The 279,414-nt window shown below is 42.2% G+C and overlaps 5 protein-coding genes, 1 long non-coding RNA gene and 4 other non-coding genes across 12 annotated transcripts; 6 read left to right on the top strand and 4 right to left on the bottom strand.

The window, feature by feature from the left end:
• Positions 1-13,372: 13,372 nt before the first annotated feature.
• trnav-uac (transfer RNA valine (anticodon UAC)) lies at positions 13,373-13,445 on the top strand. Its single transcript has one exon. It is a non-coding gene; the product is annotated as a tRNA-Val (tRNA).
• A 2,468-nt stretch (positions 13,446-15,913) lies between these two features.
• On the bottom strand, positions 15,914-15,985 carry trnaa-cgc (transfer RNA alanine (anticodon CGC)). The gene has a single exon. It is a non-coding gene; the product is annotated as a tRNA-Ala (tRNA).
• Positions 15,986-16,431: 446 nt separating this feature from the next.
• trnas-uga (transfer RNA serine (anticodon UGA)) lies at positions 16,432-16,513 on the top strand. The gene has a single exon. It is a non-coding gene; the product is annotated as a tRNA-Ser (tRNA).
• Positions 16,514-58,443: 41,930 nt separating this feature from the next.
• LOC118366049 (rap1 GTPase-activating protein 2-like) lies at positions 58,444-133,217 on the top strand. 2 transcript variants are annotated; one of them, XM_052491698.1, is made up of 24 exons: positions 58,444-58,758; positions 61,323-61,358; positions 95,337-95,427; positions 96,526-96,561; positions 97,549-97,581; positions 97,711-97,950; positions 101,393-101,496; positions 103,880-103,958; positions 104,153-104,206; positions 104,288-104,371; positions 104,484-104,584; positions 105,840-105,969; positions 119,236-119,391; positions 119,827-119,898; positions 120,055-120,141; positions 120,385-120,528; positions 120,681-120,788; positions 120,996-121,096; positions 121,356-121,460; positions 121,609-121,729; positions 121,859-121,961; positions 122,094-122,164; positions 122,428-122,470; positions 122,579-133,217. In XM_052491698.1, exons 1-23 carry the CDS (start codon positions 58,715-58,717, stop codon positions 122,434-122,436), a joined length of 2,109 nt encoding a protein of 702 aa, XP_052347658.1. In that variant the 5' UTR covers positions 58,444-58,714; the 3' UTR covers positions 122,437-122,470; positions 122,579-133,217. The 2 variants fall into 2 exon arrangements, with proteins under 2 accessions (XP_052347658.1, XP_052347659.1); XM_052491699.1 differs by lacking the exon at positions 58,444-58,758 and adding an exon at positions 60,682-60,865.
• An 848-nt stretch (positions 133,218-134,065) lies between these two features.
• On the bottom strand, positions 134,066-166,058 carry guca1d (guanylate cyclase activator 1d). Its single transcript, XM_035748166.2, has 4 exons — positions 165,432-166,058; positions 162,159-162,308; positions 145,996-146,083; positions 134,066-145,918 (listed from the first exon to the last, which is right to left on the bottom strand). Exons 1-4 carry the CDS (start codon positions 165,624-165,626, stop codon positions 145,794-145,796), a joined length of 558 nt encoding a protein of 185 aa, XP_035604059.1. The 5' UTR covers positions 165,627-166,058; the 3' UTR covers positions 134,066-145,793.
• A 10,982-nt stretch (positions 166,059-177,040) lies between these two features.
• On the bottom strand, positions 177,041-206,536 carry alg8 (ALG8 alpha-1,3-glucosyltransferase). Its single transcript, XM_035748373.2, is given in 14 exon segments — positions 177,041-177,736; positions 184,467-184,539; positions 184,676-184,773; positions 185,047-185,146; positions 185,149-185,185; positions 191,444-191,583; positions 192,512-192,632; positions 197,720-197,823; positions 198,094-198,220; positions 202,594-202,661; positions 203,091-203,200; positions 204,239-204,432; positions 205,836-205,914; positions 206,270-206,536. Coding segments are annotated over 14 exon segments (1,566 nt in total). The 5' UTR covers positions 206,359-206,536; the 3' UTR covers positions 177,041-177,510.
• A 26-nt stretch (positions 206,537-206,562) lies between these two features.
• ccdc90b (coiled-coil domain containing 90B) lies at positions 206,563-223,377 on the top strand. Its single transcript, XM_035748374.1, has 9 exons — positions 206,563-206,880; positions 216,898-217,017; positions 217,209-217,312; positions 218,128-218,229; positions 218,365-218,406; positions 222,152-222,223; positions 222,339-222,392; positions 222,605-222,719; positions 222,954-223,377. The coding sequence occupies exons 1-9, from the start codon at positions 206,775-206,777 to the stop codon at positions 223,007-223,009; spliced, it is 771 nt and encodes a 256-aa protein (XP_035604267.1). The 5' UTR covers positions 206,563-206,774; the 3' UTR covers positions 223,010-223,377.
• A 2,553-nt stretch (positions 223,378-225,930) lies between these two features.
• Positions 225,931-258,581, top strand: pcf11 (PCF11 cleavage and polyadenylation factor subunit). 2 transcript variants are annotated; one of them, XM_035748370.2, is made up of 15 exons: positions 225,931-226,314; positions 228,662-228,787; positions 229,230-229,412; positions 229,672-229,887; positions 230,143-231,134; positions 234,350-234,527; positions 243,281-243,896; positions 244,099-245,600; positions 250,266-250,332; positions 250,825-251,086; positions 251,333-251,516; positions 251,743-251,898; positions 257,094-257,186; positions 257,413-257,448; positions 257,576-258,581. In XM_035748370.2, exons 1-15 carry the CDS (start codon positions 226,075-226,077, stop codon positions 257,789-257,791), a joined length of 5,067 nt encoding a protein of 1,688 aa, XP_035604263.1. In that variant the 5' UTR covers positions 225,931-226,074; the 3' UTR covers positions 257,792-258,581. The 2 variants fall into 2 exon arrangements, with proteins under 2 accessions (XP_035604263.1, XP_035604265.1); XM_035748372.2 differs by having other exon boundaries at positions 225,932-226,314; positions 230,167-231,134.
• LOC118366436 (small nucleolar RNA SNORA57) lies at positions 256,846-256,985 on the top strand. The gene has a single exon (XR_004821949.1). It is a non-coding gene; the product is annotated as a small nucleolar RNA SNORA57 (small nucleolar RNA).
• Positions 258,582-267,779: 9,198 nt separating the features above from the next.
• On the bottom strand, positions 267,780-273,854 carry LOC127914579 (uncharacterized). The gene is made up of 2 exons (XR_008088912.1): positions 272,852-273,854; positions 267,780-271,105 (listed from the first exon to the last, which is right to left on the bottom strand). It is a non-coding gene; the product is annotated as an uncharacterized LOC127914579 (long non-coding RNA).
• Positions 273,855-279,414: the final 5,560 nt, after the last annotated feature.

Here is a 279,414-nt window from a genome sequence, read left to right as displayed (position 1 = left end):
AAAACAAAAAACCCTTTGGGTAAATTCAGACAGTTTCGCTCTTGGAGCGCACCCTGGATGTTTGGGTTTATTTGAGAGTTCTGGCCTTACAATGGCAGTCAAGCACCCAAGCTAACATTGGATAGCTTGCTAGCTACTTCCAGACACAAATGAGACCACTCTGACCATTTTACTCGCCCTAGCAGAGCTAGTTAGGCAGTTCGTGTTAACCAGAGTGTTGGTGACTGTAACTGTGCTGCTGGAAACAATTTAATTACGCTTTTTTGCCGACGTTTACTGACACCGGCCATATTCAATGGGTGTTGAGCACTTGTAAATTCATTATTCAGTGCTCTGGTACACTCAGACAAGAGTGCTATGAAATCAGAGTAAATGCCGGAGCAAATTTACGAAAGAACCCAAATGTCTATTGAGAACACACAACAACTATACCATTTAGCTAAGCTAAGAATGACAGGAATTATCAAGTCAATAAACATCGGGTAGTTAGCCTATATTTAATATACTGTCAAGTTTGATGTATAACTACTAATGTTAGGTAGATAGCTAACATACCGGTACATACTCCTGTCATGATATGCTACGTGGTTCGTAAGGACAGCGTAGATAACAAATTGTCAGCCAACACAACGTGTAAGGTTACCTATTTGAAAAGTCATTACTTTATTACATTGAGTAGTAAGCTACCATGAGGACGCACTCTATCGACTCTGCTGCTTGAGCATGCTTTTGGTGCATAGTCCTGCTCCTTGCTTGTTTCATTGCAAGTCATGCACAATTATCAGTTTATTATTTGGTTTATATTGCCCATTCATTGGCAGTTAGTGCATTGGGACCCAAAACCATAATCGGTGCTCTAACTCCCCCTTGGTCGTTATGGGGAAAATCTGGTCTGTGATAGGACAGGGTTTTTTCATACTTAGCTCGGCTATTAGACTATTCTTTAGTAAAGGTTGAATAGTCTATTGTTCAGCTATTAGCCCCCCACCCCCAACCTGCAACAAATGTATGTATTTTTTATTTTTTATTTTCAATCAACAAAATAATTCTGAAAGTAAAAACGAGCAATCAAATATTTTCATTCTGTGCTGTTTTGATGTATCCTGAAAATGACATCTGCTGCTTTAGATTGAACGGTCATATCTCAGTTATTGTTTTCATATAAAAAAAAAGCTATTTTCAAGGGGTCGAAAATGTAGTTATTGCCAGATCTTCACAGTCTGAGGAACAGGCCGTGGAAGCTTTATTGCTGGAAAAAGTGTCCACATCCAGAGGTAATTAAACTGTTCTGTGTTCTTTTTCTCTCTTCCTCTCTGCCTTTCTTGTTGTACATGGAACCTGTCTCACATGCATTAATTTAAAAAACCTTAAGATGTCAGCTGTTAATTTTAAGATTTACACCACATAAACACTCAGCCATTTTCACTGGACTACCAAGCTCCTGTTCCTGCCAAATGTATCATCACTAATACAGATTTGTTTCTTTTGAGCGTTCCAGATTCAGCAAGTATCCAGGTCACACTCTTTCAAATAATATGGATTTACTGAGCACAATGGTGTGAAATTATTGGTGTACAGTACAGTTCAATGTTTGGGGTCATTTAGAAATGTCCTCGTTTTTGAAAGAAAATCATTTTTTTGTCCATTAAAATAACATCAAATTGATCAGAAATACAGTGTAGACATGGTTCATGTTGTAAATTACTATTGTAGCTGGAAACTCAGCAGTCTATGTTTGTTCTGAGAAATGAAGGCTATTCCATGCGATAAATTGCCAAGAAACTAAAGATCTTGTACAACACTGTGAACTACTCCCTTTACAGAACAGTGCAAACTGGCTCTAACCAGAATAGAAAGAGGAGTGGCAGGCCCCGGTGCACAACTGAGCAAGAGGACAGGAGCGTGTCTAGGTTGAGAAACAGATGCCTCACAAGTCCTCAACTGGAAGCTTCATGAAATAGTACCCGCAAAACACCAGTCTCAACGTCAACATTGAAGAGACGACTCCGGGATGCTGGCCTTCTAGGCAGAGTTCCTCTGTCCAGTGTCTGTGTTGTTTTGACCATGTTAATCTTTTCTTTTTTTGGCCAGTCTGAGACATGGCTTTTTCTCTGCAACTCTGCAACCTAGAAGGCCAGCATCCCGAAGTTGCCTCTTCACTGTTGATGGTAGTGTACATAACTTTTGAACGGTAGTGTACATAATTACATGATGTATAGGTCCCTTGTCTGTCCAGTGTCCTGACCACTGTTTGTTTCAAGGTAATAATGGAGACAACACTGACGGACCTGTTTCTGCCAAAACAACATCACAACTCTGAAGACCTCCACCTTGCTGCCACATTGAAGCTAGCTCAGAATAAGCTGCAGTAAGCACACAGATGGCAGCATACTTTTGATCTTTCCAATCACCTTGGTTGATTAAACTTAAATATAGGATTGATTAAAATAGCCAGAGTGGTGCATTTAGTAGGTGATGAATTTGCGCTTTGGAGCAGTCTCACAGCCATCAGGGGGGAAGAAACGAATAATCAGAGAAGCAAAGTGAACCCAAGATGGAGCCCTTTATAAAAAATCACTGAATTCATGAAATAAATCAGAGGCCCACTGGGGGAGTTTGGAAATGATCTCAAGAGCTTCAGATCAGAGACAGAAAACACACATGATGAACTGAGTAAGGACATAAGAGATAAAGCAAGGCCTAAATGCCATCATGGAGAGCTTGAAGGAGGCGGAGGAGAGATTGGCCTGGTGCGAGGAGAGCGACCCTGCTTTATGAGGCAGTTAAAAAAAAAATTGAAAGATATATCCAGCAAAACTGACTACCTAGAAAATAAATAAAAGATAAAATAACATTAGAATACACAACGTGAAGGAGAGGGCGGAAAAAGATGACATTGCCACATTTGTGGAAGAACTGTGTGATGTTATATTCTAATCAAGTGAGAGAGACTTTGTCATTTCATCAATAGCTATTCAATATCAATTCATTGTTGCAATAAGGAAACAGTCGACACCACAATCCGAAGTGTGTGTTGCCGAGTGCTTTAAATCAATCGGGGGGGGGGGTATTTTACTCCTCCAGGCTAAATTTCCCAGATGCAAACCCAGATGGAAACTGTTTTTCTGCAAAGGGACCAGGACGACTGATCCGTGTAAAGGAAAGAATGAATGGGGCCATGTATCGTGAGATTTTGAGTGAAAACCTCCTTCCATCAGCAAGGGCATTGAAGATGAAACGTGGCTGGGTCTTTCAGCATGACAATGATCCCAAACACACTGCCCGGGCAACGAAGGAGTGGCTTCGTAAGAAGCATTTCAAGGTCCTGGAGTGGCCTAGCCAGTCTCCAGATCTCAACCCCATAGAAAATCTTTGGAGGGAGTTGAAAGTCCGTGTTGCCCAGCAACAGCCCCAAAACATCACTGCTCTAGAGGAGATCTGTATGGAGGAATGGGCCAGAATACCAGCAACAGTGTGTGAAAACCTTGTAAAGACTTCCAGAAAGCATTTTACCTCTGTCATTGCCAACAAAGGGTAATATAACAAAGTATTGAGATAAACTTTTATTGACCAAATACTTATTTTCCACCATAATTTGCAAATAATTTCATTAAAAATCCTACAATGTGATTTTCTGGATTTTTTTCTCTCATTTTGTCTGTCATAGTTGAAGTGCACCTATGATAAAAAATTACAGGCCTCTCTCATATTTTTAAGTGGGAGAACTTGCACAATTGGTGGCTGACTAAATACTTTTTGCCCCACTGTATATTTGGTCTAGATTAACAGGCTTGTGTCACGGAATTTTTAAAATACACACATCCGCTATATAAGTATATAAACAACAAATATGATACGTGTTACAATTAAATGGTGTTCCAAACAAATAAAGTAAAATCTTAGACAGAGTTGTTTCTAGTTCTTCAGAATCATCCACAAGACGGGATACCAGTTGTGTCCATTGTAGACTCTTGCGCGTATGTCGTACATGATTCATGATTTGTTCCGTTTTCAGCACACTCTCTACATTAGCCCAGGCATTTTGGGTTGTGTAGAACGCTACATTGCTCACTTTATTTTCAATAATTTGATGCATAACATTTGTAAGTTCTCTCAAAAGAAAAAAATGTATTTATTCTCTCTAAAATCGTATACACACAGTTGCCCATTGCTTTACATCTAAATAACAAACTCGGTCTCTTGGGGTTTATTGAGCCAGAAAGTCATCACATCAGCCACCACATCTTCCCTGTATTTGTTGTCGTCCACCAGGGTGTGTCGGATTTCTTTGAGTTTCTCATGGATGTAGATTGCCTCGTTCAGTTCATGTAGGAACGCCTCGGTTACCCCGTAAACTCTGGGAATAGATGGCACAAGACCCATAGACTCCAGGGCTCTGACCAGCGATGGTATAAACCTGCAGGACCAAAGTCTTTTCACCTGCGCCTCAAAATGGTTGAAGAAGTGGTATCTTGGGGGGTCATATAGTCACGGATGACAGCGCTGGCTGGGGTGATTGATCTCACAACCGATGCATTTTTCACGTAAATACTCTCCAATCACCACGTCTAAAAGGGCTACAGAGGCTTTGATGGTGTCCACAAAAATAGTACTGACCACCCCATCAAACACATCTTCATGTAGGATTTTTCGCGAGTCTTGCCAGGGGCGAATAGAATGTTGGGCTGCGAGGCATAGAGTCCTTATGGTCTGGCCCCCATGACGTTTCGGAGTCCTGGTATGTTGTATGAATATCCATGGTATATGCAGAAATGAAGAACTGGAGGCTTTAAGGGCACTCCTTTTATTGTTGAACCAGTCCTTTGGGTATCAGGGCATGGTTAACGCAGCCGCGTACTTAGTTTTCTTCGTGGGCTGACCCTTCTGAGGATGACCGTTCTTGGGGCTCCTTTGAATCATCATCCTCGGGATTCGTATATATTATGCACTTCCTTACATGAACAAATGCTCTGCCGCTGTTGGCTCTGTACAAAAAGAGCATCCAACAACTCTAACATTTTCAATTCCATTAAATCCCAACTTTTAAAAGGAATAAGCATGTGCAACCTAAAATCCCCAGTCAGGCCACCATCACAAATGTTTTGGTTGGGTGTTTCCTCGTTGCTGATATAGAACTCCATGCAGCCATAATGGAAGTGCATTCTTTCTTTGTATTTTCACCCTGTGAAATATTCTTCCTGGGGAGTCAGGGGCACCTTCCCAACGGGTCTCGTAGCCCGTGAACAAGCTATACCCCTTGGTGATAAGTCTCAGTTCGGGACATAACCTTGCAAAAAACCGTCCAGTCTTCAAGCCCGTAGTCCACTCCTAAAGTCTGGTCGGTATATTCTTCTCCTTCGGCTACCGTATAGGAGGTTCACTCTACAGGCCAGGTAATCAAACTGATACCCCAATTGCTGTCCATTAGACATCAGCACTTGATCTTTCAGTGCAGTTGCAGGCGGTATTTGGGTTCTATACACACTTAGAAACCGCTTTTTTGGCGCATCGTATATTGTGGCTTTATACTTGGCCCTTTCTCTATGTTTCAGCCGCGGTCCTGCTTCCGTTGTTACAGTCATCACAGCTTTGCCACTGATCACAACATTTTGTTTAGTGTTCTGGGGCCGCATGTCTTGTTCTGGGCTTTATTTATAATGCGTCTGCCACACCCAATACCCCCGGACATTCCTGTTTCATAGACAACAGCCCTAAGTCCCAAAATAAAACAGGGGGTGGGGGGCAATACTCTTTGAAATGTTCAAACACATCCCCCCCAGTTCAAAGAGGTCCCTAGACGTCAATCATTATGACAACTTCAAAGGAATAGATGCGATATATGCATAAATTAGCACACCCTCTAACACGTCAGAACAGGATGCCAATATATGGGCATAAGCACGTGATAAGTTCCCAAATATGGGCACTCCCTAGAGCACGTGTTCACTTACCGCCAGGATGTCCTGACAGGATGACCAAATATGGGCATGCACACGTCATCCTGACATAAGGTCATGAATCAAACATTTGACGTGTGCCGTCTACTTTATTCTCTCTTCTGTGGATTGCCTTGTCGTTGAGACATCTCTGAAGCGTCCACCTCCACCACAAAGGATATCGTGGGATCTGTGTATTTGAGCAATGGGGCAGAGGTGAAATGTCACTTGACTAGACGGAAGGCCTTGTCAGTAGCTGGACTCCACACCAACCTACAGGGACCACCCATGAGGAGGGAAGAACAGCAACAGAGCTGAAGTTCTAAATGAAACGGCAGTAGAAGTTGGCAAACCCCAAAAAACCTTGTAACCCCTTTATGGTGGTTCGGACTGGCCATGACCTGACCGCATCTACCTTCTTGACGCCCATTCTCACTCCCTGCAGACTGATTTGGTAGCCTAGGAAGGAGACAGCCTTCTGATGGAACTGGCACTTCTCAGCCTTGACGAATGGGTGGTTAGCCAGGAGAAATTCCAGGACTGCTCGAACGTGAGCGATGGGATCCTCCAGGGTAGCCGAGTAGACCAGGATGTCACATGTGCAACCAGAGGGGGAAAAACTCTAGCCCATCTTCACTCCACACACAGAGATGTACGCAAAGCTCTCCCCCGCACTCCATTTGACAAATCTGACCATAATTCTATCCTCCTGATTGCTTCTTACAAGTAAAAACTAAAGCAGGAAGTACCAGTGACTCTCTCAATACAGATGATGCGGATGCTATATTACAGGAATGTTTTGCGAGCACATACTGGAATATTTTCCGGGACTCATCAAATGGCTTTGAGGAGTATACCGCCTCAGTCATCAGCTTCATCAATAAGTGCATCGATGACGTCGTCCCCACAGTGAACGTACGTATAGCAGCATACCACTATGCAACCCAATACTGACTTGCTTCTGAAGCTAAGCAGGGTTGATCCTGGTCGGGTCGGTCCCTGGATGGGAGACCATATGCTGCTGGAGGTGGTGTTGGAGGGCCATTAGCAAATTTGGTCCAAAAAAATATCCCAATGCCCTGTGTATGTTGTCGTCTTTCATATAGGACTTTAAAGGGGTGTCCTGACTCTCTGTGGTCACTAAAATATCCCATGGCACTTATCGTAAGAGTAGGGGTGTTAACCTCGGTGTCCTGGCTAAAATCTGGCCCTCATACAGTGGCTTGCGAAAGTATTCACCCCCCTTGGCATTTTTCATATTTTGTTGCCTTACAAACCTGGAATTATAATTGATTTTTTGGGGGTTTGTATCATTTGATTTATATAACATGCCTACCACTTTGAAGATACAAAATATGTTTTGTGAAACAAATAAGAAAAAAAAATGAAAAAAAAAAATGAACTTGAGCGTGCATAACTATTCAACCCCCAAAGTCAATACTTTGTAGCGCCACCTTTTGCAGCAATTTTTGCCCACTCTTCAAGGCAAAACTGCTCCAGCTCCTTCAAGTTGGATGGGTTCCGCTGGTGTACAGCAATCTTTAAGTCATACCACCTATTCTCAAATTCTGGGCTTTGACTAGGCCATTCCAAGCCATTTAAATGTTTCCCCTTAAACCACTCGAGTGTTGCTTTAGCAGTATGCTTAGGGTCATTCTCCTGCTGGAAGGTGAACCTCCGTCCCAGTCTCAAATCTCTGGATGACTGAAACAGGTTTCCCTCAAGAATGTCCCTGTATTTAGCGCCATCAATCATTCCTTCAATTCTAACCAGTTTCCCAGTCCCTGCCGATGAAAAACATCTCCACAGCATAATGCTGCCACCATCATGCTTCGCTGTGGGGATAGGGTTCTCGGGGTAATGAGAGGTGTTGGGTTTGCGCCAGACATAGCGTTTTCCTTGATGGCACAAAAGCTCAATTTTAGTCTCATCTGACCAGAGTACCTTCTTCCATATGTTTGGAGAGTCTCCCACATGCCTTTGTGTGAACACCAAACGTATTTGCCTAACCAATGGCTTTTTTCTGTCCACTCTTCTGTAAAGCCCAACTCTGTGGAGTGTACGGCTTAAAGTGGTCCTATGGACAGATACTCCAATCTTCAAAGCATTGTAGCTCTTTCAGGGTTATCTTTGGTCTCTTTGTTGACTCTCTGATTAATGCCCTCCTTGCCTGGACCATGAGTTTTGGCAGGTGGCCCTCTTTTGGCATGTTTGTTGTGGTGCCATATTCTTCCCATTTTTTAATAATGGATTTAAATGGTGCTCCGTCAGATGACCTAAGTTTAGGATATTTTTTTATAACCCAACCCTGATCTGTACTTCTCCACAAATTTGTCCCTGACCTGTTTTGGAGAGCTCCTTGGTCTTCATGATGCCGCTTGCTTGGTGGTGCCCCTTGCTTAGTGGTGTTGCAGATACTGGGGCCTTAAAGAACAGGTGTATATATACTGAGATCATGTGACACATAGATTGCACACAGATGGACTTTATTTAACTAATTATGTGACTTCTGAAGGTAATCGGTGCACCAGATCTTATTTCGGGGCTTCATAGCAAAGGGAGTGAATACATACTGTATGCACGCACCACTTAAAAAAAAAAAAACATTTTTAAACAAGGAATTTTTTTCATTCACTTCACCAATTTGGAATATTTTGTGTATGTCCATTACATGAACTCAACATAAAAATCCATTTAAATTACAGGTTGTAATGCAACAAAATAGGAAAAACGTCAAGGGGGATGAATACTTTTGCAAGGCACTGTATCATCAAGGTCACCTAATCATCTCCAGCTTATAATTGGCTCAATCATCTCCCCTCTTCTCCCCTGTAAAAATTTCCCCAGGTCGTTGCTGTAAATGAGAATGTGTTCTCACTCAACTTACCTGGTAAAATAAGGTTAAAATAAACAACATAACCCAACCAAAAGCCATTTATTACAGGCAACATCTGCATTGAGCTAAAGGTTAAAGCTGCTGCTTTCAAGGAGCGGGACTCCTTGAAAGTCCGGTCGCTTATATGAAATCCCGCTATGCCCTCAGACAAACCATCAAGCTGCCCAGTGACGCGAGCCTACCAGTCGAGCTAAATGCCTTTATGCTCGCTTCGAGGCAAGCAACTCTGAAGCATGCAAGAGAGCACCAGCTGTTTTGGACAACTGTGTGATATGCTCTCGGTAGTATTGTGAATTTTCCAGTACGTATGTGGCAATTATTTATTTCAGAAGGAGTCAGTAAAACTAGTACTCTATATGTGCTCTAGGTCATTGGACACGATTAGATATGCACCTGTTGGTTATTCTTGTAACTGTTATGGCCAAGTATGTACTGTTGCTATTGTTACACCTCTTGGGTCTTTTAGCATGATGACATGTATTTGTTATTCCTGTAGAGTGCCAAGGTTTGTTGCTATGGTCCTACATGCATGAAACTATTTCTGTGACTCTACACGTTGCATGTCCTAATATGAATGCAATATGATAACGGTGGCTAAATGCCAGAGGTGATGAGTCATTAAGAGGAGTTACTATGAGTATGACTTAAGGAGGACAAAAGTATAAGAAGTCTGTGCCGAGACTGGAAAGCAGTGGTATTCATGATCCAGCTCGACTTTTATTATGAAGTAATAAAAAGTCTATTTGAACTCACATGCTCCGGTATTTGTGAAATATGATTGACCAAATATTTGCACGACAGTAGCCGATGTAGGCAAGACCTTTAAGCAGGTCAACATTCACAAGGAAGCGACGCCAGATGGATTACCAGGACGTGTACTGAAAGCATGCACGGACCAACTGGCAAGTGTCTTCACTGACATTTTCAACCTCTCCCTGACCGAGTCTGTAATACGTACATATTTCAAGCAGACCACCATAGTCCCTGTGCCCAAGGAAGCGAAAGTAACATGTTTAAATGATTACTGCCCCGTAGCACTCACATCGGCAGCCATGAAGTGCTTTGAAAGGCTGGTCATGGCTCACATCAACAGCATCATCCCGGATACCCAAGATCCACTCCAATTCGCATTCCACCCCAACAGGTCCCCAGATGATGCAATCTCAATCGCACTCCACACTGCCCTTTCCCATTTGGACAAAAGGAACACCTATGTGAGAATGCTGTTCATTGACTATAGCTCAGTGTTCAACACCATAGTGCCCACAAAGATCATCACTAAGCTAAGTACCCTGGAACTAAACACCTCCCTCTGCAACTGGATCCTGGACCTCCTGACGGGCCACCCCCAGGTGGTAAGGGTAGGCAACAACACGTCTGCCACGGGGCCAGTACAACAACCTTTCCCTCAATGTGAGAAAGACAAAGGAGCTGATCGTGGACTACAGGAAAAGGCGGGCCGAACAGGCCCAACATTAACATCGACGGGGCTGTGGAGCGAACTAGTGTAGCCCACAGCCATATGGCATAGCCAGATCAGAGCCAAACTGTAATGGGGTGCGTGCTGGTGGCAGGGAAGTCAGGCGCAGGAGAATGAACTTGGTATAAACTGAGCTATTTAAGTATTCATAACATCCGAAAACCAAAATGTACAAAATAAAATAAGAGGGTGCAAAATGCACACCAGAACATAACAAGCACACATACAACAAACAATCACCGACAAGGACATGAGGGGAAACAGAGGGTTAAATACACAACATGGAATTGATGGGATTGAAACCAGGTGTGATGGAAGACAAGACAAAAACAATGGAAAATTAAAAATGGATCAGTGATGGCTAGAAGGTCGGTGATGTCGACCGACGAACTTCGGCGGAAGTCTTGACACTAACATAAGTACAACTCGGAGTACACTATTCTGTTCTTCTTAAATAGAATACAATTTCTTCATATCATGTTTCTTTAGACATACCTAAAATAACTAATGGGTTTATTGTGATGGTGTAGGCTATATAACATGGATTTATTAGACTTTTTAGAATGTAGATGTTCCAAAGGTCTGCATCAGTGTCTTGCAGGATATGCGTGGATGTTAATGAACGGTCAATTACGATGAGCCCGGCAGTCATTTGCTGACAATTTCATGACCACCAAAGCCCTACTCCTACCTGCCCATGATGCCAGATGGATCTGTGATGCTTGTTGACAACGAGAGAGAGAGACATTGGTAGTACCCAACTTGCCAACAATCATCAGGTCGCTAATGGCCTGGTACTCAAGGCTCTATTGTCTCTCTAACCAGTAGTGGTGCGTGGCTAAAGGGGAAGTGTTGCGAAAATTGCGTTGTTTGCTCTATAACCTGTTCGTTTATATGCCTTGACACCCTGATATACAGGCCTAAGACCAAGACAATAAGAAGACACCATACATTCAACCATACATTTGTTTCATCCACAAAACATCTTTCATGTAACAAACAGTTACATGACCTACAGGATGGTCAAGGAAGGTTATGTTTTTGACATTTTCGGACTACTAAAAAACGAATGATTTAGAACCACGGAGTTACTGCAAGTTACAAAAGAAAACAGGAGCTGCCTCCACTGTTCCAGCACTGTTTCAACATATGCTAAATATGATGGCCATGGTACTGGTGTGTGTGTGGTATGTGCGTGCAAGTAGAAAACCATGTTGACTCACTCTACTGGTAGAGAAATGCCAATGCCATCCTCCTCTTTCATGTTGCCTAAATGGTCTATGACTTTACAGTATACGCTTTTAGTTTTTGGCTAAAATACTTGCTCGCTAGCCCAACTTACTTTCATGGGCAATGATACGCCAGGCCAGCTAGTTAACATTCGCCTACTACATCTAGCTACATGTTGAACTTCCATCCTCTCAGGGCAGGGGTACAATGTGTGAATTTATGGTTGGATCAGAATCTCTGTTATAATCATTGGCCGGTACTGTCCAAATCGATGGCTAATTTAGGAAGGGACAATCTTTTGCTAACTAGCTAGACACCAGAGGACAACAACACAATGAGATGCAACAATTCAAGTTTTGTTTCTCTGTTTATAATGACGTTTGGCTTGTGATGTGATTGGTTTGAGGCCAAATCCAAACTTGTTTGGTTGCACCAGAACATTCATAGCTGAGCTCACACAGTTTAGCTCCACTCTGATTGGCTATTACTTTATACATTTTTTGTCAAGGGAGGCCTAAAGCCTGGCTTCCTTTGGCATCCATGAATACACGCCAGTGCCTCTAACCACGTAAATGCAAATGTCATCGAAAATCTTTTAAAACTCACCTCACTGTGATTGATTAATATGAAGAAAGAAGTTCAACAACAGGTTGAAACTGAATGGAAAACATGGTAGTTGTGGATCTTGTTTCAAAGCCTATAGAAGTGAATTCTAAGGTGATGATTAAATACAAAAAACGTATGCATATTGGAGCTTATGGCCTATATGAGTCAAAGCACGAAAAAAAAACGGAATTAAAATAATGATTGTGCCTTCATACAATACATAGCCTACCGCATATTACACATGGCAGAAAAACGTTTTTTATTTTTTATTATATAAAATATGGTACATAATTGGTCTAGCCTATACTCCAAAATTAATCAAAAAGACAAAGTTGAAACCACTGATTATGACAATGAGATGAAACTCTTGGACAACTTGGATCTGTCCTGTTGTTACATGTTGTTTGTTTGTTAACATGACAGCAATTTGGGGGGGATTGAGAGCCATTTAGATTAGGCTATTTGATTATGCTAATTTGAAACATGCATGATGTTAAACCCGTCCGTCTCATTACAATGCCATACATTTTATCTCCAGCATGTAGGCTAGCCTGTATGCTGCATATCCTATATCTGTTACATGATTTATGTTAGATATTTTTTGGGACAGAACGTTTTTGGAGAGCACCCTGGAGAGGCGCCCTGGGAAAGAATAAGCTAAATATTTTGTGCCCCTGCCTTTGACAAAGTGGAAACTGCTTATCAAAGTGTGGCATCCGCGCTGACCTGAAAAGCCGATATGCCCCTGGTTGAGAGAAATTGTCATGTTATTTTTGGGCAGAATTCTGTGAGGTTTTCAAGGTTGTTGTTGGAGGTGCGTTTTGGCCAGTTTAGCTCAGAAAATGGAGAAGATAGTTGCTCAACCGGACTCCTTATTTGGTAATCAACGAACGTATTTTGACATTATAACGCTTGCAGAGCTGGTGAATGGGAGTTTGCATCGGAGTTTTGTGGCCGTTAAAGTTAGATAACGTTAGCTGGTGTCCCAGTACATGCACATGTGTTAGCTACTTCTATGGTAGCTCCGAAACAACTAGCTCAGGATATATGTCTTTACGTTTGTGTTTTTGGCATGTACTGACTTTATTAGCAACAGTAAAATAGATACTAGTTAGCTAACTATTTTGCCACTTGAAATGAATATCGCAACGTGTATAGTCCCATTTGTAAGAGTTAACAGTACGCAACATATTTTAAGGCATACCGGAACCTGAGTTTCCAAGTGGTTCCATAGTGTAGCGGTTATCACGTCTGCTTTACACGCAGAAGGTCCTGGGTTCGAGCCCCAGTGGAACCATGATTTTAATTTACGTGCATACGTTAGTTATGTGATACACTACAGTATTACTAATGCATGTGTCTATTTAGGTGGTGGCAGCCTACACTATTTTAATACAGAGTTTGATGTTGATACGTTGCTGCTGCCAATAACTGGAACGAACTACAACAATCTCTGAAACTGGAAACACTTATCTCCCCCTAAGCACTAGCTGTCAGAGCAGCTCACAGATCACTGCACCTGTACACAGCCCATCTATAATTTAGACCAAACAACTACCTCTCCTCCTACTGTATTTATTTATTTATTTTGCTCCTTTGCACCCCATTTTTTCTATCTCTACTTTGCACATTCTTCCATTGCAAATCTACCAGTGTTTTACTTGCTATATTGTATTTACTTCACCACCATGGCTTTTTTTTGTTGCCTTTACCTCCCTTATCTCACCTCATTTTCTCGCATTGTATTTAGACATATTTTTCTACTGTATTATTGACTGTATGTTTGTTTTACTCCATGTGTAAACTCTGTGTTGTTGTATGTGTCGAACTGCTTTGCTTTATCTTGGCCAGATCACAATTGTAAATGAGAACTTGGTCTCAACTTGCCTACCTGGTTAAATAAAGGTGAAATAAATAAAAAATATTAAAAATAAAAAGGTTCTTGTGAGCCACTGTCAACAAGTAGTTGACTGAGTTTAAGCCCAAAAGCCTGCAGGTGGCGATATTGAGTCATTTCATTCTACCATCCAAAGGGTTTCTATGCAGCCGGCTATACACTCGGATCGCTTGTGGACGGTTCATACATAAAACAATTTCCATTCAGGCTGCAAATGCATCCGTTTCCTCCTTAACTCGGTTTAATTGCGAGAAGGCAAGAAAAAAAATGTAAAATATGCATACCATAAAACTTCAATTAAATGCACCTCTGATCAGTGTTGGATTTGTTATTATAATGGTCATACTGGTCACAATATACAGTGTCGTAGTCTTTTCAACAATGTATTGAGCAAAAGCTGTGTGCAATTAGGAAATAAACACTTGGTTCAAACAGGAACCTATCTCTAATAAGAGCCGGTTGTGTTCAGTGATTGAAGCAAATACATGCCTGGGCTATTAATTGTAGTTTTACAGTACTTTCTTTAAGAAACACAATTTTCCACAAAATAAAATTTGCTTTGTCATGTGCCGAATACAAATGCTTCCTTACAAGCCCTTAATTAACCAACAATGCAGTTCAATAAATATAGAGCTAAGAAAATATTTACTAAATAAACTAAAGTAAAAAATGAAATAAAAAAAGTAACACAATAAAATAATAATAACGTGGCTAAATACAGGGGGGACCGTTACTGAGTCAATGTGCGGGAGTACAGGTTGGTCAAGGGGGGGATCAATGTAAATAGTCCGGGTGGCCATTTGATTAAATGTTCAGCAGTCTTATGGTCTGGGCTAAAAGCTGCTAAGAAGCCATTTGGACCTAGACTTGGCGCCCTGGTACCGCTTGCCGTGTGGTAGCAGAGAGAACAGCCTATGACTAGCGTGACTGGAGTCTTTGACAATTATTCGGCCCTTCCTCTGACACCGCCTAGTATATAGGTCCTGGATGGCAGGCAGCTGTACTGGGCCATACGCACTACGCTCGGCAGGGTAGCCTAGTGGCTAGAGCGTTGGACTAGAAGGTTTCAAGTTCAAATACCCGAGCTGACAAGGTACAAATCTGTCGTTCTGCCCCTGAACAGGCAGTTAACCCACTGTTCCTAGGCCATCATTGAAAATAATAATTTGTTCTTAACTGACTTGCCTAGTAAAATAAAAAATACTCTCTGTCGTGCCTTATGGTTGTGTGCCGAGCAGTTACTTTTGGAGGATCTGGGGACCCATGCGAAATCTTTTCAGTCTCCTGATGAAAAGGTGCTGTCGTGCCCTCTTCGCGACTGATTTGGTGTGTTTGGACCATGATAGTGTGTTGGTGATGTGGACACCAAGGAACTTGAAACTCTTGATCCGCCCTGTCAATGAGAATGGGGGCATGTTCTGCCCACCTTTCCCTGTAGTCCATGATCATCTCTTTTGTCTTGCTCACATTGAGGGATATGTTGTTTTCCTGGCACCACACAGCCAGGTCTCTGACCTCACTATAGGCTGTCTCATCTGTTCTCTCTGCTATCGCACGGCAAGCGGTACCGGTGCTCCAAGTCTAGGTCCAAAAGGCTTCTCAACAGTTTCCACCCCCAAGCCATAAGACTCCTGACGCCTTGCTAGTGTGGCTAAATGCTTTTCCCGGATGTTGAGTACCACTGCTTTGCTTTATCTACGGCAGGTCACAGTTTGTTGATGAGAACTTGTTTTCAACTGGCCTACCTGTTTAAAAAAAGGTGACATAAAAAAGAGTTAAACATGATCTTAGGAAAACATGGAGATGCCGGGGATTGAACCCGGGAAAAGGTGACATAAAAAAGAGTTAAACATGATCTTAGGAAAACATGGAGATGCCGGGGATTGAACCCGGGGCCTCATACATGCGAAGCATGCGCTCTACCACTGAGCTACATCCCCACGTGATACTGCTGATGTAAGTATTTAAGCTATTTAAACCTAGTTACTGCAATATTTTGGATTTTATGTACTCGAAAGCGTCCCATTATCAGACCCTAGTAATTTGTTAATCAGGTTGGTTGGTATATGATTTATGCATTTAATCTTTAATTCTACATTCATTGCAATATCTGATGTCGACAACATTTACAGTGGCGCACAACATTATGATGTTTACGTTAGCTTCTTGATGGCTAACGTTAAGTTAGCTATGCTTGTAGCTAGATCAGCGATGTTTACTGATATTTGTGTCAGACAGTGCAATTGCTATTTAGTTAAATACTATCCACGTTATGGATGGTAGCTTATAATCAAACTAGCTAGCCAAACTGCCTGGTTTTATAACGTTCCGTCGACGCCCTACAGGAATTGTTCATTATTTATAATATCATCTGATACAAGCATGAGCTGCGATGGCCGAGTGGTTAAGGCGTTGGACTTGAAATCCAATGGGTTCTTCCCGCGCAGGTTCGAACCCTGCTCGCAGCGGAAAATGGTTATTTTGAATCAGTTATGACGGTGAGGATCAATACGAATAGAAAACCAGATTTTGTTAGGACATCCGTTTGCGCGATCAAAATGTGCTAAAATAGGCGATAGATTGATTGAAAGGTACACGAAATACACTAGCTGAGGAACGCTCAACTCCATTCTCAATAAAATAAAAAATGTGATAGTCCGGCTCGAAATTAACATCTTCACGTGCTAAATTAACGCCTCAAATAAGCACTTGCAGGCGGTCCAACATGTGCTAAATAAACTGCTGCAAGTGGTCCTACACACGCTAATTTTACCAGCCAATTTCCCTAGCGCCTCCTTTCATTAAATCGGTGTACAGTCAGTTTGATGCAACAACACAACAATTGAAGATGGTGAGAAGGAACTTCCTTAGCCGCTGCAAACAGACCCTAAATGACTGCACTCGGCTTCTGCTCTCCGATAATCCTGGACTTGATGCCCTTCAGTCCACGTTAATCAAGGTTGATTCTTTTTAAATACAATTTTTTTTATTTATATATAAATACATATATATATATATATATATATATATTTTTTTTTTTTTAAGGGGTGGATCAGCTTAATATTGCGGAACGAATGTTGCTTCCAATGTAATTGTCTGCATCATTTCCAATCCCCCATATTTTTGGGGTAAATATATATATATATACAGTGCCTTGCGAAAGTATTCGGCCCCCTTGAACTTTGCGACCTTTTGCCACATTTCAGGCTTCAAACATAAAGATATAAAACTGTATTTTTTTGTGAAGAATCAACAACAAGTGGGACACAATCATGAAGTGGAACGACATTTATTGGATATTTCAAACTTTTTTAATAAATCAAAAACTGAAAAATTGGGCGTGCAAAATTATTCAGCCCCTTTACTTTCAGTGCAGCAAACTCTCTCCAGAAGTTCAGTGAGGATCTCTGAATGATCCAATGTTGACCTAAATGACTAATGATGATGATAAATACAATCCACCTGTGTGTAATCAAGTCTCCATATAAATGCACCTGCACTGTGATAGTCTCAGAGGTCCGTTAAAAGCGCAGAGAGCATCATGAAGAACAAGGAACACACCAGGCAGGTCCGAGATAATGTTGTGAAGAAGTTTAAAGCCGGATTTGGATACAAAAATAATTCCCAAGCTTTAAACATCCCAAGGAGCACTGTGCAAGCGATAATATTGAAATGGAAGGAGTATCAGACCACTGCAAATCTACCAAGACCTGGCCATCCCTCTAAACTTTCAGCTCATACAAGGAGAAGACTGATCAGAGATGCAGCCAAGAGGCCCATGATCACTCTGGATGAACTGCAGAGATCTACAGCTGAGGTGGGAGACTCTGTCCATAGGACAACAATCAGTCGTATATTGCACAAATCTGGCCTTTATGCAAGAGTGGCAAGAAGAAAGCCATTTCTTAAAGATATCCATAAAAAGTGTCGTTTAAAGTTTGCCACAAACCACCTGGGAGACACACCAAACATGTGGAAGAAGGTGCTCTGGTCAGGTGAAACCAAAATTGAACTTTTTGGCAACAATGCAAAACGTTATGTTTGGCGTAAAAGCAACACAGCTTATCACCCTGAACACACCATCCCCACTGTCAAACATGGTGGTGGCAGCATCATGGTTTGGGCCTGCTTTTCTTCAGCAGGGACAGGGAAGATGGTTAAAATTGATGGGAAGATGGATGGAGCCAAATACAGGACCATTCTGGAAGAAAACCTGATGGAGTCTGCAAAAGACCTGAGACTGGGACGGAGATTTGTCTTCCAACAAGACAATGATCCAAAACATAAAGCAAAATCTACAATGGAATGGTTCAAAAATAAACATATCCAGGTGTTAGAATGGCCAAGTCAAAGTCCAGACCTGAATCCAATCGAGAATCTGTGGAAAGAACTGAAACCGCTGTTCACAAATGCTCTCCATCCAACCTCACTGAGCTCGAGCTGTTTTGCAAGGAGGAATGGGAAAAAAATTCAGTCTCTCGATGTGCAAAACTGATAGAGACATACCCCAAGCGACTTACAGCTGTAATCGCAGCAAAAGGTGGCGCTACAAAGTATTAACTTAAGGGGGCTGAATAATGTTGCACACCCAATTTTTCAGTTTTTGATTTGTTAAAAAAGTTTGAAATATCCAATAATAATATAATAATCATAATAAATGATTGTGTCCCACTTGTTGTTGATTCTTCACAAAAAATACAGTTTTATATCTTTATGTTTGAAGCCTGAAATGTGGCAAAAGGTCGCAAAGTTCAAGGGGGCCGAATACTTTCGCAAGGCACTGTATATATATCCATACACGCATGCATACATATACACATATATACATACACATACCTATATGGACATACATACTTTTTTAAATAATATACCTTTATTATTATTCCCAGCAAACCCTACCGCCGATCCCCCAATTGGAGTAAACTAATAAACACTTCTGCTTTTACCTTCAATTTATACATCTTATACACATTTTACAGACACAGTCTACTTCACAATAGTTCTCTCTTGTTTGTTCTTAGTCCTTCCTCTATTTCTGATGTCCATCTAGTTTGATTTCTATTTGTAACTATGCTATTTCACAAAAGTTCCTAACCTATATACATTTTACAGATCCTGTATGCTTTACATTGTTACATAGTCCCTCCCTTCAGCTCCATTCAACCCCTCCCATCTCTCTCTCAACATCAGCCATTTCGGATTTCTATTTGCCATATATTTTTCAACTGTGCAGTGATGCTTCACAAAATAATTGAACCTTCCTATTCTCATAGCTTCTACAGATTGTACATTAAAAATACAAAAAATTGCTAAAATAATTATTATATTATTGATTGATTGACTATGGCTTTTCAAATCACCCAGTATTGCTGTCTGTAGCGTTAGTTCTAGGCAAATGTTGCAATTCTTCAGCCATTCCTGGCCCTGTGACCAAAAACGAGCTACATATGGACAAACCAAAATAAATGATCTAATGACTCTGCCTCCTCACAGCAGAATCTGCAGAGCTGGGAAGATTGTATCCCCCATATATATAACATTCTATTAGTTTGCAATCATTTTTGTATAGTAATTTATATTGAAAAATTTGAAGTTTTGAATCCGGCTTTGTTTTGAGTATCAATTCATAAACCATGTGCCATGGAATGGGTATATCGAAAATCTCTTCCCAACTATTTAGCAATTTATATGGCACAGCTGTCAGTTTTTTGGTCCTTAAATGAAATTGGTATATGTTTTTATTTATCACACTTTTCTTTAACCATTTATGTTCTTTAATACAGGGCCGACATACAAGTTCCTTACTTTTTTCCCTATCTACTTGCCTCTTCCATTTTTGTGGTAATGCTGCAATTAATTGGTTGTAATTTTGGGTAGAGCAGACATTTCTATATGTCTGTGTTAGCTGCATGTGTGACATAACTCCACCAGTCCTATTTAGGATATCATTCACATAAATTATACCTTTTTTTTTTTTTTTTCGATAAATACAGTTTCTTTTAAAATCAATTAGTATATTTGAATTTAACCACAATATTTGTTGTACTATTTGTTCCGTCCTTTTAGGTGGATTAAACTGAAATTGCAACCAACTTTCTAAGGCTTGTTTAAAAAATAAAAATATTAATAAGATTATTTCCTTTTCAAACAACCGAAAGTGAGCAGGTGTAATCTGAATAAAGGGGAAAAGGCCCTTCCTGAATATAGGATGATACATTCGTACCAATTTACTAGAGAACCAGTTTGGATTTAAGTATAACTTTTGTATGACTGATGCCTTTAGTGAGAGGTCTAATGCTTTAATATTTAATCATTTCTGCCCACCGAATTCATATTCGTTATATAAATAGGCCCTTTTCATTTTATCTGGCTTGCCGTTCTAAATAAAATTGAATATTTTTTGTTCATATAATTTAAAAAGCAGGTCACTAGGTGTAGGCAAAACCATAAGCAAATAGGTCAACTGTGATGTAACTAAAGAGTTAATCAGGGTGATTTTTCCACAAATAGACTGGTATTTTCCTTTCCATGGTAGCAAGATCTTATCTATTTTTGCTAACTTTCTATAAAAATGTATTGGAGTGAAATCATTTCTTTCTTTTGGGATTTGTATACCGAGTATGTCCACATCTCTGTCAGACCATTTAATTGGTAAACTACATGGTAATGTAAAATGTGCATTTTTTTGTGATCCAATACGTAATATGGTACATTTATCAGAATTTGGTTTTAATCCAGAGAGGATAGCAACAAATATCTAGATCCTCTAAGAGGCAGTGGAGAGACTCTAATTGTGGTTTTAAAAGAAAACATAATATAATAATAATATAATAATATATGCCATTTAGCAGACGCTTTTATCCAAAGCGACTTACAGTCATGTGTGCATACATTCTACGTATGGGTGGTCCCGGGGATCGAACACACTACACTGGCGTTACAAGCGCCATGCTCTACCAACTGAGCTACAGAAGGACAATGACACCTTAGTTTTTAAGACACGGATTTCTAATCCGTTAATATTATTGTTTGAACTAATCTTAGCAGCTAACATTTCGATGGCGATAATAAATAGATATGCCGATAGTGGACAAGCTTGTTTTACTCCTCTAGATAGTTTTAAACTTTCTGAGATGTAGCCATTATTTACTATTTTACACCTAGGGTTACTATACATAACCTTAACCCATTTTATAAGGGATTCCCCAAAATTGAAATGTTCCAGGCATTTATATATAAACTTTATATATAAACTATATATAAGCCTTTTCAAAATCAGCTATGAAAACCAGGCCTGGTGTCCCCGATATTTCATAGTGTTCTATTGTTTCCAGTACTTGTCTTATATTATCTCCAATGTATTGTCCGTGTAAAAACCCTGTCTGATTAGGATGAATAATATCTGACAATACTTTTTTAATTCTATGTTCCAAGCATTTTCCCAGGATTTTTGCATCACAACGCTGAAGTGTAAGAGGTCTCCAATTTTCTTAATGGACTGGATCTTTATATATACCACTTGGGTCCTGTTTCAGTAATAATGATATCAGACCTTCTTGTTGCGTGTCTGATAATCTACCATTTATATAGGAGTGGTTAAAACAAGCCAATAATGGTCCTTTGAGTATACCAAAAAAGTTTTGTATACTTCCACGGGTATGCCATCCAGCCCTGGAGTTTTCCCATCCTTAAAGGCCCCAATTTCCTCAATCAGTTCCCCCTCTGTAATTTGGCCTTCACATGAGTCTTTCGGAACATATATTAATTTTACATTAATATTAGGAACAACATCCATACAATTGGTTTCAATTAGTGGAGATGGAGGAGCCTGAAATGAAAACATATTATTAAAGTACTTTACTTCCTCTTTCAAAATATAATTTGGTGAATCATGCGTGACTCCATCATTTGTAACAAGTTGTAATTAAAAAAAATTGGTAGCATTTATATATTGAATATTGGAAAAGAATTTGGTGCATTTTTCCCCATATTCCATCCAGTTCGCTTTATTATTATAATATATTACTCTAGACCTTTCTTGAATAAGTTCCTCCATTTCTTTTTGTTTTTCCTCTAACTTATTCTGTGCCTCTATAGTACAATTTTTATTGCTATCTAACTGTACTGTTAGTCCTTCAATTTCCTTTGTTAATATGGACTCTTTTGATCTAAATTGCTTTTGTTGTATAGATGAGTACTGAATTGCATTCCCTCTAAAGGCACATTTAAAAGTGTCCCATACAGTAATGGGATCTGCTGTACATATGTTATGTCTGGAAAAAGTAAGTTATAAATCCTTCTGTCCTTGTTCTAAACAATTTATCATCTAGTAGGCTTTGATTAAATTTCCAATATCCTCGCCCACGTGGAAATTCTGTAAGAGTAATGTATATGCCAATTATGTGATGATCCGACAGAAATTCTGTCCCCTATCAACACTTTTTAACCTCTTGCTCCTACCCGACACGCAGGCGTCCCATCTAGACATCTGGAAATGCAAATGCGCTACGCTAAATGCTAATAGCACTCGTTAAAACTCAAACGTTCATTAAAATACACATGCAGGGTACTGCATTAAAGCTACACTCGTTGTGAATCCAGGCAACAAGTCAGATTTTTAAAATGCTTTTCGGCGAAAGCATGAGAAGCTATTATCTGATAGCATGTAACACCCCAAAAGACCCGGAGGGGACGTAAACAAAATAATGAGCATAGTCGGCGCTACACAAAACGCACAAATAAAATATAAAACATTCATTACCTTTGACCATCTTCTTTGTTGGCACTCCTAGATGTCCCATAAACATCACTATTGGGTCTTTTTTTTCGATTAAATCGGTCCATATATAGCCTAGATATCGATCTATGAAGACTGTGTGATCAAGGAAAAAAATAGCGTTTTATAACGTAACGTCATTTTTTTTTAATAAAAAAGTTGACGATAAACTTTCACAAAACATTTCAAAATACTTTTGTAATGCAACTTTAGGTATTAGTAAACATTAATAATCGATCAAATTGATCACGAGGCGATGTATATTCTATAGCTGTACGTCTGGAAATAATGTCCGGGTAAATCTCAACCAAAATATCCGGTCGGAGACAGGAAGAAATGTGCTGCCTCTTGTCCGTTTGACCAAGAAACAAATCGTAGGCAAATGACAAGACTGTTGACATTGTGTGGAAGCTGTAGGTAGTATTGCAACCTCGGCCCCATTTAATGTGGTTCACATTCAACAATGGGTTCTAGTGGCGCATGGATATATTTTCCCATTTTCAGTGATCAGATTTTCCTGCGCTTTTCGATGAAACGCACGTTCTGTTATAGTCACAGCCGTGATTTAACCAGTTTTATAAACGTCTGAGTGTTTTCTATCCACACATACTAATCATATGCATATACTATATTCCTGGCATGAGTAGCAGGGCGCTGAAATGTTGCGCGATTTTTAACAGAATGTTCGAAAAAGAAGGGGGTAGGAGTAACAGGTTAAACTTTTGGTGCCAGAGAGAATGGTATAAGAAAGTAGTCAAGGCGACTAGCTTGTTTAAGCCTCCGCCATGTATATCTCACTAGGTCACGGTATTTAAGTCTCCATATATCCACTAATTCCAATATATCCATGACATTCATGATTTCCTTAAGTGCCTGAAGGTGATAGTTTGTAGTGTGATTTCCTTTCCGGTCCATAGAGGTATTTAAGACCTTATTAAAATCTCCCACCATAATAATAGAGTCTAGTGTTGCTTGTAAAGTTGATAAATTCTTATATATATTTTCAAAGAAGCTTGGATCATCATTATTCGGACCGTACAGGTTAATAAGCCATATCTGTTTATTGTCCAATAACATATTTAAAATAATCCATCTACCTTGATAATCTGTTTGGACAATTTGCACATTTGGATCAAAATTATTGTTAATTAAAACCATCACCCCTTTTGAATGTCTTTGCCCATGTGAGAAGTATATTTCGCCCCCCCCAGTTCTTTTTCCACAAAACTTCATCTAAAACTGTTGAATGGGTTTCCTGTAAACAATAGATATTATATTCCTTCTCTTTTAGCCAGGTAAATACTGATTGTCTTTTCTTATTATCTGCTAGGCCATTACAATTGTAACTGGCTATACTTATTTCACCACCTATCATAATGAGACACAACTTTCAATTATTTTTTATCAAAATATATGTTTGTAAACGTACCATTAAAAAGTAACATGATGATTGAGTGTCTATATACTGTAGCTGTACCATGATCTTTGCATTTCTACTAAGTAAACCTCCAAGTGGTCCCTACTATTCCACCCGCTAAAAGCCCTCCTCATCCCGAGTTGTGTTGTCATCCCAATGCCCGGCAGACCACCTTCGACTCCCTGTATCCCATAACCCATAACCGATTGGTATCCATCCTTTGAAAAGAGCACACAGTGCCATTTTCCCGAATTGAAGTAGATTAACTGCCAAATGCATTTCCATCGCCCTCACCTCGATTTGTATTATATATAGCTGTGGATCATCCTCTATTGTCCCTAACATCTTTTACTTCTTCGCAACAGTTGTGGGATACACACATACACCCACACCCACACACACTCAACCCATACCCCCACACAACCATAAGCTCACTTACTCAACAATTGCACCACCCCAGAGCCCAACTCAAGATAGGTCTTGATTTACAAATGCACTTGCAGTTGCAGCTGCATGAGAAGGCCTGCAAGACCGCACAAAAATAGGCAAAAATGTAGAGATTTTATTTATCATTGTCACATCCTAGATGATGGAGGTCAAATGTACACCTTTTCCCTGAAACACTCACAATACGGTCACCCGTATTGACCATATTCCCAAGCATCTCCATGCAGTCTGACTTTGATTCTGTGCCACTAGTGGCACAATAATATACCCCCTCTCTGAATGTCCGAGTGTGACCCCCTCCCCATGGGTTACTGTAGCTAGTTTTGCCAGCACTGCCACTGCCTGGGTTGGGGCACCCCACCGGAATCCCCACCGGCTAGGTACAAGGTCATCAAGGTTCTCATTAGCAGCTTTGAGAATTTCCTTGTGTAGCTCTCCCTTTAGGGGGCTTTGGCTTTGCAGGACCAACCCCGCCAAGCAGGCTCAGAATCTTGGGGAATAATATTATTACTATTATTACTTAATCATAAAGTTGATCTGCTAGCTAACACAGAAAACAGATCTGTGTATGGCTATGCAGTTATATTAGAGGCTCAGACACTGAGACAGCAGTGCAAGTAACTTAGGCCTATGGTTCGCTAATATTGATAAGGCCAAAGGAGTATTTTATATTTAGCTAGTATATGTAGTATATATATATTTTGTTTTAATGAATGCTGGTATTTGGTTGGATTGCTAAATTAGTTACTAGTTAGCTTGCTAACGTTCCTTATCCACACACCCCGGCCATAGCCACAGCGAACGGCGCCGTCTTGTAAAATTGTTACAGCCCTGCTAGCTACATAAAGGTGACTTATTATCGAGGAGTGCTGAAGGCAAACATGTTTTTGTATTATTTGGCAAAACAGCAACTGAAGGTCTAAAACTTCAGGCAGGCTTGCTGGCTAGCTATATTTTCAATGCTACCTAGCCTTAGCCGCGCTAGCTCGCGATTAGCATGAAAACATTTACAAAGCTCACAAAGCTCATTTGACCTAGGACAACCCTGTAAAAACGTTGCTAATATCTACAACATATCAGCTTTCCAACAGCACAGATATTACTTTTGAATACCCTTTGAAATATTAATATTTAATCTCAGCCTATGATGTAGAAATTAACAACTTCAGACATAAACCAGGAACTTTAACGTTAGTACTTTGAACAGGAATCTCAGTCCCATCCATGGTCTCTATTTTCACCAAACTGTCATCTTGCAGAATGGAGACCATACAGAGGAGCCTTGAGTGGGCTAGGGGAGGCTGATAAATGTTGGGTGTGGTTGGGCTTACTGGTGATTTTATTTTCACTCTTTGTTCTCCTGCTGCCCATTGTATTCGTTCTTGGTCAACATTTCTATTTATGTCTTGACTTTAAAATCCAATATTATAAAAACATTACTTGGCCACAATTTGTGACAGTTACTATAATTTAAAAGTGTTTTTTGGAATGAGGGGGGTGGGCTGTGTCACAATACATTAAGTAGCCTAAACACAGTGTTGTATTATTGTTACAGCCAGTTCCGGTACCGGGCTCCTCGGACTTGGAGAGGAGCTAGAGGTGCACCTTGTTATGCCATCACTCAAGAGCAACTGTGCTTTCAGTGTGTCTCAGATGGCAGATATTCTACATGTGTCCCGATCGACAGTCAAACGTCGTCTAAGGTCAGTTGTGATTGGGAGTAATGCTATAAACTACAGATGCATGGTTTCCAGTTTCTTACCAATCAAACAATTTAGAATGACTACAATCAAGACAGGAGTTTAAAATGACTATGATGATATACATTACCTCATCCCTGTCCATTGTTACTCTTTTTTTTCCAGACACTTCAATCTGTCACATGCACCGTTATATTCTGACATATCAGACTTGGCTTTGGATGAAAAGATTAAGGACTTGGTGGCTGGGAACGACAAACTTGGACCGGAGGATGTTCGAGCACAATTAAGGGTTCCGGGTGCAGAGATGCAGAGCGAGGGCTGCCCTCAGAGACATGTCGCAGAGGCTGCATAGAAGGTGCCGTGTTGCTGGACCAAACTCGTTATGGCATCTTGATGGAAACAACAAACTGATAAGGAAGATGTATTTTTCTGATAGACACAATTATCTACATCACTGGTGAGAAGTTGTACATTGTAACATCTCAAATTGTTCATCCTCAACTTGTTCATCAACAACTAACAGTTCAGTAAGCAATGGCCCTTGATTCCATATGTCACTCATGTGTATAATAACTGTTTTATTGTGTTTCTGCTACTTCTGTGATTGATAGAGCATCTGCATCATGAAATTAACAAACATGCTTATATTGAGGACATATGGAGGCAAAAACAATTGGAGCAAAGTATTTGTGCCTAAGTGTGAACCACAGGAGAGTCTGTCCTCCTGACTCATCAAGATAAACGTGGTTCTTTTTCCAATTGAAGTAGATATTGTAATCACACATCTTCCGCTGCAGGAAACCGTCTAGAACAAACCCTTGTTGTAGCCTTTAGAGGGCTAACGGAAGTACACTTATAGATGTGATCCGTGGAAGATTGTTCATTAACATTGTTCCACATTTGGATGTTAATTTAATATTTGGTCTCTGCTGCTTTGTTATATACTGCAGGAACCTGATGCAGCATCTAAGTGGTAAAGGAGGATGCTGATGTTTGTATATTTAATGTGTCTTCAGCTTCTGTATCAAACAGTGCTGTGTTTTCTGATTTAGGTTAGAGGATAGTCATGCATGGTGTCATTGATGGGTCCAGCCACCTCATTGTGTTTCTCCGTGCTTCCAGCAACAATCGCAGCAGTACTGTAATGGATTGCTTCATGTCACCGATCCCTCAGGAACTGTGTCATTACGCACACCTGGTCCCCATTCCCACTGATTGTAATTGTATAAATGTGCCCTTTGGTTCACCTGTCGATGATTGTTACTATGTCCGTTGCCGTGTATGAGTACTTGTGTTTTGGCCTTTTGTGCCCTTGTGGATTGCACAGATGATTACGGGTCTCATCCACTGTGTTAATCATTGTGCGCGGGTGTTATTTATTCAAGGTACTCCTCGCTCTTTTGTTTGGGTTTCAACCCTGTGTTTTTGTTACGTGTTTGGTCTTCGTCCCCGTGCCTTTACACGGCATGCCGTAATTTGGGCTTAAATAAAAGAACATTACGCACTCCTGCACATGTCTCCCAAATCCATTCATACCAACGTGACACATGAATGCTGTCTCTAGATATGGTGTTCCCTCCAGAGTTAGGACGGAGCGTGGAGGAGAAAACAGCACTGTCTGCTTTCTCCAATAAGACATATTAAAAATACGATTTCAAAAAAATAGAGCTACATGCATCCTTGAAATGTCTTCTTGACCTACACATCGATTACATTCTATAGTGAGTGATGCACGTGGCTACATGTTTTTCTGTCAATCATTTTCAGAACGCAATCACCTCATGTTTTGACAGCTTTATTACTTTCTCCGTGTTTTTGAAATGCATAAGCCTTTAAATGACCTTTTACCGACTACTTCTACAAACAAGGCTACACTTGTGGCAGAACCTATTCCTGTACCCTCCCCACATCTTCTGCACCACTTCCTGTGGCCCCCGTCCACCATTCCCGGAGGCTTGTCGTCCACCTTCACCCCCCTCTTCTGTTGATGTTGGTGATGACAATGAGTACGTCATCCCTGTAAATAATTCAATGCCCTATTACAGATGAATTGTGGGAAGTATGTGAGCTTTGTTATTCTGAATGTCTCTTTTTTTGTGTGTTGACCTCCAAACACTGCTGAAGTTAATGAGCAGCAAGATTGACTCTGCTTTTGTCCCTGATGCCAACCAAATTAACGTGATGAGGGACAACGTTTATGTTTGTGGAGTGAGAGGCTTTAAGAGAGCCCGCTTTAATCCGGAGGATAAAATAGACATGGTTTTTAGGGATGCTGTATGACTTGAGTAAGACATTTGATTTTTGCATGTCATTTAATGTGTCCTTTATTTACTGTTTGTCTTCTGTGTGACAGCACTCTATGATGGCGTATACAAGCAGGTGGGCCGCATGATTGCTGTCTGGTACATGGGGGTGTAGAGCCACAATTTTTCAGAGACGCTATACAGGCAAGTGTGTGGCCTACAACCTCCTGTGCCAGAACTGAAAGAAATTGCGGAATATGACTTCAGAGAGAAGTTGGAGAAGGTAAGTATCTTTATACTGTGATGGATGTTACGTTACTGTTCATTTGCTGTTCATTTTCAGTTTGAAAAAGATATTAGGGTTGTGGTTGTTCATGAATACTTTTCCACGTGGATTTGGTTCCCTTTTGTTGGCAGGCAATCTTTTTTAAGGGTAGGGATATTCAGTTTATTGTTTTGCTAATTTGTCCCAAAGCACTGTTTATTGAACTAAGATCCAGTTAGCACAAACTATTGACGAGGCACAGGAAGCGGTCATGTTGGGTTCAGTGCTATTCTTTTGTACATTGGAGAGGGATGCCCTGGTGGTGTCAGCCACAAAGTTCTACTTAGAAAGCAGGCTACGGGATGATCTTGAGCAGTAAGTTTCCATATATCTAAGGAATCTCATAAGGTTAGCTAATAAATTATTCAGGGCAAATTCATTTTGTGACTTTTTTTACTTTATAGATTCAAAGAGGGTCTGGGGTGTCTAGGTCTGATGCCTTGCATGAATAGACACTCAAGCCTCTTCAGAGAGGTTTTCATCTACGCCGAGAAGCCTCTTTTGGTCAAAGACATAGCTTCTCTCTTCAAAGCAGAGCGCTCCCCACCTGGTACCAAAGAGCAATAGAGATCAGAGTCGTATCTTTCTGGAGGGACTGGCTGCTGGAGGTGGAAGGTTAGATGCGGAACCATCATCATTGAAGTAACACAGCCCACATCAGTAAAACATATCACCTAATCACCCACAACTGTGGGACAGCATTTTATAGCCTTATTCTTCCATGGGCCCCATAAGAACATAATAGATATATTTAATCCCAAACGACTTTCAGTTAGAGTATCGTGTTCTTCAATGAGTGTTACTTATGGACTTTAATGTCCCTTTAACCATGGAGAAGGTTTTCATTTTCACTTCGTGGGTTTCAGCATTCCTAGGCTGGGATTGCCAGTGGGATCCACAGCTACAGTTCTATCTGCTACTGCACGGCTAGCGCCAAGTCTAGGTCCAAGAGGGTTCGAAAAGAGGGTTCGAAAAAGCTTCTACCCCCAAGCCATAAGACTACTGAACATCTCATCGAATGGCTACCCAGACTATTTGCTGCTACTCTATTATCTATGCGTAGTCACTTGATCTCTACCTACATGTATATATTAACTCAACTAACCGGTGCCACCGCACATTGACTCTGTACCGGTATCCCCTGTATATAGCCTCTCTCTATTGTTATTTTACTGCTGCTCTTTAATTATTACTTTTATTTCAGAATTAAACTAATTAAACTGCATTGTTGGTTAAAAGCTTAAAGTTGTGAGTGTTGACGAGGACAAGGATGGAGAACACTGTCGTGCTGATTGAGTTCGAATAACAAACTGGAAGCTTCAAAAGGAGGGTGGTGCTTGGAATCATTGTTTTTCCACTGTCAATCATGGTTTCCTGCAAGGAAACACGTGCCGTCATCATTGCTTTGCACAAAAAGGGCTTCACAGGCAAGGATATTCCTGGTTGATTTAGGTGCAATCTTACTGGTAGCAATATCCTTGCCTGTGCCTCTCACTGGAGAGTGATCTCCAGCCTTGTCCTCGTCAACACTCACACCTGTGTTAACGAAGGAATCACTGACATGATGTCAGCTGGTCCTTTTGTGGCAGGGCTGAAATGCAGTAGAAATGTCTTTTTGAGATTCAGTTCATTTGCATGGCAAAGAGGGACTTTGCAATTAATTGCAATTAATCTGATCACTCTTCATAACGTTCTGGAGTATATGCAAATTGCCATCATACAAACTGAGGCAGCAGACTTTGTGAAAATGTATATTTGTGTCATTCTCAAAGCTTTTGGCCACGACTGTACAGTGGATGGGAGAATGGTCAAGTATCACCATCTACTTTGTTTTGCTTATGCTGAGACTGTTGTTCTATCACCTTTATGTCAGGTCCCACAGCTTCTTCATGTACTCATGATCACTGGGGATCAGGTGTACCATGGTAGTGTCGTCAGCATGTTTAGGTGTTGGTCCATTCTGGGGATACACACATTCTTGTGATAATGTTAAAAATCAAATTTGTTATTACAGGGTTTTCACCCAGAGCCCTGAGTCTGCTAACCAGTTTGTGGGTCAGGATGGTGTTGAAAGCAGAGCTATAAATGAAAATGCACTCCTACGTATGTAAAAATGTATAATTGACATTTCTTTGGACCATAGGTAAACTGGAGTTGGTCCGGTGAAATCTTTGCTACCATGTGCTGCACGATATGTATTGTTCCAGTTGTTAAAATCGATATTGACTGGGCTACAGTGGGGATGGTAAGAAGCTTATATATCACGGGGACCTAACTTCTAATGTCCTTTCCTGGTACACCCACACAGACACTGCAGTCAAAAATCCAACCAGCTGCTCTCCACCCTACGGTGGCTGAAGACGTTTTGCCTGACGTCAAACATTAACAAGAGTGTCGGATTGAAGTGTGGAAAAAATGTAAACAGAACCATAAGAGCAGAGTCCTTATTTTTTTTCATCATTACTGGCACAGTCGTTTTAAAATAACTTCTAATTGTAGTCACTTTCAATTGATTCATTGACTCCAAGAACCATAGATTGTTTGTAAGTTCAAAACATTAACACACAACTGACATTAAATGTCGCTTGACAGTAGCTTCGGATACATGTTTTAATAACATTGGATATTTGATTGGGCTTTAATGATGCATACCTTGCTTGTGTTGTGCATGCCAACCAGGTGAGAATCACCAGAATTAACTGTGATACTTGATGAATCAGCTGTTTCATCAGCCTCCCCCTTTCCCACTCCAAGCTCCTCTTCATGGTTCCCTTCTGCAAGACACAATTGTGTGAAAATAAAGTGGAAGGAATGGGAACCCTATTCCTTTGAAGCAGTTCTATATAGTACTGGGTATATGCCTGAAGTTTATATCTTACCCTAATAAGCTTCGATGGAATATAAACGTTCCAAAACAAAGTGAAAGTGCACATTAAAGTCTACTCTGTTCGAAAGCTGACATGTAGATGTTAGAAAAGGTTTTTGTAATGGATCTCGTCCTCCTCTTCTGAGGAGGAGTAGCGAGAAGTATCGGAGGACCAATGCGCAGCGTGGAAGTGTCCATAATGTTTAATGAAAATGAACACGGAAATACAAAAGAATAAACGTGAATCAACGACACAAACGAAACAGTCCCGTGTGGCACCAACACTGACACTGTCACGTTCTGACCATCGTTCGTGTGTGTTTTCCTTGTTTTAGTGTTGGTCAGGACGTGAGCTGGGTGGGCATTCTATGTTGTGTGTCTGGTTTGTCTATTTCTATGTGTGGCATGATATGGATCTCAATCAGAGGCAGGTGTTAGTCATTGTCTCTGATTGGGAACCATATTTAGGTAGCCTGTTTTGTGTTGGGTTTTGTGGGTGATTGTTCCTGTTTTTGTGTTTGTGGCACCAGATAGGACTACCAGAGTTTCCGTCCCCCAGTCCAGAGGCGCCAGAGCTTCTCTGTCCAGCGTGGCCAGAGCCTTCCTCCTCTCCAGCGCAGCCGGAGTCTCCCGCCTGTCCGGCGCTACCAGATCTCCCGCCCCTCATTCCAGAGGTGCCAGAGCCCCTCATTCCAGAGGCGCCAGAGCTCCTCAGTCCAGCACTGCCAGAGCCTTCCTCTCCAGCGCCGTCTGAGCTACCCATCTGCCCAGCGCCGTCTGAGCTACCCGTCTGCCCAGCGCCGTCTGAGCTACCCGTCTGCTCAGCGCCGCCAGTGCCGCCAGTCTGCCCAGCACCGCCAGTCTGCCCAGCGCCGCCAGTCTGCCCAGCGCCGCCAGCGCCGCCAGTCTGCCCAGCGCCGCCAGTGCAGCCAGTCTGCCCAGCGCCGCCAGTGCCGCCAGTCTGCCCAGCGCCGCAAGTGCCGCCAGTCTGCCTAGCGCCGCCAGTGCCGCCAGTTTGCCCAGCGCCGCCAGTCTGCCCAGCGCCGCCGGTCTGCCCAGCGCCGCCAGTGCCGCCAATCTGCCCAGCGCCGCCAGTCTGCCCAGCGCCGCCAGTGCCGCCAGTCTGCCCAGTGCTGCCAGTCTGCCCAGTGCCGCCAGTCTGCCAGGATCCCCCATTCAGCCAGGATCCGCCATTCAGCCAGAATCCGCCATTCAGCCAGGATCCGCCAGAGCCGCCAGTCTGCCAGGATCCGCCATTCTGCCAGGATCCGACAGTCTGCCAGTCAGCCAGGATCCGCCAGTCTGCCAGTCAGCCAGGATCCGCCAGTCTGCCAGGATCCGCCAGTCAGCCAGGATCTTCCAGTCAGCCAGGATCCGCCAGTCAGCCAGGATCCGCCAGTCAGCCAGGATCCGCCAGAACTGCCAGTCAGCCAGGATCCGCCAGTCAGCCAGGATCCGCCAGTCAGCCAGGATCCGCCAGGATCCGCCAGAACTGCCAGTTAGCCAGGATCCGCCAGTCTGCCAGGATCCGCCAGTCAGCCAGGATCCACCAGTCAGCCAGGATCTGCCGGAACTGCCAGTCAGCCAGGATCTGCCGGAACCGCCAGTCAGCCAGGATCTGCTAGATTCATCAACCTTCCTGAGCTTCCTCTCAGTCCCGAGCTGCCCCTCAGTCCCGAGCTGCCCCTCAGTCCGGTGCTGCCCCTCAGTCCAGTGGGGCCCGTTGTCAGGGTTCCTAGGCCAAGGTTAGCAGCGAGGGTCGCCACTCAAGGGACGCTAAGGAGGTGGACTAAGACAATTATGGAGTGGGGTCCACGTCCAGCGCCAGCGCCAGAGCCGCCACCGCGGACAGATGCCCACCCAGACCCTCCCCTAGGTTGTGCGTTCGGAGTCCGCACCTTGGGGGTACTGTCACGTTCTGACCATCGTTCGTGTGTGTTTTCCTTGTTTTAGTGTTGGTCAGGACGTGAGCTGGGTGGGCATTCTATGTTGTGTGTCTGGTTTGTCTATTTCTATGTTTGGCATGATATGGTTCTCAATCAGAGGCAGGTGTTAGTCATTGTCTCTGATTGGGAACCATATTTAGGTAGCCTGTTTTGTGTTGGGTTTTGTGGGTGATTGTTCCTGTCTTTGTGTTTGTGGCACCAGATAGGACTGTTTTGGTTTTTTCATGTTTCTTGTTTTGTAGATTGTTTTACTTTCATCTTTATTAAAGATGCACAAAACTAACCACGCTGCATTTTGGTCCGCCTCTCTTTCGCCAGAAGTAAACCATTACGGACACGGAAAATAAACACCCACAACTCAAAAGTGAAACCAGGCTACCTAAGTATGATTCTCAATCAGGGACAACGATTGACGCTGCATATATTGTAGCTGGGGATTTCAACAAGATTAATGTGAAAACAAGGCTCCCTAAATATTATCAGCATATCGAATGCACGACCCGAACTGGCAAAATTCTGGACCTTTGTTTCTCTAACTTCCGTGACACATACAAAGCCCTCCCTCGCTCTCCTTTCAGAAAATCTGACCACGACTCCATTTTGTTGCTCCCAGCCTATAGATAGAAACTAAAACAGGAAACACCCGTGCTCAGGTCTGTTCAATGCTGGTCAGACCAATCTGATTCCACGCTTCAAGATTGCTTCGATCACGTGGACTAGGATATGTTCTGGACAGCGTCGAACAACATCAACATTGATGTATACGCTGATTCGGTGAGCGAGTTTATTAGCAAGTGCATCGGTGATGTTGTACCCACAGCGACCATTAAAACGTTCCCCGACCAGAAACCGTGGATTGATGGCAGCATTCGTGCAAAACTGAAAGTGCAACCCTTGCTTTTAATCAGGGCAAGGCGACCGAAAACATGACCGAATACAAACAGTGTAGCTATTCCCTCCGCAAGGCAATCAAACAAGCTAAGCTTCAGTATAGAGACAAAGTAGAGTCGCAATTCAACGGCTCAGACACGAGAGGTATGTGGCAGGGTCTACAGTCAATCACGGACCACAAAAAGAAAACCAGCCCCGTCGCGGACCCCGATGTCTCGCGGACCCCTAGAAAGGCCAAAACCTAGGAAGAAACCTAGAGAGGAACCAGGCTATGTGGGGTGGCCAGTCCTCTTCTGGCTGTGCCGGGTGGAGATTATAACAGAACATGGCCAAGATGTTCAAATGTTCATAAATGACCAGCATGGTCGAATAATAACAAGGCAGAACAGTTGAAACTGGAGCAGCAGCACAGTCAGGTGGACTGGGGACAGCAAGGAGTCATCATGTCAGGTCGTCCTGGGGCACGGTCCTTGGGCTCAGGTCCTCAGAGAGAGAGAGAGAAAGAAAGAGAGAATTAGAGAGAGCATATGTGGGGTGGCCAGTCCTCTTCTGGCTGTGCCGGGTGGAGATTATAACAGAACATGGCCAAGATGTTCAAATGTTCATAAATGACCAGCATGGTCAAATAATAGTAAGGCAGAACAGTTGAAACTGGAGCAGCAGCATGGCCAGGTGGACTGGGGACAGCAAGGAGTCATCATGTCAGGTAGTCCTGGGGCATGGTCCTAGGGCTCAGGTCAGTTAACTGGAGCAGCAGCATGGCCAGGTGGACTGGGGACAGCGAGGAGCCATCATGTCAGGTAGTCCTGGGGCATGGTCCTAGGGCTCAGGTCCTCCGAGAGAGAAAGAAAGAAGGAGAGAATTAGAGAACGCACACTTAGATTCACACAGGACACCGAATAGGACAGGAGAAGTACTCCAGATATAACAAACTGACCCTAGCCCCCCGACACAAACTACTGCAGCATAAATACTGGAGGCTGAGACAGGAGGGTTCAGGAGACACTGTGGCCCCATTCGAGGACACCCCCGGACAGGGCCAAACAGGAAGGATATAACCCCACCCACTTTGCCAAAGCACAGCCCGCACACCACTAGAGGGATATCTTCAACCACCAACTTACCATCCTGAGACAAGGCTGAGTATAGCCCACAAGGATCTCCGCCACGGCACAACCCAAGGGGGGGGGGGGGCGCCAACCCAGACGGGATGACCACAACAGTGAATCAACCCACTCAGGTGACGCACCCCCTGCAGGGACGGCATGAGAGAGCCCCAGTAAGCCAGTGACTCAGCCCCTGTAATAGGGTTAGAGGCAGAGATCCCAGTGGAAAGAGGGGAACTGGCCAGGCAGAGACAGCAAGGGCGGTTCGTTGCTCCAGAGCCTTTCCGTTCACCTTCCCTCTCCTGGGCCAGACTACACTCAATCATATGACCCACTGAAGAGATGAGTCTTCAGTAAAGACTTAAAGGTTGAGACCGAGTTTGCGTCTCTCACATGGGTAGGCAGACCGTTCCATAAAAATGGAGCTCTATAGGAGAAAGCCCTGCCTCCAGCTGTTTGTTTAGAAATTCTAGGGACAATTAGGAGGCCTGCGTCTTGTGACCGTAGCGTACGTGTAGGTATGTACGGCAGGACCAAATCAGAGAGATAGGTAGGAGCAAGCCCATGTAATGCTTTGTAGGTTAACAGTAAAACCTTGAAACCAGCCCTTGCTTTGACAGGAAGCCAGTGTAGAGAGGCTAGCACTGGAGTAATATGATCAAATGTTTTGGTTCTAGTCAGGATTCTAGCAGCCGTATTTAGCACTAACTGAAGTTTATTTAGTGCTTTATCCGGGTAGCCGGAAAGTAGAGCATTGCAGTAGTCTAACCTAGAAGTGACAAAAGCATGGATACATTTTTCTGCATCATTTTTGGACAGAAAGTTTCTGATTTTTGCAATATTACGTAGATGGAAAAAAGCTGTCCTCGAAATGGTCTTGATATGTTCTTCAAAAGAGAGATCAGGGTCCAGAGTAACGCCGAGGTCCTTTACAGTTTTATTTGAGACGACTGTACAACCATTAAGATTAATTGTCAGATTCAACAGAAGATCTCTTTGTTTCTTGGGACCTAGAACAAGCATCTCTGTTTTGTCCGAGTTTAATAGTAGAAAGTTTGCAGCCATCCACTTCCTTATGTCTGAAACACATGCTTCTCGCGAGGGCAATTTTGGGGCTTCACCATGTTTCATTGAAATGTACAGCTGTGTGTCATCCGCATAGCAGTGAAAGTTAACATTATGTTTTCGAATAACATCCCCAAGAGGTAAAATGTATAGTGAAAACAATAGTGGTCCTAAAACAGAACCTTGAGGAACACCGAAATTTACAGTTGATTTGTCAGAGTACAAACCATTCACAGAGACAAACTGATATCTTTCCGACAGATAAGATCTAAACCAGGACAGAACATGTCCGTGTAGACCAATTTGGGTTTCCAATCTCTCCAAAAGAATGTGATGATCGATGGTATCAAAAGCAGCACTAAAGTCTAGGAGCACGAGGACAGATGCAGAGCCTCGGTCCGATACCATTAAAATGTAATTTACCACCTTCACAAGTGCCGTCTCAGTGCTATGATGGGGTCTAAAACCAGACTGAAGCATTTCGTATACATTGTTTGTCTTCAGGAAGGCAGTGAGTTGCTGCGCAACAGCCTTTTCTAAAATTTTTGAGAGGAATGGAAGATTCGATATAGGCCGATTAGTTTTTTTTATATTTTCTGGGTCAAGGTTTGGCTTTTTCAAGAGAGGCTTTATTACTGACACTTTTAGTGAGTTTGGTACACATCCAGTGGATAGAGAGCCGTTTATTATGTTCAACATAGGAGGGCCAAGCACAGGAAGCAGCTCTTTCAGTAGTTTAGTTGGAATAGGGTCCAGTATGCAGCTTGAAGGTTTAGAGGCCATGATTATTTTCATCATTGTGTCAAGAGATATAGTACTAAAACACTTGAGCGTCTCTCTTGATCCTAGGTCCTGGCAGAGTTGTGCAGACTCAGGACAACTGAGGTTTGGAGGAATACGCAGGTTTAAAGAGGAGTCTGTCATTTGCTTTCTAATAATCATAATCTTTTCCTCAAAGAAGTTCATGAATTTATCACTGCTAAAGTGAAAGTCATCCTCCCTTGGGGAATGCTGCTTTTTAGTTAGCTTTGCGACAGTATCAAATAGGAATTTCGGATTGTTCTTATTTTCCTCAATTAAGTTAGAAAAATAGGATGATCGAGCAGCAGTAAGGGCTCTTCGGTACTGCACGGTACTGTCTTTCCAAGCTAGTCGGAAGACTTCCAGTTTGGTGTGACGCCATTTCCGTTCCAATTTTCTGGAAGCCTGCTTCAGCGCTCGGGTATTTTCTGTGTACCAGGGAGCTAGTTTCTTATGAGAAATGTTTTTAGTTTTTAGGGGTGCAACTGCATCTAGGGTATTGCGCAAGGTTAAATCGAGATCCTCAGTTAGGTGGTTAACTGATTTTTGTCCTCTGGCGTCCTTGGGTAGGCAGAGGGAGTCTGGAAGGGCACCAAGGAATCTTTGTGTTGTCTGTGAATTTATAGCACGACTTTTGATGGTCCTTGGTTGGGGTTTGACGTGTGGATGACGGATCACCACCTCAAGCTGAACCTCAGCAAGACGGAGCTCCTCTTCCTCCCGGGGAAGGACTGCCCGTTCCATGATCTCGCCATCACGGTTGACAACTCCATTGTGTCCTCCTCCCAGAGCGCTAAGAACCTTGGCGTGATCCTGGACAACACCCTGACGTTCTCAACTAACATCAAGGCGGTGTCCCGTTCCTGTAGGTTCATGCTCTACAACATCCGCAGAGTACGACCCTGCCTCACACAGGAAGCGGCGCAGGTCCTAATCCAGGCACTTGTCATCTCCCGTCTTGATTACTGCAACTCGCTGTTGGCTGGGCTCCCTGCCTGTGCCATTAAACCCCTACAACTCATCCAGAACGCCGCAGCCCGTCTGGTGTTCAACCTTCCCAAGTTCTCTCACGTCACCCCGCTCCTCCGCTCTCTCCACTGGCTTCCAGTTGAAGCTCGCATCCGCTACAAGACCATGGTGCTTGCCTACGGAGCTGTGAGGGGAACGGCACCTCAGTACCTCCAGGCTCTGATCAGGCCCTACACCCAAACAAGGGCACTGCGTTCATCCACCTCTGGCCTGCTCGCCTCCCTACCACTGAGGAAGTACAGTTCCCGCTCAGCCCAGTCAAAACTGTTCGCTGCTCTGGCCCCCAATGGTGGAACAAACTCCCTCACGACGCCAGGACAGCGGAGTCAATCACCACCTTCCGGAGACACCTGAAACCCCACCTCTTCAAGGAATACCTAGGATAGGGTAAGTAAGGGTAAGTAATCCTTCTCACCCCCCTTCTCCCCCCAACAAGATTTAGATGCAAGTGGCTGTTCCACTGGTTGTCATAAGGTGTATGCACCAATTTGTAAGTCGCTCTGGATAAGAGCGTCTGCTAAATGACTTAAATGTAAATGTAAATGGGTTTGAGCAGATTATTTGTTGCAATTGCAAACGTAATAAAATGGTGGTCCGATAGTCCAGGATTATGAGGAAAAACATTAAGATCGACAACATTTATTCCATGGGACAAAACTAGGTCCAGCGTATGACTGTGACAGTGAGTGGGTCCAGAGACATGTTGGACAAAACCCACTGAGTCGATGATGGCTCCGAAAGCCTTTTGGAGTGGGTCTGTGGACTTTTCCATGTGAATATTAAAGTCACCAAAGATTAGAATATTATCTGCTATGACTACAAGGTCCGATAGGAATTCAGGGAACTCAGTGAGAAACGCTGTATATGGCCCAGGAGGCCTGTAAACAGTAGCTATAAAAAGTGATTGAGTCGGCTGCATAGATTTCATGACTAGAAGCTCAAAAGACAAAAACGTCATTTTTTTTTTGTAAATTGAAATTTGCTATCGTAAATGTTAGCAACACCTCCGCCTTTGCGGGATGCACGGGGGATATGGTCACTAGTGTAGCCAGGAGGTGAGGCCTCATTTAAAACAGTAAATTCATCAGGCTTAAGCCATGTTTCAGTCAGGCCAATCACATCAAGATTATGATCAGTGATTAGTTCATTGACTATAATTGCCTTTGAAGTAAGGGATCTAACATTAAGTAACCCTATTTTGAGATGTGGGGTATCATGATCTCTTTCAATAATGACAGGAATGGAGGTGGTCTTTATCCTAGTGAGATTGCTAAGGCGAACACCGCCATGTTTAGTTTTGCCCAACCTAGGTCGAGGCACAGACACGGTCTCAATGGTGATAGCTGAGCTGACTACACTGACTGTGCTAGTGGCAGACTCCACTATGCTGGCAGGCTGGCTAACAGCCTGCTGCCTGGCCTGCACCCTATTTCATTGTGGAGCAAGAGGAGTTACATTTACATTACATTTAAGTCATTTAGCAGACGCTCTTTAGAGCCCTGTCTATGTTGGTAGATAAGATGAGAGCACCCCTCCAGCTAGGATGGAGTCCGTCACTCCTCAGCAGGTCAGGCTTGGTCCTGTTTGTGGGCGAGTCCCAGAAAGAGGGCCAGTTATCTACAAATTCTATCTTTTGGGAGGGGCAGAAAACAGTTTTCAACCAGCGATTGAGTTGTGAGACTCTGCTGTAGAGCTCATCACTCCCCCTAACTGGGAGGGGGCCAGAGACAATTACTCGATGCCGACACATCTTTCTAGCTGATATGCACGCAGAAGCTATGTTGCGCTTGGTGATCTCTGACTGTTTCATCCTAACATCGTTGGTGCCGACGTGGATAACAATATCTCTATACTCTCTACACTCAACATTTTTAGCTTTAGCCAGCACCATCTTCAGATTAGCCTTAACGTCGGTAGCCCTGCCCCCTGGTAAACAGTGTATGATCGCTGGATGATTCGTTTTAAGTCTAATACTGCGGGTAATGGAGTCGCCAATGACTAGAGTTTTCAATTTGTCAGAGCTAATGGTGGGAAGCTTCGGCGTCTCAGACCCCGTAACGGGAGGAGTAGAGGCCAGAGAAGACTCGGCCTCTGACTCCGACCCGCTGCTTAATGGGGAAAACCGGTTGAAAGTTTCTGTCGGCTGAATGAGCGACACCGGTTGAGCTTTCCTACAGCATTTCCTTCCAGAAACCGTGAGAAAGGTGTCCGGCTGCGGGGACTGTGCCAGGGGATTTATACTACTATCTGTACTTACAGGTGGCACAGACGCTGTTTCATCCTTTCCTACACTGAAATTACCCTTGCCTAACGATTGCGTCTGAAGCTGGGCTTGCAGCACAGCTATCCTCGCCGTAAGGCGAGTACAGCGACTACAATTAGAAGGCATCATGTTAATGTTACTACTTAGCTTCGGCTGTTGGAGGTCCTGACGAATCGTGTCCAGATAAAGCGTCCGGAGTGAAAAAGTTGAGGAAAAAATAAATAAATATATGAACGGTAATTAAAAAGTGAAAACCGTAAAGTTGTCAGGTAGCAAAATAAGTTGGCAACAAAACGCACAGCAACTCGAAAAAAAGCCTGCAAGTTGTGACCGGAAATGACGTCTACAATACAGACAGACAGTCAGCATCATAGATCAAAGTGGGACGAATTTTTTTTTTTTTTTTTTTTTTTAAAGCACCCCCCTATCCACATCGAAGGGACAGTAGTGGAGAAGGTGGAATGTTTTAAGTTTCCTCGGCGTACACATCACGGGCAAACTGAAATGGTCCACCCACACAGACAGCGTGGTGAAGAAGACGCAACAGCACCTCTTCAACCTCAGTAGGTTGAAGAAATTTGGCTTGTCACCAACAACACTAACAAACTTTTACAGATGCACAATCGAGAGCATCCTGTCGGGCTGTATCACCGCCTGGTACGGCAACTGCTCCGCCCACAACCATAAGGCTCTCCAGAGGGTAGTGAGGTCTGCACAATGCATCACCGGGGGCAAACTACCTGCCCTCCAGGACACCTACACCACCCGATATCACAGGAAGACCAAAAAGATCATCAAGGACAACAACAGCCACTGCCTGTTCACCCTGCTATCATCCAGAAGGCAAGGTCTGTACAGGTGCATCAACGCTGGGACCGAGAGACTGAAAAACAGCTTCTATCTCAAAGCTATCAGACTGTTAAACAGCCATCACTAACATTGAGTGGCTGCTGCCAACACACTGACTCAAATCTCTAGCCACTTTAATAAATAAAAATTGGATTCACTGGTCACTTTAAACAATGCCACTTCTTATAATGTTTACATACCCTACATTACTCATCTCATATGTATATACTGTACGCTATACCATCAACTGCATCTTGTCTATGCCATTCGGCCATCACTCATCCATATATTTATATGTACATATTCGTATTCATTCCTTTACACTCGCATTACCATCTGCTAACCATGTGTATGTGACCAATAACATTTGATTTGATAAAGCAAAATAAAGTCAATAGTACAAAAATCGAGAACTACCAGGATTTTGAGAATCTCCGCTCTCTAATCTACTGTATGTATGCCTGGCCCTGCATTCAAGCAACAATCTTGCTAGTATGTAATTTACCTTGATAGTATTAACATAGTCCAATGTGTTTCCAGGGCTTTTAATAAAACACAAGATGACACCGTTCACTGCGGCTAGCAGTATGCCCGGTCAAAGTTTGAGACTAGCTATATGATATAATATGGCCGGGGTTTGAGGCTACTGACGTTATCTAAATTAGCTAGCAAGTATCGGCTTTAGCTTATGCTAACCACTACTGATCCTGGTGCTCGATTAATGTCAGCTGAATTTTATAGCCAGTGACAAAAACCAGATCCTTCCACTGTAAACTAGCTGATCAACTTTATGATTCAGTAACAACAAAAAGTGTAGCTTTTGTTTTAAACATATAGCTGGCTAGCTAAACAATGAACAATAATCCTATTGTTATAGGCTATAACCGCTTTCTGACTGAATTGGAAACTTATATTTTAAAATGTAGCTAACTAGACTCTCTTACCCATATACATGGATGAACACTTCTCCCTCGCTGTCATGGATGCCATGGTTGCCCTTAGTTTGAAGATGTAATCCAGAGACAGGTGTTTTATACAACAGCCTTCTGGGTTTTCTCCTTTGGCTCCCTCCACATATTTTCAATCAAACGCCTGAATTTTCTCCATCCCGTTAGCTATCACACTCTGCTTCCACTGGGCATTCCACTGATTTCAAAACTTGGCCATCCAGAATGTGGAGAGCAACACTTTTGCAGTTCTTTGTGATATATTTATTTTAAAAAGCCACATTAGAAAGGATGATCTACTCATACTGAGCAGCTCATGCTATAGACAGAAGCATGCTACATGGCAGACCCATCCAAACTCATCTCTCTCGGCATGTCCAGCCCATCCATTATCTCAGCCAGTCATGGCTAGCGGGAAGGTTCCTGGCTTTTTCCGTGGATAAACCAAATAGGCTCGTAATTTAACAATGGTGTTAGTATTTACAAATGGCATACAAGTTTGTTATTAAGGCACATGTTCCAGAAGGCCTTTCTGCAAATAAAAAAGAAAAATTGATACAATAAAATGAATTTACGTTCAAATTGCTCTTTTGTGAAGTAGTGACCTGCTACGTTCGCCTAGTTTCCTGAAACAAGTAACATTTGATATTGCCTATAGGGCGCAAAATTGCTGGGACCATGGCTGGGAAGTGAGCTGCGTCACATACACCTAACATAATATTGCGGGACTGCGGTTGGGTTTGGGGCCAGTTATTGTGGTAGCGGGTGGGATTCGGACAGAAAACCAGCAGGTTCAGGCACCATGAAAGGGAAGCCTGTAACGTTAGAGCTGTTTGTTACTGTGTCAGTGTGCAAAGTAGGGAAACTGACAGATCAATAATGTTGCATTGCCATACCGACTAATAAAACTCACATTGCACTGAAAAAACGTCTGAATATTAATCTTCAATCGTTTGGCCAGTGGCTTCATCGTTTGTTTCTTTAAGGGCACAAGGTGAGACCCAAATGCAGACACAGGACACAGATGGATGAGCTCCGATATTTATGACACCAAAAGGGGTAGGCAAAAGGCAGGTCGGGAACAGGCGAGAGTTCATAAACCAGGTCAGAGTCCAAACAGTACTAGGGGATAGGCAGGCTCGAGGTCAGAACAGGCAGAGTGGTCAAGCAGACGGATTCGGTGTCAGGACAGGCAAGTGTCAACACCAGGAGGGCTAGAAAATAACAGAGACAGGGAAAAATAGGAGCTAGGAGAAATGCTGGTTCACTTGGCAAAACAAGATGCACTGGCACAGTGAGACAGGAAACACAGGGCTAAATACACCGGGGACTAATGGGGAAAACAGGAGACACCTGGAGGTGGGTGGAGACAATCACCAAGACAGGTGAAACAGATCAGGGTGTGACAGTTTCAGGTCTAGCTAGTGTGCATGAGGCAACAAGAATAGTTAACATCTCTAACGGTACTGGTGAAAGCTAGCCAAGTTCATTTTTCTTTTGAAACGGGACTAAACAAAGGCTACAAAACATTTCCGTACGAACAACAGCTGTTAGATAGCGATTTTATATTGCAAATTTTACTCAATGACAGATAACTACAGGCCAGAGCTGACCTGGCTATGGTAGCTACAAGCTAGCGCATCTTATTTATTCAACTCAGTCAAGAGGGGATGAAACATTAGCTAACTTTACATGTCAGTTACAAAACTAGCTCAGCACTGCGAATAAACACTTGTTTATTTTTTTTCTGTTGAGTTAATTAAATAACTAAATAGCAGTTACCTTGCCAGCTACATCAGTAAACTAAAGAGTAGCCAGTTTCTGTTTTGCTTGCTTTTACAACTCAGTGAAAGAGGGCAACACATACACACTGGACTATGTTCAACTCTCCCTTTTCTGGTCCAGGCAGCCTTCCAGAAGCTTTGCCTTGACACACCCTGTCAGCCCGCTCTGTGTTGTCGGTGGGGTCCTAAATCCAGCCGGCTATACACTACAAACAGCCTACCCGACCGCTGTGTCCACATGGTCCTAAAGCACACCGTTGCCACTTTTTTGTATGACATTGCAATGATAAAACTGGGGGGGGTGACAAAAATTCTGTAGGACAGCCGTTTCAGTAAAACCCATGAAATTGGTGTGCTCATATTTGCTCTTTGAGAAAGGTATTCCTCAACCTATGTGACATTGTATTGCTAAGAAGTATGACTCTCTGAAAAACTCTGAATCCCGCACAATTAATTAATGTGCCTACAAGACCGAATCCCAGATCACCCAACAAATCAACGCTGTTGGACATTCTTCTAATGAATGTATCATTGTGCAGTGACCATTGTGCAATTGCTTGTGTTAGAAATACAAAAAATGACCAAAGCCAAACCCAGTTATATTTTTAAAATACATTTTAGACAGTTTGATGAGCAAGCGTTCTTACATGATCTGTGCCATAATATTGACAGAGTAAGTCTGATTCCCAATGCTGACACTGCCTGGGACTATTTTTAAATGAAATGTGTGTCCGTTTGTGATAAGCATTCCCCTGTGAAGAAATGTAGAATTGTTGGAAGGGACAATACATGGTTTTCAGATAACTTGGCAGAATTCATTAGAAAGAAAAATGTATCTTGGACTCAGGCTAGACATACAAATGTTCCTGTTGACTGGGCCTCCTCCAGAGCGCTGAGAAACAAATGTACAGGATTGATTAGGAGGTCCAAATAAGACTTATATCTAAATGCAGTCACAGAGAACCTAAACAACCCTACAAAGTTCTGGAAGCTAATCAAATCAGTGTCAGGTTCTAATGTCTCCTCTGGCCTTCCTGACCATTTAATGATGGATTCTAATGAAGTGAAGGATAAAGCTGATGTTGTAGGTTTTTTTTAACAAGCACTTCATATCTGCTGGTTCCGTTTTTGTTAATGGTGGCGCCCAGGCCTCTAATGTAAGCTCTGTTACAGTAAACCATGATATTGGCCCTCATGTGAACCATTTGAACCATTTTAGCCTGTTTCTAATGCTGAAGTCTTTAAAGCGCTAAAGGCAATAGACACTAAAAAAAGGATCCCTACTTCTTAAAGATAGCAGCTGGTATTATTACTGAACCTGTGGCTCACATTTTCAACTTGAGTCTCTTGACCAATTCCATACCCAGCATTTGGAAATCTGATTATGTCCTCCCACTACTAAAGGGTGGAGATCCCTCAGATGCTAATAACTATGGTCCCATCTCTAAACTCCCTATCCTGGCCAAAGTCTATGGATCCCTAGTGAACTCCCAGTTAAAAAACATCTTAAATGAAAACAACATACTGAGCAGGGTTCAGTCTGGCTTTAGATCGGGGTACAGCACCACAACTGTAGCTATGGTAAATTACATCATAAATGCACTTGATAAAAATACCTAGGTATTTGGTTGGATGATAACATGTACTTTAAGGGTCATATGAATAATCTTGTGAGGAAGCTTGAATTGAAATTGGGTTTTATTTTTTGTAATAAGGCTTGCTTCCCGCTTGTGACCTGTTTAGGCCACTTTTTTCTCTGTAATTGGTTATTGTTGACTTTTTGTATATGCATGCTCTGTCATACAGAGACTAGACTATGTTTATCATGAATCCTTGCACTTTATTACAAATGCCAAGTCACTCACCCACCATTGCACCTTGTACCAAATGTTGGGTTGGATCTCACTTTATATGTGCAGAAATCTACATTTATATGTGTTCATCTACAAAGGCCTTTTGGGTAAACTTCCTCTTTACCTTTATAGTCTGGTCTCCTTCACCACAATCAGTTACCATACCCGGTCTGCGAGGTGGTTGCTACTTAAAGTCCCCAGGACATTTACAGTATTACATGCTGACCAGACCGGACACGTCGCGTGCGCGAGCGTCGCAAAATAAATTTAGAAATCCATGTTATTCAATTATTGCACCCACACTGCTCACGCGCAGCCAACGAGCATCTGCGTTACCAAGGGCTAAGTTCTGCCTCTCCCATCTCCTCATTGGTTTATAGATGCAGGTACCTACGTGCCATCTCCTCATTGGTTATACCCACGTGGGTGATTGAAAGACGAGCTGTTTTGCCGGTAGTCGTGGTAATACTATGAAAGTTTTGATGCGATCACCATATAAATTCAACGATGAAAAAGCCTGGGAGGAGGAGAGATGACTAGAAACAATTCGGTTGTCCGTTTTATGTGTGGATTAATTTGTCGGAGTAGAGGACCTTGTGCATTTCAGGTAAAATAACAACTCAATGTTTATATCCCATGACAAATTAGCTAGCAACAGCAAGCTAGCTAAATAGGACAAATTAGCTAGCAAGTGCAAGCTAACTAGCTAAATTGCCATACATGTTTAAAGCTTTTCTACCTGTCCCTAAATGAATGTCATTGGTTCAGAGTTTGTTTTGATATTTTAACCTGCGTGTCGTGATCGCGTTTGGTGTAGGGGGACAACATAAATTTATGCACGATAGCGCGCGATGGCACACGCTCGCAGCCGGTTTGGGCTCCGTGTTAGGCAAAACTGCCTTCTCGTCTTGTGCACCAGAGGCATGGAATAGTCTACAACCCATGCTTCATCTAGATATGTTAGGTCTACTGAATGAATTTAAAAATGTTGATGGGAGACTCTGTTGCAGAGGAGTGTAAATGCTGACTTTGGTGTGGATCATGTTGTTGAATTGTATTGTATTGTTGTATGTTTTAATTTTGTAATGTATTGATTGTTGCTGCCTTCTTGGCCAGGTCGCCATTGGGAAAGAGACTCTGGGTCTCAGTGGGCTTTTCCTGGTTAAATAAAGGTTACATTAATTAGTTTTAAGGTCGGGTGATTCGGGTGATTCACAGTCATCGGACATCCTTAGACTGCAATGTAAGGTACAAATGTTTTTGCTTTCAGCCCTGTCATTGAATTCTTTGTAGCAGAAACTAGGTTCCCATCCAATTGGCGACAGATTTTATGTGGATATTCTAAAATCTACAAAGAAAATATGCACATTTTCCAGTGGTGGAAAAAGTACCCAATTGTCGTACTTGAGTAAAAGTAAAGATATTTTCTATTAAGGTGACTCAAGTAAAAGGGAAAGTCCCCCAGTAAAATTCTACTTGAGTAAAAGTCCAAAAGTATTTGGTTTAAAATGTACTTAAGTATCAAAAGTAATGTTATTGCTATCATATACTTAGGTATCAAAGGTAAAAGTACACTGCTCAAAAAAATAAAGGGAACACTTCAACAACACAATGTAACTCCAAGTCAATCACACTTCTGTGAAATAAAACTGTCCACTTAGGAAGCAACACTGATTGACAATAAATTTCACATGATGTTGTGCAAATGGAATAGACAACAGGTGGAAATTATAGGCAATTAGCAAGACACCCCCAATAAAGGAGTGGTTCTGCAGGTGGTGACCACAGACCACTTCTCAGTTCCTATGCTTCCTGGCTGATGTTTTGGTCACTTTTGAATGCTGGCGGTGCTTTCACTCTAGTGGTAGCATGAGACGGAGTCTACAACCCACACAAGTGGCTCAGGTAGTGCAGCTCATCCAGGATGGAACATCAATGCGAGCTGTGGCAAGAAGGTTTGCTGTGTCTGTCAGCGTAGTGTCCAGAGCATGGAGGCGCTACCAGGAGACAGGCCAGTACATCAGGAGAAGTGGAGGAGGCCGTAGGAGGGCAACAACCCAGCAGCAGGACCGCTACCTCTGCCTTTGTGCAAGGAGGAGCACTGCCAGAGCCCTGCTAAATGACCTCCAGCAGGCCACAAATGTGCATGTGTCTGCTCAAACAGTCAGAAACAGACTCCATGAGGGTGGTATGAGGGCCCGATGTCCACAGGTGGGGGTTGTGCTTACAGCCCAACACCGTGCAGGACGTTTGGCATTTGCCAGAGAACACCAAGATTGGAAAATTCGCCACTGGCGCCCTGTGCTCTTCACATATGAAAGCAGGTTCACACTGAGCATGTGACAGACGTGACAGAGTCTGGAGACATCGTGGAGAACGTTCTGCTGCCTGCAACATTCTCCAGCATGACCGGTATGGCGGTGGGTCAGTCATGGTGTGGGGTGGCATTTCTTTGGGGGGGCCGCACAGCTCTCCATGTGCTCGCCAGAGGTAGCCTGACTGCCATTAGGTACCGAGATGAGATCCTCAGACCCCTTGTGAGAGCATATGCTGGTGCGGTTGGCCCTGGGTTCCTCCTAATGCAAGACAATGCTAGACCTCATGTGGCTGGAGTGTGTCAGCAATTCCTGCAAGAGGAAGGCCTTGATGCTATGGACTGGCCCGCCCGTTCCCCAGACCTGAATCCAATTGAGCACATCTGGGACATAATGTCTCGCTCCATCCACCAACGTCACGTTGCACCACAGACTGTCCAGGAGTTGGCGGATGCTTTAGTCCAGGTCTGGGAGGAGATCCCTCAGGAGACCATCCGCCACCTCATCAGGAGCATGCCCAGGCATTGTAGGGAGGTCATACAGGCACGTGGAGGCCACACACACTACCAAGCCTCATTTTGACTTGTTTTAAGGACATTACATCAAAGTTGGATCAGCCTGTAGTGTGGTTTTCCACTTTAATTAATGAGTGTGACTCCAAATCCAGACCTCCATAGGTTGATAAATTTGATTTCCATTGATCATTTTTGTGTGATTTTATTGTCAGCACATTCAACTATGTAAAGAAAAAAGTATTTAATAAGAATATTTCATTCATTCAGATCTAGGATGTGTTATTTTAGTGTTCCCTTTATTTTTTGATGAAAAGAGTCAATGTTTGCAGTTGACCCTTCTTTTTCAAGACCTCTGCAATCCACCCTGGCATGCTGTCAATTAACTTCTGGGCCACATCCTGACTGATGGGAGCCCATTCTTGCATAATCAATGCTTGGAGTTTGTCAGAATTTGTGGGGTTTTGTTTGTCCACCCGCCTCTTGAGGATTGACCACAAGTTCTCAATGGGATTAAGGTCTGGGGAGTTTCCTGGCCATGGACCCAAAATATTGATGTTTTGTTCCCAGAGCTACTTAGTTATTATCACTTTTGCCTTATGGCAAGGTGCTCCATCATGCTGGAAAAGGCATTGTTCGTCACCAAACTTGTCCTGGATGGTTGGGAGAAGTTGCTCTCGGAGGATGTGTTGGTACCATTCTTTATTCATGAGTGTGTTCTTAGGCTGGTTGGTTCCGACCTTGAATATGTGGACATCTATAAGTACCTAGTTGTCTGGCTAGATTGTAAACTCTCCTTCCAGACTCATATCAAACATCTCCAATCGAAAATCAAATCAAGAGTCGGCTTTCTATTCCGCAACAAAGCCTCCTTCACTCACGCCGCCAAACTTACCCTAGTAAAACTGACTATCCTACCGATCCTCGATTTCGGCGATGTCATCTACAAAATTGCTTCCAACACTATACTCAGCAAACTGGATGCAGTTTATCACAGTGCCATCCGTTTTGTCACTAAAGCACCTTATACCACCCACCACTGCGACTTGTATGCTCTAGTCGGCTGGCCCTCGCTACATATTCGTCGCCAGACCCACTGGCTCCAGGTCATCTACAAGTCCATGCTAGGTAAAGCTCCGCCTTATCTCAGTTCACTGGTCACGATGGCAACACCCATCTGTAGCATGCGCTCCAGCAGGTGTATCTCACTGATCATCCCTAAAGCCAACACCTCATTTGGCCGCCTTTCATTCCAGTACTCTGCTGCCTGTGACTGGAACGAATTGCAAAAATCGCTGAAGTTGGATACTTTTACCTCCCTCACCAACTTCAAACATCTGCTATCTGAGCAGCTAACCAATCGCTGCAGCTGTACATAGTCTATTGGTAAATAGCCACCCATTTTCACCTACCTCATCCCTATACTGTTTTTATTTATTTACTTTTCTGCTCTTTTGCACACCAATATCTCTACCTGTACATGACCATCTGATAATTTATCACTCCAGTGTTAATCTGCAAAATTGTAATTATTCGCCTACCTCCTCATGCCTTTTGCACACAATGTATATAGACTCCCCTTTTCTTTTTCTTTTTTTTCCTACTGTGTTATTGACTTGTTAATTGTTTACTCCATGTGGAACTCTGTGTTGTCTGTTCACACTGCTATGCTTTATCTTGGCCAGGTCGCAGTTGCAAATGAAAACTTGTTCTCAACTAGCCTACCTGGTTAAATAAAGGTGACATTTTAAAAAAGTAGTGGGAGGACAACACACCATGTCATAATTTCCTGAAACTTCCTGTTTCCATCACAGCTGTCATTACTTTTTTTTATACAGTATGACTTTACTCTCACATGTTTCAATCAAGGTTTTTATGCAAGTAAAGTCATACGGTATATAAGAAAATCACGGTAGGGCCTCCCGGGTGTCAAGGCAGTCTTGTCACGTCTACTCCCACTCCTCCCCTCCGGCGTTCGCAGTCGCCGGTTTACTAACCACTGGTCCTGGCAACCGTCATCATGAGCACCTGGCATCAATCATTACCTGGCATCAATCATTACATTACAGAATACTGCCTCAACAAATGGAAACAGCAGGAAATCAGAACTCCCTGATGGTCAACGAACAGGGATGCCTACTTAGTCAACACCATGACCAGATGGCGCACCTGGGGATGAACATACCTGAGAGGCGTTGACTTGAACTAGAGGAGGATACTCCACCACCAGTTGACCCAGCGAGCCAGCACACCAGCCCATTCAACAACCTGCTTAGGTAAGTGTTTGTCCCTCCCAGATAAATGTGACAGCACCCCATCTAAATACCGTGGCTTCCTACTGCAGTGCTCCATCTACTTTGCCCACCAGATGGGAGCCCCAACCATCGAGATGTCCAAGGTTGCCATGGTTATTTCTCTGCTGACTGGGCGGTCGTCGGAATGGGCCACGGCCATCTGGGAGAGGAGGAGCTGGATTCGTATGAGGGGTTCATGGCTCTGTTCAGAGGTATCTTCGATCATCCACCGGAGGGCAGAGAGGGGTGAGCGCCAACTACAGCAGGAGGACCAGACTACAGCTGAGTACGCAGTCGCCTTTTGGACAGTTGCAGCATTAAGTGGATGGAATGAGCCGGCGCTTCATGCGATATTCAGAAGAGGACTGCTTGAGGAGTTCCAGACGGAACTGGCCTGTCGAGAGGACAACCTCTCCTTGGACGCTCAGACTGTCATGGTTCCACCTGTCACCAGAGGGTAACAGAGACCGTCCTAGAGACATTAATGACACTCAGGTGTGTCCTATTACTCATTATGATGTCCCTGTTAAAAGAGGTGTGTTTTCTGGTTTCCTTTGCCATCCGTCCGTGCGTGCGTTTAGACTTAGTGTTTGTTGGTTCCCCAGTGTTACTGTGATCCTTCCATTACCATTTCTCAGTAAAGTATTATGTTTATCCTTAACCACTGATTCCTCGTCTGGTCTCTTCTCTGTACCTTGGTCCAACCTCACCACGTCACACCCTGCTCTGAATATCACCCTCTGTCCTCCTGTTACTCTCTTTCTCTGTCCCTGCTCTGAATATCACCCTCTGTCCTCCTGTTACTCTCTTTCTCTGTCCCTGCTCTAAATATCACCCTCTGTCGTCCTGTTACTCTTTCTCTGTCCCTGCTCTGAATATCACCCTCTGTCCTCCTGTTACTCTTTCTCTGTCCCTGCTCTGAATATCACCCTCTGTCCTCCTGTTACTCTCTTTCTCTGTCCCTGCTCTGAATATCACCCTCTGTCCTCCTGTTACTCTTTCTCTGTCCCTGCTCTGAATATCACCCTCTGTCCTCCTGTTACTCTCTTTCTCTGTCCCTGCTCTGAATATCACCCTATGTCCTCCTGTTATTCTCTTTCTCTGTCCCTGCTCTGAATATCACCCTCTGTCCTCCTGTTACTCTTTCTCTGTCCCTGCTCTGAATATCACCCTCTGTCCTCCTGTTACTCTCTTTCTCTGTCCCTGCTCTGAATATCACCCTCTGTCCTCCTGTTACTCTCTTTCTCTGTCCCTGCTCTGAATATCACCCTCTGTCCTCCTGTTACTCTCTTTCTCTGTCCCTGCTCTGAATATCACCCTCTGTCCTCCTGTGACTCTCTTTCTCTGTCCCTGCTCTGAATATCACCCTCTGTCCTCCTGTTACTATCTTTCTCTGTCCTTTCTCTCATTCTCTCTCTCCCGAAGTTGGCTTGGCAGCACAGGATGAAGCAGCATGCCATGTCAGGCCATATGGTCCATCTTTCTTTCTCTCTCTTTATCTTTATCTTCATCCACCACTCTCTGTGTTACTGTGACACTGTCAGAAGACAGGCAGATAGACAGAGACAAAACAGACACTTGCATTGTGATATTGACAGAACATATTAGTGAAATGTCAATGTCACTGTGTATGTCTCTGTTAAGATGAATGTCTGGAATGATCCATGAAGTAGGCTAACTGGAAATGTGTTAATCTGACATTTTTGCCCCGGTAAGCTAAACCCCTAGAGACTCAGAGAAATACCCTATTTCCAACATTGTGCACTATAACTTTTTCTAAAGTAGTGCACTATAAAGGGAGTAGGATGCCATTTGGAACATAACAGATTGACACTTTCATATTATTTAAGTGATAATGCCAGAGAAGCCAGTATTTGGGTATACATATTCAAATAATGATTGACATATTTTCATTAAAACCTTTATTTTGATGAATTTATTCATACTATTTCATGAGATATAGTCCCGACACAAATCTATAGTCGCTACCAAAGTCTGCTGGTCGTTCATTCTATTGGTTAAGTTGCCAGAGATGCGACCCAGTTGTGAAGTTTTTTGTTCTACATCTAGAGTATAGATGTATATAGAGCATTTCTTTATAAATGTTCCGTTGCCATGCTGGCTGGCAACACAGTCACGTCAAACAGTGCAGCCAGAATAACAGCAAAGTTGCTGCATTTGCATTTGTTTCAGCATTTTTCTAGTGACATTTATTTCGATACACCCATAACAATGAGCTACTAATGCTCGATTTCGCGTGGCATAGAACATTTGCTCTCTCGCCAGGAGCTAGCCAAATACACAGCTAACACAATCACTTCAAACTGAAGATAGAAAAATCAGCAAACTAGCTGCATTTGGTTTCGTTTTACCTGTTTTTATATAAACATTTCTTTGTATATATCCATACAAAATGATTTCGACTGGCTGAGAAAAGCTGTCTGTCTTGTCCTGAAACGTTAATGATCAATGGGACAGTGGAGACTGAATTTCAATATTAAAATGATGCTGCAAAGGTCGATGCGATAGACGGCAAGGTTACAGGTCTCCGCTGTTGAAAACCAAATGCTAGTCTAAAGGAAAGGCGAGATCATGTCTAGATGCTTTCGACAATTGATATCAGGTTTATACATTTCCGAGGTGGACTGATGAGATAGTGGATTGTGCAGTGAGATTGTGCAGTGAGATGGAACAGTAAATAGGCATTTCAATGTCATATCCTTAACCTGTGGCATAGACACTGCACTTTCACTGAGGGGATTCGATTATCTGGCCTGGGTTACCCTTGTGGGTTACCCTTCCGGCCTGGGTTACCCCTGTGGGATTCTGTGTTTTGACATGCAAAACTGAATGTTTTTGATGAAAACGCTTTATCTGCCTTCCCAATGAAAACTAAACACAAAATATAAAGGCAACATTTAGTGTTGCCTTTATTAAGTGTTGGTCCCATGTTTCATGAGCTGAAATAAAAGACCCCAGAAATGTTCCAGATGCACAAAAAGCGTATTTCTCAAAAATGTTGTGCACAAATTTGCTTACATCCCTGTTAGTGAGCATTTCTCATTTGCATAGAATAATCCATCCAACTGACGGGTGTGGCATATCAAGAAGCTGATCAATAGCATGATCATTACACAGGTGCACCTTGTGCTGGGGAAAATAAAGGCCACTATAAAATGTGCAGTTTTGTCACAAAACACAACGCCACAGATGTCTCAAGATTTGAGGGAGCGTGCAATTAGCATGCTGACTGCAGGAATGTCCACCAGAGCTGTTGCCAGAGTATGTTCATTTCTCTACCATAAGCCGCGTCCAACCGGCCTCAGAACTGTGGTTTGCTGATGTCAATGTTGTGAACAGAGTGCCCAATGGTGGTGGTGGGGTTCTGGTATGGGCAGGCATAAACTACAGACAACTAACACAATTGCATTTTATCAATGGCCATTTGAATGCACAGAGATACCGTGACGAGATCCTGAGACCCATTGTCGTGCCATTTATCAAATTTCAGCAAGATAATGCATGGTCCCATGTCGCACGGATCTGTACACAATTATCGGAAACTGAAAATGTCCCTGTTCTTCCATAGCCTACATACTCACCAGACTTGTCACCCATTGAACATGTTTGGGATGCTCTGCGTCAGCGTGTCCGACAGCGTGTTACAATTCCCGCCAATATCCAGCAACTTCGCAAAGCCATTATTTATTTATACCAAAGAAAACAAGTGATAGACAACAATACAGATAAAAACAAATGAAAGCGCTGTGTGAAGGTTGGAAGCCTTATATGAAAGCTTATATGAAAACCACACCACAAAAGTACAAAGTAAACAAATCTAAAAAGTTTGTTAAAACAGATATGAAAAATCTACTAAATATAGATGTATAAATTAATTGATCAAGTAATCACCAAATATATATACCAGTGAAAAGTTTGGAGACACCTACTCATTCAAGGGTTTTTTCTTTATTTTTTACTATTTTCTACAATGTAGAATAATAGTGAAGACATCAAAACTATAAAATAACACATATGGAAACATGTAGTAACCAAAAAACTGTTAAACAAATCAAAATATATTCATATTTTAGATACTTGCCTTGATGACAGCTTTGCACACTCTTGGCATTCTTTCAACCAGCTTCACCTGGAATTCTTTTCCAACAAGGAGTTTGCACATTGAACCCTGTGACACACCTTAAGATATCTTGGCCCTGGTAGATGCATAGCCGTTCACAAAAACACATTGTTCTCTTACATAAACATTTAGTTAATTCTAAGTATAATCATGAAAAACTATTTTATGATCAACCGTGTCAAACGCTTTGGATAAATATAAAATGATGCCAAGAGCTTATTCATTTCAGGGATGTAAAGATTTTATCCACAAGTTGAAAGAGAGAGAGAGAGAGCGAGAGCGAGAGCGAGAGCGAGAGAGAGAGAGAGAGAGAGAGAGAGAGAGAGCGAGAGAGAGAGAGAGAGAGAGAGAGAGAGAGAGAGCACTATTGGGTAGGTACCCTCTCTGTGTGGTACAGTGTACTGAGGGCTGTAGTAACCAGTAGTGGTATGTTTTATATGGAAGCCATTTCTTATATGACATCTGACCACTTAACCCCCTAAGGCATCTGTTTATCAAACTAGACACTCTAATGTACTTGTCCTCTTGCTCAGTTGTGCACTGGGGCCTCCCACTCTTTATATTCTAGTTAGAACCAGTTTGCGCTGTTCTGTGAAGGGAGTAGTCCACAGCGTTGTACAATATTTCTTGGGAATTTCTCACATGGAATATCCTTACTTTCTCAGAACAAGAATAGACTGACAAGTTTCAGAATAAAGTTATTTGTTTCTGGCCATTTTGAGCCTGTAATCAAACCCACAAATGCTGATGCTCCAGATACTCAACTAGTCTAAAGAAGGCCAGTTTTATTGCTTCTTAATTGGAACAACAGTTTTCAGATGTGCTAACATCATTTCAAAAGGATTTTCTAATGATCAATTAGCCTTTTAAAATGTTAAACTTGACAACGTGCCATTAGAACACAGCCCTTGGTTCTCTATGGTGTTGTAGGTCAGAATGTGACTCGGGAGTGTTCTAGTCTTCTATGTTGGTGCTCTTAGTATGGTTCCCAATTAGAGGTAGCTGATGTTCGTTGTCTCTCATTGGGGATCATACTGTTCCCACCCTGTTCCCACCTGCATTTGTGGAATATTGTTTTGTGTATGTGCATGTAGCAGCACTACTATCATGGTTCGTTGTTGGTTTATCGTTTTGTAGAAGTTTCACTTGAATAAAAGATATGGAACTCTAATCACGCTGCGCCTTGGTCCATCCATTTCACGAGCGTGACAGAATATCCCACCAATCAAAGACCAAGCAGCGTGCTTGGGAGGAGAAGGTGAGTTGGCCCTGGGAAGAGATCAGGAGTGGATGCAAGACCCTTCCTTGGCAGGAGTCGCAGAAAGATCAGGAAGGACAGCGACGACGCCGGGGGCCACAGCCACAGAAACCCCAAGAATTCTTTGGGAGGGGGGCACATGGGGTGGTCGACTGAGCAGCGGGCAGTGCCAGAGCCCAAATGGCAGACGGTGGAGGAATTCAATGAGGGACACCGGAGAGAGGTGGAAGCGAGGAGTAGGCTACAGTGCAGGCGTGCTGAAGAGCGTGTCATCAGTCCGGTGCCATCTGTACCGGCTCCACGCACCAGGCCACCAGTGCACCTCCCCAGCTCGTTATGTCCTGTGCCGTCTCCATGGCAGGAGCCTTCCTCTGCGCCGGTGCCCAGTCCAGGCACGGCGTCCAGTCCCGCTCCAAGGCAGGAGCCTTCCTCTGCGCCAAAGGAACCAAAGAACCAAAGGCTCTCTATGGTGTTGTAGGTCAGGGCGTGACTAGGGATGTTCTAGTCTTTTCATTTCTATGTTGGTGTTCTTAGTATGGTTCCCAATTAGAGGCAGCTGATGTTCGTTGTCTCTAATTGGGGATCAAGGTGTCCCTGTTCCCACCTGCATTTGTTGGATATTGTTTTGTGTAGGTGCATGTAGCACCACTACTTTCACAGTTCATTGCTGGTTTATTGTTTTGTAGAAGTTTCACTTGAATAAAAGATATGGAACTCTAATCATGCTAATCCAATCACCTTGGTCCGTCCATTTTCACGAATGTGACAGGAGTGATGGTTGCTGGTAATGGGCCTCTGTACACCTATGTAGATATTCCATTAAAAATCTGTTTCCAGCTACAATAGTCATTTACAACATTAACAATGTCTACACTGTACTTCTGATCAATTTGATGATATTATAATGGACATTTCTAAGTGACTCCAAACGTTTGAACGGTAGTGTATTTTTGTCAATATAGTTAGAAAATTCAATGTATTTTATGCTGCCTTGTTGACAACATCGGCGCAGATTACTGTTCGGCTTGAGAAGGGCGCTCCTCCCTCAACGCTTTTGTCCGTTCACGTCACGGGCCATAGATCAGTGCACTGCAGCTCAGGTTAATAGAACTCTCTCATTGACATTTAACCAGGAGATGTTTCAAACATAAATGACTCTATAAAGAAAGCACTCCAGTCCAGCGTTTGAATTAGGCTGATGCAGCAATTCTAATTTTCTATTGCCTGAGTACCCATGAAAAGATGATCTAGCAATCTGCTTTCTTTAGAATATCTCTAGTCCCGGCAGCTCTTCTAGAATATGAACACAAATATTTTCAAATGACCTTCACTCCATTGCAGACACTGAGGTACTTGTATTTTTTTTTGCCTTGTCAGTCTGTCTCTCTGAGTCAAAGAATAGAGGTAGAGAAATACACAGAAAACACCACCTCCCTTCCTCCCTGTCCACTCCCTCCCTCCACCCCTCCCAACCTCCCTCTCACTCTCTCTCACACTATCGCCCTGTCTCTCTCATTCACTCGTTCCAGCCTAGCGGGTGGTGAGGGAGGGAAGCAGTGGAGGGAGAGACTAGGCAGGTGTTAAGCTCATACTGTGTGAGAGTGAACGAGAGAGAGGGAACCAGGGAGTGAGAGAGATAGAGAGAGAAAAACAGTGAGGGCATGGTAAAAAGGCTAAAGCGCTAACTGAATAGATAGAAGGCTGGAGGCAGACGACACGTAGTGGTGGTAGAGAGAGAGAGAGAGAGAGAGAGAGAGAGAGAGAGATTGTTGTAAGACTAAGAATTTCAAGAGAAGCAGACACAGACTCCCAGAAAGAGAGCAAGAGACGTAAACACCATGCTAAGGAGGAAGAGGAGTGTGTCCTTCGGAGGGTTTGGATGGTAAGTGTTTGTGTGTGTGTGTGTGTGACAGAGATAAAGTGTGTGTTGTGTATGCGACTTTGCATATGGCTCAGTTTGATATGGCGTGTTTATGTGATTGTGATTGTAAGTAGTTTGTTGTATTGTTTGGGGGGGGGTGTTAGCTATGTTATGACAGTTGATTGTCTATGGCAGGGATCCTTGCTAGTTTGTAGTTGGACTAGTTTGTGACTGCTAAACCAGGTAAGTGGTAAGACAGAGACCAATAGTAGCAGAGTAACGGGATGATAACTATCTCTATCCCTCTATGATACAGCCAGGGTATTTGTTTATCCCCTAAATATCCCCTTTCTTTGTCTTCTTGCAGGTATGAGACAGCATATTTCTCCCCTATTTTTCTCTCTCTCTCTGAGTGATTCAGATCTCTTTACCTCACTGAATCTCAGCTCGGCATACGGCCTGTCAAATCTAACCTGTGCCCAGAATACATAAGAGGCCTGTGTGTGTCTGTGCGTCTGTCCGTGTGTGTGTGTGGGTGCGTGCGCACGTACGTGTGTGTGGTTAGAGAAGTTGCAAGACTTACACAAGCCTCTATTCAACCATTCAATTTCATACTCAATTTTCCTCTCTCCATTTCTCTAGCTCTCCATCTCCCTCCCTTTCCCTCTCTTTCTCCAGCTCTCCATCTTTCTCTCTCTCTCTCTCTTTAGCTCTCTTTCTCCATCTCCATCTTATCTCTCTGAGTGTGTGAGACAGTGTCGAATAATGAAGGAAATACTTTTTGGGGAAGGAGGGAAGAGTGGATATTAGCATTACTATTCCCTCCCTTCTCTCATCTGTTTCTCTCCTTTCCTTTCTTCCTCTCTTTCACCTTCATTCTCTTCCTTTCTCCACCCATTTATCAGCTATTCAGCATGCTTTGTTTCACTGTGTGCTAAGTCAGTTGAGGTGTGTGTGTGTTCTGTGGCTGATTTTAACGTATTGGTGGAGCTGTAGTGTGTGTGTGTGTGTGTGTGTGTGTGTGTGTGTGTGTGTGTGTGTGTGTGTGTGTGTGTGTGTGTGTGTGTGTGTGTGTGTGTGTGTGTGTGTGTGTGTGTGTGTGTGTGTGTGTGTGTGTGTGTGTGTGTGTGTGTGTGTGTGTACTGTGTAGCAGCACTAAATGTTTTATTTATGACCCGTGCGAACAGAGGTTTCAGACTCATCATATGAAGCTTTTAACATTTACTGCTCCCTCTTCTACTCTCTTCCTGCACCCTCTCTCCTTTTCTCTCCTTCTCTCCTATCTCTGTCTCTGTCTCCCTCCTGTCTTCCCCTCTGCTACACTCCTCACCTCTCACTTCTTCCATCTCCCTCCCTTACTCCTTCATTATCTCTATAAAACACAGTGACACATCAGGGTTAATGGTTACTGTGAGTCTGAGTTAGTTTGAAAATGCAAACTGAAAATAGAACATTGACAGACAGATTGACTTCTCATGATGGAAAAACGTGTTCACAAAAGATTACCTGTGTGTGTGTGTGTGTGTGTGTGTGTGTGTGTGTGTGTGTGTGTGTGTGTGTGTGTGTGTGTGTGTGTGTGTGTGCATTTGTGTGTGTGTGTGTGTGTGTGTATGTGTGATTGTTTACCAACAAAACACTTTTGGATGGAAAATATGCAATGGCATGCACTAGTCACTGTTTTACTGATCGTTGTCTTGATAACTGTGTGTGTGTGTGTGTGTGTGTGTGTGTGTGTGTGTGTGTGTGTGTGTGTGTGTGTGTGTGTGTGTGTGTGTGTGTGTGTGTGTGTGTGTGTGTGTGTGTGTGTGTGTGTGTGTGTGTGTGTGTGTGTGTGTGTGTGTGTGCGTATGTGTGTGTGGTTTAAGGCAGTACTTGGGAGGGGTTCCAGCACAGGAAGGGTGTGTTAAAGTGTGATCTAGTCTCCCACAGAGAGAGAGAAAGAGAGTGTGTGTTTGTGTGTGTGTGTCACAACAGCAGAGCTATGTGATGACAGCTTGTCAGCCATTAGTGTGTAATTCAGTGTAGTAAAGACCCTTCCTAAGGCGATAACATACATATATATGACAGACAAAACACTCAAACACTGAGAAAGAGAGAGGGAGGACAGGAAGAGAAGGAGAGAAAGAAGGTATGAAGGCAGAGAATGAACAACATGCCGATTATGCCATGGCGATTAACTTAATTTTGGTTGTGTGCGTGTGTGTCTGTGTGTGTTTGTGTGTGTATATGTGTGTGTGTGAGTCAGAATGCGTGCATGTGTGTGTCCATGTGCAAGCGTTCATACTTACACGTGTGTGTGTGTGTGTGTGTGTGTGTGTGTGTGTGTGTGTGTGTGTGTGTGTGTGTGTGTGTGTGTGTGTGTGTGTGTGTGTGTGTGTGTGTGTGTGTGTGTGTGTGTGTGTGTGTGTGTGTGTGTGTGTGTGACATGTGTGTGTGTGGGACATCTCTGGAGCCAGGCTGTGGAGGAAGGAAGTGCTTCACCAGTGAGGGTGAATGGGGTCGTGTGCCCCTGTTGTCATAGCTACATGACAAGTTAACTGGACATGTTTTCTCTATCCCTCTCTCCCTTCTATCTCTCTCTTCAGGATTGATAAGAGTACGGTCAGTGCACTCAGAGCACGGTGAGTAGTACCCACATTCAAAAAGTATACACAAAAATGTTCATAAAATTGGGTTTGGAAGGAAGGGCATTCACGTCCACATGAGTGCTTATGTGTGTGTGTGTGTCTGTGTCTATGTCTGTGTCTGTGTGTGTGTGTGTGTGTGTGTGTGTGTGTGTGTGTGTGTGTGTGTGTGTGTGTGTGTGTGTGTGTGTGTGTGTGTGTGTGTGTGTGTGTGTGTGTGTGTGTGTGTGTGTGTGTGTGTGTGTGAGCGAGCACCATTGGGTAGGTACCCTCTCTGTGTGGTACAGTACTGAGGGCTGTAGTAACCAGTAGTGGTGTTTTTGTATGTGGAAGACAATATTTATATGACATCTGACCACTTAACCCCCTAAGGTGGATGTCCTAATTAGCATAATAAAAGAATCCCCATACAAATGGGTCAGTTTAAGCTAGAGATATCTGCTTATCTTTGCATTGATGTGTCTCAATCCACCGCATCCGCCGATGTCTCACTTCCACATCGGCGGTGAAAGGTGACAGAGATAGAGCGGTGTTTGTCCGACCATTAAACATCCCGAAAATCGTCCTTCTCACAAAATCGTAAGTAGCGTCCAAACTATTATGAACCATTTGTGGAAAGATATGACTCTCCCGAACACAATGGCGTTCTTTGTTTGCTCTATGACCCCCCACAAACTGTCTTGGTACTCGTCTGAAGTCACCACAGCCGATCTGCCAACTTCTGTCTGTAGCGTCTAAACAGTTTGGGCTACACACTGATATGACCCCTCTGTGCAAAGGTGAGACTCACAGCCATACCGTTCTGTGGCTTTGTCAGTCACACAACCTCACACACACAGTCTTACAGATAATAGAGTTATACAGTGATTTGTTTTCTTCTTTTGGCTGCATTTGCTGTTTCTTGTGGTTGTGTTTCAATGTATTTAGTACCCAATAGAAATGAATGGTAAATAGTGTATTGTGTCATTTTGGAGTCACTTTTACTGCAAATAAACACTTCGACATGAATGTGGATGCCACCATGATTATGGAGGATCCTGAATGAATCGTGAATAATAATGAGTGAGAAAATTACAGACGCACATCTTACCCTCCCCAAAATGCTAATCTCCCCTGTTAATGTAATGGTGAGATGTTAGCATGTCTTAGGGGTATGATATAAAATGCTAACCTCCCCTGTTATTGTAATGGTGAGAGGTTAGCATGTCTTGGGGGTATGGTATAAAATGCTAACCTCCCCTGTTATTGTAATGGTGAGAGGTTAGTTGGCATGTCTTGGGGGTATGATATAAAATGCTAACCTCCCCTGTTATTGTAATGGTGAGAGGTTAGTTAGCATGTCTTGGGGGTATGGTATAAAATGCTAACCTCCCCTGTTATTGTAATGGTGAGAGGTTAGTTAGCATGTCTTGGGGGTATGGTATAAAATGCTAACCTCCCCTGTTGGGGGTATGTAAAATGGTGAGAAGTTAGCATGTCTTGGGGGTATGGTATAAAATGCTAACCTCCCCTGTTATTGTAATGGTGAGAGTTTAGTTAGCATGTCTTGGGGGTATGGTATAAAATGCTAACCTCCCCTGTTATTGTAATGGTGAGAGGTTAGTTAGCATGTCTTGGGGGTATGGTACAAAATGCTAACCTCCCCTGTTATTGTAATGGTGAGAGGTTAGCATGTCTTGGGCGTATGGTATAAAATGCTAATCTCCCCTGTTATTGTAATGGTTAGCATCTCTTCGGGGTATAATATTTGTGCGTCTCTAACGTTTGTTGCTCATCTGAAACACAACCAAAGCAAGGAACAAATGCATGAAACAAATATGTAGAATCACAAGCTTGTGATGTAGTCATTGCATGCTATGAATATGGGACCAAATACTTCATTTTTGACTACTTTATTACACATTTGATTAAATTTGTCCCGATACTTTTGGTCCCCTAAAATGGGGGGTCTATAAACAAAACATGCTGTAATTTCTAAATGGCTCACCCGATGAAAATACCCTCAAATTGAAGCGGACAGCCTGCACTCTAAACTCACAGGCATTGTTTCAATTTTAAATCCTTTTTTATTTTTATAAGTACTTCACAGTCCCAATAATTATGGAGGGCACTGTATGTTATGAAGTTAGCAGCAGCATTAATGTATAATAATCTGCTTGACTTATCCATGGATTTACCTTTGGGTATTATAGATCAAATCAAATGTATTTATTTATAAAGCCCTTCTTACAACAGTTGATATCTTAAAGTGCTGTACAGAAACCCAGCCTAAAACCCCCAAACAGCAAGCAATGCAGGTGTAGAAGCACGGTGGCTAGGAAAAACTCCCTAGAAAGGCCAGAACCTAGGAAGAAACCTAGAGAGGAACCAGGCTATGAGGGGTGGCCAGTCCTCTTCTGGCTGTGCCGGGTGGAGATTATAACAGAACATGGCCAAGATGTTCAAATGTTCATAAATGACCAGCAGTGTCAAATAATAATAATCACAGTGGATGTCGAGGGTGCAGCAAGTCAGCACCTCAGGAGTAAATGACAGTTGGCTTTTCATAGCCAATCATTTAGAGTATGTCTACCGCTCCTGCTATCTCTAGAGAGTTGAAAACAGCAGGTCTGGGATAGGTAGCACGTCCAGAATGATATGATAGCATAAAGAACTCATTAAGTCAGCAGCAGCAGTTTTACATTGGGTATTACCATTGTATAGGAATTATATTATGTAGGCTATGATTATATGCCTGTTATGTTACATAATATTAGTGCCATCCTAATCAAAGGTGTTATAGAAACGATATGATGTATTACATTTGATATGACATGAGTGTAAAGGTGTATGATATGAAATGAATTAGTTGCTAACCCAATCAAAGGGGCAATCTGTGGGATTTCCATCTGAAAATGAACATTTCATTAAACAAGTGTTGTTTGGGGTGTTTGTGTGTTAGTAGATAGGAAGTGTAACTATAAATTTGTTTTAGTGACACCTCAGTGGTAGCAGTAAGGTGTGTGAATTCCACCTGTCTGTGTTCTTACCTGCTCATAACCTGGGTGTGTATGAGAGACTGTTTTGAATGTTTGAGGGTTTTTGATGTGTTTGTGTTTGATAAGTTTGATGTATGTTTTTGTGTTTGTTTGTTTGATGTTTTTTTTTTTTATGCATCGTTTTTGAGTATCTGTGTTTGATAAGTTTGATGTATGTTTTTGTTGTGTTTAATGTGTTTGATTGTGTTTGAGTGTTTGTATTGTTTTTGATGTCTGTGTATTTTTTACCCCTTTTTCTTCCCCAATTTCGTGGTATCCAATTGTTAGTAGTTACAATCTTGTCTCATCGCTACAACTCCAGGACAGGCTCGGGAGAGAGACGAAGGCCTTCTCAACACAGCGCGCATCCAACCTGGAAGCCAGCCGCACCAATGTGTCGGAGGAAACACCGTGCACCTGGCGAACTTGATTAGCGTGCACTGCGCCCCGACCCGCCACAGGAGTCGCTAGTGCGCGATGAGACAAGGATATCCCTACCGGCCAAACCCTCCCTAACCCGGACAACGCTAGGCTAATTGTGCATCGCCCCATGGACCTCCCGGTCGCGGCCGGCTGCGACAGAGCCTGGGCGCGAACCCAGAGTCTCTGGTGGCCCTAGACCACTGCGCCACCCGGGAGGGCCAGTCTGTGTGTTTTTGATGTGTTTAAGTGTGCGTTTTGAGACGTGTGTTTGAGTGTGTTTGAGTGAGTGTTTTTGTTGTGTTTGAGTGTGCGTTTTTGAGATGTGTTTGAGTGTGTGTTTTTGATGTGTTTGAGTGAGTGTTTGATGTGTTTGATGTGTTTGAGTGAGTGTTTGAGTTTGTGTGTGTGTGTGAGTTTTTGATGTGTTTGAGTTGAGAGTTTTTTATTTGTTTGAGTGTGTTTTTGATGTGTTTGAGTCTGTGTTTTTGATGTGTTTGAGTGTGTGTTTTTGATGTGTTTGAGTCTGTGTTTTTGATGTGTTTGAGTCTGTGTTTTTGATGTGTTTGAGTGTGTGTTTTTGATGTGTTTGAGTCTGTGTTTTTGATGTGTTGGAGTGTGTGTTTTTGATGTGTTTGAGTGTGTGTTTTTGATGTGTTTGAGTGTGTGTTTTTGATGTGTTTGAGTCTGTGTTTTTTTTTGTATTTTTAATGTGTTTGAGTCTGTGTTTTTAATGTGTTTGAGTCTGTGTTTTTGTTTTTTGTTTTTAATGTGTTTGAGTCTGTGTGTGTTTTTTGTTTTTAATGTGTTTGAGTCTGTGTTTTTGATGTTTTAGTGTGTTTGTGTTGGAGTGTGTTAGATGTGTTGAAGTTTTTATGTGCATGATGTGTGTGTTTTTTAATGTGTTTTTGATGTGGTTGAGTGAGTGTTTTTTTTTTTATGTGTTTTTGTTTGTTTGATGTGAGTGATTTTGATGTGTATGATGTGTTTTTGTGTTTGAGTGTTAGTTTTTAATGTGTTTGAGTGTTTTTAATGTCTTGTAGTGTATGTTTTTGGTGTGTTTGAGTGTATGTTTTTGGTGTGTTTGAGTGTATGTTTTTGGTGTGTTTGAGTGTATGTTTTTGGTGTGTTTGAGTGTATGTTTTTGATGTGTTTGAGTTTTTCAAGGGATGCAAGTCTGTTGCATTGTTTTTTGTTTTAGATTGTTGATGGACACTGAACCGTGTTTAGAAACCTTTTTAGTCCAAGTCTGCTACCAATACCAGCCTTGTTTAGGGCTAGGATATAGTTTAAAGTAAAAGCTTTGATGCCATCCTTCTAGCCAGGTTCTTTCCAGGATGCAGTCAAATGGAGAATGCATGGCCTGGTTACGTCATACTAATAGCAAGTGGTCTACCGCTAGGGTGGATCCCAGAGCCCTAGTCAAATATAGTGAATAGGGTGCTATTTGGGATGAAGCACTGGACTGTACATTTTAATAATTCACTATTATGTAATCATCTAATGGCTCGTACAGTAAGGCATGAATATAATCTTGTTATATTCTGGCTCTGGCACTTAGGGTGCTCTAAGCAAAATGTAATTTTGTGTGCACACACATTTTTGCTTGTGTTTGTGTGTTTGATTGGTCGAAGACAGACACTCTGCTCAGTGTACCGTCAGAGGCATTTGAAAATCAAGAAGTTTTTGAAAAACCATGACTAGGTGTCAGGTTCCGGTGGCATGCATTGAAACGGATGGCTTTTCTTTTGCAAAATAACTATGAATTGACTGACTTATTTTCAAATAATTGTCAACATGGCAAAACATGGCGACTCTCAACACCTGACAATAGAAAGAGTTTTCCACTACTGACAAAACATTGTTAATGAGGAAATTACCTCTGCCCTCGACTTGCAATTTAAATGTAATGATTGGTGGGTCCCCCGTGAGACGTTTGAGCTAACGTAGGCTAATGCGATTAGCATGAGGTTGTAAGTAACAAGAACATTTTCCAGGACATAGACATATCTGATATTGGCAGAAAGCTTAAATTTGTGTTAATCTAACTGAACGGTCCAATTTACAGTAGCTATTACAATGAAATAATACCATGCTATTGTTTAAGGAGAGTGCACTGTTATGAACTTGAAAATGTATTCATAAACCAATTAGGCACATTTGGGCAGTCTTGATACTAAATTTTTAACAGAAATTAAATGGTTCATTGGATCAGTCTAAAACTTTGCGCATACACTGTACCCATCTAGTGGCCTACATGTAAATTATGCCTGGGCTGGAATAATACATTATGGCCATTCTCTTGCATTTCATAGATGATGGTACACATTTTTTTAAATGTTTATTTCTTTGTATTATCTTTTACCAGATCTAATGTGTTTTATTCTCCTACATTAATTTCACACTTCCACAAACTTCTGTGATTCTTTTCAAATGGTGTCATGAATATGCATATCCTTGCTTCAGGTCCTGAGCTACAGGCAGTTAGATTTGGGTATGTCATTTTAGGCAACAAAAAAAAAATTAAAAGTGTCCGATCCTTTTAAGAAATCAAAATATATTTTAGATTCTTCAAAGTGGCCATCCTTTGTCTTGATGACAGCTTTGCACCCTCTTGGCAAATAGCCATTTGATAAGGTATTCAGAAGTTTTGTGGCTTGTTAACTTGTTATGGCTGCATCCCCCTATCGGGATAAGTGCCATCAACAACCGCTGAATAGCATAGCGCTACATACAATAAATATTACTATAAATATTTATATTCATGAAATCACAAGTGCAGCTTAGCCTTTTGTTAATCCACCTGTCGTGTCAGATTTTGAAATTATGCTTTACAGCGAAAGCATTCCAAGCGTTTGTGTAAGTTTATTGATCGCACGATAAACATTAAGTACACTTAGCATCAGGTAGCTCGGTCACGAAAATCAGAAAAGCAATCAAATTGATTGTTTACCTTTGATGATCTTCGGATGTTTTCACTCACGAGACTCCCAGTTACACAACAAATGTTCTGTTTGTTCCATAAAAATTATTTTTATATCCAAAATACCTCCGTTTGTTTGTCGCGTTATGTTCAGAAATCCACAGGAAAGAGAGGTCACGACAACGCAGACGAAGATTCCAAATAGTTTCCATTATGTCCACAGAAACATGTCAAAGGTTTTTTAGAATCAATCCTCAGGTTGTTTTTAAAATATATAATCGATAATATATCAATCGCAAATGTCTTTCCCAGTAGGAGAGGGGAAAACAATAGCTGTCCAAATTCTGTTGCGCAAGCAAAACTCATGTGACCACTTTACTCGATGTTATTGTTCTGGCTCATTTTTCAAAATAAAAGCCTGAAACTATGTCTGAAGACTGTTGACACCTTGAGGAAGCGATATGAAATGGAATCTGGTTCATATGCCTTTAAATCCAGCAAAGGGAGGCTATGGAACATGGAGTTTTCAAAATAGAAGCCACTTCCTGTTTTGACTTTCCTCAGGGTTTCGCCTGCAATATCAGTTCTGTTATACTCACAGACAATATTTTGACAGTTTTGGAAACTTTAGAGTGTTTTCTATCCAATAATAATAATAATATGCATATATTAGCAACTAAGACTGAGGAGCTGGCAATTTACAATGGGCACCTTTTCATCCAAGCTACTCAATACTGCCCCTGCAGTAGTTAACTCTCTGGGATATGTGGGACGGTAGCGTCCCACCTCGCCCACAGCCAGTGAAATTGCAGGGCACCTCCAAATTCAAAACAACAGAAATCCCAAAATTAAAATTCCTCAAACATACAAGTATTTTACACCATTATAAAGATAAACTTCTTGTAAATCCAGCCACAGTGTTCGATTTCAAATAGGCTTTACGGCGAAAGCACACCAAACGATTGTTAGGTCAGCACCTAGTCACAGAAAACTATGAAGACATTTTCCAGCTAAGGAGAGCCTTCACAAAAGTCAGAAATAGCGATTAAATTAATCACTAACCTTTGATGATCTTCATCAGATGGCACTCCCAGGACTCCATATTACACAATAAATGTGTTTTGTTCGATAAACGTAATCTTTATGTCCAAAAACCTCATTTGAAATTGGTGTTTTATGTTCAGAAATGCATTGTCTCAAACAAACATCTGGTGAAAGTGCAGAGAGCCACATCAAATTACAGAAATACTCATAATAAACATTGATAAAAGATACAAGTGTTAGGCATGGAAATATAGATAAACTTCTCCTTAATGCAACCACTGTGTCAGATTTCAAAAAGGCTTCATGGCGAAAGCACACCTTGCGATTATGTTAGGTTCTGTTATACTCAGACATCATTCAAACCGTTTTAGAAACTTCAGAGTGTTTGCTATCCAAATATACTAATTATATGTATATTCTAGCTTTTGAGTAGCAGGCAGTTTACTCTGGGCACCTTAACCTCTTGCTCCTACCTGACACGCAGGCGTCCCATCTAGACATCTGGAAATGCAAATGCGCTACGCTAAATGCTAATAGTACTAGTTAAAACTCAAACGTTCATTAAAATACACATGCAGGGTATTGAATTAAAGCTACACTCGTTGTGAATCCAGGCAACAAGTCAGATTTTTTAAATGCTTTTCGGCGAAAGCATGAGAAGCTATTATTCTGATAGCATGTAACACCCCAAAAGACCCGCAGGGGACGTAAACAAAATAATTAGCATAGTCGTCGCTACACAAACCGCACAAATAAAATATAAAACATTCATTACCTTTGACCATCTTCTTTGTTGGCACTCCTAGATGTCCCATAATCACTATTGGGTCTTTTTTTTCGATTAAATCGGTCCACATATAGCCTAGATATCGATCTATGAAGACTGTGTGATAAACGGAAAAAATAGCGTCTTATAACGTAACGTCGTTTTTTTAAATAAAAAAAGTCGATGATAAACTTTCACAAAACACTTCGAAATACTTTTGTAATGCAACTTTAGGTATTAGTACACGTTAATAAGCGATAATGTCCGGGTAAATCTCAACCAAAATATCCGGTCGGAGACCTGAACAAATGGCTTGTCTCTTCTTCGTTTGACCAAGAAACAAAGCCTAGGCAAATGACAAGACTGTTGACATCGTGTGGAAGCTGTAGGTAATTGCAACCTCAGCCCCATTTAATGTGGTTCGCCTTTAACAATGGGTTGAAGTGGCGCATGGATATATTTTTCCATTTTCAGTGATCAGATTTTCCTGCACTTTTCGATGAAACGCACGTTCTGTTATAGTCACAGCCGTGATTTAACCAGTTTTATAAACGTCTGAGTGTTTTCTATCCACACATACTAATCATATGCATATACTATATTCCTGGCATGAGTAGCAGGGCGCTGAAATGTTGCGCGATTTTTAACAAAAAGCTGCGAAAATTCGCAGTCTCCCTAAGAGGGTAGCCACCACTAACATTGAGTGGCTGCTGCCATACATGTAAAAGAAATTATCACTAGCCACTTTAGACAATGCCACTTAATGTAATGTTTACATACCCTACATTACTCATCTCATATGTATATACTGTACTCGATACCATCTACTGCAACCTGCCTGTGCCGTTCTGTACCATCACTCATTCATATATCTTTATGTACATATTCTTCATCCCGTTACACTTGTGTGTATAAGGTAGCTGTTGTGAAATTGTTAGGTTAGATTACTCGTTGGTTATTACTGCATTGTCGGGAACTTGAAGCACAAGCATTTCGCTAGACTCGCGTTAACATCTGCTAACTGTGTGTATGTGACAAATATGATTAGATTTGGTCAAAAGCAATAAGCCCTATACTCACCCTGTGTCACATGGAGGCCTGACTAACCGGTACCTGTATATAGCCTCCCTACTGTTATAGCCTCACTACTGTATATAGCCTCCCTACTGTTATAGCCTCGCTACTGTATATAGCCTCCCTACTTTTATAGCCTCGCTACTGTATATAGCCTCCCTACTGTTATAGCCTCGCTACTGTATATAGCCTCCCTACTGTATATAGCCTCCCTACTGTTATAGCCTCGCTACTGTATATAGCCTCCCAACTGTTATAGCCTCGCTACTGTATATAGCCTCGCTACTGTTATAGCTTCGCAACTGTATATAGCCTCCCTACTGTATATAGCCTCCCTACTGTTATAGCCTCGCTACTGTATATAGCCTCGCTACTGTTATAGCTTCGCAACTGTATATAGCCTCCCTACTGTATATAGCCTCCCTACTGTATATAGCCTCGCTACTGTTATTGCCTCCCCACTGTATATAGCCTCGCTACTGTATATAGCCTCCCTACTGTATATAGCCTCCCTACTGTATATAGCCTCGCTACTTTTATAGCCTCCCTACTGTATATAGCCTCCCTACTGTTATATAGCCTCCCTACTGTTATATAGCCTCCCTACTGTATATAGCCTCGCTACTGTATATAGCCTCCCTACTGTATATAGCCTCCCTACTGTATATAGCCTCGCTACTGTTATAGCCTCCCTAGTGTATATAGCCTCCCTACTGCATATAGCCTCCCTACTGTTATATAGCCTCCCTACTGTATATAGCCTCCCTAGTGTATATAGCCTCCCTACTATATATAGCCTCCCTACTGTATATAGCCTCCCTATTGTTATAGCCTCGCTACTGTTATTTTTCACTGTCTTTTTGACTGGTTTTATTTCTTTAATTAACTATTGTTCACCTAATGCCTTTTTTTACATAAAAATTGCACTGTGGGTTAGAGCCGGAACCAAGCACTTCACTGTTGGATTTGGGGCACGTGACAAATAAACTTTGATTTCTCACCACAGGGTGAGTGACATGCTCTAGTGATGGAGGGTGATGTAACTGTGTGTAAACATGATTGAGAGTAGGGTCTGGTGTGTGTCACACCGAGGTTTTAACGGGTTCATGCGCCGTCAGTAAGTTTAAATGGGATCCTTTCTTCATAGAGCACAGCGCTGCTGTTCTGCCCTGAGTTTTCCCTGACATTTCTGCTGTGAGAAACTGGGTCTTTAAACACTCAGCCTGGACATTACTGTTTGTCAGAGCAGAGAGGAGCTGGGTGGAACTGTTCTTAGGCAGGCATCCACAAACCACACACACACACACAAACATGTTGTACTGAGGTGTATACTCAGAGACCACTGCAGCGCTGCAACAGGGCTACAGAGCTGGGCTGATGGATCTGGGCTGCTGCTAGGTTGAGCTACTCTGTCTTTGGGTGGCTTTAGCCATGTGTGTAACTGGGTCTCTTTAAACAAACTCAGGTTGTCTCCCCGATGGCATCCTATTCCCTCGCTCCATCCTCCGCCCTACTTTTGACTCATTTATAGTCAAAACTAGTACACTATAAAGGAATAGGGTGCCTTTTGAAATGCAGACTCAGAGATGGAGCCCGCTGGAGTCTGACTGAAGGTTGACCATCTCTGTGGTCATAGACAGCAGCCCTCTCTCTCTCTGTGTCTCTCTTTGTATTTTTCTCTCTCCCACTCTCTCTCCCCTGTCTATCTCTCTATCTCTCTCTCTCTCTCTCTCTCTCTCTCTCTCTCTCTCTCTCTCTCTCTTAGCTCCCCCCTCTCTTAATTCAATTTAAAATCAATTCAATTCAAGGGCTTTATTGACATGGGAAACATACACTACCGTTCAAAAGTTTGCTGTCACTTAGAAATGTCCTTGTTTTTGAATGAAAAGCACGTTTTTTTTGTCCATTAAAGTAGCATCTAATTGATCAGAAATACAGTGCATTGTTAATGTTACAAATGACTATTGTAGCTGGAAACGACAGAGTTACTCTATCCAGTGTTTGTGTTCTTTTGCCCATCTTAATCTTTTCTTTTTATTGGCCTGTCTGAGATATGGCTTTCTCTTTGCAACTCTGCCTAGAAGGCCAGCATCCCGGAGTCGCCTCTCCAATATTGATGTTGAGACTGGTGTTTTGCGGGTACTATTTAATGAAGCTGCCAGCTGAGGACTTGTGAGGCATCTGTTTCTCCAACTAGACACTCTAATGGGCTTGTCCGCCAGCCAGTTTTATTGCTTATTTAATCAGAACAGTTTTCAGCTGTGCTAACATAATTGCAATTGGGTTTTCTAATGATCAATTAGCCTTTTAAAATGCTAAACTTGGATTAGCTAACACAATGTGATGGTTGCTGATAATGGCCCTCTGTACGCCTATGTAGATATTCCATAAAATATCTACATCTACACGTTTACAGCTACAATAGTCATTTACTACATTAACTATGTCTACACTGTATTTCTGATCAACTTGATGTTATTTGTGATGTTTGTTTTTTTGTCAACAAAAAATGTGCTTTTATTTCAAGTGACCCCAAACTTTGCAACGGTAGTGTATGTTAACATTGCCAAAGCAAGTGGAGAGGATAATAAAAGCAAATAAAAAACTAAAAGTAAAAATGAACAGTAGACATTATAATCATAGAAGTTCCAAAAGAATAAAGACATTTCAAATGTCATATTATGTCTATATACAGTGTGGAAACGATGTGCAAATAGTCAAAGTACAAAAGGGAAAATAAATGAACGTAAATATGGGTTGTATTTACAATGGTGTTTGTTCTTCACTGGTTGCCCTTTTCTTGTGGCAACAGGTCACAAATATTGCTGCTGTTTTGGCACACTGTGGTATCTCACCCAGTAGATATGGAAGTGAATCAAAATCGGGGTTGTTTTCTAATTCTTTGTGGATCTGTGCAATCTGAGGGAAATATGTGTCTCTAATATGGTCAAACGTCATTCACAGTGGCTAGGCATTCTGCCACTGTGTACTCTCTGTTTAGGGCCAAATAGCATTCCAGTTTGCTCTGTTTTTTGTTAATTCTTTCCAAGAATAATGTCAAATAATTATGTTTTTTTCTCATGATTTGGTTGTATCTAATTGTGTTGCTGTCCTGGGTCTCTGTTGGGTGTGTTTGTGTTTGTGAACAGAGCCCCAGGACCAGCTTGCTTAGGGAACTCTTCTCCAGGATCTCTCTGTAGGTGATGGCTTTGTTATGGAAAGTTTGGGAATCGCTTCCTTTTAGGTGTTTGTAGAATTTAACTGCTCATTTCTGGATTTTGATAATTAGCGGGTATCGGCCTAATTCTGGTCTGCATGCATTATTTGGTTTTCTACGTTGTACACGGAGGATATTTTTGCAGAATTCTGCATGCTGAGTCTCAATTTGGTGTTTGTCCCATTTTTTGGGGTTGGTGAGTGGACCCCAGACCTCACAACTACTAAGGGCAATGGGTACTATAACTGATTCAAGTATTTCTATCCAGATCCTACTTGGGATGTCGAATTTTATGTTGATTTTGATGGCATAGAATGCCCTTCTTGCCTTGTCTCTCAGATCGTTCGCAGCTTTGTGGAAGTTACCTGTGGTGATGATGTTTAGGCCGAGGTACGTATAGTTATTGTGTGGTCTAGGGCAACGTTGTCTAGATGGAATTTGTATTTGTGGTCCTGGCGACTGTACCTTTTTGGAACACCATTGAGATTTACTGTCAGGGCCCAGGTCTGGCAGAATCTGTGCAGAAGAACTAGGTGTTGCTGTAGGCCCTCCTTGGTTGGTGACAGAAGCACCAGATCATCAGCAAACAGTAGACATTTGACTTCAGATTCTAGTAGGGTGAGGCCGGGTGCTGCAGACTTTTCTAGTGCCCTCGCCAATTTGTTGATATATATGTTGAAAAGGGTAGGGCTTAAGCTGCATCCCTGTCTCACCCCACGGCCCTGTGGGAAGAAATGTGTGTGTTTTTTGACAATTTTAACCACACACTTGTTGTTTGTGTACATGGATTTTATAATGCCGTATGTTTCCCCCCCGACACCACTTTCTATCAATTTGTATAGCAGACCCTCATGCCAAATTGAGTCGAAAGCTCTTTTGAAATCAACAAAGCACGAGAAGACTTTGGCTTTGTTTTGGTTTGTTTGTTTGTCAATTAGGGTGTGCAGGGTGAATACATGGTCTATCGTATGATACGTTGGTAAAAAGCCAATTTGACATTTGCTCAGTACATTGTTTTCAATGAGGAGATGTATGAGTCTGCTGTTTATGACAATGCAGAGGATTTTCCCAAGGTTGCTTTTGACGCATATGCCACGGTAGTTGTTGGGGTCAAATTTGTCTTCACTTTTGTGGATAGGGGTGATCAGTCCTTGGTTCCCAATATTGGGGAAGATGCCAGAGTTAAGGATTATGTTAAAGAGTTTTAGTATAGCCATTTGGAATTTGTTGTCTGCTGTCTTGTATAGGTGGACCTGGTCATAGAGGCTGTTCAAGTCCAAAGTGGAGTGGTGGGCCAGGAAAACATTTGGTTTTGAGGCACAGTCACGGGAAATACTTGCGTTTACCCACTGTATGGTAGCCGGGTGGAAGTCTTTTCGTGGTAGCAGGGTGGAGATAACCACTTGTGCATTGAGGAAGAAGCTTTTTCCATCTCTCCCTTCAGTGCTGTGGCGACCCTTTCCTGCTGTGTTCTCAGGTCGTTTGTGCCTGTGTGTATTATAATGTGGCTAGGTGAACCTAGTTGGTCCTCAGACAGAAGGTCTAGGGCACGCTGGGTGTTTGGACACCAGAGTTTAGACACACTGTGTTTGGGAAAAAGTTGTTTTTCTTGTATATATTTCCCATTTGAGTCCATAAGGAGTACAATCTTGTGTATATCCTCAGTGGGTGTGGGTGGGTTGTCAGGAGGGCTATCAAGGTGGCTATCAGGGGGTGCTCAGAGGGGATGAGATCCCCTGGGCTTGGGGTTATTCACTTGTCTGTTCTGCTGTGATGTCGACACTATGGTCAGGGTCTGATGTGGACTGTTCTGCTGTGGTGTCGAGACTTTTGTTGGGAACTGAGGTGGGCTGTTCTGCTGGCTTCTCTGTGGGAGTGGCCACCTCTCTAGTGGGTTGTGCTCTGTCACACACCAACCCCCTCATCCTCTCCTCCAGCAATCTGATCCTCTCCTCTAGTGCTCTGTTTTTCTCCTGCTCTTGCTTTATATATGTTGTCTCACCACAGTCCAGAGTGCAGATATGTCTCTCTCCACCTCCAGCTCTCCGGGTCTGGTTAAGGGGGTGTTGTTGTGCTGGACTGTTGTCTGGGTCTGTGCTGACTGGAGTGTAATCACCTGCTGTTCCAGCTCCACTTGCCTTACCTGCAGTTGGGTAAATTCATCCTTCATTTGAGGGGGTAGTACTCTGTGCTGGAGGTTGACTTTCCACTTGGGGTTGCTCATCTGTGGGGTTATATAATGAAGAGGTCTGGTCTGACCTGATCGGGATGGGGTTATCTTTCTGAAGGGAGAGCTTCTCCTGCTGGGCTAATTCTTTGATTAGGTAAAAGTCCAGCTGAAACTGTTTGGGGTTGCCCTGTACCAAAACTGTTCCAGACTTATAGAGATGTATATTAGCTGACTCAGAGTCCTCGTTGTCTAGTATCCTGAGTTTCCACCCTTCGTTAACACCCCCCACCCCCTCTCTTAACAGAGTAGTAGTGTGCTAATATAGCACTGTACCATGCCAGGGGATGGTTTGTGTGGAAGATGAGGTTGCTGGTGTTCCCATTTTTACAATAGTCTGCAAAAAGTGTCTCAGGATTTTCCATAAAGGAGCTTCATTTTGTGATCTTTTCTTGCCTTATCATTCTTTACATACACAGGGTACTGTATTTGAATTACTTTTGGACAGCGGGGAGGCAGCTTCTTAGGCCTCTCCATTTGGTTGGAGTAGACTGTGCGACTCTCCTGCCATTGTTGGGCTAAAGGGCTTTGACACCTCTCACTTGACACATCAGTGCTAATTGAAGTTGTATCTAGCTTGGCAGCCTTCATTTAGCATTCAGTCCTTATAAATTAATGTCATGTATTTTTCTTCTTGGCTTTTGGAAATAAAATATAGCTTCAGACTAAACATTACTCACTCAATTCCAGGTTGGAGGGTGTTTCTGTATCTGTTTCTGCACTGATAGTAACAGTAGAACAAAAAGAGTCCTGCAGTAATGCTCCTCCCTGAAGTGATGTTATTGTCTCAGTGTAGAACAATAGTTCTTATGCCCTTCATCTATTTACCAAGCGACAGCCAGTCTACATTTGGAACATGTATTTTGCCTGTTGTCAAGTCTCTCCACAGATATTGTCCTGCTTTGAAAATTGTCCTGCTATGAAAATCCTACATAATATGTGTAGAATGGGTATTTCTATCCTAGTATTAACGATAGCAGAACAGCTTAAATGGAAAATAAAATGAGGGAATATAATAAAATACAGTTGTAGTTTTTGCAAAGTTTAATGTAAGTCATGATAGCCATTTTAAACTAATAAAACAACTGAAATAGAATATTAAGGGATACAGTGTAATAAAGTAACAATAGAACAGTATATGATAGACTGAAATGGAAACGAAAAGAAGAGTGTGGACTCAACTTTGGCTCACCTCTCTCTGACATATGCTGTTCTTTGTTGTTCTTGTGTTTAACATTAACCTGCAGTCTCAGCCTCCTGGCACAGAGGGAGAGAGGAAGGGGGAGAGGCACGCTGGAGAAAGAGAGGGGCAATGACTGCGATGGCGGATAGTAAGAGAGTGGGTTGTAAGAGAGAGGGAGATGGAGAGAGAGAGAGTTTGTCCTGTTAAATGTTTCAGCAGGTTGTGTAACTCTGGATTAGTGGTTGAAAACAACAAGGAGCATTTCCATATCTATGGTTAAATAGTGTCAATAAGCACGCTGTCTCGCTCGGCGGTCGTCGTCGCCGGCCTACTCGCAACCACTGATTCTTTCCTCCCCCTCCTTATGTGTTAATTGGGTACACCTGTTTTGAGTTTGTGGTAATTAGTTGGGATTTATTAGTCAGCCTGTTTCTTTGTGCGGGATTCATTATTGTAACATTTGTGCATGTTGGAGACGAACGTGTTTGCTTCTGATTGTGTATTTTGCTGGACTGTTTTTGTCCCCGCGTTTGGGGCATTTGTTTTGAGCACCCAGTGTTTTGTGTGGTGGCCGTTGTTCACCGTGTGTGCATTAAAAGAGCACTATATTGAACTCTCTGTTTCCTGCGCCTGACTTCACACCCACGACACCCAGATCGTTACAGTACCCATATGAAAAAATACTATAGGATTCTATGATTAAATACAATTAAGTCTGAAAAACACTGCGGACATGACTGTAGTATACTGTAGTATTCTATAGTAAACTGTGTTTTTTTCATGTGAGTAGCATAGACTGAATACAACTAATGGTCTGTGGCTGCCTGTGAGCTTAAAGCATGAGAACCAACATGTTAAACAAAGCATTATTCTTTCTGGGGTGTATTCATTACTCACACACTGTAGCAAAATGTTTGTTGCAAAATGTTTGTTGCAAAACGTTTTGCAACATAATACTGGAGTTTCTATTTAAAAGATTATGTTAGTTCCCTCCCTGTTTCGTTCCATTTGCATCTGTTTGCTTTTGTTTGGTTCCTATTGAGTACAGCCCGTTGTCTAGTTTCTGAACAAATTTCAATCGACTTTCACCTAGAAAATACCATGGTGGTCTGAGACAAAATCATAATATCAATGGTAGCTATGTGTTAGCACTTCCCTGCTGTGAAATATTCAGGCAATAGTGGCACATCAAACTTCAAAAGTAGTTTGAATACCATTGTTAGGGTACTCATGCTGCCAAACATACCCTAGTAAAACTGACTATCCTACCGATCCTTGACTTCGACGATGTCATTTACAAAACAGCCTCCAACACTCTACTCAGCAAATTGGATGCAGTCTATCGCAGTGCCATCCGTTTTCTCACCAAAGCCCCATATACCACCTACCACTACGACCTGTATGCTCTCATTGGCTGGCCCTCGCTTCATATCCGTCGCCAAACCTACTGGCTCCAGGTCATCTATAAGTCGTTGCTAGGTAAAGCCCTGCCTTATCTCAGCTCACTAGTCACCATAGCAGCACCCACCCGCAGCACGCCCTCCAGCAGGTATATTTCACTGGTCAACCCAAAGCCAATTCCTCCTTCGGCCGCCTTTCCTTCCAGTTCTCTGCAGTCAATGACTGGAATGAACTGCAAAAATCACTGAAGCTGGGGACTCATATCTCCCTCACTGGCTTTAAGCACCAGCTGTCAGAGCAGCTCACAGATCACTGTACCTATACATAGCCAATCTGTAAATAGCTCATCCAACTACAACTAGTTGTAAATGAGAACTTGTTCTCTAATAGCCTACCTGGTTAAATAAAGGTGAAATAAATATAAATAAAATATAAATAAAACAGGGTAGTTACAGCCTCTAGTTACAGTCTGTTAGAGACTTAGTTTTTTCCCGAGTGATGCAGGGGTCTAAGGCACTGCGTCTCAGTGCTTGAGGTGTCACTATAGACACCCTGGTTCGAATCCAGGCTGTATCACAACCAGCCATGATTGGGAGTCCCATAGGGTGGCGCACAATTGGCCCATCATTGTCCGGTTTTGGCCAGTGTACACCGTACTTTTAGATAAGAATTTAGTTAAATAAAGGTAAAATAAAAATCAATAAAAAATGTAAAAAGTTACAGCCCTTGAATGAGCTATAAATGGCTTAGTATAGTTGGCTTTGTAAAAAGCGTTGAGAGAGAGCGAGTAAGCTGTGGCAAATGTACATTGTATATTGAGTCAATCTGGACACTTTTGTTTACAGAAGCAGTTGACTACTAGACACACATATACACACACACACACACACACACACACACACACACACACACACACACACACACACACACACACACACACACACACACACACACACACACACACACACACACACACACACACACACACACACACACACACACACACACACACACACACACACACACACACCCCCCATGTGGAGTCCGTCTGCTCTGACCTTTTCCTATCAATAGGGGGCTGAGATTCTCGCCAAGAGAAAGTTGCCTTGCCCTTCTTCTCGTCTGTCCATCTTTCCATTTATTTCTCTCCATCTCTCCTCCATCCCTCTGCCATTTTCCCAAGCTGTATGTCTGGGTAGAAATCTAATCTATGAGGTACAATAATAGCTCTTGTGTTCTTCTGTCCTCATGTCTCTCTCTCTCTCCCTCTCTCTCAATTCAATTCAAAGTGCTTTATTAGCATGACGTAACAATGTAAATATTGCCAAAGCGTACTTTAGAGATTAAGTGATTCATTTACAATATGAACATAATTAAATGAATAATAATCAATACTGTCAACGGGACAATCAATAATCAAGGGTAAAAATATCCATACAATGGACAATAACAATGACGTAGAGGACATGTGCAGGTTGGTTGGTCTGTCAGACACTGTCCCTCATTTTATGGCAAGCAGCAATGTAGTGTGCTGCCAACCCACAGCTCTCTGCATCTTTCACCAACAGGACAGGTAGCCTATTCTAATCAGAGAGGTCTTTGAAACCTTGAATATGGTTTTCAAATTTGGGGAAATTATATATTTTTTCAAATTTTGTCAGGAAATGCAGCTCTGTCTCTAGTTTTGCTGTGGTGCAGTGGTTGCACAGCCTTTCCTCTACAGGGAGCCATGTTTTCCTGTGTCTACCCTTCTCAATGGCATGGCTGTGGTCACTGTTGCCTGTACTTTGTCAAATAGTTTGCCATGGTGTACTGTTGAGTTAGGGCCAGATAGCACTGCATTTTTCTTCTTGTTCTTATGTTTCCCAATAGGTAATGTAGTTTTGTTTGGACTGTGTTGTAATTTGGTTTATTCTGATTTAGGCTTCAGTGTGTTAGTTGAACAGGTTTGTGAACTCAGTCCCAGGACCAGCTGGATGAGGTGACTATTTTCTTTGCTCAGCTCTTGGCATTTGCAGGGCTTGGTAATGATATGAGAGGGGGTCACTGTTTTGTTTCCAAAACTTAATTTCTCTTTTTTAATTATTATTATTATTATTATTTGCCGTAGTTCTTCCCTGCATTGTTTGTATTTTTCCTCTGGATATGTAGGATAATCTTACAGAACAGGATTTCAATGGGGTGTTTGTCTCATTGGCCGTCATTGTAAATAATAATTTGTTCTTAACTGACTTGCCTAGTTAAATAAAGGTTAAAAAAAAAATTATAATTAAAAACAATTGGGTGAAATCTTGTTTTGCAAGTGGATGCCACACCTCGCTGCCATAAAGTGCAATTAGTTCAATGACACATTCAATTAGTTTTAGCCAAATTTGTATAGGTATTTCCACTTGAATTAACTTTTTATGGCGTAGAATGCCCTACATGCTTTCTCTCTCAGTTTTCAGTAATTGTAGAGTGTCAGTACTCTATATATTTTATACGCATTGAGAACTTTGGTCTAATTCCATGAGATCTGGAACTTCCCTGGAAAATTATTATTTTTATTATTTTTTCTTCTCAAATCAATTCAATTTAAGGGCTTTATTGGCATGGGAAACATATGTTAACATTGCCAAAGCAAGTGAAGTAGATAATAACAAAAGAGAAATGAAATGTAAAAAAATTACAGTACACATTACACTGTGATGGTTTTTCACCCAGTAGATATGGGAGTTTATCAAAATTGGGATTGTTTTCAAATTCTTTGTGGATCTGTGTAATTTGAGGGAAACATGTCTCTAATATGGTAATACACTTGGCAGGAGGTTAGGAAGTGCAGCTCAGTTTACACCTCATTTTGTGGGCAGTGTGCACATAACCTGTCTTCTCTTGAGAGCCAGGTCTGCCTACGGTGGCCTTTCTCAATAGCAAAGCTATGCTCATTGAATCTGTACATAGTCAAGGTTTTTCTTAACTTTGGGTCAAGTATTCTGGTCAAGTATTCTGCCGCTGTGTTCTCTGTGTTTAGGGTCAAATAGCATTCTAGTTTGCTCAGTTTTTTTGTTAATTCTTTCCAATGTGTCAAGTAACCCCAGACCTCACAACCATAAAGGGCATTGGGTTCTATAACAGAGGCACTTCTTGCCTTGTCTCTCAAATCGTTCACAGCTTTGTGGAAGTTACCTGTGGCACTGATGTTTAGGCCGAGGTATGTATAGTTTTTTGTGTGCAACGGTGTATAGATGGAATTTGTTTTTGTGATCCTGGCGACTGGACCATTTTTGGAACACCATTATTTTTGTCTTACTGAGATTTACTGTCAGGGCCCAGGTCTGACAGAATATGTGCAGAAGAACTAGGTGGTGTTGTAGGCCCTCCTTGGTTGGTGACAGACGCTCAAGATCATTAAAAACCAGTAGACATTTGGCTTCAGATAATAGTAGGGTGAGGCCGGGTGCTGCAGACTTTTCTCACCCCATGGCCCAATGGAAAGAAATGTATGTGTTTTTTGTCAGTTTGTTGTTTGTGTACATGGATTTTGTAATGTCATATGTTTTTCCCCCAACACCACTTTCCATCAATTTGTATAGCAGACCATCATGCCAAATTGACTCAAAAGCTTTTTTGAAATCAACAAAGCAAATCAAATCAAATTTTATTTGTCACATAGACATGGTTAGCAGATGTTAGTGCGAGTGTAGCGAAATGCTTGTGCTTCTAGTTCCGACAATGCAGTAATAACCAACAAGTAATCTAGCTAACAATTCCAAAACTACTACCTTATAGACACAAGTGTAAGGGGATAAAGAATATGTACATAAAGATATATGAATGAGTGATGGTACAGAGCGGCATAGGCAAGATACAGTAGATGGTATTGGGTGCAGTATATACATATGAGATGAGTATGTAAACAAAGTGGCATAGTTAAAGTGGCTAGTGATACATGTATTACATAAGGATGCAGTAGATGATATAGAGTACAGTATATATGTATACATATGAGATGAATAATGTAGGGAACATTATATTAGGTAGCATTGTTTAAAGTGGCTAGTGATATATTTTACATCATTTCCCATCAATTCCCATTATTAAAGTGGCTGGAGTTGAGTCAGTGTGTTGGCAGCAGCCACTCAATGTTAGTGGTGGCTGTTTAACAGTCTGATGGCCTTGAGATAGAAGCTGTTTTTCAGTCTCTCAGTCCCAGCTTTGATGCACCTGTACTGACCTCGCCTTCTGTATGATAGCGGGGTGAACAGGCAGTGGCTCGGGTGGTTGCTGTCCTTGATGATCTTTATGGCCTTCCTGTGGCATCGGGTGGTGTAGGTGTCCATACTTAGGTAAGCATGAGAAGACTGCCTTTGTTTTGGTTTGTTTGTTTGTCAATTAGGGTGTGCAGGGTGAATACGTGGTTTGTCGTATGTTAATTTGGTATATAGCCAATTTGACATTTGCTCAGTACATTGTTTTCTGCTGTTTATGATAATGCAGAGGATTTTCCCAAGGTTGCTGTCACGCCCTGACCTTAGAGCTTTTTATGTCTCTCTTTAGGTTTGGTCAGGGTGTGATTTGGGTGGGCATTCTATGTTCCTTTTTCTATGTTTTTGTATTTCTTTGTTTTGGCCGGGTATGGTTCTCAATCAGGGACAGCTGACTATCGTTGTCTCTGTTTGGGAACCATACTTAGGTAACTTTTTTGTGGGTAGTTCATTTCTGTTTAGCGTTTTGCACCTTTCAGGACTGTTTCGGTTATTCCCATTGTTATTTTGTTATAGTGTTCAGTTTTAATAAAGAAAGCATGAACACTTACCACACTGCGCTTTGGTCCAATGATTCCTCTTCTTCAGACGACGAATACCGTTACAGAACTACCCACCACAAGTGTGTTGCCCAAGTGTGTTGCCTAAGTGCCTAAGCAGCGTGGTAACGAGGAGCAGAGGGTTCAGGACTCCTGGACATGGGAGGAGATATTGGATGGACAGGGACCCTGGAGACAGGCTGGGAAATATCGCCACCCTAAAGAAGAACTGGAGGCAGCTAAAGCTGAGAGACAGCGATATGAGGCAAGGCAGCGCAGCAGGCATGAGAGGCAGCCCCCCCCAAAATAATTGGGGGGGGGGGGCACACGGGTAGATTGGCAGAGTCAGGCGATAGACCTGAGCCAATTCCCTGTGCTTATGGAATGCGGCGTGGGAACTGGTCAGGCACAGTGTTATGCGGTGAAGCGCACGGTGCCTCCAGTGCGCACTCATAGCCCGGAGCGCTATATGCCAGCCCCCCGCAAGTGCCATGCGAGAGTGGGCATCCAGCCAGGGCGGATTGCGCCAGCTCAGCGCGCTTGGTCTCCGGTGCGCCGTTTCGGCCCAGGGTATCCTGCGCCGGCTCTGCGTACTGTGTCTCCGGGGCGTTGGGAGGGTTCAGATCGTCCTATGCCTGCGCTCCGCCTGTGCCGGGCGAAAGTGGGCATTGAGCCTAATGGAGAAGTGCGAGTGTTAAGCACCAGATCTCCAGTGCTCCCCCACAGCCCGGTTCGACCTGTGCCTGCACTCTGGAGGGGCCGGGCTAAAGTGGGCCTGGAGGAGTGTTGCCAAGGCTGCGCACCAGAGCTACAGTGCTCCCCCACAGCCTGGTTAATCCGGTGTCTCCTCTACGCATCAGGCCACCCGTAGGTCTCCCCAGCCTGGTGGGCCCTGTGGCAGCCCCATGCACCAGACTGTCTCTGCGTCTCCTCCCTCCAGAGTCGCCCTCCATTCGGGAACTTCCAGCGACGCCCTCCAGTCTGGACCCGAAGCACCCTTCAGTCCGGAGCTTCCAGAGGAGCCCTTCAGTACGGAGCTTCCAGAGGCGCCTTTCAGTCAGGAGCTTCCAGAGGCGCCCTTCAGTCTGGGGCCCGCTACGAGGGTCCCCAGTCTGGGGTCGGCGGCGAGGGTTCCCGGTGGAGCGGGGTCTACGTCCCTCACCAGAGCCGCCACCGCGGAGAAATGCCCACCCAGACCCTCCCCTATAGGTTCACGTTTTGCGGCCGGAGTCCGCTCCTTTGGGGGGGGTACTGTTCAGTTTTACTAAAGAAAGCATGAACACTTACCACACTGCGCTTTGGTCTGATGATTCCTCTTCTTCAGATGACGAAAACCGTTACAGTTGCTCTTGACGCATATCCCACTGTAGTTATTGGGGTCAAATTTGTCTACACTTTTGTAGATTGGGGTGATCCGTCCTTGGATCCAAATATTGGAGAAGATGCCAGAGCTAAGGATGATGTTAAAGAGTTTTAGTATAGCCAATTGGAATTTGTGGTCTGTATATTTTATAATTTCATTGAAGATAATGTCAACACCACAGGACTTTTTGGGTTAGAGGGTTTATATATTGTCTTGTAGTCCATTCAATAGAATTGGAGAATCTAGTGGGTTCTAGTAGTCTGTAATAGTTGATTCTAAGATTTGTATTTGATCATGTATATTTTTTTGCTGTTTGTTCTTTGTTATAGGGCTAAACATACTGGGGATGTGGTTTTCCCATACATCTCCATTTTGGATAGATAACTCTTCGTTTTGTTTGTTTAGTGTTTTCCAATTTTCCCAGAAGTGTTTAGAGTCTATGGATTCTTCAATTACATTGTGCTGTTGCTTCTTTTTCCGTAGTGTATTTCTGTATCGCTTTAGTGATCCACCGTAGTGAAGTTGGAGGCTCAGGTTTTCTGCGCCTCCATGTTTTTGGTTGGATAGGTTTCTCAATTTCTTTCTTAGGTTTTTGCATTCATCGAATAATTTGTCATTGTTGTTCATTTTCTTTGGTTTTCTGTTTAAAATGGTTAGATATGATAGGGAAGCTGAGGGGTTTTCTACTGCCAGGTTTGCACCTTAACTATTACAGTGGAACGTTTTGTTCAGGAAATTGTCTAAAAGGGATTGAATTTGTTGTTGCCTAATTGATTGAGTATTGATCTGTTCAAGTAGACTGTGATTTTGCTGGTCTGATAGGGGTGTCAGTGGGCTGACTGTGAACGCTCTGAGAGACTCTGGGTTGAGGTCAGTACGACTGTCAAGAGATGAGCTATAGGTGTACCTAACATAGGAGTCCCCTCAAAGCCTCCCATTGACTATGTACATACCCAGCATGAGACAGAGCTGCAGGAGTTGTGACCCATTTTTGTTGGTTATGTTGTCGTAGTTGTGCCTTGGGGGGCATATGGGGGAGGGAATGCTGTCACCTCCAGGTAGGTGTTAGTCTCCCTGTACGCTGAGGGTGTCAGGTTCTTGTCCAGTTCTGGCATTTAGGTCGTCACAGACGAAGCTGTCTTCAGTAGTCTACAGTACCCTAACCAAAAACTGTGGAAAGATGGCAGCATTTGCGCAGAACTGAAAGCGCGAACCACTGCATTTAACCATGGCAAGGTGACTGGGAATATGGCAGAATACAGTGTAGCTATTCCCTCCGCAGGGCAATCAAATAGGCAAAACATTCATATAGAGACAAAGTGGAGTCGCAATTCAACGGCTCAGACACAAGACGTATGTAGCAGGGTCTACAGACAATCACGGACTACAAAAGGAAAATCAGCCACTTTGTGGACACCGAGGTCTTGCGTCCAGAAAAGCTAAACACCTTCTTCGCCCGCTTTGAGGATAACATAGTGCCACCGACGCGGCCCACTACCAAGGACTGTGGGCTGTCCTTCTCCATGGCCAACGTGAGTAAGACATTTAAGGGTGTTAACCCTCGCAGGGCTGCCGGTACAGACGGCATCCCTAGCCGTGTCCTCAGAACATGCGCAGACCAGATGGCTGGTGTGTTTACAGACATATTCAATCTCTCCCTATCTCAGTCTGCTGTCCCCACATACTTGTGGAGATGGTGGAAAGTTCCTCGGCGTACACATCACTTACAAACTGAAATGGTCCACCCACATAGACAGTGTGGTGAAGAAGGTGCAACTGCACCGCCCGCAACCGCAGGGCTCTCCAGAGGGTGGTGTGGTCTGCCCAACGCATCACCGGGGGCAAACCACCTGCCCTCCAGAACACCTAAATAACCCGATGTCACAGGAAGGCCAAAATATAATCAAGGGCAACAACCACCCGAACCACTGCCTGTTCACCCCGCTATCATCCAGAAGGCGAGATCAGTACAGGTGCATCAAAGCTGGGACCGAGAGACTGAAAAATAAGCTTCTATCTCAAGGCCATCAGACTGTTTAATAGCCATCACTAGCACATTAGACGCTGCTGCCTATATACATAAACTTGAAATCAATTTAATAAATGGAACACTAGTCACTTTAATAATGTTTACGTATTTTGCATTACTCATCTCATATGTATCAACTATATTCTATTCTATTCTGTATCTTAGTCTATGCCGCTCTGACATTGCTCGTCCATATATTTATACATTCTGAATTCCATTCCATTACGTAGATGTGTGTGTATTGGGTATATGTGGTGACATTTTTAGATATTACTTGTTAGATATTACTGCACTGTCGGAGCTGGAAGCACAAGCATTTCGCTACACTCGCATTAACATCTGCTACACACTTATATGTGACCAATACAATTTCATTTCATTTCATTGAAGTATAGGGATTCTGTTGGGTTGATAGAGGTAGCTCACAGGAGGACATTTTTCTCTGTTTAGATCATTTCCTTTTGAATTTGTAGCCAAATGTAAAATGTTCCTGGTTTGATTCATTTAATAGAGTGAATTAGGTCTGCTCTATACCAAATTAGCATACCCCCATAGTCCCTTCCCTGTTTCACACCTGATAGTTTGGTGGATGGGAGTACCAGCTCTCTGTAAACTAGAGGGCAACCAGTGGGTCCGTCTCCTCTGTACTATATTTCTTGTAGGATGACAATGTCTGTATTTCCCGATTCTTTGATGAAGTCCAGGTTCCTGCGCTTTGGGCCAAAGGCAGTTGACCTCAGGCCTGGGATGTTCCAGGATGAGATAGTGAAGCCTTTGTGTTCCATAAAGTGTCCAGTGTTGTTGGTCGTGTGGTTTGGCCTCAGGCCAGTAAGTGTGAGCAGAGCCTGCTGAGCATCTGGTACATGCCATTGGCTTGGGCTAGAGAAAGAGTGGGGGTTGGGCCTGTTTGCCCACTCACGGCCTGGTGGGATCTGTGACTCCCATGTTGAGGCCCTCTTTGTGGGAGTGGGGGTCATGGGGTGGGCAGGAGGGGCATAAGTCTGTTCTGAGGGGGCCCAAATGGGGTGTGGGCATGGTTGGCTTGGGGGGGGTTTGACTGGTTGGGATGGGGGTGTGGATGTGGCTGGTGGTGCTGTGGTCTGGATCTAGGTCCTCTTGGCGTGGATCCTCTCTATGTAGGTCCAGTGGGGGGGGGCTCACTGGTCTGGGCGGGTTGTCTATTGATCTGTTGCTCCTGTGTGAGGTGTTGGAGCTGCGGTTGAGGGCGATATTCTTTAGGGTCCGGGCAAAGGTGGGCGCTGCTTTCTTGTATAGTTGGACCTGGTCATAAAGTCTGCTCAAGTCCAGGGTGGAGTGATGGGCCAGGTAAACATTTGATTTTGAGCCACAGTCGCGGGAAATACTTGCATTTACCCACTGTATGTTAGCAGGTTGTTTGTGCCTGTGTGTATTATTATGTGGCTGGGTGACCCTAGTTGGTCCTCAGACAGAAGGTCTAGGGCATGCTGGGTGGTTGGACCCCAGAGCTTAGACACACTGTGTTTGGGAAAAAGTTATTTTTCTTGTATATATTTCCCGTTTGAGTCCATAAGGAGTACAATCTGTGGCGTGTGTATGTCCTTAGTGGGTGTGGGGGGGTTGTAAGGAGGGCTATCTGGGTGGCACAGGGGGGTTGCTCAAAGAGGGTGGGATCCCCTGGGCTTGGGGTTCTTCATTTGTCTGTCCTGCTGTTAAATTGAGGCTATGGTCAGGGTCTGGGGTGGACTGTTCTGCTGTGGTGTCAAGACTTTGGCAGGGGGCTGAGGTGGACTGTTCTACTGGCTTCTCTGTGGGGGTGGCCAGCTCTCTAGAAGGTTGTTCTCTGTCACACTCCATCCCCCACACCCTCTCCTCCAGCACAAATCCTCTCTTCTAGTGCTCTGTTCTTCTCCTGCTCTTTCTCCTGTTGATGTTGTCTCACCACAGTCCAGAGTGCAGATATGTCTCTATCCACCTCCAGCTCTCTGGGTCTGGTTGGGGGGGGTGTTATTGAGCTGAACTATTTTTTGACCTGCCTGGAGTGTGTCCCCCTGCTGTTCCAGCTCCACCTGCCTTACCTCCAGCTGGGTGAATTTATCCATAATTGTAGTGAGGGAGTAGTACTCGGTGCTGGGAGGATGACTTTCTGCTTGGTGTTGCTCGTCTGTGGGGTTGATTATTGAAGAGGTCTGGTCTGACATGCTCGGGGTGGACGTATCTTTCTCAAGAGAGAGTTTATCCTGCTGAGCTATCTCTTTGATAAGGTGAATGTCCAGCTGAAACTGTTTGGGGTTGCCCTGTACCATTACTGTCTATACATAACTGAGTAACCTCTGGTAGCAGAGCATTCCATGATGACATGGCTCTATACATAACGGTTTGGGTACCGTGAAGAAACCCATACTGGAGTGTCTGGTGGGATTTATGTCTGTTGGAAGTTAATGCAAATAAATTATATAATTGGATAGACATTGTCAACACACAAATGTTTCTTATAAAGACTAAATGAGAAGTGGTCAATTTCTCCTCAGCCCTCTACCATGAAGGACTGTCATGCATGTTGTTGATGTTAGTTTGGTATGTGCTGTTAAGGGCAAGGCGTGCTGCTCTGTTTTGGGCCAGCTGCAGCTTTGCTAGGTGTTTCTTAGCTGCACATGAACATATTACTGCAAAGTAATCAAGATAGGACAATATCAGAGCCTGAATAACTAGTGCAGTTGATCTGTGTCAAAAATGCAGAATATATTTTTATAACAATCATGCCTCTCCCCATTTTCACAACTACTTTGTCAATATGACTTCACCATGATAATTGACCATCCAATGTTATTTTATAGGAGTTCTACTTCTTCAGTGGTCACACCCTTTATGCACAACTCCAGTTAAGGGTTAAGGTTTGGGATAGTGTGTAAAAGATGTCAAACAAGTGTCCACCACTGGGATCAAACATGCACCTGTCTGATCTGTGCCCATCTGTCACCCCCATCCACAATGCCTTAGGAAAACCCAAGCCTACTTGATGGTAAGAGTGCTCACTGTTGCATTTGAATGTGTCCTCAGGGACATGGATAGACGTCCAATTTCGAAGCCACCCTTGGGCGATCTGTAGGGCCCTATAAAATCCAGGCTGCGGAGAACATGGACTGAATCACGAAATCCTGACATTAAAACGTAATTCAACAATATTGAAACATTTATTGAACTTAGTGGTAATTCAAATAAATCTATTTAACTTATAAGAACATGCATTAATTTGACAAATCATAAGACATGAACAAAATGAATCAGTGATTTGTATTTTCATGAAACTTTCTGAAACGGCACAGGAATGCCCGTCTGTGTGTATGTGTGCTGTGCGCGCCTATGTCTACACTTTGTGTAGCCATTAGCGATGATGCTATTGACAATATTCTTCTGGTAGAGATGGAAAGGCTTTCCCAAACACTTTCTCTGATGGAAGGATCCTATGCCTTCCTGGCAGAATGGGAATAGTATTATTTGCATCAATCCAGTGGCCATTTGTTTTGCACTACAGCATCACAGCTAACCAAACAACGGTCTCTTCCTGGTGTGCACTGGCATTAAAGGATAACTACACACACAACTCAAAATAAAAAATAATCATCCCAGACCAACCTAAAATAAAATGGTCTCCTGTTGTGGTTTATAAACATTTGTTTTAAATGGTTGTTTTCCTGTTTTTAAAAAACAAGGAAAATTGTATCAGGCAAAAAAACCATTATAGGGCTCTAGGTCTGCTTGAACACACACACACTCACCTTAACACAATGTCATAAACCTTCTTAAAATGCATGGCCTGTGGGCTGGCTGACAGACAATCCAGTGGAAATGTTATCTTCAAAATGACCTCCTCAGATCCACTACGGCTCCTTCTGCTCCCAGCTTGATGAAATAACACACAGCCTGAGCCCACCTCACCGACCAGCCTCACCTCATACAGTCATAAAGACAGAGAGAAGAGAGAGAGAGAGCGCAAGAGGGAGAGAGACAGAGAGAGAGAGAGAGAGAGGAGGAATCAATCAATTAGTGGGAAAGAGAAACCGTAGTGAAACTGTGTGTGTTTGTGTGTATGGTTGTGTGGAGCGAGTTCTCACAGGGTACACGTTGTCACTGCACTTTTTGACTACTCAACCAGATCTTATAGAGTTTACATCAGTCTTATATACTCATCTCTTCATCTTATGCAATAATATTTACTTATACAGAAAGACACACACATACATGTTTTTAAACAACGAATTGTTTAAAATAACAACTGTTATTAAACATGTTTGTGAGCTCAATGCACACATGGCACAGTTTCTCTAGAGATAACTCAGATCATGCCCGAACTGTGCGATGTAATAGGGAGTTGTAGTTTCCAACAGGACAATATTCAACATAGTTTAGCGAAGAAAATGTGGTAATTATCTACAATGACCATAATCCATTGCTCGCCTACTTGTCCGATCTGTGTGTTTATCTTATGCCTGCTACTTTAGGTTAGTGTGGGGCAGACACAGAGAGGGAGTGAAGTGACCGAAGAATGCACGATGGAGAGGGATAGAGAGAAATTGCTTCGAGAGGTATCTCTACCTGAAAATACATGATCTAAGTGATTGATAGTTGGTATTCAGCAGTCATAAAATATACGTTATTTACTTTAAAGCACTACTAAAATTGTGATTTTGTCAGACAGCAGGCAGCAGCTCTATAGAGATGAGTTGGAATGAAATACAAATACAAAACTACAACTCCCTCCTACGTCAAACAGTTCAGGCTGTAAAGTCATCAAATAAAACAAATGTAATATACGCAACAGCTGAAATATTTGATTAAAGTAAAGTGATGTGAATAAATGAATGTAGTAATGGGCAGTCACTACCACCATGGGACTTTTGTTATTTGTTTTGTCCTGTGTTATTTCAGCATTCAACCCAAATAATACACAGTGCATTTAATCATGTAAAATATATTATATTCTGATAATCGCACCAAAATCAAACTGACCTCAAAATGCACTAATTGCTCAGCTCTTACATACACACACATACATGCCCATATACCCGCACAGAAGCCCGTATACACACACACACACACGTCCATATACACACACACACACACACACACACACACACACACACACACACACACACACACACACACACACACACACACACACACACACACACACACACACACACACACACACACACACACACACACACCTCAGAATCCCCAAACCAATTCAGTCTCAAATTAAAACCAGATTATTACCACTGTGTGTGCATGCCTATGTATGTGCATCTATATGAGACTGAACTGAAGTCTCTTTTTGGATACTGCATACCAGTTACATGTATCAACGTAGATGCCAAAAAAGACAATACATACCTTCACGTTGATATCATTGCATGCCGCTGTGAGAAAGGAACATAGAACAATTACATTTCCACTTTCCATCAAAAATACAGTTAGCTATTATCTGTGTCAAAACACAATGTTCTTCTTGCTTGTTGCACCAATCAACTCAATTAAACCACAGGATTATAAATTAGTCATGAATGTGATAGACGTTCCAGGTTAACACCTCTACTGTGTCTGGAGCCAAAAAAACAACAACATTGAAATGATGGAGGGAAAATGAGAGAGAAAATGAGGGATGGAGAGTGAGAGAGAAACAACAACCACAAAAAAAATCACAGAGAGAAAGAGAGAGAGAGATAGAGAGGAGGAAAGCAGGTAGTAGCTAACAACCACAACAAATTGTCTTGAGAGAGAGAGAGAGAGAGAGAGAGAGAGAGAGAGAGAGAGAGAGAGAGAGAGAGAGAGATAGAGAGGAGGAAAGCAAGTAGTAGCTAACAACCACAACAAATTGTCTAGGGGAGAGAGAGAGAGAGAGAGAGAGAGAGAGAGAGAGAGAGAGAGAGAGAGAGGAGGAAAGCAGGTAGTAGCTAACAACCACAACAAATTGTCTAGGGAGAGAGAGAGAGAGAGAGAGAGAGAGAGAGAGAGAGAGAGAGAGAGAGAGAGATAGAGGAGGAAAGCAAGTAGTAGCTAACAACCACAACAAATTGTCTAGGGAGAGAGAGAGAGAGAGAGAGAGAGAGAGAGAGAGAGAGAGAGAGAGAGAGAGAGAGAGAGAGAGGAGGAAAGCAGGTAGTAGCTAACAACCACAACAAATTGTCTAGGGAGAGAGAGAGAGAGAGAGAGAGAGAGAGAGGAGGAAAGCAGGTAGTAGCTAACAACCACAACAAATTGTCTAGGGAGAGAGAGAGAGAGAGAGAGAGAGAGAGAGAGAGAGAGAGAGAGAGAGAGAGAGAGAGAGAGAGAGAGAGAGAGAGAGAGGAGGAAAGCAGGTAGTAGCTAACAACCACAACAAATTGTCTAGAGAAAGAGAGAGAGAGAGAGAGAGAGAGAGGAGGAAAGCAGGTAGTAGCTAACAACCACAACAAATTGTCTAGAGAAAGAGAGGAGAGAGAGAGAGAGAGAGAGAGAGAGAGAGAGAGAGAGAGAGAGAGAGAGAGAGGAGGAAAGCAGGTAGTAGCTAACAACCACAACAAATTGTCTAGAGAAAGAGAGGGAGAGAGAGATAGAGAGGAGGAAAGCAGGTAGTAGCTAACAACCACAACAAATTGTCTAGAGAAAGAGAGGGAGAGAGAGATAGAGAGAGGAGAAGAGCAGGTAAGTTGACAGTGAAGTTTAGAGAGACTGTGTATCTGCTGTTATAGACAGAGGGAGAGACAGCGACAGTGAAGTTTAGAGAGACTGTGTGTATCTGCTGTTGTAGACAGGGGGAGAGACAGCGACAATGAAGTTTAGAGAGACTGTGTGTATCTGCTGTTGTAGACAGAGGGAGAGACAGTGTTAGTGAGGTTTAAAGAGACCATGTGTGTCTGTTAGACAACTAGTGAGAGGGTGACTGAGATAGAGAGGGAATAAGAGAGAGGCAGAAGGAGGGAGCAACAGCAAGAGGTAGAGAAAGGTTGTCTGTGTCAGTCTACAGTGCTATCTGCCGTGTTAGTCTCAGGAGGTTGTAGTCTAGAACAGCAGAAGACCCTGTGTTGTTAGTTATGCTACTAACCAGAGTAACTGGACCACCTGTTTCGTGTGCTGTTGCCATAGTAACTGGGTTAGCGGGACCAACTCATAACAGATTGTAGTGATGACTTGACCGCTTACACTGTAACCGTTCAGTCTGCCGTTACCATAGTAACACTGGACCCCCAGCTTGGCACTGATTGTAACCGCATTAACAGGGGTAAACGGGACCCCATCATGTGGGAGGGGGGCACCGGTGCCTCCAGAGTGGGGTCAAAGAGAGCAGGGGTGCGGGCTGTGGTGGCGCTGATTGGACTGCTCTACCGCTCCAGACAACACAGAGAGAGGGAGAGAGAGGGGGAGAGAGAGGACGAGTGGTGGGTAAACTCAACTCCTCTTTTCATGAAGGTGGTGTTTGAGGATGGGCATGTGTGTGTGTGCTTGTGATGAGTTGGGATCTGTGGAAGCATGTGTGTGTTTTGTGTTTGACAATGATTTTATTAGTAAGAGAGTGTTCAGTGTCTTTACTGTATTTGAACTATGTTGATAGTGTAGTTGAATTAGATTGTCAGTGTGTCTGGTGGAACTATGGCATAGATGGTGTGAATGGAGAGCAGGTGCATAGATTGAGTGCAGAATGAAAGAGTATGTTATAGCAGTAAGACAGAAGTGTGTGTGTATGCATGCCAGTATCTCTTGCACATGTCTTACACTTGTGCGTGTCTGTATGTATGTGGTAGAGTGCACTTGTGTTTGTGTGTGCGATGCAAAGTGTGTGTGAATGTGTGTAGTGGTATAAAATACTGTAAAGTCTAACTGAAGTTGCTTTTGTGGGTATCTGTACTTACCTTTACGTTTACTTCACATAAAGAAAATGTTTTCCATAACACCCACAAGTAATCGTTACATTTCGAATGCTCCATGACAGCAATATGGTCCAGTTCACGCAACCTATCAACATAAACACATTCTCATCTCTACTGCCTCTGATCTGGCTGACTCACTAAACACAAAAACTGTGTTTGTAAATGACATCTGAGTGTTTTAGTGTTCCCCTGTCTGTGCCCGTAAATGAATCAAACTAGAAAATGTAAGGAATTTATGCATAGCATTTACTTTAACTTTGTACTTTTATTCGGGTATGACCATTTAGCACTTGTTCCACTGTGTGTGTGTGTGTGTGTGTGTGTGTGTGTGTGTGTGTGTGTGTGCGTGCGTGCGTGCGTGCGTGAGTGCGTGCGTGCGTGCGTGCGTGCGTGCGTGCGTGCGTGCGTGTGTGTGTGTTAGTCCCCTATAATAGATTAAGTGTTCCTGTCTCTTTAGTAATAGTGAGTTCAGTGAAGAATCTATGCAGTCTATTTACAGAGAAAGAGCTTATGAGGGATTGGCCCGGTATTGGCCTTTGTGGGTTGGCCTTTGTGATAGAACGAGGTAGACAGAGAGAGGACCGTTTTTAAGGTGTATTGTACGAGTGATAACCGTTTTCTTGTTGCTGTTGATTGTTTTAGGAAGCAGGAGAGAGAGCTGCTGACCATCTCTAATGTTCCCCTGGCAGACTGCCCCCCCTCTCCTCCGCGCACCGCACCCCCCACCATGAAGGTAACACACACTCATGCACACACGCACACAAACATTGAAACATGCACACACGCACACACACACACACACACACACACACACACACAAGTACACACACACACACACACACACACACACACACACACACACACACACACACACACACACACACACACACACACACACACACACACACACACACACACACACGCACATAGAAACACACACGCACACATACACCCACCCACACAGGCATAGAGAATGGAGAAGGAGAGAGAACCAGTTTCCAATGGACTGCCAATCAGCATTCAGGGCTCAAACCACACAGTTTATAGTAGCTGTTCGAGTACAGTCTACAGTCAGGGTCTATTTCAGTGAAATGCTGGGTCATCCGAGTCCGGCCTGGGAGGAAGTGATGTGTCTCTGCTGCTTCTGCAGCCAGAGATACTGGATATAATGACGAGATTATTATTATTATTATTATATTAGATGCTTGTGTCTCCACCCTAACAATTGGATTCGTTGACCACAGAGTGGAATGGCGGGCTGTCAAGCTCCTGCCTATTCCTCTCTTTGGATTGGTGGATACATCTCGTTATTTTAATACATTTTAGAATATTCTATGAGGGGTATTGACATATTAAATGGAGAATGAGATGCTATGCTAGCCTCATGAATATGCATAGATCATCTCGAATTTCAACAGGGACAACTCCGATACAAAGTGTTTTTTCTCAAAGTTGCCGGGATGTCACTTGCATCACATTTATATCAGTACACTCGTAACAACCTAAGCATTACCAAACTTCTAATCGATCAAATAAGCCTCATGTATCAAAATAACAATACATTTTTATCTTGACTAAATTCAACACTCTCTCATTGATCCTCATACAAAAACTCCTCACTTGGCAGTATGCCAAGATGTTTTCACTTGGACAGATTTTGGACTGAGTAAAACTTCTTGCTCTGCCTCTTCCTCTCCGCTGCAGTTCAGTCAGGACCAGGAAGTGATGTGAGAAGAAGCGATGTCAGAGAAATGGCCCAAAAAATGACTTTAAAAAGAGTGAGAAAGAATCTCACCTCTCTCTCTCTCTCTCTCTCTCTCTCTCTCTCCAGTCTGCCCATTTCTTCGACATGATGGAGAAGATGGAGGTAAGCATGGAACTCCTGCCGTCTGTGTCTGTCTGATTAATAACCCAGAATCCTCCAGGTGACAACAGAACTGATAATAATGTCATAGGTCAAAGGATACCATGAGGTCATCAGGGGGTTCACGACCTTTGACACTCCCCATAATGCATTGTCAGTCATTATATATAGCAACAAGGTTTCAGAACCACTCACTCTACACTCTTACTACTATGCTTTTAATATTCTGTTATTTGTGCTTTCTAACGCCGACAACCCTTATTCTCATAAATCACAACTCCAAACATCTCACCCTCATAAATATCCAACATCCTTTCCCTAAACCTCTATCCCTTACATCCTAACCCCTTGCTTCCAAATCACACCATACCGACCTACCCAACCCCCCAACCCTCTGCCCCTGACCTCTAACATCTACCCCATACATTGCACGTATTACCCCTAACTCCCCTAAGCAGGTACCAGAGGTAGCAGAAAAAACAGTGGCTGGTCCTCAGAGACTGAAGGTGTGGACAGCCTGTCTGTCTGTCTGTCTGTCTGTCTGTCTGTCTGTCTGTCTGTCTGTCTGTCTGTCTGTCTGTCTGTCCTCATATCTATCCTTTCACTGAATATACTGTATATAGTGGAAATAGACTATGAATGACTTTCATACCTCTTTATTTACAAACTCATATTCTCTGTTGTCATTCATTCATTTAGGTCCTTATCCCATTCACCAATGATTTGAAAAGTCAAGTAAAGTTTATTGGAGCTTTTAGTTCAGACAGTAATGCATGTGAGTTTGCTTGTCTTTGTGGTATAAAAACATAAAGGACTAATTTATTCATACTACATTGTTACAAGAGAAAGACAAAAAACACCTCATGGTCATATTTATTTTATGTCGAGCTCATCTTGTCCTTTGTGTTAGCTGCTTTTCAAATCTTTGTACAGACTACTGTGTGTGTGTGTTGTATGTACAGCCGAACCTGATTCCACTCTCTCTTACAGGATGACTACATCCCATACCCCAGGATAGAGGAGGTACGTCAGCAAACTGATAATATGCACACACACACACACACACACACACACACACACACACACACACACACACACACACACACACACACACAAATGATGGTTCTTACTCTGTTATTTGTCTCTGCCCAGGTGCTGGAGAGGGGTGGGCCGTACCCCCAGGTGATCCTGCCAGAGTTTGGGGGATACTGGATTGAGGACCCTGACGCCCTCGTCCCCACACCCCCTTCTCGGTACCCCAGCCTGTGTGACAGGGGGGACGATGGAGGGGGAGGAGAAGGGGAAGAGGGGGACGCTGCCCTAGTGGGTTATGGGTACCGGCTGGAGAGTAATGACGCAGCACGCGCCTACAGGAAGCACTTCCTGGGCAAGGTCAGTGCCATGGGAACACATCACTTTTTTCTCTGACATGTAACATGTCAATAATTGAAATACTGTGCTGCCTAATGTGCCTCCCAAAATGCACCATATTCCCAATATGCATTCAGAGTGTATTCACACCACTCAACTTTTTCAATATTTTGTTGTGTTACAAAGTGGGATTAAAATGTATTTAATTGTCATTTTTTTGTCAACGATCTACACAACCTACTCTGTAATGTTGGCGGCAGGTAGCCTAGTGGTTAGAGCATTGGGCCAGTAACTGACTTGCGTTGGGCCAGTAACTGACTTGCCTAGGTAAAAAAAAGGTTACACAAATTCTAACATTTGTTAAGAAATATATATATATATATATATATGTAGATGTATTTTGATTAGATATTTATTCAACCCCCTGAGTCAATAGAATTACCTTTGGCACCGATAACAGCTGTGAGTTTTTCTGGGTAAGTCTCTAAAGAGCTTTACACACTTGGATTGTGGAACATTTGGCCTTTATTGTTTTAAACATTCTGCATGCTCTGTCAAATTGGTTGTTGTCAAATTATTTTAAAAATTCTTCGAGCTCTGTCAAATTGGTTGTTAATAATTGCTAGACAACCATTTTCAAGTCTTGCCATAGATTTTCAAGCAGATTTAAGTCAAAGCTCTAACTCGGCCACTCACTCTCTTCTTGATAAGCAAATCCAGTGTAGATTTTCCCTTGTGTTTTAGGTTACTGTCCTCCTGAAAGGTAAATTCATCTCCCAGAGTTTGATGGAAAGCAGACTGAACCAGGTTTTTCTCTAGGGTTTTGACTGTGCTTAGCTCAATTCCGTTTTTTTTTTTATCCAGAAAAACTCCAACGGTCCTTAACGATTACAAGCATACCCATAACATCATGCAGCCACCACTATGCTGAAAGTATGGAGAGTGGTACTCAGTAATGTGTTGACCTAGATTTGCCCCAATCACAGCACTTTGTATTCAGGACAAAAAGTGCATTGCTTTTGCCACATTTTTTGGCAGTATTACTTTAGTGCCTTGTTGCAAACAGGATGCATGTTTTTATTTTTTATTTTTTTGTACAGGCTTCCTTCTTTTCACTCTGTCAATTAGGTTATCATTGTGGAGTAACTACGATGGTGTTGATCCAACCTCAGTTTTCTTCTATCACATCCATTAAACTCTGTAACTGTTTTAAAGTCCCCATTGGCCTCATGGTGAAATCCCTGAGCAGTTTCCTTCCTCTCTGGCAACTGAGTTAGGAAGGACGCCTGTATCTTTGGAGTGACTAGATGTACTGATACACCATCCAAAGTGTAATTAATAACTACAAAATGCTTAAAGGGATATTCAATGTCTGCATTTTCTTATTTTTATCCATCCACCAGTAGGTGCCCTTTTTTGTGAGGCATTGGAAAACCTCCCTGGTCTTTGTAGTTGAAGCTGTGTTTGATATTCACTGCTTGACTGAAAGACCTTGGACCCCTACAAATCAGCCGGCCTAGACATTCTGGACTCTTTCTTTCTAAAAATGATCTGCCGAAATTGTTGCAACCCCTATTACTAGCCTGTTCAACCTCTTTTTCGTGTCGTCTGAGATTCCCAAAGATTGGAAAGAGGGGGACACTCTTGACCCAAACTGCTGCAGACCTATTTCTATCCTACCCTGCTTTTCTAAGGTCTTCGAAAGCCAAGTCAACAAACAGATTACCGACCATTTCGAATCCCACCGCACCTTCTCCGCTATGCAATCTGGTTGGTCATGGGTGCACCTCAGCCACGCTCAAGGTCCTAAACAATATCATAACCGCCATCGATAAGAAACAATACTGTGCAGCCATATTCATTGACCTGGCCAAGGCTTTCGACTTTGTCAATCACCACATCCTCATCGGCAGACTCGATAGCCTTGGTTTCTCAAATGATTGCCTCGCCTGGTTCACCAACTACTTCTCTGATAGAGTTCAGTGTGTCAAATCGAGGGCCTGTTGTCCGGGCCTCTGGCAGTCTCTATAGGGGTGCCACAATGTTCAATTCTCGGGCCGACTCTCTTCTCTGTATAATTCAATGATGTCGCTCTTGCTGCTGGTGAGTCTCTGATCCACCTCTATGCAGACGACACCATTCTGTATTCTTCTGGCCCTTCTTTGGACATTGTGTTAGCAACCCTCCAGACAAGCTTCAATGCCATACAACTCTCCTTCCGTGGCCTCCAACTGCTCTTAAATACAAGTCAAACTAAATGCATGCTCTTCAACCGAATGCTGCCTGCACCTGCCCGCCCGTCCAGCATCACTACTCTGGATGGTTCTGACTTAGAATATGTGGACAACTACAAATACCTAGGTGTCTGGTTAGACTGTAAACTCTCCTTCCAGACTCACATCAAACACCTCCAATCCAAAGTTAAATCTAGAATTGGCTTCCTATTTCGCAAACAAAGCATCCTTTACTCATGGTGCCAAACAATACCCTCGTAAAACTGACAATCCTACCGATCCTACCGATCCTACCGATCCAGGTATATCTCTCTGGTCATCCCCAAAACCAATTCTTCCTTTGGCCGCCTCTCCTTCCAGTTCTCTGCTGACAATGACTGGAACGAACTACAAAAAGCTCTGAAACTGGAAACACTTATCTCCCTCACTAGCTTTAAGCACCAGCTGTCAGAGCAGCTCACAGATTACTGCACCATAGCCCATGTATAATTTATCCCAAACAACTACCTCTCCCCTATTTATATATTTTGCTCCTTTGCACCCCATTATTTCTATTTCTACTTTGCACATTCTTTCACTGCCTTTCTACCATTCCAGTGTTTTACTTGCTATATTGTATTTACTTCGCCACCATAGCCTTTTTTTCCCCTTTACCTCCCTTATCTCACCTAATTTGCTCACATTGTATATATATTGTATATATATTTTTCTACTGTATTATTGACTGTATGTTTGTTTTACTCCATGTGTAACTCTGTGTTGTATGTGTCGAACTGCTTTGCTCACGGAGTGAGTCCATGCAACTAATTATGTGACTTGTTAAGCACATTGTACTCCTGAATTTATGTAGGCTTGAGATGACAAAGGACGTTGAATACTTATTGACTCAAGACTATTATGAAAAACATAATTCCACATCGGTGTTATAGGGTACTGTGGGTAGGCCAGTGACAAAAAAAATATATATTTAATCCATTTTAAAAAGTCTAGGGGTATGAATAGTCTCTGAAGGGACTATAGTGCACTATTTTTGACCAGAGCCCTATGGGTCTTCTACTTTCTGTTAATAATGCATCACATTCTGACCGTTCTCTCTGACTCTGTAGAGTATAAACACTTACACTGTCCTGTTCTTTCAGTGTTACGTACTGTTCACGTTGTCCTATATATTTTTGTGCTTGTCTGTCTGTCTCCTATAAATGTTGTCCTATTCCCGCTCTATGTGATAGGACCACTTGAATTTTTACTGCACGGCCAGTTGTCATGGCAACCTCATTCTGTCTGTGAAACATGAGGAAGTGAAGAGTCAGGAGTATCTGCATGTCATCCTCAGGTAAGTAAAACAACACACCTTAACACACCTGAACACACCGTAACACAACGGATCATTACACTCCGTTTGTGACAGCTCACTCTTAACATGAGTAAGAAAAACATGCACAATTTCAAATCAAATTGTATTTGTCACATGCACCGAATACAACAGGTGTAGTAGACCTTGCAGTGAAATGCTTACTCACAAGCCCTAACCAACAATGCAGTTTTAAGAAAAATAAGAGTTGAGAAAAATATTTACTAAACAAACTAAAGTTTAAAATGTTATGTACAGGGGGTACCGGAGTCAATGTACAGGTTTGAGGTAATATGTACATTTACATTTACATTTAAGTCATTTAGACATTTACATTTACATTTAAGTAATTTAGCAGACGCTCTTATCCAGAGCGACTTACAAATTGGTGCATTCACCTTATGACATCCAGTGGAACAGTCACTTTACAATAGTGCATCTAAATCTTAAAGGGGGGTGAGAAGGATTACTTATCCTATCCTAGGTATTCCTTAAAGAGGTGGGGTTTCAGGTGTCTCCGGAAGGTGGTGATTGACTCCGCTGTCCTGGCGTCGTGAGGGAGTTTGTTCCACCATTGGGGGCCAGAGCAGCGAACAGTTTTGACTGGGCTGAGCGGGAACTGTACTTCCTCAGTGGTAGGGAGGCGAGCAGGCCAGAGGTGGATGAACGCAGTGCCCTTGTTTGGGTGTAGGGCCTGATCAGAGCCTGGAGGTACTGAGGTGCCGTTCCCCTCACAGCTCCGTAGGCAAGCACCATGGTCTTGTAGCGGATGCGAGCTTCAACTGGAAGCCAGTGGAGAGAGCGGAGGAGCGGGGTGATGGAGAGAACTTGGGAAGGTTGAACACCAGACGGGCTGCGGCGTTCTGGATGAGTTGTAGGGGTTTAATGGCACAGGCAGGGAGCCCAACAGCGAGTTGCAGTAATCCAGACGGGAGATGACAAGTGCCTGGATTAGGACCTGCGCCGCTTCCTGTGTGAGGCAGGGTCGTACTCTCCGGATGTTGTAGAGCATGAACCTACAGGAACGGGCCACCGCCTTGATGTTAGTTTAGAACGACAGGGTGTTGTCCAGGATCACGCCAAGGTTCTTAGCGCTCTGGGAGGAGGACACAATGGAGTTGTCAACCGTGATGGCGAGATCATGGAACGGGCAGTCCTTCCCCGGGAGGAAGAGCAGCTCCGTCTTGCCGAGGTTCAGCTTGAGGTGGTGATCCGTCATCCACACTGATATGTCTGCCAGACATGCAGAGATGCGATTCGCCACCTGGAAGGGGGAAAGGAGAAGATTAATTGTGTGTCGTCTGCATAGCAATGATAGGAGAGACCATGTGAGGTTATGACAGAGCCAAGTGACTTGGTGTATAGCGAGAATAGGAGAGGGCCTAGAACAGAGCCCTGGGGGACACCAGTGGTGAGCGCGTGGTGAGGAGACAGATTCTCGCCACGCCACCTGGTAGGAGCAGACCTGTCAGGTAGGACGCAATCCAAGCGTGGGCGCGCCGGAGATGCCCAACTCGGAGAGGGTGGAAGGAGGATCTGATGGTTCACAGTATCGAAGGCAGCCGATAGGTCTAGAAGGATGAGAGCAGAGGAGAGAGAGTTAGCTTTAGCGGTGCGGAGCGCCTCCGTGATACAGAGAAGAGCAGTCTCAGTTGAATGACTAGTCTTGAAACCTGACTGATTTGGATCAAGAAGGTCATTCTGAGAGAGATAGCGGGAGAGCTGGCCAAGGACGGCACGTTCAAGAGTTTTGGAGAGAAAAGAAAGAAGGGATACTGGTCTGTAGTTGTTGACATCGGAGGGATCGAGTATAGGTTTTTTCAGAAGGGGTGCAACTCTCGCTCTCTTGAAGACGGAAGGACGTCAGCGGTCAGGGATGAGTTGATGAGCGAGGTGAGGTAAGGGAGAAGTACATGTAGGCAAGGGTAAAGTGACTACACATAGATAATAAACAACGAGTAGCAGCAGCGTTTAAAAAAGTCTGGGTGAGCATTGTATTAGCTGTTCAGCAGTCTTATGGCTTGGGCTAGAAGCTGTTAAGCCTTTTGTCTCCAGTACCACTTGCCGTGCGGTAGCAGAGAGAACAGTCTATTTACTAAGGTTGCTGGAGTCTTTGGCAATTTTTAGTGCATTCCTCTGACAGCGCCGGTATAGAGGTCCTGGATGGCAGGGAGCTTAGCCCCAGTGATGTACTGGGCCGTACGCACTACCCTCTGTAGCGCCTTGCGGATGGAGGCAGAGCAGTTGCCATACAATGCATCTCTCTCTCTCTCTCTCTCTCTCTCTCTCTCTCTCTCTCTCTCTCTCTCTCTCTCTCTCTCTCTCTCTCTCTCTCTCTCTCTCTCTCTCTCTCTCTCTCTCTCAGGTCTAGGATGAAAACAATGTATGATAGGATCTCTCTAGCAGAACTTCCTGAGCTGCCTAGTGTCCCTGAACTAGCCAAGGTAACCAAACCACTACATAGTTACTACAGAAACCACAGGGGACCACCATATTTCTGGAGGATTTGGCAAACTATGAATATTGTTGAATTATCTTGGTTCATTGAGATAAGATCTAGCTATGTACAGTGTACGTACATATCTTCCTAACTAAATCTTGTGTGTTTCGGTGTGTTCATAACTTGTTGTGTGTTCAGCTGCTGTGTGAGGATGCTGTTGGTCTCAGATTTAGTCCAGCTCTGTATCCCAAGGTGAGCTCACAGAAATACATGCAGTATATCACACCATGACCAACAACATTGCTCTAAGTGATTACTCTGCATATTTACCAGGCCTCCCAACTTATAGTGAGCTATGATGAACATGAGGTGAACACCACCTTCAAGTTTGGGGTCATCTACCAGAGGTTTGGACAGGTGAGTTTTGCTCTGTGTGTGTGCTGGAGTCTAGCTATCCTGTTTAGGTTTTAATAACAAACCAAAAAATAAATCTAACACTATTCTCTCTTTCTCAATATCTGTCTGTCAGGTTTCGGAGGAAGAGTTGTTTAGAAACAGTGAGGAGACACCAGCCTTCACTGAGTTCCTCAGTTTACTGGGAGAGACTGTAGACCTACAGGACTTTAAAGGGTAAGAGGGGGGGGGGTAAAGAGAGAGAGAGAGAGGGGGGGGAGGGGGAGAGAGTAGCCATCGCGCATAGAGAGATGAACCCGAAGAAGAGTCCCCTAAGCAAGCTGGTCCTGGGGCACTGTTCACAAACACAAACAGACCCCACAGAGACCCAGGACAGCAACACAATTAGACCCACCCAAATCATGAGAAAACAAAAAGATAATTACTTGACACATTGGAAAGAATTAACAAAAGAAACAGCGCAACCTAAAATGCTATTTGGCCCTAAACAGCATAATACCTGACCATTGTGACTGACCCAAAGTTAAGGGAAACTTTGATTACGTACAGACTCAGTGAGCATAGCCTTGCTATTGAGAAATGTCATCGTAGGCAGACCTGGCTCTCAAGAGAATACAGGCTATGTGCACACTGCCCACAAAATGAGATGTAAACTGAGCTGCACTTCCTAACCTCCTCCAAAATGTATAACAACATTTGAGACACATATTTCGCTCACAAAGAATTCAAAAACAAACCCAATTTTGATAAACTCCCATATCTACTAGGTGAAATACCACAGTGTGCCATCACAGCAGCAAGAGTTGTGACCTGTTGCCACAAGAAAAAGGCAACCAGTGAAGAACAAACACCATTGTAAATACAACCCATATTTAGGTTTATTTATTTTCCCTTTTGTACTTTAATTATTTACACAGCATTACAAATCAAATCAAAGTGTATTTATCACGTGCGCCGAATACAACAGGTATTTCACCTTACAGTGAAATGCTTACTTACAGGCCCTAACCAACAGTGCAATTTTTAAGTACAACACTGTATATAGACATAATATGACATTTTTAATGTCTTTATTCTTTTGGAACTTCTCTGAGTGTAATGTTTACTGTTCATTTGTATTGTTTAATTCACTTTTGTTTATTATCTACTTCACTTGCTTTGGTATTGCTAACATATGTTTCCCATTCCAATAAAGCCCTAGAATTGAAATTGAATTGAGAGGGGGGGTGAAGAGAGACACAGAGAGTGAGAGAAAGAGAGAGAGAGACACAGAGAGAGACAGGGGGGTAAAGACAGAGAGAGAGAGATAATTGGAAGAGGGAGTGAGTGAGAATAAGTGGTAGAGGGAGGAAGAAAGAGAAAGAAAGAGAGAGAGAATGGGAGTTGACGGTGAGAGGTAAAGAAATGAGAAGTTAAGAATAACACAGGCTCTAATCCTAACCCCCTGTTCGTTCTCTCCCTGTCCCTGTAGGTTCCGTGGTGGTCTGGATGTGTGTCATGGTCAGACAGGCTCACAGTCGGTCTACACAGACTACAGAGAACAGGAGATCATGTTCCATATCTCTACTAAGCTGCCCTACACAGAGGGAGACAGGCAACAGGTACACACACACACCTAAAATCCTACATGTAACGGCACACACCTTTCTGAAAACGTATGGTTATTTGCGTAACCCCGGTTCTCTGATAATTTGATTGAGATGTATCACATGTGGGGGTTCGCCAGGACCGCCTACTCTCTCTGTAGAAAAGGCAGGCCCTTTCAACCTGATAGGCAGCCCTGTCAATCACCCTTAACACCCCTGTTCCTTCAACCAATCAGGGCACTTGGATATGCTGCAGGACCTCACCTCCCCTCACCTCTAGTTAGTGCACGTTTTGTCATGGCAAGAGCAGCAAATAGTTGTGTTGCTGATGGACTTTCGCATGTTGTTCATAACTGAAATGTTGTGCATACATTGACATGTCAGTGTTGGAAATGGTGTATATTGTGTTGTGCAATGCCTGTCCTGGGGAGGACTAGGCCTACCTGTCAGGTCTAAGCATTTGAGTGAAGTTTGTGCATCTGTAACTTTCTCACTCATCATTACTCACGATTCATTCAGAACTATTCGTAATCATGCTGCATCTCAATTTAGCGCATCCGCCAATGGCGGCCTTCCACATCTGTGGTGAAAGGTGACAGAGCTAGAGTGGTGTTTGTCAGAACATGAGACACCCCGGAAATCGGTCTTCTCATCAAAACTTCTGTAGCTTCTGAACGGTTTGACCAACAGTCTAATATGACCACTCAATGGAAAGATGAGAATCTCGTCTGAAGGTAGCCCAGTACCAGTTCTTTTTAAATTATGGGAGCGTACACTAAGTATACAAAACATTAAGAACACCTTCCTAATATTGAGTTGCAAGTGCAACGCTATTTGGCTGGCAGCCACACAAGTAAATGAGCTTACAAAGAAAAAGCAAGGTATTTTTTGCAAAAATGATGAATATTTATCATAGAAATAATGTGGTCAGCTACATTTCCTAATGTTTTGCATAAAGTTAATATTGCATTTTACTGGACAAAAGTAGGCTGGCTACACCAAGAAAAGTACAAGGGAAAAGTAGCTACACATCAGTCAGAGCGCTGTCTGCTCATAAATGGCCCGTTTGTAAATTCACATGAGTGAAGAAGTGCAGCTGAAGCCCAAAATGAATCTAATGCCAGGCAGAAATCACAATAAGAAGCATTTAGTTGTGCGTTTATAAAACACAGCAAGTTATTTCTTATGTGTTTTATATATTTTATCTGTGTGAAAAGCAAAGAATTCTGCATTAACGTGATCCCCAAGTTTAACTTGATAGTTACTAAGTGGCTGAATTGATAAGGTGACAGGGCCTCATATTGTGTTAGCTGTGTTTGAGAAGTCAAAGCGCTTTGGATGAGTCAGCTGTACAGCTGCCTCAGCTATCTTTTTATTTCCAGTTCTCAGCCTACTCCTCCCCATCTTCTCTGAGCAGAGCAGGCAGCCAGTTGCTCTAGGAAATCCAGACTACATAGACACAGCATGCTCCAGAGACAGTACTGTTTATCCTTAACAAGCATGTGTCAAAATGTTGTTTATTTGCACAATGACATTTGGGTGGCTCCTACCTACAGTTGAAGTTGGAAGTTTACATACACTTAGGTTGGAGACATTAAAACTCATTTTTCAACCACTCCACACATTTCTTGTTAACAAATTATAGTTTTGGCAAGTCGGTTCGGACATGTACTTTGTGCATGACGCAAGTAATTTTTCCAACAATTGTTTAAAGTCAGATTATTTCACTAATAATGTATTGTATCACAATTGCAGTGGGTCAGAAGTTTACAAACACTAAGTTGACTGTGCCTTTAAACAGCTTGGAAAATTCCAGAAAATGATGTCATGGCTTTAGAAGCTTCTGATAGGCTAATTGACATCAATTGAGTCAATTGGAGGTGTACCTGTGGATGTATTTCAAGGCCTACCTTCAAACTCAGTGCCTCTTTGCTTGACATCATGGGAAAATCAAAAGAAATCAGCCAAGACCTCAGAAAAAAATTGTAGACCTCCATAAGTCTGGTTCATCCTTGGGAGCAATTTCCAAATGCCTGACGGTACCATGTTCATCTGTACAAGCAAAGGTATGCAAGTATAAACACCATGGGACCACGCAGCCGCCATACCGCTCAGGAAGGAGACCCGTTCTGTCTCCTAGAGATGAACGTACTTTGGTGCGAAAAGTGCAAATCAATCCCAGAACAACAGCAAAGTACCTTGTGAAAATGTTGGAGGAAACAGGTACAAACGTATCTATATCCACAGTAAAATGAGTCCTATATTGACATAACCTGAACGGCCGCTCAGCAATGAAGAAGCCACTGCTCCAAAACCGCCATAAAAAAGCCAGACTACGGTTTGCAACTGCACATGGGGACAAAGATCGTACTTTTTTGGAGAAATGTCCTCTGGTCTGATGAAACAAAAATAGAACGCCATCCCAACCGTGAAGTGCGGGGTGGCAGCATCATGTTGTGAGGGTGCTTTGCTGAAGGAGGGACTGGTGCACTTCGCAAAATAGATGGCTTCATGAAGCAGGAAAAGTATGTGGATATATTGAAGCAACATCTCAAGACATCAGTCAGGAAGTGAAAGCTTGGTTCCAAATGTGTCTTCCAAATGGACAATGACCCCAAACATACTTCCAAGTTGTGGCAAAATGGTTTAAGGACAACAAAGTCAATGTATTGGAGTGGCCATCACAAAGCCCTGACCTCAATCTTTCAGAAAATGTGTGGACAGAACTGAAAAAGCGTGTGCGAGCAAGGAAGCCTAAAAACCTGACTCAGTTACTCCAGCTTTGTCAGGAGGAATGGGCCAAAATTCAAAGCTTGTGGAAGGCTACCCGAAGCGTTTGACCCAAGTTAAACAATGTAAAGGCAATTCTACCAAATACTAATTGAGTGTATGTAAACTTCTGACCCACTGGGAATGTGATGAAAGAAATAAAAGCTGAAATAAATCATTCTCTCTCTTATTATTCTGACATTTCACATTCTTAAAATAAAGTGAAGAGCCTAACTGACCTAAAACAGGGAATTTTTACTTGGATTAAATGTCAGGAATTGTGAAAACTGAGTTTAAAATGTATGTTTAAATGTATGCTAAGGTGTATGTAAACTTCAACTGTATATATGTAAAACTTTATGAGCCTCTCTTTGCGCTCTTTAGAATATTTACCTAGCAGCTTCCAGTGAATCTCTCAATTTGTGCTAATTTCAGCATTCTGTTAATAGACACCCAATGGGATTTTTTGTGGGCTTTTTTGGTGCCCCCTTGTGTTCTAAGCCGGTAATACTGTAAATCCTGGGATGAGAGAAGGACGGTATACCGCCCAACTCTAGACTCAAGTGCTTCACACAGTGGTGTCAAGTTGACTTAATGTCCTTTGGGTGGTGGACAATTCATGATACACACATCAGCATGAAAAACCCAGCAGCGTTGCAATTGTTACTACTAAGTCACATCAAATCAAATTGTATTAGTCACATGTGCTGAATACAACGAGTGTAGAAGACAAGGTGAGCGCTACCATCAGTCCTGTGTCATGCCAACAGTAAAGCATCCTGATACCATTCATGTGTGGGGTTGCTTCTCAGCTAAGGGAGTGGGCTCACTCACAATTTTGCCTAAGACCACAGCCATGAATAAAGAATGATACCAACACATCCTCCGGGAGCAACTTCTCCCAACCATCCAGGAACAGTTTGGTGACGAACACTGTCTTTTCCAGCAAGATGGAGCACCTTGCCTTAAGGAAAAAGTGATAACTAAGTGGCTCGGGGAACAAAACATCAATATTTTGGGTCCATGGCCAGGAAACTCCCCAGAACTTAATCCCATTGAGAACTTGTGGCCAATCCTCAAGAGGCGGGTGGACAAACAAAAACCCACAAATGATGACAAACTCCAAGCATTGATTATGCAAGAATGGGCTGCCATCAGTCAGGATGTGGCCCAGAAGGTAATTGGCAGCATGCGAGGGTGGATTGCAGCGGTCTTGAAAAGAAGGCTCAACACTGCAAATATTGACTCTTTGCATCAACTTCATGTAATTGTCAGTAAAAGCCTTTGACACTTGTGAAATGCTTGTAATTATACTTCAGTATTCCATAGTAACATCAGACAAAAGTATCTAAAGACACTGAAGCAGCAAACTTTGTGGAAATTAATATTTGTGTCATTCTCAAAACTTTTGGCCACGAATTTATGTTGATAGTGTTGTCATTCAGCTCAACTCCGTGGAGCGTAAGATATTACAGTTTTGAATGTCCCGTTGGTAGTTTAATCGTCCTCGTTAAGTTATTTATTTATTCTCCAAAGATTGCATGTTTGCTAGAAGAATGGAAGTAAGTGGGGGTTTATTTGATCGCCTATGAATTCGCAGAAGGCAGCATGACCTCCGGACCATTTTTCTCTACCTCCTCTTCAAGCAAATCACGGGGATCTGGGCCAGTTCCCAAGAAAACGGTATATAATATACATAGCAGTATACATAGCTTTTGCCTGGTCAGTCTGTCATGGAAAGAGCAGGCGTTCATACTGTTTTGTACACTCAGTGTATTGGGAAGTAGTTTAGTGCCCCCCATTTTGTTATATCCATAAAAAAAAGTTTCTAATCTCCTGATCTCTCAGATCTAAGACTTTAAAACAAACTTCCTTTTGATTTATTTTTGGACTGTCTGTTTTTCCATGTATGAATCTGTTATTCAATGCGTTTCTATGGACTAATATCAGTAAAGGCCAAATTCAATGTTTCGTCAATTTTTAAATCAAATAGCTAAATGATGCTTGGTATGACCATCTTTAAACAAGTCCATATGTTAGCTTAGTTTATTCCTTCATTAGCATGTTTATTCCATATGTTTACACCTCTCTCTATCCATTGCATGTAGGCTTCTCATTATGAATAATTATGCTTGTGTTTTATTATTGTATGGATGAGTCCTCACGAGTGTATATATTCTTTCCCTTTTAGAACCACAAATTAAATACATTTAATGGAAGCAGATTTGTCCGTGTGTGTAACTGTGTGTGCGTCCGCGTGTGCTGACAACCAAGTATACAGATATGGGCCTGTTGTGGAAATTCACCACTAAGAACTCAAACTCAAAGTAAATGAATCAATCTTTATTATCACAGCCAGTGATAATTATCATTCATCCATCCAAGCTTGATGAAAACTCTGAAGAGGGCGTTCTCTTTCAGTCTTCTTATACTACTACCATTCATTATTCATCATTAATGTTGGTTCCTGTACGTGACTGACTGGCATCTCACAAGGCTTCTTCTCGCAAAGCTGGTACCTTGAAACTGAGATACTCCTTTTGGTTCCCAGAGCAATGTTCTGGGCGTACTGCCAATTGGTCAGAGGAGGAGGTCACAGTCACCTGCACAAACCAAGATGGAGTGAGAGGAGATGCTGTTTACAATTTAAGGCGTATCTCTTCAGACAATAAAATGTTCCCTCACAGGCCTCATGTTCTAACTAGACAACCAGTTATAGTGGGCAGATCCAATCAAATCAGCATTAAGTAACCAGCGAGCTCCAGCTAGTCCGTTTTTAATGCACCAACAGTGCATTCAGAAAGTATTGACACCCCTTGACTTTTTCCACATTTTGTGTCACTGGCCTACACACAATACCCCACAATGTCAGTGGAAAGATGTTTTTTGATTTTTTTTTATATTTAATACAAATGTAAAGCTGAAATGTCTTACAAATAAGTATTCAACCCTTTTTTTTATGACAAGCCTAAATAAGTTCAGGATTGTTGAACATGATTTTTGAATGACTACCTCATCTCTGTACCCCACACATACAATTATCTGTAAGGTCCTTCAGCCAAGCAGTGAATTTCAATGCTTCAATGCTTCTGTGGGTCGTTCTGGATTGGAGTCTGTTAGATGAATGAATGTCATGTAAATGTTGAGCAGCTTCACTGTAAGTAGATTGTATGTTTTGTCATTCAATAATAATGATACAAATAAAGACTTGAAAATGGCAAAGTAATGATCAACAACCAACTTAACAGAGCTTGAAGAATTTTGAAATATATTGTACAATCAAGGTGTGCAAAGCTCTTAGAGACTTACCCTGAAAGACTCCCAGCTGTAATCACTGCCATCGGTGATTCTAACATGTATTGACTCAGGGGGTTGAATACTTATTTAACATTTATCTAATCAAGATACACTACATGGCCAAGAGTATGTGGACCCCTGCTCGTCGAACATCTCATTCCAAAATCATGGGTATTAATATGGAGTTGATCCTCTCTTTGCTGCTATAACAGCCTCCACTTTTCTGGGAAGGCTTTCCACTAGATGTTGGAACAATGCTGTGGGGACTTGCTTCCATTCAGCCACGAGCATTAATGAGGTCGGGGACTGATGTTGGGTGATTACCCCTGGCTCGCATTCGCCATTCCAATTTATCCCAAAGGTGTTGAGGTTGAGGTGAGGGCTCTGTGCATGCCAGCCAAGTTTTTCCACACCGATCTCAACAAATCATTTCTGTATGGACCTCACGGGAGCATTGTCATGCTGAAACAGCAAACGGGCTTCCCCAAACTGTTGCTACAAATTTGGAAGCACATAATCATCTAGAATGTAATTGTATGCTGTAGCATTAAGATTTCCCTTAACTGGAACTAAGGGGCCTAGCCCGAACCATGAAAAACAGCAACAGATCATACATCAAACGTTACAGTTGGCACTATGTATTGGGGCAGGTAGCGTATTCCTGGCATCCACCAAACCCAGATTCGTCCGTCGGACTACCAGATGGTGAAACGGGATTCATCACTCCAGAGAACGTTTCCACTGCTCCAGAGTATAATGGCGGCAAGCTTTACACCACTCCAGCCGATGTTTGGCATTGCACATGGTGATCTTAGGCTTGTGCGTGGCTGCTCGGCCATGGAAACCCATTTCATGAAGCTCCTGACAAACAGTTATTATGCTGACATTGCTTTCAGAAGCAGTTTGGACTTCGGTAGTGAGTGTTGCAATGGAAGACAGATGATTTTTACGCGTTACGCGCTTCAGCACTCGGTGGTCCCGTTCTGTGAGCTTGTGTGGTCTACCACTTTGCAGCTGAACTGTTGTTGCCCCTAGACGATTCCATTTCATAATAACAGCACTTACAGTTGACCATCTCTAGCAGGGCAGACATTTGACGAACTGACTTGTTGGAAAGGTGGCATCTTATGACTGTACCACATTCAAAGTCACTGAGGTCCTCAGTAAGGTCATTCTACTGCTAATGTTTGTCTATGGAGATTGCATGGCTGAGTGCTCAATTTTATACACCTGTCAGCAATAGGCTGAATCAACTAATTTAAAATGTTAGAATTTTTTTCCTCTTTGACATTACAGAGTATTTTGAGGCGATTGTTGACAAACAAATGACAATTAAATCACTTTTAATCACACTTTGTAACGCAACAAAATGTGGAAAAAGTCAAGGGGTGTGAATTAATTCTGGCGAGAGAGGAGAGACCATCACTTCCATAAAAGGATCCACTCTCCCGCCCTTTGGTTATTCTCAAGCATGCTTATCTTGCTATGAATGCAGTGATACATCGCACTCTTATTATGAGCGAACCGGGGTTACATAATCTTAAATTGTCTTTCAGTTACCAAACCCATTCACAGGATTGGTTAAACTCTTGAGGTCTCGCGTGTCTCCACCGAATTAGGAAAATCCGCCTTCAGTTTCTGGGTAAGGCGACAGAGGAAAAGCCATAGGCTCCAAGGTGCGACAAGGGGAAAAGGTTGACCCAGCCCAAAAATGGGGTTAGGTAATTAAACCTGAAAAACCCCTGTATATACTGTGGGCATGAACAGTGACTGGTAGAGCACAGTCCACCCACACGCTTAGGGACGCTAAGGGCAGTAGTAAAGCGAAAGAAGGAGGACTATTATGTCTTCACACTTTCCAGTGGTTAATAGCTGCTGTGAAATGATTTTAAGCACAATAGACATGTCCCAGAATGAGCTAAAAGCTTAGAGTCTGGGTGTAAACGACGTGGCCCCCTTAGAGACTACAGTTATGGATAAACTATCACTGGCCGTGCCCGAATACCCATACTAGAAAACTGCATACTCATTTCTGTGTTTTATCAAGTAGAATTCACTCGTCTTTTCTGAACTTTGACAGCAATCAGATAAATTGATGCTCTGTACCAAAATGAACGAATGGCGGAAGTCAATGTAATCGCACATTCGATGACACATTTAGAAGAGTATTTTCAAAATCTCACATGCTATACTAACAGTTTTATAGTATGTGAAATTGTTTAAATAGTACTCGATGTGTCTCTACACCTTCTCGGTAAGTACTTCTTAGTTACGGAACATCTGAGGGTTGCTGATGTTGGGAATACCCTGGCTTCAGAGAGCATGTTTTATGATACAGGAGTTGGCCAATTCCCTACATGTGATACATCGAAACAAGTATTATAATTTTTTTGTACTTTTATTTAAATCAGGGGAGACCAGTATGGATATTCGGACGGCCACTGTCAGTGCCTCGGTAGGCCGAGAAAGTGGAAAAATGACCTTATCAAAGTTGAACCTTCTCTCCAGCCAAAATATCCTGCAAGGTGCATAGGACCATGGAAAACAGAGTGTAGGAAGGTACCATCTCCACGACAAAAACACACCAAAAATGCACCAACATGCGGATGTCACACTTCTGCTGCATGGTGGAGACTTTAGTTAAGTCACCGTTGGCTATTGAAAGTAGAACCCAGTAGAAAATGGGTGATTTCATAGCGAACTTAAGCTTGTATCAAATCAAATCAAATGTATTTATATAGCCCTTCGTACATCAGCTGATATCTCAAAGTGCTGTACAGAAACCCAGCCTAAAACCCAAAACAGCAAGCAATGCAGGTTTAGAAGCACGGTGGCTAGGAAAAACTCCCTAGAAAGGCCTAAACCTAGGAAGAAACCTAGAGAGGAACCAGGCTATGTGGGGTGGCCAGTCCTCTTCTGGCTGTGCCGGGTGGAGATTATAACAGAACATGGCCAAGATGTTAAAATGTTCATAAATGACCAGCATGGTCGAATAATAATAAGGCAGAATAGTTGAAACTGGAGCAGCAGCACGGCCAGGTGGACTGGGGACAGCAAGGAGTCATCATGTCAGGTAGTCCTGGGGCATGGTCCTAGGGCTCAGGTCCTCCGAGAGAGAGAAAGAAAGAGAGAATTAGAGAGAGCATATGTGGGGTGGCCAGTCCTTTTCTGGCTGTGCCGGGTGGAAATTATAACAGAACATGGCCAAGATGTTCAAATGTTCATAAATGACCAGCATGGTCGAATAATAATAAGGCAGAACAGTTGAAACTGGAGCAGCAGCACGGCCAGGTGGACTGGGGACAGCAAGGAGTCATCATGTCAGATAGTCCTGGGGCATGGTCCTAGGGCTCAGGTCCTCCGAGAGAGAGAAAGAAAGAGAGAAGGAGAGAATTAGAGAATGCACACTTAGATTCACACAGGACACCGAATAGGACAGGAGAAGTACTCCAGATATAACAAACTGACCCTAGCCCCCCGACACATAAACTACTGCAGCATTAAATACTGGAGGCTGAGACAGGAGGGGTCAGGAGACACTGTGGCCCCATCCGAGGACACCCCATTGACAGGGCCAAACAGGAAGGATATAACCCCACCCACTTTGCCAAAGCACAGCCCCCACACCACTATCCCCTCGTAATAGTAGACAGCCCTTTGGGAGTAACTGGATTAGATATTCTGAATAGCGGCTTACTCGGGCCAATTCCCTCGAGGGTCTCAAACATGATGTTTCTCAACCATAGTTTGGAGGAGTGTTATTAGGCTACTAGTGATCGGCACCAATATGGAAAGTCTGTGTCAATTGTCTGCATTTTTTTTTTCAATTTTAAAATTGGAGACTGAAATGTGACTGACCTGCACAGCAAGGTTTCCGTACTAGTGACCAAGAAGATTTAAATTTATTGGACATTTGAGACATTTACTGGTCATCAATATGCACTGGGTGTGTAATCCATTAGGGCGTCCGCCCACACAGCCAGCGCCATTAATAAACGAGGGATGTTCGCCAAACGAGACACATTTGTGTCCTTAAAAACAGCCTACAACTAATTACAAAAACACTATTCCTTGTGTTTCGATGTGTAGCATATGCAAAAACCTATTGTTTTGTATGATATTAATATTTAAAAAATTAATATAAATGAAGAGAAGCTATGACTTAGCCCGGAGACAGAGATAGATATGTCAGATAGGCTATTGCATCTGCTATACAGATATAGAAGTACAGGAGGAGGCTAATTAGTTCATTTTCTATCAGAATATTTGTTATAAAGATAAGAATTATATTGTTTGATTATTGCAGTAACTCTGGTAGTCCTAAAGCATTCTTCCTCATTTCAAATTCAACTGTCGGTGGTTCAAATCTCAATTTAAGATCAAAAATATTTATAAATTGCTGAGGTGTTATAAAGGCGCAGGGTGAGACCCAGATGCAGACACCGGAGGCAGATGGTTTGAGTCTCTGATATTTATTGAAATACAAGGGGCAGGCAATGGGCAGGTCGGGGACAGGCAGAAGTTCATTAATCAGGTCATAGTCTGAAAGGTACAGTGGGGGCAGGCAGGCTCGAGGTCAAGGCAGGCTGAATGGTCAGGCAGGAGGGCTCAGTGTCAGGGCAGACAGAATGGGTCGGAACCGGGAAGACTAGAAAAACACACTAGGAAAGCAGGCACAGGCGCAACAGACAAACAGAGAACACAGGTATAAATACACTGGGGATAATGAGGAAAATGGACAACACAGTCAAGCACAAAGACAGGTGAAACAGGTCAGGGTGTGACAGGTGCAGTCACTTTTGAGGACAAAAGTAAAGTAATAAAACAACAGTAAAAAGACATTTGAAAAAGAGTAGCAAGGCTATATACAGACACCTGTTAGTCAGGCTTATTGAGGTAGTATGTGCATGTAGGTATCGTTAGTGACTATGCATATATGATGAACAGAGAGTAGCAGAAGCGTAAAAAGAGGGGTTGGCGGGTGGTGGGACACAATGCAGATAGCCCGGTTAGCCAATGTGCGGGAGTACTGGTTGGTCGGGTCAATTTAAGTAGTGTGTACATGAATGTATTGTTAAAGTGACTATGCATATAAGATAAACAGAGAGTAGCAGCAGCGTAAAAGAGGGGTTGGGTGGGGGGGGGTACACAATGCAAATAGTCCGGGTAACCATTTGGTTACCTGTTCAGGAGTCTTATGGCTTGAGGGTAATGAATTAAATTGTAGTACGTACTGGATGTCCTTTGGGTGGTGGACCATTCTTGATACACACAGGAAACTATTGAGTGTGAAAAACACAGCAACATTGCAGTTCTTGACACAAACCGGCTGGCACCTACTACCATACCCCGTTCAAAGGCACTTAAATATTTTGTTTTGCCCATTTACCCTCTGAATGTCTCACATACATAATCCATGTCTCAATTGTCTAAAAGCTTAAAAATCCCTATTGAACCTGTCTCCTCCCCTTCATCTACACTGATTGGATTTAACAAGCTACATCAATAAAGGGTCATAGATTTCACCTGGCTTCACCTGGTCAGTCTATGTCATGGAAAGAGCAGGTGTTGTTAATTTTTTTTATTATTCAGTGTATAAACACTGGTCATAAACCTCACATGTTTAGTGAATCTAACTACAAAGCAGATGATGCCTTCACAAACATTTGGTCAAAACATTTTCTTTCTTACCTCAAAATCTATCAAAGCCTATCACAGGGTCTTACTTCTTCACATGAGGGTTGAGGATTAAATTGAGCATGTGAACAGTGAGTCACATGATTCTAGCTTGTTCCTGATTAGAAATATTGAGTGTTACAACTATCCCATGTTACAACCATCCCCAGTCTCCCCTCCTTATAACCGTTCTTAATCTAAAAATGGAGCCCAATTAAAAAGACAGATCAAACTTATTTTAACCAACAAAAATGATATACAATAATAATAATTATAAAACAAGTGATTTATAAATATTTAACAAATAAATAAATTAAAGTTCCAAAATTGCATCCTACCTGAATAGCGAGTTGCACAGTAGCCTGCATTTGGCCAAATCAACATTCTTCTCATCTTTGTCCATTACAATATTAAAACGTGTCCATACAGAGGACACTTGTAGCAGGCTCCAGACTAACAATTTTGTTTTTCAGTTGGTAGCAACAGCGCATTCACTTTTTCTCTCTTATGCTAACATATGGAATTGTTTTAATCTAACAGAACATTTCATATTTTAAAAATGGTTTAAATGTAGCCTACCGCCCTATTCGTCCTATGCACTCGTAATGACCAATGCGCATGATCTTCTCTGTAAAATAGTCGATATTAAGCTCAACATTTGAGTTGAGAAATAAAAAGTAGACCCGTGCATTGTGCATGTGACTTGAATTCATTTGAATTATGTGAATAGCCTAATGATGATGGTGAGAGCCCAGTAACAGATTGACTGTAGTTCCCTTAAGCGTGGATTATTGTTTTCACCGTCTCTCTAAAATCACGATGTTTTGATTTATATGGTCATGTGACAAAGATAATATTTTTGTCTCTTTTATCAAAATCATTTTTTCCAAAATGAACTGTTTTATTTTCATAACTGATCAACATTCAGGTATACTATAGCCTATAGATAATATTCTGCCCATGTGAACACATTTACTTTAGGCCATATAAAAACAGCTACATGACTTAATGAAAATCAGCCAAAAGACTATATTGTTTCACATTCTTTAATAAAAGTTTCCCCTCCAAATAGGCCAACAAGGAAACTCTATGTGTCTTGATGACATTGAGTGTGCAGGGGGGTCTGTACACAGCGCAGTATCTTGCACAAAAAATATCGCCCTCTCGACAGGGTCTGAAGACCTGAAGACCAAGCAAAATCCTTCAAGGTTTGCATGTGAGAAGATTAAGCAGGCAACGGGTATCCAGTCAATATTAGGAGAGCTAGAGTAGTGAGTGACACTATTTGTGACAAAGAGAAGCGAGAATAACCAGAGGGCGGGAGAGTGGCTCCTTTTATGGAAGTGAGGGTCACCTGTCTACAACAGACACTTTTAATAGGTACTTCTGAGAGAGTAAGAGTTCCTAGCTAACCCCCACATGTCATACTTCGAAATAAGTATTTGAAAGAAACCCTGACAAAGGTAGTAGCTTGCTACCAAAACATTGGTTCGTAACTTTTGATGAAATAGAAATTGATGAGAGTAACCCCCCCCACAGCTCCAGAGGAAGCGACACATAGGAAATGACATCGTAGGAGTGGTGTTCCAGGAAGAGGCCACACCCTTCGTAGCAGACATGATCGCCTCAAACTTCCTCCACGCATTCATACTGGTGCAGGTGGACAACCCCTGTACCCAACAAACCACCTACAAGGTACTGAACAAACAAACACACTCTAACCCAGGGGTCGGCAACACCGCAAGTAATATTTTTGGGCCCCCAAAATATGTTTTTGTAAACAAATATATAATAACAAAGATTTTTTTTTTTTTGGGGGTCATTTGGTAAAATCACCAGGAATTCAACAAAACATTTTTTTAATTTTGGAAATCTGTTCCCAAGTATTCCCATGAATAAAAAAAGAGACATGATTGTATGAAATTATTGTTATTTTCGAATACAATTTATTTTTGGGCTTAGTTTTGGTCAATTTGCATTGTACAATTTATTATAATTATGTTCTGGCCCCCTGACCATCTGCGCCGATAAAAATCAGCCCATGGCTGAATCAAGTTGTCTACCCTTTCTCTAACCTAACATACACATGCACATGATGACAACTCTGGTCATGATGGTTATGATTGACAGGTGTCAGTCACGGCCCGAGAGGGTGTACCTCCATTTGGCCCGCCCCTCCCCAGTCCAGCAGTGTTTAAAAAGGTGAGAGCAGCCTGGAGAGATTTAGGAAACATGGTCTATTCCGAGAGAATTCAAATAGATTTCAGCTTATACCTATTCATGAATAATTGCTCTGGGGTTTGAGACCTTTTGTTGCATTAGTCTGTTTTTCTTCTCTCGCCCTCTCTCTTCCTCCAGGGTCCAGAGTTCAGAGAGTATCTTCTCACTAAGTTGATCAATGCAGAGAATGCCTGCTACAAGAGTGACAGATTCGCCAGGCTGGAGGTGGGTAATAAATAAGTTATTTTAATGATTATATTGTATGGTAAGCACATTGCGTACTACAGAGGGAGTCTCAGACCCACCTAAACCTAGGAGGACAACCTCAGACCCAAGCCAAAACCGTGTTTATGTGGTCTTGAATGGTCTCTCAAGTCATAGACCACAAGGTCAAGATTTGAACTCAGGTCAAATGTATAACATATTTAAGTGCATTTTATGTGGTTTATATTACTTGCGTGTGTGTAGGAGCGAACGCGGGCGGCCCTGCTCGACGGTCTACATGACGAGCTGCACAGACACACTCAGTGCATGCTGGGAGTGGGAATCGGCCCCGAGGAGGAGCGGGCGGAGAATGGACATGGCCACGGAGGACTGCTGGAGTCCATCAAGGTCAGACACACACACACACACACAACTATCTCTCTCTTTTCATGTTTCCTTCTCTCCTACCTCCAGATATTTGAACTCAAAAAGGCATTAATTAATGAGTGAACAAGAATACATTTTCTCTCTCTTTCTCTCTCTCCCTCCCTCTCTCTCAGAGGGCGATGCGAGGAAGGAGTGTCTCCATGGAGATGATGGCAAAGGGTGGAGGAGGTGGCCTGTCCACCAGTCTGAGTGGAGGGGTTCTGCTCCACAGCAGCTCTGATGTGAGAGGGGGTGGGGGGGGGGGGTGATTAGAAGTGGAGGCAGAGGTCAGGAGGTGGGAGAGAGTAGGTGGGAGTGGGGATGATAGGTGGTTAAAAAGGCGAGGACAGGGGGACAGTGAGTCTTATAGTTGATGAAATGCTGTTACAACTTCTCACCCATCTTGATCTCTTTTCCATACTTCTTCCCTACTCCTCTCTCTCTCTCAGGCAACTAATGTTAAGTCTCCAGTGAAACGTCGCTCTGGTCTTTTCCCTCGTCTGCTCAGTATAGACAGCCAGACAGAGAGACATAACCACAATCATCGCAGGTAGGACACAGACACACAGAGACTATAGATGTGATCTACATCTATAGATGTAATGAATGTGTTGGTGCCTTTCGGGCAGTTCAGAGTGTTCATTGAGGAATGGAATAGTTTTTCATGATTTTTTGTTTGTATTTGTAATTTTGTAATTGTACGACGCAGGGCTCCCTAGCTAAAGAGACCTTGGTCTCAATGGGACTCTGTTAAAACCATTAAGATACAAAGATTTAGTACATGATAGTGACGCTTTTGTCCTTTACAGTCTCCATAGTGACCAGAGAAGCTTTGATACTGGCCACCCCACGCAGGAAGTGAGGTCAGAGACCCTCTCTAACCCCAGCTCTCCAGAGGCCTCCCTTAAGGAAAGGTGTGTTTCCCCCAAATTGGATCCCCCTCTCTCTCTCTCTCTCTCTCTCTCTCTCTCTCTCTCTCTCTCTCTCTCTCTCTCTCTAGGCCCAGCAGTGTAAAGTTAAAGGGGAGCAGTAGGACTAACGTCTCTCTTACACCCCCCCTAGGCCCAGCAGTGTAAAGTTGAATGAGGGCAGTGCAAGCAGGACAAACGTCTCACACTCCTCATCTAGTACAAGTAGCTTCAGCAGTGCAGCAGGAGAGGGAGAGGCCACCGACACTGACCTTGTGAGTGGGACCTGTTTGTTTGAGTGAATGTGCGTGCTTCAAAGAGAATGAGAATGTGTGTATGTGTAGTGTATTTCTCACTTTATCCCTTCTCTACATCTCTCCATCCCTCTCCATGTCTTTCTCTAGAACACCCTGGCACCCTCAGTGTTCCTTTCTGTTCACAGCCCCTCCCTCACTGTTGAAGGTCAGAGTTCAGGGACCCCTGTCATTATGTGTCGCAGCCCCACTGGTAACCACGACAACAGCTTCCTGTGCTTTTAATAATCGTACCTTTCTAACTTAACGTAAATATTTCTTAGTTATTACATCAGAGGAAATGTTTGTTTATAAACGCTTGTTTTTTTCTCTCTTTTCAATCTAGAGTTAAAGAATAAGAGTTCTCCTAGATCCAACTTGAAGTTCCGTTTTGATAAATTGAGTCACTCTGCGACAGTAAGTGTGTGTGTTTGTGCGTGTGTGCGTGTGTGTGTGTGTGTGTGTGTGTGTGTGTGTGTGTGTGTGTGTGTGTGTGTGTGTGTGTGTGTGTGTGTGTGTGTGTGTGTGTGTGTGTGTGTGTGTGTGTGTGTGTGTGTGTGTGTGTGTGTGTGTGTGTGTGTGTGTGTGTGTGTGTGTGTGTGTGTGTGTGTGTGTGTGTGTGTGTGTGTGTAAGAAAGAGAACCTGTGTGTGTCACCAGCCCCTCCTGTCTTTCTAACAGGGACACTAGGTGACAGATGTGGGATGAGAGAGAGATAAAACAGGTGAGGGAGGCTCTTGTAAATTGAAATGTGTTGTGTTTTAATTTGTTTCTCACTCTGTTGTTTCTCATTTTGTGGTTGGAACTGTTTCTCTTTTTCCCACTTTCTCAGTTCAAATGGGATGGAGGTATGAAGGGCAGTACATTAGGGATGGGTGGAGATAAATAACAAGAGAGAGAAGGCCCCTCCAACCTGAGGAAGAGGTTGAAAGAAGAGAAATGGCTCAAGATGGATGATTCGGTACACACACTACAGTGGAAGTTTTAGGCCCAGGCAAAGCTTTGCTCTGCCTAGTGGATAATGGTCCTTTCATATTCAGCTGTCTGTGTGGTTGTTTCCTGAACACTGATCAAAGTTCTATGAGTGGCTCTAACATGGGTCCTTGTCAGCAACTGCACTGCATTCAATACCACACAGAACTGTAAGGCATAGATTCAATTCAACATCACTAAGGCCAGAAGTTTTTCCTGACCATGTGGTCTAACCAGGAAAAACTCTGGCCATAGGCATCACCAATGGAGGCAATATTGATGTCCAGACCGCCATTCTTGGAAAGGGAAAAGTAATCATGGCTTGTCATACAAATGTTTCAATCTGAGGGTCCCTGGAATTTCTACACTGAACAAAAATATAAAAGCAACATGTAAAGTGTTGGTCCCATGTTTCATTAGCTGAAATAAGATCCCTGAACGACACGAACAAAAATATGATTTCTCTAAAATGTTGTGCTCAAATGTGTTTACATCCCTGTTACTTAGCATTTCTCCTTTACCAAGATAATCCAGCCACCTGACAGCTGTGGTATATCAAGAAGCTGATTAAACAGCATGATCATTTCATGTGCACCTTGTGCTGGGGACAATAACAGGCCTCTCTAAAATGTGCAGTTTTATCACCCAACACAATGCAACAGATGTCTCAAGTTTTGAGGGAGCATGCAATTGGCATGCTGACTGCAAGAATATCCACCACAGCTGTTGGCAGAGAATTAAATGTTAATTTGATGTATGCACTTCACGGATGAATCCCGGTTTCGACTGTACCCAAGCAGATGGCAGACAGCGAGCGTGTATGGCTTCGTGTGGGCGAGTGGTTTGCTCATGTCAACGTTAAAAACAGAGTGCCCCATGGTGGCGGCGGTGTTATGGTATGGGCAGGCATAAGCTATGGACAATGAACACAATTGCATTTTATCAATGTCAATTTGAATGCACAGAGATACCGTGATGAGATCCTGCGGCCCATTGACGTGCCATTCATCCGCTGCCATCACTTCTTGTTTCAGCATGATAATGCATGGCCCCATGTCTCAGGGATCTGTACACAATTCCTGGAAGCTGAAAATATCATAGTTCTTCCAATTGCTTGCATACTCACCAAGCATGTCACACATTGAGCATGTTTGGGATGCTCTGGATCAACATGTACGACAGTTTTCTCCAGTTCCCGCCAATATTCAGCGACATCGCACAGCCATGGACAATCAGTGGAACAACATTCTACAGGCCACAATAAACAGCCTGATCAACTCTATGCGAAGGAGATTGCGCTGCATGAGGCAAATGGTGGTCACACTAGTTACTGACTGGTTTTCTGATCCACGCCCTTACCTTTTTTTTCAAAGGTGTCTGTGACCAACAGATGCATATCTGTATTTCCAGTCATGTGAAGTCATAGATTAGGGCCTAATTCATTTATTTCAATTAACTGATTTCCTTATATGAACTGAAACTCGGTAAAATCGTTGAAATTGTTGCATGTTGCATTTATATTTTTGTTCAGAAGGAATAAAGTGATTCCTGATTCTGTTCTAATTGTTCTATTTCTCTGTCTGAAACAATCATCCATGCAAAAGAGAAAATGACAATGCAAAATCAAAGAAAAAGACAAATGTACCCAGCAAACATCACTCTATTGGCCCCATGTGGGTATTCGATTGGCAAGGTGGGAATGGGCTAGCCCACACCAGGCCCACACCAGCCCAACATGGTCTAGCCCACAGCAATCCCACATCAGCCCAACACGGGCCAGTCCACACCAAGCCAGTAGCATGTATTTATTGATGCCAAGAGAATCCAGGCCTCCCCCCCAAAAAAAGAAAAATACATACAAAATGATTGTCTTTTGTCTCTCTGTGTTTCATACATTCAGCCTCTTGTGAATTGAATGAAATGTATCTAACCGGAGAAAGCATCAAAGCAAGCAAAACAGCCCCAATCTGTCTCAGTATGTGTAGCCCATCTATCTGATGCTGTCTGGTCAAAAGGAGTATGACATTGTAGCATTGAACGCAAGGGAAGCCAGCAAGCATTTGGCCTCCCTTGATAATTTTTTGAATTAATAATATCCAATTGTCGTTGAGCTAAACTGAGCGATCTCAGCTGTTTTTTATTTGTATTTTATTTCACCTTTATTTACCCAGGTAGGCTAGTTGAGAACAAGTTCTCATTTACAACTGCGACCTGGCCAAGATAAAGCATAGCAGTGTGAACAGACAACAACACAGAGTTACACATAGAGTAAACAATAAACAAGTCAATAACACAGTAGGAAAAAAAAGAAGAGTCTATATACATTGTGTGCAAAAGGCATGAGGAGGTAGGCGAATAATTACAATTTTGCAGATTAACACTGGAGTGATAAATGATCAGATGGTCATGTGCAGGTAGAGATACTGGTGTGCAAAAGAGCAGAAAAGTAAATAAATAAAAACAGTATGGGGATGAGGTACGTGAATTGGGTGGGCTATTTACCGATGGACTATGTACAGCTGCAGCGATCGGTTAGCTGCTCAGATAGCAGATGTTTAAAGTTGGTGATGGAGATAAAAGTCTCCAACTTCAGCGATTTTTTCAATTCGTTCCAGTCACAGGCAGCAGAGAACTGGAACGAAAGGCGGCCAAATTAGGTGTTGGCTTTAGGGATGATCAGTGAGATACACCTGCTGGAGCGCTGGTGTTGCCATCGTGACCAGTGAACTGAGATAAGGCGGAGCTTTACCTAGCATGGACTTGTAGATGACCTGGAGCCAGTGGGTCTGGCGACGTATATGTAGCGAGGGCCGGCCGACTAGAGCATACAGGTCGCAGTGGTGGGTGGTATAAGGTTCTTTAGAAACAAAACGGATGGCACTGTGATAAACTGCATCCAGTTTGCTGAGTAGAGTATTGGAAGCTATTTTGTAGATGACATCGCCGAAGTCGAGGATCGGTAGGATAGTCAGTTTTACTATGGTAAGTTTGGCGGCGTGAGTGAATGAGGCTTTGTTGCGGAATAGAAAGCCGACTCTCGATTTGATTTGTTTGATGTGAGTCTGGAAGGAGAGTTTACAGTCAAGACAGACACCTAGGTACTTATGGATGTCCACATATTCTAGGTCGGAACCATCCAGGGTGGTGATGCTAGTCAGGCGTGCGGGTGCAGGCAGCGAAAGGTTGAAAAGCATGCATTTGGTTTTACTAGCGTTTAAGAGCAGTTGGAGGCCACGGAAGGAGTGTTGTATGGCATTGAAGCTCGTTTGGAGATTAGATAGCACAATGTGAATGGTCCTGGTGCACCAACAAAGTGTCAGGGGAAGCCAGCTTGGATTTGGCTTCACACCAATCACATCACATCATATCAGAAGCCAAACGTAATTCACAGGAAAAAAACGTATTGTTGCATCTCGTTGTGTCGTCGTCCTCCGGTGGCTAGCGAGCTAAAACCATCCATTTCCTAAATTAGTCATGGATGGAGATAGGGATTTGGAGTTGTGGTTTTACTTAATTCTCCATGCTGGCCAATACTTACAACTGTGATTCTGATCCAACCATAAATTCATGCATTGTACCGCTGCCCTGAGAGGATGGAAGTTCAACATGTAGCTAGATGTAGTAGGCTAATGTTATTAACTAGCTGGCCTGGTGCATCTTTGCCCTTGAAAGGAAGTTAGGCTAACAAGTAATCGTTTTAGTCAGGTAGACTAGGACAGCAAAAACTAAACGTGTGTACTGTATGACAGTCACAGACTGTTTAGGCAACATGAAAGAGGAGGATGGCATTGGCATTTCTCTACAAGTAGAGTGAGTCAACATGTCTTTTCGACTTGCCCGCACACACACAACACGGGCTAGCAAGGTAATATCAAAGAGTTTCTAAACCCAGAGGCCCACCATTGCGGGAACACTTGCCAAACAGACCAGGCTGGGGTTTGGGTAGTCAATGAGAGAAATTCAAAATTCTTCCTCTGTTCATTTTCTCTACATGTAAAAACACAACCTAGATTCGAGCCAATATCTTAAGTAGTTGAACATGTTATTACTCCAACCTCATGAAAGTTACAAACTGACACATTTTCATTTTTGTAAAAATGAACTTTATATCGAAGGAGTGCCTTTGATTTGACGGCCTGCACATGAGCAGACGGCCGTTAGACTCGATGACGTGTTAGCCAACGTCACCATGACATTGCCTACAAGTGTGATCGTGAATTTCTACTGTACCCTCTTTGGTAATATGGCAGACATTTAAAAGGCTACGGCTACCAAGAACCAAACTCTTGACACTGGTTTGTGCCAAGAACTGCAATGCTGCTGGGTTTCTCATGCTCAACAGTTTCCAAGGTTTATCATGAATGATCCACCACCCAAAAGTATTCCAGCCAACTTGACACAACTGTGGGAAGCATTGGAGTCAACATGGGCCAGCATCCCTGTGGAACGCTTTCGACACCATTTAGTCCATGACCCGACAAATTGAGGCAGTTGATTGAGTTGATAGGCTACAATGTTGCACTTCGCTAGCGATAGTGCAATTCAAGACAGATAGAAAGGGAGGCAGATAGGCAAAGTAGAGAGATTAATGCAATTGAAAGAACCTGCATTGTCATCAGGATATTTACTGTTTTTATTTGTCGGATTTATGTATATTTACTTAGTTGACAAAGGAAGTTATAGGCCTACTGCTACATTGGCCTTGGCGATCTCTCATTTCTTTAGCCGCCAATGGCTCATGGTGAATCAATGTGTCCATATGGCAGAAGCTGGTGCTCTTGCATTAGTGGAATTATAATTTTAGATTTTTATCATTTTAATTCCGATTTGTATTACTAACCAGGTGACAATAATTTTGAGAATTGAAAACATTACTATTGAAATGAAACTGTTCCACGAAAATGCGCATATGAAAAACATAACTAGCACACAGTTTCGGTAGAAATGGTAGGATAAATTGTAAGCTTCCCCAAACTTGAAACTCACAAACTTGAAATTCAAGCGCCTAGGAATAGACTGCTGTGAATAGAGCGCACATTATTTATATTTTTTAAAATGGTAGATCAACTTTAATATTGCAGATAGATATTCTATCAATGTAATTGTCTGCATCATTTCAAATCCCCCATATATTTGTTTTTGTAAATATATTTTCCTTTATTATTTTCCCCTAACACTACCACCCCTCCCCTAATTGGAGTAAACTAATGGACAACAATACTTAGGCTTCTACTGACAGCTTATACATACTATATCAATTTTACAGACACAGTATATTTTACATTAGTTATCTTGTGTTTGTTTTTAGTCTCACCCTTCAGCTACCCTCAACCACTCCCATCTACTGTGCATTCGGAAACTATTCAGACCCTTTCTTTTTCACAATACCCCATAAAAGGTTTTTAGAAAACTTAACACATTTTTAAAAACTATCACATTTGCATAAATATTCAGCCCCATTACTCAGTACTTTGTTGAATAACCTTTGGCAGCGATTACAGTTTCTTCCATTCTTCTCTGCAGATCCTCTCAAGCTCTGTCAGGTTGGATGGGGAGCATTGCTGCACAGCTATTTTCAGGTCTCTCCAGAGATGTTCTATTGGGTTCAAGTCTGGGCCACTCAAGGACTTGTCCCGAAGCCACACCTGCATTGTCTTGGCTGTGTGTTGTCCTGTTGGAAGGTGAACCTTCGCCCAAGTTTGATGTCCAGAGCACCCTGGAGCAGGTTTTCATCAAGGATGTCTTTGTACCTTGCTCCTTTCATCTTTCCCTCGATCCTGACTAGTCTCTCAGTCCCTGTCGCTGAAAAACATCCCCACAGCATGATGCTGCCACAACTATGCTTCAACGTAGGGATAGTGCCAGGTTTCCTCCAGACGGGACGCTTGGCATTCAGGCCAAATAATTCAATCTTGCTTTCATCAGACCAGAGAATCTTGTTTTTCCCATGGTCTGAGAGTCCTTTAGGTGCCTTTTGGCAAACTCCAATCGGGCTGTCATGTGCCTTTTACTGAGGAGTGGTTTCCGTCAGGCCACTGTACCATAAAGGCCTGATTGGTAGAGTGCTGCAGAGATGGTTCTCGAAAGTTCTCCCATCTCCACAGAGGAACTCTGGACCTCTGTCAGAGTGACAATTGGGTTCTTGGTCACCTCTCTGACCAAGGCCCTTCTCCTTAAAGTTACATGTCATTTGCACCATGTATGATCATTGCAGCCTATCATTTCATGAGAACGGGCTCGCTTAGCATTGCTGTACCGCAGCCTAAGCCTGCAGCAGCCTACTTACCAAAGATTGCACCGTGTCCATTACAATGTAGAAATGAATCAATATCCATATTACTGTAGCTTCATCTTATTCTTTTTAACTATTTCTATGGCGCAATTTATGGAAGATGCCAAAACTTTGGAGATAACAATAGATAGAGAAGTCAAAGATAGGCCTGTGGTTTTCATCTGTGGTAAAGTTTTCCCTAAATCAATGTGTATGACAAATCCAGCTCCAGAACCAGTCATAGAGCCAGCTGGCTAATCTTTTGAATACAGATAACATATTAGCTGTATTAAACTCCATGCAGAAATTCTATGTGGAAATTCCCACACCCAATTTGGGTCGCCTTCGTCATTCTTCGGAGGTGGAATCTAAACATGCATTTCCTCTCTAGGACAAGAAATTACATTGAAATAGTGGTGAAAACTTCCTCTCCGCACTGTTTCCACATGCCAATGTGGGCATGTTTCCTGGTAAAAGATGGGCTTATTTCAGGCAACGTGAGTGCTGCCTTTACCAAATATGGACTGCCCACTCTGCACAAATGCCTTTGGGGCCAACGTTGAGACGATGAGCAAAGGAGCATTGGCCTAATATTGGCAGACTACATGGGGCCAATATTTTTGCCCCCATTGGGCTCACATCTTGCCAATGTGGACATGTTTGCTGGATATATTTTTGCACTAAACTGACACACTGTTGTGAATAATTCCTAGTAAGTTATATTGATATATAGTGGGACAAAAAAATATTTAGTCAGCCACCAATTGTGCAAGTTCTCCCACTTAAAAAGATGAGAGGCCTGTAAGTATACTCACATCATAGGTACACTTCAACTATGACAGACAAAATTAGAAAAAACACCCAGAAAATCACATTGTAGGATTTTTAATGAATTTATTTGCAAATTATGGTGGAAAATAAGTATTTGGTCAATAACAAAAGTTTATCTCAATACTTTGTTATATACCCTTTGTTGGCAATGAGAGAGGTCAAACGTTTTCTGTAAGTCTTCACACACTGTTGCTGGTATTTTGGCCCATTCCTCCATGCAGATCTCCTCGAGAGCAGTGATGTTTTGGGGCTGTTGCTGGGCAACACGGACTTTCAACTCCCTCCAAAGATTTTCTATGGGGTTGAGATCTGGAGACTGGCTAGGCCACTCCAGGACCTTGAAATGCTTCTACGAGGCCACTTCTTACGAGGCCACTCCTTCGTTGCCCGGGCGGTGTGTTTGGGATCATTGTCATGCTCAAAGACCCAGCCACGTTTCATCTTCAATGCCCTTGCTGATTGAAGGAGGTTTTCACTCAAAATCTCAAGATACATGGCCCCATTCATTCTTTCCTTTACACGGATCAGTCGTCCTGGTCCCTTTGCAGAATAACTGCCCCAACGCATGATGTTTCCACCCCCAATGCTTCACAGTAGGTATGGTGTTCTTTGGATGCAACTCAGCATTCTTTGTCCTCCAAACACGACGAGTTGAGTTTTTACCAAAAAGTTATATTTTGGTTTCATCTGACAATATGACATTCTCTCAATCTTCTTCTGGATCATCCAAATGCTCTTTAGCAAACTTCAGGCGGGCCTGGACATGTACTGGCTTAAGCAGGGGGACACGTCTGGCACTGCAGGATTTGAGTCCCTGGCGGCGTAGTGTGTTACTGATGGTAGGCTTTGTTACTTTGGTCCCAGCTCTCTGCATGTCATTCACTAGGTCCCCCCGTGTGGTTCTGGGATTTTTGCTCACCGTTCTTGTGATAATTTTGACCCCACGGGGTGAGATCTTGCGTGGAGCCCCAGATCGAGAGAGATTATCAGTGGTCTTGTATGTCTTCCATTTCCTAATAATTGCTCTTTTATACTGATAACAAGTTCAAACAGGTGCCATTAATACAGGTAACGAGTGGAGGACAGAGGAGCCTCTTAAAGAAGAAGTTACATGTCTGTGAGAGCCAGAAATCTTGCTTGTTTGTAGGTGACCAAATACTTATTTTCCACCATAATTTGCAAATAAATTCATTAAAAATCCTACAATGTGATTTTCTGGATTTTTTTTCTTCTCATTTTGTCTGTCATAATTGAAGTGTGCCTATGGTGAAAATTACAGGCCTCTCTCATCTTTTTAAGTGGGAGAACTTGCACAATTGGTGGCTGACTAAATACTTTTTTGCCCCACTGTATATGTGTCATGTAATCATGTTGCACATACTGTATACACTACAGTTCAAAAGTTTGTGGTCACTTAAAAATGTCCTTGTTTTTGAAAGAAAAGCAAAAAAATGGTTCATTAAAATAACATCAGATTGATGCAGTGTATACATTGTTAATGTTGTAAATGACTATTGGAGCTGGAAACAGATGATTTTTAGTGGAATATCTACATAGGCGTACTGAGGCCCATTATCAGCAAGCATCTATGTTCCAATGGCACGTTGTGTTAGCTAATCCAAGTTTATAATTTTAAAGGGCTAATTGATCATTAGAAACCCCTTTTGCAATTATGTTAGCACAGCTGAAAACTGTCATTCTGATTAAAAAAGCAATAAAACTGGCCTTCTTTAGACTAGTTGAGTATCTGGGGCATCAGCATTTGTGGGTTCGATTACAGGCTAAAAATGGACAGAAACTCTTCTGAAACTGGCTATTCCATGCGAGAAATTGCCAAGAAACTGAAGATCTCGTACTACTCCTTTCACAGAACAGCGCAAACTGACCCTAACCAGAATAGAAAGAGGATTGGGAGGCCCCGGTGCACAACTGAGTAAGAGAACAAGTACATTAGAGAGTCTAGTTTGAGAAACAGACGCCTCACAAGTCCTCAACTGGCAGCTTCATTAAATAGTACCCGCAAAACACCAGTCTCAACGTCAACCGTGAAGAGGCGACTCCGGGATGCTGGCCTTCTAGGCAGAGTTCCTCTGTCCAGTGTCTGTGTTCTTTTGCCCATCTTAATCTTTCCTTTTTATTGACGAGTCTGAGATATGGCTTTTTCTTTGCAACTGCCTAGTAGGCAGGGAGTAGTACACAACATTGTACGAGATCTTCAGTTTCTTGGCAATTTCTCACATGGAATAGCCCTAATTTCTCAGAACAAGAATAGACTGACGAGTTTCGGAAGAAAGTTCTTTGTTTCTGGCCATTTTGAGCGATTTTGAGCCACAACTTGCCATTGGAATACAGGAGTGATGGTTGCTGATAATGTGCCTCTGTATGCCTATGTAGATATTCCATTAAAAATCTGCCATTTCCGGCTCCATTCCAGTCATTTACAACATTAACAACGTCTACACTGTATTTCTGATCAATTTGATGCTATTTTAAACCACAAAAAAATGTGCTTTTCTTTCAAAAACAAGGACATTTATAACTGGACCCAACATTTTGAACAGTAGTGTATGTACAGTGTGTGTGTGTGCATATATATTAAAAGAGCACACGTCTTGAAAATTGTTTTCATTCTCTCATGTAAATTGCACTAAAATACCTGGTGGTTATGGGTGCGCTTGCTTCCATGCTCGCCCGGATGTCAGGCGGGTCTTGGTCCTTCCCACCCTTGGAAAATCCCTTTGGGCTGGGGTCAAGTGCACCCACTGACCAGAGCACCCACTAATGGGAGCGGCCATTTTTATTGTATTTGCATTGCACTGTTGATGTTGTTGTCAAAATTATTTTTTAAAGATATACAAAAATACAAATAGCATTGAAAGCACGAGTACTTATTTTCTATCGATTATGCACCTGACCTCTCCTTACTAAACCTGATTTTACCCAAGTGGTAAACCCTTATCAATAGTGTCTTAAATTATCCCCATAACCAAGCACTGAATCAAGTAATTGAGTACAGTATTTTTAACATATAAATATAGTATATGAATATATGATGTATATGTTAGTATGTTATATGATTGACAAATGCCTATTTGGATTTATGTGCGATTGTATGATGAGGGACAACAGTTGTGGAGGTTTCCTGATGTCTGTTGTTGTCACCCCTGGTAATGTATAGATTATAGCCTATATACTATTTATGATTGAGCACATAGCTAACCCTATGACTGTGATATATGGGTCAGACATAAACAATAAAAAAAATGTAGGTTTTGTGTTGCCATTGTCTTGACAATGAAATAATAAGTATGTAATTTACAATTAACACATGTAAATCAAATTTACTTATGTGCCAATGGATAATTTGCTGAATAAAATGCTGTATTTTGTGTCACAAGACAGGTTTCCATCGAATGTTTTTATGCGAGTAAAGTACATGTTGGATAAAAAATCTCATGACAGGGCTAATGGAAACAGCACATTTAAAAAATATTTTTTGTGTCTGCAAAATTAGTTATGCGAGAAATGTATTTTTATTTTTTTATTTAACAAGGCAAGTCAGTTAAGAACAAATTCTTATTTTCAATGACGGCCTAGGAATAGTGGGTTAACTGCCTGTTCAGGGGCAGAACAACATATTTGTACCTTATTCGGTCCGGGGGTTTAAACTTGCAACCTTCCGGTTACTAATCCAATGCTCTAACCACTAGGCTACCCTGCCGCCCTGGCAGGTGGAAATTATTTTATGCGCAAATATCAAAGTAAACTTGCAGTCACGCGATGACGTGTGCTACGACTCGTGAAATGCCGTTTATTAGGCTACAGATAAAATAAGTTACGATGAACTTTACAAGGTGGTGAAAGTGCAAGGTGATGAGCTTGATTCTCCTTTCCAATAAATATCAAGGGTCTTATTCTGGTGACATGATGATTGGCTGCCGTTTGACAAAATAATCTGGCTCTTTTTTGTCCATAGTCATTTCATCATGTACTATACCCACACTGTATCTGTGAGCTGTTAGCTAGAGCACACGTGCCAATACCAGAGGGGGCACACTCACTATATAACGCAATTATTTTGTGACAAAACCATCAGTAGAGTTCAATGTAATGGAAACCCATTAAACTTGTATTTTCTATTAGGGACATGGGAATTTAACAGCAAATGTATTCTTATGTGCACTATGTCATCACAAACAGACTTTTATCCGCAACAAATCAATTTGATTGAAACATCTCTGGTGAAAAAGATTGCATATTTTATTTAGCCAATTGTATAGAAACCTAGCCACAGATGTGCCACCACATTGTCTCTCTTCTTCACAACAACGCAATACACACATAGCCAACAACACATAACAGGAAAAGTAGAAACCTGTGCCAATTAGTATTAATCACCCTTGAGGTGTCGTGTCTTTGGCATCATTACATTGAAGACTGTTATTTTATCAAATCATTTCTCTGTAATTATTATTGTGTGATTAAACTAATCATGTAAATGTAATTAACTAGGAAGTCGGGGCACCAATGGAAATATTCAGATTACAAAGTTATCATTTTCCTAATATAACTCTTCAGATATTTTAATATCTGATCAATTATCCTTCTAATTAATGAATTATTCTTTACCTCACGTTAGTCTCATTCCAAATGTTGTAAATTGTTGGTTATGTGCACGAACCCAGCCTTCACTATGAATCATCCATACACCAATTGTCTTAATAATTAATTTACTAACTAACTAAATAATCACAGAAATGCATAAACAAACAACAGTTATAGTTACAAGGAAATGATATGGGACGTTCCCTAGTGGGCTAAGCCGATATGATGGCTTGGTGGACAAAGGGAAGTGGGTGAGGACTGAGAACGGCGGGAAAGACAAAATGAGTCACTACACAGTTGATAATTATATTAATTGAAATGCTAATCCTTTGCACATGAACGCTCACTCATTCGGGAATAATTGCAATCAATATATATATATATTTACGCCCAGTGTGTCATCGTGATCTCTGTTGGAATCGTCAGTCCTTCTGTTGGAGGGTCAGTTCATCATCGTCTCTCTCTCTGCCTCCCTGAAGATCGAAAGTATTTCGTGGTTAGAATGTGTACATCAGAGTACCATTCAGAAATGATCTCATAGAATAGAGGTTTCGGCGGTTGTCGGTCTTCGCATCCCAGATTGACATATTTTCTAGCTGCAGACTAGTAATTAGTATCTAAGATTTGCTTTTATTCTGTCGGGCTCGATAGTCTCAGAGTTTAACCATTTCCACCCGTGAAGCCAATGCTCCACGTGGTATGGTTAGGAATTCAACAACCATTGTAACCTAAGCTTGTACTGAGGTTTTTGTGGTCTAAACTCAACCTGTGCCCCCTGTGTCCATCGAGGTACAAGTGGTCTAAAGAGGATTTCCTCAGGAGGGGGTTTTATACACGTGGTCTGAAGAGGATTTCCTCAGGAGGGGGTTTTATACACGTGGTCTGAAGAGGATTTCCTGAGGAGGGGGTTTTATACACGTGGTCTGAAGAGGATTTCCTCAGGAGGGGGTTTTATACACGTGGTCTGAAGAGGATTTCCTCAGGAGGGGGTTTTATACACGTGGTCTGAAGAGGATTTCCTCAGGAGGGGGTTTTATACACGTGGTCTGAAGAGGATTTCCTCAGGAGGGGGTTTTATACACGTGGTCTGAAGAGGATTTCCTCAGGAGGGGTTTTATTCGTAACAGCAGAAAAGGGCGGTTCCAATGACGCCAGATCATTCCTGTGCTCACGGGGGCGGGCCAATTACTTAGTTAAACTTTAAAGGGAATTACAATTATTTCACATTAAAGGTTTAACGTCATATTACAGCATTTCACACATAGTTTCATCTTTACTCATTCATTTTATACAACAATTAGATGGACACCCCATAATTGAGAAATGTACATACAGTTGAAGTCAGACGTTTACATACACCTCAGCCAAATATTTTAAACTCAGTTTTTCACAATTTCTGACATCTAATCATAGTAAAAATTCCCTGTCTTAGGTCAATTAGGATTACCACTTTATTTTAAGAATGTGAAATGTCAGAATAATAGGAGAGAGAATTATGTATTTTAACTTTTATTTATTTCATCCCATTCCCAGTGGGTCAGAAGTTTACATAACCTCAATTAGTATTTGGTAGCATTGCCTTTAAATTGTTTAACGTGGGTCAAACACTTCAGGTACCCTTCCACAAGCTTCCCACAATAAGTTGGGTGAATTTGGGCCCAATCCTCCTGACAGAGCTGGTTTAATTGAGTCAGGTTTGTAGGCCTCCTTGCTCACACACTCTTTTTCAGTTCTGTCCACAAATGTTCTATAGGATTGAGGTCGGGGCTTTGTGATGATCACTCCAATACCTTGACTTTGTTGTCCTTGGGCCATTTTGCCACAACTTTGGAAGTATGTTTGGGGTCATTGTCCATTTGGAAGGCTTTAACTTCCTGACTGATGTCTGGAGATGTTGCTTCAATATATCCACATAATTTTCCTGCCTCATGATATGAATTTTGTGAAGTGCACCAGGTCCTCCTGCAGCGAAGCACCCCCACAACATTATGCTGCCACCCTCGTGCTTCACGGTTGGGATGGTATTCTTCAGCTTGCAAGCGTCCCCCTTTTTCCTCCAAACATAATGATGGTCATTATGGCCAAACAGTTCTATTTTTTGTTTCATCAGACCAGAGGACATTTCTCCAAAAAGTACAATCTTTGTCCCCATGTGCAGTTGCAAACCGTAGTCTCACTTTTGTTATGGTGGTTTTGGAGCAGTGGCTTCTTCCTTGCTGAGCGGCCTTTCAGGTTATGTCGATATAGGATATTGTTTTACTGTGGATATAGATCATTTTGACATGACATCATTTTCTGGAATTTTACAAGCTTTTTAAACGCACAGTCAACTTAGTGTATATAAACTTGACACACTGGAATTGTGATACAGTGAATTATTAGTGAAATAATCTGTCTGTAAACAATTGTTGGAAAAATTACTTGTCATGCACAAAGTAGATGCCCTAACCGACTTGCCAAAACTATAGTTTGTTAACAAGAAATGTGTGGAGTGGTTGAAAAACAATTTTTAATGACTCCAACCTAAGTGTATGTAAACGTCCGACTTCAACTGTAAAAGATCATTGTCAAACTTGTGAGGCTCTCCATGCTCATTAGTTGCTCTTTAACATGCTGCTACTTCACTCAATCCTGTTTTAAAAGTCTCCCTTCCTAACTGTTTTACCGTCCCTGAGACCAACCAGAAATGTTTCCTTGGCCAAATATTCTGAACTGTATTCATAAATATAGTCATGTGTGTTTCCTGTCCTCTCTTGAGGTCACCAAATGAAACACACTCGTCATATCTATCATAAGTGTCCACGGACCATTCCCACAAGTGGACATTTTGTATCAAATCCTCATTTTGGGGATTTGGGAGTTCGCCATGTGAAAACCTTTGTTCTCTCTATGTGTCTCTTTCGGCCGGGGGAGAGTCTCCTCCAGGAATTTATCGACCTGCGATAACAGAACCTGGGTGTAGGAGAGAGCGAGGGGGAAGCCACTAGCTATACCCAAAAAGGTTCACATCGTGACAGAGGAGTACACCTTATTCAGTCAAACCTGTGCAGGGCCCAGATTCCCAAAAGCATCTTAAGGCAAATTTCATCATTAGAACCTTCATAGGAGCATAAATCTCAGAACGTTTTCCCTAAACCATTGTTACTAAAGTTCCACTTGAAAACGCTCATTATTTACCGACTGCCTGAGACCACTTGTAGAACAGCTTTAGTGGTTTCAGAAAGTATTCTCACCCTTTGACTTTTCCCATTTTGTTACAGCCTGAATTTAAAATGGATTCAATAGAGATTTTTTGTCACTGATCTACACACAACACCCCATAATATCAAAGTGGAATTGTGTTTTTAGAAATGTTTACAAATTAATAAAAAAATGTCTTGAGCCAATAAGTATTCAACCTTTTTGTTATGACAAACCTAAATAAGTTCTGGAGTAAAAATGTGCTTAACAAGTCACATAATAAGTTGCATGGACTACCCCATCTCTGTACCCCACACATACAATTATATGTAAGGTCCCTGAGTCAAGCAGTGAATTTCAAGCACAGATTCGACCACAAAGACCTGGCAAGTTTTACAATGGTTAGCAAAGAAGGGCACCTATTGGTACATGAGTAAAGAAAACTGACATTGAATATCTCTGAGTATGGTGCAGTTATTAATTACACTTTGGATGGTGCATCAATACACCAAGTCATTAGAAAGATACAGGCGTCCTTCCTAACTCAGTTGTCGGAGAGGAGGAAAACCGCTCAGGGATTTCACTAAGAGGACAATGGTGATTTTAAAATAGTTACAGAATTTAATGGCTGTGATAGGTGATGAGGATGGGAACTGAGGATGGGTCAACAACACTGTAGTTACTCCACAATACTAACATACTGTAAAGGACAGAGTGAAAAGAAGGAAGCCTGTACAGAATAAACATATTCCAAAACATGCATCCTGTTTGCAATACGGGACTAAAGTAAAACTGCAAAAAAATGTGGCAAAGAAATTAACTTTATGTCCTCAATACAAATTGTTATGTTTGGGGCAAATCCAATAAAACACGTCACTGAGTACCACTCTTCATATTTTCATAAGCACAGGCAAAATCCTAGAGGAAAACTTGGTTCAGTCTGTTTTCCAACGGACATTGGGAGTCAAATTCACCTTTCAGCAGGCAATTACCTTAAACACAAGGCCACATATACACTGGAGTTACTTACCAAGACGATATTGAATGTTCCTGAGTTGCCTAGTTACAGTTTTGACTTAAATCAGCTTGAAAATCTATGGCAAGACTTGACAATGGCTGTCTAGCAATGATCAACAACCAACTTGACAGAGCTTGAAGAATATTTGTAAGAAAAATGTGACAATATTGTACAATCCAGGTGTGCAAAGCTCTAAGAGACTTACCCAGAGAGGCACACATCTTTAATTGCTGCCAAAGGTGGTTCTAGCATGTATTTCATCAGGGGGTTGAATACTTATCCAATCAGAGGGTGAATGGGCAAGACAAAAGATTTAAGTGCCTGGATGAGCCTGCAGGAAGGGTGAGGGAGGAGGATGTCTTCCCTGTAACGCACAGCGTTGAGATTGCCTGCAATGACAACAAGCTCAGTCCGATGATGCTGTGACACACCGCCCAGACCATGACGGACCCTCCACCTCCAATCGATCCCGCTCCAGAGTACAGGCCTCGGTGTAACGCTCATTCCTTTAACCATAAACGCGAATCTGACCATCACCCCTAGTGAGACAAAACACTTGGCAGTCAAGAGCACGAGATGTCTGCATTAAAAATATATACAGTAGACCCCCAGCTAACAGCATTCTCACGATTTTCGAGACGTTCCCTTAAGAGTTTCATTAGGTCATTACCTACAGTTTTCATAGGAATGTTCCAGTGATGTGAAAGAACTGTTTCCATAAGACCATACCCTAAATGTCAAAAAGAATTTACCCATAACGTGGTTACCATTTTCTCAGAATATTCAGTATGAATGTTCTAGACATGTTTCATTGGAACCTTGCAGGAATATTCCTGTGTCTAATTTTGAGGGTTAGGATAATATTCCGTCAACATCATACCAAACATACACAGAACATGGTTGCTATGTTCTCAGAATATAAGATATTAATCTTCAAGACACATTTTGTGTGCCGGACCCCTTACTCATCATCATCTAAATCCTCCCCCTTGGTCAGATCCTCTACCACCTCAACCTTGACTTCCAATACTACACCAACGACAACCAGATCTACCTAAGCAGCAAATCCCTCCTCAACCTAGCCTGGTACGAACCATCTTGATCTCATGAGCTTACATCAGGATGGTTCGTACGAGACTAGGCTTTAACCTACACATAGAACTGAATTTCTTGAGATGGCGAGTCAGTCTTTAGGGGTCCTCAAGTTCAAGACTTTGTTCTCTCCATAGAAAAGCTACAATAGCTTAGCTTACCTCACTGTACTCACTACTTCCCTTGTTTGTTGTGATTGAATGGCAAAGACACCCCCAAGAAACACCCAAATCAAACCACACCCCCAAGGTAACTATTTTTTTTGCATTTCTTAACCAAGCTTCAAAACAAGGCCAAATCAGGAAGTTCAGTCGTTCTTTGACAGTTAAAGATTTCCACTAGCTTTCATGGCCAAGTAAAAATGGGCAAAAAATAGCTTTTGGTCTTAATTTGATATAAGGTTAGCAGTGTGGGGCCTCCCGAGTGGTGCAACAGTCTAAGGCACTGCATCTCAGTGCTAGAGGAGTCACTACAGACCCGGGTTCAATCCTGGGCTGAATCACACAATTGGCCCAGGGTCATGAGGGTTTGGCCGGGGAGCTTTACTTGGCTCATTGCGTTCTAGTGGCTCCTTGTGGCGAGCCAGGCGTCTGCAGGCTGACCTCTGTTGTCAGTTGAATAATGTTTCCTGACATGTTGGTGTGGCTGTCTACCGGGTTAAGTGGGCAGGTGTTAACCTGTTGATCCTACCCCCTACTTTTTCGAACATTCTGTTAAAAATCGCGCAACATTTCAGCACCCTGCTACTCATGCCAGGAATATAGTATATGCATATGATTAGTATGTGTGGATAGAAAACACTCAGATGTTTCTAAAACTGGTTAAATCACGGCTGTGACTATAACAGAACGTGCGTTTCATCGAAAAGCGCAGGAAAATCTGATCACTGAAAATTGGAAAATATATCAATGCGCCACTTGAATGTATTGTTGAATGGAAACCACATTACCTGGAGCCGAGATTGCAATTCCTACAGCTTCCACACGATGTCACCAGTCTTGTCAATTGCCTAGGCTTTGTTTCTTGGTCAAACGAAGAAGAGACAGACCATTTCTTCCGGTCTCCGACCGGATATTTTGGTTGAGATTTATCCGGACATTATTTCAAGACGTAGAGCTATAGAATATGCATCGCCTCGTGATCAATTTGATAGATTATTAACGTTTACTAATACCTAAAGTTGCATTACAAAAGTATTTCGAAGTGTTTTGTGAAAGTTTATCGTCGACTTTTTTAATTTTAAAAATGACGTTGCGTTATAAAACGCTGTTTTTTTCCTTGATCACACAGTCTTCATAGATCGATATCTAGGCTATATATGGACCGATTTAATCGAAAAAAGACCCAATAGTGATGTTTATGGGACATCTAGGAGTGCCAACAAAGAAGATTGTCAAAGGTAATGAAGTTTTATATTTTATTTCTGCGTTTTGTGTAGTGCCGACTATGCTAATTATTTTGTTTACGTCCCATGCGGGTCTTTTGGGGTGTTGCATGCTATCAGATAATAGCTTCTCATGCTTTCGCCGAAAAGCATTTAAAAAATCTGACTTGTTGGCTGGATTCACAACGAGTGTAGCTTTAACTCAGTACCCTGCATGTGTGTTTTAATGAACGTTTGAGTTTTAACGAGTGCTATTAGCATTTAGCGTAGCGCATTTGCATTTCCAGATGTCTAGATGGGACGCCTGCGTGTCGGGTCGACCTAAGTTAAGAAGCATGGTTTGGCAGGTCATGTTTAGGGGAACTCATGGCTTGACCTTCACTTCCCAAGCATGTTGCGGAGTTGCAGCGATGAGATAAAAAAATAAAAAGGGGTTAGCAGTGTGGTTAAGATTAAAAGAAAAATTGTAGAAATGGCCGGCATAATTAGACATAATTATGACTTTGTGGCTCTGTGACAAACACAGTTAAGGGCATGTTCCTTTGCTCAGTCGGTGGATTGTGTTGTCGCACATGACATATTTAGAGATTCCTATTTTATACACAAGTCTGACAACCAAAGTAGCCATGACTGCACATATGTAATAGAAGTCAACGTACAATGCCTTCAGAAAGTATTCATACCCCTTGAGTTATTCCAGATTTTGTTATGTTCCAGCATAAATTCATATTGATTCAATTGATTTTTTTTCTCACCTATCTACACACAATGCCCCATAACGACAAAGTGAAAACATGTTTAGAATTAAATTCAGAAATACCTAAATTACATAAGTATTCACACCGCTGAGTCAAAACGTTGCACCTTTGGCAGCGATTGCAGCTGTGAGTCTTTCTGGGTACGTTTCTTTAAAAAAAAAATCAAGCTCTGAAGTTGGTTGTTGATCATTGCTAAACAGTCCTTTTTTTAAAGTCTTGCCATAGATCTTCAAGGCAATTTAAATCAAAATTGGAACTAGGCCACTAAGGAACAGTCAACATCGTCTTGGTAAGCAACTCCAGTTTGTGTTTTAAGTTATTGTCCTGCTGAAAGGTGAATTTGTCTCCCAGTGTCTGTTGAAAAGTAGACTGAACCAGGTTTTCCTCTAGGATTGTGTCTGTGCTTAGTTCTATACTCTCTAGTCTTTGCTGATGACAAGCATACCCATAACATGATGCAGCCACCACTATGCATGAAAATTTAAAGAGTGGTACTCAGTGGTGTTGTGTTGGATTTGACCAAAACATAACACTTTGTATTCAAGACAAAACGTTGATTTCTTTGCCACATTTTTTGCAGTTTTACTTTACTGCCTTATTGCAAACAATATTTGTATTCTGTACAAGCTTCCTTCTTTTCACTCTGTTATTTAGGTCAGTGTTGTTGATCCATCCTCCATTTTCTCCTGTCAAAGCCATTAAACTCAAACTGTTTTTAAGTCATCATTGGCATGGTGAAATCCCTGAGTGGTTTCCTTCCTCTCCGGCAACTGAGTTAGAAAGGACGCCTGTATCTCTGTAGTGACTGGGTGTATTGATACGCCATCCAAAGTGTAATTAATAAAATCACCATGCTCAAAGGAATATGCATTTTGTTCACCCGTTGTACTTTTTCAGATGTCAGTTGACAAATCAAAATCTGATTTCATATAATAATATATGAATATATGATTTCATATAATAATATATAAAAACATAAATTATTAGATACAACACTTGGAAGCCTTTCATTCTAGCCTTCTTATCAGTATAAAAATATATTTAACTATATTCAACTGTTCTGCCTTATTATTATTCGACCATGCTGGTCATTTATGAACATTTGAACATCTTGGCCATGTTCTGTTATAATCTCCACCTGGCACAGCCAGAAGAGGACTGGCCACCCCACATATGCTCTCTCTAATTCTCTCTTTCTTTCTCTCTCTCTCTCGGAGGACCTGAGCCCTAGGACCATGCCCCAGGACATGATGACTCCTTGCTGTCCCCAGTCTACCTGGCCGTGCTGCTGCTCCAGTTTCAACTGTTCTGCCTTATTATTATTTGACCATGCTGGTCATTTATGAACATTTGAACATCTTGGCCACGTTCTGTTATAATCTCCACCCGGCACAGCCAGAAGAGGACTGGCCACCCCACATAGCCTGGTTTCTCTCTAGGTTTTGGCCTTTCTAGGGAGTTTTTCCTAGCCACTGTGCTTCTACACCTGCATTGCTTGCTGTTTGGGGTTTTAGGCTGGGTTTCTGTACAGCACTTTGAGATATGAGCTGATGTACGAAGGGCTATATAAATACATTTGATTTGATTTGATATTTAAGACAAATTAAACAATACTTACAGCATTCATTTGAATTCCCATAATGAAATTGTTGTGAAATTGTCATGAAAGGAATTCTTGGTTCCTTCCACAGTGGCTCTGGAAACGGTATTACAGATAACTGAGAAACATACAGGAAGTAATGAACTACAGAGTCACACTGTAGTCACACCTTTCACATCATATGTAAATCATACACTGTAGTAGTCTACTTTGCCTCCAAAATGTTTGGAAAATCATGATATGATCTTGAAAGCCTACTTCTGATTTTTTACTTCAGTCATGTTGCTAGCTAGCCCAATGATGACTACTATGATTAGTAGATAGTGATAGAGATAGATATGATAGAGACGTGTGTGTGCACCGAGCAAACATCACAGACCGAAGACCTGAAAGACTGGACTAGATTGATAATAGAGATTCATGATTTGTGATCAGGGTCGTGCACAGACCTTTGATGGAGCAGGTTTTGAATTCAAAGTGTTCTACTTCTCCTTTTGCCAAATTCACCATTATTGATTGTTTTGCATAGGCCTTCATTTTCAACAAAACAACATCACACATTGTAGGCTAATGCACAACTCGTCGGTCCTCACAGATGGGCTATTGCAGCAGACGACCACACCGGGTTCCATTCCTACCAGCAAGAAGAAGCGTCTCCAGTGGGCACGCAATCACCAACGCCGGACAATTGAGGAGTTGAAAAACACTGCCTGGTCCGACCAATCCCTCTTCCTGTTGCGTCATGCTGATGGCAGAGTCAGGACTTGGCGTAAGCAGCATGAGTCCATGGACCCATCCTGCCTGATGTCAACGGTACAGGCGGGGTGGTGGTGTACCACTGTCCAATCTACAGCAACTGCATGATGCCATCGCGTCAGTATGAACAACATCCCTGTGGAAAGTTTCCGACCTGTAGTATTCATTCCCCGAAGAATTCAGGCTATTCTGAAGGCAAAGGCGGGTCCCGACCCAGTACTAGATGGGTGTACCTAATAAACTGTGTATGTACAGTACATTTGCAGCATTATTTGACAAAGGTAATTGTATAAGAAACTGCAGAATCTGCTCTTTCTAATACTACATAGACATCAAAACATCTTACATGCATGTAACTCTGCAGAAGGGTTTGAAAAAGGGACTTTTTAGCGCTCCCTGCCTCTGTCAATTCCAAGCTGCGCCCATCTCTTCATATACAATTTGACAATTGATAATATTGTCACCCATCAGACTATTGTCAATGTAATCTTGTCTTTAGGCTAATTCTATTATTATATGTGTGAAATTAGTTTCGATATAGTTTAGGTGCAGTTTCGATGGGCCATCAGCTGGGCAGGCTGACTGAGTGTGAATGACTGATGGTGAATGAGGGGCAGGGACAAGAAATGACCTCTTAAAACCTCTTATAAGACAAATTCTGTTTGTGATAATAAGATTCTGTGTAATATAGACTTATTAAGGAAAAGTCAAGGACGGGGGGAGGGTGCGTGACTTTAAAAATGGCAACATGACGCTCTCGGCTCTCCTGGTGTCTCAAGAGGGGGATAGGGAAAAAAAGAACAAAGTAATTCCACCAATCGAAAGCAGGGAAAAGGGGCAGGCACATCAGAACCCCTAGGGTCTCTATCTGTGCCCGTTTATGGTCATACCTACAGAGGAGATGATTCGACACAAGACCTTTACCTGACCATGTGACCTGACTCCTGAACATAGCCTATAATTAAAGCCCAAAGCATCTCCTTGTCGCGGTCAATTGGTCAGGAAAACTCCTGGCCCTATAGTGATGATTTATGATAGGGAATTCTCTCTCTCTCAGAATCCAAGTCTTCATCTTGCTGAGTGGTCAGAGAGCAAACACAAACAGGTAGAATGTGAAGATGGTATCTTTACCGCTCTCCATAGCTGTCCCTTTAAATGTTCTCTTTCATTCAGTTTGTTTGTTGTGATGGTGTTCAAAAAGGGTCTCTCAATGTCTTCCTCCCTTCATCCATCCCGTCATCTGTGGGTGGTTAGTGGGCTGCAGTATAGGACTGGATGCCTCAGTCTTCAGCAGTCTGGGACTATTTATTAATTAGTTATTCGGAACCCTGTTAGCTGCTTCTCTTCCTAGGATCCACTATGTACGGACTATATTGTCTCCACCCCCAGACCTGGCAGTGTGACATAGAAGTCTCATTGGGGAACAACAGTCTTGTTTCATAAGGTAACGCATTCCCTCAGGTTCTCACAATTATTAGTTTGTGGGGTAAATGTTTGTAATGGACTTAAGTCTTTCTGTCATCTCTCTCCCCGGGCGCAGGTGTACATAGTGGCTCTGGCAGTGGTTGGCCAGGCCTCTCTCAGACTACTATTCCTTGGACGATGATGATGAGTACGGGCGTGAGGTCCATCATCTTCTTCAGCATCTCCATGATGTCGTCATGACCCTTCGCCCCCTCAATGAACTCCTCTAGGGTCAGCTCACCTGAGGGGGGAGGAGGGGACAAGTCAGGGGTCAACTCACAATAACCTCCAGGAGGACAGACAGGTGGTGACTCTTACCCTCTCCGTTGATGTCGATCTTCTTGAATATGAGCGACACAATCTCCTCTGGGGTGACATCCTGGTTCCGAGTGATGTCCTGGATTGCCTGAGAGAGAGAGAGAAACATTTCTTAATTGCTTAAATGCAATTCTTGAAACAATGTTATCGACTTTCAAAAACAGTTGATACAAGACACAGAAATCCCTAAAAACTGCAAATGCATGAATCAAAATAACATATTGCCTAAAAAACTATTATTACAACCACAAATATCTATTGGAAAAGGCTAGCAAAACAAAGTGTTAGTTTGTCTTTAAAAACATGCCACCATCATCATAGATTTATTTTTCAATCTATTCAATCCGCATCACGGAAATTCAGCATTACAGCAGGAGACTGCATTCACGACAAGAGCTGCTTCTTAGGTGTGTGCCGAGTACTTGGACAAAACAAGTATCGCAACGGATATGCAGCATTTTTGGAATACGATTATGACAAGTAATTTTTGTATTATCCGTGATCGCAAAAAAACTAAATTCAGCTGCCAGCACACATCTCTCTTTCACTCAAACAGTGTGAAGCGCTGTGTGCTCTAAACAACTATTGGCTAGTTCTTCTGCCTGTAAAGAAACGGGCGGGGTATCGATTGAGCCTGCTGCAACGGGATTGGATTAGAAGAAGCCGCTCTTATTTTCCAACATAATTTGCAAATTAATTCATTAAAAATCCTACAATGTGATTTTCTGGATTTTTTTCTCATTTTGTCTGTCACAGTTGAAGTGTACCTATGATGAAAATTACAGGCCTCTCATCTTTTTAAGTGGGAGAACTTGCATAATTGGTGGCTGACTAAATACTTTTTTGCCCCATTGTACATAACAAAAAATATAAATGCAACATGCAACAATTTCAAAGATTTTACTGAGTTACACTTCATAGAAGGAAATCAGTCAATTGAAATAGATTCATTAGGTCTAACCTATGGATTAGTCCTAATCTATGGATTTCACATGACTCGGCATTGGTGCAGTCATGGGTGGGCCTGGGAGGGAATAGCCCCCCACCTCTCAGACGATCCCGCAGGTGAAGAAGCCGGATGTGGAGGTCCTGGTTACACGTGGTCTGCGGTTGTGAGGCCGGTTGGATGTACTATCAAATTCTCTAAAACAACAATGGAGGTGGCTTATGGTAGAGACATAAACATTATATTCCCTAGCAGCAGCTCTGTTGGACATTCCTGCAGTCCGAATGCCAATTGCACACTCCCTCAACTTGGGACATCTGTTGCATTGTGTTGAGTGACAAAACTGCACATTTTAGAGTGGCCTTCCAGTGGGTCCGAAGTTTCCATACACTAAGTTGACTGTGCCTCTAAACAGCTTGGGAAATTCCAGAAAATTATGTCATGTCTTTAGAAGCTTCTGATAGGAAATTTCCAAACGCCTGAATGTACCACATTCATCTGTACAAATAATAGTGCGCAAGTATAAACACCATAGGACCACGCAGCCGTCATACCGCTCAGGAAGGAAACGCCTTCTGTCTCCTAGAGATTAATGTACTTTGGTGCGAAAAGTGCAAATCAATCCCAGAACAACAGCAAAGGACCTTGTGAAGATGCTGGCGGAATCAGGTACAAATTTATCTATATCCACAGTCCTATATCGACATAACCTGAAAGGCCGCTCAGCAAGGAAGAAGCCAATGCTCGAAAACCGTCATAAAAAAGCCTGACTGCGGTTTGCAACTGCACATGGGGACAAAGATCGTACTTTTTCGAGAAATGTCCTCTGGTCTGATGAAACAAAAATAGAACTGTTTGGCCATAACGACCATCATAATGTTTGGAAGAAAAAGGTGGAGGCTAGCAAGCCGAAGAACACCATCCATACCGTGAAGCACGAGGGTGGCAGCATCATGTTGTTGGGGTGCTTTGCTGCAGGAGGGACTGGTGCACTTCACAAAATAGATGGCATCATGAGGAAGGAAAATTATGTGGATATATTGAAGCAACATCTTAAGACATCAGTCAGGAAGTTAAAGCTTGGTTGCAAATGGGTCTTCCAAATGGACAATGACCCCAAATATAGTTGCAAAGGACAACAAAGGGAAGGTATTGGAGTGGCCATCACAAAGCCCTGACCTCAAGCCTATAGACAATTTGTGGGCAGAACTGAAAAAGCGTGTGCGAGGAGGAGGCCTACAAACCTGACTCAGTTACACCAGCTCTGTCAGGAGAAATGGACCAAAATTCACCCAACTTATTGTGAGAAGCTTGTAGAAGGCTACACGAAATGTTTGACCCAACTTAAAACATTTAAAGGGAATGCTACCAAATACTAATTGATTGTATGTAAACTTCTGACTCACTGGGAATGTGATGAAAGAAATAAAATCTGAAATAAATCAATCTCTCTACTATTATTCTGACCTTACACATTCTTAAAATAAAGTGGTGATCCTAACTGACCTAAGACAGGGAGTTTTTACTAGGATTAAACGTCAGGAATTGTGAAAAACTGTGTTTAAATGTATTTGGCTAATGTGTATGTAAACTTCCGACTTCAACTGTGTGACATGAGCTGCTCAGTATGTGTAGGTAATCCTTTCTAACGTGGCTTTTTTGAAAGATATCACGAAAAACTGCAAAAGTGTTGTTAAGGCTCTCCACTTTCACATAAGGCTGTTGTATAAAACACCTGTCTCCAGATTACATCTTCAAACTAAGGGCATCCATGGCATCTGTGACAGCGAGGGAGAAGCGTTCATCCATGTATTCAGATAAGAGATTCTAGCTAGCTACATTTTCAGATATTACATGTTCCTCATTATGTCAGAAATTAAATTTCATTGCACTTTAAAGAATACTGTTAGCTAGCTAGCTAATGTTAGCTGGCTGGCTTGCTAGCTAACATTAAGTGTATGATCTTTGTGTTAATATATGCCATTTAGCAGACGCTTTTATCCAAAGCGATTTACAGTCATGTGTGCATACATTCTACGTATGGGTGGTCCCATTTTTTGGGAATTGAACCCACTACCCTGGCGTTACAAGCGCCATGCTCTACCAACTGAGCTACAGAAGGACCAGGTGTTGTTTAGGTGTTGGTGTTGTTTAGTACACTACCATATTCACTCTGTTTAGCACATGGCCTCACATGTGAATCCTTAAGTGGTCCTTCTGTAGCTCAGTTGGTAGAGCATGTCGTCTTGTTCAATTGTCAGTTCAATACCTAAATAGATAGATCTTTAGCCTACCAATGAATGGGTTGTCATTTAGGCTACATAGCCAACAGTAATGAAAGTGTTATTCATTTAGACAGATGGTTTGAGTGGTGCTGTGATTGCCTTTTTAATAGGCCTCTTTTGTATCGATGTGGTGGGGTGTAATATTCCATTATATTTGATTTATCTCAATTCAGTAGCCTAAACAGTTCAATAGTCCAGTGCCCCATCTGTCGTACATCATCTGGCCCCATCTGTCGTACATCATCTGACCCCATCTGTCGTACATCATCTGGCCCCATCTGTCGTACATCATCTGACCCCATCTGTCGTACATCATCTGACCCCATCTGTCGTACATCATCTGACCCCATCTGTCGTACATCATCTGACCCCATCTGTCGTACATCATCTGACCCCATCTGTCGTACATCATCTGACCCCATCTGTCGTACATCATCTGGCCCCATCTGTCGTACATCATCTGACCCCATCTGTCGTACATCATCTGACCCCATCTGTCGTACATCATCTGACCCCATCTGTCGTACATCATCTGACCCCATCTGTCGTACATCATCTGACCCCATCTGTCGTACATCATCTGACCCCATCTGTCTGATTGCCTTTTTAATAGGCCTCTTTTGTATCGAGGCCCCCATCCTAAACCCCAGTTCAATGGCCCCAGTGACCCCAGTGCCCCATCTGTCGTACACATCATCTGACCCCATCTGTCGTACATGACCCCATCTGTCGTACATCATCTGGCCCCATCTGTCGTACATCATCTGACCCCATCTGTCGTACATCATCTGACCCCATCTGTCGTACATCATCTGGCCTCATCTGTCGTACATCATCTGGCCCCATCTGTCGTACATCATCTGGCCCCATCTGTCGTACATCATCTGACCCCATCTGTCGTACATCATCATCTGTACATCATCCCCATCTGTCGTACATCATCTGACCCCATCTGTCGTACATCATCTGGCCCCATCTGTCGTACATCATCTGGCCCCATCTGTCGTACATCATCTGGCCCCATCTGTCGTACATCATCTGGCCCCATCTGTCGTACATCATCTGGCCCCATCTGTCATACATCATCTGGCCCCATCTGTCGTACATCATCTGACCCCATCTGTCGTACATCATCTGACCCCATCTGTCGTACATCATCTGACCCCATCTGTCGTACATCATCTGACCCCATCTGTCGTACATCATCTGACCCCATCTGTCGTACATCATCTGGCCCCATCTGTCGTACATCATCTGGCCCCATCTGTCGTACATCATCTGGCCCCATCTGTCGTACATCATCTGGCCCCATCTGTCGTACATCATCTGACCCCATCTGTCGTACATCATCTGGCCCCATCTGTCGTACATCATCTGAGCCCCATCTGTCGTACATCATCTGGCCCCATCTGTCGTACATCATCTGACCCCATCTGTCGTACATCATCTGGCCCCATCTGTCGTACATCATCTGACCCCATCTGTCGTACATCATCTGGCCCCATCTGTCGTACATCATCTGGCCCCATCTGTCGTACATCATCTGACCCCATCTGTCGTACATTGTCGGTTGAGAGGCTGTCCTGTAATAAATACATTTAGTTCATTGCCATTTCCATCATTCTCCTTTTCCAGGTTATCCAGGAATCGGGTAGCTTATTTTGCTGATATCAGTGTGACATCTCTTCCCTTCAATTTGACTCATAGTTGTGCGGGGTACAAAGTGAACCGGATTTGTTTCCCCATAGTTCTCTCTTTATGGGGTCGAATTCTCTGCGTTTTATGTAGAGGTCTCATGTCGGCGTTGATGTAGATCCGATGGTCCTCATAGATCAAACATCTGACTCCCGACTTTTTGGCTTGTATGACCAGTCGTAGAACTTTATCTTTGATTATATATTTTTTTATAGTTATGTAACTTTGATGATGCCCCTTGATTTGTTGCTCGTGTCCCCTCTTGGGCCGCCTGACCACAGCTTTCTGGGAAATTTCCAAAACAAAACTTTGAACGGCAACTGAAGTCCTCCATCCCGTTTAATCTTTCAGTAAGACCCGTAATGATGTATTTTTGTTCATCCACTGTATTCTTGAGCTTTTCTCATCCGATTTCCTCCAGGGTTAACCTGGTTTCAGCGTTCTCCGCATGTTTACCCAGTTTAGTCATATCAGTTTAGATTTTTTGGACATCTGAATTTTTCTTCATCTCCTTAGACAGTTTTAATTGCCAGTGCAAATGTCTGTTAGAAGTGTCTCTAAACTCACTTAGTCAAGTCATCAGCTACTTGGTCCATGGTCACGTTGTTTCGGTGTGTTTGATTATCTTTATTTCTCGATCTAGTACTTGCCATAACATGCAGTTGCCTAACGTTTCAGTTATTTCTGGACTTTAGAGTCGAGTTCTATTCTATTTGAGAGGCATATTTTTTTTTAAAGAAATGCCAAATGGATCACCTTCACCTGACTACCTCACGGTTGCCATACCCGAAATCAGATCCATATCTCTCAAGATATACTGAATATAGGCCAGATCTACAAAGTCTCCACCTGTTCGCTTCAACAGGAGATAAAGGTTTAGAGAGGGAATAGTGTAAATAAACTTAAATGAAGTTTCATGGGTGAGCTTGGTCTTTTTATTATTTGCTCACTGTTGTGAAAATCACAGTAATAGGTTTGTGCTTCGTGTCCTGGGGTTCCCCACTCTGGAAGGAGAGGAGGAGCTATGTGCTCTGGCAGTGCTTTCTTACTAGAGATCATCCATTTTAATCCAGTTTCCTGGCAGACACACCAAGGTATACTCAGTGTTGGGGAAGCTTCTCTGAAAATAAAGTTTACTAAGCTACCAATTACTTCACACTGAAAGAAGTTAAGCTACACTAGCTACCCTTAAGGATAATATAGTTTTCTTAACTAAAGTTTTTATTGAAAAAATGTCATATGTATATCTGAAATGTCAGACGACAAATTGCAAGAACAGACTACTCTATTTTATTCCTGCAAAAAGAGTAGTGTTTAGCTCCAATAGTTAGCTACACCACTACATGGCATAAAAGTTACTAACTACTAAAAACAATATCTAGACTTGAATTTCGTTGAACTACCACCAAGCTACTGCAAAATGTAGTTAAATTACTAGTTTAACTACATGTAGTTCACTACCCTCCAACACTGGGTTTACTACAAAGCGGGATAGAGGAGTTAGCGAGCTTACTTTGGTCAATTCAGAGTTCAACTCATGATAACTGTTGACACAAAGGTGGCTCAGCTTTTAGCCAGGTACATTTCTATGGCAACGAATGCTTCAGCTCTAACCTGCTCCGGGGCCGGCAAAATCCACTTTATCAAGTGTCTGAGAAATCAGATGAGGGCCCGTATTCATAAAGTGTCTCAGAGTAGTAGTGCTCTTCTAGAATCAGGTACCCCCTTCCATGTAATCGCATTCATTATATTCTAAAAGGTCAAACTGGTCATCAACACTCCTACTCTGAGAAACTTTATGAATACGGTCCCAGATTCCCTCCCTCTCGAGAAGTGCGTCATCATCCCATCATTCGCCGTAACATATGTGAGGAAGAAAACTGATTATATATTCTATTAATCCAATGTACTTTTGTGTTAAACAGAGTAATATTCAAGTACATATCTATCTACACATTTTGTAATGACTAGAAGCATTTTAAACTTTTTTTTGCATGCCCTAAAGGGATACTTAAGGAGTTTGGCAATGAGGCCCTTTATCTATTTCCCCAGTTAGATTAACCCTCTTTTTTTTTAAAGTGTTTTAGTATGAAGGAAGTTAGAGGTAGTTTCGTGAGCCAATGCTAAGTAGCATTAGCACAATGATATTATCATGCTAGCAGATACCATAGACATCCAGTCATTATGCTAACGCTAGTTTGTAACTACCGTCAAACTGCACTAAGTGACATAAAAATTGCATCCTCGAGTTCATCTGACCCAGAGAAGTAGAAAAAGAGCCTCATTGCTAAAATCACGAAGTATCCCTTTAATAAAATGATTTTATCCATAGAAGTGAGACAAAAATATGCTTGTGCACTGATAATCACACCAAAGCACACAAAAGAAGGCATTAATGATCCGAGTAATGAAAGACGGCACTTCTAAAAGCATATTTCCCACTATAACCTGGAGTTAGTGGCAGGCGCATGATCAATATCCACTTTTGTGCAGTAACATGGATGAAGCCTGAGCTGGAATGTGAAGCTAACTGGATAGCTTTAGAAAATCCTGAGCAGATCTAACTAGCAGCGTAGTATACTCCTCTGGCGTTAGAGCATGACATCTACCTACACACATGGACACATATACGGTGTAGGGTGCAAAAGTATTGACACCCATGATAAAGATCAAAAAATGACTGTATAAAATAAATAATTCCAATACTGAGCTATATTGTATGCAAAAAATGACTGTATTCAATAAATAATTCCAATACTGAGCTATATTGTATGCAAAAAATGACTGTATAAAATAAATCATTCCAATACTGAGCTATATTGTATGCAAAAAAATGAAATTATATCAGTTTATACTAATACAGTTGCTCAGAGAAAAAGATAGTAAATATTTTGTTTCTCTAAAAGGTAGGGCTCAAAATTATTGACACCCTTTTTCAATACCTCACCTTGCGAGGATAACGGCAATGCGCCTTTTTCTCAAATGTTTTATGAGATTGGAGACCACATTGGGAGGGACCATTCCTCCATACAGAATCTTTCCAGATTCTAAATATCCTTCGTCTGTGCTTATGGACTGCCCACTTCAATTGAAACCACAGGTTTTCAATGGACTTCAAGTCTGGAGACTGATATGACCATTGTAAAGTTTTGAGGTCAATTAAACATTTCTTTGTGGCTTTTGATGTGTGCTTGGAGTTATTGTCTTGCCCGAAGATCCACTTGTGGCCAAGTTTCAGCCTCCTGGCTGTGGCAACCATGTTTTTGGCTAAAATGTCCTGGGACAGTACCCTACCTGCCCTAAGCTCTCTCCTGCCCCTGAATTTGTCCTGCTAGGTGTCCTAAACTGGGACATGCTTAAACCACCTGGCCAGGTCCTAAAGCAATGGACTCCATAAATATTTCTCAGATTATTACCAATCTCACAAGGTATGACTCCAAAAACCCAGAAAAGGCTACTCTCCTCGATGTCATCCTCACGAATATTCCTGATATGTATCAGTCTGGTGTTTTCTGTAATGACCTTAGTGATCACTGTTTTACAGCTTGTGTTCTTAATGGCCGCTCAGTTTAAACGACCTGTCCTGATTTGTCAAAGACGCTTGCTTGCTAAAAAACGTTTATGCACAAGACTTCCTTCATTGCCCTGCGTTGTAAATTGGTATAGAATCAGCATGATACCCCTCTGTCGAAGATGCTTGGAACTTATTTTTTTATATTTTCAATGGTATTGTTAACAGAAAATTTGAATAAAAAACAGGTTCAGCCCCTGTTTCAACCATGATCTCGCAGAGTTACTCTACCTCAATAATTAATTTTGGTGAAAGGCTCAGCACGTGCACACTCAGGCTGACTGGCTCTCGTTCAGGCAAATGAGAAATAAGTGCACTCAGTCTGTCCGGAAGGCCAAAGTTAGTTACATTATTAAGGAGCAGTTCTCCCTCTGTGGGTCTAACCCAAAGAAGTTCTGGAAAACGGTTAAAGACCTGGAGAATAAACCCTCCTCCTCACAGCTGCCCATGTTTCTTAATGTCGATGATGTGGTGTTTACTGACAAGGAGCACATGGCTGAGCTCTTTAATTTCCACTTCATTAAGTCAGAAATCCTTTTTGACTCAGCCATGCTTCAGTTCACTGCTTTTCAGTTCACTGCAGTTAGCAACTGGATCGAGCTGCGAAAAACACTCAAACTGGACAGTTTAATCTCCATCTCTTCATTCAAAGACTCAATCATGGACGCTCTTACTGACAGTTGTGGCTGAAGTATTGTTGTTTCTACCTTCTTGCATTTGTGCTGTTGTCTGTGCCCAACAATGTTTGTACAATGTTTTGTGCTGCTACCATGTTGTGCTGCTGCCAAGGTGTGCTGCTCCCATGTTGTGCTGCTGCCAAGGTGTGCTGCTCCCATGCTATGTTGCCGTCTTAGGTCGCTCTTTATGTAGTATTGTGGTGTCTCTCTTGTTGTGATGTGTGTTTTGTCCTAGATTTTTATTTTTTATTCCCAGCTCCCGTCTCAGCAGGAGGCCTTTTGGTAGGACGTCATTGTAAATAAGAAATAAGAATGTGTTTTTAACTGACTTGCCTAGTTAAATAATGGTTAAAAAATATATGTTTTTAATTATGACGCCAGGGCCCCAAGACCAGTGGAAGCAAAACAGCACCATAACATCAGAGTTCCACCACCTTATTTTACAGTAGGTATGATATTTTATTCTGCATAAGCATCTTTCTTTTGACACAAAACCCAGCACTGGAGTGCGTGGCCAAAGACCTCTTTTTTCATGTCATCCAACAAATGTAAATACCTGGAGTTTCCTAAACAGCATTGGCACTTGAATTGGAACCGGTGCTACGGTCAGATGACATACAAATATAACTCTTTGGCCATGCACACCAGTGGTGAGTTTTGCAAGTTGAGGAAGCTCAACTCCTAGGTAATAACATTGGATGGTCAATTGTGACTGACTGCCTTGATTCAATCTTTTGTAGCAAAATTTGAAATTGTGTTTTTCACATTGGATAAAAGCAGAGACACAGAGCTACAAAATGGTATATCATACACTGCGTTTGAGGAACAATGGGAAAGTAATTCTGCTTTGAAAGTTGATAAACTTGTAACCCCACTTTTGAGAAAATGGCCTTTGAATGTATTGGTACCAACTGGAGAGCTCATCTTTGTCTACACCCACTCAGCATCGTTCACATCCTCTTAAGCTTTAGCCCGATCTTTAAGGGTTGATCCGAGCGTTCTGTACTAGCAACAGCAGTCAAGCACCGAAGCTAATTGGCTAACTTGCTAGCTACTTCCAGACACAAATTAGATAACAGCTCACTGAACATTACTCGCTCTAGAAGAGCTGGCTAGGCTGTTTTTATGTTATCCAGAGCGTTGGTGGCTACAACTGTGCTTGTCAGATTGTCAGTTTGTAAATTCAGAGGGTTGCGCTCTCGGAGCGTTCAGAGAGCACACTGGATGCACTGGCCGAAGAGTAGGGTTGATCCATGTGTTCTGACCTCACAATGGTAGTCAAGCACCCAAGCTAACATTGCTTGCTTGCTAGTTACTTCCAGACACAAATGAGAGCACACCCCACTCTGACCATTTTACTCGCCCTAGCAGAGCTGGTTAGGCATTTTTCATGTTATCCAGAGCGTTGGTGACTGTAACTGTGCTGCTGGCAACAATTTAATGACACTTTTTTTGCCGCCGTTTACTGACACCGGCCATATAACGGCTGTTGAGCGTTCGTAAATTCATCAGTTATTCTGTGCTCTGGCACACTCAGACGAGAGTGCTCTGAATTTACGAACGCATCTGAAATGGTACTTGCATAGTGGAGTCTTTTGTTCAGACATGTAGCTAGATAGCTAGGTAAACAATCAACCACAATCCCAACTCTTGACGTTACTACCCTCCATGAATCTGCAGGTAGCAAACCAACCAGGTTGAATGTTAGCTAGCTAACATTAGGCTATAACTAGCCAAAAAAATGGCTCTGACATATGAATAATACGATCACACACGTAACGTTAGTTATAGCTGGCTGGCTCGTTAGCTAACATCACACTTTCATTTGAAATGAATACGATTTTGTCAAAATTAGAAAAGTAATTTCTGAAAATGTTGCTAGCTAGACCAACTCATATACATCATGGTTGGACGCTTCTCCCTGTCACGGATGCCATGGTTACTTCCCTTGTGTTTTCTCCATCTCCTTAGTTATCTTACTCTAATTCCACTGATTTCAAAGCTCGGTCCTCCAGAAAGTGTAGCGCAACACTTATGCAGTTCTACTAAGCAATATGTTTTTTTAAAGACAGAAGCGTGCTATATGCCAGACCAATCTGAACTCATCTCTCGGCATGTCCAGCCCACTCATTATCTCAGGCAATCATGGCTAGCGGGAAGGTTGCTGCCTTTTTCTGTGGCTAAACCAACTGGACTCATAATTTAACAATTGTATTTGTATTTACAGATGGCATACGATGTATTTACAGATGGCATATGTTATTAAGGCACATGAAAGTTCACATGTTCGAGAAAGCATTTCTGGCAACAAAGAAAAGGCATTTTGATGAATAAAAAAAGATTACGTTCAAATGGCTCTCATGTGACTCGCGACATATGCCTAGTTTCCTGAAATGGGTCACAATTATCATGGTCAAGTCATATTGGCAAAGTTGTTGTGAAGATGTGGAGGGGTATATCTGTGAATTTGACACAGATCAACTGTACTAGTTGTTCAGGCTCTGATATGGTCCCATTTTGATTACTGTCTATTAATATGGTCAAGTGCAGCAAAGGAAGACTTAGCAAAGGAACACTTAGCAAAGCTGCAGCTGGCTCAAAACAGAGCAGCACGCCTTGCCCTTAACAGCACATACCAAACTAACATCAACAACATACATGACAGTCCTTCATGGTAGAGGGTTAATGAGAGAATAATTGCTTCCCTTCTAGTTATGAAAAATATGATTTGTTTAATGAAATAACATTCAGCTCAAATACCCAGCAAGACATGCTACCAGAGGTCTCTTTACATTACCCAAGTCCAAAACTAATTCACGGCAACGCACAGTATTATACAGAGCCATGATCGCATGGAACTCCCTTCCATCTCCAATTACTCAAGCAAATAGCAAAATCTATGGTGTATTTTGAACATTGAGACTGGGCTCCTGTAGTTAATAATATAATAATAACAACATTTACGTAATTATATATATTTTTTTTGCATCTTGGGCTCAGCCCGACTCGCACAACTGACCAGTCCCATTTATTTATTATACAGTTTTTTTTAAACTTATCAGTTAACCAATCAAGCCAGTTACCCAATGGGCCGGGCCCCCTAACTCCTTACCTCCCCCCATCTGACGATTAGCAGAGCGACAGCAGCAGGTTGCCTACACTCATTTAAAACGGGCTCCTGAGTCCTCCTATGGTTGGCAGTTGCAGTAAAAAACTATACAAAATATATACTACATAAATACTATACAGTGCACTCTGAAAGTATTCAGACCCCTTGACCTTTTCCACATTTTGTTATATTACAGCCTTATTCTAAAATTGATTAAATAGTTTTTTCCCCCTCATCAATCTACACACAATACCTCATAATGACAAAGCAAAAACATTTTATTTTATTTTTTGTTTGCTGAAATATCGAATTTACATAAATATTCAGACCCTTTACTCACCTTTTGGCAGTGATTACAGCCTCGAGTCTTCTTGAGTATGACGCTAAAAGCTTGGCAGATCCTCTCAAGCTCTGTCAGGTAAGGGGTGTCTGTTGGAAGGTGAACCTTCACCCCAATCTGAAGTCCTAAGCGCTCTGGAGCAGGTTTTCATCAAGGATCTCTCTGTACTTTGCTCCAGTCATCTTTCCCTCGATCCTGACTAGTCTCCCAGTCCCTGCCACTGAAAAACATCCTCACAGCATGATGCTGCCACCACCATGCTTCACCGTAGGGATGGTGCCATGTTTGCTCCAGACGTGATGCTTGGCATAAAGGCCTGATTGGTTGAGTGCCGCAGAGATGGTTGTCTTTCTGGAAGGTTCTCCCATCTCCACAGAGGAATTCTGGAGCTCTGTCAGAATGACCATTGGGTTTTTGGTCAACTCCCTGACCAAGGCCCTTCTCCCCCAATTGCTCAGTTTGGTCTAGGAAGAGTCTAGGTGGTTCAAAACTGCTTCCATTTAAGAATGATGGAGGCCACTGTGTTTTCGGGGACCTTCAATGCTGCAGAAATGTTTTGGTACCCTTTCCCAGATCTGTGCCTCGACACAATCCTGTCTCGAAGCTCTACAGACAATTCCTTTGACTTCATGGCTTGGTTTTTGCTCTAACATGCACTGTCAACTGTGGTACCTTATATAGACAGGTGTGTGCCTTTCCAAATCATGTCCAATCAATTTAATTTACCACAGGTGGACTCCAATGAAGTTGTAGAAACATCAAGAATGATCAATAGAAACAGGATGCAACTGAGATTAATTTCAAGTCTTATATAGCAAAGGGTCTGAATACTTATGTAAATAAAGTATTTCAGTTTTTTTAATGAATTTGCAAACATTTCTAAAAACCTGTTTTTGCTTTGCCATTATGGGGTATTGTGTGTAGATTGATGTTTTTTTTTAAATAAGCTGAATACGGAATACTTTCCGAGTGCACTGTATATACAGTATATTATATATTACACACTGAACAAAAATATAAACGAAACATGCAACAATTTCAAGGATTTTACAGTTCATAAAAGGAAATCATCAATGCAGTATCTGGTGTGACCTCCATCGCAACACGTCTCTTTCGCATGGAGTTTTTCGGGCTGTTGACTGTGGCCTGTGGAATGTTGTCACACTCCCCTTCTATGGCTGTGTGAAGTTGCTGGATATTGGTGGGAACTGGAACACGCTGTCATTAACGTCAGTCCAGAGCATTCCAAACGTGCTCAATGGGTGACATGTCTAATGAGCATGCAGGCCATGGAAGAACTGGGACATGGAATTGTGTACAGATCCTTGCAGCATGGGGCCATGCATTATCATACTGAAACATGACGTGATGGTGGCGGATGAATGGCACGACAATGGGCCTTAGCATCTCGTCACGGTACCTCTGTGAATTCAAATTGCCATCGATAAAATGAAATTGTGTTCGTTGTCTGTAGCTTATGCCTGCCCATACCATAACCCCACCACCACCATGGAGCACTCTGTTCACAACGTTGACATCAGCAAACCGCTCACCCACACAAAGCCATACACGCTTTCTGCCATCTGCCCGGTACAGTTGAAACCGGGATTCGTCTGTGAAGAGCACACTTCTCCAGTGTGCCAGTGGCCAGCGAAAGTGAGCATTTTCCCACTGAAGTCAGTTGGGACGCCAAACTGCAGTCAGGTCAAGCCCCTAGTAAGGTCGACGAGCACACAGATGAGCTTCCCTGAGATGTTTTCTGGATCTTTGGTTGCACAAAACCAGAGTTTCCTCAGCTGTATGGGTGGCTGGTCTCAGAGGATCCCGCTGTCACGGTTCATGAATCCACTGCCCCCCTCTCTCTTTCTCTCTCTCTCTCTCTCTCTCTCTCCTGTGTTTGTGGGGGCGTGGTTCCCAATCTTGGCCTGATTGTCTGCGCCAGCTGGAACCACTTATCTTCCCTTTATATGTTCTGTAACCAGTGTTTCTTGTTGTCAGATTGTTGTTACTTCCCTGAGGTTGTGTCGTGTGTCCGTGCTCACTGTTACTTCCCTGAGGTTGTGTCGTGTGTGCTCATTGTTACTTCCCTGAGGTTGTGTCGTGTGTCCGTGCTCAGGTTGTGTCGTGTGTCGTCTCATCTCTCGCCGCCCTTGTGTGGATTATCTGCTGTGCTCCTTCCTACCCATCCGGACACACTCCCCTGGATTTCTCAGCACGCTATCATCGGAAGATGCGCCCTAGTCCCTGGGTCGGATTCCGTCTGAGTACAGTCTGTCTGTCCTGTTGCTGCTGTAAACTGTATTCATTAAACCATCGTTGCTTGCATCTTGCATCCGCCTCTGTATTGTCACACCCGCAGGTGAAGTAGCTGGATGTGTACATCTTGGGCTTGCGTGGTTACACGTGGTCTGCGGTTTTGAGGTTGGTTGTACATACTACCAAATTCTCTAAAACAACAATGGAGGTGGCTTATGGTAGAGAAATGAACATTAAATTATCTGGCAACAGCTCTGGTGGACATTCCTGCAGTCAGCATGGCAATTGCACGCTCCCTCAAAATTTGAGACATCTGTGGCATTGTGTTGTGTGACAGAACTGCACATTTTAAAGTGGCCTTTTATTGCCCCCCCCCCAGCACAAGGTGCACCTGTGTAATGATCATGCTGTTTAATTAGCTTCTTGATATGCCACACCTGTCAGGTGGATCGATTATCTTGGCAAAGGAGTGTGCACAAATTTGTGCACAACATTTGAGAGAAATAAGCTTTTTGTGCGTATGGAACATTTCGGGGATCTTTTATTTCAGCTCATGAAACATGGGACCAGCATTTTGTGTTCATATTTTTGTTCAGAATAGTATCTATGGTCTGAGGGGCTTTGTGCCTTTTTCCTTTCTATCACTTCTAACTCTATGGTCACACCACCAATGAGGTCATTCCACCAATGAGGTCACAGCATGGGAGCATGTCTCTCTCTGTGTGAGGGAGGGATTAGTTGAGCTCATCTCCAACGATTAAATAAGTGGCCTTGTTTCATCCAATTTCAAATTCAATCCAACCTACTTCTTTAAATGAATCTCCCTTGATGCCTTCTATTTTGAACTTTTCAGATTAACATTTGAGGATTAGATTGGATGCCATTCAACTTTTTCCAGAAAGTTGTTAAATTAACCATTACTGTTATGTCATGGGAAGTCACCAACCTGGTGTTTTTTAACGTTTTTAAGACATAATGTTGATTCATGTTTAGAAGCCCTGATAAGCAGTGTTGTTGCACACTAGTTGTTGTGCATATGGTTAGCAAAACAGAATAGATTTAACCTTGCATGGTGATGTCACCCTGTCTTGAAGTCAACTAAGGCTAAGCTAAGCCTCTTGCAGCTTGCTCTAGTCATGCATACAGTAGGTTTCCTAGTGCTGATGGGAGCATGGTAAAGAATCCTGGCAGGCCTCGTACATCCAACAAATACCTGTCCATTACCTCAATGATTTAGTCAATTAGCATAAGACTTGACTGCTTCAGATGTGTAGCCTACATTACCGTGAATATTGTCTCCAACTCATCCTTGTCGATTTTCCCGTTGCCGTCCTGGTCAAACAATTTGAAGTACCACTTGAGTTTCTGGTTGATTTCTCCCTTCAGCATCAGACTGATGGCCGCGATGTACTCTACAAAATCGATGTACCCATCCTAAAACAGAGACAGAGAAAGAGAGAGAAAAGGTGAAGAAAGGTGCAAACAACAATACTGTTGCATGTCATTGCAGTCATTTTGTCAAAAAAAATGTCTCCTCAGTGCACAGAATAATAATTTGATTTAATATATCCCACCTGCTGTAATTACATATATTTGATACATAGAGCCATACTGTATATCTAAATATATCTCTGGACACATGGTCTCAGGGACACTGGATGCACCATAAACTTTAACCTAGTTTACCTGTCCTACTGTAGGTGGGTGTGGTGTCATGTCCTGGGTTTACCCGTGTCATGTCCTGGGTTTACCCGTGTCCTGTCCGGCTTGGTCAGTACATCCGCCCACAACCCACCCCTGACGACAGCACCACCACTAAAGCTCTCTCCATCTGTACGAAGCTTTCCATTGAGCTCTTGCCAACTAAATGACTTAGCTAATGACACGCTTGAAGAACGGCACACTTAGATCACTCACCCGGTGGGAACAACCCCTGAAGGAGGAATCCCACATAGTTTATCATACCAACATGTCCAGTCTGGTCTGGACATTGTAAACTGAAACTGAAAAAAAAACTCATTTCTCTGCAGTGTGTACTTTACTACTCTTCCATTGTTAGCGTACTGTAGGTCAATTAACCGTAGTCGGGTATGATCCCCAGATTACCTAGTCCATAGGTAGTTAAGGTAATTAGAAGGTTTATCTATTAAGTGTCTTTCTGTGATAACATTAGAGCTATGTCACTCCCTCAACACGCAAATGTAAAGATCACAATCGCTGCTCCTACATCTACTCAACGGTTTTCATGTCACAAATTCTATTCCACTTGCCTGGGTGCCAGTCTGTTTTTGCTCTCTTGCCAACTCCTTATGGAATTGCAATGTGGTCTCAAGGCAATTCATATTATTCTGTATGTAAATCTGCAACACTCCTTTTAGAATGATGTGTTACATTAGGAAAGTAATAGCTGTAGAACAATACCATATGAATTAAAGTAGGCGGTGATTGTAAAATAAGAATTTGTTCCCGACTTGCCTAGATAAATAAAGTTGAACACTGAACTCTTCATTGAGACACAATGCTGAAACATCAATCCAAGGGCTCGGCAATGACACATTTTCATTTGTGCCAAAATCAAAATGAAAAAAAGTTATATTGCAAATTCAAGAGGCTATGGTGTGAAATAGGCTTTTAGAAATGCAGTCTTTATTTTATTACTTATGGTTAATGCCATCTTTGGTGTGCACCACCTTTTTTCCCACTCATGTCGATATTTCTTATTATTAGTCATACAGAAGTGCTACATTGCATGGAGTTCAAAATACATTCTGTCGTTGTGTAATATATTTTAACATGACCATTTTTTAACACAGAGAAATGTATAAAATAATTAATCAGATGTCTTTTTCAAATGAAGGTGATGATGGGAGCTTGATTTAGTTGGGCCTCAACTGGCGGATCAGCAATTTCATTCAGGCTAAGTGGGTTAGCCTACCCTGGATGAAGCAATTTAGTTCTGAAGGATTCGTTGCAATAGAAATGCTAAAATATGAGTCACTCTCCCCAACCAACCTCCCTATTTGCCTATCTGCCTAAAGTAACTAGACCATTGGTAGGTATCATATGTCTTGGAGGTGCTCAGAAATACATGAAGTATATTTTGTATTGCTCTGAGGCCAGCCTGGGAATTGTCATGCCAATCATTTTGTTTAGCTTGACAATGACAATGGAGTAGGCAAAAGCGCAAACAGATTTGCAGTAGTGTGAAGTACTTAAGAAAAAACTATTTTAACCTCTTCAACCTATGGGGGCGCTATGTCATTATTGGATAAAAAGACGTGCCCGTTTTAAGCGCAATATTTTGTCACGAAAAGATGCTCGACTATGCATGGAATTGACAGCCTTGGAAAGACAAAACTCTGACGTTTCCAAAACTGCAAAGATATTATCTGTGAGTGACCCAGAACTAATGCTACAGGCGAAACCAAGATGACGTTTCATACAGGAAATGCCCCAGATTCTGAAGGCGCTGTGTTCCAATGTCTCCTTATATGGCTGTCAATGCGCCAGGAATGAGCCTGCCCTTTGTGTCGTTTCTCCAAGGTGTCTGCAGCATTGTGACTTGTTTGTAGGCATATCATTGGAAGATTGACCATAAGAGACTACATTTACCTGGTGAGACTGACTTTATGACAAACATTATCCTATTTACACGTTGTACTACATTTTGACTCGAGAATAAATGTTTCTGTCAAATATTAATGCCACATAAGCTATTTTCTACCAAATAAGTTGTTTATTGTCTTCAGTTGCGTTAACTCAGCTCATTCCTCACACATTATCCTACAGAAATTACACCACACACACACCACACAAAAATCGACTTAGAACACTATAAACACACACAGGCTCCGCTGAGCTATATTGGCCTACACAGTGGCTCTGTAAGCACATTGGTGTGTGTGAGCCAATGGAAGCTCCTGTTCTCTCAGCTGATGGTTCAGCTCTTAGCTCTATATCAAAGCATGTTAGCATATTAGTGTTATAAGTGGCTCTGCCATCTTCCACCTCTCACATGCTATAGTCTACAATTGAAAATGTCATGCACTCTGAAAATGCACTCCAATGCATTAAAACTGCGGGTGACAGCAATTGCATCTCTGCATCCAACTCAATAGTGCAGTCTGCAGAAAGAAACTATGGCACACCTACTGTAAGGTCCTGCAAGCCTGAGTGCTAGTCTATTTATGCCCACTGCTTTTCATTAATTGTTATGCCAAACACATCATGCATAAACAGATCTGGGACCAGGGACCTGCAGCTCCAATGAAAGCTAAGCAGACTGAGTGAGAGACAAAAGAGACAAAATAATAGAGAGAACTTAGAATGTGGCACCTGCAGTAACTCCAAACTCAAGACTGACCCAATTTCCCCTGCTCTTCTCCCAACATGCAGAATAGAATGTCAAAATAAAAGTCACGATGTCACAATAGCGGTCCCACATTAACATACAATTGAAATGCATTACTTATATTGGCTTTATACCATCCTAATGCACTGTCACTCCCAGTCCCTCTATAAACGTGTGTGTCTTCAGCATCATCATGATCATCTCACCCCGTCCATGTCGAAGGTGAAGAAGACTTGGTCCACGTAGCTGGTAGCGTTCTCGTTCATCCCCTGCAGACCCAGCATGCCCTTGAGTTCGAACAGTGTGATGAGTCCTGACGGAGACTCCTTCATAAACTTGTTGTACCAGTGGTGCATATCCTCTGCCAGGATATCATCCAGGTTAGAGCCGTGGTTCCCCATATCTGAGAGGTGGCGCTGGGCTGAGAAGAGGGATGGTCGGTGGAGCCTTCTGAGGGATGAGTACTGGTTACCAGAAAGCTGGGCTGAGATCAATGACCTGTAGAGGTAGAGTAGAGCCTGTTTTCTCTGGCTGACTCTGCTGTCACCCTTTTGGGTGAGATGGGGTAGTTCTGCTGGATTAGGTTGGGTTCTGGAGAGCTGATGGATGCAGAGGTCCTGAGGTTCACCCGTAGAGAAGGTAGGCTGCTAGGGGACTGAGAGAGCTGCAGTCCCTGTCCAACTCCCTGGCTCTGTGTCCCTCAGAGAACCAAGAGACAGAAAAAAAGAGTAGAGAAGATTTTGCAATGTTGCGTGAGGAGCTGCGTCCTGGCTGCGATCAGTCTCTCCAGTCTGGCCCTGTACAGTACAGTATGGGACTTCAGGAAGGACAGAGAACAGGACTCTTTAAACCTCTTAGTGTTGCTGCAGGACACAGAACAGGAGGGAAACACTTTAAATAACACCCTAATGAGATAACCAACCCATCCCAACCCCCTGCTAGACTTTGACGTGCAAGGGAAGGACGGGGTACTGGCACTGAAACAGGGGTGATTATATAACTAACTGGCTACAGCAGCTGGACACAGAAGCTCCCCTCTGCTCTGCTCAGAGACATGACCTTCCTTCTCTACAGACCAAACAGACAAAACAATAACGGGAAGACATAAGACAGGGAGGTAGTCCAGACAGTCCAGACAGGGAGACAGACCATACCTGGCAACAGGGCGACAGGTATAGGGAGAGAGACCAGACAGGGAGACAGGTAGACAGGTATAGGGAGTCAGACCAGACAGGGAGACAGGTAGACAGACCAGACAGGGAGACAGACCAGACAGGGAGAAAGAGCAGACATATAAGGGAGCACCCCTGTCCAAGTTAACAATGTTATAAATTACACTAATCAGGCTGTTCCTAGAGGACCAATCAGTGCTTGACCTGGATCAAACGTTACATTATGGATACATTATGGTGACATTATGACATAGGCCAAAGGTTATGACATTATGACAAAGGCTTATGTTAAAAGGTCAAATGTTGTAAGGTTATGGTGTTCGATAATATGTTGATGTAATGGCGACAAAATGGTGATGTTATGGGGACGTCATGTTGATGTCCATAAGATTACATTTAACAGAGAAAGCATAAAGTATTATCTCTTCTTCCCAGTCTAGCCCCGGTGCATTATTGAACAAACTGAAGGCACGTTATTCAGCCACTCTTGAAGGAAAATGGCATCAAGCCTCAGAGTGCTTATCTCACACGAGGTGAAAATGTGAAAGAAGTGCTGATCTCAACGCAGGGAAAGGTGAAGAGGTCACAGTTGTGACCTTGATGGGGTTGATGCTATAACAACAGCCTGTGGTCAAACAGAGTAAGTTCTCAACTGAAGATGTTTGTGATCCTACTCTTTAAGCACACACCCCAACTCAACTCTCAGATAATCCCTATGGGATTCTTGTATCTGGATTATAATATTCCTTTTGATTTAATCACATCTGAACCTGGGGGGTTCCTCATGGCCAGGGATAGATATGTCACTACAGGAATCAGAAATTGTAGAATTATACTTAAGTTTGAAGCAGGAAACTGTAGGTGAGAGAGGAGAGGGTGCGGAAGTGAAAAACACATGGTTAGCAGATGTTATTGCGAGTGTAGCGAAATGTTTGTGCAGCAATATCTAACAAGTAATCAAACAATTCCACAACAACTACCTAATACACACAATCTAAGTAAAGGAATGGAATAAAAAATATATAAACGCAAAATGGAAACATTTTCAGGACCCTGTCTTTCAAAGATAATAGGCCAAAGGTTCCAAAAAACTTCACAGATCTTCATTTAAAAGGTTTAAACACTGTTTATGCTTGTTCAATGAATCATGTTAATGAACATGCACCTGTGGTGATGTTAAGACACTAACAGCTTACAGACGGTAGGCAATTAAGGTTACAGTTATGAAAACTTAGGACACTAAAGAGACCTTTCTACTGACTCTGAAAAACACCAAAAGAAAGATGCCCAGGGTCCCTACACATGAACATGCCTTAGGCATGCTGCAAGGAGGCATGAGGATTGCAGATGTGGCAAGGGCAATAGATTGCAATGTCTGTACTTTGAGACACCTAAGACAGTGCTACAGGGAGACAGGACGGCCAGCTGATCATCCTAGCAGTGGCAGACCATGTGTAACAACACCTGCACAGGATAGGTACACCCGAACATCACACCTGCGGAACAGGTACAGGATGACAACAAAAACTGCCCGGGTTACACCAGGAACGCACAATCTCTCCATCAGTACTCAGACTGTCCACAATAGGCTGAGAGAACCTGGGCTTGTAGGCCTGTTGTAAGGCAGGTCCTCACCAGACATCACCGGCAACAATGTCACCTATGGGCACAAACCCACCATCGCTGGACCAGACAGGAGGCCTATAATAGGCCTGTACTCTAAGCAGATCTGAAGTGAAGGGTCCTCATGGTCTGGGTGTACACCTGTCACTAACCAGGAAGCCAGCCACACCAACATGTCAGAAACATTATTCAACTGACAGCAGAGGTCAGCCTGCAGACGCCTGGAGCCACAAGGAGCCACTAGAAACGCAATGAGTTAGCTCCCGGCCAAACCCTCATGACCCTGGGCCAATTGTGATTCAGCCCAGGATTGAATGGTCTGTAGTGACGCCTCTAGCACTGAGATGCAGTGCCTTAGACTGCTGCACCACTCGGGAGGCCCCAACTGCTAACCTTATATTAAATTAAGACCAAAAGCTATTTTTTGCCCATTTTTATGGCCATTAAAAGTGGACATCTTTAACTGTCAAAAACGACTGAACTTCCTGATTTGGCCTTGTTTTGAAGCTTGGTTAAGAAATGCAAAAAAAAAAAAGTTTCCTTGGGGGTCTTGGTTTGATTTGGGTGTTTTTGGGGGTGTCTTTGCCATTCAATCACAACAAACAAGGGAAGTAGTGAGTACAGTGAGGTAAGCTAAGCTATTGTTAGCTTTTCTATGGAGAGAACAAAGTCTTGAACTTGAGGACCCCTCTGACTGACTCGCCATCTCAAGAAATTCAGTTCTATGTGAGGTTAAAGCCAGGGTCCCATACGAACCATCCTGATGTAAGGCACCAGGCTAGGTTGAGGAGGAATTGTTGCTTAGGTAGATCTGGTTGTGGCGTTGGTGTAGTATTGGAAGTCAAGGTTGAAGTGGTAGAGGATCTGACCAAGGGGGAGGATTTAGATGATGATGAGTAAGGGGTCCGGCACACAAAATGTGTCTTGAAGATTAATATCTTATATTCTGAGAACATAGCAACCATGTTCTGTGTATGTTTGGTATGATGTTGACGGAATATTATCCTAACCCTCAAAATTAGACACAGGAATATTCCTGCAAGGTTCCAATGAAACATGTCTAGAACATTCATACTGAATATTCTGAGAAAAAAACGTTATGGGTAAATTCTTTTTGACATTTAGGGTATGGTCTTATGGAAACAGTTCTTTCACATCACTGGAACATTCCTATGAAAACTGTAGGTAATGACCTAATGAAACTCTTAAGGGAACGTCTCTAAAATCGTGAGAATGCTGTTAGCTGGGGGTCTACTGTATATATTTTTAATGCAGACATCTCGTGCTCTTGACTGCCAAGTGTTTTGTCTCACTAGGGGTGATGGTCAGACCCACGTTTATGGTTAAAGGAATGAGCCTGTACACCGAGGCCTGTACTCTGGAGCGAGATCGATTTGGAAGTGAAGGGTCCGTCATGGTCTGGGCGGTGTGTCACAGCATCTTTGGACTGAGCTTGTTGTCATTGCAGACAATCTTAAAGCTGTGCATTACAGGGAAGACATCCTCCTCCCTCATGTGGTACCCTTCCTGCAGGCTCATCCTGACCCTCATGGCAGCGAGGAGCCCGGATCTCAATCCCATTGAGCACATCTGGGACCTGTTGGATTGGAGGGTGAGGGCTAGGGCCATTCCCCCCAAAAATGTCTGGGAACTTCCAGGTGCCTTGGTGGAAGAGTGGGATAACATCTCACAGCAAGAACTGGCAAATCTGGTGCAGTCCATGAGGAGGAGATACACTGCAGTACTTAATGCAGCTGATGGCCACACCAGATACTAACTATTACTTTTGATTTTGACCCCCCCCCCTTTGTTCAGGGACACATTATTCAATTTCTGTTAGTCACATGTCTGTGGAACTTGTTCAGTTTATGTCTCAGTTGTTGAATCTTGTTATGTTCATACAAACATTTACACATGTTAAGTTGACTGAAAATAAATGCAGTTGACAGTGAGAGGACGTTTCTTTTTTTGCTGAGTTTAGATATAAACATATGGATGAGCAATGGCCAAGCGGCATAGGCAAGATGTAATAGATGTTACAAAATACAGTATATACATATGAGATGAGTAAAGCAAGTTATGTAAACATTATTAATGTGGCAATATTAAATTCTTGCGTCGAGCCATCCCGGATCCGGTATCGTGACTACAGACTCAAGCTCATTACCATAACGCAACGTTAACTATTCATGAAAATCGCAAATGAAATGAAATTAATCTATTTGCTCTCAAGTTTAGCCTTTTGTTAACAACACTGTCATCTCAGATTTTCAAAATATGCTTCTCAACCATTGCAAAACAAGCATTTGTGTAACAGTATTGATAGCTAGCTTAGCATTTAGCGTAGCATTTAGCGTTAGCATTCAGCAGGCAACATTTTCACAAAAACCAGAAAAGCATTCAAATAAAATCATTTACCTTTGAAGAACTTTGGATGTTTTCAATGAGGAGACTCAGATAGCAAATGTTCAGTTTTTCCTGAAAGATTATTTGTTTAGGAAAAATCGCTCCGTTTTCTGCGTCACGTTCAGCTATGAAAAAAACCTGTATCCAGGATTGTGTAAATCTATCCGCAAGCTCATTAGCATAACACAACGTTAACTATTCATGAAAATCGCAAATGAAATGAAATTTGAAATTAACAACACTGTCATCTCAGATTTTCAAAATGCTTTTGAACCATAGCTAAACAAGCATTTGTGTAACAGTATTGATAGCCTAGCATAGGATTATGCTTGGCTTTCAGCATGCTACATTTTCACAAAAACCAGAAAAGGATTCAAATAAAATAATTTACCTTTGAAGAACTTCAGATGTTTTCAATGAGGAGACTCTCAGTTAGATAGCAAATGTTCCGTTTTTAAAAAAATATTATGTGTTGACAAATCGCTCCGTTTTCTTCATCATTCTTCATCATGTTTGGGTAAGAAAAAAAACGAAAATTAAGTCATTAAAACGCAAACTTTTTTTCCAAATTAACTCCATAATATCGACAGAAACATGGCAAACCGATGTTTAGAATCAATCCTCAAGGTTTTTCACATATCTATCGACGATAAATCCTTCGTGGCAGTTGACTTTCTCTTCTGAAGAAATGGAACGCGCATGGACCTACAGATTACGCAATAATTTCGACACAGGACACCGGGCAAACACCAGGTAAATGTAGACTCTTATGGTCAATCTTCCAATGATATGCCTACAAACACGTCACAATGCTGCAGACACCTTGGAGAAACGACACAAAGGGCAGGCTCATTCCTGGCGCATTGACAGCCATATAAGGAGACATTGGAACACAGCGCCTTCAGAATCTGGGGCATTTCGCCTGTAGCATTAGTTCTGGGGCACACACAGATAATATCTTTGCAGTTTTGGAAACGTCAGAGTTTTGTCTTTCCAAAGCTGTCAATTCCATGCATAGTCAAGCATCTTTTCGTGACAAAATATCTTGTTTAAAACAGGCACGTCTTTTTATTCAAAAAATAAAAGAGCGCCCCATATCACGAAGAGGTTAAAGTGACTAGTGATCCATTTATTAAAGTGACCAATGATTTCAAGTCTGAATGTAGTCATCAGCCTCACTGTGTTAGTGATGGCTGTTTAACAGTCTGATGGCTTTGAGATAGAAGCTGTTTTTCAGTCTCTCGGTCCCAACTTTGATGCACCTGTAATGACCTCGCCTTCTGGATGGTAGAGGGGTGAACAGGCAGTGGCTCAGGTGGTTGTTGTCCTTGATTATCTTTTTGGCCTTCCTGTGACATCGGGTGCTGTAGGTGTCCTGGAGGGCAGGTAGTTTGCCCCTGGTGATGCGTTGTGCAGACCGCACCACCCCCTGGAAAGCACTGCGGTTATGGGCGGTGCAGTTGCCGTACCAGGCGAATATGCAGCCCGACAGGATGCTTTCAATTATGCATCTGTAAAAGTTTGTGAGGGTTTTAGGTGACAAGCCCAATGTCTTCAGCCTCCTGAGGTTGAAGACACGCTTTGTGCCTTCTTCACCACACTGTCTGTGTGGGTGGAACAATTCAGTTTGTCCGTGATGTGTATGCAGAGGAACTTAAAACTTTCCACCTTCTCCACTGCTGTGGATATGGGAGGTGCTCCCTCTGCTGTTTCCTGAAGTCTCCGAACATCTCCTTTGTTTTGTTGAGTGAGATATTGTTCTCCTGACACCACACTTTGAGTGCCCTCACCTCCTCCCTGTAGGCTGTCTCGTCGTTGTTGGTAATCAAGCCTACTACTGTTGTGTCATCTAAAAACTTGATGATTGAGTTGGAGGCGTGCATAGCCACGCAGTCATGGGTGAACAGGGAGTACAGGAGGGGGCTGAGCACACACCCTTGTGGGGCCCCAGTGTTGAGGATCAGCGAAGTGAAGATGTTGTTTACCACCTGGGGGCGGTCCATCAGGAAGTCCAGGACCCAAATGCACAGGACGGGGTTGAGACCCAGGGCCTCAAGCTTATTGATGAGCTTGGAGGGTACTTTGGTGTTGAATGCTGAGCTGTAGTCAATGAACAGCACTCTTACATAGGTATTCATCTTGTCCAGGTGCAATATGGCAGTGTGCAGAATGATGGCAATTGCATCGTCTGTGGACCTATTGGGGCGGTACGCAAATTGAAGTGGGTCTAGGGTGACAGGTAAGGTGGAGGTGATATGATCCTTGACTAGTCTCTCAAAGCACTTCATGACGACAGAAGTGAGTGCTATGGGGCGATAGTCATTTAGTTTAGTTACCTTTGCCTACTTGGGTACAGATAGCTGGTCTGCGCATGCTCTGAGGACACGGCTAGGGATGCCATCCGGGCCGGCAGCCTTGCCAGGGTTAACACGTTTAAATGGCTTACTCACGTTGGCCACGGAGAAGCGGGTTGCGACGGTGGCACTGTATTATCCTCGAAGCGGGCAAAGAAGGTGTTTAGTTTGGCTGGAAGCAAGACGTCTGTGTCCTTGATGTAGCTGGTTTTTGTAGTCCGTGATTGTCTGTAGACCCTGCCACATACGTCTTGTGTCTGAGCCGTTGAATTCTGACTCCACTATGTCTCTATACTGACCTTTTGCTTCTTTGATTACCTTGCAGAGGGAATAACTACACTGTTTGTATTCAGCCATATTCCCAGTCAACTTTACATTGTTAAATGCGGTGGTTCATGATTTCAGTTTCGCACGCATGCTGCCATCTATCCACGGTTTCTGGTTAGGTTAGGTTTTAATAATCACAGTGGGTACAACATTGCCTATGCACACTGTTTGTATTCGTCCATATTCCCAGTCAACTTTCCATGGTTATAAACAGTGGTTCGCACTTTCGGTTTTGTGCGAATGCTGCCATCTATCCAGTTTCTGGTTAGGGTAGGTTTTAATAGTCACAATGGGTACAACATCTCCTATGCACTTCCTTATAAACTCACTCATCGAATCAGCATATAATGTTATTCTCTGAGGCTCCCAAGAACAGTCCCAGTCCACGTGATCAAAACAATCTTGAAGCGTGGATTTCGATTGGTCAGACCAGCGTTGAATAGTCCTGTCACAGGTACATCCTGTTTGAGTTTCTGCCATACCTTAAGGGAACATTTTGACATTTGTCATATGGTTAGTGAGAAAGACCACATTGCAAATGTACGGTCCCTTACTAGACGTCCGAAAACTGTAAAATTTGCGGACAGCGTCGGGCCGTGCGGGAGAGCCAGATCTTGCAGGAAGTCATCAAACGAACTCTCTCGGACATTCGGTTTCCATTTGATAAAATAATCAAATGTTGGTCATTTCTCCACTGTCCCGGTAAATCCCACAAGAGGGCGAATGGAATCATATTGCAAATGTACAAAACATCACGAATCACGACGTGGCCTTATCTCCTAAACGGAAAATATTTTGAAGCCGAAACTTGGTGAGCATAGGTTTGGCAGTTGGCCCCGAACAAGATGGCGTCTAGGCCTCAACGGTTTTTGAGTTATGGCCATTGTTCTGGGATTAAAGGTCCAAAATGAAAATAGAGCAATAATTTTTCCACTTCACGTCAAAGTAAAGGAACCTCCGGTGTCAATAAAAAATAACCAGTCATGTATCTATCGCCATTTAAGAGAAATCGTACAATGTCAAATTGGTGATGTTCAAAAATAGTTGCTTTAAAAAAACAAACAGTTGCAGCGTGTTCATACGAATCTTTTTAAAGTGTGCTTCAGAGCTCTGCGAGATTTCTGTGATTTTCTGAAATAACACACACTCACTAAACCCTCCGTACATAAGTCAGTTAAAACTCAAAATTCTATAATTGCCTACCCCAAGGAGGATATGTGTTCACTTTCAGCTTCCTGTGTAAACCGGAAGTGCCTTAAAATAGTGTCATAGGTGCTGTTTCAAATGGTTAAAAAGGTCAGATCTTTTCAAAACTTCATATGTGTGATTAGGCAACCCCCATGAACAGCCCATAGAGACAGACCCCAATGTTTCTGTCCGATAGCTCATTCAAGGACCCCGTAGTAAGGCATTGAAAAAAGTGGATTTGGATGTTACATCCTGTAAAAGCATACCACAATGAGGATATGTGTTTACTTATAGCTTCCTGTGCCAACCGGAAGTGCCACACACACACAGCTTGGAAGGAGGGACACATTGGGGTGCGTAGAGACAGACAGTGCCTGCAATATAGTTACCTTTGTTCGAGCTAAAAAAGAATAATAATAATAATAATATATGCCATTTAGCAGACGCTTTTATCCAAAGCGACTTACAGTACCGTCAGACATAGAGTTCTGAAACTTTAGAAACCTGCTCTAGACCTCAGGTCGATAGTGCGTGGTGAGTAGGCTCTAGAAGGTTCTCGGACCGAGAAACAGCCTCGTACATTTGCAATAACTTCAATTCATTATCGCATCACGAAAATGTAGACATTTAGAAATGTCCCAGAGTCGCAAGACTAGGTGCATTGCGACCACCTCGGCCCATATAGACGGACCCCAATGTTTCTGTCCGATAGCTCATTCAAGGACCCCGTAGCAAGGCATGGAAAAAGTGGATTTTCAGCACCAATTAGGGTCTTGCTCGGGCACCAAATGACCTATCGAGCCGAAACTTGGGATTCGGGGTCGCCTCAGCTAGGGCTACACATAACGTCAGAACTGGACATGCAGCTAGAACGTAACTATGTGTTTTACGTTTTTATTATGGTTTGAACAGAAGGCGTTGTGAATTTTGGGCCAGCTCTGAAGTATGTGATAGTTGGCTTCTAAACGAGTTGGAAAAAGTGGGTGTGGTGTCAGTTTGTATCAGTTTGGTGTCAGAATAATATCTAATTGACTGATGGATGGTGACTTGCTGGTGACTTTTGTCCATTTGCAATATGTTTAAACAGTGAGGTACCATCACCAAAGTGACATTCTGAAATCAACCCCAACAAGTGATGGAGAGGAACCAGAATGATTTGGCATTTTCAAATCTTTCATATTGCATTTGGACATTTCTTATGGCATTTGGCCAAAAAAAAGTGACTTTTGACTTTAACTTCCTATGAAATCATATTGCAAATGGACAAAACATATGCCTTATGCACAAGTAAAAAAATAAAAAGATAATGAAATTTGAAAAAAAGTATATTCATACAGTTCTTACACATGAATAATTTACAAAAAATGGAAAGTATTTCGAAAAACGGTCCAGAAAGCACGTTTTTGTAAAAAAATTCACATTTTCGACTTTTGACTTCCTATGAAATCCTCTTGTAAATGGAGAAAACATATGCCTTATGCACAAGTGTAAAAAAAAGATAATAAAATATGACTAAAGTATGTTGATACAGTTCTTATACATGTGTAATTGACACAAAAATCTAAAGAATTTTGAAAAACGGTCCAGAAAGCACTTTTTTAAGGGGGTGATAAGTTTTTGAAAATATGTTCAGTTTTTCAAAATTTTACTTTTGGATGTTGACTTGTGTTACATTTGCAATATGAAAAACCACGGTGGAGCGCACTCATCACCTGTTGGATTTTTAAAGTGTTACACTTGGCATTTGCCATATGGTATTTGCAATCAACTTTGAAATAAACAACGCCGAATTGGGAATGGGTGAGGTGAATGGGTTGGAAAGATAAGGAAGGGAAGGAGGGAGGGAAGCATGTGCAGAAAGAGGCAGAGGAATGAGAAGTGAGTGAGAGAGTGAGTGAGAGAGTGAGCAAGAGAGCGCTGGAGGCCAACCTCACATCAATTTGCAGCTGAGCTGTCTCCTGTCTGTCCTTGATGCTATGTCATTGAGAGGAGTTTCTGAGAAAGCAGACTCAAAGAAGGCAGACTCCTTGGTAGTGTATTAGGAAGTGTATAGTATTAGCCTTGGGAGCTGGGTTGTAAGGGCGACTCCTTGGCAGTGCATTGGGTACAGCACAGTACTGGCAGGCTTTCTCATGGCTGGGTGTTGGCAGGCTTTCAAGAGCTTAGCTTTTAGCACGGCCACCGTTTCTATTCACACACACTCCTCACAGGAATCCAGGGCACGCAAACTGCACAGTACAGTCGGGAAAACCAACACAAACACTCATGCATACGGTCAGGTCCAAAATGATTGGCACCCTATTAGCAAATATTGAGATTGGAGAACACATTGGGAGGAATTTTAAGAGCATTCCTCCATTCAGAATATTTCCAGATCCTTGATATCCTTTGTCTGTGCTTATGGACTGCCCTCTTCAGTTCAAACCAAAGGTTTTCAATGGGGTTCATGTCCAGAGACTGATATGGAAATAAAGCTCTTTGGCCACGCACACCAGTTGTGGATTTTGCGTAGAAAGAAAGATGCATATGCAGAAAATAATCCCATACCTACTGTAAAATAGGGTGGTGGAGCTTTAACGTTATGGAACTATTTTGCTTCCACTGGTCTTGGGCCTTGTTAAGGTCAACGGCATCATGAACTTTACCCAGTCCTGGGACATTTTAGCCAAAAACCTGGTTGCCTCTGCCAACTGTACATACAGTTTACACACACACTGTGCACACAAAATAATCATAATACAAAAATCTGTTTATTATCTTTTTATTTGTAAACATAAGAAATACAGCATGAACTTCATCCCATTCCATACTATTTCCCCACTTTTCCATTGTCATTTGAGATACATTTGGTACAAGTTCTTTTTTTCACACATTCAGACAGACATATTATTCATGCTATGATACATCCTTCAAGAGCCGATCTTCGAGTGTGCATTTATAAGTGACTTTTCCTTGGTGTTTCCCATCCCAAATCTACACTTATAGATGCACACTTGAAGATCTGCTCTGGATGGACAAGTAACAGCATCGCAGAAAGTTTGAAACACCACCTTTTTTCTTTACACACCAATGTAAGACAAAGAGTGCATCACAAATGACATTCTATATGGCCCTGGTCAAAAGTAATGCACTACACAGGGAATAGTATACTATTTGGGATACACCAAAGGGGTTGATTGTGAATTGGTCACTACTCACTAGTGTCTCTCTCTGTCTCATAGTTGTTTGTGTTTGTCTGTCCCGTGCTGCCTCAATAGAGAGACGTAGAGGCGTATGAAGGAGTAAGAGACTCCCAGAGAGCAGTACACTGATGTCACCAGCAGGGGCACGAAGGGCAGGGTATGCTGCCACGGCGACAGAGGGTAAACAACCTCACAGAGGATCTCTACGGCAACCAGGCCCAGGAGGTAGGTGGTTTCCAGAGGGTTAAGGAGGGAACCCCTGTAACAGAGTTAAGATCGTTGTGTAAACTCACACAGCTTGAAATGTTTCCACGTGTGTTGTTTCAATGGTGCAACTGGCTAGTACATTTTCAAACGGGCGGTCACATGTACCTGAGACCAATACCGGTAAGGATTTGTGAGCGAGGAAGCTATGATGTTAAGCAGCACACAGTGACACTGGTTATACCAAGATAGGAGCTAATTGTGCTCTGTAAAAAAGCAGTGCTTTTAGACAGGACCCAAACGCAAAAGGTATTGGTAAACATGAATATTAACTAAACTTATTTGCAGATTATCTCCTGATATACCTGACCAATATTGAAAACTCAATGCCTTCCCTTGCTAAAAATATTTTCGGAATACTCTAAAATCTCAGAATATAAAATGAACGTAGAAAAAAACTAAATAACGGCAATAGGAAAAATAAAAAGAATAACTCATGATCTACAGCAAATCCTTGAAGTGGACCACAAACAAAAAATATATAAAGATAACTTTATCCCATTACTCAACAATATGAAAGTAGATCTATTTTAATGGAACAATCTTCCCATACATTTTACAGGTAGAATAAACCTCTTCGGAAAGGCATAGCTCCCAAAGTTTTGACAATTATCCTTGGTAATACCAAATATCCCACCAAAAAACATCCTTCAAAAAAAGTATACCTCAGTCATAATTGACTTTATATTGGCAAATAAAACACATAGAATAAAAACAAAACATTTTCCCATCTTCCTAAGTCTGAGGGTGGTTTTAACTCGCCACCCAAGGCTTGCAACATATAGTTAAAAGCACAAAAGACGAACAATAGGTACATATTGAAGATGTGCACGCTCATCCCCAGAATATTTTCACATGTCTATTTTAGGATAAAGCTAAGAACATTAACAACTTCATAGTTAAGAACACTATAACAATATGAAAGAAAATAAAACGGTTTCTACAAGAACCAATATCACTCCCTTAAATCACAACCGCATGGAACAATCCTCGAATAGAGTTTCAGAATTCACTGATAAATTGGTCCACATGGAAAACTAAAGGCATAGAAATTGTAAATGTCTTGGTAATAGGAAATACATGTATTTCCAATTCAGAATTAAAAAGCAATTTGGACCGACCAATGTAGATATTTTCAAATACATGCAACTTAAAACTTTGTATCACGGAATTTCGATTTGAAATATTTTAGACATCAGAGTAATCTTGAGGGAATCCTATGAGTCAGAAAAGGATATTCAAATGATAGATAAGACATACAAAACCTTGCAGAGAGCGTATCCAACTGACAACCTCTAAGAAAAAAATATAAACTTAAAAATAACTGATATTGGCAGAAGATAGAGGGAATGTTGGAACATAACTAACTAAATTACTGTTAACTAAAATGTACGCTTAATCCAGTATAAACTAATTTATAGAATGTATTATACAAGAGACAAAATTCACAAATTCTACAGCACAACGACAGTCATGCCTTAAGTGTAAAACTATCAATGATTCAATAATTTATGCCTTTGTGGAATGCTATGAAGTCCAAAAGTTGGCTGTCAGAAGTATTACAATGTAAATTAACTTTTAATCTGTCGGCCTCCATATTTCAATACATGGCATATGAGGGTGCAGTGAGATACCCAATGGGTTGGAAACTACTTTTCTCATCAATCATCTTGAAAAAACATTTACTTAAAAACTGGAAAGGTCAAATGCTTTGTTATTTAAATGTTGAAAGGGCGTGGGCGATGGAGTGAAGCAAAATGGTGCAGTTTGAGGCCTTGTGATGCGGGCGCTGGAAATGGGGATGTGAGCAGATGGGTCTGGGCAGGTGTTATGTCCTTGATGTTTGTGTGCATTTGTATGCTGTTGTTTGTATGTGTACAGTATGTTTTGTATTGTTTGAATAAACAAATAATAAAACAAAAGCAGTGCTCTCAGATCGTGGTCCCAGAACTCACAGGGCGTGCAGAGTTTGTTCTAGCACTTACACACCTGATTGAACTGTCAACTAAACATCAAGAACAGTGGTGTAAAGTACTAAAGTAAAAATACTTTAACTTGGCCCGAATGCATATGTAACAGTATAGCTTCCGTCCTTCTCCTCGCCCCAACCTGGGCTCGAACCAGGGACCCTCTGCACACATCAACAACAGCCACCTCCGAAGCATCGTTACCCATCGCGCCACAAAAGCCACGGCCCTTGCAGAGCAAGGGGAACCATTATTTCAAGGTCTCGTAGCAAGTGACGTCACCGATTGAAATGCTATTAGCGCGCACCACCGCTAACTAGCTAGCCATTTCACATCGGTTACACATAAAACATCTTAAGTGTCTCCTTTAAGGAATTATTTTTCCGTATACCGGGGGAAATGTAAAAGGGTGTTATATAAAGCCCATCAAACATTTCCTTGGGTAAGGGCATCATTTAGGGGTTTCACGGTAGTTTGAAAGCATGTACAGCAGAAAAAGTATCTGGTTACCATGGAGACTTCTTATGGCTGGGGGTGCTGTATTGAGTAGCTTGGATGAATAAGGTGCCCAGAGTAAACTGCCTGCTACTCAGGCCCAGAAGTAGTAGATTTGGATAGAAAACTGTTTGAATGATGTCTGAGTATAACATAACTCATATGGCAGGCAAAAACCTGAGAAAAAAATCCAACCAGGAAGTGGGAAATCTGAGGTTTGTAGTTTTTCATGTCATTGCCAATGAATATACAGTGTCTATAGGGTCATATTGCACTTCCTAAGGCTTCCACTATATGTCAACAGTCTTTAGAACCTTGTGTGTAGTGGGGGCGAATGAGAGCTGATTCAACCAGAGGTCTGCCAGAGTGGTCTGCCAGAGTGGCATGAGCTGATCACGCTCGCACACGTGAGAGTGACCTGCATTCCATTGCATTTCTGAAGACAAAGGAATTCTCCAGTTGGAACATTATTGAAGATTTATGTTAAAAACAGTCTAAAGATTGATTCTATACATCGTTTGACATGTTTCTACGGACTGTAACAGAACTTTGACTTTTCGTCTGGACCTAGTGATCGCGCCTCATGAATTTGGATTACTGGGCAAAACGCGAACAAAAAAAGGTATTTGGACATAAATGATGGACTTTATCGAACAAAACAAACATTTATTGTGGAACTGGGATTCCTGGGAGTACATTCTGATGAAGATCATCAAAGGTAAGTGAATATTTATAATGCTATTTCTGAATTCTGTTGACTCCACAACATGGTGGTTATCTGTTTGGCTTGTTTTGTTGTCTGAGCGCTGTTCTCAGATTATTGCATGGTGTGCGTTTTTGTTTTAAAAAAAATGAAATTTGACACAGCGGTTGCATTAAGGAAAAGTGTATCTATAATTCCCTGCATAACAGTTGTATCTTTTATCAAAGTTTATTATTTCTGTAAATTGATGTGGCTCTCTGCAAAATCACCGGATGTTTTGGAACTACTGAACATACTGCGCCAATGTAAACTGAGATTTTGGATATAAATATGAACTTTATAGAACAAAACATACATGTATTGTGTAACGTGAAGTCCTATGCGTGTCATCTGATGAAGATCATCAAAGGTTAGTGATGAATTTGATCTCTATTTATGCTTTTTGTGACTCCTCTCTTTGGCTGGAAAAATGGCTGTGTTTTTTTGTTACTATGCGGTGACCTAACATAATCGTTTAGTGTGCTTTTACTGTAAAGCCTTTTTGAAATCGGACACTGGTGGGATTAACAACGAGTTTATCTTTAAAATGGTGTAAAATACTTGTATGTTTGAGGAATTTTAATTAATGAGATTTCTGTTGTTTTGAATTTGGCGCCCTGCACTTTCACTGGCTGTTGTCATATCGATCCTGGTAGCGGGATTTCAGCCATAAGAAGTCAATGAACATCTCCTCAAAGATATGTATTTATTTTGGGAGATAGCAAAATAGAACTTCTACATTTAAGACAGGAGAAACAAATGGATTCATAAGATAATAAAATACATTTCTTTGACTTTTTCTCAACTTGTTTATATTACTTTCTGGCACGACAAGATAGGGCTGACTACTGCCCCCTTTGGAGGAATTGCGTGCCCATAGTAAACAGAAAAAAAATCTGTCCAAAATTGCTAATATATGCATATAATAATTATATTTGAATAGAAAACACTCTAAAGCTTCTAAAACCGTTCAAATTATGTCTGTATGTAAAGCAGAACTCTCAGGGCAGCCATTCTCCCAAACTCTCTCTTGTCATCAAGAAAGTTGGGCCAACTTTGACGTCATCGCCCCCACCCTTCCCAAGCAGCTACAGATCTGGGAACAGTTTCTATGTCTTCAGCGCGATGTCTGCTTTCAATGGGGCTTGTCATTGTGAGAATCGCGCGCTGCCTCTACTTTTGGCGGGCTGAAACCTTCAGATGACGCGAAAATACATGCACTTTGATGGGCGCGCCGGGTCCAGAGCTCTCTTTCTTCCAGGGTTGACCAAACGACGTGTGTTTGTCTGTTTGAGCTAAGGATTGGTTTGCGTGTTCAGAACATGTTAAAGCTTGATTCGGCACTTAGTGTGACCAGTTTCGTCGACATATAATATGTAATTTTGAAGTTTAGATGCGCATCCACTAGAATTTTGGCTGCATTTCAGACGGAATTTGAAGTGTTTGATAGCCCAAAGACACAGACATGAAAACCAAACGCAGTGTTTGGTAAGTATGACTACTTCCACGGCTTATGATCGAAGAACATCAAAGGTAAGGGAATATTTATGTGGTTATTTTTGTGTTTCTGTGGAGTCCAACATAGTGGAGACCATAATGCTAATGTGTGAGCGCCGTCTCATATTATAGCCTAGTGAACGAATTCTGTAACGTTAAAAATAAATGTAACACAGCGGTTGCATTAAGAAGAAGTGTATCTTTCTATCTATATGTAGAACATGTATATTTAGTCAAAGTTTATGAAGTGTATTGCTTGTTATCTGACGTTATCTGCCGGAGCTATCGTCATTTCTCCGGACATTTGAGTAGCATTTTTTGAACATTGCGTCATTGTAAACAGAGATTTATGGATATAAATAGCATATTATTGAAAAAAACAAATGTACTGTGTAACATGTCCCTATTACTGTCATCTGATGAAGATTTTCAAAAGGTTAGTGAATTATTTTTCTTTGAATCCTGCGTTTGTTGATTGCATATTTTGTTCAACTTGGCTATTCAAATTAGCTGTGTCTTTGGTGGTTTGACTTAAATATGTGCTATGTTTTCGCCGCAAAACATTTTAGAAATCTGATGCGCCACCGTTCCAGCTGAACGTGGGAGGGGTCGTTCCCAAAAGGGAACCCTACCCCGTCAACAGGATAACTTACGGAGTAGGTAGCTAGCTAGCCAGCTATCTTTGAAGCCATGATTTGTGCACCTTCCATTGTTTAGCTAAGTAGCTACCTAGCTAGCTAGGTGTTTTTCTTTTGAAAATAGGGCAGAGGACAGCAACATTTACCTCCATAAATGTTGTTTATATTGATATCCATACTGAATGAAGCACTTAAGGGACGTCATGGACACCTATAACTTTTCACTTAATTTAAGGGGGACATTTTCCTTAAACTGACTTAAAACTTTTTCCTTCAAAGTTAAGAACATTTTATTTTTATCTTTACCTATAAAGTTTACTTAAAATGTTTTATGGAACAGGCCCCTGTGCTTTGTTATTTATATGTTTTAACAACTTTTACTTCACGAGATTCCTAAAGAAAATAATGTATTTTTTACAGCACACCCAAAAGGGCTCATTACATTTTGAATGCTTAGCAGGACACATCATTTATTATTATTTTTTAAATGGTGCCAACTGGTTTGCTTAATACAAGGAATTTAAAATGATTTATACTTTTATTTTTGATACTTTAGAATATTTTAGCAATTACATTTACTCAAGTAGTATTTAACTGGGTGACTGCCACTTTTACCTCATTCATTTTCTATTAAGGTATCTTTACTTTTACTGAAGTATGACAATTGGGTACTTTTTCCACCACTGATCAAGGACCACCTTGACTGAGAGCATTACAAATGTATAATGATAGTTAGTTGTCATCATCTTGACATACAGTGCATTTGGAAAGTATTCAGACCCCTTCACGTTTTCCACATTTTGTTATGTTACAGCCTTATTTAAAAATCGATAAAATAAAAAAAGTTCCTCATCAATCAACACACAATACCCCATAATGAAAAAGTGATAACAGGTTTTTAGATTTTTTTTGCACAATTGATTGGACATGATTTGGAAAGGCACACACCTGTCTATATAAGGTCCCACAGTTGACAGTGCAGAGCAAAAACCAAGCCATGAGGTCAAAGGAATTGTCCGTAGAGCTTCGAAACAGGATTGTGTTGAGGCACAGATCTGGGAAAGGGTACCAAAACATTTCTACAGCATTGAAGGTCCCAAGAACACTGTGGCCTCCTTCATTCTTAAATGGAAGAAGTTTGTAACCACCAAGACTCCTCCTAGAGCTGGCCGCCCGGCCAAACTGAGCAATTGGGGGAGAAGGGCCTTGGTCAGGGAGGTGACCAAGAATCCGATGGTCAATCTGACAATTTAATTTAATCAATTTTAGAATAAGGCTTTAACGTAACAAAATGTGGGAAAAAAACAGGGGGTTCTGAATCCTTTCCGAATGCACTGTATGTATCAATACCACCAAAAATCTACTCTAACATGCAAGTTCACCCACCTGAACAGTTTCTTTAAGGAGGTGAAGCTGTAGAGCGTGAACAGCAGCATCAGCAGGACTTTGATGGGCAGCTCTGTGACAACAGAGATTGAGAAACAAACATTAAGATCCTAATCATACAATATGAAATTTCTAATTGCAAATAACAAAATGCCTTCTCAGAGGGAGCCCAAATGGCTCCAGTGGTGGCTAGTTGCAGAGGCTCTTACCTGCTGCAGTGAAGAGAAGTGGAAACAGAGAGTAATGCCCCGTGGTGGTCAGCATCAGGAAGATCCCAGCATCCTCTCTGCTCTCAACTGCAAGTATGCTGCCAAACAACAACACAAAACCCATTACAACAGGAAGAGGAGCTGTACAATAAAGACGTAACCAACTATGCCACAGGGTTGTATTCATTAGGCACCAAACGGAAGAACATTTACTGAAACAGGGAGGGATGACCAGCGATGTCCAATAAGAAAGCCCATTATAATTTTCAGTTGCAAAACGTTTTGCTACAGTGTGCCCCAATGAATATGACCCAGTTGCTATCAACGGGTCAATGATAGCAGAATCTGATATCAGCATGTCAGCAGTTCACCTGAAGGGCAGTATGGCCATGAGGATGGCCTTCTCGTGGACATGCCAGCCGAACATGAAGGAGCCCAGGGCACAGACCACCAGGCAGCGCAGGAACCCCGGGCACCACGCGGACGACACCAGATACTCAACACTGCAGGCTGAGGGGGGTGGGGGGCAGGAAGAGAGGGGGGTATATTTTAACCTTTTACTTTAGGCTGGTGCACATTATTCTAAATATATATAGTACCAGTCAAAGGTTTGGACACACTTACTCATTCAAGGGTTTTTCTTAATTTTTTTGACCATTTTCTACATTGTAGAATAATAGTGAAGACATCAAAACTATGAAATAGCACATATGGAACCATGTAGTGTCCAAAAAGTGTTAAACAAATCAAAATATATATTTTATACTCTTGAAAGTAGACACCCTTTGCCTCGATGACAGCGTTGCACACTCTTGGCATTCTCTCAACCAGCTTCATGAGGTAGTCACCTGGAATGCATTTCAATTAACAAGTGTGCCTTGTTAAAAGTTAATTTGTGGAATTTCATTCCTTCGTAATGTGTTTGAGCCAAATCAGTTGTGTTGTGACAAGGTAGGGGTGGTATACAGAAGATAGCCCAACTTTGTAAAAGACCAAGTCCATATTATGGCAAGAACAGCTCAAATAAGCAAAGAGAAACGACAGTCCATCATTACTTTAAGACATGATGGTCAGTCAAGCAGGAAAGTTAAGAACTTTGAAAGTTTCTTCAAATGCAGTTGCAAAAAACCATCAAGCGCTATGATCAAACTGGCTCTCATGAGGACCGCCACAGGAAAGGAAGACCCAGAGTTACCTCTGCTGCAGAGGAAGTTCAATAGAGTTAACTGCACCTCAGATTGCAGCCCAAATAAATGCTTCACAGAGTTCGTAACAGACACATGTCAACAACTGTTCAGAGAAGACTGTATGAATCAGGTCTGCAAAATTGTAATTATTTGCCTACCTCCTCATGCCTTTTGCACACATTGTATATAGACTCCCCTTTTTTTCTACTGTGTTATTGACTTGTTAATTGTTTACTCCATGTGTAACTGTGTTGTCTGTTCACACTGCTATGCTTTATCTTGGCCAGGTCGCAGTTGCAAATGAGAACTTGTTCTCAACTAGCCTACCTGGTTAAATAAATGTGAAATATATATATATATTTTTTTAAAGCTCAAATTGCTGCAAAGAAACCAGTACTAAAGGACACCAATAAGAAGAAGAGACTTGCTTGGGCCAAGAAACACGAGCAGTCATCTGAAGAGCCTAAATTTGAGATCTTTGGTTCCAACTGCAATGTCTTTGTGAGACGCAGAGTAGGTGAACGGATTATCTCCACATGTGTGGTTCCCACCGTGAAGCATGGAGGAGGAGGTGACAGTGCTTTACTGGTGATACTGTATGTGATTTATTTAGAATTCAAGGCACACTTAATGAGCATGGCTACAACAGTATTCTGCAGTGATACGTCATCCCATCTGGTTTGCGCTTAGTGGGACTATCATTTGTTTTTCAACAGGAAAATGACCCAACACACGTCCAGGCTGTGTAAGGGCTATTTGACCAAGGAGAGTGATGGAGTGCTGCATCAGATGACCTGGCATTCACAATCACCCGACCTCAACCCAATTGATATGGTTTGGGATGAGTTGGAACACAGAGTGAAGGAAAAGCAGCCAACAAGTGCTCAGCATGTGGGAGCTCCTTCAAGACAGTTGGAAAAGCATTCCAGATGAAGCTGGTTGAGAGAATGCCAAGAGTGTGCAAAGCTGTCTTCAAGGCAAAAGGTGGCTACTTTGAAGATTCTAAAATCAAAAATATATTTAGATTATTTTTAACACTTTTTTGGTTACTATGTGTTACTTCTTAGTTTTGATATCTTCACTATTCATTTAGAAAATAGTAAAAATAAAGAAAAACCATTGAATGTGTAGGTGTCAAAACATTTGACTGGTACTGTAGCTATTATCTGTTCAAAAACAACTGCATTATTACATGGACATACAGTAGATGAAGTTTGTTTGGTTGGGCTGGGGTTGGTGTCACGTCTGTTCCCGCTCTCCCCCCCCTGGTGCTTGAGGGCACCAGGCTGCCCTGCATCACTCACTCCTATCATCTATTACGCACACCTGCCTTCCCTCATCACACGCGTCAGTGATATTGGACTCACCTGGACTCACTCATCTGTTTATTTCCTCCCATATATTTGTCAGTTCCCTTGCTCTGTTCTCCGCTGCTGCATTAATTGTTTTTTGGTTTGTGTTACCTGTTTGCTAATGCTGTTCCTGTCTCGTTCCATGTCCGTTATATACAGTTGAATTCGGAAAGTTTACATACACTTAGGTTGGATTCATTAAAATTCATTTTTCAACCACTACACAAATTTCTTGTTAACAAACTATAGTTTTGGCAAGTCGGTTAGGACATCTACTTTGTGCATGACAAGTAATTTTTCAAACAAATGTTTACCAACAGATTATTTCACTGTATCACAATTCCAGTGGGTCAGAAGTTTACGTACACTAAGTTGACTGTGCCTCTAAACAGCTTGGAAAATTCCAGAAAATTACGTCATGTCTTTAGAAACTTATGATAGGCTAATTGACGTCAATTGGAGGTGTACCTGTGGATGTATTTCAAGGCCTACCTTCAAACTCAGTGCCTCTTTGCTTGACATCATGGGAAAATCAAAAGAAATCAACCAAGACCTCAGAAAAAACATTGTAGACCTCCACAAGTCTGGTTCATCCTTGGGAGCAATTTCCAAATTCCTGAAGGTACCACATTCCTCTGTACAAACAATAGTACGCAAGTATAAACGCAATAGGACCACGCAGCCATCATACCGCTCAGGAAGGAGACACGTTCTGTCTCCTAGAGATGAACGTACTTTGGTGCGTTCAATCCCAGGACAGCAGCAAAGGACCTTGTGAAGATGATGGAGGAAACAAGTACAAAATTATCTATATCCAGTCAAATGTGTCCTATATTGACATAACCTGAAAGGACCCTCAGTAAGGAAGAAGCCACTGCTCCAAAACCACCATAAAAAAAAAAGCCAGACTACAGTTAATGATCGGCTATGAAAAGCCAACTGACATTTACTCCTGAGGTGCTGACTTGTTGCACCCTCGACAACTACTGAAAGAAACCGATTTGAAGACAACAAGTAATGACATCACTGTGCACCAATGATATGACCACTGTTTCGTTGATTGACTGTATTTTTACCCAATGACCACTGATCGTCTTGAAATCTAGCTGATTAGATAGCCAATGAGCTGAGGTAAATGGCAATATGCAATGGTTATGTGTTGGAAGACCAACCCATGTAGTAAGCTCCAGCATATTACACGCAGCATTGTTTGGTAAACGCACAGATTCAGCTGTTTATATATCAATCAGTATGGCGACTAAGTCGGGGAAAGCTAAATCTAGATATACAGGTGTACACACAATTTTAGAAGAAATTGATCGGAAAAGTGAGACAGAGATTGTTGTAGGACGACTCATTTAGTGATTCCCAAGTGGAGGAATATTTTTTGAACGGAGAGGACATGTTTTGGACTGGTAAATTCTTCTCATGCTAACGCCCTTGTTTGAAATTAATAAAATAAAACGTGATTTTTTTTAAATTTTAGAAGCAATATATAAAAATGTAATGTAATGAAATGTGAGATGCGTGTGTCTGCCGCCCCACCCCAACCCACATGAAATAGCCTATTTGAGGCTGTTGAGGGGAGGGCAGGCCCACAACAATGGCCAAAGTGAAATGGAGACAGTTGTTACAGCTGGTCTGTTGTAATATAATAAAGACAGTAGATCTAGCTGGTCTGTCATAATATAACAGAGACAGTAGATCTAGCTGAAATGTCATAATATAAAAGAGACAGTAGATCTAGCAGGTCTATAATAATATATTCAACCTTATGTTCCCTGTACTCATTATATATATATATATATCTGTTTATTATACCTGTTTATTATTGATACTCACTTTATAGCAGAAAGAGACTGCTATGGCACCTGGCATCAGCAGCACAATATTGTGTAGAGCTTTGGCAAAGTGGGTGGGGTTATATCCTTCCTGTTTGGCCCTGTCCGGGGGTCTCATCGGATGGGGCCACAGTGTCTCCTGACCCCTCCTGTCTCAGCCTCCAGTATTTATGCTGCAGTAGTTTATGTGTCGGGGGGCTAGGGTCAGTTTGTTATATCTGGAGTACTTCTTCTGTCTTATCCGGTGTCCTGTGTGAATTTAAGTATGCTCTCTCTAATTCTCTCTTTCTCTCGGAGGAGGACCTGAGCCCTAGGACCATGCATCAGGACTACCTGGCATGATGACTCCTTGCTGTCCCCAGTCCACCTGGCCTTGCTGCTGTTCCAGTTTCAACTGTTCTGCCTGCGGCTATGGAACCCTAAACTGTTCATATTTACTCTTGAGGTGCTGTTCTGTTGCATCCTCTACAACTACTGTGATTATTATTATTTGACCCTGTTGGTCATCTATGAATGTTTGAAAATCTCGGCCACGTTCTGTTGTAATCTCCACCCGGCACAGCCAGAAGAGGACTGGCCACCCCTCATAGCCTGGTTCCTCTCTAGGTTTCTTCCTAGGTTTTGGCCTTTCTAGGGAGTTTTTCCTAGCCACCGTGCTTCCACACCTGCATTGCTTGCTGTTTGGGGTTTTAGGCTGGGTTTCTGTACAGCACTTTGAGATATTAGCTGATGTACGAAGGGCTATATATATTTTTTTTTGATTTGATAGAGGACTGAGGGTCTTCCAAATATTGAACGTGTGTAAATAGTTACCCATGTTATTTTGTAAATGTATATATTTTTTTCTTCATATTTTGGGGGGTTGTGTTAGAATTTTGCCATTTTGGCATTTTGCATATAGTTATTTGTTTCAAAATGTATACCTTCACCAATTTGGCCACTTGGGTACATTTGGGCTACTTGTGTGGGACACCTGGGTGACTTCATGATAAATGTCATGTAGCACACTCATTTTGGAAGTTATCATTCTGAAACTTGACACAAGTACTGTTGCCCTCTTATGTTTTTCACTGAAATTGTCCGCATCATCCTATCTGAATGTTTGTTTTATCTTGTTCATTTTAAAGATGATACAGCAATAAAAAGAAAAAACATGTTTTTTTTCATTGTTTTATCTAAAGCAGATCTATTGTGTTATATTCTCCTACATTCAATTCACATTTACACAAACTTCAGAGTGTTTTCTTTCAAATGGTACCAAGAATATGCATATCCTTGGTTCTGTGCCTGAGCTACAGTCAGTTAGATTTGGGTATGTCTTCAGGCGGAAATTGAAAAAAGTAGGGGGTAACTCTAAGAGGTTAAAACCTCCGACTTCAACTGTATTAAATGTGTACCTGCTTCGTCTCTCCAATGTGTCAGTTGGAACCAAAATTATTTTCCAATTGTTTCTTTCTGAACAGAACCATTATTATTTTTGTTCTGTTCCATTGTTCCGACTTGTAAAATGAAGTTCTGAACCGGTCCCAACCCCAAAAAAGCACAGGTTTATATGGTTCCTTTCAGTTCCTTTTTAAACCTTTGAAATCGTCATTAAATTACTTCACCAACCAGTGCGGATAGAGAAGCTTGCTATTGGGCTACCTAGGCTATAGTTGTTTACAGGCACGATGGTGTAGTGCACGAGATGCCACTGAAATTTTGAGGGTGGGGAGAGAGCGAGAGATGGTGGAGGGTGAGGCTTGGGTTGAAGCGCTGGGCACCTTGTTATGACATGCATTATTTGAATTAGGCCCACATAATTATACCTACGGAGGAGCGGCATCTATGGAGGAACTTTGAATGTCTTTGAACTTCCTAGTTGGCTTAACGTTGGACCAGAAACTAGCTAGCTAGCTAGCTAACAAGCTTGTGTGTTCAGCGCGGCACCCAAATTAAAAACACGTCTTACCTTTTAGTAGTTAATAAATCCAATGTGAAAAGTGATAACTATAGTATCCGTAACTAGAATTGAATACATTAATATATTCCTCTTTAAAAGTAAAAAAAAAATATCTCCCTAATTTCTGAATCACACTTTTGGAGGGTGCAGGTTGTCTACACATGCACACACACTGGCAAAGATTTTCAGCTGGCAGGCAGACACAGAAAATAGGTGCCTTGTTATGTTCTTTTGTGGGACTGAAAAAAATGCCTGGAACGTAAAATAATGTTATTAAACGGTTCCCATTCTTTTAAAATAATGGGTAGCTAGATCACTTTCGTTTCCGGTTCTGATTCTGTTCCTCGAAAAATGTCGACCAGTTTTTGATTCTGTTCCCTGAACTGGTTCCAACCCCTGGTCTTTAGTGGTGATTCTGAACAATTTTAGCCTGAGATGATGCTCACCATTATGGAGAGCAGAGTGCAGATGAGTGTGATGGAGGGAGAGACGGAGGGGAGGATGGAGTGCTGGAACTCCTGCACCAATCCACCAGTCATTGAGGCTGTGGGAAGCTTTGCCACATCCAACAGCTTCAGACGCACACCTGAGAAACACACCAGCCATTAAACCCCTGTTAAATCCCCTCAAATACCTTCAAACCGGTAATATTATTCCATGAATCGGTGACTCTCCAGCCCATAATCAATACAAATACTCTCCAGCCAATTAATATGCTACTTTCTAGCAATCCAACATTTTCTCTGACAACCCCCTATTGAATTTGGCCTTTACTACTATATCCCATTGAAACACATTCAGAAATGTAAAAAAATAACATCCACATTTTTTTCCCTAAGAAACAAGTTATTGCAGTGTCTAGGAGATATAAGAAAGCTCGATAAAATATATGTATATATTTTTTGTAACAGTATTTTACCTATTTTTTTGGTTAAGCACAAAACTACTTCCATACTTCCATTCATTTTTTAAAACGGGTACCAGTTACTTTCAGACGAGTCCCCTTTCCACAGTGGGGTCACATTAGTTTGCAGCCCAAACGGTTTGGATGCTGCAAACAGAAGTTGGCACATCGACGGTACCAGATGAGTCCCCTGACACTTGTGGGGGTCGCAGAGCAAAACGGAGACCCCCATTGTGTTCGTGAGTCATAACACTACAGACGTTTTTGTGAGAAGACCGATTTTCGAGATGTCTCATGGTCTGACGAACACCGCTCTAGCTCTGCCACCTTTCACCGCAGATGCGGTGCGACATCTGAAGTTCGACATCGGCAGATGTGCTGGATTGAGATGCATCCAATGCAAAACATATCTCTATCTTAAACGGACTGACAAAATATATATTACTTAGATTGATGCACAGGTGTGTCAATCGACTCTAGGGGGTTAAATCATAATGCATAAGATTATATGGACAGGGAGGACCTGATCCTAGATCAGCGCTCCTACTCTGAGGCACTTTGTGAATACGGGACCATACTGAAGTCATAGAGAGAGTAAACAGTGCCTTACCCAGCACAGACAGAGCTTTATCCACCATGTTGTAGAGGGCCCAGACGTTAGGGGCCCAGTAGGCGTGGCACAGGCCCCTCTTAAAGGGGAAGAGTCTGGAAAGGACCTGGGGGAGTTGGCCCTGAGAGAGAGAAATTAGTCACTAAACTATCCCTTTATTAAGACACCAGCAGATACCCAATCACATTCACCAGTACATTAATTATTTGACCTGGCTCAGTGCATCACTAATACAAAATAACTGACAGAGCAGTTAGATAAAATATATTAACTTTTTGTTGTACTTTATGTCATCTTTATTTTATCAGAGTCATACTGAGACCAAGGTCTCTTTTACAGGAGCTCTGAATTATATCAATTACAGAAAACACACACATCAATATAAATACAAAATGCAAACAGAAAGAAAAACATGGTCATAAAAAAACAAACACATTCATCAGTTATAAGGTACTCAATCAGCTTTCTGAATGAGGCACCAAAACATCACATTTATGAACGATTTTAAGATTTCTTACACCTTACTGGTGGAACAAACTAAAAGCTGATTTACCTAACTCAGAAGAGACCAAAGGAATTTCCAGAGTTAGCCATCCCGAAGACCGGGTGGGTAACTCGTATGTCTAAAGTTTAGTAATGATGTTAGGTACAGTGGGCCTTTTTCTAAACGGGCTTTATAAATGAAAACAGCAATGTATCAACTTACGTGAAATCAAAGAGGGCCAACCAACTTTCTGGTAGAGAATGCAGTGATGAGTACTAAAATTCCCGCCTGTAATAAACCGCAGGCGCTATAATAAGATGCATCTAACGGCTTTAATGAAGTGGCAGCTGCGTTCATGCAGATTATGTCGCAAATTGTCTAGCACCGATAGGAACGTCGACTGAATAACTACTTTCTACTATTTAGCGAGAGCCAGTACCTAGTTCTATAGAAGCCCAGTTTTATTCTCAGCTTCTTTACGAAGCCATCAATATGCTTTTTAAAAGACAGCTTTTTATCTATCCAGACTCCCAGATATTTGTAAGCTGGGACACAATCAATATGTACACTATGTATTTTTTGCGCTCTAGAGAACAACATATACTTACTTTTACCTGCATTCAATACAAATTTCAGGTCAATAAAGTTTTTCTGTAATAAAATGAAGGCAGACTGTAGTTCAGATAGATCCTGGTCAACCGTGGGGGCAACAGCATACACAACAGTATCATCGCATACGAGTGCAGGTGACAACTTTTTACAGACAAGTAAATATTGTTAAAGTAAACAGTCAAAAATACAGGACCCAGAATCGACCGCTGTGGGACACCTTTCGTAATATCCAGGAAACCTGATTTAACACCCTCAGTATATAGAACTCAATATGCATCTGTCAAGTCATTTTTAAACCAGTTACATGCAGCCTGGTCTAGGCCAATTGAGGAAAGCTTCTGAATTAGCAGTGAGTGATCAACAGTATCAAAAGCATTTGACAGGTCAATGAAGAGGGCAGCACAATGTTGACTTACATCCATACTGTTAACCACATAATTTATAACTAGGGATGCAGCAGAGATCTGGTCTAAAACCCGACTGATGTACATTTAGAATACATTTCAAAGACAAGAAATATCTTGGCTGAGAATGAATTAAGGATTCTAATATTTTAGCTAGGCAAGAAAGTTTAGAAATAGGGCAACAATTATTTAGGTCACAAGGGTCACCATCTTTGTGAAGGGGGCTTACATAGGCCGCCTTCCAAACCTTGGGGATAGTACCAGATATAAATCGGCAAAATATGGGTTAATGATTCAGCAATCAGGGGGGCAGAGAGCTGCAGCAAAAATATAAGGGGTCGAATTCGCTTCCAGAAAACTACATTTTCAGAAAACAGACCAAAATAAATAAGTTTTAAACTAAAAGGAAGGGCGTGAAACTATGGTTTTTCGTCACACAACATATTTTAGTATGATTTCATTGAATGACAATAACAGTGCAATGCTATTTGGCTAGCAGCCACACACTACATGACCAAAAGTATAAGGACACCTGCTCGTCGAACATCTAAAAAAAAGGGCTACGGTTTCCCTTCACTGGAACTAAGGGGCCTATTCCGAACTATGAAAAACAGCCCAAGACCATTATTACTCCTCCACCAAAAACTTTACAGTTGGCACTATGCATTCGGGTAGGTAGTGTTCTCCTGGCATCAGCCAAAACCAGATTCGTCCGTTGAACTGCCAGATGGTGAAGCGTGATTCAACACTCCAAAGAATGCGTTTTCACTGCTCCAGAGTCCAATAGCGCGAGCTTTACACCACTCCAACCGACGCTCGTCATTGCACATGGGGTTATTTTAGGGCTGCTCGGCCATGGAAACCAATTTCATGAATCTCCAGATTAACATTTATTGTGCTGATGTTGCTTCCAGAGGAAGTTTGGAACTGTAGTGAGTGTTGTAACCGAGGACAGAGGATTGTTAAACGCTACACACTTCAGCGGTCCCCTTCTGTGAGCTTGTGTGGCCTACCACTTCGCGGCTGAGCCGTCGTTGCTTCAACTTTCCACTTCACAATAACAAAACTTACAGTTGACCGGGGCAGCTCTAGCAGGGCAGAAATTCTACGAACTGACTTGTTGGAAAGGTGGCATCCTATGACAATGCCACGTTGGAAGTCAATGAGCTCTTCAGTAAGGCCATTCTACTGCCAATACAAGTAGAGACTCAGAGCTAGAAAATGGTATATCATACGCTACAGTTAAGAAACAAAGGGAAAGTAATTCTTTGAATGTTGATAAACTTGTAACCCCACTTTTGAGAAAATGGCCCTTGAATGTTTTGGTACGTCTATCGACATGACTGTATACAGTTGTCGCAGTGACATCATGAACGTCATCATGAACATAATTGGCATAACTAGTGTATTTTAACACCAATAACCCACCCGTTTGAAAATGAATTTAGTACATGTCAATCTAGCAAACCAGGCAAATAAAAGCAACTTCATGAAATAAAAAATAGTTTCTAGCTTGTTAGCTAGCTAGCTAGTGTTAAGTTTAAGGCTCCAGAGTGGCGCAGCGGTCTAAGGCACTGCATCTCAGTGCTTGATGTGTCACTACAGACCCTGGTTCTATCCCGGGCTGTATCACAACCGGCTGAGATTGGGAGTCCCATAGGGCGGTGCACAATTGGCCCAGCGTTGTCCGGGTTAGGGGAGGGATTGGCTGGGGTAGGCCGTCATTGTAAAATAACAATTTGTTCTTAACTGACTAGCCTATTTAAATAAAAGGCTAAATAAAGTAAGCAGGCTAGCCAGTTCAAATAATGAACATATCAAATAGCTGACAATGTCTTAACTTTAGCTAATTTGTATTCATTATTACAGGAAAATAAACTCACAACAAGATAATTATTTACAAGTTAAATGGCAAGCTAATTACAGAAAAAAGCTTACGGTTGTGAGTGACTAAATAAACCTGGGCATTCCACTGGAGAATTTTACAACTTGGACACTGTCTCATTGACCTAACTTTATTTCCTTTATTATAATTTTTTTGCCCCAATTTTGATCGTCTCTTCGCTGCAACTCCCCAACGGGCACAGGAGGAGAAGGTTGAGTCATGCGTCCTCCAAAACATTTTCCGCCAAACCACGCTTCTTAATACCCGTCCACTTAACCCGCAAGCCAGCCGCACCAATGTGTCGGAGGAAACACTGTTCATCTTATACCGGAAGCCACTTTTACCCGGAAGCCAGCCACACCAATGTGTCGGAGGAAACACTGTTCAACTTATACCGGAAGCCACTTTACCCGGAAGCCAGCCGCACCAATGTGTCGGAGGAAACACTTTTCTGACAACAGGGTTCAGCCTGTAGGCACTTGGCCCGCCACAAGGAGTGGCTAGAGCACGATGAGCCAAGTAAAGTCCCCCCGGCCAAACCCTCCCCTAACCCGGACGACGCTGTGCCAATTGTGCGCCGCCCTATGGGACTCACAATCACGTCCGATTGTGACACAGCCTGGGAACGAACCTGAATCTATAGTGACGCCTCTAGCACTGTGAAGCAGTGTCTTAGACCGCTGCACCACTTGTGAGGCCCCTAACTTTATATCCTAATTTGACATCGGCGCAGGTCATGTTGTTCTTCACATTAACGTCTCTGGTAAACACACACAACATCAAACCAACTAGGTTCAATGTTAGCTAGCTAGCTAACATTAGGTTTAAACTAGCAAGACAAATGGATCTGAGATACAAATAACATTACTACATAGACCATACACGTAATGTTAGCTAGCGAGTAAGTCAGCTAACGTTAGCTAGCTAGCTAACAGTATGCTTTAACTTGCAATGAAAACCACTTTCTGATCAAATTAGAAACTTACAATTTATGTAAATGTAGCAAGCTAGACTCTCTTACCTGTATACATAAATGAACGCTTCTCCCTCGCTGTCACGGATGCCATGGTTGCCCTTAGTTTGAGGATGTTATTCGGAGACAGGTGTTTTATACAAAATCCTTCTGTGTTCTCTTTTCGACTCCCTGTGCATTTGCAATGAGACACCTGAATTTTCTCCATCTCCTTAGCTATCATACTCTGCTTCCATCGGGCATTCCACTGATTTCAAAACTCGGTCCTCCAGAAAGTGGAGTGCACTTTTGCAGTTTTTCATAATATCTTACAAAAAAGTTGAGTTAGAAAGGATTATCTACACATATTGAGCAGCTCATGCTATAGACAGAAGCGTGCTACATGGCAGACCAATCCGAAATCATCTCTTGGCATGTCCAGCCCATCCATTATCTCAGCCAATCATGGCTAGCGGGAAGGTTCCTGTCTTTTTCCGTGGGTAAACCAACTAGGCTCGTGAATTAACAATTGTATTCGTATTTACAGGTGGCATACAAGTTTGTTATTAAGGCACATGTAAGTTCACATATTCCAGAAGGCATTTCTGCCCAAAAATGCATTTTAATGAAATGCCTCTCTTGTGAACTAATGACACGCGACATACGCCTAGTTTCCTGAAATGAGTCACATTTTAGATGTGCATTTACAAAATGCAGCAAGTTTGTTGTTTTATCTTTCCCTTTCTGGGTGAAAAATGCCAAATCCTGCATTAATGCGAACCTGACAGAGGTAAAAATAAACATAAATGGTATCTACATCAGCATGCTCTGCTAGAATTCTGCTGTTGTACTGACAGAGTACCTACTGTACCATAGCAATGAACGGACCAAAGGACAGGGCGCCGACAGAGATCACGATAGATCCCAGAGCTACCAGACGAACAGGACTGAAACTGCTCCATCTCACAGAGCCATCTGAAGGAAACACACAACAGAGAGGAACAGAGTGAATAAACTGTCTGGTTGGATATAAAATCTTTGATCAGTGAGTTTATTACAATCATATTATCTTATTATTCAGAATCAAATTCATTTTAGATGTCATCAACCTGTATTCACGCTTACTGTTACCCAGGTAACATCTCTGGTGTTTCTCCTGAAAATGTTCCTTTTCTGTTTTTCACCCAACAGCTAACTCTTGAGTTAACCTGTGTAACCTGCTCGCTCTGGTGTTATCTCTGTTACCTGTGTTGTCCTTGGTGAAGCAGTAACTCCGCAGCAGGAAGATCCCGTAGGCAGGAGCAATGTACAGGTAGATGTGTTTCAGGTTCAGGAGAACAGTGAAGAGCAACGCCCCCTCCAGGTGTCTGCCCTGCTCAACCAGAAATAATGTCATAAAATAGCTTCAAAATGTCTGTATGAAAAGACAGTAATCTGCTTATTAAAAAAATCCAGACGGATTACCAAGGCGGGTACTCAGAGCATGCACTAACCAGGTGGCAAGTGTCTTCACTGACATTTTCAACCTTTCCCTGACCCAGTCTGTAATACCTAGATGTTTCAAGCAGACCACCATAGTCCCTCTGCCCAAGAATGCCAAGGGAACCTCTCTAAATGACTATCGTCCCATAGCACTCACATCTGTAGCCATGAAATGCACTCCAAGCTCATCACTAAGTTAAGGACCCTGGGACTGAACAACTCCCTCTACAAATGGATCCTGTCTTCCGGACAGGTACCCCCAGGTGGTGAGGGTAGGCAACAACACATCCGCCATACTGACCCTCAACACGGGGGGCCCCTTTAGGGGTGCGTTCTAAGTCCCCTCCTGTACTCCCTGTTCACCCACGACTGCAACACCATCATTAAGTTTACCGACGACACGACGGTGGAAGGCCTGATCACCGACGATGATGAGACAGACTATAGGTAGCAGGTCAGAGACCTCGCAGTGTGGTGTCAGGACAACAACCTCTCCCACAATGTAAGCAAGACAAAGAAGCTGATCATCCTCAACTAACATCCTCAGCACATTGACTCTGCACCGGAACCCCCCTGAAAATATTGTCGTTTTAACTGCTCCTCCTTAATTACTTGTTACTTTTCTCTCTTATTCTTATCCATGTTTTTTTGAAACAACACTGTTGGGTAGGGGCTTGTAAGTAAGCGTTTCACTGTACGGTCTACACCTGTTGTATTCGGTGCATGTGACTAATAAAATTTGATTTGATCTACAGGAAACAACGGGCCGAGGACGCCCCTATTCACATCAACGAGGCTGTAGTGGAGCGGTTCGAGTGCTTTAAGTTCCTCGGTATATACATCACTAAGGACCTATTATGGTCCAATCACACCAGCGCAGTCGTGAAGAGGGCACGACAACACCTCTTCCCCCTCAGGAGGCTGAAGATGATCAGATTATCAAGAAGTTCCACAGCTGTACCATTTTTAGCATATTGACTGGTTGCATCACCGCTTGGTATGGTAACTGCTTGGCATCTGACCGTAAGGCACTACAGAGGGTACCCTGCCATTTATACTAGGTGGTGTCAGAGGAAGGCCCAAAAAACTGTCAAAGACTCCAGCCACCTAAAGACCGCTCTCTCTGCTACCGCATGGGAAGCGGTACCGGAGTGCCAAATCTGGGACCAAAAGGCTCCTGAACAGCTTCTACCCCCAAGCCATAAGACTACTGAACAGTTCATCCAATGGCCATCCGGAGTATTTGTATTGACCTTTTTTTGTTGCACAGACTCTCTCTCACATACACTGCCATCTAACACACACACACTGCTGCTACTCTGTTGAGCTATCCTGATTGCCTAGTCACTTTTATCCCTACCTACAGTGCATTCAAAAAGTATTCACAACCTTTGACTTTCCCCACATTTTGTTGTGTTACAAAGTGGGATTTAAATGAATTTAATTGTCCTTTTTTGCTCAATTATCTACACAAAATACTCTCGAATATCAAAGTGGAAGAATTCTAACATTTGTAAAAAAATATATTAAAAAATTTAAAAAAAACATAAATGAAAAATAAAACATTAATATATCTTGATTAGATAAGTATTCAACCCCCTGAGTCAATACATGTTAGAATCACCTTTGGCAGCTATTACAGCTGTGAGTCTTTCGTTTGCCCATTATTCTTTCAATTCTTTAAGCTCTGGCAAGACCAATTCCAGATTGTGCGATAGATTTTCTAGCAGACTGGAACGAGCTGCAAAAAACACTCAAACTGGATCGCCTTAACTCCATCTCTTCATTCAAAGACTCAATCATGGACACTCTTAGTGACAGTTGTGGCTGCTTCGTGTGATGTATTGTTGTCACTACCTTCTTGCCCTTTGTACTGTTGTCTGTGCCCAATAATTTGTACCATGTTTTGTGCTGCTACCATGTTGTGCTGCTGCCATGTGCTGCTACCATGTTGTTGTCATGTTGTGTTTTCGTTATATATTTGTTCAGGCCAGGGTGTGACATGGGTTTATTGTGTTGTTGTATTGGGGTTTTTGTAGGCATTGGGATTGTGGTTGATTAGGGGTGTGTCTAGTTTAGGCTTGGCTGCCTGAGGCGGTTCTCAATCAGAGTCAGGTGATTCTTGTTGTCTCTGATGGGAAACCGTATTTAGGTAGCCTGGGTTTCACTGTGTATTTCGTGGGTGATTGTTCCTGTCTCTGTGTAGTGTTCACCAGCTAACCTATTACAGCCTCTCACGTTCCGTTTGTTGTTTTTGTATTTATTAAGTTATTTCATGTATCGTCATTTGTTTTATTAAAGACATGAGTAACCACCACGCTGCATTTCGGTCCGACTCTCTTTCAACAAACGAACGCCGTTACACCATACAGGTTTTTCACGTGTTGCTGCCTTGTTATGTTGTTGTCTTAGGTCTCTCTTTATGTAGTGTTGTGGTGTTTCTCTTGTCGTGATGTGTGTTTTGTCCTATATTTTTATTTTTCATTTTTAATCCCAGCAGGAGACCTTTTGCCTTTTGGTAGGTCGTCATTGTAAATAAGAATTTGTTCTTAACTGACTTGTCTAGTTAAAAAAAAAAGTTTTTTTTTTTTTTTTTAAAGAACAAGTCAAAACTGTAACTCGGCTACTCCGGAACATTAATATTTTCTTGTCTTCTCTCACCAATTTGGTATCCAATTGGTAGTTACAGTCTTGTCCCATCGCTGTAAATCCCGTACGGACTCGGGAGAGGCGAAGGTCGAAAGCCATGCGTCCTCCGAAACACAACCCAGCCAAGGTGCACGGCTTCTTGACACAATGCTGCTTTTAAAAAAAAAACGTACACCTGGCGACCGGTGTGCAATACACCCGGCCTGCTACAGGAGTCGCTAGAGCGCGATGGGACAAGAACATCCCTGCCGGCCAAACTCTCCCCTAACCCGGAAGATGCTGGGCCAATTGTGTGCCGCCCCATGGGCCTCCCGGTCGCGGTCCGCTGCGAAAGAGCTTGGACTCCAACCAGGATCTCTAGTGACACAGCTAGCACTGCGATGTAGTGCCTTAGACCACTGCACCACTTATATTTTCTTCTTGGTAAACAACTCCAGTGTAGATTTGGCTTTGTGTTTTAGGTTATTGTCCTGCTGAAAGGTGAATTCAGCAGGACAGTGTCCGGTGGAATATTTTGATTCTGTACAGGCTTCCTTCTTTTCACTCTGTAAATTAAGTTAGTATTGTGGAGTAACTACAATGTTGTTGATCCATCCTCAGTTTTCTCCTATTACAGACATTAAACTCTAAGTGTTTAAAGTCACTATTGGCCTTTCACCACAGTGAAATCTCTGAGCGGTTTCCTTCCTCTCCGGCAACTGAGTTAGGAAGGCCGCATTTATCTTTGGAGTTAATGGGTGTACTGATACACCAGCCAAAGTGTAATTAATAACATCATCACGCTCAAAGGGAAATTAAATGTCAGCTTTTTTTTTTTTTTTTTTACCCATCTACCAATAGATGCACTTCTTTGCGAGGCATTGGAAAACCTCCCTGGTCTTTGTGGTTGAATCTGTGTTTGAAATTCACTGTTCGATTGGCGGGCCTTACGGATAATTGTATGTGTGGGGTACAAAGATGAGGTAGTCAATAAAAAAACAATGTTAAACACTATTAATGCACACAGACTTGTTAAGCAAATTGACTCCTTTGCCATAACAAAGGGGTTGAGTACTTATTGACTAAAGACATTTCAGCCTTTCATTTTTAATCAATATTTTTAAATTTCAAAAAACACAATTCCACTTTGACATAGGATATTGTGTGTTGACCAGTGACCAACAAATCTCAATTTAATCCATTTTTAATTCAGGCTGTAACACAAAAAATGTGGGAAAAGGCAAAGGATGTGAATACTTTCTGAAGGCACTGTACATATTACTTCAACTACTTCGTACCCCTGCACATTGACTCGGTACCAGTCCTCCTATTTGGCCTCGTTATTGTTATTTTTTTTGTGACATTTTTTCAGACTTTTTAACGCTGCATTGTTGGGACAGTAAGCATAAGTAAGCATTTCACGGTAAAGTCTACACCTCTTGTATTCGGTGCATGTGACAAATACAACATTATTTGATCAATACTACATTCAAATGAAGAACAAAATGGCATAACCATTCATGTTTCTTAAACTTATCTAAATAAAGGATCTTAACTTTGCACATGATTCAGCATGGTTGAGTTAAGCAGGAATCATTGGTGTTGTGGAGAAGGGTGGTTGGGTAGGTACAGTACCTGTAAATGTCTTGCCACTGATAGCAGTAGTATTCCAAACAGGAATCCATTGTACTGGAAATGAATGTCTGGATGGAAACACTAAGGACTTGAGAGACTTGCTGGTTAATCATTTTTCTAGCGTTAGTTTCTCTAGACTGCTTAGTTACAGCTCTATAGAGTTGAATTGCCATAATGAACTAGGTCATGTAAGCTCATTGACCTTGTCAACACAGTTGGGTCATGTTCATTAGGGCAGTTGGTGGTCTTACCTTTTGACCTGATAATGATCCTTGTGGATCGAAAAGTAAATTAAAGTGGTAATTGGGAGCATTTTCGGTGTGCAGGCTTTTCTCTTCTTTTCATGTTCATAAGGGCACACCGTTTTAAAACATGAGTTTTATATGAATTTCTTATTGGACAGGTCTCTGTAATCCTTCCATGTTTCAGTGTGTTTTCTTTCATATTGGAGGCCTTAAGAACACAACCCAGGTCTCAGAGTAGTGAGTGAAGGATACGGTCAACGATGAGGAGGCCAAAGTTCCACAAAAGCAGAGCTGCCAGGATGAAAAATGGATGCCCCAGGAGGTCCTTGGAACCCTTCTCTTCTCTCACACTTCTACAGCATCTGGAGGAAGAGAGAACAAGTGGTTATAAATGGGGGACTGAAACACACTGTACAGTATATACAAAACACAAAAAATAAACATTAACAAATAAAATCCTTAGAGACAGTGCAGTCAAAAACATGATTTTCCTGTGTGTTAAATATATTCCCACACTATTAGGTTGGAATAATACTATACAATTGTGAAAATGATGCCCTTTTAGTGTAATAGCTGTTTGAAAAGGACCTGAAATTTCAGCTTGTTGGGTGGGGTTTTGCTATACATTTATCAGACCAATAACAAAGTGTGCCCTCCTCTCTGCCAATAATGTACAGTTATGAATATAACTACTGTTCCCTGAATGAGGGAACAAGGTATAACATACTATGGGGAGTCAACGACCAATCACATTCACCTGAAGAAAACTAAAACAGACCCAATGGGCTAATAAATGCAGAGCCTGCCCTTGCAATAATGGACAGTTCCCTGCTCCACTCTCTCGCTGGGTGGCTGGTAGCCTAGGCCATATCTGCCTCACTGCTCACATAGCCTAATGGAAAACACAACAAGCTCCTGAGTTTGTCAAATAATAATATTATCTTCATTTAAAACATTTCCGACCTGCAATATAATTGTTCTGAATCGCGAGCCGACCTGTGAGTTGAAAGAATGTTTTCATTCCACCTGCCAGCTGATTTATTTGCAGCTCAACCACAGGAAAATCATGTGTATCCAACCCAATGCAGGACTCTACCTCAATCAGACAGTCCAGACTGTCTGATTGTCCCAGACAGTCCTATCAAAATTATTGCTTTTTAAAATATTTTCTGCTAAGAAGTTATTTTTGACCATTTCAATTGTAAACAATCACAGAAGGCACTTCATTGTTACCCAGAAATGATAAACACAGCTGCATTATACCTTAACAGTCTGAGTATGATGACCAACGCAGTACATGTCTATTTATGATACTTTAAGACTTAAGGCATCCTCCATGCATAAAACATATGTATTTGCATTTCTTTAGCTTCTTCCTTTCCCCTGGAGAAAACACTCACTCTTTGACAGCGTAAATGAAGACTATGTCCGTCACGATAACAGAGAGCCTCTGGAAAAGGATGGTAGCAGGACTGGTGTAGATGAGATTCTGCACCACCAGCATCTCCTTGTCAAAATGCTGAGCCACGTGGGACAGGCTATACTCAAACCAGGCAAACAAAGGAGGGTAGTCCAGGGTCCACTCTGAGGTGTTCTACACAGAAAGATAAAAACACAGTCATAAACATTTGTATTCGATAGTTCAAATTTGACTTCCGACAGGCAATGCTCCCTCTATTTTGTGGGGGCAGTGAGCAAATTTCAGGTCTGATGAGTGCAAACTTGAACATTGTGAAAATTCTGTGCATCTTCCAGCGTGCGTTTACCTTGACCACTGAAGCTGTACCCACTTTAAGTTACAGTTTCAGAAAGTAGTCAAGTAGGCTACTGGGGATTATCATAATATAGGCCTACCAGAGTGGCCTACCATCAGAAACAATAGAGAAAATGCATTCCATTCCATAGCATGGAAATAGCTGTTCTATCATTCAGCCTACAGTGGCCAATGTGTGGTGTTCAATGTACGCCTACATTCCATGAAACTTTTGAAAAAAAACATGCAGAGCTTGACATTAACCTGTTTATCCACTTGTCCTTCAGACAAGGAGGTGATTGAAAATGTTGTTGTGTTGTTTGATTCAAGTAACCACTTTATAAAATGCATTATTCCCATACCATTATTACAGTGAATCAGACAAATGATGCTACCCTCTGCCTATTGGCTACTTAGCTTATTCATGCCTGTCTCAAAATACAACACTGCCCCTTTAAGACAAAAAAAAAGCTCTTTACCCAACTCGCTTTTCAAAGATGTCTAGAAATGTGAACATTTTGTGCTCTTGTAAGAAGCAATCACACCCCCCATTGCTTACTACAAATTATCTATAACTGGGATAATAACTTACTAACTAGCAAAGGATATGAACAAATGTGCACACGTGGCTGCATGCAGCTCTTGCTTTGATCTCAAAACAAACTAATCTACTCACGACCACTCATGCAGTAAACACATTCCAGTTCAAAGTGAATGGCACAGATGCATTATGGCAATGGTCTATTTGCATATAGGCCTGAGTCATGCCTGTCAATGCTATAGAATCCTACTCCAAAGCGTTCTGCCTACAACTAAATCTCTTGCTTAGTTAGTTTTGCACAGTTTCGGTATGTTGCATTATGTTTAAAGTCTGAGCATGATGAACAATGTTGTACATGTCTATTTATGAGAAAGTGGCTAATATTGCGTTGATTCCACCACTGCCTACATGTTGGAAACGTTGGTTGTCTTAACTAAGGGGTTCAATCTCATGCTTCTTCTATGCGATGGCTGATATATTTTTTTTTTGCGATGGCTGATATTTAGAGGGAACATTGCCGACAGGTGGCGTCACTCCTACGCGACGCTCTTCCCTCAATCTCTGTTTGATTTCGTCACTCTATCTGGCGTAAAATAATGATTTCGCTATAGGATTTGTAGCTAGAAATAGCAATTAAGGGATGAGTGACACACTTTTATACATGCATAATATATGATTTGTATGTACGCATGCATGTACAAACCTCATGGTACCATTTTGACACAGGAAGGCTGTGAGTGATGGCGAGCCAGTTCCTGTGAACCTCAAAGTCTGTGGAATGACTGAAATATCCAGAAAACACCGTCATAGTCAACAACACAACACAATGTACCTCTGTTTAAAAGAAACGTTACACAGATAGTTAGTTATAGGACAGTGTAGTTAGGAGTTGATGCTCTTATGACATTTTCCTGACGAGAATAAATGCCCTAACCACTTATTTATAGTTAGTTTATAGTTATGTGTATAAACGTGTATGGTTGAATAACTTTTTCAATACAGTGGCAAAGCTGCCAATGCAGTTATCAAGCTAACGCTAGCTAGCGACACAACTAATCAACGAACTAGAACAAATACGATACCTTGAAATATGCATGTTTAGAAATCCAATATAAATTATTTGAATGTTTCACTTACTATGCGTTTATCAAAATACATTTCAGGAAAGAAACGCCGAGTGCTAATGCAGGAAACCAACTCCAGTCGTCTGCTCTGGGCGTCGCCATGACACTTTTTTGGGGGTGTTTGTAAAAATAAACTTTATTGAGATGTACAGTATCGGTAGGCTCTGTTACGCGGTCCTCCCCGCAATAACATTGTCAAATTAGCACATTAAGTTATACAAACAAAGCAAAGGAAGTCCAGTATAAATATTTAATTGTTAGCTAGATATGGACCGTCACCGTGCGGAAATGGTCAAATGTTGCGCAACGTTGAAGAAAAACTTCGTAGGCTGCTACGTACCATCCGGTGTCATAAACGCTTGCTTGTCCTCTGTGTATGAGTCGAGGTGGGATAGATATCACACTTTGTACTTCAGCATATAGATAACACATGTGTAATACAACTCAGATCGTAAGAGTTTTGTAACTAAAATATAATTTGTTGCTCCGTGAGTTTCAAAGTCTCCGTGTCTGGGGCGATGATCAGTGTAAACAGACACTGTGTAACTCTTTTCCGGTCAGTATTTCGGCACTGTCAGAGGCATCTAAACAATGGCACATACTGGGGAGCACAGAGTTGGAGAGGTAAGCGTTTTGGTAGTAATCTTGCAGGTAATTACTCTATACGTGTGTACTAAACGCTGAGGGGTTGTGTTAAATGAGGAAGACACATTTCAATTGAATGAATGCATTCAGTTGTGCAAGTGGCTAAGTATACTCCTTTCCTTTGCTATTAACCATTGCAGGTCTAGCTTTTGTTTACTACACAGGTGTGCACAAGTTTATTATCCTTAACAAAACGTGTGTCTGTTTGTTAGCCAAGAATTCTCAAATCCACACTGCTCAATGAAGTTGAGTGGCAAGGCGTTTAGTTAGATTAGATTCGTTTTTGGCGGAGTTTAGCTAGCCTCTCAGCTAACGCAGTGGATCTGGACCGATTCCGGCTGAGAGTCAGGCTCGGCCCACGTCACGTGGCCCGAATCTGGGCCACTTTAGGCATATTACGTATGGCTAGGATGCGGGGATTGAGCTCCGGCTGATTCCGGTGACAGTTATCTGGCCCAAATATATTACTTGGGGGCTCGGGCCGATTGAGGCTACTCTATGGCAGATGATTACACGGGCAGCTTCATATAATTCATTAATTTAATTCTTTATTTTTCCATATTTTCTCATTGTTTCTGTGATCAAAAATACAATTAACATTTAAGATTCGTGTTTAAGTAGTATAGTATTTTGATACGTTGTGGGTGGAGGCTCCAGAGTGGTGCAGCGGTCTAAGACACAGCATCAATGCATTCGGAAGAGGGCCGCTTCAGGGCCAATTCCTCATTGCTAGCTGGGCTACAAATGACTACATTGAGTCGTTATTATTCAATGCTTGTAAAAATGCCCATAAATGTTTTTTGTAAGATTTTATAAACAATACAAAACAAACGACAACATCATACATCAACTAGCACACACCACACATCTCCAGCCCCCACATCACTTTCCATCACATGGCCTGAAACTGCACCATTTTGTTTCACTCCATAGCCCACGCACTTTCAATTAAAAAATAAAAACAAATCATAAGATTTTCCATTGTGTTAATGATGGTGTGTTGATAGATTTCTACGGTTTTAGCACACATGACTGTAAGTCGCTTTGGATAAAAGCGTCTGCTAAATGGCATATTATTATTATTATTATTACAGTTTTAGTATACATTTTTTTTTGTCCAACCCATTGGGTATCTCACTACACCCCCATAGGCCATGTCTTGAAATATGCAGACAGTAAGTTTACATAGTAATACTTCTGACAGACAACTTTCTAGCTCCGTCTACAACATCCATACTTTATTTACCTAATTTTCAACAGAAATATGGGTGGGGTATGTTTATTTTTTATTTTTATGGGGGACTTAAGCACTTCCGGCCAATAGTTCGAAGCTAGCTAGCTAGCTCACTATTTATTTGTTTTGTTTTATTTCACCAGGTAGGCGAGTTGAGAACAAGTTCTCATTTGCAACTGCGACCTGACCGAGATAAAGCAAATTGCAATCTAAATCGCTATCGCTTCTCACAACTTCCCAAAAATGAACTCTTGCAAAACTGGCATTTTATGTTCGGTAAGGAGATTCCACAATAACTGGCATAAATGGAAGCTGTTCAGTGTTTTTTTTTTTGAGTGAGTGCAGTTGTTAGGTGCCTTTTGATTTGCACCCAACTCCTAAGGAGGAAGAGTCTCTTTTGTTTTGGCTCAAAGCATTGAACTTGAAGAAACCACCAAACTGACCCAACGTCTGTTCCTATCACTTCGTGGACAAGAGGCCAACTGAAGAGCATCCCTTCCCTGAGAAGTGGCTGGGCTATGATACTCCAGTACAGACCAGAAAGTGACATCTCATCAGGTCATCAACACATACAGGTAGTTGTTAGCTAGCTGCTACTTTCTAGCTATTATCACAGATAGGGTGTCCTGAATCAGGCAGGAGTTAGTTAGCTAACTTAACTAGCTAGCTTAGCTATATTAAGACTCCTAAGTCTTAAGACTGTAGCTATATAATTGTTGCCTAGCTAACTCAGTTAGCTAGCTTGAGGGCAGCCCAACTGATACAGTGTTGCTTGCTTACTAACTAGTCTAGCTAGTTAAAAAAAAAAACTATATATATATATATATATATATATATATATATATATATATATATATATAACCAGGTAGGCTAGTTGAGAACAAGTTTGTCTAACCGAGTTAGTCCCTATATCGTTAGCTATTCAACACTTCTGTCTGACAATGTCTCCCCCATGCTATGATTATCCCCATCCTTGCTGGCATGCCACTGGTGATGCTCGTGAAATGTCTGTAACTACCTAAATTATTAAACATTATCTCAAGTCTTTTCTTTTTTTAACCTAACCCATGACCAGTAGGCTTGTCTGTGTATTTTATTTTGTTAAACTTGTGGCCTCGTTTTTTTTGACAGATGAAGACAACTCTGGTGATGCAGTCTGATCTGAGTGTACCAATGCCACCGCAGTGTAAAGATGCTGATACTCAATGGGAAGTTCCAGCACTGACTGAACACAGCTAAGTATCAAGAGAATCAGTCAACAAGCCCACCTGCCACAAACAAACCCAATGTGGTGGTGCAGAGCCATTGACCCATACCATCCTGAAGAATGACATTAGCTCAGTGTTGTATACTGGCCATCCTTTTCTTTGACCATGTAGCATTTTTGCAGAGTGCATATCAGTGATCAAATACTCTTAACCTTGATGAAGCTGAATCTACTCCAGGGTGATCTTGCTGAACGCTTTGTTGTGTCCCAGGGAGTAGTGTTGCACTCTCTTAGTTCCCCAACACCACTTGCATCATTGACTGCTCTGAAACCACTCTTCAGAAAACACACAACATTGATTCCAGAGGGAAGCCATACAGCCACTATTAGTCCAGTAATACTCTCCAGTATTTGGTGGCCATTGCCCATGTTAGTTTCTCCTGCATATGGAGGCAGATGCAGTGACAAGATCATCACCCAAAACTCTGGCTTCCTGGAATACCTTAGACCTGGCGATGAAGTTATGACAGACAGGGGCTTCACCATCTGAGATCTGCTGAATGAGAGGAAGGTAAACCTTGCCATACCAGCCTTCACTCAGAAAGGAAGCCACAAGCACAAGAAGGATAGCTAATGTGCGTATTCATGTTGAGAGTTATCAGACAACTCCAAGGTGTTCAAAATCCTCTTCCAGACACTTCTCATCAACCTGACACACAAAATGGACAAAGTCCTCAGCATCGGTGCAGCACTTGTTAACATGCAGGGTGAGATCATCCATGAGGATGCCGAGTGAGCAGTGAGAATGTTCATACATCTGAAATGTAACTTTATACACTCATTTCATCCACATGAGATACTGTGTGTGTACAGTGCATCTGGAAAGTATTTAGACCCTTTGACATTTTCCACATTTTGTTACAGCCTAATTCTAAAATATATAAAAATGTTCTCTCTCGTCGATCTACACACAATATAATAGCCCTCAATGACCAAGCAAAAACAAGTTGTATACATTTTTGCAAATGTATACAAAAACAACTGAAATATCACATTTACATAAGTATTCAGACTCTTTACTCAGTACTTTGTTGAAGCACCTTTGGCAGCAATTACAGCCTCAAGTTTTCTTGGGTATGACGCTACAGGCTTGGCACACTACTATTTGGGGAGTTTCTGCCATTCTCTGCAGATCCTCTCAAGTTCTGTCAGGTTGGATGGGGAACGTCGCTGCACCGCTATTTTCAGGTCACTCTAGAGATGTTCCATCAGGTTCAAGTCCGGGCTCAGGCTGGGCCACTCAAGGACATTCAGAGACTTGTCCCGAAGCCAATCCTGTTGGAAGGTGAACCTTCGCCCCAATCTGAGGTTCTGAGCGCTCTGGAGCAGGTTTTCATCAAGGATCTCTCTGTACTTTGCTCCGTTCATCTTTCCCTCGATCCTGACTCGTCTCCCAGTCCCTGCTTCACCATAGAGATGGTGCCAGGTTTCCTCCAGACTTGAAGCTTGGCATTCAAGCCAAATCGTTAAAATTTTGGTTTCATTAGACCAGAGAATCTTGTTTCTCATGGTCAGAGTCTTTAGGTGCCTTTTGGAAAACTCTAAGCGGGCTGTCATGTGCCATTTACTAAGGAGTGGCTTCCGTCTGGCCGCTCTACCATAAAAGCCTGATTAGTGGAGTGCTGGAGAGATGGTTGTCCTTCTGGAAGGTTCTCCCATCTCCACAGAGGAACTCTGGAGCTCTATCAGAGTGACCATTCTGCTCTCGGTCACCTCCCTGACCAAGGCCCTTCTCCCCCGATTGCTCAGTTTGGTCAGGCGGCCAGCTCTAGGAAGTCTTGGTCTTTCTAAACTTCCATTTAAGAATGATGGTGGTTACTGTGTTCTTGGGGACCTTCAATGCTGCATACATTTTTTTTGGTACCCTTCCCCAGATCTGTGCCTCGACACAATCCTGTCTCGGAGCTCTACAGTTTTTGTTCTGACATGCACTGTCAACTGTGGGACCTTATATAGACAGGTGTGCCTTTCCCAATCATGTCCAATCAACTGAATTTACCACAGGTGGACTCCAAGTTGTAAAAACATCAAGGATGATCAATGGAAACAGGGGTCTCATAGTAAAGGCTCTGAATACTTATGTAAATAAGGTATTTCTAGTTTTTCTTTTTAATAAATGAAGCATTTCTAAAACGGTTTTCGCTTTGTCATTATGGGGTATTGTGTGTAGACTGATGAGAAAAAATATCAATTTCAGAATAAGGCTGTAACTGAACAAAATGTGGAAAAGGGGAAGGGGTCTGAACTTTCTGAATGCAATGTATATTTTTTTACTATTTAATCTGAATCATTTGTATGTTCCTACATTTGAAATGTACTGTAACTTTGCATGTTTCTGATAATTACAGGCATCCACTAGGTGCCGCTATCATGCCTTCTTAAATATATTTACAATACATTTTCTTCAACACCAAAATGTCTAACACACCAAGAGGGAAGACAACTGTTTATCAAGTGCCAGCCACACTGTTTTCTTAATTTGTGCACTTGAAAACCAAAACCAGAACCAAACAGGAAACACATTTGAAACCCTTTGACATGCCTCCTTGTCCTTCATTTCAAAAGGTTAAGGAACAAAGAAAATGTCAAGTGCAATTTCAACACCATTTTCCAAGTGTAAGATGAGTTACGGTATGTTCGCATAATAAGTTAATGAAGTGTCATTATGAAAAGAAAGCGCTATGCAAGGTTCAATAAAAATATATTCATAAATCATAAGGAGTTATCCGTAGGCATTAGATAAACATGTATGAAGAGAGCTGTACAAGGCAAGACAAAAAAAACACCAAGAGTTATGCTTGGATAATAAGGTAGAGCTGATTTACAATGCTCAAAATATAAGAACTATTCAAAAACACAAGTATTAGGCACGAGCCTAAATACCACCGATTAACATATTTGGACCACAGAGTTAGTCTGCCTAACTAAAACTCATCTACTATCCTTGGCAGCATGTGTGAAATAGAATACCTTCAGTTTAGAGATAACATCAGCACAGAACTTCACATCAAACGGCACATCAATAACAACCTGCTCGGATAGAGCCAGACAAGCCGTTTACATCTCACCAGTTCTGTGCAGAACATGCCCATTTGCACCTTCATGTAATACCCAAGAGCTCCATTAGGTTGCAGCTGAGGAACCCCATCCATCACATCTGTTAGTTAGCCAGAGAACAGTTTAGTCAGAGACTCACATTTCTTACTCACAACAGGACATTTGATTTCTAGAATTTCTTGAGAGTTTAACACTAAATGGGCTTGCAGAAAGCCATGGCTCCTTGTCACTCACTACTGTGCCTCTACTCTCCTGACTAAACCCACAACTCTCCATCCGTGTGTAGGCAACCTGCTCGTTCTCCTTGCCATATGTGGTTGCCGAGTTCCCATGGAACCTTGGGAAGAGATGCTCCCGCACAAAGTTGTCTGGATTTGTTGAGGTGCGCACAGGAACCTTTGCTGACTACAACACATGGGATGCACTATGTGCTTTAGTGACCTCCTAAAGGCTGGCACATTTACACTCCTCCAGCTTAACATCAACGTCATAAAATGACAAGCGTTTCTGACACTGCATGTTGATGCCATGTTCACCATGAGGCTGCTGGAGCTGTGTGGCTGCCGCTGGAACTTGGACTGTTTGGTTGAGCTTTTATGCACTTGTGCAGAATGATCCCCACTGGAACATTGGCCCCTTCCAAACTCTTTTTTAAATATGTTGTGAGTGGTACACAGGTTGTATGGAGAGTGCTGGTTGAGAACTTGTCACTTGGTTTGTGACGTTTGCCACAGATCTCGCTCAACCTTTTTGGGGATAGATTTGGCTGCGTCGCTGACTTCCACTGGCATTGCTCATTTGTACAGGACACCCCTGTCAATCCACCGCACACAGCATTCTGCACCTTCAACAATCAACTATAGTTAGAATAATCAATTACAGTACAGACCACTAGTTTACATGGTGTTCACGGTTGACTAGTTACAGTTCCTTTTTCACTAGTAGGTTGAGGTTATGATGGTGATTTCCTATTTGATTGTAAAATTCACCTTGCGTCTGTACCTACTTCATGGCCTTTCGAGATTAGACTGATATACTTACATAATGAGCCATTGAAACCAAGAACCGTGTGTCCGACGCAGCAAGATTAGTTTAATGGGAAATGCAACCGCAATGCACTTTGACACGTTGTAGGCTAATTATAGGGAGAAGCACCCATTCAGGTCCTTTTTCACAAGTGATTGCAGCAGCTCACCTGGTGGTTAGTGGAAGGAGGCATCAGCATAGACTATCTGCAGCTCATTTTCCAACCTCTTGTTGTCAAAAAAGGGTACGTCTGGAACAGCGGTGTGAGTTCTCTGTCAGGAAACCCCTCTTGTTTTGAGTACTCTGGAAATGAACCATGATCAAGAACACGTAAAAAGTTGAGGCTCTTCACGTTCAGCAAACCTCTGGGTTATGTGTAGTATGATTCCATTTTAGTATTTCAAAGTACAGCTGTCGGTATCTGTCCAGGAGGCCATATCAAGAAGCTGATTAAACAGTGATCTGCACAGGTGCAGCTTGTGCTGGGGACAAAAAAAAGCGACTCTAAAATGTGCAGTTTTGTCATGCAAAACAATGCGACAGATATCAAGTTGAGGGAGTGTGCAATTGGCATGCTGACTGCAGGAGTGTCCACCGGAGCTATTGCCAGATAATTTAATGTTCACTGCTCTACCATAAGCCGCCTACGTCGTTTTGGAGAATTTCGCAGTATGTCCAACCGACCTCACAACCACAGACCACGTGTATGGCGTCGTGTGGCTGAGCGGGTTTGCTGACGTCAACGTTGTGACCAGAGTGCCCAATGGTGGTGGTGGGGCTATGGGATGGGCAGACATAAGCTACGGACAATGAACACAATTGCATTGTATCAATTTGAATGCACAGGGATACCGTGACGAGACTGAGGCCCATTGACGTGCCATTCATCTGCCGCCATCACCTCATGTTTCAGCATGATAATGCATGTCCCCTTGTCGCAAGGATCTGTACACAATTCCTGGAAGCGTCCCAGTTCTTCCATGGCCTGCATACTCACCAGACGTGTCACCCATTGAGCATTTTTGGGATGCTCTGAATCGACGTGTATGACAACAGTGTTCCAGTTCCTGTATTTGTATTTCCAGTCTTGTGAAATCCATAGATTAGGGCTTAATGAATTTAGAAAACATTTCTGATTTCCTAATATGAACTGTAACTCAATCTTCAAAATTGTTGCATTTTGCACTTATTTTTCTTCAGTATAACACCCTTATCTTTGACATAGTGTGCTATGAATGTTAATTGACATTTGCAGGATATGTCTGTGGTGTCATCCACCTGGACTGCAATGTAGGGTGCTGAACTGATCTCACTGTCAACAGGGTTGGGTAGGTTACTTTTTTTAAATGTAATCCGTTAGTTACCTGTCTAAAATTGTAATCAGTAACGTAACTTTTGGATTACCTAAACTCTAACGTAATCTGATTACTTTCCGTTTCTTTTGGATTACTTCACCTGTAAAACATAAGAAAAAAATATTACCAATTTAACAACATTTATTGCAGAACCACATTAGAACACATCGCAAAACATCAACAAATGTATTTAAGCCCCGTATAACTGCCTCTATCATTCGTCCTTCATCCTGATCTTGTCCATTTACACTTATATGATCTGATCACAGTCAGACCACAATGCATCTTTTAATCGTGTACACCTGTCTAAAAGTGTGGGCACAAACACAATGTGCAGGACAAAGTATACATGTTAAAACCAGGTATAAGTAAGGGCTTAAGTAACATAGATGGTGCTAAACACTTATCCACGGGACACCGGTACAAAAAGGTATGAAAATGTTTCCACTCACTACTGTAAGTCGCTCTGGATAAGTGTCTGCAAAATGACTAAAATGGGAAATAGGTTGATTTTTTTTTCTTTTTCTTTTTACACATTTAGTCCGAGCTAGGTGCAATAAACCAACATATCAGACTTGGCACTGCAGTCGGCCTATTCTGAAGCTAGCCTACTCAGATGATTGAAGGCAGAAATTGCTGTTGTAATTGCAGCAAAATGACATGCTCTAGATGAGCACCAGGCATCCTGTTTCCACCATAGCTGAAAAGAGGGGGCACTGGAGTGTTGTACTTCAGAAACAAGTTCTGGACTATGGGAAACGATTTCAAGGAGTCCAAAGACTTGTCTTTGAGGTACTTCCTCACCATGTCCTCTGCAGTGCCACGGGCCCTATTTGTTGCACCTCCGGGGAAAAAAATGTGCATTCTGACTCAGACTCATTCTGTGCTCCCTCATCAACCTCTTCGGAGTGTGTGTTCTACATAGAAGCTGTTTCTTGAACTAATGTGCTCTGCGCCTCCTCCCTCTTTCCAGGGTTGTGCCAACACAGTCGAAACTTTGTCACTGTAGCAGGTGTCATTTTTGCTTCATGGGTGCTTAGCATAGGTCCAAACCGCTTGTTGTTGGGATAAGAAAGCCAAGAAAACACTTCTTCTCCATGAAGATCAATAGAGGATGTGAGTGGCTGTAGGACTGTACTGTACTCCTTGAGAAAAGAAATCTCACGAGGATGTAGTTTGCTGCTCACACCCAGGTCTTCACAGATTTGCCCCAGCTGGTCAATGTATAAACATTGGGTTGTTATTTTACCTGAAATGTACAAGGTCCTTTTTTTTGCTTGGATCTTCGTAGAATTTTGACCCATTTTGAGTCACACAAAATCATTGGGCTCTACTACGACAATTAATCCACAGATAAAAAGGGAAACTAAGTTTAGTTTCTAGTAATCTCTCCTAGTTCTTCTTCTGTGGACATTATATGGCGGTTGACAACCAACTTTAAGGTGTGTTACCGCTACTGACTGGAGTGTGGACCTCGTTCATCTTTCAGTCACCCCAGAACAAATTAACTAGCAACAGCAAGCTAGCTAGCTAGCTAAATGTCCATGAATGTTTCGACCTGGCCCCAAATTAATATAGTTGGTTCAGAATTAGTTTTGATATTTCAACCTGTGTCCTGATCGCGTCTGGTGGGGATAGACAAACTCACCATGCGCACACGTGGAGCCGGTTTGGTCATAATGTAAAGGTTGCTCTTCAAAATTGTGTGATATGTAAGTTTTCATTTTAAACTATCTATATTTGTCAGTCCAAAATTACTTTTTAATTCTGTAATCGAAAGAGATGTATTTCCTGTTAAAGTTATTTACAGTTTCTATGCCTTTAGTTTTCCATGTGGCCCAATTTATCGGTGAATTTTGAAACGCTACCCAAGTATTGTTCCATAAGGTTGTGTTGTTAGGAAGTGATATTGGTTCTTGTAGAATGTTTAATTTTCTTCCATTTTGTTAATGTTCTTAACAAGTATTGACTGATACTGACTTGATGAAGTCAAGAGGTAGGCTACACTCCTCAAAGCCATCATCTCGCCACTCAACTCCATCTGTCTGTCTGTACAGAGTTCCACATTGCAACCCCTGTAGCAGCGTACGACCTGAGGAAAGTGGACCTGACCCCTCTGGAACAGAGGAAACTGACCTTTGACTCTCATGCCATGGTCATTGAGCTGGAGAGCAATGGTGGGTGCATCATTTTGGACTTGATCTGTAATTCTGCTTCTGTGTTGCCTTTTCTGAAATATATTCTGAAGTGGAAGTCACATTCAGACCAGGAAAGGCAAATAAGGTGATAATTGATCCACAGTGTAATAAAGAAAACTGGACTGTTGTAATCCTGATGATCAAATCTTTAATGATTTCTCTATTTTCAGGCTTTGAAAAGCGCCAAGCAGAAATCATAGTAGCGGCTCTGGTGACTCTGGCAACAGCCAACATGGACGTAGTGTACAAAGACATGGTGACTGGAGCACACCAGGTACCACACACACAGCACACCCGGTACCCCACACTCACAGGACACCAGTTACCACACACACACCACACCAGGTACAAAACACAGCCCACCAGGTACCACACACACACCACACTCACAGTAGTCCAGGTACCACACACTGCACTCACAGCAGCCCAGTTACCACACTCAAAGCAAACCAGGTACCACAATCACAGCAGCCCAGGTAACACACACACACCACACTCACAGCGGCCCAGTTACCACACCACACCAGATACCACACTCACAGCAGCCCAGTTACCACACTCACACCACACCAGGTACCACACTCATATCAGCCCAGGTACCACACTCAAAGCAAACCAGGTACCACAATCACAGCAGCCCAGGTACCACACACACACACACACCACACTCACAGCAGCCCAGGTACCACACGCACACACCAGTTACCACAGGCACACACACCACACTCACAGCACACCCGTTACCACACTCACAGCAACCGAGGTACCACGCACCCCACACTCACAGCAGTCCAGGTACCACACACACAGCACACCAGGTGCCACACACACAGCACACCAGGTACCACACACACCACACCCACAGCATCCCGCTTGCTACCCAAGCTAAAGAAGACCAGACTATCACTTACACTTGTGACTGCTGGTATGTATGACAGTGTGTGCTTCAGTTACACCCATGGAATTGCAATACTCTGAACCTTCACCCCCACATTACACCCTCTTTCAACCACTCCATTGTAGGTTGTTTCTGTTGTAAGACACCCCCGCCCCCCTTCTCTCGCTCTCTCTCCTGTGTATCTTGTTTAGGAGATTGCGCTGCAGCAGATCATGGCTCACCTGGACTCCATCAGGAAAGACATGGTGATCCTGGAGAAGAGTGAGTTTGCCAACCTGCGCTCGGAGAACGCTGTACGTACATAAACCCTTTCCTCCTCCACACAATCACTGCCTGTCTATCTCTCCTGAGCTAACAAGTGCACTAGGGATCTATAATAATAATAATAACAATATGCATTCTACATAAACCTGTATGTCTCTCTGCAGAAAATGAAGACAGAGTTGGATCAGATAAGGAACAGGCTGATGGTGAGAAGTGATGAGAGCCAAAAAAATACTACTATTTTTATTGATGAACATGTTACCTTTTTTTATTTTTTTTTATTTTACCCCCTTTTCTCCCCAATTTCGTGGTATCCAATTGTTAGTAGTGACCATCTTGTGTCATCGCTACAACTCCCATACGGGCTCGGGAGAGACGAAGGTTGAAAGCCATGCGTCCTCCGAAACACAGCCCAACCAAGCCGCACTGCTTCTTAACACAGCGCGCATCCAACCCGGAAGCCAGCCGCACCAATGTGTCGGAGGAAACACCGTGCACCTGGCGACCTTGGTTAGTGTGCACTGCGCCCGGCCCGCCACAGGAGTCGCTGGTGCGCGATGAGACAAGGATATCCCTACTGGCTAAACCCTCCCTAACCCGGACGATGCTAGGCCAAATGTGGGTCGCCCCACGCACCTCCCGGTCGCGGCCAGCTGCGACAGAGCCTGAGCGCGAACCCAGAGTCTCTGGTGGCACGTGTGTGTCCTGTTCTGGACTATTCAGCAGGAGTGTGGGGTGCTAAGAGGTATTTTAGAAAGGAACATGTCCATAACAGAGCAGTACGTTACTTTTTAGGTGTCCACAAGTTTGCACCTATACTTGCAATAACTGGGGACATGGGCTAGGATCCCTGTGCGGTGAGATGGAAGGCATGTGTGGTGAGACTATGGGATAGACTGTTGGATATGCCAAATGCCAGAAGAGCTAGTAAAGTTTTTCAATGGGATCTATCTATAGGGGGAACATGGACAACTGAAATGTTTGACCTTTTTCAACAGTCTGACTGTGAACATCTTTACAAAAAAACAAATTAAGGGAGACATGGATATGATTAAAAAAACAACTGTTGATGCAATATGAAAAAGAATGGGTGGAGGAGATTAATCTTAAACCCAAGTTGAGAACCTTTTGTTTTATTAAGGGTGAATTTGTGTGTGAGTGATATTATGTATAACCTACCTAAAAGCAAGAGATCGCCATGTGCACAGGTAAGATCAGAGATATTGTCTCTGCGTATTGAAACAGGTCCGATCAGGGATATTTCCTCTGCGTATTGAAACAGGTCAGATCAGGGATATTTTCTCTGCGTATTGAAACAGGTCAGATCAGGGATATTTTCTCTGCGTATTGAAACAGGTCAGATCAGGGATATTTTCTCTGCGTATTGAAACAGGTCAGATCAGGGATATTTTCTCTGCGTATTGAAACAGGTCAGATCAGGGATATTTTCTCTGCGTATTGAAACAGGTCAGATCAGGGATATTTTCTCTGCGTATTGAAACAGGTCAGATCAGGGATATTTCCTCTGCGTATTGAAACAGGTCAGATCAGGGATATTGTCTCTGCATACTGAAACAGGTCAGATCAGGGATATTTCCTCTGCGTATTGAAACAGGTCAGATCAGTGATATTTTCTCTGCGTATTGAAACAGGTCAGATCAGGGGTATTTCCTCTGCTTATTGAAAAAGGTTGGTAATTGTGGTGAAATGGAAGAGGAAAGACTAACTATTGTAACCTTGACGAAATAGAGAATGAAACTGATTTTATCCTCTATTGCCTTTTCTACCAAGATATACACTTGCTCTTATTCCGGAAAGACCACCAGATATACCCTAGCATTATGTGGCTGAACGATGAGAAACTGAAATGTTTTTTTTATCCATTGTATATTTCCGTTTGCAAAATATTTAGATAAAGCCTGGAATAAAAGGAAAAATGTCTACCTATAATTATAAAAAAACATTTAGCTTCTATGTCGTAAATGGCACGTGTGTATGTAGATTGTGTATAGGCTTGTGTCCCACATGAATCTTCTCTTTGTGCTAGACTGGGTTCAAATGCCTTCTGTTTCTTTATGTATTTATTTATCTCTATATGTTATGCATGTACACTACCATTCAAAAGTTTAGGGTCACTTAGAAATGTCCTTGTTTTGAAAAGAAAATAACTTTTTGTCCATTAAAATAACATCAATACAGTGTAGACATTGTTAATGTTGTAAATGACTGTTGCAGCTGGAAACGGAAGATTTTTTAATGGAATATCTACAGAGGCCCATTATCAGCAACAATTGTGTTAGCTAATCCAAATGTGTCATTTTAAAAAGCCGATTGATCATTAGAAAACCCTTTTGCAATTATGTCAGCACAGCTGAAAACTGTTGTCCTGATTAAAGAAGCAATAAAACTGGCCTTTATCTGTGGGTTCGATTACAGGCTCAAAATGGCCAGAAACATAGAACTTACATCTGAAACTCGTCAGTCTATTCTTGTTTTGAGAAATGTAGGCTATTCCATGTGAAACAGATGCCTCACAAGTCTTCAACTGGTAGCTTCATTAAATAGTACCTGCAAAACACCAGTCTCAACATCAATCGTGAAGAAGCAACCCTGGGACGCTGGCCATCTAGGTAGAGTTCCTCTGTCCAGTGTCTGTTCTTTTGCCCATCTTAATCTTTTCTTTTTATTGGCCAATCTGAGAAATGGCTTTTTCCTTTGCAACTCTGCCTAGGCGGCCAGCATTCCGGAGTTGCATCTTCACTGTTGACATTGAGCCTGGTGTTTTGCGGGTACTATTTAATGAAGCTGTCAGTTGAGGATTTGTGAGGCATCTGTTTCTCAAACTAGACACTAATGTACTTTTCCTCTGTATGGCACCAAGGGCCTCCCACTACTCTTTCTATTCTGGTTAGAGCCAGTTTGCACTGTTCTGTGAGGGGAGTTGTACACAGTGTTGTACAAGATCTTCAGTTTCTTGCCTATTTCTCACATGGTATAGCCTTCATTTCTCAGAACAAGAATAGACTGAGTTTCAGAAGAAAGTTCTTTGTTTCTGGCCATTTTGAGCCTGTAATCGAACCCACAAATGCTGATGCTTCACATACTCAACTAGTCTAAAGAAGGCCAGTTTTATTGCTTCTTTAAATCAGAAGAAAAAAAATTCAGCTGTACTAACATAACGAAAAATTGCAAAAGGTTTTCTGATGATAAATCAGCCTTTTAAAATGATAAACCTGGATTAGCTAACACAACGTGCCATTGGAACACAGGAGTGATGGTTGCTGATAATGGGTCTCTGTATGTCTATGTAGACATTCCATTAAAAATCTGCCGTTTCTAGCTACAATAGTAATTTACAACAAATGTCTACACTGTATTTCTGTTCAATTTGATGTTATTTTTATGGACTTTTTTTTACTTTTCTAAGTGACCCCAAACTTTTGAACGGTTGTGTTGTGTGTATTCTTTTACTGCTCTATGTATATATTTGTTTGGATAACCTTATTTACCATTATGTATTGATTTTTACCTTACATTTCTCTCATTATGTGATGCGCAAAGAATTATTGTAATGTTTGTTTGTGTCAATTAATCCCATAAGGGATGGGTTGCCAATTGGTGATTTGACATGAAAATAAAATGTAATTCATTCACTATATTATTACTGTATGTTCTATGTAATTCTGAGTTATCATTTCATCTGTTTATTGTTAAACTATAACTTATGAATCATGTAATAGTTTATCAGTCATCTCTGGTGCTATCAGATAGCTCAGTGGTTTCTCACTCAGTAAGTACATCATGTGACTTGTGTGGATACATCCAAAATGGCACCCTATTCCCTACATAGTGCACTGCTTTTGGGCCCTGGTCAAACGTTGTGCACTATAAAAGAGAATAAGTTGCCTTTTGGGATGCTACAATAACTTGTGTATCCTGTTTTCACTTCAGGAGGAGAGTAAGAAGGTCCGAGCTGAGGCCAAGCTGGACATCAACCTGGAGAGGAGCAGGGTCACTGACATGGTGTGTGCGTGCGCATACGCGTGTGATTGGTTATTACTCCTGAGACCTTGAATTGACATTCTGCCACATGCTTTCTCTCTCTCTCTTTCTCACTGGGCATCTGTCTCTTTGTCAGTTTACTGAGCAGGAGAAGAAACTTATGGAGAACAGCACAGAGTACCACAGAAAGGTAAAATGCCATCTTGTCCATGATGATATTTCTATAGTCCCACCACAGGCTATAACAGCTGCATTTCTTTATGGGGCGGATTCCCAGAAACAGATTAAGCCTAGTCCTGTATTAAGAAGCACATTTTAGTCCAGGACTAGGCTTATACCATGTCTGTGAAACCAGCCATATGAGTATAGTAATATGATTCCCTATGTTAATGTTCTCCTCAGAATGCAGTCATTGACCACGAAACAATGGAGACGACTAAAAAGATTGATCTAGAGGTGGCCTCCCTGAAAACTCTACTGGAGTCGCTGAAGCTGGAAACCATCCGCTACCTTGCAGGTAGTGTGTGTTTGTATGCCAAATCAAATGTTATTTGTCACATGCTTCATACGCAACAGGTCTAGACTAACAGTGAAATGCTTACTCACGGGTCCTTTTCCCACGATGCAGAGTTAAAGATATGTGCTTGTGTGTGTTTGTTGACACATTTCTGTATATTCAACTATTCTTTGAAATATGGTATGAATTTAAGTGGGATCATGATATACCCCCCTCTGCTTTTCTTTTTGGTAGCGTCCGTTTTCGCCTGCCTAGCGATTGCCTTGGGATTTTACCGCCTTTGGAAGTGACCGTCTCTGCTGTGGGGGTTTGATTGCATTGTACATAGATCCCACTGGGTGCACACTGGTTAAATCAACGTTGGTTTCATGTAATTTCAATTTCTACTTTTATGTATTTCTACTTTTAAATGGCAATCTAGAGTACATGGAGAGCTAAGACTAAGGCCAAGCATGAGTCATTAAAATCAATTAATCAACCTATTAAACAAAGTCAATCAGATATTTTGAACATAACTGTTGAGTGATACAATGTACAATAAACCTATTCATAGGCACTATATCTATAGGTTATACAAATGGCTCATACTTCCAAGAACTGTATTTGGATATGGATTCCACATGACTTGGAAATAAATAACTTTTCCCAATGAACCACATTTATTGAATACTTAAATCATTGTCCATTCCTGATTTTGATTTCAGTTCGTCTTTAATTTCCAAGCTGCCGATAGTGATGCAACAGACTAACACAGAACACAAACCGTCTGTGTGCGTGCGCTATCCTGCATAAATTTATTTTGTCCCCCTACACCAAATGCGATCACCACACGCAGGTTAAAATATCAAAACAAACTGAACCAATGACATTAATTTGGGGACAGGTCAAAGCATTAAACATGTATGGCAATTTAGCTAGTTAGCTTGCACTTGCTAGCTAACGTTAATTTGTCCCATTTATCTAGCTTGCAGTTGCTAGCTAATTTGTCCTGGGATATAAACATTGAGTTGTTATTTTACCTGAAATGCACAAGGTCCTCTACTCCGACAATTAATCCACACATAAAACGGCCAACCCAATCGTTTCAAGTCATCTTTCCAGGCTTTTTCATCTTTGAACTTATATGGTGATTGGCATCTAAAATGTCATAGTATTACCACGACAACCAGCAAAACAGTTAGTCTTTCAATCACCGACGTGGGTACAACCAATGAGGAGATGGCACGTGGGTACCTGCTTCTATAAACCAATGAGGAGATGGGAGAGGCAGGACTTTCAGCGCAATATGCATCAGAAATATTAAGTTCTATTTTAGCCCTTGGCGTCGCAGACGCTCGCGAGCAGTGTGTATTTTGCGATGCTTGCGCATGCAACGTGTCCAGTCTGGTCAGCATGTAACAATTCCTCCTCCACCATACTCGACACCCTTGACCCACTACACAATGCCCTATCACACCTGGACAAAATTAAATACCTACAGTATGTGAGAATGCTGTTCGACAACAACTCAGCTTTCAACACCAATGTGCCCTCCTTCGTAGCCTTGGGTCTAAAGTCCTCCCTGTGGATCCTAGATTTCCTTATGGGCCGACCCCAGGTGGTGAGGGTAAGCGAACACCTCCCCATGCTGATCCTCAATACAGGGAACACCCAGTACTCAGCCATGCACCTTAAGACTGCTTCCCTATGTAATTAGTCATTGAACACTGGTCACTTAAATGTTTACATACTGTTTTACCCAATGATGTATATACTGTATTCTAGTCAAGGCTCATCCTGTATACACTTGATATACTGTAAGTCCAAATAGTTTACAGTGGGTGCATTGCAAAGTTCTGGGAATAAACACTGCCAGGGTAGTTCACATATCTCATATGCACTCAGACTTGGAGAAACAGACAAACTTGTCCTTCCTGACATTTACAATGCAATTTATTTTACGTACCTCGACCACTCCATTAGAGCAATGTCGAATTATTCTGTACTCCAGAATGACTCGTTTGACAGGTGCCCTGCTTCCTAAATCGAAGCACAACACATCATATCCATCAGTTTGCGTGAAATCCAACATGTTTCTTCTGACCAACAGATACAAAAAAATCCACTATAGTGATTTTCAGATTTAAATTTCTATTTGATATTTCAAACGGACCCACGAAGTTCGGCATATCTTGTTGACCCCAAAACGTATTTCTTCTATATAAAATCGGGAGTCTGCAGAAGTAGATGTGTTGTTCACAATTTTTTGAACGAATGTCCATTTATCCTTATTTCCACCGCCATCAGATTCAAGCTCCAATTCTGCTTCCACCATCAACCTGGCTGCAGCGGCGCTTTCGTGACGTTGTCAGCTAACATGCTGTCCAAACCACCTGCGTTGCTTGCGAGAGCATTGTAAAATAAATGTACATGTTATTCAATCCAAACTGCTCACGCTATTACATAGCTCGCAGATCCTGCCTCTCCCAAATATGTTTTATAACTGACCCAAGATAGACCAGAACCTGTAATTTCCAATCGGAGCAAATGAATCATAGTGGGCAGAATAAGCAAGGAGGTGGGCAGAGCCAAGCACGATCTAGTGAGATCATATTGGCTCATTCTAGCATTTACTTGCTTATTTCTGTTAGGGAACCCCTACTCGAAGTGCGCATGTGCAATAACTTAATTTATCCTTGCACTCCTTCTAAACAATGCCATTTTTTTAACCAAATTTGGCATAGGGTAAAGTCTACTAAATGCAGCCCACTATGTCACAGATTCTAGTTTTGGAAACAGAAAACTGTACGGAGATCAAATGTTTGATCAATGAGAAAATGTGCAGAATCTCGGCTCAAATCCATCTCGCGCCATCTTCTCCCACTTCCGGACACTATCTCCTAGGACAAATTCGCTAGCAACAGAGAGCTAGCTTTAATACCCATAAATATTTCGACCCCTCCCCAAATTCATATAGTTGGTTTTGGTACTTTGACCTGCTAGTCGTGGACGCTTCTGGGGGACAGACAAAACAACATGCGCACGCGAGTAGCCGGTTTAGTCAGCATGTAATCCGTCTATTATGCAATGCATTCGAATTTTATTGGCTAACCGAAGATGGTAACATTTTGACCAATTAGGTTGAATGAATGAGTCGTTCGCCAAAAGTTCACGCGCACGCAACTCAAACTATCCAATAGGAGGACACCAACTGAGGCTGTATAAAAATTATTTTGTATGACGCGTTTAGTTGATCGAGTTGCAGCCGCCATCTTCTGACATAAAAAAGAAGAGTGGAAACGTCGATTACAGATGCAAAGGGAATACAAAATAATTCGTAACGAGTTGGAAAATAAATATAAAGTCAAATGTGTTTATGGACTGCCTCGTAATAAATGGTTATGTTTCTGATAAGATTGGTTTAGTAGTTGATCGATCACACATCGCAAAGATGGACGACGCGGCGAGGGAAGATGCCTGCCGAGAGTATCAGTCCTCCCTCGAAGATTTGACATTCAACAGTAAACCTCACATCAACATGCTGACCATTCTGGCAGAGGAGAATCTGCACTTCGCCAAGGATATCGTCGCAATAATTGAAGCACAAATCACCAAGGTTTTTATGAATATAGAATTTTCAATTTCAGCTATTAACTTCGATGAAGAAAGCTAACAGTAGCCTTGAAACAGCTGCCCATGGCAACATCATGGCGGCAACACTGTTGAATCGCTGTTCTTGTTGTAGCGTCATAACGTTGGCTAACGTTTCTTGTCAACAGTACCAGTTTCAACAAAATAACGTTATAGCAATTAATTTCATGCTGATTACATTTAGAAAGGTAATGTAACATTATCTAGGCTAGCTAATGTTATCCCCTGAGCTAGTTAGCTAACGTTAACATGCCATTTCCCGTAGCCGATTGTCATTTGCTAGGAAATAATTCAGAAATTCAGTTGCCAGATCAGAGTAACGTTAGGAAGCCACCATTTATTTGTCAGATCTTATATAAAGACGTTATGCTGTGGGGTATTTTTCACATTTCAGAACTTAACACTATTTGGAAACACGTTAACGGTACCGAAACCGAATCAAATATGGCGACATGACGGAGGAAACTTAATGGCTATTTCAGTTAGCTAACGCTAGCATGCCAGTGCAAAGCATTCCACAAGTTTGACAGGTTTACACACGTGGTTTGGCCACATCAATTTCCAAATTTAAGCCAGTACACACTGGCCTACCTAACAATGCAAAATAGTTATTGCATACATTTAGGCCTCGTTTCACTTTCTACATAAATTACTTGAACCAGAATCTGGGTTTACAGGATACGTTGAATATGGGGTCTCCTTAAGGCCATGAAGCAGATTTTCATGCTTAATAATGTATAATAAAAAAAGAGTCCGCTACTTACAAAGGAATGGAGTTTCGCTGAGCAACTATTACGGCTGGTATGTACTTCCACAAAATTTGTAACCGAAAAAATGTATCGTGTGGAAAGAAACTCTTGTTTTTGGCCAAGTGCACATGAGCCAAATCCACCTCCAATAAAATCACTAATTACTGCCATGCACGGGTCGATCGGCTGATCCAGTGGCAGGAAAGGTAATTTGTTTGTAACTTCAGGTGGCCTACAGGCCTAACGTTACTGCTGGTTAGTTATTGTTAGACAAAAGTATCTAGCTAGCTGGAGTAATAATAACAAAACAAATAATAGGTACACAAAGATGCAGATCGAATATGTAGCTGTTGACATTTAGAATAGTGTCAATAGTTTTCTTGTGAAAGTAAACTGGTCTCTTTCAATTTGACTTATCAGCTGCTTTTGATATTATCTATTTGAATTTTGAAATGTCAATGAATGGTAAAATGTGATAATAAAAAATATGAAATATGCTTTTTGTCTTTTTTATTTCCCAGTGTAATTTATTGGTACAGAATCAGATCTCTGCTTATTGCCTGATTGGTGTTAAACTCCGTTTTTGATCAATGTGATGATCATTGTCACTTATCAGAACCAAGGCGTTCACCATTTATATGGGAATGTCTATTGGCTTAAATGCAGTATATTTGTATATTTTGAGTTATTTTGTGTTTTATTGACATGTGAATTGGGTTTACAACTGAAATTGTCATGTTTGCTCATGACCATTTATCAAGTAAAGTCCTAGTGATTTGCTTTTCATGGCACATTGTTCAAGACTTATCTTGCAATTGCACATTTTAAATGAACCCCCCCCAAATCCTGCTCTATTCTTGTCGACTTCCTCTTAGTATGTTACATCCTATTTTTGTTCTAAAAGGGAGATAATACTTCTTCAAATGGACTGCCCCCTCAGTGGGGTGTTATAACGGGGACTTAATTCAATAAAACGGGAATGTACAGGGAGTGATCTCTCTGCCAGAGACACTCTTTTGAGGTAATTAAAAAGGAGGGTGGGGGGGGGCTTGAACCATTTCTTCTGGATGGACAATATTTTTTTTTCTTTCTGTGCCCGATACAAGACACAAGTAATAGTTGAACAAAGTACTTTTTATGGACATTCAATGTTTTGATCCAGAATGAAGACACGTCACTATTTTTTGTTTTTTTGGACTGCTATTTTCCTTATGGATTAAAAAAAACACCTTGTTCCTGTAACCGGTGAAAATAGGCTGATTTTTATAACAGTTTTCCCCCCTACATGCAGAACAATTGTCAACTGTTTTTTCCTGCAATACATTTTTTTCTGATCTATCATGCCACGGACAATCAATTGATTTTTACATTAAAAAAAAAAAAGGAACGTTTTTAAAGTTATTACCCAAGACTGACAAGGATTTTTTTTCTTCTAGCCCAAACACTTCTTACGTTAACTTTTTGCTTAACTAATACATAATCAATGTGATGCCTTTTTTTATCTGAAATGTTGGTATTAACCCCTGTTGTTTTCTAAACTTGTTGAGTTTTCTATTACCCTAGGCTCCAGCTGCCGAGAAGCTTCCAGTTTTGTACTTAGTGGATTCCATAGTGAAGAATGTTGGAGGCGAATACCTTGCAGTGTTTGCTAAAAACCTAGTCACTTCATTTATATGTGTTTTTGAAAAGGTATATACTACTTTATTTTTGTGCATTCTTGAAGATTAATAAGCACCTTTTATACAATTAGCTGACCACTGTACTGCTTGCTTTTGTCTAGTCGATCTCTTGCCTTGTATAATGCATTTTTACTAATAAAATGGTGTTTGTGTGGTTCCCCTTTGATTTGGGGAAGTGCTTGATTGGAAAATATCCAAGTCATTAATTGTCTTTGCATTAAAATGCAGTGTGGTATACAGAATGTGTAATATTTCACACAGTTTAACAGTTAATACAAAGCACCTTTGTTAGTGTAAGTAGACACATTTTCTACGTGCCTTCTTGATCTTGCCTGAATTCAATGTACTGCTAAACTATAGGCCTTTGACGGTAGAATGTGTTCGTTTGTGAAGTATTGTGCTGCAGGTCTTTGAGTTGCGCTGTGGTCCAAGCTGTGTCCTCTGTTTTGTAGGTGGATGAGAACACTAGGAAAAGTCTGTTCAAATTACGCTCCACCTGGGATGAGATCTTCCCACTGAAGAAACTCTACGCTCTGGACGTGCGAGTCAACTCTCACGACCCGGCCTGGCCCATCAAAGCACTGCCCCCTACTGTGAACGCCAGCATTCATGTCAACCCTAAGTTTTTAAAACATGTGAGTAAACTGTCTGTATATCTCTATGTGTCCGAGAGGAGGATCTGCTGTTCTGAAAGCGTCTGTGGATAGAGGAAAGTAGAAACTGCGCCAAAGTTATTCAAGTTTTGCTGTTTATTGCACAACCTTCGTGACAATATGATCCGTAAAGTAAAAGACATCCTGACCCTTTGCAACACTGGACATTTCTACACACACACACTCCGCTACCTGTCGACCTGAGTCCTTCCCATCCCTGAATGTTTTCTCCCCGCTCCAGCCTGAGGAGGTGACCTCCCCTAGGGCCCTGTCCCCTGCACCCCTAGCCCGTGCCCCAGCCCCTGCTCCCCAGCCTGCAGTGGTCCCCAGCGTCAGTGAGAAGAGCATCACCCAGGAGCAGGTGATAAGGCAGCAGCTGCTGGCCAAGCAGAAACAGCTACTGGAGCTACAGCAGAAGAAGATTGAGCTTGAGCTGGAGCAGACCAAGGCACAACTGGTGAGACTCACTATTGTACCCATTTTCCCCCTTTTGAAAATCTAATTGAAATGTTTTAAAATATGTATGTATATATGTGTGTGTCTATATGTTTGGTCCGCAGGGAGCAGGGTGAGAGTAGACACTTTCAGAAGTGTTGGTGTTTTGTAACATTTAATCTATTAATAATAAAATTTTAAACAGGTAGGTTTCTGTTATATTTTCTTCATGTCTTCTGGTGCACTGTCTCGTTTACTAAACACAAGATGTTCTCAGTCCTGCCCCTCTTTTACATTTCAGGCTGCTAACGTGGTACTGTCAACTCCAGCAATAGTGCCAAAGTCCACCCTGCCTCCCTCTGTCATCAAATCCTGTATCCCCCCTGTCTCCGACCCCAAACCCCCCACCAGGGACCCCCGCCTCAACCGGGCCGGCCCAGGGGCCCTCCAGGCCAAAGAATCAACCAGCCATAAGAAAGAAGGCCATGGTATGGGAGGACCAGCACACACACCAGAGAAACAACTGCCAGAGCGACCCGGCAGGCCTGAGAGGACACGGCCCCCCAAGAAAGAACTTCTAGAAGTGAAAACCAAGTCCAAGTCCCTCTCTCCCATGGCTAAAGGAGTGCTTGGGAAGAGCAAGCACTATGAGGCTGAGAACATGAAGTCGACAGCGGATGCCACGGGCAAGAAAGACCCCAGGCTGAGGAAACATCTCCATGACAAGGCCGACCCGAAAGAAGAGGTGAAAGAGAAGAAGAAATGCACTGATAAGGAGAAAGAGATGGATGAGGCAGTGATGAAGGCATCAGGCAGGGGGAAGATGGCCAACGGCTCAGTCAGCAAACCGGAGCCTGTAGAGAAACCAGAGAACCAGATCAGAGGGAATGCCAGGACCAATGCCAGGAAACGCTCCCGTTCCCCCTCGCTGCACCTGCACTCACCTAAGAGAAAGACTGAGAGGAGGTCCCCCAAGAGGAGAGCAAGGAGCATCTCCCCCTCTCCTCCTTTACACAAACCTGGGAAAGGAGGGAGGCAGTCAGGAGGCAAGCACTCCTCTCACCATGAGGACCCCCAGCACGGGACCACCAGAGAGGAGAGGGTAACCCCCAAGAAGAGCTCGTCTGAGCCCAGAAGAACCAAGAGGCCGGCTGAGGAGAGGCCGGTGGAGGCCAGGGACACGCATTCCTCCCCCCGCACTACCTCAGAGGGCAAGGAGACCAAGGAGAATGCCAAGCGCTGGAGGAGTGGCTGGGAAGAGAACAAACAGTGAGTAGGCTGATATATCCTGTGAACTGTCTGTCTCGCAAATGGACCAATGGGGCTCTGGTCAAAAGTAGTGCACTATGTAGGGAATAGGGTGTTATTAGGAATGCACAGAAGTCTTTATTGGTATGTTCTCAGTCTGCTGTGTACTAGTATATGTTACATCACGTCAGTGTATTCTTATCCTCACCTAATGGTATTTAGTGCCTTGAAAAAGTATTTCTAATTTCTACTTTTTTTCTGTTTCTACTTTATATTCTCTAAAGAAAAATATGCTGAATGTTATCAAATCAAAATAAAATAAAATGTATTTATATAGCCCTTCGTACATCAGCTGATCTCAAAGTGCTGTACAGAAACCCAGCCTAAAACCCCAAACAGCAACCAATGCAGGTGTAGAAGCACGGTGGCTAGGAAAAACTCCCTAGAAAGGCCAAAACCTAGGAAGGAACCTAGAGAGGAACCAGGCTATGTGGGGTGGCCAGTCCTCTTCTGGCTGTGCCGGGTGGAGATTATAACAGAACATGGCCAAGCTGTTCAAATGTTCATAAATGACCAGCATGGTCAAATAATAATAAGGCAGAACAGTTGAAAATGGAGCAGCAGCACGGCCAGGTGGACTGGGGACAGCAAGGGGTCATCATGTCAGGTAGTCCTGAGGCATGGTCCTAGGGCTCAGGTCCTCTGAGAGAGAGAGAGAGAGAGAGAAAGAAAGAGAGAATTAGAGAGAGCACACTTAAATTCCCAAAGGACAACGGATAGGACAGGAGAAGTACTCCAGATATAAAAAACTGATCCTAGACCCCCGACACACAAACTACTGCAGCATAAATACTGGAGGCTGAGACAGGAGGGGTCAGGAGACACTGTGGCCCCATCTGAGGACACCCCCGGACAGGGCCAAACTGGAAGGATATAACCCCACCCACTTTGCCAAAGCACAGCCCCCACACCACTAGAGGGATATCTTTAACCACCAACTTACCATCCTGAGACAAGGCCGAGTATAGACCACAAAGATCTCCGCCACGGCACAACCCAAGGGGGGGAGGGGCTAACCCAGACAGGAAGATCACATCAGTGACTCAACCCACTCAAGTGAAGCACCCCTCCTAGGGACGGTATGAAAGAGCCCCAGTAATCCAGTGACTCAGCCCCTGTAATAGGGTTAGAGGCAGAGAATCCCAGTGGAAAGAGGGGAACCAGCCAGGCAGAGACAGCAAGGGCGGTTCGTTGCTCCAGAGCCTTTCCGTTCACCTTCCCACTCCTGGGCCAGACTACACTCAATCATATGACCCACTGAAGAGATGAGTCTTCAGTAAAGACTTAACCTCTAGCGTCGAGCAATCCCGTATCCGGGAGCGTAATTATAGCCTCAAGCTCATTACCATAACACAACTTTAACTATTAATGAAAATCGCAAATGAAATATATTCACTCGCAAGCTTAGCCTTTTGTTAACAACACTGTCATCTCAGATTTTCAAAATATGCTTTTCAACCATAGCTACACAAGCATTTGTGTAAGAGTATTGATAGCTAGCATAGCATTAAGCCTAGCATTCAGCAGGCAACATTTTCACAAAAACAAGAAAAGCATTCAAATAAAATAATTTACCTTTGAAGAACTTTGGATGTTTTCAATGAGGAGACTCTCAGTTAGATAGCAAATGTTCATTTTGTCCAAAAATATTATTTGTGTAGGAGAAATCGCTCCGTTTTGTTCATCACGTTTGGCTAAGAAAGAAAATCTGAAAATGCAGTCTCTACAACGCCAATTTTTTTACCAACTGAACTCCATAATATCGACAAACATGGCAAACGTTGTTTAGAATCAATTACTCAGTGTTTTTCACATATCTATTCGATGATAAATCATTCGTGGCAGCTGTGGGAAAAAGCTGTCCTTGAAACGGTATGATATGTTCTTCAAAAGAGAGATCAGGGTCCAGAGTAACGCCGAGGTCCTTCAGTTTTATTTGAGACGACTGTACAACCATTAAGATTAATTGTCAAATTCAACAGAAGATCTCTTTGTTTCTTGGGACCTGTCTAAAATCATGACAAGAAGTTTGATTTATCACTGTGTTCTCTGGGGAATGATGCTTTTTAGGTGCGACAGTATCTCGGATTGTTCTTATCTTCCTCAATTAGACAAGCATCTCTGTTTTGTCCGAGTTTAAAAGTAGGAAGTTTGCAGCCATCCACTTCCTTGTGTCTGAAACACATGCTTCTAGCGAGGGCAATTTTGGGGCTTCACCATGTTTCATTGAAATGTACAGCTGTGTGTCATCCGCATAGCAGTGAAAGTTAACGTTATGTTTTCGAATGACATCCCCAAGAGGTAAAATATATAGTGAAAACAATAGTGGTCCTAAAACTGAACCCTGAGGAACACCGACATTTACAGTTGATTTGTCAGAGGACAAACCATTCACAGAGACAAACTGATATCTTTCAGACAGATAAGATCTAAACCAGGCAAGAACTTGTGATTGTGTAGACCCAGGTGAACAAATAACACAACAATTGCGTATTTATTTAATCAATAAAGTTATGCGACATCCAATTCCCCAGTGTGAAAAAGTAGTTGCCCCCTTGCACTCAATAACTGGTTGTGCCACCTTTAGCTGCAATGACTGCAACCAAATGCATCTTGTAGTTGTTGATCAGTCTCTCACATCGCTGTGGAGGAATTTTGGCCCACTCTTGCATGCGGAACTGCTTTAACTCAGCGACATTTGTGAGTTTAAGTATGAACTGCTCGTTTCAAGTCCTGCCACATCTCAATTGGGAATAGATTCCAAAGCTTGTAATTTGTTGCTTATTAACCATTTTCATGTAGACCTAACCTAATTAGGTTTTGGTTAAAGGTCTAACATTCGGTATCAAAAATATGCAAAAATAGATAATTATAAAGGGGCGAATACTTTTTCATGGCACTATCTGCCTCTGAACCTCAGACACACATAGTCAGCTTGTTATCTGGTGGTGTTAGTTAGGGTGTGTACCTGTATAATCTGGGACACGGTTTGTTCTCACTCCTAACCACTGCATGTCTGCATATCTGTGTATTTTTGTACTCACAAGACTGAGGCAACTGAGGGGTGGTTCCTCAGACAGATTGGGCCTAGTCCTGGACTAAAGAGAATCTGTGGTCGGGAAACTGCCCACGTGTATTTGAAAGTTGTCAAATAAATTAACTAATTCCTTCATCAGTCTGAAGTTGTCGTCAGAGGAGGCTCATGGGAAGGGGGCAGGTCCTCCACAGAGACGGCCGTCATACTCCAGCAGCAAGAGACCTACCACCCCCAAACAGCATCGCCTTAGTGTCGACGCAAACCTGCAGATCCCAGAGGTGCTTCACTCTGCCAGCAAGAGAGACCTGCTCAAAAAGGTACGCACACAAAAAAACATTGGCCTATCTCCTCAGCTTTTCCTCCCCACAATTTGAGTAGGTAGTAGATGCCGCATTTTAATTGTAAAGTATACAAAGGAGAATTGCTCAAAGGGTATGCCTTAACACAGGTGCTTCTTAAAACCTGTTATGGATCATGTGCATTTTCGCAGCTTTTTGTTAAAAATCGCGCTACATTTCAGTGTCCTGCTACTCATGCCAGGAATATAGTATATGCATATGATTAGTATGTGTGGATAGAAAACACTCAGACGTTTCTAAAACTGGTTAAATCACGGCTGTGACTATAACAGAACGTGTATTTCATTAAAAAGCGCAGGAAAATCTGATCACTGAAAATGGGAAAATATAGCCATGCGCCACTTGAACCTATTGTTGAATGGGAACCACATTAAATGGGGCCGAGGTTGCAATACCTACAGCTTCCACACGATGTCAACACTCTTGTCATTTGTCTAGGATTTGTTTCTTGGTCAAACGGACACTAGGTAGCGCATTTCTTCCGGTCTCCGACAGGACGTTTTGGTTGAGAAATATTTGGACATGATATCAGGACGTGGAGCTATTGAATATACATCGCCCCGTGATCATTTTGATAGATTATTAACGTTTACTAATACCTAAAGTTGCATTACAAAAGTATTTCGAAGTGTTTTGTGAAAGTTTATCGTCAACTTTTTTAATTTTAAAAAATGACGTTGCGTTATCAAACTCAGTTTTTTCCTTGATTACAGTCTTCATAGATCGATATCTAGGCTATATATGGACCGATTTAATCGAAAAAAAATACCCAATAGTGATGTTTATGGGACATCTAGGAGTGCCTTGAAATTTCCGCTGATTTGATCCCGACAGCGGAACCCACTCCCTAAAAAGTTAAATGGCACCCTATTACCTTAACGGGATTGATATGACAACAGCCAGTGAAAGTGCAGAGCGCCAAATTCAAACAACAGAAATCTCGTAGTTAAAATTCCTCAAACATAGATTTATTTTACACCATTTTAAAGGTAATCTTGTTGTTAATCCCACCAAAGTGTCAGATTTCAAATAGGCTTTACAGCGAAAGCACCACAAACGATTGATTATGTTAGGTCAGAGCCAAGCCACAGAAAAACAGCCATTTTTCCAGCCAAAGAGAAGAGTCACAAAAAGCACAAATAGATATAAAATTAATCACTTACCTTTGATCTTCATCAGATGACACTTATAGGACATCATGTTACACAATACATGTATGTTTTGTTCGATGAAGTGCATATTTATATTTAAAAAATCTCAGTATACATTGGCGCGTTATGTTCACTAGTTCCAAAAACATCCGGTGATATTGCAGAGAGCCACATCATTTTACAGAAATACTCATTATACATGTCGATGAAAATACAATTGTTAGACATGGACATATAGATACACTTCTCCTTAAGATTGGCCCTGAATGTATACAATTTATACACTCCCTATTATGTGCGACTGTGATTAATACATCGTTTATAGAATTTCTTATATTAGGGATCTGCTTTCCATTTAGTAATATGTACTATAGCTGAGGAATTTTTAATTAAAGAGTAAGTGTGAATGTATATCCCTATGTAAATGCATATCCTGATTTGAACTGTACTAATCTGTTAGAACATTTGATAAAATTACTAAATCCGTATATTTAACCACAATATTGAATTTAACATGGGGTATTGTGGGAAATTGACTTTCTAACTTGATTGATGAGTATTGAGTAAGGTCCATAATAAAAATGGGGAACGCAATACAATCTGAACATTCCCCACCGGATGAGGCCGTTATTACCTTATTCTCCCGTGTCCAATTGAATAATTACTGTTTCAGAGTGACAAGTATATTAATAAGGATAATAGAATTAGTTGAGCCCAATTTGAAATCTCAAAAGTATATTCCTATTTAAACTTACCCCAGGAGGCAGATAACTGCTCATTTTTATTATTTAAATTGAGGATTCCAAATTTTGTTGATACATAGCTAAAGTTTTTGGTAAATAAATACTTTATAGGATTTAATACGATAAGAGGTAGGTAGGCGGTAGAGAAGGTGTTAAAAACAATTAATGCAACCGCTGTGTCAGATTTCAAAAAAGCTTTACGGAAAAAGCAAACCATGCAATAATGTGAGTACAGCTTTCAGACAACAAAGCAGCCAAAAAGATATCTGCCATATTGGGTAGTCAACATTAGTCATAAATAGCATTATAAATATTCACTTACCTTTGATGGTCTTCATCAGAATGCACTCACAGGAATACCAGTTCCACAATAAATGTTTGATTTGTTCGATAATGTCCATCAATTTTGTCCAAAGAGCTACTTTTGTTAGCACGTTTGTTAAACAAATCCAAAGTCATGAAGCACGTTCCCTATTTGCAGACTAAATGTCAAAAAGTTCCGTTACTGTCTGTAGAAACATGTCAAACGATGTATATAATCAATCTTTAGGATGTTTTTAACATAAAACTTCAATAATATTCCAACCAGAGAATTCCTTTGTCTTCAAAAAAGCAAAGGAACGCCGCTACCTCATGTGAAATGCTCGTGACTGCTGGGACCTCACATTTTGTAATTCAAACAAAAAAAATAATACTTGAGGTGCACTTTCAAGATGTTTGTTTTTTTTTGGTTTTTTGCCATTTGAGTTATGTTATATCACAGACATAATTATTTGGTTGACAGCAATGTTCATTAACCTGCTTCCTGCAATGTCTTAAAAGTATCTGCCCTGTCCCTACTTTCAAGATGTTTGTTTTTTTGGCTGCTGGCTCTCACTCCCTACTTCGCTGCTGGCTCTCACTCCCACCCCCCTTTGCGCATGACGTGAAGGGAGAGATGCAATTCTGATAAGCGACAGCATACTGACATGACAGTTGAGCTACATTTTGAAATAGTAATTGCGAGCAAGACCGTTTCTAAAACAAACTACTGTTGCTGTTTTCAAAAGGAGGTGTCTCTGCTTAATGTGAGTAGCAATTATTTCTTAACTGTCAATAAAGGACATAACACCACTTTGCAAACCGTGTAGTTGATGATATGGAGCGATCCATTTGTGTTGAATTGGCCTACATCGAGTAGCCTATATAGGCCTACCTATGGAACGTTTTTATAGGATTACATTTACTGTTAGATCAATTGCATTGCCATCAAGCAATAAAGTTAGCAATTTAGATCATGTGTTTTGAGTTTCCACTTCCTCAGTTGGTAAATCATGTAGCATAGGCCCTACAGGTAGCATTCGGCCAGGGAACTAGATTCAGCCACTGGACAATTTTTGTCGAAACTAACTGAAAATAATTTGAATAATTTGTACACTGCCAATTGACAACAACTAAGCCCCAAAATAGATTGTATTGTAAAATAACGATTTCATACCTTGATTACATTTGTTTTGTGGGAATACATATTTCCTAAATAAAAATGTGTTTTTAGCTGAATCCCTGATGATTTTAGTATTTTTGTCCAAAATGCATGCAAGCAAAATCATTTCTAAAGAGCCCAAAATATCTGATTGTTCTGGATCCCATTTAGACACGTTGCACATCAAAATATCCAGCATTCCCTGAACCTGTTCGATGAAAAGGTAGCCGTTTCATCGGTCTTACTTGGCACTGGAGAAAAGTCTGTCTAGAACCCTCCCGCTTAATGACCTTAAAGTATAGCCATTTGATACCTGAATGAGGGAATAACTTTATTAGACTTTTTGGTTGTAGGCTAATGTATGTTATAGAACAGAGTTGGCAACTTTTGGGCTCAAGGGCCACATTGGGCTTTTCAAACCACATGAACGGTCACATGCTATATACTTGGCACAACATTTGAAGCCTGTGTTCACCTTGACACAACTACTGGTGTACTGTAGCTGTACATATGCTGCTAGAATGGTTCTGCAATCTTGTCACTGTACCAGCTCTACCCTAATAAAGTACAATCAGACTCAAAGCCACAAAGTGAAAAAAGGTTTAACTGGAGACGTGTATTAATAGGCATATATGACGGATACAGCACTGTTAAAAAAAAGATCCCCATTAAGTACAATCTGAATAACACAAATATGAGCAAAAAGTATATAATTTCAGTTCCTATTGAATAGCCTTTGACAGCATATAATCACCTCCACTCAAATAATCTCAGCCAAATAACGTACAATCTGAGCCATTGTAGTAAGTGTTCAATGTCAAATGAATGGGGGCAAGGGCAGTGTCCAAGTGCATCACTGGATAGTGCTGTAGTTCTCACATACTTTGTCTTGTAGTCTTTTTTTTAGGTTTAGGGAGCCATCTGTTGTGACTTTTGTCAGTTTGCTCCACGGTAGAAACATTTTTTTCAAGCAGACACACACTGCTGTGTATGTCCGAGCCTCTGGGTTGTCCAATCATCGATTCCATTGCAAGAAGATCCTCTGTTATTTCAAAGTTATCATTCATTCCTCTGACAAAACTTTAACATTCAGCGGTGTCTTTGTCAGTTCTCTCATCCAGTGCGATAGAAAAAAGATTGAAGCCCTCAGTTTTCTTTTTTTAAAGGTAAGCGCCTCACCTATTACTTAAACACGCCGGTGATGGATTGGTGTGATAAGCACATTTTCTACACTATCCGGACAAAGTATGTCAGCAGTTTTCACCATAGTCTCAAACTTCTCTTCGCTGAAAGGCTTTCTTTGCGGTGCAATTTTATGTGCCCCTATGTAAAACTTGCCTTATTTACTGATTCTTGAGTAGAGGACAGTTTGGTAAAAATATTTTGTTGGGCTTGCACATTGAGGCCTCGCTTGCGTTTTACTTGGAGGACAGATTGCTAGTGTAGTTATTAGCATGCTGGCAATGTAATTTTTTTTTACTGAGGTTGTATTCCTTCAAAACGGCTATACTTGCTTGGCATATCAGACTGCTTTCTGTCCCACAAGTGGAAAAGTATTTTTGTTTCCACTGTTCTCTTTTGACTCACCAATTTTTCATATCAATGTAGATTTGAATTGAGAGCGTAAGCACCGAGTGACTGTGAATGACTGAATGTTCACCTAATCCCAGCAGCTGCAAGGCTACAGGACCATCTATCTGAGTTTTTGTATAGCACGGAAGAAGTACATTTTAGGCCAGAAAACGCAATTGAAATAAAAATACATGTTCATTTTTAAAATGCACCGGCCGCATTGAAGTGCTTGTAATTTGTCCCCTTCTTATAGCATATTACCTCCAAGAGAGCTACTGGGTGTATAGAATAGGGTTTCCGTTAGCTGGAAATTGCTAGCTTTTGCCCGTAAAGAAATTGTTTCTGATTAATTGGCTGGGAGAAAAAACAATGGTAGGCAGGCTATTAGCGTGTTACCAACCACTTTACAATGCGAGCTGGAGGCAGGGTGTATTTTGAAAACATATTTTACTATATATTATGAGGTATGTCTTACCTTGCTTGAAAATCCAACCATAGAAAGGTGCAGGCAAATATTTTAGAAAGAATGTATATGCAGTGCTTGAGTTTCAAGTTAGGGGAAGCAAACAAATTATTGTACCTTTTCTACCGATCTGCATGTCAGTTATGGTTTTCATTGAAACGTTTCATTTCAATAACATTTTTGTTTCTCAAAATCATTGTCAATGGTTAATCATAAATCTTTGTTAAAATTCCACTAATGCGAGAGCACCTTTCTTTGCCATATGGACACACTGATATACCATGATTATTGGCATCTGAATGGCCTAAATGAGCGCATGGAACTCAGATGGCTAATGCAGCCGTTGGCCATTATCAACTAAGTAAAAGTAGCCTACATAAAGCCGTCAAATAAATAAATGCAAAATATACTGAGGAAAATTTCACTTTCAATCACATTTATCTCTACTCAGCCTGTTTGATTCCCTTTCTATCTGTCTTGACTTGAGTTATCGCTAGTGAAGTTCAACATTGTGTCAACTGGATCTGTCCTGTAGCTATCTCTTGCGAGCTTGCAACATTTTATTAACCAGCCTTATTCTGGTCCCAGAGTTTCCCATGCCATTGAGCACTGGACCGACATCTGTTTTTGTGCAAGGGAAATATGTATTTTATGACAGTCCCATTCGATATATGTGATCATTAGATTATATTTTACTCTTTCACACAGGGATTTGGTGGTTATCGGGGAGATTTTTCGGAAGATTTTTCAAATAGACCTACTGTGAGGAACTATTGGGCCATTCGCAATGGCTGTAAAAAATAAAATAATAAGATTTTGTTGACTTACTGTGTGAGATGAAGAAAATATTACTGAAAAGCGTATTAGTGGTGAACATGATGAACAGAAATCAAACATCCCAAATGGGCACTAACCTAGAATTGCGCACAGCAGGCCAGCTAGGCTACTTCTATGCTTGCTCAGGTGTGTGTGCTCCCTCAACATTAACATGACAGAGAAACTTAACCCATGCTCATTGCTCATATGGAGCACTCCAAACAAGACAATTAAGACATTTACGACTCATAAATTATTATGAAATAAATCCAAACTTGTTTCTCAAGTGTAGAAGGTTGTGAACTCGGCAAACAACGTTTCCACTCTGAGAATGAGAACGGTAAATGACTGTAGGCCTAATTTATTAAGTGACAAAATGTATGTAGCCAAATGACCGGGATTAACAGTTCCGGTACATTTACTACTGGTGACAAATGTAATAAGGATTTATTTAAAAAATGTTAATGAAAATAAAAACGATCAAAGAGCAAACAATTCACATGAAACAGTGAACCCACAAGAATTGTCGAGACAACTGAGTGGATGCATTCTGGACAAACCCCTTCCCTTTTCAACATTTTAAAATAATTTTTAAGACTTATCTTCACACATTTTAGATGCTTTTCACTGACAGCCGCAACTCAAATCAGCTCGGCATTTTGCCATGCGTGCTGTGCTGTCTAATGACACTTCCTCATGACGTTTCTTTCATGTTTAATTGGTTGTCCAGAAGCCAAATGCATAATCCTAGTCATATTAGCAACCCTTCATCCTAGTTGTTGCATCTTTAGAGTAACCTCAAATTTAGAAATAGGGTGTTTACTGCTGTCATACTGCTTGCATCAGGTGCGCTGTTAATGTTTTCCCTTTTTCCTGTGAATTGCAGTTTGCCATTTTTTTTGTTGTTAAGATGAATTACCAGAAGTGCAATTTGTGTCATTCTGAGCAGCGTTGGTGGATGCTCTAATGAGTAACACACCCAATGCAGATGTGTCTGGTACATTTCTCCCATGGCCGCTATATTGAAATCTTTCCGGTCACGTTGTCCAGGGCAACATTTCCTAAAGGAAATGCTGGTGTAGACTTTTGTTCCAGCTCTACTCTCACGTCAGATTCTACAAATCAACTGCTCAACAGGACCTTGTTATGCTGACTCGGGTGTGTTTTAAGCAGTGCTGATCAAAAGCCTGCACACCCAATGACCTAGCTCTCCAGATGGAGAGTTGACCACGTGTTTTATACAGTAACTGTGCTGTATATTTGACTAACTTCTGATGGGCAGGTCGGACGGAAGCGTCCGAACATCTGGTGAAATTGCAGAGCGCCAAATTAAAAATACAGAAGTAGTCAAATTGAACATTCATAAAAATACAAGTGTTATCCACTTACCTTTTGATCTTCATATGGTTGCAGTCACGAGTCCCTGTTACACAAATGTTTGTTTTGTTTGATAAAGTCCCTCTTTATGTCACAAAAACACTTTTTGGGGGGCTCGTTTTGTTCAGTAATCCACTGGCCTAAAGGCGGTCAATACATGCAGACGAATACATCCTAATAGTACCGGTGAAGTTCGTCGAAACATGTCAAACAATGTTTATAATTAATCCTCAGGTTGTCTATTGTCTAAATAATTGATAATATTTCAACCGGACAATAGCGTCTTCAATAGAAAGGAAAAACAACGAATGGCGCGCAATCGGTCACGCGCGCAAACTAGCTCTGGTTCATTCTAGAGTCCACTGAAAGAATGGTCTCATTCTTCCTCATTTTCAGAATACAAGCCTGAAACCATGTCTAAATACTGTTGACATCTAGTGAAAGCTATAGGAACTGCAATCTGGGTCATAACCATTTAGAAACTGTATAGGCATTCAATAGAAAAAACCCACATCAAAAATATCCCACTTCCTAGATGGATTTTCCTCGGTTTTTCGCCAGCCATATCAGTTCTGTTATACTCGCAGACGTTATTTTTAACAGTTTTGGAAACTTTTGTGTTTTCTATGCAATACTACCATGCATATCCCATCTTCTGGGCCTGAGTAACAGGGAGTTTACATTGGGCACCTCATTCATCCAAAATACTCCCCCTACCCAAGAGGTTAAGGCATTTTTTTCGCTGTAATATTGTTATGGTATTGAGTGTTATTATACCAAGCTGGTATTGGTATGAAGCCACAATTCTGATACTTCATTTGTGATCTAGTTATTGATTAGCTCATCGGGTTAGCCTAAACCAATGCAGATGGGCAACCCGACCCCATGCTTCAGCCATCTATAGCCAAGCCACTATGCTGCTACAGGAGAATGCTCATTGCTAAAATGGTACACCTGCCCAATAATGAGCAATATAGGCCTTTGAAAGAGCCAACATGCACTCATTTCTGGAGAGGAATCTTAGCAGGGGTGTGGTACGTGCACACTTCAACATTTGTATTAAATTGGGGGAAAGTGAACTTAATCTACTAGATAACTTGATCTTCTTCTTCCCTTTCTCCCCTTAGGCCAGTAAGCATCTGGAGAATGGAGAGATCAGCCATGATGACTTCCTGAATGTGGCTCACCAGATCAAGCAGCTGTTCCAGTACCAGGAAGAGAAGCAGCGAGGAGACTCCTGGGAGGGCTCCAGTGAGGATGGCCACGGACACGCCCACCCACACCACCTCCCACCAACCAGGAAGAAGCCCCTGCTGGCCACACCCACAGGGGGAGTGTCCTCCGGGGCGGACTTGTCCGACGCAGAGCTCACCTACTATGAACACAAGTCCAAGCTGAGGAGGACCCAGGTGATGTTGTGGCAGCAGGAGCAAGGAGGGGAGGGTTGGGACGGAGAGGAAAGCCAGGAGGAGGTAGAGGGGGTGCTGGGGAGGGCCGGGGAGGGCCCTGGGGGTGCCAAGACTGAGGTTAACAGGGAGACTAACGCCCTTCCTTCAGGGATGAAGTTCACCAGGCTTCCTAAGGACAGGCTGAAGGAGGTAGAGGAGGAGCAGCCCACCCCAGCAGCCATCATCCAGGAGTACAGCCACGGGAACGAGTTCCCCAGGCTCAAGTCTCTGCCAGGGCTACGCTTCAGGAGGATACAAGACCCCAGGGAGTCCACCGCCACTGACAGACTCAAAGGCAAGTGGAGTTTCATGGCTAATGATGGGACTAATTTATGAATAGATTTTGTTATACGCACACATGGTTGGACACCCAAGCCAAGGGAATATATTATGAATCAGAAGTATGTCTGTAAATGCAGTGCTTTATGACTTAGTTTGATTACTATCCGATGATAAATGGTTCCTGTTCTCATTTAGTAATTGTTTTTATTTCTTAGCTGGTGAAAGAGAGCGAAACTCCCCCCTCAGTGAGCGGCTGCCCAATCACAGACCACCGTACGATGATAGGGAGGAGCCTAAGAGCGGCTACAATGCCCCTCCCAGGCGGTACGGAGGAGGTCCGCTGTCTGAAGACCATGCTGTCAAACCTCCGTACCCCCGTTACGATGACCCTCGCAAACATGACCGCATCCCCCCCAAACCCCCCAGCGGCCCGGTGCTCCAGAACTCAGTCAGCCTGGCACTGGACGGCCCCATTAGGAAGTCCCCGGTTCCTTTACCGGTACTAGCATACGAGCGGGAGCGCCTGTCCCCGTTACAGCAGATGGACGCGGCAGAGATGAGCCCTGTCCCGCGCTTTGAGAGCCCCAACAGCGAGCACTCGTGTGACGAAGGGCCCCTGGACACCGCCCCTCTACCCAGACCCCACCACCCAGGAGGACCCCCCCGTGGGCCCGTGCTCTCCTCAGTACGCAGCAAACATGTTGAGTCTCCAGGACACACCCCTCCTCACACCGCAGATGGCCCCCAGAGATACGACGGTGGTCCCAAAGGAGGACCACCTTCGCCACGCTATGATGGACCCCACAAGGGCACTCAGTCTGGGTACGACGGGCCAGGTCACATTGGTCAGCCTGGCAGGCCTCACCCTGGGGGCCGTTACGAGGGCGTCCAGGGGCCCGGTAGGTACGATGGACCAGGGTGCTCCTCACACGGCCCATCAAGGTATGATGGGCCCTACCCTCAGGGCCCCGGCAGGTTCGACGGCCCCGCTCTACATAAAGGACCAGAGAAGTTTGACGGACCAGGAAGATACGACGGCCCCTCCATGCCTCACGTTCCAATGAGAGGGGACCCACAAGGCATTGGGGGAAGGTTTGACGGCGGCCCGCCGCCTCCACAGCAAGGTAGGCTATCGGGGCGATATGACGGTAGATTTGACGGACAGGGCCCTGGGCCAATGCGTTTTGACGGCCCCATGCAGTCCAACCGCTTCGATGGTCCAATGAACTTCAACAGCTCCCACATGCAGCCCGGCCCTGGAAGGTTCGAAGGACTAATGAGGTTCCAGCAAGGCCCCATGAGATTTGACGGCGCTCCCAACCAGCCAGGCCCGATGCGTTTCGATGGCCCAGGGAACCCCTCCACCCCAATGGGCCAGCCCGGCCCCATGCGCTACGACTCTCTGCCCCCCCAGGGTATGCCCCCGCGCTTTGACTGCCCCTCCGGCCAGCAGGTGTCTCCCAGGTACCACACCACTCCCAACCTGCAGCCCCCGCTGCGACCACTAGGGACACCCATGTACGACCCAGTCAACCCTGGAGGCCCCCAGCAGTTCCAGACGTTCCCAGTGCAACAGAACGTGGTGGGCCAACAGGGGGCTAATTTCACGGTGTCTCCCGTCCCTGTGTCCCAGGCTGGGTTCAACAACTCCTACGTCAGACCTCCGTTCTACACCCCTGGTGTGCCTCTGCCACCGGCAGGGAACATGCAGCAGCCGGTGAGAACCTCTTCGATTTAGGACATAGGGCATGAGTCCCAAATGTCACTCTATTCCCTGTTTATTGCACCACTTTTGACCTGGGTGATATTTGGGATGTACACCACATAGTGATTATCAGAAAGGTCGAGAAGGTTGAAAAGTACAATAGACTTGAATGATTTCATCAATTGAGAAGGTTTCATATTTGTGTTTGTACGTGCACGTATGTGTGTATCGTTTGGTGTCTTTGTGTGGTTAGTGTTTTATTAGGCTCACACTTTTATGCACTAATGCTACTCTGTCACTATAGTCAACACATAGCTATCGCAACGCACAGTACTGCTCTAACCTAAACCGCATTCAATCATACAGTCACTTTTACGCCATCACATTCATACACTTTAACTATCCTGCTTATGGGTCGTTCTATAGATAATGGGGCCAATGGGTGACATTGGGATACAAATTTCAGTTTGAAACTAAAAAAAATCAACAACAAAAATCATATGCAAATTAGCCCTTTACTTCACTTATACAACAAGATAGGATTATGCATCCTTGATTTTGACTTGCCAGTGTCTGTATGCACCCTGCTTGAAGCACAATTGTAATTTTAAAGGACCTCAATGTTATACAATTGTATAATTTATGGAAATGTTCATATCTAGGCCTAATATAGAACCCCCCCCAAAAGCATGCAAAAAGTGTCAGTAGACCATTACCATTTTAAGAATAAATGTTTAGGGATTGCCAATGCATTGATATTATAATTATTACATTTTAAAATATGTGAGAATGTGCACATTGCCTGGTTAAGTAGATTGGACGCAACATTGAATGTCATCCTCATAATAAGCGCACATGGATTTACTGCAACAAGTAGCGCAGCACCCTTTAGCGGGAAACAAACTGATGTGAACACATCTGTCACAAAAACTGCTAAATGAAATCACAGATAATTATAAGGGAGTAGGAGTACATAAATTGACTACAATAATTACTATAACTTTTAAACCGCCAAACTGAGGAAATGTCTGATTTTAGAAAGGTAGGCCTATTCCATTACTTGAATTTCTGAGATACTTCAAATCCAATTTTATTTGTCACATGCGCCGACTAAAACAGGTGTCGACCCTTACAGTGAAATGCTTACTTACAAGCCCTGAACCAACAATGCAGTTTTAAGAAAAAATACCCCCAAAAAATAAGAAATAAAAGTAACAAATAAAAATAACAATAGCGAGGCTATATACAGGGGATACCGGTACAGAGTCGATGTGCGGAGGCACCGGTTAGTCGAGGTAATATGTACATGCATGTAGAGTTGTTTAAGTGACTATGCATAGATAATAAACCCGAGTGTCAGGAGCGTAAAGGGGTGGGGGGGGTGCAATGCAAATAGTCTGGGTAGCCATTTGAGTAGATGTTCAGTAGTCTTATGGCTTGGGGAGGTGGAAGCTGTTTAGAAGCCTCTTGGACCTAGACTTGGCCCTCCGGTACCAGTTGCCGTGCGGTAGCAGAGAGGACGGTATGACCAGGGTGGCTAGAGTCTTTGACAATTTTTAGGGCCTTCCTCTGACACCGCCTGGTATATTTGTCCTGGTTGGCAGGAAGCTTGGCCCCAGTGATGTATTCGGCCGTATGCACTACCCTCTGTAGTGCCTTGCGGTCGGAGGCCGTGCAGTTGCCATACCAGGCAGTGATGCAACCCGTTAGGATGCTCTCAATGGTGCAGCTGTAGAACTGTTGTCATCTGCAAACTTAATGATGGTGTTGGAGTCGTGCCTGAGTGAACAGGAGAGGACTGAGCACGCACCCCTGGGGGGACCCCTGTGTTGAGGATCAGTGTGGCTGATGTGTTGTTACCAACCCTTACCACCTGGGGGTCCGTCAGGAAGTCCAAGATCCAGTTGCAGAGGAAGGCATTTAGTCCCAGGGTCCTTAGCTTAGTGGTGAGCTTTTGAGGGCATTATGTTGTTGAATGCTGAGCTGTAGTGAATGAATAGCATTCTCACATAAATGTTCCTTTTGTCCAGGTGTGAAAGGGAAGTGTGGAGTGCAACAGAGATGGCATCATCTGGATCTGTTGGGGCGGTATGCAAATTGGAGTGGGTCTAGTGTTTCTGGGATAATGGTGTTGGTGTGAGCCATGACCAGCCTTTCAAAGCACTTCATGGCTACAGACATGAGTGCTACGAGTCCTGTGGCCTTGTGAATGAGTTCTTACTCACATCGAATGCGGAGAGTGGGATCACACTGTCGTCTGGAACAGCTCATGCTCTCATGCATGTTTCAGTGTTACTTGCCTCTAAGCGAGCATAGAAGTAATTTAGCTCATCTGGTAGGATTGTGTCACTGGGAAGCTCTCGGCTGCGCTTCCCATTGTAGTTCATTAGTTTTCAAGTCCTGCTTCATCCGACCAGCGTCTGAGCCGGTGTAGTATGATTCGATCTTAGTCCTGTATTGACGTTATTGCCTGTTTGATGGTTTGTCGCAGGGCATAGCAGGATTTCTTATAAGCTTCCGGGTTATTCCCGCTCCTTGAAAATGGCTGCTCTACCCTTTAGCTCAGTGTGGATGTTGCCTGTAATCCATGGCTTCTGGTTGGGGTATGTACGTAATAGAGGTCAACCGACTATGATTTTTCAACGCCAATACTGAATATTGGGGGACCAAAAAAGCCGATACCAATTAATCGGCTGTTTATAAAAATAAAAACTACTTTTTTTTATTTGTAATAATGACAATTACAACAATACTGACTGAACGCTTATTTTAACTTAATATAATACATCAATAAAATCAATTTAGCCTCAAGTAAATAATGAAACATTGTTCAATTTGGTCTAAATGCAAAAACAAAGTGTTGGAGAAGAAAGTAAAAGTGCAATATGTGCTATGTAAGAAAGCTAACATTTCAGTTCCTTGCTCAGAACATGAGAACATATGAAAGCTGGTTCCTTTTAACATGAGTCTTCAATATTCCCAAGTAAGAAGTTTTAGGTTGTAGTTATTATAGGAATTATAGGACTATTTCCCTCTATACCATTTTGTATTTCATTAACCTTTCACTATTGGATGTTCTTATAGGCACTTTAGTATTGCCAGTGTAACAGTATAGCTTCCGTCCCTCTCCTCGCTCCTCCCTGGGCTCGAACCAGCAACACATCTACAACAGCCACCATCGAAGCAGTGTTACCCATGCAGAGCAAGGGGAACAACTACTAGAAGGCTCAGAGCGAGTGACGTTTGAAACGCTATTAGCGCACGCTAACTAGCTAGCCATTTCACTTCGGTTACACCAGCCTCATCTCGGGAGTTGATAGGCTTGAAGTCATAAACAGCGCAATGCTTGAAGCACAACGAAGAGCTGCTGGCAAAACGTACGGAAAGTGCAGTTTGAATGAATGTTTACGCGTCTGCTTCTGCCTACCACCGCTCAGTCAGATACTTAGGTGCTTGTATGCTCAGTCAGATTATATGCAACACAGGACACGCTAGATAATATCTAGTAATATCATCAACCATGTGCAGTTAACTTCTTATGGTATAGGGGACGCTTGCGTCCCACTTGGCCAAAAGCCAGGGGAAATGCAGCGCAGCAAATTCAAATAAAATGATATAAAAATCAAACTTGAAATCACACATGTAAGATACTAAATTAAAGCTACACTCATTGTGAATCCAGCCAACATGTCAGATTTTTTAAATGCTTTTCGGCGAAAGCATTTATCTGATGATAGCACAACAGTAAACAAAGAGTAGCATATTTCAAAAAAATAAAAAATCAACTGGACGCCAAATGCGCATCCAACAATGATCACATCTATTTAGGTTTTAAGTATCAAGGTAGGCAGGGTTCGAGGTCTAATTTAACTTAATGCTTAATATATGGTATAGCAACTGCCATTAATCCACAGACACAAGTAATGTATTATGTCACATGTTTTATGATGGATAAATCTGTCAAGAAGCCAACCATGATAAAGGGTTAATTATACATAGCTACGATCCCCCTTGTATCTTAATGTAATGGCATGGGGGGGAAATCTATGCGTTTTTATCAATGGTTTATCAACAGCTGTAACAAGTTGTCCAGTGAAAGAAATCCTCACTGGTGCCCTACTTTATATCTATAAACTATTTGTTTATTTCTATAAACAAAATGGTGAAACTCCATCTGATGCACTAAAGGTAATTCGCTCCCATTCAGTTCATAAATGAGCAGAAAAGTTTATTGGATGGGGCTTCACCAAAGTCCTCCACTGATCTAGAACAAAATATTTTGGCTCATTCTGTATTAGTTACCACCCACAGTGGGTTCTCATTACGGTGAAATGTAGCTTGGTGAAGCACTTCATAACAATTAAAGAGTCCCGTCATTCATATATTGGAACAGAACAATTCATTGGATGGAGAGTGTTCCTCCCAGCTAAAGCTTCAACTATAGTTTTCACCTCTGCAGTCTTGAATCTCAAACTTCATCATATGGAGCGTGACCGAAGTCCTTACTCTACTGAGGCTTTGCTTACAATTATTTACTCTAAGCAGGCCCTGATATCCTAATGCCAAATAAACATCTTATATTTAACTCAAACGCCAGATGTGCTCGGGAGGGAGAGGACTGGATACAAGCTATTTAGGTCAGTTGAAGGCTAAATGTCTGTTTTGTCCTTGTTCCAGATGAATATGCTTTCTAACCTTGGCCAGCCCTTCATCCCTCCCAGCACAGTTCCTTTCAACCAGCCTGGTAAGATCATGTTCACTTTTTTATTTCACCGAGATCTACTTTCGGTTCTCAATGTTGTTGTTTGATAAATGGTTCTTTATTTCATGTTACAGCATTTGGTGTCATGATAGTCTTTCATCCTCTGCATTTTGAAGGAATTGATCTTGCTTAGTTGATTAGAAATCTGTGAGAGATCTGGATGACTTAAAAACAAAAACATGGACATTCTCGATGTAAAAAGCATTTTAGTCCAGGAGTGCTTAATCTGGGTCTGTGAAACTGGCCTTCTGAGATCAGATGAATCGCATGTCCAGTAGGATCAAATCAAGTTTGTCATGTACAGCGTAGTGTACGCAGTACAATTAACTGCTTACTTGAAAACACTCCTCTCAAACAGTGCAACAGATCTAAAATATTCAATGAAAATAAAGTAAAGGGGGGGAAAAACACACAATACAAGTGTTTGGTAATTGCTTTATGTCAGTTGATTTCTGGTTTGTCATTCTTCTCCAGCTCCCCAGTTCCCTCCTCCAGAGAGTCACTTTGGGCAGGTAGATGTAAATGACCTGCTGTCCAAGCTCATTTCCACCGGCATCATCTCTACCGGAGGCATCAAACCAGCTCAGAGTACAGACACTGCTGCAGCACACAGCGGTACAGAGTCAGCCGCCACCCAACCGACCCCTCCCATGGTAGAAGAGGAGGAAGAGGAAGAGCAGGAGGAGGATGAGAATGTCCCAGACCTCACCGGCTTCGTCATCGAAGACATGAAACAGTACGTTTGCTGAAATGCACCATGCTGGTCTGATTATGAAGATGTCCATCTACCATTGACATCAATGAATGCTTCACTCTAGTTATTTATGCATGAGAATTCTCTAGTTATGCTTTGTCCAGTGATCCTCTGAGTAAGATAAATAAAATGTATGGTCCACATGTGTTCATAAAATGGTAATGTATTTGTCTTTATATGTAAACTGTATGACTATTAACCACTGGTTCTGTTTGTCCCTTTCCCCAGGCGCTATGACAGTGTGGTGACTAAGCTGTACACAGGGATCCAGTGTTACTCCTGCGGCATGCGTTTCACCGCCTCTCAGACAGACGTCTACGCTGACCACCTGGACTGGCACTACCGGCTGAACCGTTCCGAGAAAGACATCAGCAAGAAGGTCACCCACCGCCGCTGGTACTACAGCCTCACGGTAAGAGAGATGGACACGCGCACACACTCTCACCTTGTGTCTGAGCCACCACAGCTAGAACTACCTCATTGTAAAACCATTACCTTCTACCCCAATATGAACAATACCCACTCACACTCACTTTTTTACAATGAAAATGATTAGTTATTGCCTTGTAATAAAAAGCTGATCATGTTTTATCAAATTCATTCTAACCCTTGCCCATCTGTCTCTTCCCTGTCCTCAGGACTGGATAGAGTTTGAGGAGATAGCGGACCTGGAGGAGCGGGCCAAGAGCCTGTTCTTTGAGAAGGTGAATGAGGAGGTAGTGCAGAAGACCCAGGAGGCCGCCAAGGAGAAGGAGTTCCAGAGTGTTAAAGCAGCTGCAGATGTGGTGGATGAGGTGGGTAGCAACATACTTCTGGTCATGTAGTGTATGTGGACACCTGCTTGTCGAACATCTCATTCCAAAATCACGGGCGGTAATATGGAGTTGGTCCCCTCTTTGCTGCTATAACAGCCTCCACTCTTCTGGGAAGGCTTTCCACTAGATGTTGGAACATTGCTGCAGGTACTTGCTTCCATTCAGTGATGGAAGTGATTTAGGCCTGGCTCGCAGTCAGCGTTCCAATTCATCCCAAAGATGTTCGATGGAGTTGAGGTCAGGGCTCTGTGCAGGCCAGTCAAGTTCTTCCTCACCGATCTCGACAAACCATTTCTGTATGGAACTCGCTTTGTGCACGGGGGCATTGTCATGCTAAAACAGGAAAGGGCCTTCCCCAAACTATTGCCATGAAGTTGGAAGCACAGAATCACCTAGAATGTCATTGTATGCTGTACCGTTAAGATTTCCCTTCACTGGAACTAATGGGCCTAATGTGTCCTTCTGTAGCTCAGTTGGTAGAGCATGGCGCTTGTAACGCCAGGGTAGTGGGTTCGATTCCCAGGACCACCCATACGTAGAATGTATGCACACATGACTGTAAGTCGCTTTGGATAAAAGCGTCTGCTAAATGGCATATATTAGCCCGAACCATGAAAAACAGCCCCAGACCGAACCCTGAAAAACAGCCCCAGACCATTATTCCTCCTCCCTACGTGCTTTAGCACTCGGCGGTCCCATTCTGTGAGCTTGTGTGCCTACCACTTCGCGGCTGAGCCGTTGTTGCTCCTAGACGTTTCCACTTCACAATAACAGCACTTACAGTTGACTGGGGCCGCTCTAGCAGGGCACAAATTTGATGAACTAACTTGTTGCAAAGGTTGCACCGTCATAGGATCCCATGTTAAGTCACTGAGCTCTTCAGTAAGGCCATTCTGCCAATTTTTGTCTATGGAGATTGCATGGCTGTATGGTCGATTTTATACACTTTTCAGCTAGTGATGCATTTTTGGCCAATACGATATCCAATATTTTCCTTGACAACAAAAAAACGATACCGATATTAAACATTTTAGGGACCTTTTAAGCATTCTAGTACAGTAAATAGTTAACACACACATGGACGCAGGGGTCTCAGGAACATCTCGGTGCAAGAGGCGCTTACTACAGTCCCTGGTTGGAATCCAGGCTGTATCACATCCGGCCGTGATTTGATTTGTTATTTGTTAAAGTTATTTTGTTGGCATTTACGTATGTTCCCATTACCAGTAAAACATAATCAAAACCTATTTCTTTCACTTACTTGTTGTGCTGTTTCAGTTGTTTCATTCTCAACCAGGTATTCTATGGAACGCCATTTGGGTCTTTGGTGTAAAAAAAGATACAAATAACACTATTTGATGTGACAAATAACACTAGAATATGACTGCACGTCACATAATAATTTAACACGTTCGTGAATTTTTTACATAGTTATTACACATTGATTACACTATCACTCGTATTTCATGTCACAACGATTAATCGATGCGCATGCTATGATGCTGGTCATAAAAGAAAGCAAGCTAGCTCATTGATGCAAACAATGTTCTTCTCCAAAAACATAGCAAAACAACAATCTGTTTCAGTAGTTATAGTTACCTTGCTAACTATATAGCTAGGTGTCATCTAAAATAACCCTACTTTATAGTATTTGATTAATGGTGGTCGGACCCATCATCTATCTACCCATCTAAGCTAGCCACAATAAGGATTAGCCACTATAGTGGACTTTGCGGTTAGCCTTCAAAATAAAAGTATGTAATTGAGAGTGATGCAAATGAATACAAATACAATTATGCATTAATTGAATAGATCATGCTTATCTAGTTTGGATTCTTATATAAAATCAACTAAAGATAATTTGTTAACCTCTAACTCACCATCCCGGGTCCGGGAGCGTAATCATCAACTGACACTAATTAGCATAACGCAACGGACATAAATATTCCTAGAAAATATTCCTATTCATGAAAATCACAAGTGAAATATATTGAGACACAGCTTAGCCTTTTGTTAATCACCCTGTCATCTCAGATTTTCAAAATATGCTTTACAGCCAAAGCTAGATAAGCATTTGTGTAAGTTTATCGATAGCATAGCATTTTGTCCTGCCAGCAGCAGGTAACTTGGTCACGGAAATCAGAAAAGCGATCAAATTAAATAATTTACCTTTGAGCTTCGGATGTTTTCACTCACGAGACTCCCAGTGGGATAGCAAATGTTCATTTTTTCCAAAAAATATTATTTTTGTAGGCGAAATAGCTCCGTTTGTTCTTCACGTTTGGCTGAGAAATCGCCCGGAAATTGCAGTCACAAAAACGCAGAAAAATGTTCTAAATTAGCTCCATAATATCGACAGAAACATGGCAAACGTTGTTTATAATCAATCCTCGGGGTGTTTTTCAAATATCTATTCGATAATATATCCACCGGGACAATTCGTTTTTCAGTAGGACCGATTGGAATAATGGCTACCTCCGTATTTTATGCGAGAATCACTCTGGGAGCATCAGGTGACCACTTGCGCAATGTAGCCGCTTACGGGTATTCTTCAACATATATCCGTAAAACTACGTCAATGCTGTAGACACCTTGGGGAATACGGAGAAAAAGTAATCTGGTTGATAGCCCATTCACTGCTCAATAGGGACGCATTGGAACGCAGCGCTTTCAAAACATGAGGCACTTCCGGATGGGATTTTTCTCAGGCTTTCGCCTGCAACATCAGTTCTGTTATGCTAACAGACAATATTTTTACAGTTTTGGAAACTTTAGTGTTTTCTATCCTAAGCTGTCGATTATATGCATATTCAAACATCTTGTCCTGACAAAATATCCCATTTACTACGGGAATGTTATTTTTCCAAAAATGAAAATACTGCCCCCTTGTCACAAAAGGTTAATTTGACAAAAATCTGTTGAAATCACACTGGATGTATTAGACTTTAGAATTGCATTGGGGGTATACTTACTTCGCTGCACCGCCTTATCTATAGATTGATCAATGACATGGGGTATCAGTCTATTCCGTGACACCCAGAGAAACATTAGCGTCATAGCTCTTATTGCGGGACTCTGAAACAACTGTGAATTGAACCACATTTATTGTCAATTCCTGTCTATTGAACACGATTCCAGAGGAAAACCAATACTGCGTGGATGTTTTGGAGTCTGATAACTCTGAGGAGGATGTTGGGAAAATATATTGTGTATTGAGTAGACTGATACCCCCTTTCATTGATCCCCAATCCCTGGGTAAAGCTGTACAGTGCAATATCAATGTCAATACATACAATAGGCTGACTGGGGAGGTGATTTCACACAGTCACAGTCCCGCGATAAGAGCTACAACACTAATATTTGGGTAAACTCTGTTATGTTCCTTGGGTGTCACCAAGTAGACTGATACCCCATTTCATTGCTTCACATTCCAACCTTCTGTGTCACTTTCTGAGGTACTTTTATTTTGAAGGCAAACCGCAAATTCCACTTGTACCTAATCCTTCTTGTGGCTAGCTTCACAACACGTAACCCAGTTCGGTCGAGCCTCACTAGCCAGATGAAGCTAGCTGGCTGCTTATAATGTTATCTTTGGGCAACAGGGTTAAGTGGCTGGCTAGCTATTTATTTTCATGAACTGAAGTTCAATTTCAATAGGCAAACAACAAGTAGCTACCTAGCTAATACTTACAAGGATTGAAATTGACTGCTGTTTCTACTGGGTATTTGTTTTCAGGCTTGTTGCTAGCTAGGTACCAAGCTAAAGCTAGCTAGCTAGCTAGCTACCTCATAAGTTGCAGTCGAACGAATAATGCTTTATTACCAACGCGGTATTGTCAACACATCGTTCTTGGCCGGTGTTTGCTTGTTTGCAGACATTTTTGTAGTTGTGGTGGCGCTTGGCTTGCATGTGCAAATTCAGAACCCACAACATTCAGTAATAGAACTGTTATTTAACGTGTCAAATAATTGTATTTGACATGTATCTTTTTTTGACACGCAAAGACCCCAGCGGCGTTCCATAGTATGTTGTGACGCTAATAGCAGTGACGCTATTACTGTTTAACTCCGGTAGGGCAACATCTGAAAAATGGCTCACTTGGTAGTGTGTACCGGTGCTCGACCAGTCGCGAAAGCGAACATCACCCACGACAGAGAACGGTTGATTTCTCAAGGGCAATGAATTCCATTATCATGGCGTTAATGGATTGTCTCGCTAGAATTTTCTTACTCTTTCAGATGACTGCTCGATTTGTTCACTGCTCGATCCACACAGCGGACATTGTGGGCTAGGTTAGGAATGCTGTGTTGGACGTGTAGCGCAAAATGTTATGTACCTATGTTATATAGCTATGCACGTCCGCTTTGACATTGGTTTTGCGCATCGCCGTTAAACTAGACCATCGGGCTGATACCGATGTTGGTGTTTTTAGCAAATATCGGCCGATTTCCAGTTTGCACCGGTATATTGTGCATCCCTACTTTCAGCAACGGGTGTGGCTGAAATAGCCAAATCCACTAATTTGAAGGCGTGTCCACATACTTTTGTGTATGTAGAGTTCATGTAAATATGGCTCACACTCAGGGCTACAACCAGGGGTATATTCTTTACAACTGATTCTGTTGCACAACATTTATTAGATGGAAGCAAACGAAACCAGGAGGGACATACCTGAATTTGTCCAATATAAACTCTTGTTTTCTTCGCATAACGCAACTGTTTGGACTAATGGTTACATCCCAGATATCACACAGGGCCTCTTAGGGCTACAGCTGACTGTGTTTTCATTGGCTTGTACTAGTCTTGACCCATACTCCGCTCAAATTTCATTGGATCTTTGTTTTGTTGCTGTTTTTGCCATTCTAGAAGTTAAAACAACTTAAGTTTTAACTGTGAAGATGAACTTATAGTTAAAGTTGATTGATCCTCCATTCTTGGCATGTACTTGGCATGTACATTCTTGTACTCGTGTGTATGTGTTATGGAGGTAGAACAAGTCCAGTGCCATGGCTTCGGTGGCAGTGTTCCCTGTCTTCTGGTTCTATCCTCAGGCGCTGGGGCGTTCTCGTATCATGCTGCTGTAGCCTGTATATTGCCATATTATTTTAATGGTAGACACTGCACGTTGTCAGAATGTTGTAAGATTCCATTCTTTCCCCCACTGTCTGTGTAGACGTGTGAGATCTGCCAGGAGCAGTTTGAGATGTACTGGGAGGAGGAGGAAGAGGAGTGGCACCTGAGAGATGCCATCAGAGTCGACGAGAAGGTGGGTGTTCACTAAAAAGATGACTCGTAGCATGATCTCCGACTCCTCTGTTAATGTACCAACGCAACCTGTGGATACATACATTGTACATACATTTGAAGAAAGACTGCCACTTAAGTACTGTGGTTAGCATGTATTACCTTAGAGGAATCACTCGTAGCAAAATGGTCTTCTTTGTGAAGGAAATACTAATCAAATATGTTTTTGTCTTTATCTTTTTCCACAGACATATCATCCTTCATGTTTTGAAGATTACAACAATGTAAGTAACCACTTGGTCACTTGATCTGTTTGTTTAGTTTGGTCTGTGAAATGTTCCAAATCTTTCTATGCTGCTTTAACTGGTCATTTCTCTTCCTCCTTGTCAATCGCCTTGCTTCTCCTGCCAGACATCTTCGTTCCTGGACGTCACCCCGTCCCCCATTAAGCTGATGGAGAACCCGCTTGGTGCGTTCATCAAACGTGAGAGCGATGAGGTCACTTCCTGCTGTGCTGCGGTGAAACAGGAAGTGGAGTCTTCGTTGTCTGAAACGGGCGGTGAGGCTCAAAATGTGAAGGATGAAGTTCAGGTGAAAATGGAGGGAGAAACGAGTGCAATTTCCTAAAAAACAAAAATAAAGAAAAACCATGCTGCTTTTTCTTTTCCTCTTTTACGGGCTGCTCTCCCTCCATTCCTCCCTTTGTTTTGTAAGGAAGAGGTATTTTTTATATTTGACCACCTCTGAGGCAGGGCCCTCAGCCATAACTTTGAATACATTTTTGTATTTGGAATCTGCCTGTGAATGTCAGGTGTTTTTTTGCTGTGTAAATGAATGAATGATGAATGCCTGAACTTAAACATTTTACCTTTGCAAAAATATGTACTTTTGGGGAAAAGATGTATGTAAAAGATTTAATTTATAAATAAAGCTATTTTTGGTATTCTTTTGTTGTAATATTGATAAAAAGGGGGTGTGACTTAAGAATCCCAGAAGATTGCTTTAATGAGTTTGTTCTTTCCTCCCAAGTAAAAATAATTTGTGTATATATAAATAGATTTTGGTTGCCATTGAGGCAAGGAATTGATGGAGAGAATTAATGAATTACTAATTTGGCTTCTGAATTAGCCTTAATAGTAAATTAATTTCAAAAGTAGCAGTTAGCAGTTAGTTTACAAAAGGTAAGGAGGAATAATTTTCCGACCATCTCTCTACACTGCTGTGTACATACGGCACGACATGGCTAGCAACTAACATTTCTACACAATTCTGTGATCCTGCTTTCTAATTGCTTTCAGTTGGATATCTTTTTTTTACTTTTTTTGCAGGGTTTCTTTTTTTGCAGAGGTTTGAGGGGGGGGGGAATGCAATTTTGCTTGGTAATGCGGAATATCCAATAAAAACAAATCTGAACATGTGTTTGTGTGAACAGTGATTGGTGTGGTTTTTCTGTATTGCTTCTCCCTGGTTTCCCCCACCCCTTATAGAAAGTTAGCTTTTTAATTTGTCATTTTGGCTTGAATTCTAAATAAAGTTCTCTAGAATTAAAGTAGTTTGTCTTTTCTCTTATTTCATGTGATTTATAGATCATTGTATTTCAAATCTAGTTTTATTGGTCGCTTACACATTTTGCAGCTGCTTATGTACCTAGCTCCAAAAGTGCATTAATACCTAACAATATGCTCAACAAAATAAATATTAGTCTGGACTATAAATATGTATATGATATGTATGGACAGTACATGAATGGAAAGTGTGTACAGTAGTAGTTATATGCAAATGGGAGGAGCTGAGATGTGGGATATGTAGGAAAGAGCATTATGAAGGAGAGAGTGGAAGAATGGAAAATGAGAAATGGTGCAGATCATGAAGTGAAGTCTGTTGAATTCCCTTAGAGGGTAATGGTGGATAGACCTGCACTACAACCTGCGGAGAGTTCCTATCACCAGCAGGACCCAGAAATTCTTATTGTGAAGAAGATGGACTTTGTTACTTTTAGAGCAATGGTGATAAATGGCACTGCTCAAGTAGAGAAGAAAAAAAGTATAGGGAAATTGAGATTGTTTCTGAAGCTGAACGATTTTGAGGAGTTAAAGATTGCACATACAAGGAGCTACATACAGTTGTGCTGTCCCACCTTCCCCAGAGCCTGTGTAGGGAAGAGTTTTTGAAGGAGTGGGATTTTTTTGTATTTTAAAATGTGAAGATAGCGTCTCTATTTTTCCTTTCTCCGTAATAGAATTGAACTTGTTTATATTTTTATGTTTCCATCCCTGTCCAGTTATCAGTCCATTGTCCTTGATATTATAGATTAAGAAAATAAATTGTAGGGAAAAGCAGTTAAATTATGTTTGTCGAAAACTTTCAAAAATCTGTTTGAGCCTCACAGTGTTTCAGGAACTGTTACAAAGGTTGTATTAAAACAATTCATAAGGAAAATGCCAATAACCCATTCTGGATCAAAACATTGCATATCCATAAAGTATTTTGTTAAAATATTACCATCATTTTGGTGTCTTGTATTGGAAGTAATGATATAATTAACCGATGCCAATGATATAGATGGACACTGAAAATACAATATAAAAGAGGGAATATAGCATATGTCAATACTTGTACTATGGGTGTGTGTGTGCGTGTGCGTGCTGTGGGTATGTGTCTGTTCATATGAATGGCAGAGTGAAGGAGGATGAATGTGTAGGAGGGCGGGAGACTGGATGTGTGGAGGCATAGGGTATATGTTGTGTTTGAATGGATGAGTAAGTGGATATATAGAGGGGTGTAAATGTCTGAGAAGAAGGGAGGGGTGGGTGGGTAAGAAGAGCCAAGGATGGAAGGTGGTGATAAGCTTGGCTTGCGGGTGTATGTTGGGTAAGGATGGGAGGGTGGGACAAGCTTGGTTTGGGTGTGGTTTTTTTTTTAAAAGAGGTTTGAGAACTGGGAAGGGGTGGTGGGGAGGGATGGATTTGGTTTGAGGGAGAGGGAAGGAAGGAAAGACAATTATACTACAATGTAATTGTATTTCTTATTTTATGATGTAAACCTGTTGTAAAATTAATAAGAGTTCTGGACAGATAAGGATAGGGTGTCAAATTTGTCATCACAACTAAGATTTAATGGTGGTTATTGGTGAAAATGGAGGGGCTATATCTGGGGGATTGGGATGGGGTGACTGGGAGGTCATCAGACACTACTCTGTGGTGTGAGTGGGGCCTCCACTCTCATCCCACTTCAGTCTCTCGGAGGACCCACTCACCCCAAGTAGACCCTCACCAGCCACTATACTTTAATTTCTAAGGTAATACAAGCTAACCACAGTACTTAAGTGGCAGTCTTTCTTCAAATGTATGTACAATGTATGTATCCACAGGTTGTGTTGGTACATTAAGAGAGGAGTCAGAGATAAAATTGTAAAAAAATGTAAAAGGCATAGCGTCTCAAATACAAAGACATACTTTGCTCCGTTTTTTTGTTTTTTTTATTAAATGTCTGCTCAAATGTTTTATTTGGTTCTTCAATGATAGATGGAACAGGTGAGGTTAACTTTGATTCAATACAAGACCAACAAAATCCAATTTATCACATGGAATATGCACAGGCTCCATGATGTGGGAAAAAAGGCATTCGGTTCTCGAACACTTAAAGATATTGTCAGCGGATGTGGTATCCTTGCAAGAGTTACATTTTTTTTTTTAATGAGAAATTGAACCTTTAAAGAGGAGCTGGGTTGTAGAGGCCTATGCAGAGGTGTAGGTATCCTGATAAATAAGACACCATTTTCCCTTATATCGCAGCACATGGATCAAGAAGGCAGTTTTCTAATGTTGAATTGTACCTTACATGGTGAAAAATACACATTGATTTCATTGTACAGTATATCCCAGCAGGGGCAAATCCGACCCCCGATATAATTTGGAATGCCTTTATGGCGTACATAAGGGGAATGATAATCTCATACTCTGCAAAAGTCAAATCGGATTTAGAAATTCAAATGAATGAAAAACAAGATAAAGAAGAAAATAAAATGTCTGAACTTAAGCAGGAACACAATATTTTACTTTTGAAGAGAGCCAATGGCAAATAAACCTGGTAAATATCTCGAAGCTCTCACAAAACGAATACATTCTAAACCAGTTATAATTTAAAAAGGTAAAGATACAAAAGCAGTAATTAGAAACACCAACGTGATTAATGAGGATAGGGTGAGAGAGAGAGAGAGCGAGAGAGAGAGAGACAGCTGCATGTGAGCGTTCACATTTTTCAACATGTTTTTTACAAAAAAAAATAGATTCGGTGTTAGATACACTTGGATTTTCTTGGCAGGGACATACACAGGCTGCTACCCTCCACAGCATAACATTCACTGCAGATCAAAACTCCAAACCCTACAACCTAATTTTGGACAAAATTACATGGAAGGATTAATACTATCAAGGACACCATACAACCTGGAACTGAGACATCTGAAATCTGCCTCCAGAAATCAAAGCTTCTCGCAAGTGGGTGTGACGTGACACCTACTCTCATTGCCTGCTGCACTGCTGCTTGGATTCCACCTGGCAATCTGTTCACCTTCTCCCCGGTCTGGTACCCCCACCACACTCCTCCCTCTCTCCCGAGCTTTCGCTCACCTCCAGCACACAGGCACTGTTGGGGCGAGTGACTCTGAACTTAGAATTATAAGCCCCAAGTCGTTTTATTTTGTTCTTGTGCATTTTGCTATTTTGCTATGACTACTGCATGCTTTGTTAACTATTTACCCAATTGTGGGACAGACTATGTTTGTTCCCACACTCGGGACTCTGACTCTCTATTGGTTACACAGACTTTTGGCCTCCCATCCTATTCTGACCACCTCTCGCCGGCTTCGTATTCATGTTACCTGATGAAATTGCTGTATAATATGATCTTGTTGCCATCTAATGCACATTCAAATGTCATAAATCAACACTGCAGAGCTCTCCCTGTCCTCTGCCGTGCCTTGATTGTATTACTGTTGATGATATCTGGAAATGTGCATGTACACCCTGGCCCATCTACTGTTCCTAGCCCAAATTCTGACTTGTGCTCTGATGTCTGTTTCAGCTCTCGTAAAAGCCTGGGTTTTCTGCACATTAACACTAGAAACGTATTACCTAAAATGGATCAACTGAAAGTGTGGGTTCACAACTCCAATCCAGATGTTGGTCATTACTGAGATGTGGTTAAGGAAGAGTGTTTTGAATACTGATGTTAACCTTTCTGGTTATAACCTTTTTCGGCAATCAGATCTTCCAAAGGTGGGGGAGTGGCAATCTTTACCAAGGATCACCTTCAGTGGTCGGTTGACTCCACCAAGTCTGTCCCCAAACAATTTGATTTTCTGGTTTTATGCATTAAACTTCCAAATAGCTATTCATTGACTGTTGCTGGGTGTTATCGTCCCCCATCAGCACCGGCCTGTACCCTACCTGCTCTAAGCTCTCACCTGGCCCCTTACACTAAGTGAATTTGTCCTGCTAGGTGACCTAAACTGGGACATGCTTAAACCCCCTGACCAAGTCCTAAAGCAATGGGACTCCCTAAATCTTTCTCAGATTCTTACCAATCACACAAGGTATGACTCCAAACACCCAGAAAAGGCTACTCTCCTCGATGTTATCCTCACAAATAATCATGATAGGTATCAGTCTGGTGTTTTCTGTAATGACCTTAGGGATCACTGTTTTACAGCCTGTTTTTGTAATGGCTGCTCAGTGAAACGACCTGTCCTAATTTGTCATAGACGCTTGCTAAAAAACTTCCTTCATGACCTGGCCTCTGTAAATTGGTACAGAATCAGCTTGATCCCCTCTGTCTTTTTTCAAAAATGTCAGTGATATTGTTAACAAACACGCCCCCATAAAGAAAATTAGAATTAAAAACAGGTTCAGCCCCTGGTTCGACCGTGATCTTGCAGAGTTACTCCACTTTAAGAATTGTATTTGTCGAAAGGCTCGGCACACGCACACTCAGGCTGACTGGCTCTCGTTCAGGCAAATGAGAAATAAGTTCACTCAGGCTGTCCGGAAGGCCAAAGTTAGTTACTTTAAGGAGCAGTTCTCTCTCTATGGGTCTAACCCCAAGAAGTTCTGGAAAACGGTTAAAGACCTGGAGAATAAACCCTCCTCCTCACAGCTGCCCATGTCCCTTAATGTTGATGATGTGATTGTTATTGACAAAAGCACATGGATGAGCTTCTTAATCACCACTTCATTAAGACAGGATTCCTATTTGACTCAGCCATGCCTCCTTGCCCGTCCAACATTTCCTCACCTCCCACCCCTTCTAATGCAACTAGCACGGATGATCCCCCCTCTTTTTCCCTTGCCCCACTACAAAGTTTCTCCCTGCAGGCGGTCACTGAGTCCGAGGTGCTAAAGGAGCTCCTTACACTTGACCACAAAATAACATCTGGGTCAGATGGTTTAGACCCTTTCTTCTTTAAGGTTTCTGCCCCTTTAATCACCAAGCCTATCTCTGACCTTTTTAATTTTTCTCTCCTCTCTGGGGAGGTTCCCATTGCTTGGAAGGCAGCCACGGTTCATCCTTTATTTAAAGGGGAGATCAAGCTGATCCTAACTGGTTATAGGCCTATTTCTATGTTGCCCTTGAGATTCAAAAGTGTTGGAAAAACTTGTCAATAATCAACTGACTGGCTTTCTTGAGGTCTATAGTATTCTCTCATGTATGCAATCTTTCTAGGCAGGTTATGGATGTGTCACTGCAGCCTTAAAGGTCCTCAATGATGTAATTTGTCATTGCCCTTGATTCTAAATCAAATCAAATCAAATTTATTTATATAGCCCTTCGTACATCAGCTGATATCTCAAAGTGCTGTACAGAAACCCAGCCTAAAACCCCAAACAGCAAGCAATGCAGGTGTAGAAGCACAGTGGCTAGGAAAAACTCCCTAGAAAGGCCAAAACCTAGGAATAAACCTAGAGAGGAACCAGGCTATGTGGGGTGGCCAGTCCTCTTCTGGCTGTGCCGGGTGGAGATGATAACAGAACATGGCCAAGATGTTCAAATGTTCATAAATGACCAGCATGGTCAAATAATAATAAGGCAGAACAGTTGAAACATTCTAAACAATGTTGTGCTGATATTTTTATTGATCTGGTAAAAGCTTTGATACGGTAGACCATTCTATTCTTGTGGGCCGGCTAAGGAGTATTGGTGTCTCTGAGGGGTCTTTGGTCTGGTTTGCTAACTACCTCTCTCAAAGAGTGCAGTGTATGAAGTCAGAACAGCTGCTGTCTCAGCCACTGCCTGTCACGAAGGATACACCCCAAGGGTCGATCCTAGGCCCCTGCACTCTTCTACATAGCTTAGGCAGTAGGAAGCGCTCATCCATATATGCAGATAATACAGTCTTATACTCATCTGGCCCCTCCCCGGATTATGTGTTAAACGCTCTACAACAAAGCTTTCTTCGTGTCCAACAAGCTTTCTCTGCCCTTAACATTGTTCTGAACACCTCCAAAACAAAGGTCATGTGGTTTAGTAAGAAGAATGCCCCTCTCCCCACAGGTGTGATTACTACCTCTGAGGGTTTAGAGCTTGACCTAGTCACCTCATACAAGTACTTCAGAGTATGGCTAGATGGTACACTGTCCTTCTCTCAGCACATATCAAAGCTGCAGGCTAAAGTTAAATCTAGACTTGGTTAATCGTAATCAATCCTCTTTCACCCCAGCTGCCAAACTAACCCTGATTCAGAGGACAATCCTACCCATGCTAGATTACGGAGACTTAATTTATAGATCGGCAGGTAAGGGTGCTCTCGAGCGGCTAGATGTTCTTTACCTCTCGGCCATCAAATTTGCCACCAATGCTCCTTATAGGACACATCACTGCACTCTATATTCTTCTGTAAACTGGTCATCTCTGTATACCCGTCGCAAGACCCACTGGTTGATGCTGATTTATAAAACCCTCTTAGGCCTCACTTCCCATTATCTGAAATATCTAATGCAGCCTTCATCCTCCACATACAACACCCTTTCTGCCAGTCACATTCTGTTAAAGGTCCCCAAAGCACACACATCCCTGGGTCGCTCGTCTTTTCATTTCTCTGCAGCTAGCGACTGGAACGAGCTGCAACAAATACACAAACTGGACAGTTTTATCTCAATCTCCTCATTTAATTAAAGACTCACTCATGGACACTCTTACTGACAGTTGTGGCCAAGACCTCAGAAAAAATATTGTAGACCTCCACAAATCTGCTTCATCCTTGGGAGCAATTTCCAAATGCCTGAAGGTACCACGTTCATCTGTACAAACAATAGTATGCAAGTATAAACACCATGGGACCAGTTAACCGTCATACCACTCAGGAAGGAAACGTGATCTGTCTCCTAGAGATGAACGCACTTTGGTGCGAAAAGTGCAAATCAATCCCAGAACAACAGCAAAGGACCTTGTGAAGATGCTGGAGGGAAATGGGTACAAAATTATCTATATCCACAGTAAAACGAGTCCTATATCGACATAACCTGAAAGGCAGCTCAGCAAGCAAGAAGCAACTGCTCAAAAACTGCCATAACAAAGCCAGACTACAGTTTGCAACTGCACATGGGGACAAAGATTGTACGTTTTGGAGAAATGGCCTCTGGTCTGATGAAACAAAAATATAACTATTTGGCCATAATGACCATCATTATGTTTGGAGGAAAAAGGGGGAGGCTTGCAAGCCAAAGAACACCATCCCATCCGTGAAGCCCAGGGGTGGCAGCATCATGTTGTGGGGGTGCTTTGCTGCAGGAGGGACTGGTGCACTTCACAAAATAGATGACATCATGAGGAAGGAAAATTACGTGGATATATTGAAGCAACATCTCACAACATCAGTCAGGAAGTTAAAGGTTGGTCCCAAATGGGTCTTTCAAATGGATAATAACCCCAAGCATACTATCAAAGTTGTGGCAAAATGGCTTAATGACAAAAAAAGTCAAGGTATTGGAGTGGCCATCACAAAGCCCTGATCTCAATCCTATAGAAAATTTGTGGGCAGAACTGAAAAAGCGTATGTGATCAAGGAGGCCTACAAACCTGACTCAGTTACGCCAGCTCTGTCAGGAGGAATGGGCCAAAATTCACCCAACTTATTATGGGACGCTTCTGGAAGGTTACCTGAAACGTTTGACCCAAGTTAAACAATTTAAAGGCAATGCTACCAAATACTAATTGAGTGTATGTAAACTTCTGACCCACTGGGAATGTGATGAAAGAAATATTATTCAGATATTTCACATTCTTAAAATAAAGTGGTGATCCTAACTGACCTAAGACAGGGAATTCTTATTTGGAATAAATGTCAAGAATTGTGAAAAACTGAGTTTAAATGTATTTGGCTTAGGTGTATGTAAACTTCCGACTTCAACTGTATATACTGTACATCTGAATTAAACAGTCGGACAGATCTTGGTATTTTAATTGATCTCTCTTTTAAATTGAATATTCAAAATTGAAGCTGAAATTGGGATTTTATTTTAGGAATAAGGCCTGTTTTTCTTTTGAAGCCAGAAGGAGGCTAGTAATCAGCTACATTTATGCCTTTACTAGACTATGGGGATATTTTATATATGAATGCTTCCACTCAGTGTTTGAGATCAATTGACACCCTTTACCATGGTGCTTTGAGATTTATTTTAAACTGCAAAACCCTGCACTTTGTATACCAGGGTTGGCTGGCCTTCTCTAGTCACTTGTAGGCTCAGTCACTGGTATACTTTTATTTACAAAGCCATTTTGGGGTTACTACCTTTTTATTTGTGCATTTTTATTGTTCAGAAATGTGGTGGGTACTCTCTTCATTCGCTGGACTTTATCCTGCTAACTATTCCAAATGTCCGAACTGAATTTGGTAAAAGGGCTTTTATGTACTCTGCGCCATCGTCTTGGAACACCTTACAAAATACTTTTAAACTGGAAGAACTTGTCCCGATTGGTGTTTTTAAATCACTGATGAAGGATTTTGAGGCTGATTCCCTAACCTGTCAATGTTTGTAGGTGACCAAATACTTATTTTCCACCATAATTTGCAAATAAATTCATTAAAAATCCTACAATGTGATTTTCTGGATTTTTTTCTTCTCATTTTGTCTGTCATAGTTGAAGTGTACATATGATGAAAATTACAGGCCTCTCTCATCTTTTTAAGTGGGAGAACTTGCACAATTGGTGACTGACTAAATACTTTTTTGCCCCACTGTATATATTGAATTACATATATATTAACGACCCCACCCACTCTGTCATCACAACAGTTAGCTAAGTGACGTGTACAGAGTTGTTCATTGAAAGTTGTCTCCAGCATTGAGAACGTGTCCCCATTCTTTGCTTTGTCTGCCTCTCTCTAACCATTATCATATTTAATTTTCATTCTAATCTAGATGTTGGCTTTGGATTTGTGGCTACACAATAAGAAGACGTCAATTGTTCCAGAACATTATATAGGAAATCCAAATATGTTGATTAACCCAAATCTTGTTGGGAAAGCCAAATAGGTCACAGCATGGAAAACCTCACGACAGGGTGTTGGCTATGTTAGGTTCTAAATAAACAGAGTAAAAACTAACAGACAACTAGGAAAAGCTCAAACCAAGTTTATTAACCCAATGGGTCAAACAGCTGAAAAGACAAAGACATGTTTCCACCAGAACAAGTATTTATACCCCCCTTTAGGCGGAGTCTCCTCCTCGCACCGCTAAACACTACATCTTTGTCGCTAGGCAGGAGGTTAAGTGAAGTGGGTCATAAACTGTTCCTTCTCCCTTCATGTGATCTGACCTGACCTCAGCCCACATTCCTCACTAATCCATGGCTATCCACCCTTATCAGTGACCGCAACCATGTGATTGCCTTTTCCCTTACTTAGTAACTCTCCACACCCATGGCTCATATACACCCTTAATTGATCCCACCATATTACATTCCTCCTACAGATAAGCATTAACTTCTGGTGTAGCAAGTCTTTCAAATTACAATCCAACACTCCCTCCTATTTGAATAGTAATTCCATATTGTTCAACATCACATTAACTTTGAAATTACTTATAAATGAACAAAGAATAAAACAATTCACAGTTGATAATTAGGTTTACACCATCACACTATGCACACTCTTATTTCCATCTCTCGTCGGACAACTGATAATGAATGACCTTTCAGCTGGAGCTTTAGACTTCCTCCATTTCCTCCATAGAGGAGAGATTGAAAGCACAAAACTTGAAAACCAAAAAGAAATACAAAACATAACGAGTATTAATAATGTGTTAAGTTATGCACAATTATATATGCAACGAAAAAAGTTTGATAACATGACGATTCTCACTCTCTCTTCGCTTGACTATGTCTTCGGGATACTTTTCTGCTGGGTTCCACAAACATGAAGGCCCTAAAAAACCTCCTCATTCTTTCACCCAGTATTCCCCCTGTCAGGCCACAGGTTCCAAGAGGTGTTTCCAAGCCATGTCATTTTCACTATGTTCCCCCATCTCCTTCTTCCTCTATAGCCACTCAATATACACGTGCGGTGGCTTTAATCAACTTTACATCATCTTGAGGTAACTCAACACTGTATATACGTTTCACATCAACGCCCTCAGAAGATGATATCCCAACAGTGCTACCAAGGTAACCCCTGCTACTACTAACACTGCCCTCAGAAGATGATATCCCAACAGTGCTACCTGTAACGCCTGTCGTCGGAAGGAGTGGACCAAAGCGCAGCGTGAAAAGTGTTCATGATTTTTTTATTATCAAAAAACACTTGAACAAAGTAACAAAACGAAAGTGAACAGTTCTGTCAGGTAACAGAGACTAAACAGAAAATAACTACCCACAAACACAGGTGGGAAAAAGGCTGCCTAAGTATGATTCCCAATCAGAGACAACGATAGACAGCTGCCTCTGATTGGGAACCATACTCGGTCAAAACAAAGAAATAGACAACATAGAATGCCCACCCCAAATCACACCCTGACCTAACCAAATAGAGAATAAAACAGCTCTCTAAGGTCAGGGCATGACACTACCAAGATAACCCCTGCTACTACTAACACTGCCCATGATGCATACTTCACAATACCCATCATTTGCAAGTAGTCCAGTTCCATGCTGTTACTATAGCATCCTTCACCACTACTACCTCTCCTTCAGTTACTGTCAGACATGGATGTCGATTATGGCAGCCCCCCACAACTCTCTGATTCAGAGGGGTTGGGTTAAATGAGGAAGATACATTTCAGTTGAATGCATTCAGTTGTAAAACTGACTAGGTATCCCCCTTTCCCTACTGCGACTTCAGTGAAAATAGCTATTGCATGGAATCTGTCTCCTGGTCTCCTATTGTCTTCGTGGTTCACTGATAGATCTAGGACTGAACCTTTCAGATACTCCCTACCTGTCTCCCAACTCATACCCGCCCGCCCGACTAGCATCACTACTCTGGACAGTTCTGACTTAGAATATGTGGACAACTACAAATACTTAGGTGTCTGGCTAGACTGTAAACTCTCCTACCAGACTCATATTAAACATCTCCAATCCAAAATTAAATCTAGAATAGGCTTCCTATTTCGCAACAAAGCCTTCTTTACTCAAGCTGCCAAACATACCCTCGTAAAACTGACTATCCTACCGTTACTCAACTTCGGCGATGTTATTTACAAAATAGCCACCAACACTCCACTCAGCAAACTGGATGCAGTCTATCACAGTGCCATCCGTTTTGTCACCAAAGCCCCATATATCACCCACCACCGTGACCTCGTTGGCTGGCCCTTGCTACATATTCGTCGCCAGACCCACTGGCTCCAGGTCATCTATAAGTCTTTGCTAGGTAAAGCTCTGCCTTTTCTCAGCTCACTGGTCGCCATAACAACACCCACCCGTAGCACGCGCTCCAGCAGATATATCTCACTGGTCATCCCCAAAGCCAACACCTACTTTGGCCGCCTTTCTTTCCAGTTCTCTGCTGCCAATGGCTGGAACAAATTGCAAAAATTTCTGAAGTTAGAGACTTATATTTCCCTCACTAACTGTAAACATCAGCTATCTGAGCAGCTTACTGATCGCTGCAACTGTACACAGCCCATCTGTAAATAGCCCATCCAACTACCTACCTCATCCCCATATTGTTTTTATTAACTTTTTTTACTCTTTTTCTACTTGCACATCATCATCTGCACAACTATCACTACAGTGTTAATTTTTAAAATTGTAATTACTCCGCTACTATGGCCTATTTATTACCTTACCTCCTTTCGCCATTTGCACACACTGTATATAGACTTTTTCTATTGTCTTATTGACTGTACTGTTTGTTTATTCCATGTGTAACTCTGTGTTGTTTTTTGTGTCACACTGCTTTGCTTTATCTTGGCCAGGTCGTAGTTGTAAATGAGAACTGGCCTACCTGGTTAAATCAAATCAAATTGATTTATATAGCCCTTCTTACGTAAGCTGATATATCAAAGTGCTGTACAGAAACCCCGCCTAAAACCCCAAACAGCAAGCAATGCAGGTGTAGAAGCACGGTGGCTAGGAAAAACTCCCTAGAAAGACCAAAACCTGGAAAGAAACCTAGAGAGGAACCAGGCTATGAGGGGTGGCCAGTCCTCTTCTGGCTGTGCCAGAACATGGCCAAGATGTTCAAATGTTCATAAATGATCAGCATGGTCAAATAATAATAATCACAGACGTTGTGGGAGGGTGCAACAAGTCAGCACCTCAGGAGTAAATATCAGTTGGCTTTTCATAGCCGATCATTAAGAGTATCTCTACCGCTCCTGCTGTCTCTAAGAGAGTTGAAAACAGCATGTCTGGGACAGGTAGCACGTCCGGTGAACAGGTCAGGGTTCCATAGCCGCAGGCAGAACAGTTGAAACTGGAGCAGCAGCACGGCCAGGTGGACTGGGGACAGCAAGGAGTCATAATGCCAGGTAGTCCTGAGGCATGGTCCTAGGACTCAGGTCCTCCGAGAGAGAGAAAGAAAGAGAGAATTAGAGAGAGCGTACTTAAATTCACACAGGACACCGGATAAGATAGGAGGAGTACTCCAGATATAACAAACTGACCCTAGCCCCCCGACACAAACTACTGCAGCATAAATACTGGAGGCTGAGAGAGGAGGGGTCAGGAGACACTGTGGCCCCATCTGATGATATCTTTCCCCCAGACAGGGCCAAATAAAGGTGAAAAAAAATAATTAAAAAAATATCCGGTCCCCTAGCTACCAACATCCCCAATGACCTCCTGTGCTTTGCTGCAGTCGGTACCTGTGGATAATACTTTCCTGTTCTCATGTTATGTAAACATCTCTCATCCCAAGGCCGATCTACACCCCACTCCATTGTGAACAGCCTCGTTACAGTGTAACCTTTGGGTCTGATGGTTGATAAGCAGCCACCTTCAGACACTTTCCGTTTACCATCACTCGGTCCCAATCTCCTGGGAGATGTGTCAAGTGTTAGTTGGCTGTTAGGAATGGGGGAGAGATTAGCGGCATTGGAAGAGTATCTAACCTTTCAAAACTCTGAGTCACATGTTTCTGGTGATGTGGCCTCCTGTATACAGGGATCTGTGGCTAGTCTTTCAAGCATTGCACCTTCTTTAACAAAATCCTCGCTGAAAGTTGACAATAGTGTCTGAAATGACTACACTATCTCTGCCACATCAATTTTACTTCATAGTAGACTCTATACTGTGCACAGTTAGCTGTCCTTCCTCTCCTATGAGCTATCTCCTGTAATAATATACATAGAAGAGTGGTATCATCCCCAGGGACTCTATTACCCACTTCCTTAATTTATTAGCTACACAAATCTCTGCCCCAGTCATATTCAATTCTGCTTTCCCAATTCCCTGTAATGTTAATGCCTTGGTTTTTGGGACTCCATAGAATGCACTGATATCAGTCCTGCCAGAATCTGCAACTAACACTCCGTAGGACTGACCATTGACCCCCCCATCATACCACCTACACTGATGGATTTCTGTCTGTCACTAGTTCAGGCCCTAAATGAGTCTGTACGTATGCCTTCATCTGCATCTTCTTCCCCCTGATGCTTGACCATAAGAATAGTTTGGTTCCCATATTCCCCCCTTAGGATGTTGTCAAGATTATAATGACCCCAACAAGCTATCTTTCCCCAGGTTCATGGTCTGCTGGTGTCTAAAACTTTCCTTGACCACTTCACTCCTCTAGTCGCTGTACTAACATCATCGGTGAATAAATCTCCTTTTATGATAAAAAGCACTTCCCCCACACTAGCCTTTGCTGCTCCATCGTCAGCAATGATTGTGTCAATGCTATCAGCCTCCTGAAATGTTTTTAGTTCTGGTAGCATTAATCTGAAAGTTATTGACTGACCTTCAGCTGATTGAAAAAGTAAAAATCTAGTTACGTTCCTTCCACACTCCTGTCTGTAATAAAACGACGCCTTTTTCTGAACAACCTACGTCCAATGTGCTCGTCTTGTTATCAAGTAGCTCCACCCAGATCACCATACCTTTGTGATTAGTGATCTGTCTGGTATCTGTAGCATTAGTACTGGCTCTACACTAATGCATTATTCTGTCTTCATATTTGGCAACCCATTCTGTGCTAATAGTCAATCTATCCTTTTTCATGGTTCAGTAAACATTAAAGCAACTCACACAAAGACTATGGCTGTTAAAGTAGCTCCCAGAACCCACCCAACTGCTTGTTTACAGTGGAATCTAGTCTCCCTCGCTCTCTTTAGCTCCTCTTCCTCTGTCATGGTGGCTTCCAGCTCACCCATTTGCAGCTGGATCTCGTTTCACATGAGAAGTGTGAACCCAACGAGGAGAGGCTGTGGTCTTTGCTGCTGCAGGTGCTGTAAGGAGTATTGTGTGCTGTCCAGACCAACGCCGTCCCAACACCCCTGCCTGGTGATCTTGATGTACACTCGGTCTCCAGGATTCAGCCCGTGCTCTCAGTTATCTCCTGGCAACTGCTCCTCGTGCTGCTTTCACCTGGGAATATACACACTGCAATGCATGGGTAATTTTCTGATAATAGGACAACATAGACTCTCCCATTATTGCCAGATCACTAATTTGTGACGTGAATAACAGCTCCTGGTACTCTCATCGGTTTCCCTGTTACCACTTCATGCGGCGTGAGTCCAGTAGGGGTGTTAGTTGACGCCTTCATTGACATCAATACCACGGGTAAATTCGTAACCCAGTCTTTCCCTTCGGTGCTCAACGTCTTGAACAATTTTTCTTTAATTGAACGATTCTGACGCTCCGTAATCCCCGCCGCTTGCGGACTATATGGACAATGAAAATTATAGTATGGGCAATTCCCAAAGCTTTACACACCGCCGGTGGCACTTTGGAGGTGAAATGTGTCCCTTGATCATAATCTAATGTCCGGAATAATCCCTTAACAAAGTTTGTGCTACAAAGTTTGCTGAAGCTGAGGAAGTTGCAAATAATTCTGTCCATCTGGAGAATCTGTCCACCACCACCAATACATGAGTCTTTCCCCTGCTTCGAAGGGGGTGGCCCTATAAAGTCTACCTGTAATGATGTAAATGGTCCATCCAGCAGGGGTTGCTGTCGGGCAGGAGTAGGCATTGTACAGTAGGTGCAATATTGTGTTGGGCACATATCACACATCTTTTAACCCAGTCCCGAAATGTTCCCAACACCCCCTTTCTCCACCATGTCGTCCTGAACTGAGAATACATGTTCTGTCGTAGCTGAATCAGAATTAGTTAGGTAACATTGATAAATAAGATGTTTTATTTACTTTCATAATATGCTTATGTGAGATACTTGTCATTAGGATGTCTTTTTTTGGACTATACTGTCGGCAGTTGCATTTTCCTTTCTTCTCTAGGGAAAAGTCATTTGGGGCCCAGAGAGGGGGGAGGTCAGGCTTGTCTTTTACATGTCTGGTAATATGCAGAATATCAGAAAGGGAGAAGTCAGAATTGAACATTGTCTTCATATGTGAATGTATCTGTTAAACCATGTGATGGGGAGATGTTGTGGAAAATTGCAAGATTATGTTATCGTGCTTGTTAGATTATTTTATAATCTTTGTATTGCATTAGAATTGTTGTTTTATTCGACAGAATAGAATCTGTCGACTATTGTGTGTTCAGTGTTCCACTGAGGATGGGCCTCTATGAGATAGCACTGACAGAGGAGATTTAGAATGTCTTTGGCCAATAAAGCCTAAAGAGCATTCCAGATAGTGAGGTAATGTTTTTGTACTATGAAGTACCAGGGTCTTAGAGACCAAACTGAACGATCATTTATAGCGAATGCTATCTGGCTATGGGATACTCCTCTCTCAAGTAACAGTCTTTCTTTCTATTGTCTGTGGTTTGTCATTTTACATTTACATTTAAGTCATTTAGCAGACGCTCTTATCCAGAGCGACTTACAAATTGGTGCATTCACCTTATGACATCCAGTGGAACAGCCACTTTACAATAGTGCATCTGAATCTTTTAAGGGGGGGGGTGAGAAGGATTACTTTATCCTATCCTAGGTATTCCTTAAAGAGGTGGGGTTTCAGGTGTCTCCGGAAGGTGGTGATTGACTCCGCTGTCCTGGTCCTGTTGTCATGTCGACTAGGGGGTGGATCTTTGCTATAAAAGATCTGTTGCCATTATGTTGACCACTCTCAACTTTTCATTAGAGATACTGAAATGTTGAAAGTCGAATGCTATTGCAAAAGCTTAATATAATTAAAGATTAAGTTTAAGTATAACTCTGACTTGTGTGTGGTTTATAACTCTCCTCATTTAGTAATACAAGAAATGACCACGACAGTTCACAGCCAATTGATGTGTTGCTCCATGACACATTTCAGAAAGAGTAACATGTATCCCACTTGGTGCTGCAGGTCTTCCAGTGGTAGTTTTATACCACAACCCTTCAGTCTACTTGGCACCCATGTTCTAACCACTCCCACATTTCTTTCTTGTTAGTTTGCTGCTGTAACTCTTTTAGACCTGAATCCCAGCCCTTATATTCACAATATTTACATGCGGTTCCTTAACGCCTTCCCGTCAAATCAAATCAAATTTCATTGGTCACATGCAGATGTTAATGCGAGTGTAGCGAAATTCTTATGCTTCTAGTTCCGACAGTGCAGTAATATCTAACAAGTAATCTAACAAATTCACAACTACCTTATACACACATGTAAAGGGATGAATAAAAAAATGTACAAATAAATATATGGAGTGATGGCCGTGCGGCATAGGCAAGATACAGTAGATGGTATAGAAAACAGTATATACATATGAGATGAGTAAGGTAGGATATGTAAACATTATTAAAGTGGTATTATTATTATTATTATTATATATTATTATTTAAAGTGACTAGTGATACCTTTATTAAATCCATTTATTAAAGTGGCCAGAGATTCGAGTCTGTATGTTGGCAGCAGCCTCTATGTTAGTTATGGCTGTTTAACAGTCTGATGGCCTTGAGAAGAAGCTGTTTTTCAGTCTCTCGGTCCCAGCTTTGATGCACCTGTACTGACCTCGTCTTCTGGATGATAGCGGGGTGAACTGGCAGTGGCTCGGGTGGTTGTTGTTCTTGATGACATATTTGGCCTTCCTGTGACATCGGGTGCTGTAGGTGTCCTAGAGGGCAGGTAGTTTACCCCCAGTGATGCGTTGTGCAGACCGCACTGCCCTCTGGTGAGCCTTGCGCTAGAGGACGGTGAAGTTGCTGTACCAGGCGGTGATACAGCCCGACAGGATGCTCTCGATTGTGCCTCTGTAAAAGTTTGTGAGTGTTTTAGGTGACAAGCCACATTTCTTCATGTTGCCACACTTCTTCACCACGCTGTCTGTGTGGGTGGACCATTTCAGTTTGTCCGTGATGTGTACGCTGAGGAACTTTGCACCTTCTCCACTACTGTCCAGTCGATGTGGATGGGGGGGTGCTCCCTCTGTTGTTTCCTGAAGTCCACGATCATCTCCTTTGTTTTGTTGACGTTGAGTGAGAGGTTATTTTCCTAACAACACACTCCGAGGGCCCACACCTCCTCCCTGTAGGTCGTCTCGTCGCTGTTGGTAATTAAGCCCTACCACTGTAGTCGTCTGCAAACTTGATGATTGAGTTGGAGGCTTGCATGGCCACACAGTCATGGGTGAACAGAGAGTACAGGAGAGGGCTGAGAACGCACACTTGTGGGGCCTCTGTGTTGAGAATCAGCGGGGTGGAGATGTTGTTTCCTACCTTCACCACCTGGGATCGGCCCGTCAGAAAGTCCAGGACGCAGTTGCCCTTTCCTCACTGTTTCTTTGTCTTACTCGGGCCATTGAAACCACTGTTAGTGACTCACTGTAGCGGCATTAACCAATCCCTGTGCGAGTGTTGGCAACATGGCCCTTGGCAAAAGCAAGCGTACAATATGATCGGAATCACCAGCACGGAACCCAAAATATCTACCCTGTTTCCTCAGGAAACTGATAAATTCCTGTCCCTCTTACTGGTTCTGGCACCTCTTTCATAATATTGCGCATTTCACTCATGCTCAGTGGCTGATGATGGTGATGCTGAGTTTGGATCCGTACTTGGGGATGCTCGTCATTACCAGATAATATGTAACCGGGGTCGCGTGTGTTCGTACTGGGTGCACATTTCTATGATTACCTGGATCATGCTGATCCACTATCCAGACTCATAATGTGCCAGTCCTCTGCCTCTCACAAACCATTTTCCTCGTTAAAAAGGGGTATAATAGTGGCCCACCAGATGTTACCTGTTTCACCTTATAGCATGGGGCAAATTGCGGAGGAGTGGCAATTGCATACTCCTCCACATGTTTTGATACCGTTGAAGTGCAACCCTGAGTTGTTTCATATGTTTTTGTCTATCCTCAAAGGGCTCTCTCTAATTCCTGGTTTAGGTTTTTACTATTTTTTTAGCGCAATAGCCAATTCCTGCTTCTGTTTATCTAATCTATGCGCATGCCCTTTGGATATGCCTAGATTTTTATTCATCGCCTCATTCTTGTCTACTGCCTGCTCCATTTTACCACGCAGGTCTCTCATTTTTCCATATTTATCCACTGCTGATAAAATGCCTTGGTTAGGATGCCTGCGTATTGTGGTCTGCACCGTTCTCTGATTTCAGTATTCCAAACTACAATTGCATCCAAACACTCTTGGCTGGTTTTAAACGTTCCATCCGCGGTATAATGTGTACCAGTTTTGTCCAATTTGGCTAATTTACCCCACCATTTACTTGGTTCTTGGTGCTGGTCATATGCCTTTTTTAGTGCTTCTAAAGCTTTAATAACATTTTTCCTTTCTACACCTTCCTCTCCGGGGATATCCTGGCCTCTAGAAGTAATCTCAGTTATCACTGACTCTGCGTCACCCCCAACGGCGTTAAGTAGTAACAGTTTAGGCTATCGATAATTTGGTCACTACTCCATATACCTTTTGGTGCTGGACGATACTGTTGTGCCGGTCTGTCAATTGACCTAATCTGTCAGGTTTCCTCACCCCAATAGGGCATTACCCCAAGTTCTTATTGTTACAAGACAAATCTTGTTCAAACATTCATACACACATACACACCCTTTGGCTTCACGGCCACTGTGGCTGAGACTTTTGTCCCTCTTACAGATCTCGCAGAAGAACACCCCCAACTGGGACATATCCTTATGGAACCTACAGTACACCATCTATTTACGACCGGTTGTAACACAATGGGACTTCTGAATAAGATCAGCCTTTCTAGGTCCATATTCTATTACTGGTCCGCCTACGATTCTCATCTCCCCAAGATGTCAAAATGAGTGGTAACAGGTGTAGGAACTGTGCCTACCTTGTTTTTTGTACCGGCTCCTGCTCCACTGATTCGGACTCTCCGGTTCAACTAAAGATCGTGGTGGATCCTGTCGACATTGACAACTGTTAGGTTCTTAGTCAAATTTACGGAAAAGCTTAAACCAAGTTTATTCACCCAATGGGTCAAACAGCTGAAAATACACTACATCTTTGTTGCTAGGCAAGGAGTCAAATGATGTGGGTCATAAACTGTTCCTTCTCCCTTCATGTGATCTGACCTCACCTCGGCCCACATTCCTCACTAATCCATGGCTATCCACCCTTATCAGTGACCGCAACCATGCAATTGCCTTTTCTCTTACTTAGTAACTCTCCAAGCCCATGGCTCATATACACCCTTAATTGACCCCACCATATACAGTGGCAAGAAAAATATATGCACCCTTCGGAATTACCTGGATTTCTGCATAAATTGGTCATCAAATTTAATCTGATCTTCATCTAAATCACAATATCAAATCAAATCAAATTTATTTTATATAGCCCTTCGTACATCAGCTGATATAATAATAATAGATATCTCAAAGTCCTATACAGAAACCCAGCCTAAAACCCCAAACAGCAAGCAATGCAGGTGTAGAAGCACGGTGGCTAGGAAAAACTCCCTAGAAAGGCCAAAACCTAGGAAGAAACCTAGAGAGGAACCAGGCTATGAGGGGTGGCCAGTCCTCTTCTGGCTGTGCCGGGTAGAGATTATAACAGAACATGGCCAAGATGTTCAAATGTTCATAAATAACCAGCATGGTCAAAATATAATAATCACAGGCAGAACATTTGAAACTGGAGCAGCAGTACGGCCAGGTGGACTTGGGACAGCAAGGAGTCATCATGTCAGGTAGTCCTGAGGCATGGTCCTAGGGATCAGGTGCTCAGAGAGAGAGAGAGAGAGAGACAGAAAGAGAGAAAGAGAGAATTAGAGAGAGCATACTTAAATTTACACAGGACACCGGATAGGACAGGAGAAGTACTCCAGATATAACAAACTGACCCGAGCCCCCCGACACTAGAGGGATATCTTCAACCACCAACTTACCATCCTGAGACAAGGCCCACAAAGATCTCCGCCACAGCACAACCCAAGGGGGGGCACCAACCCAGGGGGGGCGCCAACAATAGACAACCATAGTTTGCTTAATAAACTAATAACACACAAATGATTGTATTTTTCTTGTCTATTTTTTTTATTTATATTTATTTCACCTTCATTTAACCAGATAGGCCAGTTGAGAACAAGTTCTCATTTACAACTGCGACCTGGCCAAGATAAAGCAAAGCAGTGTGACAAAAACAACAACAGAGTTACACATAAACAAACGTACAGTCAATAACACAATAGAAGAATCTATATACAGTGTGTGC

This window comes from Oncorhynchus keta, chromosome 33 (assembly GCF_023373465.1).
Source record: "Oncorhynchus keta strain PuntledgeMale-10-30-2019 chromosome 33, Oket_V2, whole genome shotgun sequence".
NCBI lineage: Eukaryota > Metazoa > Chordata > Actinopteri > Salmoniformes > Salmonidae > Oncorhynchus > Oncorhynchus keta.
The sequence above is the reverse complement of the archived record's forward strand: the minus strand, read 5'-3'. Positions and strand labels throughout refer to the sequence as shown.

Coding starts and splice junctions, on each gene's coding strand:
- LOC118366049 (XM_052491698.1), top strand. CDS start 58,715: ATGCTAAGGAGGAAGAGGAGTGTGTCCTTCGGAGGGTTTGGATG. Junction 120,789..120,995: donor TGCTCCACAGCAGCTCTGAT/GTGAGAGGGGGT, acceptor TCTCTCTCTCAG/GCAACTAATGTTAAGTCTCC. Junction 121,097..121,355: donor CATAACCACAATCATCGCAG/GTAGGACACAGA, acceptor TGTCCTTTACAG/TCTCCATAGTGACCAGAGAA.
- guca1d (XM_035748166.2), bottom strand. CDS start 165,626: ATGGGGAACCACGGCTCTAACCTGGATGATATCCTGGCAGAGGATATG. Junction 146,084..162,158: donor AGTTGGAGACAATATTCACG/GTAATGTAGGCT, acceptor TCTCTCTCTCAG/GCAATCCAGGACATCACTCG. Junction 145,919..145,995: donor GATCGACATCAACGGAGAGG/GTAAGAGTCACC, acceptor CTCCCCCCTCAG/GTGAGCTGACCCTAGAGGAG.
- ccdc90b (XM_035748374.1), top strand. CDS start 206,775: ATGATCAGTGTAAACAGACACTGTGTAACTCTTTTCCGGTCAGTATTT. Junction 217,018..217,208: donor CATTGAGCTGGAGAGCAATG/GTGGGTGCATCA, acceptor CTCTATTTTCAG/GCTTTGAAAAGCGCCAAGCA. Junction 218,230..218,364: donor ACCTGCGCTCGGAGAACGCT/GTACGTACATAA, acceptor GTCTCTCTGCAG/AAAATGAAGACAGAGTTGGA.
- pcf11 (XM_035748370.2), top strand. CDS start 226,075: ATGGACTGCCTCGTAATAAATGGTTATGTTTCTGATAAGATTGGTTTA. Junction 229,888..230,142: donor AGCAGACCAAGGCACAACTG/GTGAGACTCACT, acceptor AGATGTTCTCAG/TCCTGCCCCTCTTTTACATT. Junction 251,899..257,093: donor CTGCAGATGTGGTGGATGAG/GTGGGTAGCAAC, acceptor CTGTCTGTGTAG/ACGTGTGAGATCTGCCAGGA.